A 288,358-nucleotide genomic window follows, 5' to 3' on the forward strand; every position below is an offset into this window, starting at 1 on the left:
CGACTCTAACTTTCAATAAGTTGGCGTTCGAAAGGTTGAGTAGACAGAAGATTAAATTTAGGTTGAAGTTCTACACGCTTCTTTGTTTGAGCATTCAGGATTCTTTGTTTGAGCATACAGTTGATCCAATTCTTTAATCTGATTACTGAGGTCTAATCGATCTGCACAAGACTTTCTATTAAGATTTGCTGTATAGGAGATTACTTGACCCCTCAAATATGCTTTCATAGCATCCCAGACAATCTCGGATGACATTTCAGATGAGGTATTGGTGTTAAAATAAAAGGTTATCTGATCCTTAATAAATTTTCGAAAATCATCATCCGATAATAAAGTCGAGTCAAAACGACAGTGTTTATTCCTCTGAGGGAGACCAAGAAAATTTAAAGAGAGAGTAATTGGGGCATGGTCAGAAATCAGTATACTCTGATAATCACAAGAATAGACACATGGAATAAGTTGATTCTCGAGTATAAAGTAATCAATTCTAGTAAAGGTATGGTGAACATGTGAAAAAAAGGAATAATCTCTCTCAGTTTGATGAAGGAAACGCCATATATCAGAGATACCATAATCAGAGAGAAAAGATTGAATAGTTAAAGCTGATTTAGTAGGTAGTCTGGTAACAGAGGACGATCGATCCAAATTAGGATCTAACTAACAATTGAAATCGCCACCCAGTATAAGAGAGTATGAGTTTAAGTCTGGTAGTGAGGAGAAAAAACGTTCAAAAAATTAACATCATCAGAATTGGGAGCCAACAGGTTTGCTAGTACAACTTTAGTATTATATAATTTACCAGAAACAATAATAAAACGGCCATTTGTATCAGATATCTTCTTATGGAGTTCAAAAGGAATATTTGGGTTAATAAGGATGGAGACCACCCCTAGCTTTGGCGGCAGAGGATGAATGAAAATGCTGACCCGCCCACTTTGACAAAAGCCGAGAATTATCCAAAGTACGAATATGAGTTTCTTGAAGGAAAGCAATGTCAGCTTTGAGTTGTTTAATATGTGAGAAGACCTTCTTTCTTATAACAGGGTGATTCAATCCCTTTACATTCCAGCTCACAAGTTTAAGAGCATTAACCATTATCAATTGTTAGTGCACAGAAGGCAGCAGGCATATAAAAAAAATCAAGCAGTACAATAACAGTCTGGGAGCAAAAATGTAAACATAGGTCCGTACAATCAAAACAGAGATATGTCCTGAATAACAAAGGAAAGCAAATGAAACAGTGAGTAGTGTTGGAACTGGAGAACCCACACCATCTTCGCAACCCAAAGCTAGACGGCTACCTAAAAAAGCAACTAGCTCGACCAAAAAATTAACCCAAGTATGACTTCCACTTCTGTGTCGTTAACAACAGTTCCGTATAAAAACTATAGCAAATAATAACTAATTTATGCACTAGTAAACAGAATTACAAATAGGAACAACTTCAACAGAAGTATAAAACTTAATACAAAGAAAATCAGAAGAAAACCAAAACTAACCTACCCGCGAAAAATTATAAAAGTTTAAAAGAAAAAAAAACAAAGGAGGGGGGAAAGGGGCCAATTATAGATTCGAAAAGAATACTTATCAACCATTTACAGAAAAAAAAGCAAAACTTAAACTATGAATCAACCAACAGTGAGGCCTTCAATAAAAACTCCAAACCTCCAAAACACGTTAAAGTCAATTGTAGATCTCTGTAGATAAAGTTATACAAAACTAAAATAGACTACACAAGTACAATTTAAAAGTCCGCAGGGAAACATTAAACTCAGATTATCTATTTAGAAAAAACGCAGCAAGTTCACGGAGAGATTGACTACAGCTCTTAGAGTTTCAGTAGATATTGTGTGAATTATTCAAGTAAAGTCTGAGTCTGGAAAAAATAGTTTTACTTCGAGAGGTACTTATCAACCATTTTAGAGGATCAGACAAATGCCTCAGCCTCCTTCACTGATTTAAACCACTTATAATCTCCAGTAGTAAGCGTAATTCGAAGATCGGCTTCATTTCGGAGAGAGGGCCTGAATCCGCGATCAAAAGGCCCTTTCATAACACCTTTAAGCTCAGCACGCATCTTCAGAACCTGGGGGGCAAACTCCTCCATAAAACGAATGACCTTATTTTGAAAAGCAAAAGTACCTCTGCGGCGTGCCTCCATAATCAAACGGTTTTTCACCTGGTATTGATGAAAGCACAAAATTACCGGCCGTGGGCGGGAATCCAGAGTTGCACGGGGAACATACATCCTGTGAGCCCTTTCAAGCTCAGGTGGAGTCGGAAGAAATTCTTTCCCAAAAATCTCACAGAGAAAATCGGAAAAAAAAATAACGGGAGAGCCCTGTTCGGTGGCCTCTGGCAAACCAAGAATTCGTAGGTTGCAACGTCTGCTCCGGTTTTCAAGATACACCATTTTGGAAAAAAAGTTTGTTTTTTTCTCCTTTAGTTTGGAGCAGAGAGTTTCAAGATATTGAACACGGCGTTTTAAATCTTCAGAAGTTGAGTCAATGAGAGATAAATGTTCAGCATGTTCATCCACTCTAGCATTGATCCGATCCAATTTGAAATCCAGCTGGTTGAAAGAAGTTCTAAATTCCTTTCTAAAATCCATTAAAATACCTTGTCGATGTTGTTCCAAAATAGCGAGAATGTCAGCCGGCAAAGCCGTAGAAGTTTCCCTTTTCCCGGTTTTGTTACTTTTGGTAGCCATTATAAGATAGATGTGTTCGCAGGCAGGTAAAAGAGACCTAATAAAATACCTAACTAAGGTTTAAGAAGGGAGACATATAGTGCAAAGATAGGAAGAATGACGGAGCAAACGTTCGTAGCTACTAAACTATCGCCATCTTACCCGAAGTCCCCCCAACATTCTGAATGTTAAAAGGCCTGGACAGATTAGATACGAGAACGTTATTTCCTATGGTAGAGGATTTCTAGGAAAAGAGGGCATGGCTTCAGGATTGAAGGACAGCCATTTACAACTCAAATGCGGAGAAATTACTTTAGTCAAAGGCTGGAAAATCTGTAGAATTTGTTGCCACGAGCGTCTATGGAGGCTACGTCATTGGGTGTACTGAAGGCAGAGATAGATACGTTCTTGATTATGCTGTGCATGAAAGGGTATGAGATGAAGTCAGGAGAGTGAACATGACCAATAGAATTGGATCAGCCCATGATTGAATGGCCTAACGGACTCGATAGGTCGAATGGCCTAGTTTTACTACTATGTATTATGCTCTCCGCCAGAATTGGCGGAGCAGACCCCATCGGCAAAATAGCCAAAATCTCCTCCTATATCTTACGGCTGATTGTCTTGATCGGCATCTTCGTTTTCTTGCCGCACCGTGACCCCTACAGCCTGCTTTCTGCTTGAAGATTTGTCTGAATGATGGGTGACTGGGTTAGATTTCCCATCGCGAATTCATTGGCTTGGTTCTCGCAAGTCACTTTGCATCTGAAATCCCCTTGAGCTTTCCATTCGTAAATAATGCTTTCACTTCTACATTCAAGCAAAATTACAAATGTAATATCTTATTATTAATTAACAATATCTTTCTATTCCTCTCTGTCTTTTTCGTTTTCCATCTATCCATGAAAAAAAAAACAACCGACTGCCTTTTTCTTGCATCGCAAAGTCACAAATGCGGACCAATTCAGCAAGCAAATGTGAAGTGGGGTTGATATTGTCTAAAATATGCTTCATAACTTATTCATTGACAGCTCATTTCATCGTAGTTTCAAACCTGTAGTATTATTTGCTAGCAGTGTAGAATATCCTGCATACAAAATGAACAGAGCTTTCTGCAGATGATCGAAAAGCACGTGAGTGCACGACATTGCCAAATCCTCTTCTTGCAATTGTTTTTTAATGCACTCTATGCAAAAACAAATTTCAGAAGCAGTGGCTTCAGTAAATGTGTGTATCAAACTGGAGAGCTCATTCATGAATAAATATTGCACATTTTAATAAATATCATATTATTAATAAATTTAAAAAATATTGAATATCATATTGTTATATGGTTATAGTGAAATTTATGCTTACTATTTTTTCGCTGTTAATCTTATCAATGTCTTAGGTGTTACTTAACAGACTCAAAAGGAGAAAAATGTTCAGGTCAGAGAACGATGTGAAATAGATATTATATTTGTGCGGGAAATAACTGAGTGATCCGATGGCATCATCAGAAGGAAGCAACATATAAGTGATGTTAGCATCTCGTAAGCATTCACTGAATTGTGGTCCCACCCACACAGAAACAGGTATATACGGGTATTGGATTCAATAACAGCGAATAATGTTGATGCCTCATAAGGCAAGTTTTAACTCTTCCAACCTGCTAGACTGCGAAGGTAGCATCTGGTTGTCTTGTAGCGTCCGACGTGGTATCTCAACGTAGATACAGGGACCTTACTATATTTACAAATCTGAAGGCAGGTGGGAGGGCAGTGAGTCTCCAGTGGCCATCTTTGTACTTTGCACTTTGTGGATGGATTATACGGATGGCGGATTGAGATAACATTGTTTATTTAGAGAGTACCCTTCCTGAATGATGATGAGATGCATCATTTTTTTTTGTCAGAACCGAAGTATTACATACCTCTATAGACGAATCTATATCGATGATTCAAAATGAAGATGTTTTCTCCAGAGAGGTATAATCCTCATCTGTAATGAACACATATGAAGCTTTTGTACAGCAAGATGCAACTTTAACATGATTCAAAGCAATACTTAAGTCTCGAATCAATGGTAATACCGAAATGTTGACATGTGGGAGGTTGCCTACCACAGCCAAAATGCAGAAAGTTATGGACACAGCTCAGTTCATCAGGAAACCAAACTCCCATCTCTGTATTCTGTATACACTTTGCATCACTGTTCCCTCTCATCTGCGCAGGCGCGCACCACGTGGTAACTGAAACACTCCCGCCCACGTAACATTTATTGCTGATATAATTTTGAAATCTATGTATATATAATTATGAAATACACTGTAATTAATTGATTTGGTGTATATAAACCGTATGTTTTTAAAAAAAAAATAACAATCGTACCACAACCATTACTGGGTAACATTTTAGAGCTTCAGTGCATTTACTTCGTCAGTTTTAAAGTTGCGACGCTCTTAGAAATTCTAACAATAATCTCAGAAAGGAAGTCGGTAGATCATTGTTAACAAACCGGCAGTCCGTACATAGTCCTTTTACAAGACATGGCAAAATTTCCTTCTTGGAGGATTTGTTGGTCCGTGCTGCAGTTAAAAGTTAAGCGGAGGGAACATTGCTTCCCTCCCTCTCAGAAATGAAACCAGGCTAATCAAGGGCATATCCTTTTCAAAGACAGAAAATGGGTCTCGACCCGAACCGTTGCTTGATAATATCATACCTATCCATATATCAGGGGTTTCCAACCTTTTCGTGCCATGGACCCCGACCATTAACCGAGGTTGGAAGACCCAGTCAGAGATGGCGCTTGAGCTGCTGAGTTCCTGCAGCATTTTGAGTTCGTTAATCTGGATTTGAGAAACCCCTATGTTTATGATATTCTCTATCGTGCTGGAAATATACTGGAGGGATCTTAGAAGCGTTGATGCACAAAGTGATTTTAGTGAGCACTTAACGACGACACATCTGGATCCAGATAAGAAGAGTTTTAGCCTACTTGCCCGCTTGGCAGCATTTTGGCAAGAGCTGAAACACCATGTTGTACCAGTAGGTAATGGCAAGGCCGGTCCTGGAGTGCCGTGTGCTCTTCAGGTCAACAGATAGCACATAGTAGAGTTAGAACGATTGTAACAGTGATCCTCTGGGGCATTGATTAGGATGCAAGGCTTTAGTGGCACGAAGAGTTTGGATAGACATGGACTGTTTACTCTGGAGTACAGGTGACTGAGGGATCACCTTATGAATCTGAACAAAAAATACAATTGTTACGGACCTTGATATACAAAATGCTCATAGCCCATTTCTCAAGACAGTGGATCCAAATCTAGAAGACACAGCCGTGAACTGACTGACAAAATATTTAAAGGGGAGCTGGGCACGGCATGGCATGGTTTTCAGACAGAGGAAGGTGGGTATACAGAACAAGTTGTGAGAGCAAGTGGTACCGTGCTGCAGGCAGGTATAAGAACGGCTACATAAATATTTTGTACTGAATGGATGAAACGGGTCGAAGAACCCTCTTCCGTGATGCACTCCAAGATTCAATGCTTTCTTTCAGCTAAAGATCTACAACAAACTCCTTGTGCAGGTTAACAGTAAATTACAAATAGCAGAGAATAGAAATGTATTACCGATCCTGCTGATCGTTAATATCATACCTATTAAAATGATGACCTTTTGGTCATCCGGGTTAAAAGGATGGGTTAAAAGGATGACCGCACACAATCCTCTTCCCCCCTCCCACCAAAGCCCCCTCAACCTGGCTTCTCCTATCACCTTCTAATTTGTCCTCCATCTCACCAGCTTTTTATTCTGGCATAGTTCTCCCATATTTCCAGTCCTGATGAAGGGACTCGGAGCGAAACGCTGACTGTTCATTTGCTGAGTTCATTTTGTGTGTGTTGCTCTAGATTCCAGTATAATTAAAGAGTATCAAAGGATGATATCCTTTGTGGTTAAAATGTACGTGTGTCTCAAAAATCGATTTACGGAATGTTATCTTTATTTTTAAAGCTCGACGTTTATGTTGCAGACTATGGATTTTTAAATACAAAGTAACTTCAAACCATCTTCTACGCAACTGAATGATTCTAACATTTTTTCTGCTATATCCGTTTTTCGATTCTACGGCGTGTTCAATCTGGAAATTGAAAAATGAGAAAATTCATCACAATGTTAAATAAAACAGAGTTTTAAGTGTAATCTTTAACCGCATGAATTGTTGCCAGACTTCCAAGCGTGAACGGTTAGATCATCAGCGACCATTTGCAAAATGATTGCGATTTTTTTTCATTCAATGCAGAAAATAATGAAATGTGTTCGGATGTCGACGTCAGATCGCGCACTGAAACAAAGAAGTGGCCGTTCTATGAATAAAATTATATTATTTATGTAATTTGTTTCACAACTGAGATAGATTCTAGACTGACACAGCTATGTAAATTAATTTGAAGATGGGTGAAGACATCAGCCTTTTTCAAATCAAAATATGTAAATCTATATAGAAGGAAAAATTGCCTGACAAGCGAAAACAACCTGAAAATTATAAATCCATCATCTCCATTCCAGGTCAATTCTCCAACTGCAAATCAGTTAGCGTCGTCTACTGTAGGAAGAGCTGCTGATGCGGCTTCCTCTACACTGGTGAGACTCGATTTAAACTGGCGACCGCATTTTCGAGCACCTCCAGCCCATCCCAAAATGCGAAATTTGCGAGTGGCCAATTATTGCTATTCCTAGCCATTCACTCTCCGACATTTCATGTCTTCTTCTTACGCTTTCATGAGGCTACTCACAGGGTGGGCGAGCAACACCTCGGAATCACTCTAGGTAGCCTCCAAACTGACGACATTGACTTCTCTTTCAAGTATTTTTCCTTCCCATGTCTCTCTTTTGTTCCCACCTCTGTCTTCTTATCCTTTCTACTCTGCTCCTGATTACCTCCACTTCTGTCCCACTTCCTTCCCATTCTCTCGAAGTCTACTCTTCTCTCCTATTAGATTCCTTATTCTCCAGCTCCTTGCCTTTTCAATCTCTTACCTCCTGCTTCTTATTTCATCCCACTGCATGCTCCGCTTCCCCCGTCCCCACAAAGCCCCTTCAACCTGACTTCAACTATCACCTTCTGATTTGTCCTCCATCTCAAAGGAAAGGACTCGGAGCGAAACGGTGACTGCTCATTCATATCCATATATGCTGCCGGTATGCTGAGTTTATTTTGCGTGTCTTGCTCTAGATTCCAGTATCTCCGGAAACTCTAGTGTTACTGATATGAATGTTCTTTTATCAGTGCTTTAAGAAAGAATTCGGCATTAGCTGAAGATGCAACACTGGAGCTACAGGTAACGAGCTCTGTATGACGGTGAATTGCTTCGATAGCCGCCGCTGAGAGATGGGAAGAAGGAGCACACAGCAAGCTGAAGTCTCTATGGTCTTGGACCCAATCTTCTCACTATGTTTTCAAAGACATGAATGAAGTAACACAAGACCATGGGGATGAATATCAGGTTAGATAGCACAGTAATTTCTGGACAACAACAGCAAAAATCGGTGCGCAAAAGTAGAGGAAACATGGAGCGTTAGCGGTGAAAGAAACACCTCGGATTCAGTCCAGGTATCCTCCAAACAGACCACAGGAATATCGACTTCTCCTTCAAGTATTTTTCCCTGCCACGTGTCCCTTCTGTTCCCACCTCTGTCCTCTTCTCTGCTCTGCTGCCTATAACCTCTTCTGTCCCAATTCCTTCCCTTTCTCTCGCAGTCTACTATTCTCTCCTATTAGATTCCTTATTCTACAACTCTTTGCATTTTCAACCTCTTACCTCCCAGCTTCTTACATCATCCCACCACCCAACCGCACACGCCCTCTTCCCCACTCCCCGCAAATCCCCTCAACCTGGCTTCTCCTATCACCTTCTTTTTTGTCCTCCATCTCACCGGCTTTTTATTCAGGCATATTCCTCCCACTTTTCCAGTCCTACTGAAGGGACTCGGAGCGAAACGTTGACTGTTCATTCATTTCCATAGGTGCTGCCAGGTCTGCTGAGTTCATTTTGTGTGTGTTGCTCTAGATTCCAGTAACTGCAGAATTCTTGTATTACTGATATGAATGCTCTTTTCTCAGTCCTTTGAGAAAATATTCGACGTTATCGGAAAAAGTCAGCAGTGAGAGCTAAAGATAACGTGCTGTGTCTGACGGAGAATTGCTTCGATAACTGCCACTGAGAGAAGGGACGGAAGCTGAAGTCTCTTTGGTCTTGGACCAATTCTTCTCACTATGTTTTCAAAGACATGAATGAAGTAAGACAAGACCATGGGGATGGATATCAGGTTAGATAGCATAGTGATTTCTGGACAACAGCAGCAACATTTTCGAAAAAAAGCCGTTGCCCGCAAAAGTAGAGTAAACATGGAGATTAACGACTGCTCATAGAGCGTCAGTGGAGAGCGAAACAGATATAAGATTTCTGATCGATCGCCTGCTGAATGGTTGCAAATTAAGGGAGTGATTTTGTTACCCACTCTTTGATTCTCCATACTCTACCAAGCACCTTTCACGTTACAGTATAAGTACAGTGGAATTTGCAATCATTGCAGGATGCTGTAAGTCCATTTATCTATGAGAATGCTCCTGATGGCTGGGGAAACGTTTTATGTGATAAAGTCATGAACATGGTAACAGGCAGAAATATCACAATTCATGGTGATTCTCGAATAGTCCAACACATCTCATGAGAAAATTAATCCAATAATCTTCGAGTCAACTGTGACTGTCGAAACGAAAATTTTTTAACCATCTGATTTTTTTTTTTGGCAAATTGCAAAACTCCTCAAATCTTCCAAAATGAAAACGGAGGTTAAAGATTTAAAAATCTTAAAACTCTAAAGAAATGTTTTTGTTAGGTATCAGTACCTTCAAACAAATTAAACACCGCTTTAGCAACGAATACATTTAAGTTAACAGGTGCTTGATTTTGTAAGGAGCATTTTAAACTCATAAAATATCTGCAATTTGTTTTAACCTCGACTGTGATTATCATCATTCCCTTCTATTAACCAGTAGGAGAATTTGTTCTCTGCACCAAAAGTGAGGTGAGTATTTCTCCTATAAATTAATTTCATATGAATGGGGCAATTGGTTCCAGTCCTTGGTTCTTCACTTGACCTTAACATGAGGCCACAATTGGAGAATACTTTGCTGGCTTACGGGAATAATTTATACATGCTTAGAACACATTCGCGCGACTACGACCATGCCTACAATCAAGTCAATTTTAGAAAACCAAGCACATTTATTTTTCAACATAGTCCCCTCCTAAACCTATACACAGTGCAGTTATCGTGGAGCATACAGGTCTTGGACCGTCCGGAAAGTCTCCACAGATGGGTGATTGATAAGATTGTGACCTAGCGTAGAAGGAGATGAATTATACAGCTCTCGTTACATACTCATGTAGGTCAACTGTTTGAGTGATCACGCAGAGAGGTTGAAGATAATAGCTCATCTCCTTCTACCTTTGACCGCGAACTTATTAGTCACCCCTGATGAGTTAATAACTTCAGGTGGTAAAGGGCTGAATGAGAAGGTATCTGACTGGAGAGGACATTGGGCCATTGTAGAAAGTAAAAACGAGGAGCAGCAGAAAAGCAAGGTGAGGAGAAGAGAAGGAATAAAATGGGACCCAGAATGGGAAATAGAAAACAATGAAAGGTGTACGGGAGAAATTACAGAAATTTAGAAAATTCTGTGTCATATCAGCAGGTTGGAGGCGATCTAGATGGAATATAAATCCACCTATCAAATGTCATCTCTTTAAGTCCCCCTCCCGCTCCACTTATCAACTGCCAGCTTATACGCCTTTCACTCCCCGATATCCTTATTGTGACTTTTTCCCTCTTCCTTTCCAGTCCTGAAAAAGTATCTAACCCCGAAACATCGACTGTTTGTGTTTCATCATTGATGCTGAGCTCCGCTCGCTCATTGTGTATTCCACCGGATTTCCTGTATCTACATCATTTCCACTACCCAAGGCATCGATGTCGCCTTGACCATATCACTTCATATATAATGAGCACTTGATTATTACATCCTGAGAATTTCTATCTTTCAGACTGACCACTCTCATTTGCAATGTCGGTGGATGTAACCGTTTCGTTCGTGCCTCTGCTCGCCGCGTTTTGGCCAGATACGCTTAAATTTTTGTGCCCAATCTATGAAACAGACATTTTATACGATCACACATTATGTACCCGCAGCCAGTTTAGCCATAGTAAACATCCAATTCGCATACCAGTGTTCTGCCTATTTTGTCTGTTGATTCGTTGTTCAATGAATGCAACTGTTTTCATCATTTTCACTTATGCTTTGTCAGGCTCAAAAGGAACTTCGGCCAAAGTGGAAAAATTCCCTCCAAACGTAAAAGTCTCAGTCGGTAGAACTGAATCCATGCTCTGCAAATTTCCAAACTACAAAATACTGCTGAAATTTCGTGTTGGAAGGAGGGACAGAAAGCACTTATAGAACCAGACAGCAGAAATCAGTTCAATGTAAAGAAAGGCAGTAGCACGTTTACCCTCCTGAATTTGAGATACGCAGACATCGGCGTGTATTACTGTCAAGTGAAAAGTCAACAACAGTTATTGGGAAATGGAAGTGGCTCTCAGCTTATTGTGTTAAGTAAGTGTCTTTATACCTGTAAGTGGAAATATTTCTCTCTTTGCATTTGAAGAAAAGCCAAAATTGCGACAATGTTATTGCTGGTTGAAAACTTGTGCCAGAAATTTGCTTTCCAGCTTTTTTTTTAAACAGGAAAATATCATTTCGGATTTTTGTCAGATTGTTCTGTTTAATATTTCGATCTGATTCTGCAGATTGGCTTTAGCTTCACTTATTATTTGGTCCGTTAATATTTCCAACCATATGTTTATTCTGCACATATCCCTACACAACTCATCACCCTCTTCCCGACTTGACGGATTCCTCAGCCAGCCCATAAGAACATAAGAACTTAGGAAATATAAGCACGAGAAGGTCATCCAGCCCATTGTGCCTGACACACCATTCAGTAACATCATGGTTGAATTGTCCAAAAACTCAACTCCATCTAACTGCCTTTTCCCAATAATCGTTAATTCCCTTACTATGTAAAAACAAAAACTCCGTAATTGTACCTGAATTATATTTAGTGAAGGAACCTCAATTGCATCCCTGGGCAGAGAATTCCACAGATTCACCACTCTCTGGGGAAAAAAAAATCTCTTTCTCCTCATCTCCGTCCTTCTACCTTGAACCTTGAGGCAATGGCCCCTAGTTCGAGTCTCCCCTAACAATGGAAACAACTTTCCTGCTTCTATCTTATCTATCCCTTTCAAACATTTTTATCTTTCTGTAAGATCCCCTCTATGTCTTCTGAATTTCATAGAGTATAGTCCTTGCCGACTCAATCTCTCCTCTTCATCTCTGGAATCAACCTGGTGAACCTCCTCTGCACTACATCCAAAGCCAGTATATCCTTCCTCAAGAATGGTGCCCAGAAATGCACACAGTACTCCAGGAACAGTTGCCACAACCCTGTACAGTTGCAGCATGACATCCCAGCTCTTGAATTCAATCCCTCCAGCAATGAAAGACAAGATTCTATTTACCTTCTTAATAACCTGTTGCACCTGCAAGCCAAATTTTTGCGATTCATGCACAAGCACTCCCAAGTCCCTCTGCACAACGGCATGCTGCAATATGTCACCATTTAAATAATAATCTGCTGTTCTGTTATTCCTTCCAAAGTGGATGATCTGGCATTTACCAACATTATATTTCAACTGCAGACCTTGTCCCACTCACTTTCTCTGTATTACTCTGCAGACTGTGCACATACTCCAGACAATTTGCGCTTCCATTCAGTTTAGTGTCAACAGCAAAACTTGCAACAATACACTCAGCCCCCTCTTCCAAATCATCAATGCAAATGGTAAACAACTGCAGACCCAGCATTGACACCTGCGGCACTTCACTCACTTCTGACTGCCAACCGGAGAAACGCCGATGTATTTATTTATTTCCCCCCTTTTTAAAAAGTGGCGTGACATTTGCTGTTCAACAACTTTAAACAATCAAGAGCTTTAAACAGCGAATGAATTGAACCACCTCATCCTTAGACGTAGAATTTGATTCGTATTAGATAATGAGAGTAGGGAGCTGTAGACAAATTCAGTTGAAGGGCAATTCACAAGCCATCTAATTCAAAGCGAAGCGTTGTCAAGGTTATATGATATCCGCCCGTTCTCCAGCCTGTTTGATACTACCACATCTCGACGTATTTCGCCGATTTCGATCATACAGTTGCTGAAGCGCTCAGCAACAAATATTTATAAATAATTAATAAACATCGGCATAGGCAAACAAAGCCACTTCATTGAGGTCAATTACGGGACGTTTGCGTAAAACCTCCACAGAGAAGAATCCAGCTTGATTCGTCTGCTGCTCCACAATGTCGATCCCATTGAAACGAGCATAGATATGCAGATCCACTGCCTCATTTTGCGTTATACAAAATTGATCTACAAGGGCAGAGGCAGGGATAAAAATAGTGAGTTTGAAGAAGAAATAAAGTCACTTCCAGCACGCGCTAAATCTGCTACGTTCATTCCAAACAGGCGTGCGTTCCCTATCTGTCACCAACACATCTGTTTTGTCATGTTTATGTCCAGTAAGTTACCTTTACAAGCGTCAGGAATGCCAGCCTAAAAGAGTCCGGCGTATTCTTAGAGCCTTTCTTGAACAACTAAAAAATATTAGTCATATCCAGTCCACCGGCACCTCACCCATGGGTCAGGACATTTTGAATGTCTGTATCAAGGCACCTTAAAATTGTGCACAAGCTTCCCAAAAAAGGTTGGATGGCACTCTCCGTCGTGCCATGAGGACTTATACAAACTAATTTGCCTTACAGGAACAAGCACTTAAACATCTGTAATCTGTATATGGTCCATGGCAGTGCTGTTCGGGTAACCATGAGCTCAGGATGGGCATTGTAGGCAGCGCGAAATGCTAAATGTTGTGACACATTGATAAGGCAATCTGACAATGGACTTTCCTAAGTTAGATACGGACCATGGTTGCAGCGGAGGCAGTTCACGTTTGCAAAATCGTGAATATTGTGCTCACCTTTGAATGAAATCTCTGCAGGGAGAAGCGGAGTTAGTTTATCTCATGGGTTGCCTCTCTGCAGGGCATCATCGTTCATAAAGCAGCGTCAGGTCACTATCGACTATTTTGCTGCAGTCCGGCAGGTTTATTAAAGAACAGAAACGTAGAATAAATGCGCTTAATATCAGCTTCGTATTTGCGATCCTAGATGTTTCATGGAGGGTATGATTTGCCACATTCAACACATTAAATAAGGAAAACGTTCTCCAGCAATAAGTTACATTCCGAGGAAAGGGCTATCAGTGAATGTTGATGACTGGAAAGCTCCAACGCAAAATCTGGAAAACTACCTGAACAAATGTGTTGTCAGAATATTAAAAACATGTTCAAGATCTTATTGCATTCGGACTGTGGAAATCTGTCATATCTTGGATTTTGTAGTTTAGTTTTGATTGGAAAAGAAAAAAAAATCTTAAAGGAACATTTTCCAAAGCCAAAGGGCGGCCGCAAAAACAGTCTTGTGATAAAGCTGAAAGACCACTCAAACAGAATATCTTCCTCACATTGCACCCCTTAGATTCGCCTTCTCGGTGTCTTCTTCGAATTCTTCCTTTCATCTGTCTCTGCGCAGTAACTCGATTTTACTTTGCTTATTTTTCACTGCTTGTGCTGGATGGAGACTGCACGTGCTGTGTGGGAATACATCGACTGCATTTTGCAGTTGGCCCCATAAAAAGGATGTTGCATTTAGCCATGTACATCTCTCTGGTTTAATAACAATGAACTTGAACTTTGAAATAATCAGGTTAAATAATGTGAGAGGTAAGGGTCACAGTTTCAGCTTGCAGCACAGGGACGAATTCTGATCAGGACAATCATTCCGATAATTTGACGCATGCGTAAAAGATAGAACATGGGCCTGTGCCCATGCACAAAATTTAGAGCGATGTAAGAGATACGATTGAGGTGATGAAAAAACATAGATGGCCAGAACTGAGAACCCCATTCTATTCCGAGGACTATTATCAGCGGTGATTTGAAAATCTAAACAAAGCGACTTCCAGCCTGAAACGGTCGAGATCCCACCTACGATATGATGTATGGACAGTATCATTGTGCGCAGACAAAATCATATTCCAACAGCTTTTTTATCCTCGGTGTTTAGATGTGACAAATCTAATTTAGATTATGTTCACTGAGCTCTGCATCAGTCAGCTGTATTAAATATGTCTTTCTAACGGGCTGAATAAGCACCGGTTGAGCACACCACTGCCTATGCTTCACCAAACCATAGGGAGAGCAAACCATTTGCAAAGTTCGACAACATGAGGACCGTGTTATCTATTTCCAGGTAAAGCAGAGTGATTAGCGTGAATGTGATATAGATTTCATTAGAGATATTCACTGTAACAGGACCTTCCGGTGCAAATAGCCCGCGCCGCTTAGTCAGACCCACGTGACCATTTAACTTCCTAACCTATAAGTCATTGGAGGAAACCGGAGTACCCTAGAGGTTTTATATTTATATATACAATCATCATCCAAAAGGAAGCTAATTTTACAAACTTGAGGATACCATTGACACTGTAAATAAATACAAAGTGCTTTATAGCTAATCCCCTTTAAGTGAAACATATTAACGTTTTGATACAAGCATAATATTTTCTTCCATCTGTGGGAACTCCAACCTAAAGGCATGAATGACGATTTCTCTAACTTTTGGGAATTTCTCCATCATTCCATTCTCTCTTTTTACCATTCTCCGTTTCACCTTTCTCTTCTCGTCATCTGCCCATCAGGCTGCCCTCCACCCAGGTGCTCCTCCTTCTTTCATTTTGCAGGGTCCACTGTCCTCCCGTCTCCGACTACATCATACACCGTTTACCTTTTCCACCTGACACCTCCCAGCTTCTTTCGTCATTACCACCCCAGTCATCCACAGACCTTCGCACTCACCTGGTTTCACCTGTCACCTGCTACTTTTCCCGTACTCCCTCCGCACCTTCGTTTTATGAATTCTATTCTCCCATTTCCGGTCCCGATAAAGCGTCTCTGCCAGAGACAATCGACAGCTCATTTACCTTTTGCATGTTGCCTTACCTAATGATTTCCTTCGGTATTTTGTTTGCAATCTTCCAGATTTCCAGCATCTGCAGAATCTCTAGAAACTAGTTTTTTTTCTTGCTTTTACGAATATGCATCGCTACGTTTCGTTTCTTGCATCCATCAGAGGTTGATGATCAATGCCACATAAAACCATTGCGAAGATAAATGATCATTTTGGTCTTCGACATTTTTCTGATTCATTAGACGCAATTGTCATGAAATAAAACCCAAGAAAGACCATAAAGAAAAGAACAGCAATAAGCCACTCTGGCCCGGCCATTCAAGGTGATAATATCGGATATCCTCAGTCGTAGTCTCCTCTTCCGGTCCACTGCATAGACCCGCTGATTCCAAGAAAAACAAACTTACCTTAAACTTTTCCCAAAAGTTTTGCCTGCACAGATCTTACACGATGAAAAATAAATCCAGAGATTCGTCTTCATCGGCAAGGATTATTTTTTTGACAGGGAAAACCCGCCAATTAAAAATCTATCCTTGCACACTTATATCAACGTTCAACCGAGGGAAATATAGATCGGACGATGTTCGAATATTCGCAACGAGTTCTCGTGACAACACTTCCTTGTCTGAATTTTGATGGAGAGAGAAACAGAACAGAGATTTCTGATTGGTAACCCGATGAAAGGTTATAAATCTAAGGCTGTAATTTTGTTTCTCACCCTTGATTTTCCCGAGAACCTTTTTACATTATAACCGCAAGTAGCGTGGAATTTGCAGTAATAGCAAGATGTTTGTAAAAAGAACTCTTTTAAATATGTCAACGATCCCGATGGTTGGGGAAAGATTTTATGTGAGAAGATCATGCACATGAATAATATTACATAATTAATGGAATTACATCAATAGTCTGATCCGAATCTTGAGAAATTTAGTTCAATGGTCTCTAGTGTTAACTCGGAATATCAAATCGAAATCGATTTAAACGGATGATTTATTTTGCGGCTAAATTTGAAACTTCTCAAAAGTTTCATCCCTGCAGCTAAATATATGTTTTCTTTGTTATCAGTACTTTCAAAGAGCTAAATAGATTTTATTTTCAGTACAAATTTCAATTAACAAGCAACTGTTGAATTGAAAACAATCTGTTTACTAGTTGTAAAGTGTATTTGAAACTGATAAACGATATCTGTACTTCCTTTTCTCCTCAAATATGATTTCCATCATTCCCTTCTAGTCGGCCAACATAATTTGCAATTCTTAATTCCAGGTAGGTTTTGTTTTGCACTGAAATTCATTACATACGTGTGGTCCCACACTTTGCTTATTTACTGTAATCTCTCTCTCTCTCTCTTTCTCTCTCTTTGTCTGTCTGTCTGTCTGTCTCTCTCTCTCTCTGTTTCGTTCTTTCACTCTCTCTATCTCTTTCTCTCACCCACACACACACACACACACACACATACACACACACACAAACAGACGCACACACAGATAAAGACATAGACTGACTGACAGACAGACACACACACACACACACGCGTGCGCGCGAGCGTACACTTTCTCTCATTGTTGGGGAGAGTTTACTGCCGATTAGCAAGTCGGAGAATTCGAAAAAGAGCGATACAGCAGACTTTAAAGCCGTTTCTCAACTAGATGTTTGCTTTCTTGCTCCGCTCTCTCGGTTTGTGTCCCTTTATTCCGGAGAGATGGAGGTGGGCCATGTTGAATTCGTTGGCAGGCCGATTAGCTTTTCCTGATGTGCAAATCATGGTCTCTTTGAGTCTTTTCTATTATTTGCTTGCTGGGGTAGGTGTAACTGTGGGGGGATGCTGTTGCATGTGCGTGGAAGGGGGAGGACATGGCTCCTCAAACGTCTCTCACGTTTTCTAACTTTTCTCACCCCAATCTTAACGTTTCTGCCTTCATTCATTGTTTGGAGTACTCTTTTGTTTTCCTGCATGTCTGCGAAGGCCTATAATTTCAAGTTGTATATTGCATGCATTCTCTGATATTAAATTGGAACTATTGAACTACTGGACTATTGAAAACCCCAGTTTGTCCCTTTTGGCTGCGTTTGGATCTCACCACAATAAACGTTTTCTATCCGTGTACCAACCCAATGGTATTTCACACATTGGAGTGCTACCCAGTTCTATAGGTCCATGTGGTACTCTGTTCCATTTGAAAAAAAAACTCACTTTTGCTGAAAAAAACTTTCCCTAGACTCTTTTAAATATTTTCCTTCTCGCCTGGAATCGATGTATTCTCACTTTCAGTTAACCAATTCTGGGTAAAAGACTGTTATAATAGCCGTGCCTACGCCCTTCCTGACATTAAATATATATGGTCAACGCGTAACCACCTGTGCTCCAGGGATGAATAGACCCAGTCTCTTCCTACATTTAAAATCACGCCGTCCTACTAACATACTTGTCAATCTTTTCTGCACTATCTCAAGCTTCATCGCATCTCTTCTGTTGTTGGTGATCAAAATGCACAGCTTATTTTTCACCAACGATTGCACAATACACTGTTTTAGCAACGATTTGTACTGTAGAACATGACGTCCCAGATCCTGGACTCATTGCCGGTACGTGCACTAACGTCAGTAAGACGAAGGAGAACCTCAGGAAGGGTAAAGACGAATGAAAACACAGTAATCTTCATAGAGTGATCAGAAGTGGAAACAGTGATCAGTTTCAAGTTCCTGGGTGTCGAGCTCACTGAGGATCTCACCGGGACCCAATATATCGATGCAGCTGTAAAGAAGGCAAGGCAGCGACTATACTTCATCACGTGTTTGAAGAGATGTGGTATGTCCACAAATACACACAATAACTTCTATAAATGTACTGTGGAGAGCATTCTGACAAACTGCATCAATATCTGGTATGGGGGGGGGGGGGAGGTGAGGTGGTGGGACACTGCGCGGAACCAAAAGTAGCTGCAGAGTGTCCATCTTGGGTATAAGCCTACAAAGTACTCAGCAGATCTTCAAGGAGCGGTATCTCCGAAAGGCAGCGTCCATTATTCAAGATCTGCAACACGCAGGACCTGCATTTTTCTCACTGTCACCATCAGGTGATACCTACAGAAGCCTGAAGGCACACATTCTGAAATTCAGGAACAACTTCTTCCCCTCTGCAGTCGGATTGCTAAATAGACATTGAACTCGTGAATTCTACCAGTTATTAAATACATGTTATTTTTGTTTTTGCACGTTTTAATCTACCTAACATACATATACTCTAATAGGTTCATTTATCTATTTATTATATCTATTTATTTTTCGTTGTCTGCATTGCGTGTTGCATTAAATTGCTGCTGCTAAGTTCACAAACAGCACGACACATGCCGGTGATAATAAACCCGGTTCGGATTCCGAACTGTTGATTTAATAGCGACAAACAACTGCTTTACCAGCCTGTTCACTTCTATCGACAATTTTACAGATGAACGTGCCTGTATCTCTTAGTCATCGTGTTCTACTTCAACGCCCAGGAAAATCTATTGCGCAATTCCTGCCCCATTTTAAATAACCAAAAGGCAACATTTTGTAAATGTCCGAGTTAAACTCTATCTGCAATTGTGAGGCCCACTTTCCCAGTTCCTCGTCTTAGTTAATTTTCACTGTCTGGTATATCACTAATTCCAATGCATCCTGAAATTATTAACAACTTAAAAATACTATTAACTAAATATTTTAGAGATGTCAAACAATTCTGGAACCAGACCTACCTCTTCATTACATCACTAGTTGCAAGCTTTTGCTCTTGGTATCAAATCTCCACTTTCACCGTCTGATTCCTCGGGGAAAACAAGTTTATGTCCTTGTGTTCAGTTGTCTGGCTCACTCTGGCTCCCGAGTCACACAGCATTCTATACTAGACTGTTGTACGGGATCGTGCAAAATTCATTTAAGATATAGTTTAGGGTCCTACCCTCAGCAAGTTTCGGCATAGAATCTACAAAACAACTGAATCAAGTTCGTGAAAGACGATTCCCCCTGATAAACCCATGTTTACGGTTACTTTTATATTCTCCTCCATTCCAAATTTTGATAGATTCTGTCCTTCATCCTAGTATCTTTTCCAGCACCGATAATTGGCTTGCACCTGTACTTGCAGGCCTTTTTAAATGAAAGCCCATTAGCCACTTCTCAGTGCTCCGGTAGCAAATTCCTGCTCAAAGACGGTACTGATAACTCAGATATTTAAAACGAGAGCTTTGCGGGCGTTGGTCCATTGTGCGAGGCCTATCAGCGGCGGCGACTGAGGTCGGCAAACTAAATAAAAGTACAGAATGGTTAAGCGGAGCGGCCATTGTCGGTAATAGGGCAGTGGCGAGAGTAGAAGCGAAAGGATTTGGCTCATCCAAGCTTTGGCGTGGTAAGTGGGTAGGTGGACTTCGTTTTTGATTTTTCTTTGCAGTTTTTTAAGGAATAGAGCATATGTTTGTAGGATTTGCGTTTTGTTCTGGGTGTCAGATGTGGGAATCCCTGGAATCTTCCATTCTCACAGGCCACATCTACGCCAGGTGCACCGAGATGCAACTCCTGTCAGACCGTCTTAGGGATCTAAAGCTGCGGCTCGATGATCTACAGCTTATTAGGGAGAGTGAACAGCAGATACAGAGGAACAACAAGGAGCTAGTCACCCCGAGGCTGCATGAGTTAGGTAAGTGTGTGACGGTCAGGGAAGCGAGTGGAAGAGCGCAGATAGTAGAGAGCACCCCTGTGGTCATCCCCCTCAGCAATCGTTATCTCGTTTTGGAAGTGGTTGAGGGGGATGACTTGACCACAGCCATTGGGTCTCTGGCGCTGTGCCTGGTTCCGTGGTACAGAAGGGAGTGAGGAAGTTGAGGAATGCAATAATCAAAGGGGATTCCATAGTGAGGTGAACAGACAAAAAGTTCTGTCAGCCTGATAGAGGTACCTGTATTGTACGTTGCCGCCCAGGTGCCAGGGTAAGGGGTGTCTCGGATCGGGTGCAGAGTATTCTGAAGGGAGAGGGTGAACAGCCCGATGTCCTGGTTAACGTTGGTACGAATGGCAAAGGTAGAAAAAGGGAGGAGATCCTGAACAGAGAATTCGGGGAGTTATGTCGGAAGTTGAAAAACAGGACTTCTAGGGTCCTCAGTGTTGCTGCCGGTGCCACCGCTAGAGAGTGCAATAGCAACATGATGAGCCGTATTAATGAACGGCTGAGAGACTGGTGTAGGGGACAGGGCTTCAGACTCCTGGATGTTTAGGGCTTCTTCTCGGGGAGGTATGAATTGTACAAAAGGGACGGATTACACCTGAACCCAGGGGGGGTCCAATATCCCAGCAGGCACATTTAATAGAGCTTTTCGGCAGCGTTTAAACTAATTTGACAGAGGTTTGGGAACTGGAGTGATATGGTCGAGGAAGGGGAGAAAAAATGAATCAAAGATAGACTGAAAAAGATATAGAGAGAACAGGCAGGAGATGAGGCTTAATCGCAGCCATTGGCATGGCAGTGTAATACAGGCGTATTGTAGTTAAACCAGAAAACACCAAATACTGGACTGGAAATGTTATATTTGAATGCACCCAAAATAAAGAATAAAATGTACGATCTTGAAATTCAGCCAAGGGTTGGCAAATATGACGTTGTGTCCATCGCTGAAACTTCGCTGAACGACGGCTGCCACTGGGATCCTCACGTCCTAGGTTACAGGGTGTATCGGAAAGGTAGGTTAGTAGGCAGAGGGATGGTGTGGCTCTGTGTATAAGAAATCATATTAAATCATTATAAAGAGCTGACGCAGGGATTGAAGTTGTGGAGGTTGTATGGTTTCAGTTAAGAAATGGTAAAGCTAAATGGACCCTAATGGTAGTTGTATACAGCCCTCCAAACAGCAGCCGAGATGTTTATTTTAAATTAAAGCAGGAGATAGAAAAGGCGTGTTAGCAAGGCAATGCCATGATAATCGTTGGGGATTTTGACAAGGAAGTGTATTAGAAAAGCTAGATCAGTACTAGACCTCGAGAGAGAATTTGTAGAATGTTCAAGCGAGGGCTTTTTAGAACAGCTTGCTGTTGAGCCCACTAGGGGGTCGCTGTGCCGGATTGGCTGTTGTGTAATGAACCGAGGTGATAAGAGAGCTTAATGTAAGGAACCTTAAGGGAACAGAGGTCACAATATGTTCGAGATCGTATTGAAATTTGAGAGGGAATTATAAAATCCAATGTGTCAGTACTTCAGTGGAAGAAAGGAAATTACAATTGCTTGAGAGGGGAATTGGTTGAAGTTGACTGGAAAAGGACATTTGCAGGAAGGACAGCAGAGCAGCACCAGCTGGAGTTTCTGCAAAAAATAGGAGTGAAGTGCCAGACAGACATATTCCCAATAAGAAGAAAGTTTCAAAGGGACAAAGGATACTTCTGTGGCTGTTAAGTGAAACCAGGGTCAAAGTAAATGTGAAAGAAAGGGCGTAAAAGGACACCACAGCTAGTGGGAAAATAGAGCATTGGAAAGCATTTGAAAAGATGAAGAAGGAAACAAACAAGTTCATTAGGAAGGAAGAGATATATTATTAAAGAAAGATAGTGATTAATATCAAAGAAGATACTAACAACCCTTTTAAGTATGTAAAGGGTAAACGATAGTCGAGGGTAGATATGGGACCGATACAAAATACCGCTGGAGATATTGCAACGAGAAAGACGGAGATGGCAGAGTAATTGCATGCATATTTTTCATTAGTCTTTGCAGTGGAAGCCGGCTGCAGAATACCGGACATTCAAGAGTGCATTGGAAGTGAACGCGAGGCAGTGCAAATTACGACTGAGGAGGTGCTGGGGAAGTTTAAAGGGTTGAGTGTGGATAAATCTTCTGGACCTCATAGCTGCAGAGATTGCGGAGGCATTAACAATGCTCTTTCAAGAATCGACAGATTCCGACATTGTACCGGATGACTGGGAAATTGTAAATGTTTCTCCGCTATTTGAAAAGTGTGGGAGACAACGGAAAGGAAACTATAGACCTGTTAGCCTGACATCGGTGATTGGGAAGTTGTAGGAATCGATTGTTAGGAATGAGATTACGGAGTATGTGGAGACACATGACAAGATAGGCCAAAGCCAGCGTGGTTTCATGAAAGGAAAATCCTGCCTGACAAGCCTGCTGCAATTCTTTAAAGAAATTACAAGTAGTGTAGAATCAGTAGACGTGATGCACTTTAATTTTTAAGAAGCCTTTGACAAGGTGCCGCACATGAAGCTGCTTAGCAAGTTAAGAGCCCATGGACTTATAGGGAAGTTATTAGCATGAATGGAGCATTGGCTTGCCGGCATAAAACTGAGAGTGCAAATTAGGGGATCCTATTCTGGCTGGCTTCCCGTTACCAGCGGAGCTCCACAGGGGTTCATGTTTGGACCCTTATTTTTATGCCGCATGTCAATGATTTGGACTAAGGCATTAATAGATTTGTGGCTAAATTTCCCGATGATACAAAGATAGCTGGAGGAGTGGGTAGTGCTGAGGAAACAGAGAGCCTTCAGAGAGACTTAGATAGTTTAGGGGAATGGGCAAAGAAGGGGCAAATGAAATACCATGTTGGAAAGTGCATGATCATGCACTTTGAGAGAGGAATTAAACAGGCAGACAAGTATTCAGATGATGAGATAAATCAAAATGCAGAGATGCAAAGGGACTTGGGAGTCCTTCCACAAGATACCCTAAAAGGTTAACCTCCAGGTTGAGTTGGTTGTGAAGAAGGCGCACCTAATGCTGTCATTCATTTCTGGAGGTACAGAATATGAAAGCAGGGATGTGATATCGGGGCTCTATAAGGCACTCGTGGGACTAGACGGCTTATTGTGTGGATTTTTGTGCTCCTTACTTTAGAAAGGATATACTGACATTGGAGATGGTGCAGAGAAGATTCACAAGAATGATCCCAGTAATGAAAGGGTTACCGCAAGAGGAAAGTCTGACGGGTCCCTGGAGTTCAGGAGAATAAGGGGGAATCCCTTAGAAACATTACGAATGTTAAAAGGCTTGACGAGAATAGATAAGGCTCTTTCTCATGGTAGGGGAATCTAGTACAAGAGGGCACAAATTCAGAATTGAAGGACGTCCATTTAAAACTCATCTGCGGAGAAATTACTTTAGTCAGCGTGTGGTATATCTGTGTAATTTGTTATCACGAACGGCTTTGGAGTCTTAGTGACCGGGTATACTTACAGCAGAGATAGAGATGTTCTTGATTACCGGGGCATCAAAGGGTATTGGGAGAAGGCAGCGGAGTGAGCGTGGATGGAAGAATTGCATCAGCCCACTATTGTAAGGCGGCGGAGAATCGAGGAGCCGAATAGTCTACTTCTGCTCCTGTATCTTATGGTCTTATGATCGTACGGTCTCAGCAAGAAATGGTGGAGCAGACCAATTGTCAAAAGTGCCAGAATATGCTCCTATATCTTATGGTTTTATAGTCTTATGGCTGATTGGCCTGATCTGCCTCCTCGTTTTCTCACCTACCTGTGACCCGCTCTGCCCACTTGCTGCTTGAAGATTTGCCTGAATGATGGGTGGCTGGGGTAGATTTCCCATCACGAATCATTTATTGGCTTTGTTTACCCAGGTCTCTTTGCATCTCAAATCCCTTCGACCTTTCCACTCATAAATACTGTCTGTATTTCTACATTCAAGTAAAAGTGCCGAAAGTCATATCTCATTATTAATACCCAAAATGCTGACAGTGGGAGGTTGCCTAAGACAGCAAAAATGAAGCAGGTTATGGAGACAGCTCAGTTCATCAGGAAGCCAACCTCCCATCGATGTAGTCTGTACACACTTGGTATCACTGTCTCCTCTAATCTTCACGGGTGCGCCCCCGCGTGGTAGCTGAAGCACTCCCGCACACCTTGCGAATATAATTTAGAATCTATGTAAATATATATATGAAATACCCTGTAATCTATTGTGCTGGTGTATACAATCTATTTGTTTTCCAAATAATAAACGTACCAAGACCATTACCGTGTAACGCTTCTGAGCTTCAACGTATTACGTTGTCAGTATTTCAGGTTGCAACGCTGTGAGAAATTATAACAGTCAGTTCAGAGTGGAAATCGGTAGGTCATTGTTAATAAACTGCCATTCCATACACAATCCTTTTACAAGTCATGGCAAAATTTCCTGCTTGCAACAATTGTTTGTCCGTGCTGCTGTTAAAAGATAAGTCGGGGGAACGTTGCTTCCCTCCCCCTAAGAAAAGAAACCTGCCCAATAAAAGGCATATTATCTTCGAAGACTGATGAAGGGTCTCTACCCGAAATGTTGATTGTTTTTATCTCTCCAGATATCTGGGGTTTTCAACCGTTTTATGCCACGGACCCCCACGATTAACAGAGGTTGGGAGCCGCTGTCAGAGATGGCGCATGTCCTGCTGAGTTTCTCCAAGATTTTCTGTTTGCTACACTGGATTTCAGAAACTCTTGTGATTTTCTCTGCCATGAACACTAACTGGATATAGTGGAGGGATAGCAGAAGCGTTGATGCACAAAGGGATTTTACGGTGCACGTTGCAACGACACCTCAGGATCCAGATAAGAATGAGTTTAACTTCCTTGCCCTCTTGGCAATATATTGACAAGAGCTAGGACATCATGTTGTACCTGCAGACAATGGCTAGGCCGGTTATGGAGTGTCATGTGCTCACAGTTAACACGTAGTAGAGTTAGAACGATTGCAAAAGAGATTCTCTGGAACATTGCCTGGAATGGAAGGCTTTAGTGGCACGGAGAAATTGAATAGACATGGATTGTTTACTCTGGAGTACAGGTGACTGAGGGATCACCTTATGAATTAGAAAAAAAAACAAAACAATTGTTACGGACATTAATATACAAGCTGTTCACAGCCGTTTTCTCAATACAGGGGATATAAATCTGGAAAACATAGTTGTGATATGTGAGAGAGAAAAATAAAGTGGAACTGGGCACGACATACTTTTCTAATGGACAGAGGACGGTAGGTATATAGAACAAGCTGTCAGATGAAGTGCTATCGTGATGGAGCTAGCTAAGAACGGCTATGTAAATACTTTCGTTCTGAATGGATGAAACGTGTGGAATAGCCCTCTGAGGTGATGCACTCCAGGATTCAATGTTTTCGTTCAGCTGAATATCTACAACAAACTCCTCGTGCAGGTTAACAGGAAATTACAAATAGCAGAGAATAGAAAATACAATATCGGGCCCGCTGATGATATCAAGGAAAGCCTTGATGGTTAAAATTTACATGTGTCTCAGAAATTGATTTCCGGACCATTGGCTTTTTTTTAAAAAGTTCGACGTTTAAGTTACAGACAATGGATTATTGTTTTTATTTATATAAAGTGACTTCAAAGACTCTTCCTCGCAACTGAATGTTTCAAATATTTTTCTGCGATATCCGTGTTTCAATTCTATGGCGCGTGCCTCCTGGAAAGAGAAAAATGAGAAGCTTCATCACAATGTTAAATAAAACAGAGTTTTAAGATTTAATATTTAAACGCATCGATTGCTGACAGCCTTCCAATCTTGGACGGTTACATCATGAGCGACTATTTGGAGAATGATTGCGGTTTATTTTCATTTAAGGCAGAAAATAATGAACTGTGTTCGGATCGCACAGTGAAACAAAGAAGTGGCCGTTCCATGAATAAAATTATATTATTTGTGTAATTGATTTTACAACTGAGCTGGGTTCTAGATTGACATCGCTATTTGAATGACTTTGAAGTGTTGTCAAACTTGTACTAAGGTGGGGAAAGACATCAGTTTGTTTCGAAACAAAAAAATGTAAATCTAAATAGAATGGAGACAACTTAAAAATTATTGCTTCATCACGTCCATTCAGGGCCACGAACAGTGAGGTAACATTTCACCTGCGAATGGGCCAGGGTGGTCTATTGTAGCCAGAGCTACCGATGCGGCCTCCTCTACAGTGGTGAGACTCGACATAAACTGGAGACCACTTTTCAAGCACTCCCAGTTCATCCGAAAATGCGGAATTTGCGAGTGGCCAACTATTTTTTAATCCTGTCCATTCACGTTCTGCCATATCGATTCATGCTCTCATCTTATGCTTTCAAGAGTCTACTCTCAGGGTGGGCGAGCAACCACTCGGATTCAGTCTCGATAGCCTCCAACCAGACGACATGAACATCGACTTCTCCTTCAAGTATTTTCCCTACTACGTCCCTCTTCTGTTCCCACCTCTGTCCTCTTATCCTCTCCGCTCTGCTGCCTATAACCTCCACTTCCGTGCCACTTCCTTCCATTTCTCCCGTAGTCTACCCTCCTTTCCTAATAGATTCCTTATTCTCCAGCTGTTTGCATTTTCAACCTCTTACCTCCCAGCTTCTTACTTCATCCCACCGCCCAACCGCACATCCACCTCTTCCCCCCTCCCCCCAAAGCCCCCTCGACCTGACTTCACCTATCACCTTCTAATTCGTCCTCCATCCCACCGCCTTTTGATTCTGGAATCTTCTATCCTCCTTTCCAGTGCAAATGAAGGGACTCGGACCGAAACGTTGACCGTTCATTCACTTCCATGGATGTGGCCTGATCCGCTGAGTTCAACTTGTCTGTGTTGCACTGGATTTCCAATATTTGCAGAATATTTGCGTTACTGATATTAATGCTCCTTTATCAGATCTTTCAGAAAATAATTGACATTTTGGGAAAAAGGGAACACTGGGAGCTAAAGGTAACGTGCTGTGCCTCACGGAGAATTGTTTGGATAGCTGCCGCTGAGAGAAGCGTGGCAGGAGCCGGTAGCATGTCATTTTTGTTTTGGCCTCCATCTTCTTGCTATTTTTTCCAAGATATGAATGAAGTAACACAAGGCCATGGGAATGAATATCACGTTGGATAGCACAATAATTTCTGGACAACAGCAGCAACACTTTTACAAAAAAAAAAACGATGTCCGCAAAAAAAGAAAGCTTAACAGTTGATCATAGAGCGTCAGGGAGAGCGAAACAGATCTAAGATTGCCAATCGATCGTCCGATGAATGTTTGCAAATAAAGGAGCTGATTTTGTTTCCCATTCTTGGATTCTCCCTACTCTACGGAACACCTTTCACGTTATACTCCAAGTATAGTGGAATCTGAACCCCTTGCAATATGCCTGTAAGTACTTTTTATCTCTGATAAAGTTCCTGATGGTTGGGGAAAAATTTATGTGTTAACGAAATACACATGGCAATAGACAGATATTGCACAATTTGTGGGGTTTCCTGAAGTGGCCGAAACGCCTCCCGAGAAAATTAATCGAATAGCCATTAGAGGTAAGTGGGACTGTCAAATCGAAACCGTTTTAAGCATCTGATTTCCTTTTGGTAAAACTCAAAACTTCTCAAATCTTCCAAAACGAAAACAAAAATTAAATAATTATATTTTTAAACTCCGAAGAAATATTTTTCTCAGTTATCAATACTTTCAAACAGATCAAACACCGTTTTTAGCAGTGAATCAATTTCAATTGAGAAGCATTTGAGGATTTAAATACAATCCGGCCAATATCTCTAAGGTGTATTCTAAACTGATAACACATCTGTACTTTGTTTTACCCTCAACTGTGATTCTCATCATTCCCTTCTATTAGCCAAATGAGAATATTGCTCACACCTCCAGAAGTCACGTGGGTTTTTTTCCACACTATTTAATTTCATCTGAGTTGGACAATAGGTTCCAGTCCTTGTTTCTTTATGTGACCTTAACATGAGGCCACAATCGGAGAATACTCGGCTGACCTACTCGAATAAACTATCCGTGAACAGAGCACATTCACGCGACCCCGTCCATGCCTACTATCAAACAGCAAGTATATAAACCACACATTGACACTAAATTATTCTGACAATGCCACACTATCCCCAGCATTCCAAGGAACCACCTCACCCCACCTAAATGGATCCATGGCGTCATACGGCACTGCACCGGGTCTTCGACCCAGTTAGACCCATTTACTTTCGTTTGGACCTTATCACAATCAACCTTTTACTGCCTGTGTACCAATTCAAATGTTCCGAACACGTTACAATTGTACCCATCTCTACAGATTCATCCGGTTCTCTATTCAAGCTATCAATCCCCGTGGTTTTGCAAAACTTGCCCCAGATCTATTTAATTTGTTTCTCTCTCATCTTGAATCGATGCATTCTCATTTTTGAAGCAGCTATTCTGGATAAAAGACTTAAACCATACCCTCTGTTTACGTCACCAGCGAACCTCCTGTGCTCTAGAGAGAAGTAACCCTAGACACTCCCTACAGCGAAAAACATGCTGGCCCGCAAATGTATTTAGGAATCTCTCCTGCAGTAGCTCAAGGTTCGTCCGGCCGCTTCCTCAGCTGGCTGATCAGAAGTGCTCAGAATACTCTGAGTCTGTTTCACCAACGACTTGTACAGTGAACATGACGGCCCAGATGTTGTACTCATTGCTGGAACTGTTAAATAAATGTGACTAGCACCTTCTTCACCAGTCCGTCCACTCCTCTTGTCGCTTTCAAATATCAATCTTCATGTACCCCTCAGTCACTTTGTTTTACTTCAACTCCCTGGGTAATCCACTGTGCAATTCCAGCCCTGGTTTAACTAACCAAAGGACAACACTTCGCAAATGGTCGAGTTATATTCTATTTGCACTTGTTTGCCCTACTTTCGCACTTTACCGTCGCAGTTATCTTTCAGTCGAATATACCACCAATGTCGTTGCGTTATGAAAGATATTACTGAAGTTAAAATAGTTTTCATCTGAATATTTCGGAGATGACAAACAGTAGGAGAACGGGAACCTACCTGTTCAGTACACCGTTAGCTGCAGGCGGTCATTCTTGATATCAAATTTCCACTGTCTGCGTCTGACTCCCTCTACCAAAACAATGCTGTGTTCTTGTGCTCAGGTAGCTGGCTCTCTCTGGCTCCCAAGTCATCTGCATTTCTATGCAAGCCTGTCATACGGGAGCTTACAAACGTCAATGAAGGACAAGTCTAGTTGCTGCACTAAGCAATTTTATACATCACCTCTTCAAAACAACTCAATTAAATTTGTGAGAAGAGATTCCAAATGACAAATCCATGCTGTGGTTACTATTTCAACCTTTTCCTTTGCAAATTGTGATAGATTCTCTCTCTCCGATCCACTCCAGTATCTTTCCACGCACCGATATTGGGATCATCAACTTCAACTCTCCGCTTGTCTTTGCAGATTTTCTTAAATACATGCACATTTGTCAATTCTGCGGTAACTCAATCCTGGTTAAAGACGATGATGGTATCTTTGCAATAGGCCTTACAATTTCTCCTCTAGCTTCTCACAATGTCTAAAGATACACTTGATTAGGTACCGTATATTCATCAAACGGAATGTGTTCTTACACCGTGAATACCCCGTTCCCCGCAGGCTTCCAATTTTCATGTGCGTCTGTTAGAAAATAATGTTTTTCCCGTTAATCCCTTGGCTTTCCTGCTTTTCACCACAGTGATGGGAAATAATAATTCACACCTCGGTCATCTCGATTTCTCAGTCGCTATTTCCTCATTTCCTCATGCTTTTTCTTCAGAAGTTGTATTATGCTACCTTAGTGCTCTCATGATTTCCCTCAGGTGTACTACAGTACATATTATGTTTCTGCCGGGAATTGCATGAACCCGTTCCCTATAAATGACTCGGGTCTCCTTTCTCCTATTACATACTCGTGACACATGACAGTGGAGCCCTTGTCATGTGACTGGGGTTGAAGCTGTAGTGGACTTGAGGTGATGGTCTTGTGATGGTGGAATGACGTAATTTTCCCGCCAGTGGAGATCATGTGACGGGATTTTTTTACAGGTTATAAAAGGTAGACCCCACCCTGTGAGGAGGGGCAGTTCGTGGCTGGATTTGCCAGGTTGACTTCATGCCACTGCGTGTTTGAAGTGATGACGCAGTTTAGTTGAAGGATGAAGTTTTTATTTAATGTCTAAAGTTTAAAAGGTCATTGCCAGCAGGTTCTTTATGATTCTGTTAGTTTGAGAATGAGAGGAGAGTGAAGATTCGAAGTTCGGAAGTTAAAGATCGAGGAGAATCGCTTTCTACGGTGAAACGGGGCCGACCTTTGTTTGTTCCTTATTTGGAAGGATTTCGTTGACTATCTTCGTGTTAATCCCTAGGTTTACCTAGAAAGGATTGAAGGTAGTGGAGAAGGAAAGGTCAGTGCCTTTAAGCCGTTCTGTTTCGTAAATTCTTCGTGGGAAGTTCGACGTCGGGGATCGAAGCAAGCGACGTGAAAGAGAACCTAAATCGTCCTATAAAGTCTCTCCTTTTAAATGGACTGCGAGCATATCGAACTTTTGGCAATACCACTTTAAAGAACTGTTTTGGAATATCACTTTACGAACTGTTTGAACAGCCGCTCAGCAGCTGTTTCCGGTTACGATAGTCTTTGTTTACTTTTGGGGGGTTTGTTTTCTGTGTTTAATAAACGTGTTGTTTGTTATAAGAAACCCTTGCCGATCTCATATATTTATTGTTGCCTGAATACGTAACATTAAATATGGGGGCTCGTCCGGGATCGAATCATTTGAGTTTAAATGCTTGCTGACTTTTAAATCGGTGTTTTCGAAACGGGGATTACTCGGTTCTTTTGTTTGGCTTGTTGTGGTATTCGGCAGCAATGAATATTGGTGAGTTTCTGGCTTCGCCAGCTGCGGAGGTGTTGGCGAAGGCGAGAAAAACTAAGGTGTTTGAGATAGCTAGTGGATTGCGACTTAAAGGTATTTTGCAGACTACTTCTAAGGCTGTGATACAGAGAAAAATCACGTCACACTTTGTGGATTCGGGTGTTTTTGATGAATCGATTTTAGAGTCGTTTCAAATAAGTAATCTGGAGATGCAGTTGCAAATCGAACAAATGAAATTGGAACAAAGTAAAGCTGATTTAGAGAGGTGTAAATTGGAAATGGAACAAAAGCAGAGAGAATTTGCATATGCAATGGAGGAATTAAAGTTTGGAAATCAGTCTTCTGGTTCTAAAAAAATGTTTGTTGCTAGTCAAGAAATTAAATTGGTCCCTCCATTTAGTGAAACAGAAGTGGAAAGGTATTTTCAACATTTTGAAACTATTGCTCGGATGTCAGAGTGGCCGAAAGATAAATGGTCAGTGTTGTTACAGAGTGTAATTAAAGGCAAAGCACAACAAGTTTACACAGCTTTAACAGCTGCGCAAGCACTTGATTATGATATTGTAAAGAGTCCTATTTTAAACGCATATGAGTTAGTCCCAGAAGCATATAGGGAAAGATTCAGAAGTTTGAAAAAGTCTGTGGAAAAAACTTACGTGGAATTTGCCTATGATAAAGCTATGTGTTTTGAGAGATGGGTTTCTTCTAAAAATGTAAATGGGGACTATGATACATTGAGAGAGCTGATTTTAATGGAGGAATTTAAAAGAAGCATTCCTGTTGAAGTAAGGACCTACTTAAATGAGAGGGATAGTGATAAATTGCAGGACTGTGCTAGATTAGCTGATGAGTATGTTTTGGTCCATAAGAACAAATTTCATCAGGGTAAAATTTTTAAGAGGAAAAATAACACGGAGACTCCAGATAAATTTGAAATTAAATCGGAGGTTAATGAGAAAGGAAAGCCTGTAAAGGAAAGACAGTTTGGTCTTACTTGTAACTATTGTAAGAAGCCTGGCCATGTAATAGCTAACTGTTTCAAATTGAAAAAGAAAGAGAAGGAAGCAGTTCCAGATGCTTGTGTGCAACATACTGAAGCACCTGTAAAGTTACAGGGTTTGATAAACACAAATGAGGCTTTGTTAGAGTCTGACCAAGTTAGAAAGGGATATGATCATTTTATAACTGAAGGGTTTGTATCCTTGAAGGAAGGATCTACTCTGGTGCCAATAAAAATCCTTAGGGATACTGGTGCTTCTCAGTCATTGATGTTAGACAGTGTGTTGAAGTTTGATGAAGAGTCTGATACTGGTGAGCTAAATTACATAAGAGGTGTTGGAAGTGATTTTATGCCTGTACATTTACATAAAGTAAATTTAAAATCAGGGTTAGTTACTGGATTTGTTAAAGTAGGATTACAGCATAGCTTACCTGTGAAGGGTATTTCTTTATTGTTAGGTAATGACTTGGCAGGTGGACAAGTTTTTCCTGAAGTGCATTTGACAATGGAATCAGAGGAACCAGAGTTGAATTCTAACACAGATTCTTCCTGTGTTGTGACTAGAGCTATGGCTAAAAAGATTGATGCGCAGAATGAGGTTGTTATTCAGGACTGTTCAACTCAGGATTCGAGTTTTGAGGATGTGTCAGAGACTTTCTTATCTTCATTGTTTGAACAAGATTCTGGGAGTAAGTCTGACTATAAATATTTATCTTTGTCTAGGAAGGAGATGATAGCAGAGCAGAATAGAGACTCTGAGATTATAAAATTAAGAGAGCAGGTTTTACTAGATAGTGAAATTGATAACGTGCCAGTAGGATATTACTTGGAAAAAGGAGTGTTGATGAGGAAGAGGAGATCGCCTACAATTCCTGCAAGTGAGGATTGGAATGTTGTTTACCAGGTAGTTGTTCCAAAAGCTTATCGAAATGAGATTTTGACTTTAGCTCATAGTGTGCCTTTAGGTGGACATCAAGGGGTAAGGAAAACTGTGGACAAGATTTTAAAACATTTTTACTGGCCTGGTCTAAGAAAAGATGTGGCGATGTTTTGTAAAACGTGCCATACTTGTCAAATTGTGGGTAAACCAAATCAGGTTACACCAGTAGCTCCATTACAACCTATCCCAGCATTTGGTGAACCATTTTCTAAAGTTATTGTAGATTGTGTTGGTCCATTACCAAAGACAAAAACTGGTTATCAGTATTTGTTGACTATCATGTGTACTTCTTCTAGGTTTCCAGAGGCAGTACCACTTAGGAATATAAAAGCTAAGACTGTGACAAAGGCCCTTATAAATTTTTTTACTTATTTTGGATTACCTAAGGAGATACAAACTGATCAAGGCAGTAATTTTATGTCTGGATTGTTTCAACAGATAGTTTATAAATTGGGAGCTAAGCAAATCACTTCGTCTGCATACCATCCAGAATCGCAGGGTGCCTTAGAGAGGTTTCATTCTACCCTCAAGAATATGATTAGGACATTTTGTGTGGAAAATGAAAGTGACTGGAATGAGGGTATAAACTTACTTTAATTTGCAGTAAGGGAATCGGTACAGGAATCTTTAGGTTTTAGTCCATTTGAACTTGTGCTTGGGCATAGAGTTAGAGGACCTTTAGCTTTGTTGAAAGAACAGTGGATTAATAAGGAATTACACACTAATTTGTTGGACTATGTGTTGAAATTTAAGGACAGGTTACATAAAGCTTGTAGCTTAGCTAAGGAAAATTTAAAGTTGGCTCAGGAGAAAATGAAGACTTGGTATGATAAAGACGCTAGGATGAGGATGTTTAAGCCTGGAGATAAGGTGTTGGTTCTTTTCCCAGTGCAGACAAATCCTTTACAAGCTAGATTTCATGGTCCTTATGAAATTGTGTGTAAAATCAATGATGTGGATTACGTGGTAAAAACTCCAGATCGTAGAAGGTCAACACAGCTTTGCCATATAAATATGTTGAAACCATATTTTGAGAAACAATCTGATACTGTGACTGTTGTGGTTAGTGAGAATGAGTTTGATTTAACTAGGAACATGATAGATGATTCATCTGACTTTCATTCTAAATCCAACATTGTTTCTGTTAGGTTACCAAATTCAACCATTCTGGAAAATATTGATGAAAAATTAGCACATTTACAGTTAGAGCAGAGACAACAGATGAAGGAGTTGATTTTTAAATATAGGGAGTTGTTTCCAGATGTTCCGAGAAGGACTTCTATTGCTTCACATGATGTAGATGTTGGGGATGCCAAACCTATTAAACAACATCCATATAGGATGAACATGGAAAAATGTGAACTTGCTGAGAAAGAAATTGAATATATGTTAGAGAATAATATCATTAGACATTCTAACTCGAATTGGAGTTCGCCATGTGTTATGGTGCCAAAGCCAGATGGTAGTATTAGGTTTTGTACGGATTATAGGAAGGTGAATGCTGTAACGAAAACAGATGCATATCCAATTCCTAGAGTAGATGATTGTGTAGATAAAGTTGGAAAGGCAAAGTTCCTTACAAAGATTGATTTATTGAAAGGGTATTGGTGTGTTCCATTAACGGACAGAGGTAGAGAGATTTCTGCATTTGTAACTCCATCTGGATTATATGAGTATAATGTTCTTCCATTTGGGATGAAGAATGCCCCAGGTACTTTTCAGAGGATGATTAACTTTGTGATTCAGGGATTGAAAGATACTGATGCTTATATTGATGATTTAATGACAGGAAATGATACTTGGGAAGCACACATTATTGCGATGGAGAAATTGTTTGAAAGGCTTTCAAAAGCTAACTTAACTATTAATTTAGCTAAGAGTGAATTTGGACATGCCACTGTGACTTACCTTGGTTATGTTGTGGGTCAAGGTAAGGTAGCTCCTATTCAGGCAAAAGTTCAGGCAATTTTAGAGATTCCCACTCCAACGGGGAAAAAAACTCTCAGAAGGATTTTGGGAATGGTAGGATATTATCCGAAATTTTGTAAGAATTTTGCTAATGTTGCCCTTCCATTAACTAACCTTCTGCGGAAGAATGAGAAGTTTGTATGGACGGTGCCTTGTCAAGAAGCCTTTGAAAAATTGAAAACAATGATATGTCAACAACCTGTGCTTAAGGCACCTGACTTTGGAAAACCTTTTTCATTGGCTGTGGATGCTACTGATGAGGCTGCAGGAGCAGTATTATTGCAAAGGAATGAGGGTGATGAGGTTGATCATCCAGTAGCTTACTTTTCTAAGAAATTTAATGAGCATCAAAGAAATTATTCAACAGTAGAGAAAGAATTGTTATCTCTTGTTTTAGCTTTGGAATATTTTGAGGTATATGTTAGTACAACTCAGAAACCACTTATTGTTTACACTGATTATAATCCGTTAGTTTTTCTGAGTAAGATGAAAAACAAAAACAGAAGGTTATTAAATAGGTTTGATGTTACAAGAGTACAATTTTGTGATAACTCAAATTAAAGGTAAAGATAATGTGGTTGCTGATTGTCTATCTCGATGTTGAATGTACACTGTAATTTTTTTTATGGAGTGGTTTTTTTTTCAATTGTAACACTCCTACTGTATTGTGAGATATAAGCTGTTATATGATGGTGTTGTGTATTGTGTATGTTATAAAATTTATACCTTTGTTTTTCTTGTAAGCAATTGTTAAAAATTTTTGTTCTTGTCAGACCAAAAATGTTTTTTTGAGGGAGGTGTTACGTACTCGTGACACATGACAGTGGAGCCCATGTCATGTGACTGGGGTTGAAGCTGTACTGGACTTGAGGTGATGGTCTTGTGATGGTGGAATGACGTCATTTTCCCGCCAGTGGAGATCATGTGACGGTTTTTTTTTACAGGTTATAAAAGGTAGACCCCACCCTGTGAGGAGGGGCAGTTCGTGGCTGGATTTGCCAGGTTGACTTCATGCCACTGCGTGTTTGAAGTGATGACGCAGTTTAGTTGAAGGATGAAGTTTTTATTTAATGTCTAAAGTTTAAAAGGTCATTGCCAGCAGGTTCTTTATGATTCTGTTAGTTTGAGAATGAGAGGAGAGTGAAGATTCGAAGTTCGGAAGTTAAAGATCGAGGAGAATCGCTTTCTACGGTGAAACGGGGCCGACCTTTGTTTGTTCCTTATTTGGAAGGATTTCGTTGACTATCTTCGTGTTAATCCCTAGGTTTACCTAGAAAGGATTGAAGGTAGTGGAGAAGGAAAGGTCAGTGCCTTTAAGCCGTTCTGTTTCGTAAATTCTTCGTGGGAAGTTCGACGTCGGGGATCGAAGCAAGCGACGTGAAAGAGAACCTAAATCGTCCTATAAAGTCTCTCCTTTTAAATGGACTGTGAGCATATCGAACTTTTGGCAATACCACTTTAAAGAATTGATTTGGAATATCACTTTACGAACTGTTTGAACAGCCGCTCAGCAGCTGTTTCCGGTTACGATAGTGTTTGTTTACTTTTGGGGGGTTTGTTTTCTGTGTTTAATAAACGTGTTGTTTGTTATAAGAAACCCTTGCCGATCTCATATATTTATTGTTGCCTGAATACGTAACACTCCGAAAGTGTCTCAATGTCATCGTGAACCAGGATTCTCTAATCCTGTTTGTCTTGCCATTCTCGTTACCAGTATCCCTCATGCATGTTAGCGGCCGTTAATAGAGGGAGTTGCCTTGAAATAAGGGAGGAAAAAATAAATGAGGTTTGCGATGCAGGTACATTACGCAGTGCTACAAGAGTGTGTTGATTTGATCACAACAGTTAAGGAGCATTCAAATATGCCCAGGAAGAGGCAACAAAAAGAGCGATGCAGAACACGTTCCATCAGATAAATTATGATCATTGGTCGAAAGGCATTATCTGGTGCAGTTCTGGAATTACTTAAGGGTTAAGAATCAATAGCGGGCTGCAGTTAATATCATTTAGACGCAGCGAAGCGGGAAGGAGGAGTACATAGAAAACGTCCTGTGCAAATTCGGATCGGCCATTGTGCAATATGTGGAAGTGGTAAATGACTGAATGAGAAGGATCCTGATCGGAGAAGACATTGGAGCATTGGAGAAAGCGAATTTGGAGCAGCAACAACGCCAGGTGCAGAGAATAGAAGGGAGAAAATTGGACCCAGAATGGGAAATAGAAAACTACGAAAGGTGTACGGGAGAAATTACTGAAAGTTAGAGAAATCAAAGTACATATAGGCAGGTTGGAGGCTATCGAGACAGATTATAAATCCACATATCAAGTGCCATCTCTTTACGTCCCGTCCACTCACATATCACCTGCGAGCTTATACGCCTTTCCCTCCCATATCTCCTTATTGTGACTTCTTTCCCCTTACTTTCCAGTCCTGAAGAAGGATCAAACCCCGAAACATCGACTGTTCGTTTTTTCACCATTGATGCCGCATTTCCCACTGAGCGACGCTAGCACGTTGTGGGCTTTCCTCGGGGTATCCGTGATCTGCCGAATTTTTTGTACCCAAGGTATCAACATAGCCTGGATCATTATAAATAATTCATCAATAATGATCACTTAATCATTAAATCCTATGAATTTCTGTCATTCAGACAGACCACTCCCATTGGCAATGTTGGTGGATGCAAATGTTTGGTGCGTGGCTCTTCTCGCCGCGTTTTGGCCAGTTACGCTTAAAATGTTGTGCCCTATCTACGAAACAAATATGTTATAACATTATACATTTGTTACCCGCAGCAAAATTTGCTATAGCAAATATCCATTTTTCTGTTGATTCTTGGTACAGTGAATGCAACTGTTTTCATCATTTTCACTTATGCTTTGTCAGCCTCAAAAGGAACTTCGGCCAAAATTTGGATTTGCAGACAGCAGAAATCCGTTCAATGTAAAGAAAGGCAGGGGTACATTTAACCTCCTGAATGTGTGAGACACAGACGTCGGCTTGTATTACTGTCAAGTGAAAAGTCAACAACATATATTCGGAAATGGAAGTGGCTCTCAGCTTATACTCTTAAGCAAGTATCTTCGTTCCCTGACGTGGAAAATTTTCATCTCTTTGCATTTTAGGAAAAGCCAAGCTTGCGTAAATGTTGTGAAATGGTATTGCTGGTTTAAAATTTGTGCCATTACTTTGCTTACATCTTTTTTTTAAAAGTAAAGGAAAATATAATGTTATATCTTTTCGGATTGTTCTGTTTATTATTTCGATGTGATTATGGAGATTGGCTTTTGTTCAACTTATTACTTGGACCGTTGGTATTTCCAACCATAGCTTTCTTAGGCTTATATCTCTAACAACGCCCCAACCTGTCCCCGCATTGATCTGTTCCTCAACCAGCTCCAACGACTTACAGCTTTTGATTAAGCTTTAAAAAGAGGATCAACTGAATCAACAAAATTTTAGACGACGCATTTCATTCTGGTTAGCTACTTCGAGGTCGGGAGCTGTAGACAAATTGTGTTGAAGGGCAAATTACAAGCCATCTAATTCAAAGCGAAGCATTGCCGAGTGTTAAAACATATCCACCCGTTCTTCTGAACTGAACCACCTAATTTTTGACGACGAATTTGATTCGGCTTAACTAGGGAGCTTTAGACAAATTGTGTTGACGTTCAAATCACAAGCAATCTAATCAAAAACGAAGATTTGCTGAAGTTAACCTACATCCATCCGTTATTCAGCCTGTTTTTATACTACCGCATCTGGACGTATTTCGCCGATTTCGACCCTGCAGTTGCTTAAACGCATAGCTACAAATAATTATAAATAATTAGAAAAAATCGTTCACTCTGCCAAACTCTCGATGAACTTTTGGGAGACGGGGAACATCGAAACACCGTAATGAACAATTCAGTAAATTCATAGTGGAATATATTCACCTTCCACCGAATGCACAAAGGCGAACGAACCCACTTCATTTTTAAATTTTTTATTAGCTTTTCAAAACATTTTACAAATTAAAAAAAACCCAAATCCCAATGAGGAACATTAAAACAGTGCAAAATTAAGCATACAATAACAATATACTACAAAGGAAGAGAGTTTAGCAAAAAAAAAAAACACCCGAATTAAACACAAGTAAGCTTAGGGTCCTCCCCAAGCCCCACAACACAGGAAAAAAACAACAGCAACTCCAGACCAACCACAACACAATATAGAGAGGATAAGTCAGGACAGCCAAACTCTCAGACTGTGAATACACTCAGCAACAGAGGATAATAATGCCTTCTACCAGAAAAAAAAAGGAGCTGAAAGCAAGGGACCGAAAAGAAAAAAAAAACCCTAGTCAAGAGGAAGGTTATGAAAGTACTCGCTAAAAGGTCCCCAGACCTTATGGAACTTTAGATCCGAAATGAGAACTGAATAATGATTTTTTTCGAGGTCCAAACAGGCCATGATGTCGTTAAGCCATTGAGCATGAGTGGGCGGGGCAACATCTCTCCATCTAAGGAGGATCAAGCGTCTAGCCAGGAGAGAGGCAAAGGATAATATTCGGCATTTAGTCGGACCCAGACATAAATCTGTCTCGCCCCAAAAACCGAACATAGCAATTAAGGGGTTTGGTTCTAGGTGCTGATTAAGAATACACGATAACGTAGTGAAGACATCTTTCCAGAATTTCTCCAAGCTAGGACAGAACCAGTACATATGGATGAGAGAGGGAACCCACTTCATTAATGTCAATTACGGGACGTATGCTTAAACCTATACAGTGAAAAAAACAGCTTGATCCGTGTGCTGCTCCACAATACCGATCCCATTGAAACCAGAATAGTTATGCAGATTCATTGACTCTCATTTTGCGCTCATACAAAATTGACCTACGAGGGCAGAGTTAGGAACAACAATAGCCAGTTTGAAGAAGAAATAAACTTAATCTTAGCATGCGGTAAGTCTTGTACGTTTATTTCAAACAGGCATGCGGTCCCCACTTGGCACCAACATACCTGTTTGTCATGTTTACCTGCACCATGAAACAATTAATAAATGAAAAATTCAGGCGATTTCTGACGACCGCAATGATAGCATTGAGAGTGGTAGTGTGAGACGTAGAATGTGTGCTATCAAATAATGGCTAAATATTCTACGTCGATTGTATTCTTTCTTTTGTAGCTCCGCCAACTCCTCTGAAAATCATTCGAGATCAAGAAACATCACCTGAAAGCAGGAAACTCATGTGCAAAACTGCAGTATTTTATCCGAAAGAATTAGGCATCTTTTGGCGAGGGAATAAAATAGATTTTCTAAACAACATAGATACGTCAATAAATAAGACTTCAGAAGGATTTTATGAGGCTTCCAGTACTTTGGAAGATGCACAGCCTGCTCAGGGCAAAAAGGTTTACACCTGCCTGGTATCTCGGGAAACGCTCAAAATTCCTGCAAGTTTCAGCTATATTATCGAACAAGATAAAACCATAAGCACTTAAAGCATACTTCAACCTGAATGAGAATCTGCCTGGAGAGCTGTATGTAAGGGGTTTCTTCTTTATGTTACTGTGTATGTTAATCAAAATGGCTTCTAGTTATGCTTAAAGTAAGAATGCATCTTTGTTGTGGTAACTAGTGAGAGAGTGCTTTCTCTCGCAGCTTGTTTGGGTTATAATTACTGATAACGGGAATTGTATTCATAGGTTAACCAATTGAGATAGATGCTATCTTTTCTTGTGGGTCTGTAAGCTAGTTTTGCGCGAGCTTTTGGGGAGGTCGAGAGGGAGATCGCGAGGAAGGAGGACGTGTGGGACGCGCTCTGGTCGATCACCGAGGTTGGTCCCAGGCGGCGGGTCGAGGAGGTCGCAGAAGATCGAATAGTGGACCGAAGACTTTGATAGTTGTGCTCGAACGGTTGTACACCAATTGACTGAAATCTGATACGATTTGGCGCATTTACTTTCTTTTATTTCGTAAATATTGTATCGCTATTGATTATCTAGTTCTAGTAAGATTTATAAAGTGTATTTTGTAACTGTTCATGGGGTGCGGTCTGATATTGTGTGTGCGAATTTGTACCAGTATGCATTTCACAGCATCCACTTATACGGGAGACACGGTTTGCCGGGTTGGTGGATTTTTCCTCTAGACATACATCAGCTGATAGTGTGAGCGTTACATGTTCAAACATGAGAAAGAACATGTGAAATCTGATTCGTTTTCAACGGGGAAAAGTTAGCGTGTGTACTGTTTGTACATTATTTACAGCCTGCAGGGAAATGTGGGGGTCAACCACAAAGGTAGGGCAAGGAAAGAGATCCTGCTGAGGGATTTAGAACAGCAAGGGACTAACATAAAAAGTAGAACCAAAAAAGTGGTCATCTCTGGATACTACATGAGTCATGCACAAATTGGCACAGGGTTAAAAAGATTAGACAGTCAAATGCGTAGCTCAAGAATTGGTGTGGGGGAAGTGGGGTTGAATTCATGGGAAACTAGAACCAGTATTGAGGAACGAGGGAGCTGTTCCATTCGGACGGGCTCCACCTGAATCGTGATGGGACCTGGCTCCTGGCGAATCGCTTAACTGGAGTTGCGGATAGGGTTTTTAAACTAAGTAGCATGGAGGATGGTTTTGATGAACCTGCAAAGGAACACGTTATCTTGGATCCAGCGCTGCACAATGAGACAAGTAAAATTACGACTCTTGTAGTTAGCGATCCTCTTGAAAGGAGTAATCACAAAAAAATACTTTCTTATACAAATGTAGGGCTTAATAATTCTATCTAAAACCAGTATATTATGCCTAATCAAGGGAAACGACAAAATAATGAGGGAAGAGGTGTATCGTGAAGACTGGCAACACAGGCTATATAGTGGGACTTTCGAAGAACAGTGGAATACCGTCAAGGAGATTTTCCACGATGCTCAATAACAGTATATTCCAATTAAGTGCAAGGGCAGTAAGGGAACACCAGTGCCAGCCGTGGATAACAAAGGAACTAAAAGAAGTCGTCAAACTAAAAGCTCGTGCATACAAAGTCGCCACGAGTAGTAGGAAACTGGAAGACTGGGTATACTTTACAAATCAGCAAAGAACCAATAAGCAAGCAATGAAGAAAGGGATGGTAGATTATGAAAATAACCCAGTATAAAATTTTAAAAGGGACAGTAAACATTTTTATAATTATATAAAGCGGTGACCAAAGTGAACGTCGGTCCCTTGGAGGACGGGAAGGGGAATTGATATTGGATAATGTGCAATTGACCGAGGCTTTGAATGACTATTTTCTGTCGCGTTTCACAGTGGAGGTCACGTCTAACTTGCCGAAGAGGGATAATATAGTTGCAGTAGGAGGTGAGGTTCTCAGTACAATAGCCATCACTTAAGGGGAAGTGCTGTGTAGTCTTGTGGGTCAAAAGATCGACAAATCTCAATTTACTAAACGAAACAGCAGAGGTTATAGTTGGGCTTTGGTGATAATTTACCAAAATTCTCTGGACTCTGTGCAGCTCCCGGCGGATTGGAAGAAAGCGAATCATATTCGCCACTGTTCAATAAAAGATGTAAACAAAAGGCAAGTAAATATAGGCCAGTTAATTAACATCTGTATTTGTGAAAATGCTTGAAGCAGTCATTAAATGAGAAATAGCAAATTATCTCAAAATAAGTAGATCCTTCAGACAGACGCAGCATGAGTGAAGGAAAGGCAGGTCCTGTTTGACAAACGTACTGGAGTTTTTGATGATAAAATAATCGCATGGAGCAAAGGGGAACAGATGGACTTATATACTTGGATTTACAGAAGACGTTCGATAAAGTGCCACATAAAAGACGTATCCATAAGATAACAATTCATAGAGTTGCGGGTGATGTACTTGCATGCATAGAGACTCCGCTGGCAAATAAATAACAGGGAGTTGGGATACATCACTGGTGAGCGGTGTATCGAAGATTGCTGATGACACTAAATTGATTGGACAAACAAACTGTGCAGAGGATATAGATAGTCTGCAGAGAGATATAGCTATGTTAAATGAGTGGGCAAGATTCTGGCAAATGGAATACAATGTGGGTAAATGCGAGGTCATCTACTTTGGAAGAAAAATGGAAGATCAGATTATTATTTAAATGGTAAAAGGTTGCAGCATACTTCTTAGCTGGGAGTGTTTGTGCATGCATCGCAAAAGTTTGGTGTGCAGTTGCAGCAGGCTATCAAGAAGTCAAATAGAATGCTGGCCTTCATTGCTAGAGGGATGCAATTTGAAGCAAGGAGGTTATGCTACAAAAGTATAGGGGACTGATGAGGATGCATCCAGAGTACTGCTTGCAGTTCTGGTCTTAGACAATAGACAATAGACAATAGACAATAGGTGCAGAAGTAGACCATTCGGCCCCTCGAGTCTGCACCGCCATTCGGAGATCATGGCTGATCATTCACTATCAATACCCAGTCCCTGCCTTGTCCCCATATCCCTTGATTCCCCTATCCATCAGATATCTATCCAGCTCCTTCTTGAAAGCATCCAGAAAATTGGCCTCCACCGTCTTCCGAGGCAGTGCATTCCACCCCTCCACAACCCTCTGGGAGAAGAAGCTCTTCCTCAACTCTGTTTTAAATAACTGACCTCTTATTCTCAATCCATGCCCTCTGGTATTGGACTCTCCCAACATCTGGAACATATTTCCTGCCTCAATCCTATCAATTCCTCTAATTATCTTAAACGTTTCAATCAGATCCCCTCTCAATCTCCTCAATTCCAGCGTGTACAAGCCCAGTCTCTCCAATCTCTCTGCGTAAGACAGCCCTGCCATCCCAGGAATCAACCGAGTGAATCTACGCTGCACTTCCTCAATTGCCAGAATGTCCTTCCTTAAACCTGGAGACCAAAACTGTACACAATATTCCAGGTGTGGTCTCACCAGTGCTCTGTACAAATGCAAAAGAACATCTTTGCTCTTGTATTGAATTCCCCTTGTAACAAAGGCCAACATTCCATTTGCCCTCTTCACTGCCTGTTGCACTTGCTCATTCACCTTCATTGACTGGTGAACTAGGACTCCTAGGTCTCTTTGTATTTCTCCCTTACCTAACTCGACACCGTTCAGACAATACTCTGCCCTCTTGTTCCAGCTTCCAAAGTGGATAACTTCACATTTATTCACATTGAATGACATCTGCCAAGTATCTGCCCACTCACTCAGCCTATCCAAGTCTCCCTGTATTCTCCTAACGTCCTCTTCGCATGTCACACTGCCACCCAGTTTAGTATCGTCAGTAAACTTGCTGATATAGTTTTCAATGTCCTCATCTAAATCATTGACATAAATCGTAAAGAGCTGTGGTCCCAATACAGAGCCCTGTGGTACCCCACTAGTCACCTCCAGCCAATCTGAGAAACACCCATTCACTGCTACCCTTTGCTTCCTATCTGCCAACCAGTTTTCTATCCATGTTGAAACCCTGCCCCCAAAGCCATGAGCTCTGATTTTACTCACCAATCTCCTATGTGGCACCTTATCGAATGCCTTCTGAAAATCTAGGTACACAACATCTACTGGCTTACCCTCGTCTAACATCCTTGTTACACCCTCAAAAAACTCCAACAGATTAGTCAAGCTTGATTTGCCCTTGGTAAATCAATGCTGGATCGGCCTAATCCTATTTCTGCCATCTAGATGTGCCACTATTTCGTCCTTAATAATGGACTCAAGCATCTTCCCCACGACTGACGTTAGGCTAACAGGGCGATAGTTCTCCGTTTTCTCCTTCCCTCCCTTCTTGAAAAGTGGGACAACATTAGCCACTCTCCAATCTTCAGGAACTGATCCTGAATCTAAGGAACATTGGAAAATGATTACCAATGCATCCGCAATTTCCTGAGCCACCTCTTTTAGAACCCTCGGATGCAGACCATCTGGACCCGGGGATTTATTAGCCTTCAGTCCTACCAGTCTACTCATCACAGTTTCTTTCCAAATATCAATCTGTCTCAATTCCTCTGATATCTTATGACCCTGGCCCATCCATACATCTGGGAGATTGCTTGTGAAGACAGATCTAAAGTATGCATTAAATTCTGTTGCCATTTCCCTGTTTCCCATAACAATTTCTCCCAATTCATTCTTCAAGGGGCCAACATTGTTCTTAACTATCTTCTTTCTCTTCACATAGCTAAAAAAGGCTTTTGCTATCCCCTTTTATATTCCTGGCTAGACTGAGCTAATACCTGATTTATTCTCTCCGTATTGCTTTTTTTTGTTAAGATCTGCTGTTCCTTAAAACTTTCCCAATCATCTTAGCCCAGTCATACTTCTTTTTCTTTAATGCTATACAATCTCTGACTTCCTTTGTCAACCACTGTGGCCCCTTCCCCCTCTTAGAATCCTTCCTTCTCATTGGAATGAACTGCATTTGCATCTTTTGTATTATGCCCAAGAATATCTGCCACTGCTGATCCACTATCTTTCCTGCCAGGGCATCCGCCCATTTAACTTTGGCCAGCTCTTCCCTCATGGCTCCGTAGTCTCCTTTATTTAATTGCAACACTGACACCTCTGATCTGCCCTTATCCCTCTCAAGTTGTAGATAAAAACTTATCATGTTATGATCAGTACTTCCTAATGGCTCCTTTACTTCAAGATCACTTATCAATTCCTGTGCATTACACATCACCACGTCCAAAATAGCCTCGTTCCTGGTTGGCTCAAGCACAAGCTGTTCCAAAAATACATCCCTTAGACACTCCACAAACTCCCTATCCTGGGGTCCAGCACCTACCTGATTCTCCCAGTCCACCTGCATGTTGAAATCTCCCATAACGACTGCATTACCTTTAGCACATGCCAATGTTAACACCCTAATCAACTTGTACCCAATATCCACGCTACTGTTTGGGGGCCTGTACACAACACCCATTAGGGTCTTTTTACCCTTACTGTTCCTCAGCTCTATCCACACAGACTCTACTTCTCCTGTTCCCATGTCACCTCTTGCTAAGGACTGAATCTCATTCCTCAACAACAGGGCCACCCCACCCCCTCTTCCCATATTTCTGTCTCTACGATAGCACGTATACCCTGGTACACTCAATTCCCAGGCCTGATCCCCTTGCAGCCATGTCTCCGTTATCCCAACAATATCGTAGTTCCCCATTTTCATCTGAGCTTCAAGCTCATCTGTCTTATTTCTGACACTACGCGCATTCAAGTATAGAATTCTTAGCCCATTCCTCCTCTCTTTGCTTAAAACACTGTCTACTGTACCTATCCCAGCTCCTTGAACTTCCATCGGGCAAATTGCACCCTGAATTTTGATGACCTTCTCAAGATCACCCAAACCTTGTACACATTTAACCCCATGCACCTTCTGACCAACCATCTGGATCTGGATCCCTGCCGCCTGCACATCTAGTTTAAACCCCCCCCCCCCCCAAGCAGCACTGGCAAATACTCCTGCAAGAATGTTAGTACCCCTCCGGTTCAGATGTAGACCATCCCTTCGAAACAGATCCCAATGTCCCTGGAACAAAGACCAATTATCCAAAAACCTGAACCCTTCCTTCCTGCACCATGCTCTCAGCCTCGTATTAATGTGCATAATCATTCTATTCTTCGTCTCACTCGCACGTGGCACAGGTAGCAATCCCGAGATTGTCACCCTGGAGGTCCTGCCTTTCAGCTTCACTCCTAACTCCCTGAACTCTCTAAGCAGGACCCCCTGACTCACCTTACCTACATCATTGGTCCCTACATGGACCACTACATCTGTGTTCATGCCCTCACTCTCAAGAATAGCCTGCACCCGATCTGAGATGTCCCGGACCCTGGCACCAGGGAGGCAACATACCATCCGAGACTCCCGATCTGCCCCACAAAATCTTCTATCTGCCCCCCTAACTATAGAGTCCCCTAAAACTATCGCTCTATTCTCTTCCCTCCTCCCCTTTCTAGTTGAGGGTTCAACCTCTGTGCCAGAGGCAGGACCACTACAACTCATCTTACAAGTCTTCTTACTTAAGGAAGGATATACGGGAGGCAGTGCAGAGGACGTTCATCAGGTTGATTCCAGAGATGAAAGGAGAGTTTCAGTCGCCTGGGACTGTATTCGATGGAATTCGCTGGATAAAACATGAAACCTTGAATAACATTTCAATGAGGGTCAGTGGGGATACATCGCCCTACCTCCTGCATGACACTATGCATTCAAATTTGTAAATACATCACTGTTCCGATATTGATGTAGAGTTAACGGAAGTCTTAGCCAACAGGATAGTCAAATGCCATCTTCTCAGCCTAACGCGACGGCAGAATTAAGTTTTGCCTCAAGAGGTGCTAACATTACTCACTGCTATTTTCCTTAAGTTACACAGTGCTTTACCATGAAATTTTACAACTGAATTACATTCTCCTATTTAACGGATTCCCTGTGGGTTGGAAGTCAGTTTGTCAGCTCCATTTTTCAGATTGTGAAAGTAATATCAAAATCGAGCGTCCAGTGACTAACTGAATCAAACTATTGTAAAATAAACTAGTGATGCATTCATCAGTTATCAATTTCAGATTGATATCGCTTTACACAAAAGTTATGTCCGCGTTCTTCAAGATTTCCCTTTTTGATTCATATAGAATTTGAACGGCAGGAGCCTGTCTTGTCCACAGATGAAGGAACGCTTCTTTCCTTACTTAAGATGAATTTTCACAATATCTAATTAGGAGAGTAGAGAATCCAGTGAAGTAGTAGTCATGTTACTAAATGTTTGGCTAACTCACAATACAAGAGCCAGTTTCTGTTATTTCTGTCTGATTTCCGCAGGCTGAGCTATCTACTAAGCGCCCAGATGGTTGTTACACTACAATCAAAATTTAACTTGAACTTGAGCTTCCCGCGAGAGGACATTACGAAATTGTGATGATATTTCGTCGGCGACACAGTTGTTCTGCAGCTGACGTATATGGATTAGAGCAGATTTGTGATTCACTTTAAATTGATATTGCTGACGTTCTTTTGAAAGTGAAAATATGTAGATTGATAGGGTAAGAAAGAAATTCTCCCGTCTGTCACAATGTCCACTATGTTTATTCTTATCTTTCCCTATTATTTCAGCCGTCGCTCTTTAGTCTCCCTACAGTTGATACGGTAAATAAGCCAGTGAGCATGCATCCGTTTTTCAGCTTCTTGCTTCTTATGTAAGGTTCACATCTGCGTACGCTGAATCCTTGTTGCCGCGCTTAAATGCCTATATTTTATTGTTTGCAAGCTGCAGAACGGCATATGTCAGCATCTCTGCCACGTCGAGTCTATGGAAGTAATTCAATATCGACTCTTTGTCAATTGTCCTGCAAAAAAAAAAAGCGAAGCGATACATTTTAGGATACAATTGTAATGTATTTAATAGTTTTCATTTTTAGGTTACTGCCATTTAAAACAGTTGGTACTGAAAGAAGCAAAAAAGAAACCGGTGTTTCTTTGTTCTTCACTGAAGTTTGGTTGCCATGTTTTACATTATTGTATACGGTGTTATTTTACACTGAAACGAAGCTGCTTTCGGTCTCAGGCTGCTTACGGAGGACGGAGAGGAGGGCTGATCCCTCGACATGTAGCACTCCGGCCCACCGCTGTGTGTACACGGCCTGATGCTAATGAACCAAATACCTAGCTATGGGTAAATGCTTCTAGTGCATTGCGGATAGCCTCGGAGAGATAAAATCCAGGGGAGTAAACCAGAAAGCAAATCCGGAGCGGAAGCTGAATGCGGCTGGAAGTTATTGAACATCCTTCCGATACCTCTTGCAGCCAAGCTGTTGCTAAACGTATTGCTTCATAAGCTTTCCTTCGGAGTACACTTGTGAGCCAGACCGGGGCATTTTAACCAATGGAAATCTTAGTATCTCCATACCTTACGCCCTGGCTTGTGATAATAATCATGAGCCATTGTACTTCGAGACAAACAGATGACCACCACGAACCCCATAAGGTCAAAGTTAGACCCATGTGTTTTTATAGTTTAAGGCTTTCATTTTAATGATAAAAAATAGTGATTTTGAATTTCCCCCGTCCCCAGTCACTTGGGCTAACATTTGCATAGATCACATGTCCGTCCTGGCGTCTGATCTGGTGAATTATTTTAATTTTTCTGACGTTTAGTGTAGCATATGCGAGGCTATGCACAACTGACGCTAGTCCAGCCTATTGCAAAGAGGTAGTTCAGACTTTTAGTGGCGAGTCTAATGCAATTACAATTCTATAAAGAGAAAATGAGTATGAAAACGTAAACATAAATGAGTAACATGCGGCATATCAACATTCTAACACCAGTAAGTGATATTGCGATATATGTTATTTTAGAAAAGACCCGGAGTGTATTCCCTAGCGCTGAAAGTTCCTATGAACTTTTAAGATTCAAATTGATTTTCAAGCACCATTAAAAACTATTCTACGAATAGGATGAGTTTCTCATCTCCCGTCATCTTTTTCCTTCCACAGTTATTTCCTTTTTCCTCCTTTCCCCAACAGTTTCCGCAGGGACAACTGACAGCGTTGTACTTCTCGGGCGCGACGGACCATTGAAGCAGCGTTGTGCGGTTCACTTTGTCATCGGTTCACATGCACTCACAGACATGGTTCGTAATTGTTCATAATAATCCTCTAACAATAGGTTTGTGAAGAGCAAGAGGATAAGACGTGAGGGAAAAGGAACAATCAAGTGTGCCGGTGCCAAAGTGTGTATTGAACCAGAGGAGAAAGCAGAGTTACTTAATGAGTACTTTGCTTTAGCATTCACTACTGGTATTATCTTGGCGATTGAAGGGATGACTTAGAGAAGAATGTAAAGGTTGAGCAAGTGGATATTAAGAAAGCCTTTGGAAAACGTCAAGTTAGATTAGTCACCCGGACCGGACAAGCTGTACACCAGGCTACTGTGGGAGGCGAGAGAGGCATAGTGCGATAAGAAATAGTCAGCATGGCTTTGTCAAAGGAAGGTTGTGCCTTACGAGCGTGATTGATTTTTCTGAGGATGTGCATAAACACATTGATGAAGGTAGAGTAGTAGATGTAGTGTTTATGGATTTTTAGCAAGGAACTTGACGAGGTACCGCATGCAAGAATGATTGAGAAAGTGAGGAGGCATGGGATCCAAGAGGACATTGCTATGTGGATCCAGAACTGGCTTGTCCAGAGAAGGCAAGGAGCCGTTGAGGACGGATCATATTCTGCATAGAGATCGGTGACCTGTGGTGTGCTTCAGGAAATTATTTTGGGACCCCTACTCTTACAAATTTTTATAAATTACATCAATGAGTATTTGGAGGGATAGGTTGGTAAATTTTCTGATGACACCAAGGTTGGTGGTGTTGTGGATAGTGTGGAGGGCTGTTAGAGGTTACAGCGCAATATTGATAGGATGAAAAACTGTGCTGAGGAGTTGCAGATAGAGTGCAACCCAGAGAAGTGTGAGGTGGCACATTTTGGTAGGTCAAATGTGATGACAGAGTACAGTATTAATGGTAAGACTCTTGGCAGTGTGGAGGAGCAGAGGGACCTTGGGGTGCGAATCCATAGGACTCTCAACGCTGCTGTGCACGTTGACTCTGTGGTTAAGAAAGCTTGCGGTGCTTTGGCCTTCATCAATCATGGAACTGAGTATAGGAGCCGAAAGTTAATGTTGAGGCTATATCGCATCCTGTTCAGACCGCACTTGGAGTACTGTGCTCAGTAATGGTCACCTCACTGTGCAAAGGATGTGGAAACGATAGAAAAGGTGCAGAGAAGATTTACAAGAATGCTGCCTGGATTGGGGAGCATGCCTTATGAGAATAGGTTGAGTTAAATCGGCATTTCTTATTTAGAGCGACGGAGGATGCGAGATGACCTGATAGAAGTGTATAAGATGATGAGAGACATTGATCGTGTGGATAGTTATAGGCTTTTTTTTTTCCCAGGGCAGAAATGACTAGCACGAGAGGGCATAGTTTTAAGGTGCTTGAAAGAAGGTACAGAGAGATGTCAGTGGTTTCATTGTTATGCAGAGAGTGGTGAGTGCGTGAAATGGCTGCCAGCGACGGTAGTGGAGGCAGAAACGATAGGTTCTCTAAAGAGACTCCTGGACAGATACATGGAACTAAGCAAAGTAGAGCGTTATGGGTAACCCTATGTAATTTCTTAGATAAGGATACGTCCGGCACAGCTTTCTGGACAGAATGGTCTGTAGTATGCTGTTGGTTTTCTATGATTCTATGTTTCTAATAGACCCCTCTCAGAAGCAAAATGAAAAGTTGTTTCACCTCCGGTTCTCCGCTCTGATTTGTTTCCTCAGAGATTGTTTTTATAACTAATGGATTAAAAAAATAGATTAGCTTTGAGGTAATGACGAGGCTGAGGACGGACACAAGTGCAGGACACAGGCGCGGAGGCAGAGTCTCGCAACATCAGCACCGTCGCGAAAGGGGAACCCGTATACAGGATGGTCTTTACACTGAGACAAGGTTTACGTCCAGTATCCAGCAAGTTATGCGGAACTTTAACTAACAGTCCGATGGAATCAGGAAACAAGGTTTTCTCACTCTAGAATCGACCAATGAACTGACAAAGATGGATTTAACGCCTGAGTTTTGTCCTATGTTCACTAATAGGAACCAGGTGTTGTTGTAATTAGTGGAACTGGGATGATTGGAAATCAGACGAAGGGATTAAGTCCCAGTTAAGGAGGTAATAACCAGACGGGGACCATGACAACCTTATATAATAGTGGGAATGTCAGAAAAATTGAAGCTGCGCTTTGGATTGTAATCATATTTCTTTCCGAGAATTGAATTTCCTGACAGCAATTCAAAATAGTAAGGCGCACGTTCTGGCCATGTAATGTTATGTGCATGACCTTTCATGAATGTAGTGCATCTAGATTTTCATTGAAAGATTAGAGTGGTGGTAGCATAATATCAGTCATATAATATCTGAAAGGAAGGAAAATATAACATTGAGTTATATTTTCTTGAGTAAAATCGCAGCAGGAAATCACAACCTTAAAACCAGGTATTTGAAAATCATAGGTTCAAGGGAGAATCGGTTAACTTGAACGGAAATGTAAAATTATCCTGTTATTTATCATCAGTATTGTCGAATTGAATCCAATAATGCCTTGGACATCCTGATTCTCTCAGTATCATTTCTCGTTTCAATCTGTAGAGGTAATAAGTGGAAATGCTTGTCAAACCATTCATGTTGTTACCACGTTTTGCCTTAACTCCGACTCTTATCAAAATTATAATCAGAATTACAATTGCCATTCCGCCCAATGCACTACCAAGAATCAGGTGTTCAGTGCTGTTCTCTAGATCTGGTAAACAAAAAGACGAAACTGGATGACATATATAAATATATAGAGACCGTGAGACAAGAAAGTAGAGCATTTTAAAGAGTAATTCAGTCCTGAATATATAAAGATTGCAAGGGATGCAGTATATCATGTGCTTTCAGGTGATGTTGGGACGTATGGAGCGAACATATTATCGTACAGATTGGTTATTTACAGTGCAACACAAACAAAATACTAGAGGAACTCAGCGGGCCAGGCAGCGTCTGTGGAAAAAAGTCTGCCGAGACCCTTCTGCAGGACCGGTGCTGCTGGCCTGCTGAGTACCTCCAGCATTTTGCGTGTGTTGCTTGAAGCTATAGCCGCTAGAGATATTCTCTTGTTTGTGATTTGGTTCTTTATAGTGAGTATGGTTTATTTGGAATAAGAGGGAATTTCTTTTTACGATGTCTTTGCAAATTGTTTGACCACAGCTTCGAAATAAAATGGTTTGTGTTTCTAAAATATCGCTCGAAAGCTCTTTCAACAGATTCCATTAGCAAACAAGATGAAATGACATTTTAACTTCATAAGAATCACGAGATGTTTTGATAGAACATTAAAAAAGCACAATCCGAAGCGTACAATGAGGAAAAGTGACCAGGTACTTGGTGAAACCCGGAGAGATCAACCAGCAAATATAGATTAAGTAATAAAACAAAGACACTTGCAGAGAGAATTCCAATTTTAAGTGCAAACGTAACTAAGGGAGTATAACTGTGCAAATAGTTTAAAAAGAATGGAATACCGAACAATGAATGTACTTTAATATCATTTATGAATATTTGAAACATAAATATTCTTTGACTATTTATAAAAGTGACCAACTTCAAAATTATGCTAGATCCTCTCTCACTTTCTCAACTGGTATGAGATATAATGATTTCAGTCTCGGATGTTTCCAATGAATACACAGGCCCAATATTAGGATGTTAAAATTAGAAAGATGTACCAACCTCTCAGTTAAGAAACTGTTGAGCACTGACTCTTATCATGACAAAGAATCTACCTCTGGGCGCAGGAAAGTGCCGCTTAATATTCTTAGCCAGAATCAGTTGGATCGTACTCTCAACTCGCAGTGCCTTTTGAACAACCTTACTAAATTTGTCTTGTTATCACGCTGATATAACCGTGAAAAGGTAATATTCACATCATTCCTGATCTGCTAATTACATATTCTATTTCTTGCCTGAGAATTGTGCAAATATACCATATGTCCTTTACACACAATTTACCAAAATAAAACATATTTTCAAATTTACCAAGGTAAAACATACTTGCATTAACGGCACTTTGTGCACTACTATGATATTCTGGTGTTGCTGCAAATTATTTTCTGCTGCTTATCTACTTAATACTGTTTTTTTTTAAAATTACTGTCTTGTTTTAATTTCCCACTTTATTTAATTGCCTGAGAGGAAGTTAAACAGAGTTTCATTGTACCTATGTATAATGGCAATAAAGATCATTCAATTCAATTCACGATTTTTCAAATCATTTATCCAAGGTTATTATATACGCAATTCTTCTCCATTTTCTGCTTGTATATCTTGACTTATATCTAACAAATGCCTGAAGATCAACAGTAAGGTGAACGAAGGAAAGTGATTGACTTTTGACAAACGTATGCAATAGTCAATTGGATAGAGAGCAATGGAACTGAATTGCATTAGATGTATTATCACATTCATGTCACTTGCCTTCTGTTGCACTAATATAACGTGATGCCTGTTATAAAGAGATATTTCGTCCACGCCATTTACTGGTGAAACTTCCGGCAGAGAGAAAGAAAAAAAATCGCAATCTGCTGGAAACTGGAGCTGAGGTGGACTAACAGGGAAATAAATTGAATTGCATTGTACTCCAGAATACATGTCCATTTCATTACCACAGGTCGTTATTTCAGTAACTGTGCTGGAGAATATGTTTTATATTACCTCACCTTCTTTTGAAACCATTGCCAGAAAGAGATCAATTCCGTCATCCAAATCATTGATAATAACATGAAAAGAACTAGTTCCAACACCAACCCCTGCGGAACATTATTAGACAACCTGAAAATCATAATCCTGATGATATGTAGAACTTCACATAAGACTCAACTTTTCCTTACTTTTACCTCTTGAAAAAGTAATGATAAAATCTACTTAATCGTCCTTGTACGTCGACATCTATTTAAATACCTATTTTGGCATTTTCTGTTTTATTTTAATTTAATACTTTGTGCATTATATTGGAATGTTTGCGATGTAAAAGGCTGTTCATTATTTCAGGAATTTCATAAGAACAATAAATAGGAGCAGCAGTAGGCCATCTGGCCCATCGAGACTATAAGATTATGGCCGATCTGACCCGGGACTCATCTCTATCGACATGTCATTCCCCATAACGCTGAATTCTCCTGCTATGCAAAAGTACATCCAACTTCGTCTCAAGTATATTTAGTGACGTACCCTCCACTACTTCATTAGGCAGAGACCTCACTACTCTTTGCGAAAAACAATTCCGCCTCATCTCCGTACTAAACATACTCTACCGAATCTTGACGCAATGTCCCCTATTTCTATTCTCATTTTATCTATCCCTTCTATAATTGTATATGTTTCTAGAAGCTCTCTTCTCATCTTTCTGAATCCCAGCGAGTCCAATCCCATGTGACTCAGTCTCATAGTCTAACCCGCCCATCTATGATATCAACCTGAAGAACCTCATCTGCACCACCTCCAAAGCCAGTAAATCGTTCGTCTAGTAAGGAAACAGAACTGCATGCAGTCTCCAGATGCAGCCTCACTATTGCTCTATCCATATTCAGCATAACTCCCTGAACTTAAATTCAGTCCCTCTAGCAATGAAGACCAGCATTCCATTTGCCTTCTTGATTGCTTGCTGCACCTCCGAACGAAACTTTTGCGATTCATGCAGAAACACTACCAAGGCCTTCTGCTCAGCAGCATGCTGCAATCTTTTACCATTTAAATAATAATCTGATGTTCCATGTTGCCTTCCAAAGTGGATAGCCTCGCATTTAACAATACTGTACTGCATCTGTCAGACCCTTTCTCCCTAATCTAACCTAGTCATTCCTTTGCAGACTCTCTGCATCCCATGCACAACTTGCATTTCCTCTCAATTTCGTGCCATCAGTAAATTGAGATACACTGCATTCAACCCACTCTTCCAGATCGTTAATGTTAATTCTGAGCAGTTGAGATGATTGCCCATGGAGGAATACCCGTGTATCCCAGCTGTCTGCTTTGGAATGGTTAACAAATTTTCTATTCGTGCTAAATCATCGCCGCAACACTTTGCATCCTTATCATATGGATAAATCTTTTATGTGGCACTTTATCGAGATTTTAGTTTGATTCCTTCCTTTATTTCCTTAGTCGTCCATGGCTGATTCTCCTCACCCATACTGTTCTTGCTTTTAGATGGAATATAGTTTTATTCAGCAACATGAAAAAAATCTCTTTGAAAGTTTTCTACTGTTCAACAGTCTCAACATAAGTCCATGTTCCCAGTCTACCCTATCCACTCCATTCCATTTGCGCCCTCCATTTGGAGAAAAAAATCAGTCATGCTGTGATCACTCTTGACAAGTGGATCCCTATATACAAGATGGTTAATTCCACTTGACTCAGCACAGAACCAGATCCAAGATAGCATATTCCCTATCATGGATGCATTCTATGAAGTCCTCCTGAAGACTGTCTCGACCATCCTGATTCACCTAATCTATGTGCAAGTTAATGCCCCCCACGAGGACTGCTGTGCTATTCTGACATGTCTTAGACATTGTTCTGCTTATTACCTCTGCCACTGTAGTGTTATTATTCGGTAGCCTATAAACAACTCCCGCGGGTGTGTTTTTATTCATTTTACTATTACTAATCTCTACACAGATGGAGTAAACAAGTTGCTCGTTAGATCTTATATCGTCTCCCAGTATTTCCATAATCTCATCCTTAATTGAGAACGCTACACTAGCTCCCTTACCTTCCTACCTATAGTTCCGTATTACGTGGTATCATTGGATATTTAATTCCCAATCATCTCCACCCTGCAACCAGGTCTCTGTAATGAGCACTATATCATACCCGTTTATACTGATTTGTGCCACAAGTTCATTTGCCATGTTACGAATGCTACTGGCATCCAGATACACTCACTGTTCCATTATAATCTAACAATCGTTGTCTCTTCTGTACGTTTGTACATGACCTTTCTGCACACCAGACTAGCTTTTCGCTTCTTTTAAATTTTGCTTTCCCGTTAGCTCTATCCATACTTTTCTCCTTTACCTTATCTATACTCCTTCAATCTGTTGAACCCACCCCTTGCTATTTCGTTGAGAGCTCTATCCATAACTCTTATAGGATTTGCCCGGATTCAGGTCCCATCACGGTTCAGGTAGAGCCCATCCCAATGGAACAGCTCCCTCCTTCCTCAATATTGGTGCCAGTTTCCCATGGAGCCAAACTGACTTTTCCCACACCTATCCTTGAGCCACGCATTTAGCCCTCTCATCTTCTTAACCCTGTGCCAATTTGTACGTGGCTCAGGTAGTCATCAAGAGATTACCATCTGCTTGGTTCTGCATTTAAATTTAGTCCCTTGCTGCTCAAATTCCCTCAGCAGACCCCCTTTCCTCTTTCTACGTATATCATTGATGTGCACATTTCCTTGTAGGTGTAAGACTGTAAATAATTCAAAAACAGCACACACGTTAACTTTTCGTGGTTGCCAAAAACATTATAATTCACATTTTCTTCCTTGTGTTTCTACAGACCTTCAGGCATATTCTCATTCCGATTGAAGCTTGCTTTAAATTCTTCCAGGCTTACCTTGTTCGATAATATAGCTAAAACTTTCAGGAATTTTGAGCCCTCGTGAGATACCAGAAAGGTGTCAACAACTTTGCCCTCAGCAGGCTGTGCATATTCCGAAGTACTGCAAACCTCATAAAATCCTTCATAAAATATGCCAGAATAAAAATGCGGTGAGAAGAAGGACAAATTAGGCGATAGTTGATGCCAAATGACTGTACTCTTGAGGTGGGGCGGGGGGTGGATGAAGTAAAAAACTGAGAGATAATGGCTGGGAAATGCAAAGAAATGGAGAATAAGGAATGTAGTCTGTAATGAGTGTAGACCCTGCGAGAAAAGAAGGAGGTGTGACCCCAATGGAAGGTAATAGACATGAGAGGAGAACCGAAAGGAAGGCGGGGGTAAGCAGAAGAGAACAGAAGGGGAACGGAATCAATACAGGAAGGGAAAGTCGATGATCAGGCCACCAGGTTGTAGGCTACCAAGACTGAATATGAGGTATTGCTCCTCCACCCAGAAAGATGTCTCATGGTGACATAAATGGAGGCCGTGGCCCTGAATGGAGGTGATGAAGTGATAACTTCCAGTTTGTCTGCGTCTGTCCGGCAGCCATTTAAATTTACATTTCTTAAATTCGAAACAAATTGGTCTTCACCTGTCTTAGCACAAGTTTGACAACACATCGAAGTCACTTAATTGGCTATGTGTCAGTCTAAAATCTAGTCCGGTTATTTTCACACAAAATGGACCCTTTTTCATAAAATTATAACTTCTTTGTTTCAGTGTACGATTTGGCATATATATCCAAGTATCTTTCATTATTTTCTATCTCAAATGAAAATAATCCTCAAACATTCTCCATGTATGCGCTCATGATGTAACCCTTCACGGTTGGAATACTGTCAGCAATCAATATGGTTAAACATTAAAAGTTTAAAACTCTATATTTTTTAATGTTTTGATGACACCTCACTCATTTCTCATCCCAGACTGCAGACGCCGTTGAAAGGAAACACGGACATTATAGAACAACATTTAGTTGAAAGTAAGAGCTTTGACGTCACTTGTTCAAATTTCCTCCACTGTCTGTAATCTAACGGTCGACGCTTAAAAAAAAACAGGTCTGCAAAGCGCTTTACTTTTGAGACGCAATTATTGCCCAAAATGGCTTTCAATGTTATCATCAGATGCGCGCTCGTTAGGGCTTTTCTATTCTCTGCAGTTTGTAACTTCCTATTAAACTGTACGAGAAGTTTAAACTGTACGAGAAGTATTATACCCGTGTATATTACGGGTATAATATATACCCGTATTATAACGGGTATAATAATACCTGTTATTATACCTGCCTCTACCACGATTACCACTTTCACTGGCAGCTTCACTCAGGGATATTTTCTCCCGAGGGCGACATTTCTAAGTCCCTCTGGCAAAGCCTTAAAATTCTTTGCCCTAATGCCACATCTTTCTTGTTCAAAGAGGCGGGGGTCCTGTCAAGGTCGTGATCTGCATCTGCACTCAAACTCCGGTTTTCACGGCGGCGGCTTTCCACTCATGGAGCTCACTGAGTGCAGTAGTGTGTCCGATCTCTCCAGGAGCAGCGTGCAAGTCGGTTACCGTCGGGATACGGCCCCCTGGCCCTGCGAACGAACCGATTCCACGCCAGTGTCACTGAAGTTTCGCGGGAAATCTGAACATCGAGACAACTGTGTACGCTGTCTTAAAATTAAGCGCAGCTGATGACTGTAATAACGAAATAACGAGCTGCTGGTCTTCCTCTCGTTATGTGAGCAGGAATCTCTCTCTCTCTCTCTCTCTCTCTCTCTCTCTCTCTCTCTCCCTCTCGTTATTGAGAGATATAACCTGTGGGATGTCGAACTGTTGGGGCGAGCAGTGCTTCATAATGGGATTTATATCGTGGTTTTGCCTGGGCGTTGCTGTTCCTTACATGATGGGCCTTGGGGGACGGAGTTGATAGTTTTTGCTGAGGCAGGTGAGCGGGGGGAGGGGATGATTGAAGTGTTTGCTGCTGCTTGAGCACGGATGTGTGAGGGTTGGGGTTCTAACGACTTTCTGTCATTTTTTGCTTTGGGCTTTCTTCAGTTTCATGAATGTTTACGTGGATTAAGTATTTCAGGTTGTGTACTGCATACATTTTCTGACATGAAAAGGAAACATTAAACCCAGCAAATCATAAACACAGGAAATTCTTGAGATGCTGAAGTCTGGTGTAACCAACACAAAATGCTGAAGGATATATGTATGGAAATGAACAAACAGCCGCATTTTGGGTCGGGACCCTTCATCAGTCTCAGAGAATGGAAAACAACGTTTCCTCTTTTTTTACAGCTGCCTGGAGCAACCATTGCTCTGAGCACGAAGCTTGTACCATCAGGCCTGAAATAGGATTATGTACGGGCTGGCGGTTTATTAGTTATGAGCCACCCATGTGGATTCTGAGGTTATTGTAACAATTTGTCGCGGTGTTGTAACTTGAAACTCCGAGCGCGTAAATACGTTGAAACTCCAAAATGCTTCACAGTAGATTTATTATTTATTACTTAGAGATTTTATGAATTGTATTGACAAACACATAATTAATTTATGGGAACCGTTTCACTCTCGTAAATCGATTCTCCTCGATCGTTAACTCCCGAACTCCGATCTTCACTCTCCACTGATTTCTCAAACTAGCAGTATTACAAAGAACCTTCTGGCAATGACCTTTTAAACTTTAGCCATTAGATAAAAACTTCATCCTTCAACTAAACTGCGTCATCACATTAAATCACGCAGTGGCATGAAGTCAACTTTGCAAATCCAGCCACGAACTGCCCCCCACCCCCACAGGGTGGAGCCTTCCTTTTATAACCAGTAAAAGAAACCTGTCACATGATCTCTACTGGCGGGAAAACGACGTCACTCCACCATCACAAGACCATTACCTCGTCCAGCATAGCTTCAACCCCAGTCACGTGTCAGGTGTGCCACTGTCATGTCACGAGTATGTAACAGTTAGAATGCACAACTGAAAAAAATGAAGGAATAAAAAAAAATAGTTTGCAAACAAAGCGAAGCTATACTCGATTAATGAGCAATTTCTTATTATTATCAATAATGATAGCAAAAATCAGCATTACTATTTAAAAATAACATGATCTAAATATGTTTTTTTTAAATACACATATAAATTGACTTTATCTTTGGCTTGATGTCAAAATGAGCCAGGATAAATATCAGTGGTTCTGTGCTAATGTTTTTAATAATTTCAGCATAATGACACAATAATGCAACATTTTTGTGCGAATTTATTACTTCCATAGAAACCTGGTCCACTCTTTCATCAGCTCCTTTTTAACTTCTTTCCAATCCAAAACTGCGGATGTCAAGCATTTCCTACATTGCTAACAGCAATTCCGGTCTTTCTGAGTTACCCCTCCTGTTCATGAAACTACCACTTCCGCACCTCAAACTCCTGTTGACAGCTTGCCTTGCAGAGCACTTAACCAGCCAGTCTGTAAGGAGAACTTCTGGCCCTGTGTTATTTCAGTGCTCTACCTCAGTACCTTTCTTATATTAGCCCAACAATTTTGCCGCTGGAACTCGGAAGCACAATCAAAGCTGTAAGACCAGCATCATCTAATAATGTCAAACAGTATTTTTGGACGGCTGAGTGTAGTTCTGCCGTAGCTATTTAATGCGCCTCTAGAACAATATTCCACAACGGTTTTTTTTTTTTGCTTTGAGCCTTTCTAACGTACCTTCATCCTTGGTACAACCCCTACAGCACCGTCATACTTGCCAACGGCCCGGTTCGGCACAATATTTTTCCCGGCGGCCCCACAGTGCAACATTTCTATCGTAAGCTAACAAGAGAAAAGTGATTCTGTTTTAAAATTTTATTTGACCTTAAATTTTGCTTCCACAGTACCTGCCAGCTGCACGGTAGCTTTAATATCAATGCAATCCTTGATTTTGATGTTTTTTCAGTAAAAGTTGAAATAACTGGTTGTGTCAGCAAACACCTTAAGTCATCACGCGAAACAATGCCCAAGCGGTTTCTGTTTTTTCTTTGCGAGTACGTGTTTCTGGTAGAAGAATAGAAATGCAATGAAGAAGAGTATGCCTCTACTCCAAAGACTAGGAATCTTCGTATGACAGTGCAGCCACATACCACAAAGGCCGATATTTTTGAAAAGATATTTTGCATCTTGACCATTTTGAATTTTTCTTCGTTCAGGTTCTCTTCATATTCCTCCACCTTGCAAAATAAATCGGTTAATTAACACCCGGAATTTCCAGATTGTTCAATTCCTTGAATCGATTCTGAAAATCCGTCTTCAGTGACTTCAGTTGTAAGCAGTATTATTACCAACCACCATCAGTAAACGAGTCTAGCACAGTTTCCATGCAGGAAAAATGTTTTGCTTATATATTTCCAATTTGCCGATATAAGTAGATACAAAGCTTTATGCCTAGATTAATTTGAAATGTTCACCCTGCACTTTCTTGTTTAGAATGTTAATTTTGCCTTAAAGATCGGCAAGGCGTGTCAGATCACCAGGTAGAAATTCAATCATCATTCCCAAGCTCTTGCCGACATTGAACAATAATTCAACTACAGGGTCAAAAAGATCAAATAAATGTTTTAAACAGCAGCGTTTTGACAGCCAACGTACCTCAGTGTGAAAAAGGAAGCATTCAAAATCCTCGTCGTAATTTTGGCATTATTGACAAAACCTTCTGCGATTTCATGGCTGGGTTTTAATTTTGTTGATAGCAGATATTACAAGAATCATGCTTGAAGAAAATTGCTGTCTGACGTTTTCCGCAACGAGATGTTGATGATGAATTGCACAGTGAATTGTAAGCAGACTTGTAATTTGTTTTTCATAAGTGCCACGAAACTACCATGCCGATCTGTCATATTTGGTGCTCCATTTTTTGTACAAGAAATCATGTCCCTAATCAGAATAATTTATCATCAATATACATTTTGACAGTTCATAGATTATTCTCTGTTGCAGTTTGTTTTTAACTTCTACATAAAAGGACATGTTCATAATCTTTTCCATTTTTCAGAAACCGTACATATGTCACTAGCAATGCCTCGTTGCCTCGGTAAATTAACGAACAAACTGCGAATGCCTATCGTATGATGGTGACAGCAGCGAATTGACGCGGATGGAGCGATGGTAGGAGCACGCAAAGTGAAAGTGCTGGGAAGATGAAGAAGATCACAAGAGTGAGAATTACGTTTGCAAGGATTCGGATTGAAATGTGAATGTTGGTCGGGATAGATCTGGTGTTCGGCGGGCGACTGTTATTCTATGACAGTTAGCGCGACTGTTCAATCACGTAGCGTCTCATAGTCTCCAAAGATGGTTCTTGACCGCACATACGAAGCTGAGATGGTTTGAAATACTTCAAGAGGAATCCTCGGGGTTGACAGGTTCACTGAATGGCTCTATCTCGATGTTTCGTTCCGGCCAGTGCTGTATCGCTGAGCGACATGTTTCCCGTAGGTCTCTAGAAAAGGTTGAGGGGTTTACTTGACTGACCAACTGATAAATTGCATGAATTCACCCAGTGCCGGGAGTAAGAAGCAACTGATCAGGACTCTGGTTGCTAATTTATGCAAATGGGAATGTTTGTTTGATTGGTATGGTCGGATGAGATTGCCGAGTTTCAGACGCGTTGTGACGACGAGAGCTCACCATCTCCAGAGCGATGGTTCTTCGTGTGTTACAGTGCCTCGTCCATTTATTGGGAAGTGTCTGCTCTATCAGCGGGTCAGCTCTCGTGTCGCAGGTCATTGTGCAGCTTATCGACTCTCCAGATTCTTGTATGCCCCCCACACCACCCGACGACTTCTAATTCCACTAACGCCCCCTTAGGACACATAACAGTCCCTTTGGGGGGCGGTAACACCCCGTTGGGTACCACAGCTTTAGAGTAAAGGAGGTCATATTTTCATGGAATTAACTTCCCTGTTCCTCGGGCTATTTACCCGAAATCATAAACGTGTCAAACAATTATTGAAACAAAAGGAAACAGCTTGACGAATTCAAAGTGTCAGACTGTGGGTGTGAAGCCAACAGGATATTTAATCTTTAAGTTCGAGTTTTGGGACTTAGAATGTAGAAGCTAGATGCGCAAATATAGACGGGAAAAGGAGGTGTGCGTCAAGTGATAGTTGGAGACAAACTCGTGGGATGAAGTGGTGGAGTACTTGCAAGCTTCGAGAGAAAAGGTTGATCCAATTTGCTTATTGCAGAATTCTGCAAAACATGTGAACAATGTCTATACAAACATGTTTTAATAAGACGGATTGAAGGATACATAATGAGCTGTTAATAGGTGATATCGTTATCATCAAAGAAACAGATAGCATGGGATCAATGCAGATCCGTCGGTAGTGCAAATCGACCTTAATTTAAGATGTTTAATGATACGCACCTTATGTGTAAACAGCCTGATTCGCTAAAACATCATATCTAAGATTTAGTCCTCAAATCCTGAAATGAGATGTTAATTTCTCTATGAACAAATACTAGAAGCCAAGGTTCAAAATCATATCTGGGGTTAGCGAACAGGGTATTTTTCTTCATAAAAATGGATATTTGGATGTGGAAATTGTTTGTTAGTAGCGGGGGTGTTTCTAAGTAGCTGGCAACAACTCCAAGCGATAGAATTTAGTAGCACCGGGGTAACACGTTTGCAATTAGATATGGAACACTCTCCAGGCAGTGGCGATGACAGAATGCACTTGATTGGGATGATTCAGAGCGATTTATAAGTTGATGTTAAGAATAGGAGATTGCGGTACCGTTGGTTTGGGACCATATTGATCGGTGCCTTAAAATTTGGGAGGAAACACGCACGGCCCGACTCAGAACAACAGATCGTAATAAGAAGACAGCCGACCGACACCGGAATACGGCGCCGGAGAACCAACCTGGGCATATGGCGTGGCTTTCCTCCGGGGACGAACATAGGAAACTCGCCCCTCGTTTCCTGGGATCATTCAAGGTTGAAAGGGTTATCAATCCCACAGCAGTACACCTAAAGCTGCCACGGTCCTTACGCATCCGCCCGACTTTTCAGGTGTCTCAGTTAAAGCCAGTCTCCGTCAGCCGAGTTTTTTTTAACCCGGCTGAGACTCCCAAACCTGCCGGTATCATCGACGACCATCCAGGATACATCCTCCTGCTCAGTCGGGGCAGGGTTCTCCAATACCTTGTAGACTGGGAAGGATACGGTCCAGAAGAGCGTTCCTGTGTTCCCCGCTCCTTCATCCTAGAGCCTTCCCTCATTCAGGATTTTCATCCAGAATAACCAGTCAGGCCTGAAGGATCGCCGGGAGGCTTATGTTAGGGGAGGGGTACTGTCACGATCCCTTCTGGCAATCGTCCACCTCGCTATTTTCCTCCGGAATTGTGCCTCAATCACCTCGTTTAGTTCCCAGTCATTCCCAGGTTCCACTAACTACAAGCACCTGCTTTCCCTCAGCAAATGCAGTATAAAATTCTTGTGACCACAAGGAGCGGCCAGTTCGTTGGTCGACTCGTGTATGAGTAACCTCGTTCCATTGTTCTTAGCACTATCAGTTCTATGTCTAGCATCTTTTCGGAATTCTCTACTAAAAACTATACTCCGGGTAATTCCACGCTCGCTCCGAACATAACCCATCCCGACTCGCCCTGCACTCCCGTGTTTAGCACTAAGGTTCGTTCCACCACCACGTCTTTACAACGTACTCACGAATGACGTGAAAGCTTGATGAGACTAAATTATTTCTTTTCGTTCATGGCTGAGCCAACCACATTGTTAGACCATGCTTTTATTTTCACTTGTTTATACCGGTATTAGTCAGCTATACTTCGTCACAATTCAGTTGCTTTCTAAAAATCTCCAGCAAACGATTGTTATGAGTTTGGTTATGTTATTGTCATTGTCCGGTCCGTGAAATCCGCATTCTGGTTCGCGGTCTGGTCCTAGATCCTTATACCATGTTTCCCTCAGCTTCTGTTGAGGCTGCTGATTCTTGTTTGGGCTGACTTCATAAATTGCCTTGGGATTCAGTCTTGGGCAGCTGGATTGTTCCTGTCCAAACCCCTTGTGTGTATTTCTTCTCTTCACCTTCCTGCCCGGAGCCTCGCCTCGCCTCGCCTTGCCTCTGCCTGGAGCCTTGCCACGCCTCGCCTTGCCTCTGCCTGGAGCCTTGCTTCGCCTCGCCTTGCCTCTGCCTGGAGCATTGCCTCGCCTCGCCTTCCCTTGCCTGTGCCTAGAGCTTTCCTTCGCCTCGCGTTGCCTGTGTCTGGACTTCTCCCACAAAATCTATGACGAATCCAATTTACTACATTATCTTCAATACCAAGCAACTGAATCTTCTTGACCAACCTCCCATGCGACCTTTTCAAATGTCGCATTATCTTTGATGTTGGCAATATTCAAGAAGATTCAGAGCAAGAAGGCTGCGAGTCAACGGCTGAACTATCAGAGCAAGGGAGTTCCTTACTACTCGGGGTAAACGAGAGGAGAGACTGCGCAGGCGCGTGACATTAGCCATTAGAGAGCGGAAGGTTTAAAAAGAAGACCGCCATACCCAGCGGGCAGCGTTCGGAGGGGGCATTGGAGTGAGAAGCGGTAGAGTCATAGGGCTTTGGCTCAACGGGCTCAGGCGGTAACGAGAGGGGACGAGGTAGGTTTAATTGTGTTCATTGAGGAAGGAGTAACTATATGTGTAAGTCCATCTTTCTGTGCTCGGTGTCAGATATGATAGGTCCTGGAGACTCCCAGCCTCACGGGCGGCCATATCTGCACAAGCTGTGTCGAGCTGCAGCGCCTGAGGTACCGAGTCAGGGAACTGGAAATGCAGCTCGATTACATTCGCCTGTTCAGGGAGAGAAAGGAGATGATAGAAAAGAGTTATAGGCAAGTGGTCACACCGGGGCCACAGGAGGCAAACAAGAGGGTCACATTCAGGAATGGGAAGGGAAAGAGCAATGTACTAGTGAGTACCCCTGTGGCCGTAGCCCTTGATAATATATACTCCTGTTTGAGTACTGACCAGTGGGGACAGACTATCTGGGGAAAGCGGCCGTGACCGTGCCTCTGGCACAGAGTCTGGCCCTGTGGCTTAGAAGTGTAGTGCAGGGAAGAGGAAGGCAGTAGTAGGGGACTCTATAGTTAAGGGGCCATACAGATGATTCTTTGGTCGCGGGAATGAAACTCGGATGGTAGTTTGCCTTCCAGGTGCCAGGGTCCGGGATGTTTCAGATCGCGTTCAAGACATCCTGCAGTGGGAGGGAGAATAGCCAGAGGTCGCGGTGCATACTGGTAACAATGGCATAGATGGGAAAAGAGAAGAGGTCCTAAAAGAGAATACAGGGTGTTAGGGAGGAAGTTGAGAAGGAGGACTGCAAAGGTAGTAATCTCCGGATTACTGCCTGATCCACGCGACAGTGGGAATAGGAATAGGATGTCCTGGAGGATAAATGCGTGGTTGTGGAATTGGAGCAGGTGGCATGGATTCAGAGTTTTAGATCATTGGGAACTCTTTTGGGGCAGGTGTGACCTGTGAAAAAATGACGGGTTACACTTGAATCCCAGGTGGACAATATCCTGACGGGCAGGTTTTCTAAAGCTACTGGAGAGAGTTTGAACTGGAATTGTTGAGATGTGGGAACCGAACTGTAGAGACTGGGGAAGAGGAAGTTAGCTCACAGATAGAGAAAGCTTGTAGGCAGTGCGAGAGGGAGGAAAGGCAGGAGAAAGAGAAGGGATGCGCACAGACCCACAGACCGAAGGTTTGAGTTGTGTCTATTTTAACGCAAGTAGTGTTGTGAACTCAGTGGATAAGCTTAGGGCGTGGATCAGTACTTGGACATATGATGTGGTGACCATTACAGAGACTTCAATGGCTCAGCGACAGAAATGGTTATTTCAAGGACCAGCGTGTGGAAGTTTCAGAAAGGACAGGGTGGTAGGAAAATGAGGTGGTGTTGTGGCACTGTTTATCAGAGATAGTGTTAAGGCTGCAGAAAAGGCGTATGCTATAGAGGGATTTTCAACGGAGTCTCCGTGGGTGGAGATTAGGAACAGGAAGGAATCAATAACTTTACTGGATGTATTTTTTTATATATGCCGCTCTATAGTAACAGGGATATCGAGGAGCAGATAGGGAAACAGATCCTGGAAAGGTGTAATAATAACAGAGTTGATGTGATAGGAGACTTTAATTTCCCAAAGATAAATTGGCATCTCCCTAGAGTAAGGGGTTTAGATGGGGTGGAGTTTGTTACGTGAATTCAGGAATTGTATTCATACCATATGTAGCCTACAAGAGGAGAGGCTGCACATGATTTGGTATGGGGAAATGAACCTGGTCAGGTGTCAGATCTCTCAGTGGGAGAGCATTTTAGAGATAGTGATCACAATTTTGTCTCCTTTGTAATACGACTGGAATCGATAAGAGCAGACAAGTTAGAAAATCAAAAGCGTTTAGTCGGAGTAAAGGGAATTCAAAGGATATCGGGCAGGAAATTGGAGCCTTAAATTGGAAACAGATGTTCTCATGCAAAAGTACCGAAGAAACGTGGCAAATATTCAGGGGATATTGGTGTGGAGTTCTGCATAGGTACTTTCCAATGAGACAGTTATGGTACGGTAGAGGATCCGTGGTGTACAAAGGCTGTAATATATCTTGTCAAGAAGAAAAGAAAAGCTTACAAAAGTTTCTGAGAGCTATGTAATGTTAAAATCTCGAAGCTTATAAGGCTAATAGGAAGGAGTTTAACAAGGAAATTAGGAGAGTTAGAAGGGGCAAATGAGAAGGACTTGGCGGGTAGGATTAAGGGAAACCCCAAGGCATTTTAAAAGAATGTGAAGAGCAAGAGGATACAAAGAAAGGAAAATAATAAAAAAAAGAATAAAAGGAATAAGAAAGAGTACGACCTATTAAGTGTGACAGTTAGAAAGTATGTATGGAATCAGAGAAAATAGCAGAGATAATTACTGAATATTTTACTTCAAAATTAACTAGGGAAATGGATTTGGTGATTCTAGTGATGACTTCCAGCAGACTGAAAAAGATTGAGCATGTAGATACATATTAAAAAGGAGGATGTGCTAGTTCTTTTGGAAAGCATGAAGTTGGATAAGTCGACGGGACCGGATGAAACGTACCCCAGGCAACTGAGGCGAGGGAGGAGATTGCTGAGACTCTGGCGATGCTATTTGCATCATTAATGGGGACGGGAGAGGCTCCGGAGGATTGGTGGGTTGCGGATGTTGTTCCTTTATTCAAGATAGGGAATAGAGATAGCCCAGGAAATTATAGACCATTGAGTCACCTCAGTCATTGGTAAATTGATGGAGAAGATCCTGAGAGGCAGGATTTATGAACATTTGGAGAGGTCCAATATGATTAGGAGTAGTCAGCATGGCTTTGTCAAGGGCAGGTCATACCTTACGAGATTGATTGATTTTTTGAGGATGTGACTAAACACATTAATGAAGGAAGAGCAGTAGATGTAGTGTATATGGATTTCAGCAAGGCATTTGATCAGGGACCTCATACAACGCTTACTGTGAAAGTAAGGACGCATAGGATCCAAGGCGAAATTGCTTTGTGGATCCAGGACTGGCTTGCCCACAGAAGCAAAGAGTGTTATTAGATGGGTCATATTCTGCATGGAGGTCGGTCACCAGTGGAGTACCTCTGGGAACTGTACTGGGAGCATTATTCTAAGTGTTATTTATAAGTGATCTTTATGAGGAGCTGGAAGGATGGGTTAGCATGTTTGCTGATGACACGAAGGTTTGAGTTGCTGTGGGTGGTGTGGAGGGATGTAAGAGGTTACACTAGAACACTGATAGGATGCAAAACCGGACTAGAAGTAGCAGATGGAGTTCAACCCAGAGAAATGTGGTGTTGTTCATTTTGGTAGGTTAAATATAATGGCAGAATATAGTATTCATGGTAAGATTCTTGGCAGTGTGGAGGATCAAGGGGATGTTGGGTTCCAAGTTTATAGGGCGCTCAAAGCATCTGCGCAGGTTGACTCTTTGGTTAAGCAGGCGTCCGGTGTATTGGCCTTCAACGATCATGGAATTGAATTTAGGAGCCGGAAATAAATGTTGCAGTTATATAGGACCCTAGTCAGATTCCACTTGGAATATTGTGCTCAGTTCTGGTTGCCTCACTGCAAGAAGCATTTGGAAGCCCTAGAATTTGTGCAGAGGAGGCTGACAATGATGTTCCCCGGATTGGGGAGCTTGCCCAATGAGAATAGATTGAATTAACTCGAACTTTTTTCCTTGGAGCGACGGAGGATGATAGGTGTCCTGAAAGAGTTTGTAAAAGTTGATAAGAGGCATTGATCTAGTGTGTAGATAGAAACATTTCGCAGGGCTGGAATGACTGCCTCAATATGACACTGGTTGAAGGTGCTGGAGAGTAGGTTCTTGTTGGAATCTTCCTCTCTTAGATCCCCCAAGGTTATAAACATTGTTTGAGTAGTAGTATCATCTGTCATGTAGCCTCTGTCGTCCTCTCCTTCTTTTACCTTCCGTTTTACCTAACATGATAGACACTCCAAGGAATGCTCCGTCTTCAGTATGTGGTCAAAATATTTGAACTTTTGCCACAAAATCAAGCCTCCTAATGAGCTAATGAGAAATAATGGCTGTATTTCTTCAAGACTTGACATGTTGGATCTTCTTGCTGTCTAACGAACCTTAACACATTCCTCCAGCATCCAAGTTCAAAGGTGTAGATTCGATTCTATTTAGTCTTACTAATAGTCCTGCTCTCACAGCCAGTCATCACAAATGGAAATAGCATGAACGTACGAATTTTCGTAGACCATGTTATCTCTGTTCTTCAGTATTTTATCAAAATTTTCCATGGCTGTCCTCCCCAGAAGTAAGCGCTGTTTAATTTCATGAGTGCAGTTACCAACTATAGAAACCTTTGAAATGAGGAAGACAAAATCTGTCACTGTTTCCACTTCTCTCCATTTATTACCACGGAGTTTATAAGGATTGTAGGTATAATATTTGTTTTCTTCATATTGAGCAACAATTCAGCTTTTACACTTTCTTCTTTCACTTTGATTAGAAGCATTCGCAGATCTTCCTCACTTTAATCCACTGGAGTAGCATCATCTACATAATCTTTTAGCCCTTGTAATTTCTTTCTTAAGTGTTCTCTTGCACATTGTAAACTCCATAAGCACCCGAGTTTTTCCTACAAGCACATGCCTGCTTTGCAGCTTTTTTTTCCCTAAACCAGGGCCTCAATACCTGTTGAAAACGAAGGATCCCTACACTTGTTGCGTTTATCTTTTATTCAGACAGGCATATCCACACATTGTACTCTCAGAATTTAAATTTTGAAGACCTCCTTTATCCTGAGTACAAATTTGCACGAATTTCCTTTCCGAATCCATACTTGCCAGATCCTTTCGAAATGGGCCTTTATGCAATTGAGAATATCAACACACGGACAAGATCAATCATCTTGCATATTGACATTTAAACAAATAAAAAAGGGATCAGTGGATATAAAGTCTCATCCAGCGCAAACGTCTGTGACATACCCCTTCTCTTCCATAATAGCAAATCAAGTATCGTTTGGACGTCTGATAATGATGCTGACGGCATTCGTCTGTCCTGAATGTCAATGGATTTGCGGCACGGGAGTGAAATCTCCGGGACACAAGTTTGGGCCGCAGGTGTGGAGCACTTTTGATTCCCAGTTGTCACTATCTTCCTCTTAGGCTTAGCGGGCTGTCCGCTGCAGTCCGTGGAAAATCGCAGGAACATGCTTAGCACCATCTTGGCTGCAGGAGCTACCGGAAGGATGCTCAATGACGCCGAGCCCTCTTAGCTGCTCCATTCTGGATTTTCTGTCAGTGTTTATTCCCGTAGGCTTTGTCTTTACCGACGGTGTGGGGCTATTTGACCATAGCTGAGCAGATGGTTCGAAAGAAGCAGCACATATCCTGCGTGTGTTGGCCAGACCTCCACCCAGTCCTTGCTATGTCAGACTGCGTCTGAATGGTGTACAGCTTTCGAGTGTCATCAGCGAGGAGGCACCACATGAGACTTGCTGTTAGAGAGGCTATGTTCTGGCAACGGGAGACTTACGCATTCAACGCTATCTGACTAGCATGGCCACAGATTCTCCTTTAATCCCTCCCACTGTGTGCAGTCGAAAACAACGGACCCCGGAATATTGAGTTGTTAGTTCTGCATCTCCTGCAACCAACTCTCACTAACGGCTACAACAGCATAATACCGGGCTTTGCTTCATGACTTGAGACCGCCACACTTTTCTGCGATACGTCTTATATAGAACTCTATGCTGATCAGTCATTAGTCACCCCATGCTCAACGTCGTGGTACTTGAATTTGTCTGAGTTCTTAACAACAGTTGTCTCCACAAACTCTCCACTAAATGTTCCAGCACTGTGGTTCCTATCCCCCTGCCGCTCTAGGTGCAACCTCACCTTTCCGTTGGGATACCAGGACTCTTCCAGCTCAGGCACCAGCCCTCTCTTCTGTACATGGCTCACCTTCCCTGAAAGATAGCCTAATGATCCAAACATCTATCACCTTCCACCCCACCAAACTAACTACTTAGCCACATATTAAAATGTACAATCTTTCTATTCTGGCCTCACTAGCACGTGGCACGGGCAGCAGACCTGAGATCACAACCCTGGAGTTCCTGCAATTTAACTTAGCACCTAACATTCTGAACTCACTTTACAGAACGTTACCCCTCTTCTTACTTATGTCATTGGTAGCTACATGGATTACTAATACTGGGAATTCACTCTCCCACTTAAGAATATCGAGGACACAATCTTAGATGTCCTGGACCCTGGCATCCGGGAGGCAACATCATTTGGGAAACTCGTTCTCATCCACAGAACGCTCTTTCTGTTCCACTAAGTAACACATCAACAGTCCGCATCTTCTTGCTTCCGCCCTTTCCTGCTGAGTCGCAGAGTGCCAGTGCCAAAGACCTGACGGCTATGACTTTCCCCTGATAGGTGATTCTCTCCAACAGTATCCAAAGTGGTATTCCTGCTATTGAGAAGGATTGCCAGAGTGGACTCTGCGCTGGCTATTTATATCCTTCCCCTTCTTGATTGTCTCCCAAATATGGACTGCAGACACATACACTGCCAGAACAATAATATTAGTTGATTCATGCTTTCATATAGAACAGCGCAATGAAAGTCAATCCTTCAGTACTACACTTTGTACATAACTTGCAGAGCAACTAGGCTGTGGTAGTGGCACAAGACACGAATGATAAGTGAATTAACCATAAAAAATAAGCTTGCATGCTCCTCGGAATATTTACAGGCAACATTAAACATGTGAATAATTGAAATAAAAGTTAACCACCCGACGCATTCGATGGGCCAGGCAGTGCGAGTGCATTCATGCTGGTGTTTAATATTTTGAGTTAGAAACTCGGGATTTAGTGTGTAGAAGGAAGATGTGCAATATATTAATGTATTACGGGGTGCGACCGGTGATAAGTAGAACCAAACTCGTGGGATGGAGTGGTGGAGTGTTTGGAAGAGTAGCAAGAAAGGTTTGATCCAATTTGCTCATTGCAGAATCCTGAAAAGACACATAATAACGGCCGAGTCAAACATGTTTTATTAAGGTGGATTAAAGGACATATTTTGGACAGTTAATGGTACACAGCGTTATCATCCAAGAACACTATACCATGTGTTTAATGCTGCTCAGTAGGGAGTGCAAAGCGACCTTTATTTAAGATGTTTAATGAGATGCCATTTGCAAGTAATGCATCCTCAAGGTTTCGCGGAAGCATTTTAATCGTGATTTCGTCCTCTAATCCAGAAATGAGAATTTGAGATCTCTGTGAAACAAAATAAGAAGCGAAGGTTCCAAATCATGTCACTGTTGAGCGAATGAGATATTGGTTATCGACAGAGACATTTGGATTCTTTGTTAGTAATGGAGTCTTTCTTAATAGATTGTAAAAACTCTGAGCGATAGAATTGTGGGGTGGGGAGGTATAGTCGAAACAGCGTTGGAATTAAAGATGGTGTCCTCTGCAGGCCGTAGCAGTGACAGAATGCACTTGATTGTGATGATTCAGAGGAATTTTCAGGATTATACAAAAATATTACTAATATTTAAAGCCAATGAAACCGCTATCGTTTATATTATTGTGTTATTTTCTTTCTTCAGTAGAGTATCCTGATTTTTTTTTCAAATAAATATAGTACACACGTGTTTTTCTATCAGTACTAAAGAGTGCTGTTTTTTTTTATTCTTCAGTGCAAGCAAGTAATGTACAACTTTGAAACGACGCTGAGGTGAGCTGAAAGTAAATACGTCCTTAAAAGCATTTCAGATGATATCACCAGCACTTCACAATTGCTTGAGGACATAGTCTACTCTTGTTAACTTGCTCATCAGCTAAATTACAAATGGCTATTTTTGTTTTAATGAAGAGATGAAGAAATGAATAAGAAATATAAGACCACAACGATCCTGTCAATTCCGAATAAGTTATATTTTCGATTCTTTACTTGATAGTAAATATCAAAACAATATTTAAAGGCGGAGAAATCGACGAGATTTGAGATGTGAAGTGACATAAGAGAAGGAACTGAATGAATGATTGTCAAGGGGAAATCTATCCCAGCCACCAATTCCAGCAGATCAGGTCTGAGCGGCACATTCTTGTTCCCAAAGCTGTACATTTGCATTATTTTCGCAAATTTCTCGGGATTGCCTAACCTCTTTCAGGAGTAGATGTTGTCTGCATTATCAGATAGAGGATTTATTTCAATGTCAATATTCCCTGAACTTGCTCCCCACCTTCCTTACCTCCGCTTCTTGTGCACCAACCACGCTGATCTGATGAGCAACAACAACGTACTATCCTACCAGGATGCTTACCCTCTTGTGTCCCACATTCATCTATCTGGTCCAGAATTAATGTGTCAATTTACGAATATTGGCCAAATAAATCCTGGGCATTATTTTAATTTATTTTGTTCCATTGGGCAATTTGGTAGTTAATAATCGCCGAGGAGCACTGTGCAAAGCAGAGCTTTCTTCGAGCGTACACATCTAGTCACGTGATTCCTATATAAATTTGCTTTCCAACGTCCAAGATTTTCACTCAAATGTTATGATTAAGCTAAACCTGACTTCGTTTAATGTGACCAGGTGCTCGTCCCCTCTGCTTCAATATGGGCTGGGACAGTAACAGGTCACAATGCATGGCTCCTGCCTATGGAGGGAATATCTTGGGGGAGGGCGGTCGACGGTACTGAAGTCAGAGTAGGTTTATATTATAACTGGGCACTGTTCAATGATATAGCAGAGGAGAATGTGGTTGAACATATCAGACCGGGCAGTAGGGAGAGGCAGAATGGCGTATTCACAATCTTGTTCCTAACTTAATTACTTTTATTTTTTCCAGTGATAATCGCTTCCAACAAATCGAAGACGAAATTGATCCCTTATCTCCTAACTTATACATTTTATATCAATTAACAATCTTTGTATGCACGAAATAAAAAGAAGCAATGCATAGGCCTGCACTCATTGATAGTCTATAGCTCTAACCTGCAGTTGGATTCTCAGCTTCACAGTTTTTTTGAACTATTTACATCTGCGTACAATGTATGCTGGTTTTGATTCTTGGATGCTGAGGTGTTCCTGGAATCAGGAAGCTGCAGAGCAGCGTAAGTCAATTCGTCAGCTCCAATTCTTTTTGTCTGTGAAAATATTTCAAAATCAATGATTAATCAAGAATCCATTCAGTTGAAGAGATCAAATCAAACATTGTAAAATAAATCAGTGATGCACTCATTTTGCCGGTTTACTCAAAATCTATGCAATTTTTTTTCAGTTTCTTTTTCTTTTTGATTCATATGCTGCTTAAACTCCATGGGCCTGTAGAATCACGAGCGTTTATTTCAATACTTGAAATGAAGTTCAACGAAATGGAGTTGGGGCAGTAGGTAACTCGTTAAGGCAGCAGGTGTAGTACAAAATATTTGCTAACTCAAAACGCAAGCGTAATTTTGTGTTTTAGGTGTCTAATTGCAAAAAATGGTTTAGACTATAGATCTTGCGTGTGTTCCCTCGGTCGCACCTGCCAACAGAACTCCAGATGCACACAGATGCTGTCATCAGGGGACACCGTACAACGTTGGCACTTTGTTCATTCAAGCCATATGGTTACTGCTTTGTCACAAATCGGCATTTCCATAAGTAACACCAATGTTCGTTTGTTTCAGTGTCTCGGATATTATCAGATATTCGTGTTCATTATGGAGCAGACAATGGGCGTTTCAAAGGATGGCTATTCCCAATTTCCTGCTCTTTATTGTTGCTTCGTTTGCAAATTCCATATCAATTTAATTCGTAAAAACAAGGGGGGAAATATAATCTCGAGTAATTCCCGAGATGCTGGAAATCTTGAAAAATACAAAAAATGCTGATGGAATTCAGTAGCGAAAGCTGGGTGTATGCTATAAATAAACTGTTGAAATTCCTGGCCGAAGAGATTTATCAGGACAGCCAAGAAAAGTGGTTAGATGCTGGAATAAGTTGGGGAAGGAATACTAGATGACAGAACCCTGCTTAGTAAGGAGTTGTGTGAATGATGAGGGATGGAATGACGTAGAAGGTGGGAGGTGATGAGTGGGAAAGTAAAAGGGTGCAGCAAGGAATCTGAGCACAGGAGAAAGTGGACCATGGAAGAAATCGAAGAAGGTAGGCACCAGTGGAGTTGATGGCAGATGAGTAAAAGAGAAGAGGTGAAAGGGAGCCAGAATTTGTAATAGAGAAAAAAAAAGAGAAGAGGGATGATGAAATAAGTATCCAAAGTTAGATATATTAATGTTCATGCTTTCAGATTGCAATCCACCGAGATGGAAGAAAAATGTGATGATATTTCGAGGGTGTTCAGTCGTAAGTGGTACCGTGACAAAGGTCTGTTCAGGTCTGTAAAATTATCCTTCTTTGGGATAATATAAATGACAAGATAGGCCAAAGCCAGCATGGTGTTCGGAAAGGAAAATCCTGTCTGACTAACCTACTGCAATTTTTTTACGGAAATGACAGGCAGAATGGGCAAAGCAGATGCAGTAGATGTGGTGTACTTGGATTTTCAGAAGGCATTTGACAAGATGCCGCACATACAGCTGCATTTCGAGATAATTGCCCATGAAACTGCAGGGGAGTTACCAGCATGGGTGGAGCATTGGCTGATCGGCAAAAAAACAGAGAGTGGAAAAAAGGTTTCCTATTCTGGCTGGCTTCCGGTTACCAGCGGAATTCCACAGGTGTTGATGTTAGGACCACTGTTTTTTTATGATTCATGTCAATGATTTGGTCTATAGAGAGGATGTATTTTTGCTAAATTTGCCAAGATAGGTGGCGGGTGTGCATTGTTGAGGAAACAGTGAGCCTGCAGATAGACTTAGATAGTTTAGGGGAAAGCACAAAGAATTGGCAAATTAAATGCAATGTTTGTATATGTATGGTCATGCACGCTGGTGCAGAATATTATCTAGATGGGAAAATAATTCAAAATGCAGAGGTGCAAAGGGACGTGGGAGTCCCTGTGCAGGATACCCGGAATGTTAAGGTCCAAGTTGAGTCGGTGCTGAAGAAAGCAAATACATTGTTGGCATTCATTTCCAGAGGTATTGTTTTCAGTTTTGGACTCCTTCTTTTAGAAAGGGTATACTGACATTGGAGAGGGTTCAGAAAAGATTCACGAGAGTGATTCAACGAATGAAAGGTTTACTGTGTCAGGACGTCTGGCAGCTCTTGGGCTGTATTCCCTGGAGTTCAGGAGATTGAGGGGAAATCTCATAGAAACATTACAAATCTTAAAATGCTTGAAGAGAATAAATATGACAATGTTATTTCTCATGCTAGGGAATCTAGTACAAGAGGACACGACTTCAGGATTAAAGGACGTCCGAGGAGGGTATATCTGTGTAATTTGTTGCCACGAGCGGCTGTGGAGTCTTAGTGATCTGGTGTACTTAAGGCAGAGATAGAGAAGTTCTTAACAAGCCATGGCATCCAAGAGTATCGGGAGAAGTCAAGGGGGTGGGGATGACTGGAAGAATTGAATCAGCCCATGATTAAATGGCGGGACACACACTATCGGCCGAATGGCCTACTTCTGCTTGTATATCTTATGGTCTTATATACAAACGTATATGTTTTGTCTGGCTCGGTATCGGGCGACTAGCATTTCACAATTAATGCAGCAGTGATTGAGGTTTACTTCCCATGCCCGACGAAATGGCGTGTTTCCAAGTTTACCCATGACCGTATGACTTTCTTTGGGAGCTCGGTATTTCTTCCATATTCCAAATATGTAGTTGTGAGTCGGCTACTTCGTCACATGGGTGTAATTGGGAGGGGCAAAATTTATGGCTATGTTAGTGTTACATCTCTGAAGCAAATTCATATGCTACTCATGCCAGTGTCTCTGATTTACCGGAGAATAGATAACGCGCTCTTCTTGTTGACGATCTTTGCGAAATCCTTTGCTGTCCCTCATATTCAGTGAAGCATAGGTAGTGGTGTGCTCAATCGAAGCTTGTTCAGCCTGTTGGAAAAAAAGAACATATTTGATGTTGATAACTGACACAAAGGGCAATGATCACGAATTAAGTTTGTGTCGATATAGCTAATAATAGAAAATGATTTAAAAATTGTTGGAATAACATTTTGTCCGCGTATAATGATATTCTCCGTATATAAGACCGGACGTGGGATACCAAACACATTTCAGGCAGGAAGTCCCTACATTTACGTTAGATTTCCAAACAGCCACTTATAACCAGCCAATCAAATGGAACGGTTTCTCTGGTCTGGCCATCTCCTTTTTCTTTTCTTCTGTCATATACCTTCCGCTCTTCCAAGTTTTGTGCACGGGCTTTATCCGATGCGTTTATATTATCCACCCCGTCAAATTATTGTAATCATTGGCATGACCAGATTTTGTACCCATGGTGCAATTAGAATTTGTGATCTTCAAACTCGCATTATCCCGGTTAAGGACATTTGTCCAAATCATAAGATCTGATGTACAGTCCCAGACTGGGGTAACTGAGTTAGCAAATACAGGAAGGGCATCTTGCCCGCTGCTGGGCTTATTGGTGTTGCTGGTCAATCAGTTAATGTACAGTCGAAATAATTAGTGTAATTGGACATGCCCGTTACATTAAATGGTTAAAAAAGCATTTGTTTTGGCAGAAAGAATAATAGAGCATTCTAGAGCAATATAGCAACGGTAAATAATTTCTCTTCAACGTTCCAGCTTCAACTTAGACATTACTCTCAGAAACGGTCCTTCATTTCCGGAACTGGTACCAAAGCTGATAGAAGTTTCAACGGAGTACTAATATCGTGAAACCAGAGATATATAACGGCCTTGCTCTGGAGACATGAAAAGTTGCTGCAGCAAAAACTTTACGTAAAAGTAAAAATATGCGCAGGAATTGGGAAGGTGATTAATGGAACACAAGTAGACGATTCCAGTTCTAGACAGATGGGTATGCAACCGATAAAGGTTTTCCTATATGCTGTCAGGAGAATCCAGATGGCACAAATTTTATAACGTTGAACTGCTCGAATTCTGAAGTAAAATAAACAAATAAAATACACAGTAGATCAAGAAACAAGAGAACAATTAACGTTTATGCTGCATTCTGGGGTGGAGTTTTCAATCTGAAAGGACAACGCATTCTCTTTCTTAGTTGTCGTTAGAGATCTTTAATTTCTGGATTAAATCCAAAATGGGATATGAGAGTACATTTATAAGTTTCAGGCATTTCTTTCAAAATTAATGACGATTATCATTCACCGTAGCCTCGTGAAGCAGCAGGCGCCCTGTGGAGTTTAATCAACATATTGGTATCATTATGCACCAGATACTACACTGTTTTTGAACACATATTAGATTCCATTGAAGATTAAGTAGTGAGAAATTGATCTTTGTTGGGAATCGGGATGAAAAACTGCATATGACTTTCCAAAACAAGTTTTCGTTGCACTTTCAAATTTGCTTACTTTGCGTTCAAATTAAAATAAACATATATTGCGAAGTGATTCATGCGTGTACTGTATTTCGACATTCACCACTACACAGTGATTCTCAAAGAATGATTAACAGCCTAACTTCCACTGATACATATTACCGTTCATTTTAATGCAACCGGTTAAGAACTGGTGCGGAATCCTCAAGGACTATCGGAAACAGATTAAACAGGAATATTCAAATACACCTTGGATATATACTTCAAAATAATGAGTTGTCGGGAGCTTTCATCCTTTCCTATTGCGATCCGAATGTTAAAACAAAATAAATTTATAATATCTCTGATATACGTATACGCCACTCTGAAAGAAGACGAGACATTTCACCTACCGGCACTTCATTCTGAAAACTGCCCAAAGAATTTGCGTTAATCCCTTAAGAAAAGTAAAATAAATTATTTGCATTGTGAACATTGGAAATTATTCGTTTGATACCAATAGAATTCATTGCATAAGAGGAACCGCAGAATTTACGGATCTTTTAGAAAGCATTTTCTGGTATCAGTTGTCTTAATCCAGTGCATCAACATTATGGCACTATGCTGAAGAGTCTTCGATTTTTATCGAAGCTGTAAAGTGATAATAGCATATGAATGGCCGTACTACATTTAAATACTGTCGGTAAATAAAATACAATCGATAGGACATGCACGACCTGACACAGTTCTTGACACAGCTACAGTAAGCAAAGACGGGAAGTTCCTTACGCTTCAAAATATGGATCCACCGTTGTATTGAAAACACCATTTAAAGTATTCCAAATGTATATGACGGCATTTATGAACAAGATACCGCATGTAAATACAGCGAATGGACAGCTGGGATTATTGCGTGTACAGATCTAGCTTCTATTGTGTCTGATGTATTGTTATTTATGTATTCCAGTTCAATCATCTCAAATTCTGTCTAATTATGCTGTAATGATATTTCTATTTGAAGTTAAATACCTTTAGCGCATCTATTTTGCACGAATAGAGATGATATTTCTTAGCGATCAGTGTTCTTACCGTGCGATCTCTTTAACTTGAATATCACCAAAACTATTATCAGAGCTAAAATTGCCGATCCCTCCAGTGCACATGCCAGAATGAATTTTGTATCGCAGCCTTTTGAATCAACAGCTGGAAAACAAACATCTGTGAAGCATCTAAAACCAAATCCAGGCATAAAAATCAACAGTGTCAAATATTTTATAAGCTGCTTTCAAATCTCACTGCACAATATCGGAAAATATATCATAAAACAGGAAATGCAAATTCCCACCTTTGTTATATCACAATGAGATACAGAGTTTAAGATTTGCTTTTTCCCAACATTTACAAATGTTCAAAAGTTTGCGAGCTTACAAATACTGCACGGATTTAATTTCTTAATTCGTCCTGCATGATTTAAACAGACGAAAACTAAAACGTTCGATTTTTTATCACCTTTCATGTTGAGTATTCACTGTTAATTACTAAGCTTCAAAATTAATCATTCTTCCGTGTTTAGTGGCTGTTCAATTACTCTTCTTAGGAACTTCACTTTGACCCAACCATTATGACTTATAAGCGCTCCATCTTATATTCAGCGCAAAATATTCTGAACATGCAGAAATCCAGAGTAACAAAGAAAATCCCGGAAGAACTCAGCCGATCAGGCAGATCCAAATTGTCGACGTTTACGGCTGAGATCCAAAAATCATGACTTCAACAAGATACTATCTTACCTTGCTCCTGTTTGTAGCTGAAAATGGCAGGCACCATCAAGGAGACATGCGACACTAGACAGGTGTAAATATCTTTTCCCCAAGTAGACTGCGTGACTTCCAATAAACTAAAAGCTTCGTACAAGCCATCGACGCTTCGGTTTGTCCTATTTTCTATTCCTGTGTGAATTTGCTTGTTATTTCTTTGCCAAACGATTTCAATTTTCTCCGGGTAGAAAGCAGCCGTTTTACAAAGGAGTTTTCGAGGAGACGAAAACCCTCCAATAGGAACAATTTCCAATGGAGTTGGAGAAGCTTGAGTAAAAACAAAGTTACATTGGGTATTTTCGATAAATTTCATTTCAGGTAGATTCCTTCATTTCCCCACCAACTAGCATGATAATTTTACTATCACATGAGTTACCCGCCAGTACTTAATAAATTCTTTCAAGTTCATATTCTTTTTATTGTTGCTAAACAATACACACACACTCCCCAAAGCGAAACATTGCTCTTCTCGTGCCAAGTTCCAAAACAGGTTATATATACTCAGACCACACCACCTGTCGTTATCATCCAGTACTGACAGTCACAAAATAAGCAAATTAAAATACAGTCAGTTGGGGAGAAGGATGAAAGGAAGAGTTCGGAGAATACACCTGGACGACGAAGCTAATAGGCTCGAAGTGCAGAAAGCATTCTCTTTTGAATGGTATTTGAGCTTTATTGCACAGCTGGGATTGCTGCGTGTGTTAGCTTTGGAAAACTGCCTATTTTCATTTCGGATCAACACTGAGCTGCAAAACCTAAAATATCACAGATTTCTATAGTACGACTGCACACAGAGTTGAATATTCTGGCAGTTGAACTGCTTAGGGAGTTCAGCTTTCTAGTCATTAACACTCAGTAATAGAGATTTTTCCGGAATGTGAACCATTGCTGGAACAGTTCCCCCGTATTGACTGATGTGAATCATCTTCTCGATAAACAGCCAGAACCGCAAATGCAAATTGATACTGAGCGCATTGATTCTATCGTCCTGTTCTTTTTAAAGTCTGAGGTTCTGTAGCAAAACTGTCGACAGTGATTTGGCACTGCTATAGGATCGCATGGGGTCAAACATGAACTGAACAACCTCAGTTTCACCATGCATAAAGTTTACTAAAACGTGAGCCCAATCTTAAGGTTCTATAAACGTCGACGGCTTCAGCTACAGCTATGGTCGGTGTCTAACAGGGGAGATTCAACAGTTAGATAGCTTTATACGTTCATCACTGCAGTTAAAATTTCGCTCTGCCTACAATAGCCATCCGGAGCTCACGGGTGCCTGACTCCACTCCCCACGCCTATACCGACGTCAATGTTCTTGGCCTTCTGAAATTCTAGGTGAAGGACAATTCTAAGGTGAAAAAGAAATCGAAGGAATTCTGCAGTTACATTAAGCATAAAGGGATAAAGACAAACACAATTGATCCATTTGAAGATCAGCGCGTTCAGCAATGCATGGAGTCGAAAGAGTTGTCGGGGGGGGGGATCTGATACATTTCCATTTGTATTTATTCGGGAGACGTACACAGCGACTATACAACTAAAGCAAACCAGAAGCAATGTCATGGCCCATATACGGATTACAGCCTTGAGGCAAAGTAGGGTGCAGAAGTGTTCAGAACATCGCAAGGTGACCCATCGAACCTCGTTGGAAGCTAAAGCAGAATGTGAAAGGGCCCTGCCCCGATAGAGGTCCTTACTCGTCGGTGAGGTGCCAGAGTACTGGTGTATAACTAATGTTTTAAGACCATATGACTATTGGATATAAGAGCCGAATTAGGTCATCTGGCCCATCAAGAATTCTCTGCCATTTCATTTTATCTATTATTTTCCTTTTAGCCCGAACCTCCTGACTTTTCCCGTTAGCTGTTCATGCCCTAAGCAATCAACAATGTATGACATCTGCTTTAAATATCTATAAAATCTTGGTCTCCATAGCTGTCTGTGGCAAAAAAAAAAATCCCCTTCATCTCATTTTCAAAATGATGCTCCTCTCTTCTGAGTCTGCGTCCTCTGGTCTTATATTCACCCACAGTAGGAGAAATCATCTCCACATCCACAATATCAAATACCTTCACTTTTCAATAGATTTCAATGCGGTCACCCCTTTTTTTTTTCCTGAATTCCAGTAAATATAGGCCAAGAGCCACAAAACGCTCTCATATAACTATTTAAATCTGAAATAATTGTTCTGAATCTCCTTTCAAACCTCTCCAGTTTCAGAACATATTTTCCAGTATAAGGGGTCTAAAACTGCTCACAATGTGTCGTGACGGCTCTCCAGTGCTTTATAACATCTCAACATTACATCCTGGCTATTATGTACTAGTTCTCTTGAAATAAATGTTGTTATTGCATTTGCCTTCCTGACTACAGACTCAAACTGCAAATTAACCTGCATGGAATACTGCACACGGACTCCTAAGTCCCTTTGCACATCCGTGATTTTGTAATTTATATCCGTTTACAAAATAGTCAAGACTTTCATATCCTCTACCAAAGGGCATGACCACACACTTCTCGACACTGTTTTCCTTCGCTCACTTCTTTGCCTATTCTCCTAATCTGACTAATTTCTTCTGTCGCCTCTATAATTCCTAAAAAACTACCTGCCCGACCACCTATTTGCATATCGTCTGCACACTTTGTAACAAAGTCATCTATTCCATCATCCATATCATTGACATATAACCTTAAAGGAACTGATCACACCACAGACCCCTGTGGAACAACATTAGTCACGGGCAGCCAAACAGAAAGTGTTCCCTTTATTCCCATTATTTGTCTCTTACCAACCAGCCACTGCTTTATCCACCTTAGAATCCTTCCTGCAATACTTCCTGTGCTAGTAGAGTGTTAAACAACCTTGTGCATGACACCTTGTCAAAGGCCTTCTAACATCCAAGTGTACAACATTCGATTCTACCTATCTTTATCTTTCCTGCTTTTCATCCCTTCTAATAATTCAATCAGATTTGTTTGGCGAGATTGTCGCTTCAGAAAATCAAGCTGAATATGGACTGTTTTATTATCTGCCTCCAAGTACCCTAAGACCTGATTCTGAATAACGGACTCCAACATCTGGTCAAACAGTGAGGGAGAGTGACTGGCCTATAGTTTCACTTTTCTCCCTGTCTGCCTTATTGAAGGGTGGAGTGACATTTGCAATTCTCCAGTCTATCAGAAGCATTCTAGAATCTAGTTATTCTCGAAGATCTTTGCAATCTCATCAATCCTCCACAATCTCATCAGCAACTTTTATCAGAATCCTGGGACGTACATCATCCGGTCTAGTTGAATTACCTACCTTCAGTCCTTTCAGATTCCCATGAACTTGCTCTGCAATTATGTTTCCAGTTTTCCCGTTGTTCAAGATATACTCTCGGAATAAGCCGGGATAATATAGTCTACACGAGTGAATATGCAGATGCTGGAAATAAATAAAAGCACAAAATACTGGCAGAACTCAGCAGGCCCGACATCATCTATGGGTGGTGGTATTGACGACTTTTCTCGCCGAAACTCCTGATGAAGTGTTTCGGCCCAAGACGTCGTCACTACCTCCTCCCATACATGCTGTCTGGCCTGCTGAGTTCTGCCAGCATTTTGTGTTTTTATAATATAGTCCAGCTGGTATTACGGAAAAGTGGGTAATTTATCGGAAGATGTTCTTAAGAAGGGGATATATAAATACTTAGATAGATGTGGCATTATTGGCAATTGACAACACTGTTTTGTGCAAGGTAGGATGTGTCTGACCAATCTTAATGAGCTTATCGAGCGGGTTACCATTGATCTTGATGAAGGATAACTGTGGATATGGTCAACATAGATTTTAGCAAGGTCTTTGTAAAAGTTCTGCATTGGCGTGGTGGGCTGTCAGGTACCTTCGCTTGGCATTCAGGATGAAGAAGTACTTTGTATCTAAAGTTTGCTTCGCCGGAGAAGCCAGAGTATGGTAGGAGATCGTTGTACTTTGGTCAACAGCCTTTGACTAGTGCTGTGTCACATGGGTATCAAAGCTCGAAACGGGTTATGGACCAGGTTGGCTGAAAATGGCAGATATAATTTACTGAAGGTAATTGCAAGCTCTATCAAAATTCACCTTGATCTTGTGAGGTCTTTATTTCTCCCCATTTTGTATGGTGAAAGAAATATATATATTGCTAATCTTGCATGATAAAAGTTTGAATTAAAATTTGCAGTGCATGGGACAAATTGTTAGTGATGTTGGAGTTAACTCGTTTGGAGCTGGGTATTATTCCTCTCTACTTTTGATGCGGATCTGCAGCATTGCGCTGCTGCATACAGACTTTCTGATAGAGATTATTTAATTTTTCATATTTTGCTTCTCTATGACGACGAATCGAGTTATCCAACTCCATCCGTTCACATCAGTATGAATATTATTTTGACATCTTGCTTGCAAAACAATCCTAACCTTGCTTGAAATAAGTAATTCTTTGCATTCAATGCACCTTAGAGATAATAATAAGGTAAAGTCCAAAGGTATCACAAACATTGGACATCATGTTTAACTGGGAGACAGCTGATGAACAGGGCTGGATGAGCAGCAGTGGGAAAAAGTTTGGGGAAGTACGATACGATAAATAGAATTAACACTATTATGCGCCTTAAAGGTGCTACGTAAAATTTGATTAATTCTTCTGTTCTTTATAATTCTGAACATAGAACATCTGGACTGGGTGTATTAAAACCGGGGAAACAAACGTACTCTTGCCGTTTGTTTTATCAAGTAGAAACACTTTATTCTCCTCACTAAGTCTTATGTGAAATGCACAGAGCTGAAAATCTCCAAACAGCACACTCACCGAACACAGATAGCCTGGTACCATTTCCACTCCCGTGAGATTTTTTTTGATAATTTGCTACACAGTAATACATTCCGGAGTCGGCGATTGCGACATTCCAGAGCACAAGTGCTCCCCTTCCCTTATCTAGAGTAAATTGTCTTCTGCTGTCCCTTTCTAAAAATGACTTCTCTCCTTTTCTCCACCAAGAAACGTCAACAGTATCTTCTGATAGTGGGAATTGGCAGAACATGGTAACATTCGCACCTAGTGGGGTGTCCAGCTCCGGAGGTAACTGAAATACTTTGCTCGCAGTTACTTTGACGGCTGCTGGAAACATAAGCAAGAGTATTAATAACTGCCAGAAAAGGAAATTTAAAAAAAAAAAAAACGAAAGACGTAAGTCACTGGACATCTAAGACGTGTAAGCAAATAAGCTGCTGACGCCCAGGGTTAAATAATCTGAAATACAATATTCAGTTCGGAAGCGGCAGGAATAAATCAGCATACTTAGCCAAGAAATAGCCAGAAGTGCCACGTACGAAACCATGAATTTCTCCGACATCTTGCAAAATCCTAATCTACCAACTCCTGCAATACAAGTGGTATTTTAAAGAACTTGGCAGAGGAAACGGTCTTCGTGAGTAAATATCTTAATCATGTAAACATGACGTAGGATGACGCCACCGCAAGGCAGAATAATGTTGTTCAGATTTAAAATCTGCCTGGGCTGGAATGTAAATAAGAACTCTTACAGTTCTAACTTTCTTCATGACCTACCTAGTACTTTCGTGATAATAATGGAAATCTTGTCCTCTTGCTGAATTCAGGAATTATCCAGATATTTATTGAGATACAGATTCAAATCTGTGCTCTATGCATTTTGATGGTAAAGTTGGAAATCGGCTTAGGAGTTGAAAGATGCCTAATAGGCGGACAAAATAAGAACAACATTTTTTCCTTTCAATTTACATTTGCAGTTTTGCCCCATTTCAGTCCTATAACTTCAGTGTAATAACACCTTGCTGGTTTCTCTAGTAAAGCAGTTTGCGCTATTACGGCCAAACAGTTTCAAGCCGCGACTGGTAGGGACGGAGTTTCATAAATGAAAAGTTCGTTTCTCTTGATAATTGTCTCTAAGGTATGGTTATAACAGTTCGATTAATGAACTACTGCTTAATGTCTGAATTACAAACCAAAAAGGAAATGACGAACGAGACTGATATGAACCGTAAGTACATTCCCTCTGAAGTCATCATTCACATGTCTTCAGTACAATGTATGATTTCGGATTCTGAGAATTGATGCCTATTTCTTCAGCAATTTTCATGTAATTTAAATGGTGAAGTTACATGAAACAAAAGGATATAATGTGAAAACTTCACGAATTAATTCCATAGACAGATTTCAGGCTATTTTTTTTTCAAAGTCGGCACCATTATACTCAGGCAACACACACAAAATGCTGGTGGAACACAGCAGGCCAGGCAGCATCTACAGGAAGATGTACAGTCGATGTTTCGGGCCAAGTTCGTCAGGACTAACTGAAAGAAGAGATATTAAAAGATTCGGAAGTTGGAGAGGGAGGAGGAGCTCCGAAAAGATAGGTGTAGACAGGAGTCGGCGGGTCTAAGCTAAGAGCTGGAAAGTTGATTGGCAAAAGGGATACACAGCTGGAGAGGGAGAGGATCACGCTCCTGACGACGTTTTGCTTGAATTTCCAGCATCTGCAGATTTCCTCGTGTTTCCACCCATAATACTCAGTTTCCGTACTCGCTGCTGTGACCAGCTCTCACAAAGAAATCAGCGAAAAGCTGCAGCATATGCTCTCTGTGATAGAAATAGATTCAGTCTATAGACGTTGATCACATGAGCAGCGAGCTTAGAGTTGAAACAGCAAGTTATTCCGTTTAATGATGACAGAGGTTCAAGAGGTACTGCGATAAAATTTATAAAGAGCGCATCGAGGAAGCCTCATATGATTGATTGCAGTTCGGAGGCTCCATTTTAAATCCAATAAGCACGAGCAGTTGCTTTGCGGGCTGCTCTTTCAAATATTACTTACATTTCCACAAAGTAAATGACAGACAATGGGATAACCAGTCGTGCAAAAAAATCTTTAATCTGATACAGAAAAAAAAGATTAGCACGCACCCATGTGTCTCACCTGGCAGGGCATAAATTGTTGTCCATTTATAAAACGACAACACTCAATATTCAAACCAATTTTGGTTGGCGATAAAACAATACTGAGCTTCCATGTGCTACCTACGAACGAAGTTAAGATTCTGCTTACCATGTCAAACGCCTGATTACTTTGAGCAGATATGTTTCCGAATTTCCACGGAGCGATTGATAAGTTATGCTGTTTTGATCGGAGCTTTGTCACCATTATTAAATTGTATCTCCTGTCCTCTCAGACCTGAAATTATGTAGCTGCTTGGGACCTAAAGCTGTTCATATGTAACACATGTTTTGTCTTTTGGATCCACCGGATGTAATTGAGGTCTATTTGTTGAGGAGTTTAGCCGGGAGAGGATATGGAAATTATTTTATTGTGGAACGGGAGCCTATTCTAATGAGAGACGTCTTAGTTTTACGTTACAGGCAATTTGTGATGCCGAATATAAATATCTGTCTGCAACAGAAAAAACTATTTCCAGAAGGTTAGTTTTCTGTCGAGATTTCTGCCTGGATCTTCAGATAGTCGTTTTTCTCAACACATAAGTCCTAAAGATGAGAGTGCTGTGATTAGTTCCCCATGAACCACACACTGTGCTCCATTAGTCCATACTTCATGGTGTGTAAAAATGGACCAGTAATCTGGACTGATTACTAAGCATTTAAAACAGGTTGGCTGATAAAAAATAATCTAGTTTGAGCACAGTTGGGATTGTCGTGGTAGCATTTAGGTAACAATTGAATAAGCCTACCGATACATTTTAAGTTTTAAATGCTGTAGAGATAAATTCTACATCTCCGTATTTTCAACAGCATACCTTTGTTCAGCGTTAACTGGGGCAGAAAAGCACCATAAAGTATAAGACACTTTAGAAACAAAGAAAACTTACAGCACAATGCACGCCCTTCTGCCCACAAAACTGTGCCGAACATGTCCTTACCTTAGAAATTACCTAGGGTTACCCAATTACCTAGGGAAACCTTACTTTCCCGCGGGATCAATAAAGTATTTCTATCTGTCTGTCTGACTGTCCATATCACTATATTTTTCTAAGCACCATGCACCTATCTACGAGTGTCTTAAAAAAACCATATTGTATCTGTCTCCACCACCGTCGGCGGCAGCCAATTCGAAGCTCTCACCACTCTCTGTGTAAAAATACTTAGCTCTGATATCTCCACTGTAGCTACTTCCAAATACCGTAAAACCGTGCCCTCTCGTGCGAGCCATGTCCGCCTTGGCAGAGAGCCTTCCTTTCTTTTTTAAGCATTTAATTTATTGTTTAATTATTTCAAATGCTTGAATACATGACAATGTCAGAAAAAGGTCAAAATGTTTTTAACTGTCAAGCAGAGCTCTGGTTAAGCCATACGATTCACTGTAATTCTAGATTTCTAATTTATGAGAGATAATCCTTTATAATATCGCGCCTTTAAATGCTTCTGCCTTCATTACAAATATATTCCGGAATGTTTTCAGCAAAGTTTTTTTAGGATAAACGTTTCAACTGAATGCTCGTTATTCTTTAATAGATAATAAGCAATGAATTGGAATTAGTTGACTGCAAAATTCAACCTACTGTTTGCAACTACTGAGTGGAAGACAGAGGAAAAACTGAGCAAGCCACATTGCGTCTGCCGAGAGAACTACTGTGAACACTTCAAGTTGATAAACTTACACTAGGTCATGAAGAGAAATTATTTGTTTTTCCTCCCTTCAAAGAAGGGTCCAGATGTTTTCTGCTTAATTTCGGATTGCAAAAATCTGCAATGCTGATTTTGAATTATTTACCCTGCTTTCTAATTAATGATCTAACGATATTAGCCGAATGCAAAGCGGCAGGACTTGAAAGCATTAGATAAAAAGGCAACGCTCGACATTTCAACTTCATGTAATGTTGTCTACCTGTTCCTTGTTCCCTTAACACTATTTTTAACATAACAATGGACAAGTACAGCACAGAAATGTGACTTTCGGCCAAGTTGTCTGTCGCGAACACGATGCCAAATTAAAGTGAATATCTACTAGTTGCGCCCGCTCATTTAATTAATCAGAAAAGAGAACATTTTCCCCTTGACATCGGTTTAGAATGTCTTTTAATCGGCAAAGTAACTGGTTTCCATTCAGTGCTCTCAAAGAACGACTCACACATAAATATCAGCTATTTAGCTGTTTTTAGAAATTATTTCGTATATTTATTTCCAGAATGAACATGGCACAGAAACAGGAAATACAGACTTTGCAGCATAACTTTAAAAGCATACAGTTGACAGAAGCAAGATATCCTATTGTTAAGCGTAATTGTGATAACGCGAGCTGTCTGCTACATACAGGTTTCGGAGAGATGAAGTCTTTGTCCACAGATTTTCCATGATGTCAACAGCAGTCTCGCGAGAGCAATTCTATTCTCAGGTACCGTACTCGTTCCGATAAATACATAGTACATATTCTTTCTTGGTAAACTGACAGGTGCATTAAAATTCTATTCCTAACATCTTTTTTTATAGAAAACTTGAAGAAGTTCAGATGCAAATATTTGTATTAGTGAATTATAGACGGGAAGTGAATATATGTATATATATATTTTTTTTTCTGTCTTGAGAGGATATGAAACTGCATCGGACGTGAGCAAGAGCAGCGGGCCTTTCAAATGGGCAGATAATGTAGGAAATGAAAACACAAGAATGTACTCACTTCTTTCGATGTTAATTTAATTGCTTGGATTCATAATTTATGAATGTGGGTTTAGAAGTCCAGAAATACAATTCTGAGAAAAGAAGGAAAATTGAAGTATTAATTCTCTTGATCTGCCTGTACACGCTTACATGATTTGCTAGATATTCGGGGCATTCCATATTTAATAGTACAGCAAGGTAGACAATTAGTCTTTTTTGTTATCTATTCTATTAGGATACTTAGTATTCCTTCAATATGGAATTTTATTGCGTATCTTATTCTACCATAATCCATAAGCGTCCTGATCCCCCACAGGTGTAAATGATCCGCTAGATGAGTATGCCATTTGGAACAACTTTCAACTACTGAGGCAGCTGACGTGAAAGGAGGGTTGTTGAGTTCAAGCTAGGTACAGATTCTGGAAGTTGATAAGCAGAACGGCAAAGGCTAGATTTTTGGTATCTAACAAATAAAGGAGAGAGAAAATGGGGACCATTAGAGGAGATGTGAAGGGCAGATGGAGTAGAGCAAGATACGGGAAGGGGAAGGCGTTGAGTGAAATGTACTTCTCGGGCACGGATGGAACCACTGGGTAGCAAAGTTTTTCGAATGTGTTGCTTCTTGAGGTGTGGATGAGATAAGCTGCTAGATCCTGAATAGAAGGGTCATTTCACATTACTTGTATAAGGTAAAAAATAGGAGAAACGGGGCAAAAACACTTTAATTGTTTTTGTTTTAAAATCATTTTAATTGTATAATGGTAATGACACCTGGCAATAATGCAACTAAGCTAAAATATTTTGTGAAGATTTCCTTTTGTATTCAATGCCTGAGGCTTCTTCCATAAGTGTCCAACAATAATCTACCAGCATTGATGGATTCCAGCTGCTTTGATACTGTTTTTTCATATCCGCAATCTCCTTGTGAATCCATTCATCATGCTCGTTACGAGCGGCACCAAAATCTGCATAGAAGAAGTCTAAATGGGAATGCAGAGAATGATGTTTTCCTGACGTTCTGTACTTTATGGTTTTGTATCCTTGAAGTATGTTGTCAAGCAGCTGCAGGTAGTTTGATGCTCTGTAACTGCTAATAAAATGTTCAATGACGTCCTTGAATGTCTTCCACGGGATTTTCTCCGGGCCCACTCAACGTACTTCGAATGGACTGACATTGATGACTTCTTTGATATGCAGACCAACAGAAAATGTCTTCCTTAACTTTGGAATAAGTTATTCTGGGAAACATCTCACTCGAATATCGAAAACACCCACGGAAATTCTTGTACCTGGAGACAGCAGATTTCATCCTTGTAGTTTTGAACCCAGTAATTCTGCTTTTGCCTTTGAGAAACCCAAGTGTCTGACCAAGTCATTTAACTCAGATTGAGTATCACAAGAGGCTCTTTCGACATACAGAGGTCAATATCTGTATCGGTATCAGTGTCGTTTTTCCATTCCTGCCTCTTACACATTATCATCTTCCTCTGCCTTCTCTAGACTCTGTGGCTCTGGTAGCCTCAGTACTGCAAGAGTATAATCATGTGGTACATGTCTCGATGCTGAAAGGAGATTGCAGTGTTCTATCGACTTCCTGTTTATAACCGAGAAACCAGACACACTGGTCAGATGGAATTAATTCTCACCATATCATCTGCACCACGAAAGCTGCTGTCTTCCGACTACATTTGAGCCAAACTCTCAGATCGATAACGCCTGCTGAGCAACAAATATTGAGTTTGTCGCCAATCTTACACTGAAATTAGAATTCATCGGCTTACTTAATAAGAAGACTCACACTCCGAGGTTGAGATTTAAGCTTATACTCGCCACAAGTATAACAGAAAGCATCCAAGTTAATGCAACATTGGCGATACCTCTTACGTTCACAAATAATGCTAAAAATAAAACAACTTGATTATAATGAATGCACACAATATCCTCTGCCCGACGAGCATGCGCATGAACATGATCACTGACCGATGTACACCTAAGCGCAACGCCTAGAAAGGTTTTGCATGATTCTTTAATAATCTTTCTAAAACCCGTCCTGCCTAATGTCCCGACAAGAAAAAAACTTTTCGGCCTGCATCGTGGGCAACCATTTAAATGACTTGAATTATGAATTGAAATTTCAAAAATAGGCGATTTTTTTAATAAAATGGTACGTGATAAGGAAACTTCACGGTGACTTTCATGATCAGTAGCGCATATTCCATAAGACAAACTGAGAAGTATTCAAGATGCTAAATCTTTGTTGTCCAGTGAATTCGGAGGGGAAGTGGCGAACAGATGAGACACAGTATACTAGGGTTTACCTACACCGGCGAACTTGGTATCGATGATCTTGTGTTGTGGATTATGAAAGCTGAATATGAAGCCACAGACATGCCACAGTACGTTAACCTTTGTTGCTCAGGACTTGGTACATGTCGATAAATCCGTGCTGCAGCAAGGCAAAATGACTCGGTTTTAGATACGATTGCGAACCATTTGATCTTTTTCAATGGTATGTTTTTCTTAGAGAAAGTACAGTGTAACTCTCTAAATTGGGTCAAGCAGCATTTATGTAGAGAAGTGAACAGTCGAAGGTTCGTGTCCAGACTCTTCATCAGAACTGGAAGGAAGCAAAGAAGGAGGAGAGATAACCAGCATTTAAAGCTCAAGAAAAAAATGGAGTAAGAGTGGAAAACTAATAGGTGGATCCAGGTGAGGAAGTGATTAGCATCACTCTCCTAAATTATTATGATCTTAACTATGCATACTCACGAACTAAATTCATCAGACTGGATTTTTCACTCACGATCGTGGCTGATCCAATTAAAAAAAACTCAGATTCTGCTTTTCTTTTCGTCTGCAACTAACATCGCTATAAATCAACTTTACTTTGTCGCTATTCGGGTGGTTTCTAAAATTCTCCAGTAAACTACTGATATGATTTACGCCATGTAATCAAAATGCTAGAACAGTAAAGAAAGTCATACTTGAAATCTCGTTCTGGCAGCGTGCGAGATGCGTTCAACTTAAGAATTAACGAACCGTATGAATAATGCTGCCCACAACTGAGGTACAGAACTGACGAACACTGGAATAGATCCAGCAGATCATCGCTGCCATCCATGATTTAAAATGAGAAAGCTATATTCCCGCTAATTCTCGTTTTGCCTAACCGAGAATTTCATCTGCTTGAGTGGTAACAGTTTTTTTTAATTATTGGCCTACTAAGTCGGCTAGTGCTTAAACAGGACTTTGACGAAATATAGGAAGCAAACAGAGCGATGGCTTCTGGATCCACGGGATCAGCCGAACTAGTGATTCGGAAAAGGTAAAAGGTGGAGGGATCTATTTCACGATAAACGGTGCTTCTCTGATGTGGCAGTTTACTCGTGATCTTGTTTGTCGAAACTTGAACAGCTAACGATCAAACGCCGGCCGTTTTATTTACCAGGAGAGGTCCCTTCATGATCTTGACCGCAGATTACATACAACCATCGTCCGACTGAGATACTGCATGATGCCATCTCCAAATAGGTAACAGTCGATCTCGACGCCTTTCAAATCATAGTCGGGGAATTCAATAAGGCTTGTTTGAAGAAATGTCCGCCCAATTACCTTCAGCATATGACCTGCAGCACCAGAACACGAGACACACTAGATCACTGCTACTGTATAAAAAGATAAGAAATGCCTACACTTCCAAGCCCAAAAGCCACATTTGACCACTTGGCTGTACTGCATACCTGCATAGCGGCAAAAGTAAAGGAGCAAGGTCCAGAGATGAGAACAACAAAAAGGTGGTCGCGGGAGGCAGAGGAAAGGCCATGGGATTGCTTCGTGTCGGTGGACTGGGCTGTTTTCTAGGTCTCGTCTACGAAACGGAAGTGCATCACGGTAAGTGCAATCCAACCAGAAAATCTGCAGCCATACACACAATATGCTGGAGTTGCTCAGCAGGCCTGGCACCGTTATGTAACAGAATATTCAGTTGATGTCTTGGGCCGGGATCCTTCATCAGAAATGGAAAGAAAGGGGAGGAAGTCAGAATAAGAGAGAGGGGAGAAACCATGTTTCAGACTCTTCGTAACTACGTCCGTGACTCTGCACACGCTCTGGATCTCCTCAATGAATTTAAGTACCCTGGCCCAGATCGCTTCATTTTCACTATGCATGTCCAGCCTCTGCACACTTCTATTAACCCCCAGGATGGTCTTAACGTCTCCTTGGACAGCAGACCCAACTAGTTGCACTGTCATCTGTCTGGCAGATCTGAACTCATCTTCAACAGTTTCTCTTTGGGATCCGCTGGCTTCCTTCAAAACCAAGGTGCAGTTATGGGCAATCGCATGAGTCCTAGCAATCCCTGATCTTTCGCAGGCCATGTGGAACAGACAATGTCCCAATATTACACCAGCATGGCTGTCGAACTCCTTCAACATTGCATTGACGACTGCATTGGTGCTGCTACCTGCACCCATACAAACCTCGTCAATTTTATCAACGTTGCCTCCAACGTCTATCCTGGCCTCAAATTGTTCAATTTCTGAAATATTTCTCCCTTTTCTCGATATCTGTCTCAATTGCTGAATACAGTCTAACTACGGATATATATTATAAACACATTGACTAACACAGCTAACTGGACTACACCTCTTCCCACACTGTCACTTTTGAAAATGCATCTGCACTCATGATGAGACTTTCCATTCCAGTACTATTGAGATGTACTCCTTCACGGAAAGGAAATTTCTTTCTTCTACCATCAACACTGCCCTCACCACAATCTCTTCCATTTCGCAGCATCGTTCCACTGTCACACAGGGATAGGATTCCTCTTGCTCTCAGGTACCACCTCACTGTCTCCGCATCCAGCATATCATTCTATGTAACTGCCACCATTTCCTACATGATCCTACCACCATGCATAACTTTCTCTACCCCCCCCCCACTATCCCCTCTCCACAGAGCGTCCCTATGCAAATCCTTTGTCCACTCGCCCCACCCAACAGACCACTCTCTGGGCACTTAGTCTTTCAAGCAGAACAAGTGCCATACTTGCCCATACACTTCCTCCCTTACGACCACTCAGGGCCCCAAACAGTGAGACGACACTGCAACAGCGATTCAATTGGGGTTACCTATTGTAGCCGCAGTTCCCGACGTGGTATCCTGTTTTTCGGTGAGACCCGACGTAGACTGGGAGTACGCTTCATCGAGCACCTTCTTTCTGTCTGCCAGCAAAAGTAGGATTTCTTTGTGGCCACTCATTTCAATTCTACTTCCCATTCCAATTCCGGCATATCAGACCATGGCCTCGTCTACGGCCACGATCAGGGCACTCTCGGGATGGAACCACAACACCTTATATTTTACACAACCTGATGTGATCAGCTTCTCGTGTTTCCTCCCCTTTCTTCACCCACATCACATCCCATTCTAGTTTCTGTCTCTCACTTTTCCTGTCCATCCCCTCCCTCTGGTGATGCTCCTCCTTCCCTTTCTTCCGTCCTCTCCTATTAGGTGCCTCCTTCTCCAACTCTTCAGTTATTTCAACAATCAACATCCCAGCTCTTCACTTCTCCCCCTCCCTGTCTCCGGCTTCCACCTATTACATTGAACGTCGACTATTTACTTTTTTTCATCGATGCTGCCTGCCCTGCTGAGTTCCTCCAGCATTTTGTGGGTGTTGCTTTGAAATCCAGCAACAAAGGTAACAATACTGCTTCACGATCAGAAGAGCTAAATGTCTTCTATGCTTGCCGTGATAGCAAAAACATGAAGGAACCATCACCAACTCCCACTAGACCCCGAGGATTCTGTGATTTCGATCTCTAAGTCGAATTGACAGCTCCCTTTAGGACAGTAAACATCACGGAAATTATCCGGCCCAGATGGGATACTTGCTGAGGACTAAAGAACTGTGCTGATCGATCTAAGGTTCTCTTTGGCTTCAAGAAGTCTGCGATTATACTGCTGCTTAAGAAGAACGTAGTAACCTGCTAACTTCCTGGAGCATTTCGATCCAGAGTGAGAAAGTGTTTTGTGAGGTTCGTCATGTAACATATACACTGCTGCCAAATACTCGACAGAGATCCGTCTACTTTGCCTAACGTTATGACAGATTTACAGCAGGTGCTAATTCATTGGCTCTTCAATTACAATGGAATATCTGGATCCATCAGGATGTTCTTTATCGACACATCTTGGAATGCAATACTATCATCTCCTCAAAACTAATCAATAAACATTAAGAGATTAGGTTCAATGACCGATTAAGCAATTTATTACGCCACGATTACCTCAGTTGAAGACCCCGGTCATTACAGACTGGCAGCAACATCTCCTCCACAAGTTCCATCAGCACAGCTGCTCCACAAGGCTGTATAATCATCATCCTGCTCTGATCGATATACACTTATAACTGTGTGGCTAAGCACAGCTCAAAAGCATATTTAAGATTACTGAGGACACAAGTGTCGTGGGCCGAATCAACGGTGGATACCAATTCGTATGTAGCAGGTAGATTGAAAATCTGACAGCATGGTGCCAGACAGAACAATGAAAAAAAAAAACAAAAACAACAAAAAAAACTCATATTCAATGTCAGCAAAAGGATCGAGCTGATTATTCACTTCAGAAGGATGAAAGCGGAGTCCATGAGCCAGTCCCCATCAGGGGATCAGAGCTAGTGAGGGTTAGCCACCTTAAAGTACTCGGAGTTATCAGTTCCGAGGACCTTTCCTGGTTTCCATGGCAGCGCATTTGCCTCCTTCGGAGTTTGGGAAGAACTGGCGTAACATCTACAGCTTTGCCTAACTGTTGTAGATGTCCAGTGGAGTTTAGATTAAAACCCCTAAGCCCTAGAACGGAAATACCTTCAAAATATGAGGATACCGCTCAGCCCAACACAGATAAAGTTCTCCTCACCATTGAACACATTCACGTGCAGAGATATGGCATGCAGCAGTATTTATCATCACCGACACCCACAAACAAGGCCATGCTTTTTTCTCAATACAGTTCTCAGAAAAAAGGATAGACCAGACTCTAGACTTATACCACCGAGATCCGGAAAAGATATCCCTCCTCAACAAACAGGCTCCTAATTCAGAGGGATTAACTGCGCCTATTTTCACATGTCCTAGCACTGAACTGTTCCAACAACCTTTTTACTCACTTTCAAGGACTTTTCGTTTCATGTTCTCCATTGTTACAGCTTAAATATTAATAATATTAATATCAAATTTTATTATATATTTTTTCTCAGCTAATGCTGAGGTATGGCCCTAGACAAACACACTGAGTTCTCAATTGTTAAGAATGTTCGGACTATTCCAGTGGTGTTTAGTATTGTGCTTTGTGAAGATCTACATAAATTTTGCTGTAAACATCGAATTGTTTGATGATCCTGTGCTGTGACGGTGGGATGATACGAGTTGTAGATATTAATATTTGGACAGTACATCCGGTTCATAGTCCACAGTCTTTCAATTTCCTTTATGAATCCAGCATATTTCTGGTGTTTTTTTTTCACTTATTGACTTCAATATATATTGTGTGTGTGCTGGCAATGGCTATATCTATCAAAGAAGATGTCCTTGTTTATTCATCCTGAAATCTATCCGCACAGTTATTATGTATTGTCCTATCTCTAATACATTTGTCTCTGCCACTCTGCGCACTATTTTATGATGTTACACAGTGTGAAGGTCTTGTCAGCACAGCCTCTGTTTCTCCTGAAGCCTCCTTGTTCTTTCCTCAAGCACGCATCTCCAGCATTTCAATCCGTTGGACAATTACTAAATGTACACAACAGTCAGATAAATCTTCGAAGGATATATGTTCTGTCATAATAGATAGGTCGTAATATTATTTGTGTGATTCTGACTCTAAAACAGGGCCAAGCTTCTATTTATAGGAAGGAATGATTTATTTTATCAGTCTATATTTTATAGTAAGATTATAGTGAACAGTGTTTTCCATTTCATTGTCCAGGTGCAAGTAATCGGATTGAGTTAAACTGTTGCAGGATCTCGTAATATGGTCGATTGTTTCTGTTACTTTTTCTGTTGAAATGTTCTACAATTACTATCTTGAATTTGTTGATTCTTACTAATTTGCTAGTTGCTGCTGTGTTAACCACCTGGTCCTGCATGTTATATGAATACGAATGGTGAAGACAGCACGGCTCTGACACATGGATGTTCGGATGACTGGATCGAAGAAGGCTACTGCAAACCTGCATCAATAAAGTTACAAAAGGTCTAGATTCGATCTCTGGAAAGCAGGAGTAAGCAAACTGTGCAAATACAAATATAGATAAGCAGCAATATATAACGAGTATGAATTAACAATGTAGCAGAGTCTTCAAATGAGTGTAGCTATCCACTTTGTTGAAGAGCCTGAATGTTGAGCAGTTGTAACTGTTCTTGAACCTGGTGCTATGAGTCCGGAGACACTTGTTCATTCATCCTAATAGCAGCAGCGAGAAAAGAGCATGCCGTGTGTGGTGAGAATCTTTGATGATTGCTGTAGCTTTACTACGGCAGCGTTTCATGTAGATGTGCTCAATGGTCGGTAGGGTTTTACCTTGATGTACTGGAACTAATCCACTACTTTTGTAGTATTTTCCACTCAAAGCCATTGGTGTTCCCTTACCAGGCTGGAATGAACATTGAGTGAAAGGCTGCTGTTATGACGTCACTCAACCAAGTTTTCAATATCTTTCCTGTATGCTGCTTCATTATCCCTTTTTATAGGGCCGACTGAAATTGGTGTATTCTGCTAACTTATATATGGTTTTGGAGTTGCACAGAGCTACACAGATGTAGATGTATAGCGAATGAGGAAGGGGGCTACATACGCATCGCTGCGTTTTTCCTGTGCTGATGGAGATTGTGGAGGAGATGTTTTTGCAATCTGATTGAACCATAATGCTGGCGTCTACAATAAGGAAATCCAGGATCTAATTCCACAAGGACGTTTTGATTGCCAGTTTGTAGAGTTCGCTATTTGGCTTTGCGGGGTTAAATGCAATGCTGTAATAGAAATACCCAGAAAATAAATATGGACAGAGATAAGTCTGCGGATGAATGGACACGAGCCATTAGGTCTGGTGGACCGAGTGCAGTATCAGCGTGCTAATTCACAGTATTGCTCTCTTATCGCTGCTGCCATTAGGAAGTAAGCACAGCAGCCTCAGGTCCCAGACCACCAGGTTTAGGAACAGTAATTACCTTCAACAGTCTGGTTTCTGAATCATTGTGGATAATTTCACTCTTCTTGATACTGAACTGAATCAATAAACGATGGAATTGCTTTCAGTTACCTTACAACTCATGTTCTTAGTATTTCCTTACCTAAATATTTACGATTATTGCAATTTCCAGTATTTGCACAGTTTGTCTTACTTTGGACATTGGTTGTTCGTCGGTCTTTGCGGCTTTTCATTGAATACATTGCATTTCTTTGTTGCACTACGAGTGCCCTCAAGAAAATGAGACTAGGGTAATAAATGGTGACAAATACGTAGTTTGATGTTAAGCTTATTCTGAATGCTGAACTTCAATTTGAGGAATAGTGCAAATACATTGGAAACAATTCTGCATGATGGTATAAAAGAATGATCCGTATATGGGCGTGTAGTCAGTTAAGGTATGTTGGCCTGCCTGCATTTGCATCCGCTGAAGTTTAGAAACGGATGTGGATATCGATTGATATGTATTTCATATTGAGGGCTCTAAAAGAAGTAGTTATGAAAGGCTTATATGCTCATGTGAAGAAAAGTGAATTACTCTCAGTGTTTGGTGTCTTTGAATGTCACTTCCTGAAACAAAACATTGAAACATATGTTCTTGTGTGATTTTAATGTTGACTTTAAAATATGCTCCAGAAGCAGGAAGTCGAAAGTTACTGTGATGGGCGGGGTCGGAATTTGATGTTACCGTCAGATCAGTCACAATTTTATTGAATGGCGAAATATGTCAAGTTTCCAATTGCCCTACTTCTGCTATGTTGTTTTCTCAGTAGTCTGCAGACTTTTAAAACTCCAGATATGTCTTTGAAACACCATCCTATTATAAGGTAAACTCCCTTCTCTTTTGAGACACCTCCAACAACCCACTGAAGCAAGGCACATAAAGCAGAGCCGAATTTTGCCTCAATGGCAACACTGCATGGTATTCTATTGCTGACATTTTTCGGAAAATTAGATATATACTCATTGGCCATTTTATTTGGTGCATCTGGGTACATGCTGGATAATGCAAATATCTAGTGAGACATATAGACATAAAAGCATACAGACATTGCCAAAAAGTATAGTTCTTGCTCGGACCAAACATCAGAAAGTGAAAGAAATGTGAGTCTTGAGCGTGGAATGATTGTTGGTGCCTGAATGGGTGATTTGATATCTCAGAAAATGTTGACTGGCTGGGAACTTCATGTATAACAGTCCTTCATTGGTCAACTGGCAACCATTTCAGCCCTGTGAAAAAGTTTCCCACTATCCACTACATCAATGCCTCACAGTATCTCGTACACCTCAGTCAGGTCACCTCTCATCCTCTTTCGCTCCAAGGTGAAAAACAGAGTTCACTGAACTAATTCTCATAAGCTATGCTGACCAAACCATGAAACATACTTGTAAATCTCCTCTTCACACTTTCTATTGCTTCCACATCTTTCCTGTAGTGAGGCGACCAGAGATGAGCACACTACACCATGTGGGGTCTGACCAGGGTCCTATATTGCTGCAAAATTACCTCTCGGCTCCTAAATTCTATTCCACGATTGATGAAGGCCATACGCCTTCTTAACTACAGAGTCAATCTTGCAGCTTCTTTGAGCGTTCTACAGACACGAACCCCAAGAACCCTCTGATTCTCCACACTGCCAAGAGTCTTACCATTAAAAGTATATTCTGCCATCATATTTGACCTACCAAAATGAACCATTTCACACTTATTTTGGTTGAACACCATCTTCCACTTCTCGGCCCAGCTTTGCATCCTATCAATGCCCCGCTGTAACATCTGACAGCTCTCCACACTACCCACAGCACCTCCAATAGCTGTTTCATCAGGAAACTTACTAAGCTATCCTTCCACTTCCACTTACTCATCCAGGTCATTTATAAATATCATGAAGATTAAGGGTCCCAGAACAGATCCCTGAGGCACACCACTGGTCACCGAACCCTAGGCAGAATAGGACCGGTCTACAACCACTCTTTGCCTTCTGTGAGACATCCAGTTCTGGATCCACAAAGCAAAGTTCCCTTGGATCCCATGCCTCCTTCCTTTCTCAATAAGCCTTACATGGGGTACCTTATCAAATGCCTTGCTGAAATACTTACACAATGCGTCTAATGCCCTTCCTTCATCAATGTGTTTAGTCACATCCTCGAAATGTTTGAAGTCTCGTAATGCACGACCTGCCCTTGGCAAGCCATTCTGACTACTGCTAATCATTTTATACCTCTCCAAATGTTCATAAATCCTGTCTCTCAGGATCCTCTCCATCAACTTACGCAATAAAGTTATTGACCGCTTCCTGTTCCTAACCTCCACCCACAGAGTCTCCGCAGACAATCTCTCCATGGCGTCCAATTTTTCTGGAGCTTGACACTGACTCTGATCAAAAGTGCGACACCGCAACTATTTTACCTTCGTCCCTGTCCTTTATGAAATATCTATAATCAGGCACTTGAAGTAACCTGTCCGGACTCTGGGACGCCCAAGTCTCTGTTATGGCCACCACATCATATCTCCAAGTACTGATCCACATTCTAAGCTTATCTGCTTTATTCACACACTCTTTTCATTAAAATAGACACATCTCAAGCCATCGGTCTGAGCCCGTCCCTTCTCTATCACCTGATTATCCTCCCTCTTGCACTCTCGACAAGCTTTCTCTATTTGTGAGCTAACAGCCTCTTCCCTAGTCTCTTCAGTTCGGTCCCCACTTTTGTTCACACTTTCCACACTAAAAGCAATTGATTATTCGTTGTCCGGAGACACTTGCACCTAACGGTCAGCTCAAGGAAGGAGTTAAGGACACTTCGAAATTCACCATTGTCTCTCCTGAACTGAACTACGTTTAAATGAAACTAACAATCTTTTGACCTATATTTAGTCTTTGCTGAAATTTGCTTGAATTTTCAGCTTTTCGTCTTCTCTAAAACATGTACATCTGCGTGCCTTGCAAGTTCCTGTTTCTGACTAAATGCAGATGCAATTTTGATACTGAGAAGATGCAGAGAGGCCGAGCCGAACGTGTTAATCTCGTAGCTTGTGATCTATGAAAGTAAATCATATTGTTCATTATCCTGCGGCTGCAGAGGCACCCGAGTCTGAAATAAAGTGGTAACATGTTTATCTGTATCTGTCTGATTATCAGCGGTAGGCTGTAACCGCAAAGTAAACTTTATTTTTCTGATTTTCCATTCAGGCTGAAATCTAGCGCTATGGTCCATCTCTCGTTCACAAATCAATACGATACTAATGTTGCAAATGAGCATTTTAATTATCACCGACGGTCGAAGTGACCTGCTGCTTCTGTGAGTTGTACATTCAGGCTTTTTGAATAATTGTAAAAAAAAAATGGGAAATAAAGTTCGATCAAAAAGCTGCTACCTCATACCGAGAAGATTGAAAGGTGGACCTTTTTACCTGGGTCTGAGTGTCTTCCTGCTTTGCATTACCTTCGGTAATTATGGCATTAACCTGAAGGTGAGGTCCTCGTGCAACTTTCAATGCATTATCTGGCTATAAAAAATTGTGAAGTTATTATGGAGTTCAGAACATTTAGATTTTCCCGGTTACTTTCCTTTTCAATTTAAAACTTAGTTTCAGTGAAATCATCAACCGTTGTCTAACACAGACCCTGAACGTAAATAAAAGGTAATGTTGGCTGTGCAAAAGGGCAAAATGGGTGATCGGGTGAAACCTGTTGATATTTCCAGACATGTAGATATGGAAGCTTTGTAATTAGTGATTTTTTAAAAAAAATATCATAGGATTTACATTGTCGTACCAGGTTAAAAAGTTTGTTTTCACATTCTACAGTATTTTAAATGACATATTCCTAGCAATATACGAATATCTGAAAAAAACTCCAACATTAAGATTCTCGCTCCAAATTGTTACACGGTCACTTCAGGCTGCGGAGCTATTTGTATTCCCGCCAAATGTGGGAAGCAGATTCCGTTGGAAAGTTAAAATGTTCATTGAAAATATTTTGCAAATACATATGTAATGCATCCATTATGGCTTCTTTCTGTTTAGCAAAGTCGTAAGATTCTATAGAATTAACATGTTATCAGCTTCGCTTCCTGCAGTATTCTGCTCCTAATTCAATAATTTTAGAAACTGAAGACATCGTTTCGTCTCACCAAAATGGATTGATTCTCACTTCCTATCAAAGAATTATACTTACACTTAAAGGAAAGAGGTGGTGGAGGGGTGGGGAGGGGGGCGTTATCCATGAGCCTCCGATGAATACTGTATCATGATGCAAACCGATTTTGTTACCCAAAGTAAGATCGCCTGAAGATACTTTCTGAACGTGTGTAGCAGTTCCCGTTATTCTAATATTGTGTTTTGTGTACTACATTCACCTTCATCTTTTGTGAATCTTATCCCCTTCACCTAAAGTGTGTTTTTTTCCAGTCTGAGTTACATTGTACTTTCAGCTACTTCAGAAGTACTGGTTGCAAAATCAACCTCAAGCTACTTACTTACTATTTGTTCTGCACTCGATTCTGAAGATAACCATACGACTCAGTACCATGGTTCTACCTCTAGCATAGTATCACTGAAGGGATTTCTTCATACATGAGTAGGTATTGTGTGAATGGTCATATCGGGTAACTTGATGACAGCTAGAATCAATTCGGAATTGATTTACTGTGTTTCTGTTCGTCATAATGAAGCAATAATACCTACCGAGCATTTAGTCGGAGGAAAGTATTTCCTTCTTATTGACGTGACTCCATAATAACGATGATTTAAAATGTTATTTTGTTAATTTCAATTCTGATTCACAATATTATGAAAACCATCAATTTATTCCTACAATGTGTACACAATATGTGGAACAAAACACGTTTACATCTTTGCTGTTTATATTTGATTAGGTGCCAGATAATCCGATGAAGGGTGAAGCTTTGAAATAGAAATATCGTATCATTTAAATCATAGTTAATTCTGTGATTTATTTTGGATGACTCAACACAAAGGTACGTATGGCTGCGAATCAAGAAATACATTAAAATATAACCAACTTATACTTGAACGTTTCTGTGCAATTCCATTATTCAACTTGTATGCTTCACAGTAATGTTTGAAGTAAAGCCCAAAACGACTCACTCATATTGTTTAATCGCTAAATGAACATCATGTTGATATTTCAAGACAACTTAAACAGTGCAATATTTTCTTCAACCTAAATTTTCTCTATTGTCTCCATCTACATTTTTGCATTATGCTAATCTAACTTTTCCTTTTCTTTCTCACTGTTTTTCAGCTATTTGTCAAATAATTTCTGTTCTACTTGCTTCTCTTCTGTTCACTTTGAACTCTGGTGAACCTCCGGAATATTGTGAGGATCCAAGGTGATATATCCTGTTGTCAATTTATTCTCCCTCATATCTCCAAAGAAGCAATGCATCTGAATAAAAAATATGGGTAATTGATACAGCATGGATTATCTTCAAACCTTCGTATCAAAGACCTGGAAATCATTTTTCTTCAGCAATAATTAAAAAATTATCCAGTTACCTCTTTTGATATTTGCGAAAAGTCGAAGAATTTGGAACGTCATTTCTATGAGAATGGTCAAAAATTGAAGGAAGATAGAAAATAAGTCACCACCCTCGTGTGTTTCTGTATTGCAACAGCGATTGATTTTATTTGGGAACCAAAGTATTTTGATTATTAACTCTGCTTTAAATGCTTGCATATAGGCCGATATGGCAATACGATATGAAGAATCTGCTGACCTTTGAAATGTTTGATAAAAATCCTTGGTTGTGAAATAATAAGCACAACATTTGAATTCCCGTGAACATCCCGATAATTTGACAACTACAGCTAATGGTGCTTGTCTGAACACAAAACATTAAGTAAGTGACAGGACAGTACATTCCAAGAACCACTCAATTAGCAATAAAATGAAGACAAGAGATTTCCGACGCTAGAACATGGAGCAACACTGTAAGAGTTGGCGGAACTCAACGCGTCAGGCAGAATCATGGGAAGGACACAAACAGTCGACGGCTGGGACCCAGGCTCTTCATCTGTACTTCATTGGCTAGCCAGGAAAGTAGCTAGTGAGGAATATTGAAATTAAACTTTCCAATTTTCATCACTGGTCTTCTCCTTTCCGTTCTTGAAACTATTGAAAGTTTGAATTAACATTTTAAAGATTTTATTTGTTATTATTTAAATCATTCATTTCTGCATACTATAATCTTTATAAATGTTTTAAACAGTTTACGAAGAAATGTTTTTTCAATTTTGTTAAGACCAAAAATTGCGGGTCAAATTACTTCTCCTTTTTATATGTGCGTGTCATTTGTGCACCCCAACCCCCTGGACACCATCTATAATGATAGACTCTTACAATGTACTTGGCCTCGTCCTGCAGAACTTCCCATGTATTTCCATGATCTAGAATACGGAGAGTTGCTGAGGATAATATTGTTCTGATATCTCCTCAAGGTTACTAATGGGTTCTGCTGGGTTATCACTCACTACATAATCAACACAAATCGAACAACAATCGAAGAAAAGTAAACGTAGAATGTTTTGGAAATACCTGATTACTTTGGAACCTTCTGTGAAGAGAAAAGTAGGTTGGGAGCTTTCATCACACAATAAATCCGAAAAAACTTGATTGTCTAGCCAGGAAAAATCTGGCATTTTCCACAATTGTTTCCTGAGTTGATGTGGACTCCACATTTGCAACTTCCAAGGCATTTGCTTCCATCCACACGCAACTCACGCACACCAGATACTACCCAGCTTATTTAATACATTGTTTTTTGCATTTGTCATTTATAAATATAATGAAACTTCATGATCCTGGAACATGTTCCAAATGCTCAGCAATAAGCCCATTAGTACAATATGAGTATTTATTTCCTGATTCGCATCTCTTGGGCCGTTACGCTCGAACCATTTCAAGATTCAACTGAAAAAATATATCTTCAATTCTCATTTTGTTAATCGACTCTGCTGTGGAACATTTCTCATACGCTTTGACAAAGAGGTATTAAATAATTGTACCATGATAAAATGCCACTGTCCATAATTCAAATATAGCCTTTGTGTTAACTGAGATTGCTGGGATTTCTTCCATATTTAAACTGAAATATTTCTGAACTTCTATCGACGTTCCAGATCTCTGCTCTTGTTACTACACAAATGACAACACTGTAAAAAAAAAAACACTAAATTCGCCTATCAGCATTCCGAGAATGCAAACGGCCAGAAAATGCTATGCATATATGAACAATACTTGTCTGGCATTTTTTTTTTAGGATTTGTGCTTACATTAATACAAGGCAATTTATCCTCAGTATCTAATCTTAACCTTAATTGGTATCACCTAAATTCCGAGAGGCAACTGATTTAGCTGAAAATAATCGAAAATGTTTCCAACTGTACATTTGCATGATACAATTGTTCGGCAGATAAAAAGAGAGTTTCTCTCGTGGCATGACTTTACTTTGCCTATTCGATTTCTGAAGAAAGGTCTCTGTCTGAAATGTCGACTGTTCATTCAATTCCATCGATGCTGCCGAAAGTGCTGAGCTGCTTCAGCATTTGGTGTACTGTAGCTCTGGATTTTCCGCATCAGCAGAAAATCTTGTGTTTATAAATTTTATCCTGCCTAGGATTACCAATTGCAATTATTTGATGTTCTTAAAAAAGGTATTCGAATATTTAAAAGAGGTATTTAAATTAAATAATAATGGTTGATATACGTTTGTTGTTTTTGAATGACATATCGTGAGTACAGGAACACATACTCTTCAGAAATAGCTTTGCACGTAATTTACTTAAATTAACATTTTAACTTTTCACTTAAGCGTTAAATGCAATAACGTGGGTATCTACAACTTACTCGGCCGAGGCGGTGAAGCTTCTGACCGCATGGAGTTTCCATGATGTCACCAGCTTACCGTGAGTGCAGTTACTTTGCTGTGTGTGCTGTCTCGTTTAGGTTACACATCTGTACTCGATGCATCTTGTCATTGCAAATGTAGAAAAGTTCGCAGTGCAGGATTTAAAATCGCGTTTCATATGCAGAAGATATCCGTCTTTCGACAAATGATTTACATTTCCCTCAAGTCGGAACAAAGGAAAACACAGCGACACACACACACACACACACACACAATATTGCACAATAGGTTCTATACATGGGGCATGAACTTTTATTTAGATACAGTTTTAAAATCGTTACCACATTTTGATGGAGCACAGCAAAAAGAATAATTTTAAATACGTTCTGATTCTGAGCACTTCAATAATATGACTCGTGCGTGAGCCATTAAACACAGAAAAAAGGTAGGTTACTAAAAGGATTACAAAAGAGAAGAAATAAACTAAATTCAAGAGTTAATGTTCAGCATTGTTCGCTGTGGAAAAAACACGATCATTGGGGGTTGGGGAATGGTGTACACCGAAAATAAGCCGAGATATACCTTCAGCTGTGAACGTGGGCCTGAAAAAGGGGACAGATTCTGAAGCAACGAAAGCACAGAGAGATTGAAAGGATGAATGATTATTATAAAATCCGTGTTTTGTCTCACTAAATGGCAAAGGTGGTCGGTGAGCGCGTGGGTTTCAAATAAACGGGTCGCATAAACAAATCATAACCAGTCACAGAGAGATGTAGACCAGTTCCTAGAATTAAACACTGGTAGGCATAGATTGTCCCCTAGTAATGTCCCCTCGTCCAGTAGTGAACAAAGCAGCACAAAGGCAGACATTTCTTCTGCTCCTACTCGGACTTCAATACTCTGAATCTGTTCAATCCGAATTGCTTTCAAAGAATAATAGCCTGGAAAATCGACCAATCATCGCACATGCTCAGACAGTGACCCGATTTTTTTCTGAATTATAAAGACATTTTACTTGCTAAGACACAGAAGGTCTCCACATCTAGATTTCTGTACCAGTACTATCTCCATACTAATTCATCCATTGTTGACTAAACACCTTTCACTCATCTTGCATTGACTTATGTTCCTCCAAAACTATGTTGTGTAGTACGGGGCAGGTCCTCGTGATCTATCGTCCAGGGCTCAGAACCTACGTTTATTCAGGTTCCCCTGTGCTTCCAAATTACAATCGCCAACCTCATGCAACGTATTATTATTATTATTATTATTGTTATTATTATTATTATTATTATTATTATTATTATTATTATTAGTAGTAGTAGTAGTAGTAGTAGTAGTAGTAGTAGTAGTAGTAGTAGTAGTAGTAGTAGTAGTAGTAACTGGTTAAGCCTGAAGTGCGAGCATAGCCAAGCAAGCTAATTTCTCAACTGCTTGCTAAATTTAGACTGTTGTTTAGCATTGTGGCTTTCTGGAGATTTTTCAATAAATACTGCTGTGTACATCTAAATGTTTAACGCTTTTGTGTAATGAGTTTGGGATGATATCAGTTGTAGATATCACGATTGGGACAAGGGTATACCCTGTTCATTTTCTATAGTCTTTCAATTTTCTCTTTTAATTGCATGTGATTTTCAATGATTGGTTTCTGTATATTGTGTCTGCTTGTACTGGCTATATCTATTAAGTAAGCAATTTTTGCTTGTTTATCCTGTAATATTTATATGCAAACGGTTCTTCTAAATTGTCCCATTTGTAATAATGGATAGGTGTAAGCTTGTGAGACTCTAACTCTCAAACAGAACCAGACATGCATTTATCATAAGGTATGGTTCCACTTCTGAGTTTGAAATTTAAAGCAAGATTTCGGTAAAGAAGCTTTGCTGCTCGATTGCCCCTGTGTAAGTAATCGAATTGATTTCAACTGCTGGAAGATCCAGTTATGTGTTGGATTGCTTCTGGTTTCTCTTGGCATTTTCTACATGCATCGTCTTACCTTTGTTGGTTTTCTTATTCCGTAATTTTGATATGTTTTTCTGTTAACCACCTGGTCCTCTATGCCACGAGGAACCACATTGTTCTGAGAAGAAGTCTCCCACTCTGAGCCAGGCGTTCGATGCTTCCCTGATGACATCTAATCTGCCCAGATCCTGGGGATATCTCCAAGGACGATCATATCCTCCATTGATTAAGTAGATTTTTTCCCTCCAGAGTGATGGTCTCATTATTTTTCTGGTTTGTGCTTTAATATCAGTTTAGTGGTGTGTTCTCGTATCAGAATTGCACGTGCTCGCCTGAAATGCTGAATCCAGTTTTCACTGATGAAAGTATATTCTTAGAATTTTTATCTGACAGTTGTATAAAGTTTATTTATGAATGTTATTCCTCTTCTCCCATCTGTCCTAGGTAGTATTAACCTAAGTGCATTTGAGTATACATTGTGTTTCCTAAAAATTATAATTTTAATTCTTACTTTGCCTTGTAAATCTTCCAGTTGGGCTACGACCCAAGATATTATGCCGGAAGAATAGGGTAATGCCTATTATTATTAATATTATTAGTGTGTTGCCTTTAAGGCATCTGTTTAGTTTATTATATTTTCGCGTTAGTAATTCGTTTGATATCGTTTTCTAGTTAAAGTTAAGATTATTTAAAGTAAATTCGTTGTCTGTGATATAGCGCGGCATGCGATGACGTCACACCCGGTTTCGCCGCGTCTTGTGGGAAGATACCGGTTTGGAGAAACGGGAAGTACGGGGCTTATGTGTGCAGGATCAGCGCGAGAAATGTTTTCTTTCTACGCACTAGAAACATTAGTGAATCAACGCCGGAAGTTCATGAGATAATCGATATGTTGAATTAAAAATGTTAACGTTGATTCTGTTAAAGTAATGACTGTTGATAATGTTTATGTTTTTTGTTATTTAAAGAGTTGCGGATAGTTTCTGTTGAGGTGTATTTAAAGCCAGTCGTAGATAGATTCTGAATGTATGATGCACTTTAATGTACTATAGTTGTTGTAGTTTTACTTCTGCAAGTATTTATGATGTAAATGTGATGTCAAGAAGGAAACAAATACTGTATATATTTTGTATTGTTTTATCAACAGTTATCACCATACGTTAATGTGGAAGAGTGAACAATAAACGTTTAATCTTACTGGGACCGCCTTATTGATTGGTTTATGCTTGGTGTTTAGTTCAGAGTTATTTTACACCTGTGCAACAACACTACAATTAGTATTATATAAGTATCATAGCTGCCAACGTACGCGAGTAGTCAGATATCCTGCGCCAAGTGGTCAGAGATGGTTCCTTTGAACAGTTGACGTTATTATTGCCGAGCCGTTCGACAGCCTGTTAAATTTTCTTCCCCATTAGAATCCTATCTTTATGGAAAACACATTGTAATCGTTGCTTGAACATCGTAGAAAAGCTGACATGAGCTTACTGTTGATGGTACTGTTTGTTCTAAGCTGGTGTCAGGTAATTTTGCACACCCATCTTCGTTAAGTTCACACCCTTTCAAATAGTCAATTTGCACGATGATAGTTTCTCTTGATATTTTCACGTTCTAGATGCATCTTTTCAGCAAACTCCTGTTCTTGAATTGTTTTTCCTGATTTGTTCTGAGGAACAACAATTTTGGTAGCCGCAATATTAAGCTAAAATTTCATAGCGGTGAGAAAAGTACTGAACAAAATTTGAATTAATATCTTACAAAGAATATTTAAAACTAGAGGTAGCTGTGCAATAGTTATTAACACTGACAGGGTAGTCCACGTTAAGAACAAAAAAAACAGCATATTTACATACTGGTAAATCATCTGAAGTTTAATTTAAGGTCCATATTTTCCCTTGTATTACTTCTTACGAAGTGTGGATTACACAGAAATTCTCTTTTAACTGTTTTATATGTGCCTTCTCTCCCTCTATGTCGGATTGATTTATAAATATTACCCAATTCATTGGCTTAAAATTTCTAACAGTCTATTTTCTCACTAAATATCTTTTGAACCACTATAAAGGCAGAAGAAGGATATACTGAGCAGGCAGCATCGTTTCACTTTGTTCTGTATTTAATTTATTTGCTGAAAGATTCAGCACAGAACTGAGCCTTCCTTTCCAATGAGCAGCCCAACTAGCAACCTACCTACTTAAATCCAGTCTAATCACACTAGAATTTACAATGACGCATTAACCTACTAACTGGTTGGTCTTCAGACTGTCGGAGGAAATCAGAGTACTGGAGGAAGCTGTCGCTATTCAATGGGAAAAATTACAAATTTCTTTAAAAAATGGCGCCAGATTCCAAATCTAAACTCTGGAACGCCCTGAAGTGTGACAATGTCACATTAACCGTTATGCTGCCGTGGCATAATTACGAAAGCACAACAATTTGTCTGAAAATTTTCTTTCAGCTTTCATGTAAGTCACATGATCTATGACTTACAGCATGGTGCGTAGTACTCACCAGATGTTCACTCTGCTGGAGTTTCTGGAATTTCAAGAGGATATTTTACAGGGATTGAACATGAATTCCATGCTGTATAAGCCAATCTGCCTCTCAAATTAAACTAAAATGTGATTTATCTTTCGTCAAGCTGCATATGGTGTGCACCATACTGTAGATTTCAGCTCGAAAAATATTGTTAATTCTTCGCGACAATAGTCTTAAAATATTTCTTCACATTGATGATAATATCTTCCCAATTCTTTCTATTTGCTATCCAAGTATCGCCCCCTTCATTCAGTTACCATGATGCTTCTCTAAAATTTTAAATTACCAAATTAGCCCGTTGCATGCAAGTTCACTGCTGACACCTCATGAGGTCTGTATCAGTGTCGTGAAAGGAGTTCATCAGATCATAGGACCATAAGAGAATGGAGCTGAATTAGCCCATTTGACCCAGTGAGCCTGCTCTGCCATTTCATCAATGATCATCCAATTTTCCTCTGAATTCCAATCTCTTGCCATCTCCCCATATCCCTCCATGATCTGACCAGTGTACCCCTCATTCTTTTGAATTCTAGTTAATGTAGGTCCAGAGCCATCACACGCTCTTCATATGAGGGACGCGGTTGTGGGGTGGGTGGAATGGCATGAGTGATCTCTATGAAACATGACAGATAATGAGAAGCCAAAGGAGAGAAGACTTGCAGAGGCGTTTGCTTTTTGTAGCAGACCCTAGGATCAAAGGTTACGGATGTAAACTGATGGGAAATTCCTTAGAATTAGCAAGAATTTCTTCCGGCAGAGGTTGCTGAAATTGTTGAATTCGCTGCCAGAGAAGGCTGCAGCAGGCAATTTATTGAACATATTTTATGGCAGAGATGAAATGTTGTTGTTTGGTACGTCATTTAAAGGTTACTAGTAAAAGACGGGAGAATGGGACTGAAAAGTATGAACTTGGATTCAATGGCGGAGCAGAATGGATGAGCTAAATTTCCTCATTCTACTCCTGTCCTCATAGTTTTATGGTCACTGAAGAAATCTTGAAGCATTGTGAAACTAAATAACAATTATGAAAAGCCTTTGAAGGGATTATAGTTAAGCGTAAAAAATTTGCTGGATCAATGATCAACGACCGGAGTTTTGGTTTCATTTGTAGACTTTTCAAAATGGAATCTGACCAAAAGGATACACTGTTTTTTTTTTTTTTGTCATCTGTATTCGAGCACCGCTGTCCCTAAAGGCATTTAAACTAACCAAACAAATTCATTTATAGCTTCAAACTGAATCAAATTGAGCTTGCTATTTATTTATTCATAATTTTTAAATAACTCTGTTGCAGGAGGGATGATATTACCAACTAAATATTGCTGGATTTCGTTGCTTGAGGTGTGATAGAATTGTAGGGGCAAGAGGGGGAGTTGTTGCATTGCTTGTCCGAGAAAATATTGCAACGTTTCTTTGGCAGGGTAGATTAGATGGCTCGTCTAGGGAGGCTATTAGGATCGAATTGAGGAATGGAAAAGGCGTAGTAACGCTTATAGGTGTGTATTATAGACCACATAATGGGGAGCGAGAACTGGATGAGCAAATTTTTAAGGGGATAGCAGATATTTGATGTAAGCTCAAAGTTGTCGTTGTGGGAGATTTTAATTTTCCAGTCATAGACTGAGAAGCCCATTCTGTAAAATGTCTGGATGGTTTGGAGTTTGTAAAATGTGTGCAGGATATTTTTTTGCAGCAATACATAGAGGTACCAACTAGAGAAGAGGCAGTGTTGGATCTCCTGTTAGGGAATGAGATAGGTCAGTTGACCAAGGTATATGTTGCGGAGCGCGTCGGGTCCAATGATCACAATACCATTAGTTTAAATATACTTATGGAGAAGGATAGGACTAGGCCAAGGGTTGAGATTTTTGATTGGAGAAAGGCTAACTTTGAGGAGATGCGAAAGCATTGAGAAGAAGTGGACTGGGACAATTTGTTTTATGGAAGGATGTAATAGAGACATGGTGGTAATATAAAGATTAAATTTGAGGGTACATATTATTTTTGTTCCTGTTAGGTTGAAAGGAAAGGTCAAAAGTTTGAGAGAGCCATGTTTTTCAAGGGACATTGGATATTTGGTTCAGAAAAAAAAATCTGCCATAAATGTAGGCAGCATGGAGTAAATGAGGTAATCGAGGAATATAAAAAATGTAAAAAGAATCTTAAGAAAGAAATTAGAAAATCTAAAAAAAAGGATTGATAGTTGTTTTGGCAAGTAAGGTGAAAATAAATCCAACGCGTTTCTACAATTATATTAATAGCAAAAGGATAGTGAGAGATAATATTATTCCCTTAGAGAATCAGAGTGGATAGTTATGTGAAGAGCTAAAAGAGGTGGGAGAGATATTGAACATTCTCTTTGGTATTCACTACGGAGAAGAAGATTGAATTGCATAAGGTAAGGGAAATAAATAGGGTAGTTACGGAAACCATAATGATTAAAGAAGAGGAAGATCTAGAACTATTAAAAAATATCAAAATGGACAAGTCTTCGGAACCTGACAGGATTTTCTTTGGACCTTGAGGGAAGTTAGTGTAGTCACAGCATGGGATCTGAGAGAATTATTTCAAATGTCATTAGAAACGGGGATGGTGCCAAAGGATTACCGTATTGCTTATGTGGTTCCATTGCTTAAAAAGGGTTCTAAATTAAACCCAGCAATTATCGCCCTTTAAGTGTGACGTTAGTGGTGGGTAAGTTAATGGTAAGTATTCTTAGAGATGGTATATATAATTATCTGGATATACACGGTCTGATTAGAAGCACTCAACATGGATTTGTGCGGGGAAGGTCATGTTTGAGGAATCTTATTGATTTTTTTTAAAGAGGTTACTAGGAATATTGACGAGGTAAAGCAGTGGATATTGTCTCTATGGACTTCAGTAAGGCTTTTGACAAGGTTCCACATGGAAGGTTAGATAGGAAGGTTCAATCGTTAGGTATTAATATTGACGTACTGAAATGGATTCAACAGTGGCTGGATGGGAGATGCTGGAGAGTAGTGGTGGATAATTTTTGTCAGGTTGGAGGCTGGTGCCTAGTAGCGGGCCTCATGGACCTGTACTGGGTCCAATGTTGTTTGTCATATACATTACGATCTGGATGATGGGGGGTGTTAAACTGGATTAGTACGTCTGCAGATGACACTGAGGTAGGTGGCGTTGTGGATAATGAAGTAGGTTTTCAAAGGAATCAGAGCGATTTAGGCCAGATAGAAGAGTGGGCTGAAAGATGGCAGATAGAATTTAATGCTGATAAGTGTGAGGTGTTACATTTTGGTTGGAATAATCAAAATAGGACGTACATGGTAAATGTTAGGTCCTTGAGGAATGCAGTAGAACAGAGTGATCTGGAATAATGGTGCATAGTTCCCTAAAGGTGGAATCTCATATGGATTGTGTGGTGAAGAAAGATTTTGGTATGCTAGCCTTTATAATTCAGAGCATTGAGTATAGGAGTTAAAATTGTGCAAGGCATTGTTGAGGCCAAATTTGGAACATTGTGTACAGCGCTGGTCACTTAATTATAGGGAAAATGTCAACAAAATAGAGAGAGGACAGAGGAGATTTACTAGAATGTTACCTGGGTTTCAGCAGCAAAGTTACAGAGAAAGGTTGAACAAATTAGGTCTTTATTCTTTGGAGCAAAGAAGGTTGAGTTCAGAGTTAAAGGGCAATGGTTTAGGGGTAATACGAGGGGGGGAACCTATTTACACAGAGAGTGGTATCTGTGTGCAATGAGCTTCCAGTAGAAGTGGTAGAGGTAGATTCGATTTTGTCATTTAAACAAAAAATTGGATAGGTATACGGACAGGAAAGGAATGGAGGGTTATGGGCTGAGTGCAAGTAACTGGCACTAGGTGAGGGCAAGCTTCGGCACGGACTAGAAGGGTCTAGATAGCCTGCTTCCATGCTGGAATTGTTCTATGTGGTTATATATGTTCCACATTGGTTATTAGTCAATACTTGTCTGTAGTTTATAATTGACTCTATTGTATTTCTCTAGTCTACTGTGAATGCCTACAAGGAAATGAATGTCAAGGTTGTATAAGGTGATATACACATTCTTGCAAAATAATCTTAATTTTAATTTCGCACTTCTGAGCTTTAATCTTTTCGACCATTCATATAGGGATATTATGGGGTGATTGATAATTTCGTGGTCAAAGGTATAAGGAGATGAGTTGTACAGCTCTCGTTACATGCATGTGCAGTTCAATACATTGAGTGAAAATACAAAAAGGTTGAAGCTAATAACTCACCTCCTTCTACCTTCTACCTTAGGGCAGGAACTTACTGTGATTGTGTGTGTGTGTGTGTGTGTGTGTGTGTGTGTGTGTGTGTGTGTGTGTGTGTGTGTGTGTGTGTGACTGTGTGCGGAGCCAGACAGCACTGGGCTACGAGGTTTTTCGAACACCTACGTAGTTAATAATTTTAATGAGATTTGTTAATTACACATATTTCCTGGTTACTTTTATTTTGAAATAGCAAGGGAATTTCGTGGACTTGTATTATGTAAGAGTATCGATTACTCTCACTATCGCTGATTTGGAGAAAGTTGCAGCCGTGGCGTTGCCCGGCTGAATCAATGATAATATGTTGTTATCCCTATGTGTAAATTCTGATCACCATATCTACAAGTGTGTCCACGTGGCAGATTACCCCTTCGAGACACTCCATAATTCCCTTCATCCACATCTGAAAATACTCGGAGTTTGCTGAGATGCCAAAAGGGAGTATCTTCATGGCATAGCGTCCAGACGATGTGATAAATGTTGTGAGCTCTTGTGACTGAGCAACTAATCGGATCTGCCAGAACCCTCAGTTTACATATATTTTCTTGAAGAATTTTGCTCCACCCAGCATCCTCAATGTTTGCTCAACAGGGGGAAGAACAAACTTCTACCACTTCACTGCAATATTTAATTTAGCTGGATCAACGCAGACCCTCACTCTGCCATCTTGTTTGGAACAGGAATAGTGCCCGCTAACCAGCCCGTAAATCCATTCACTCTCATTATGATGTCAAGCGCCTCCATTCACACAAATTCATATACATGTATACCAATGGAGGGTTTACTCCTTGCGGTGGTCAGAGAGTAGCGTATCTCTCCTGGCCTAAATTTCATAAGGTGATCTTCTATAAGTACCACCAGAGCAGAGAACAACGTCCTGTATATTTCCTGCCACCGCGTATTGTTAGCCAATCCAACCTTGCAATGCGGTTCATCATCAAGATGACATGTTGTTCCAATAGTTTTGACAAGGGATTCTGAACAATATAGACATCTTCTTTTAACGATTCCTCATTTTTTTTTATGGATGGAAGCAGTAAACACCTATTTCATCTACAGGAACGGGGTTATATACCGCAAATATGATCGCCTGCAAGCTGAATATTTTTATATGCGATTTGGAAACTGATTGCTTTTCAGGTAATCATACATTTCTCAATTCATCCCTCTTCCCTCAACTCCGCCGTTTATAAGAAAACCAAGGGCGTTCATGAGGGGTACAGAAAAGGGAATTAAATGCCCTGGAGTCCCTCTCCAAGAGTCATCCTCCAGCATTCCACTGGACGTCAGGTAGCCCGTGGAATTGACGCACCTGAGAGTTCTCTCAGGGTGATTATTTGCTCTTGCACACTTTCAGGTGCAGAGTTTCAACCATGGCTTGCAATCAGAAGCTGTAATCTCTGACCCAACCCTACTTCATTTGCAAAAAGAAAACCCTAATAAAAAATCACGTCATTATTCGAACCCCCGTTTAACTCTAGCTCTCAAATAAAGGCAGAATGTAATGCACTGGATGAACTTGAAATGATGATTTACGAAGGCCAGTATGTGACTGGCCAGGCTTACGTATGCGTAGTCATTCCTTTATAGTACATAGAATCAATTAAATATTTAACTTTGTGCGAGTTATCGAATTTGATACAGAGAAATGATTTCTTTTGGTAGCTATAGAGCATGTCAATGATGTACCTTTAATAAAATAGCACGAAGGACCAGACGATAGCTAAAGACATATTAAACTGTCCTGTAAAATTTGTATTTGGGATGGTATATTATCATCCTGATTCGAAAAAATTCGAGACGTCTGTGCGAGATTTGTTCAAACATCACAAAAAAAAACATGATCTGGCTGTTGTTCACCAGTCACCAAACAACCCTAACAGTGTGTTATCTTGGTTTAATGTCAATCATATCCGATACAGTAGGAAAATAGGTTCTGCTACGTACTTTCTCTTCGTACGAGGGTAACACTGCACAAAGTTTAGAAATTAATATATTCAGCAGAGCCCTAAGTTACCTCGCTTGGTACTGTTCTAGCATTTCCACTTTGAGATTGAATCCAAATTAGGATAATCTGATTACTTTTTCATTCCTCACTGCGAGCACTCAATGCCCAAACAGTTATTCCTGCCTCACTAGATCGTTCTTTATTTTTTATAATAGAATGAAAAATCCTGGATGGCTCAACAGGATCGTCCATCTGCCACCCTCTAACACCTTCCCTTAACTGTTATGACATGGAATTCATTTTTGAATATATTCTGTAATAATATTTTAAAGAATTTTGTATCTTAATTTGTAGTGCATATTTAAACAGATTCGTTCCATATAGCACCTTAATATTCTGTGAAAATCAAACACGAGGAAATCTGCAGATGCTGAAACCTCAAGCAACACACAAAAATGCTGGTGGATCACAGCAGTCCAGGTAGCATCTATAAGGAGAAGCACTGTCCACATTTCGGGCCGAGAACCTTCGTAAGGACTGAATGAAATGAAACAACTATAAGAGAGTTGAAAGTAGGAGGGGGAGGGAAAAATGCGAAATTATAGGAGAAGACCGGAGGGGGTGTTGTGAAACTGAGAGCCGGAAAGGTGTTTGGCAAAAGGGTTACAGGGCCGGAGAAGGGAATGAAAATTCTTTAAATATCAGTTTTTTTATTAGCAAAGTGAAATGGACCTGCTGTGCATCTACCACACTCTGAATGTAAATGAATCTTCCTCCCTATACATTTTCCTTTTTACATGTTTTCGCAGTATTTCCATTGATGCCTTCAGAACAATAAAACAATTCTAAAACAATAGGCATAAGAAATGATTATCTATCTCTCAAATAAAGTCAGAATGTGATCCTTACCCAGTGCAGTAAGGCCGAGTAAGTTCCTTTAATTAGTTTAATTAAGTTAGGAGTAGGTAATGGAGATAGCAGTTAGGGCAGTCGAGTGCTCGGTAAGCCGTATGTGGGAAATCAGAGATAGCACAAATGTCCTGATGACTACTCCTGTACAAGGTGCATCCTGCTGCAGCTCCTGACAAACCGAGTTAGGGAACTGGAGCTGGAGCTGGATGAACTTCGGATCATTCGTGAGGCAGAGGCAGAAATAGACAGGAGGTTCAGGGAGACAGTCACCCCTTAAATTCAGGAGGCAGGTAGTTCGTGACTGTCAGGAGAGGGAAGGGGAATAGAGAGAAAGAGCTGAGCACTCCTGTGGCGGTTCCGATCAACAAAAAATATACCGTTTTGGATACTGTTGGTGGGGACTACCTACCAGGGACAAGTTGTAGTAGTCGGGTCTCAGCCAAGGAGACTGGACCCTTAGCTCAGAAAAGGAGTGAGAAGTTTAGAGCAGTAGTGATAGGGGATTCGATAGTTAGAGAGACAGATAAGAATTTCTGTGGGAGAGATCGAGAATACCGAATGGTCTGTTGCCTCCCTGGTGACAGGTTCCGCGATATCTCAATCGAGTTCTCAGTATTCTCAGGAGGAAGGCTGAGCAGGCCGATGTCGTAGTCCATGTAGAGACCAATAATATGGATAGGAAGGGGGAGGAGGTCCTGTAAAGAGAGCTTATGGTGCTAGGTGAATAGGTGAAGGACAGGACAACCAGGCGTCCCACGTGCTCGTGAGGCTATAATTAGGAAAATAATGCAGCTAAGTACGTGGCTAAGGAGATGCTGCAGGAGGAAAGGGTTTATGTTTCTGGATAATTGGGCTTTGTTCCAGGGAATGTAGGAACTAAGCCGACCGGACGATTTGCACCTGAACTGGAGGGCAACTAACATTGTTGCGGGGAGATTTGCTACTGCTGCTGCAAGGAGTTTAAGCTAGATTTGCAGGGGGACGGGAACCAGAGTATTAGAGTAGATAGTGAGGCATAGGAGGATAAAGGTCTTGCGAGTACTGCATGTATAGACAGAAATCACAGGTTTGTACGTGTTAGAAATGTTCTCAGGTGCATCTATTTCAATGCAAGGAGTATTGCAGGTAAGGAAGAGTTTAGGGCGTGGATTGGCACTTGGGATTACGACAATATTCCTATTAGGGAGACGGTTGCAGGAGGGGCAGTAGTGGCAGCTTAATGTTCCGGGATTCCATTGTTCAGACATGATGGGGGTGGATGTAGGCGAGAGGAGTGGCATTACTAGTCAAGGAAAATATCACATCTGTGCGTAGACAGGACAGCCCGGAAGGCTTGTCTGCAGATGCCATAGGGGTGGAGCTGAGGAACGTGAAAGGTATGACCTCACTAACAGGGCAGTAATATAGACCGCCCAATAACCAGAGAGAATTGGTGGAGCAAATCTGCGAGAGATAGCAGACCGATGTAAGAAACTGAAATTTATAATAGGAGGGCATTTTATCTTTCCACATCTTGTCTGGGACTCCCACACTGTGAAACGGCTAGATGGTTTAGAGTTTGTCAAATCTGTTCAGTAAAGTTTTCTAAATCAATGTATAGAGGCACCTATGAGACAGGATAAAATACTTGATCTCCTATTAGGGAACCAGACAGGACAGCTGACAGAAGTATGTGTAAGCGAACATTTTGGGTCGAGTGAAGATAATGTCATTACTTTCACTTTAATTGTGGTAGGACAGGTATGGTCCTCCAGTAGAGGTTCTAAATTGGAGAAGGGCCAATTTTGTCGAATTGACAAAGGATCTAGGAAGAGTGGATTGCAATAAGTTATTTTCTGGCAAGAATGTGTGCACTACGTGAAAGGCCTTCAAAGGTGAATTTTTGAGAGTGCGGAGTTTACATGCTCCTGCCAGGATTAAAGGCAAAGTTAACAGGCATAGAAAATCTTGGTTTTCAAAGGATTTTGGCGATCTGGTTAAGAAAAAGAGAGAGGTATATAGCAGATATAGGCAACAAGGAACAAATGAGGTACTTGATGAGTATAGAAAAAGTAAGAAAATACTGAAGAAGGAAATCAGGAGGGCAAAAAGAAGACAGGAGGTTGCATTGACAGATATGAGAAGATAATCCCGAAGGGTTTTTACAAGTATATTAAGAGTAGAAGGATTGCAAGGGACAAAAGTTGTCCTCAAGAAGATTAGAGTGGCCGTCTATGTGTGGAGCCTCACGTGATTGGGGAAATCTTAAACAATAATTTTGCATTAGTATTTACTCAGGAGCCTGGCATGGCGTATGTGGAAGGAAGGGAAACAAGGAGTAGTGTCATGGAGCATAAATAGATTAAAGAGGAGGAGGCGCTTGCTGCCTTACAGCGAATAAAAGTAGATATATCCCCTGTGCCTGACATAATATTTCAGCGGAACTTGAGAGGGCTGGTGTAGAAATTGCAGGGGCCCTGGCAGAAATACTTATAATGTCCTTAGCCACGGTTGCGGTGCCAGAGGGTTTGATGGTAGCTCTTATTGTCTCATTGTTTAAAAAAGGATCCAAAGGTTAATTAATTGCAGGCCGGTGAATCTGATATCTGTGGTAAGGAAAATATTGGAAGGTGTTCTGAGAGATCAGATATACAAGTATGTGGACAGCAAAGGGCGTGGTAGATCGTATTTAACGAATCTTGGAGAGGATTTCGAAGAGGGTACATAGAAACATAGAAATTAGGTGCAGGTGTAGGCCATTCAGTATGTTCATGGCTGATCACCCAACTCAGAATCCTGTACCTGCTTTCTCTCCACACGCCCTGATCCCTTTAAATAGGGGCCATATCTAATTCCCTCTTAAATATAGGCGATGAACTGGCCTCAACTATTTCCTGTGGCAGAGAATTCCACAGATTCACCACTCTGTGTGAAGAAGTTTTTCCTCATCTCGATTCTAAAAGGCTTCCCCTTTATCCTTAAACTGTGACCCCTCGTTCTGGACTTCCTCAACATCGGGAACAATCTTCCTGCATCTAGCCTGTCTAATCCCTTTAGGATTTTATACGTTTCAATAAGATCCCCCCTCAATGTTCTAAATTCCATCGAGTATAAGCCTTGTCTACTCAGTTTTTCTTCATATGATAGTCCTGCCATCCCTGGAATCAATCTGATGAGCCTTCTTTGTACTCCCTCTATGGCAAGAACGTTTTTCCTCAGATTAGTGGACCAAAACGGCACACAATACTCCAGGAATGGTCTGACCAAGGCCTTGTACAACTGCAGTAGAACCTCCCTTCTCCTGTACTCGAATCCTCTTGTTATGAATGCCAACATACCATTCTCCTTTTTCACCGCCTGCTCTGCCTGCATGCCTACTTTCAATGACTGGTGTACAATGATACGCAGGTCTCATTGCACATCCCCTTTTCCTAATCTGCCACCCTTCAGATAATAATCTGTTTTCCTGTTCTTGCAACCAAAGTGGATAACCTCACATTTATCCACATTAAATTGCATCTGCCATGAATTTGCCCACTCACCTAACCTATCCAAGTCACCCTGCATCCTCATCGCATCCTCTTCACAGCTAACACTGCCACCCAGCTACGTGTCATCCGCAAACTTGGAGATTCTGCATTTAATTCCCTTGTCTAAATCATTAATATATATTGTAAACAACTGGGGTCCCATCACTGAGCCTCGCGGTATCCCACTAGTCACTGCCTGCCATTCTGAAAAGCTCCCGTTTAGTCCCACTCTTTGCTTCCAGTCTGCCAACTAGTTCTCTATCCACATCAATACCATTCCCCCAATACTGTGTGTGGTTTAAGTTTGCACACTGATATCCTGTGTGGGACCTTGTCAAAAGCCTTTTGAAAATCCAAATATACCACAGTCACTGATTCTCCCCTATCCACTCTACTAGTTACATCCTCAAAAAATACTCTCAGTTTCATCATACATGATTTTCCTTTCACAAATCCATGCTGACTTTGTCCGATGATTTGACTGCTTCCAAATGTGCTGTTATCACATCTTTGATAACTGACTCTCGCATTTTCCGCACCACCGATGACAGACTAATCGGTCTATAGTTCCCCGGTTTCTCTCTCCCTCCGTTTTTTTTTAAAAGTGGGGTTCCTTTTGCCACACTCTAATCCTCAGGAACTAATCTAGAATCTAAAGAGTTTTGAAAAATTATCACTAATGCATCCACTATTTCGTGGGCTACTTCTTTGAGCACTCTGGGATGCAGACCATCTGGCCCTGGGGATTTATCTGCCTTTAAGCCCTTCAATTTACCTAAAACCACTTCCCTACTGATATGTATTTCCCTCAGTTCCTACCTCACACTAGACCATCGGTCCCCTACTATATCCGGAGGATTATTTATGTACTCCTTAGTGAAGACAGAAACAAAGTAGTTATTCAATTGGTCTGCCATGTCCTTGTTCCCCATGATCAATTCCTGCAGTGGATTGACAAGAACTGAGCACAGTATTCCAAGTGCGGTCTGACCAGGGTTCTATACAACTGTAACATTACCTCTTCACTCCTGAACTCAATCCCACCGTCGATAAATGCCAATACACCACATGCCTTCTTCACCACACAGTCAAACTGCACAGCAGCTTTGAGTATCCTATGGGCACAGACCCGAAGATCCCTCTGATCCTCCACACTGCCTAGAGTCTTACCATTAATACTATATTTTGCCATCATAATTACCTACCAAAAGGAACCACCTCACACTTATCTGGGTTGCACGCCATCTGCCACTTCTCAGCCCAGTTTGCATCCTACCGATGTCCTGCTGAGACCACTAACAGCCCTCCACAGTATCCACAACACTCCCAACCTTTGTCTCATCAGTGAATTTACTAACCCATCCATCCACTTCCTTATCCAGGTCATTTATAAAAATCACAAAGAAAAGAGGTCCCTGAACAGATCCCTGAGGCACACCATTGGTCACAAACATACATGTATAATCACTGTTTGCATTCTGTCGGCAAGGGAATTTTGGATCCACAACGCAAGGTCCCTTTGGATCCCATGCCTCCTTAATTTCTCAATAAGGCGTACATGGGGTACCTTATCAAATGTCTTGTTGAAATCCATAAATGCTACATCTACTGCTCTACCGTCATCAATGTATTTCGTCACGTCCACAAAAAATTCAATCAGGCTCCTAAGGCACAACCTGTCTTTGACAAGTCCATGCTGACTGTGCCTAATCTTATTATGCCTCTCCAAATATTCATAAATCCTGCCTCTCAGGATCTTCTCCATCAACTTACCAACCGCTGAGGTTAGACTCAGTGGTCTATAATTTCCTGAGCTATCTCAACTCCCATTCTTGAAAAAAGGAAGAACATCTGCAATCCTCCAATTCTGAAACGTCTCCCGTCCCCATTAATGATGTAAACAAAGATCTTTGCCAGAGGGTCAGCAATCTCCTCCCTTGCCACCCACAAGGTAAGTTAACCCATATACGGCTTATTGAGAAACTAAAGAGGCAAGGGATTCAAGGGGACCTTGTTTTATGGATCCAGAATTCACTTGCCTCTCATCTTGTCGTGACAACTGCTCCAACTTGATGCTTTTCAAAAGCTCAAGCACATCCTCTTTCTTAATGTTTATATGCTCAAGTTTTTCAGTAGTCTGTAACTCATCCCTACAATTGCCAAGGTTCTATTCTGTAGTGAATACTGACGCAAATACTCTGCTCTCTTGTCCAGATCCATACACACTTCTCCATCGTCCCATTCTCTCACATCATCCTCTGACATCATTCTCATGGCCCCTTCTGGCCCTCCTAATTTCATTCTTAATCTCCTTCCTGCTAGTCTTATAATTTTCTATATCTTTATCATTACTTAGTTTTTTGAACCTTTCATACGCTTTTCTTTTCTTTTTGTCTAGATTTTCAGCAGCCTTTATACAGCATGGTTCCTGTACCCTACCATTCTTTCCCTGTCTCATTGGAACATACCTATGCAGAACACCATACAAATATCCTCTGAACATTTGCCGCATTTCCGATGTACATTTCCCTAAGAACATCTGTTCCCAAATTATGCTTCCAAGTTCCTGCCTGATAGCTTCATATTTCCCCTTACTCCAATTAGACGCTTCCCTAGCTTATCTGTTCCTACCCTTTATGGTAAAGTAGATAGAATTGTAATTACAAAATGCTCTCCCACTGAGAGACCTGGCACCTGACTAGGTTGATTTCCCAAGTACAGCCTCATTGTAGGCCTCTCTACATATTGCGTTAGGAAACCTTCCTGAGCACACTTAACAAACTCCACCCCATCTAAACCCCTTGCTCGAGAGAGATGCCTATCAATATGGGGGAAATTGAAATCTCCCACTACGACAAACCTGCTATTATTGCATCTTTCCAGGATCTGTCCCTCTATCTCTCTACCTGCTTCTCAATCTCCCTGTTTCTACTGGGTGGTCAATAAAAAAATATACCTAGTGGAGTTATTGACACCCTTTCTGTTCCTAACTTACACCTACATAGACTTCATAGACAATCTCTTCTTGACTTCCTCCTGTTTTGCAGCCGTGACACTATCTCCGATAAGCTGTGCCATGCCCCCACCTCTTTTGGCTCCCTCCCTGTCGATTCTGAAACATCTAAAGCCTGGCACTATAAATAGCCATTCCTGCCCCTGTGCCATCCAATTCTCTGTAATGGCCACAGCGTCATAGTTCCAACTACTGATCCACGCTCTAAGCTTTCTTTTTCATGATGCTTCTTGCATTTAAATAGACAATTTTAAACCATCTGTCTGATCGCATCTCTTCTCTATTACTTACGTTTCCTCCCTCTCATACTGTCTACAAGCTTTCTAGATTTGTGAGCCAACCACTCCTTCCTCTGTCTCTTCAGTTAAGTTCCCACCCTCTAGTGATTCTAGTTTAAACTCTCTCCAATAGCCTCAGCAAACCTCCCTGCCATTATATCGGTTCCCCTTGGTTTCAAGTGCAATCCGTACTTTTTGTGCAGGTCAATCCTGCCCAAAAGAGGCCCCAATGATTCAGAAATTGAGTCCTTAACCCCAGCTCCAAACCCTTAGCCACTCATTTATCCTTCTCCTCACTTTATTCCTATATTCACTGTCGCGTGGCACAGACAGCAGCCCCGGGATTACTACGTTTGTCCTGCTTCTCAAATTCTTTCCTAACTCCCTGCAGTCTGTTTTCAGGACCTCCACCCTTTTCCTATCTATGTCGTTGGTACCAATATATAACACGACCTCTGGCTGTTCACATTCCCAGTTCAAGATATCGTGGACGACAACAGAAACATCCCAGACACGGACACTTGGAAGGAAAACTACCATCCTCATTTCTTTCCTGCGTTCACAAAATCGCCTGTGTGACCCGCTACCTATATTGTCCCCTGTCACTGCTGCCATCCTCCTCCTTTATGACCCTTCTGAGCCACAGCGCAAGAGTCTGTGCCAGAGGCCAGTCATTGTTGCTTCCCCCAGTTAGGTCGTGTCCCACAAGAATGCTCAAACAGGAGTACTCATTGTTAACATTGAACATAGAATAGTACAACACAGTACAGGCCCTTCGGCCCAAAATGTTGTACTGACCCTTTAACCCTGCCTCTCATATATCCCGTCCACCTTAAATTCCTCCATATACCTGTCCAGTAGTCTCTGAAATTTCACTAGTGTGACTAGTGTGTCTGCCTCCATCACTGACTGAGGCAGTGTATTCCACGAACCAACTACTCTCTGAGTAAAAACCCTTGCTCTAATATACTCCTTGAACTTCCCACCTCTTACCTTAAAGCCATGTCCTCTTGTATTGAGCAGTGGTGCCCTGGGGAAGAGGCGCTGGCTGTCCACTCTACCTATTCCTCTTAATATCTTGTATACCTCTATCATATCTCCTTTCATCCTCCTTCTCTCCAGCGAGTAAAGTCCTAGCTTCCTTAATCACTGATCAAAATGCATACTCTCTATTGATTTGGATTTCGACTTGGAGCAAACATGTTAGAAAGACAACCATCTCCTTCCACTCTTTATTTGCCTCTGAAACAGCTGTATCTTTTCACAAAGTTTTCTCATTACAAACACTGAAGAAAACTTCAGCTTTTGTGATTTTGGAGGTGGTGTTTAATTTCCTGCCTGGCTTTGTACACAGTGCTTTGTAAGAGAAGCAGTAGAAGAAGCAATAGATTTTTAGGATACTTATTTTTGATGCAGTGATGTAGTAATTCAACTGTTTGAATTTTTCTAAAAAGAATTCATTAATTTGTAGATATTAAGTGTTGCAATATTCCACAATAATTCAGTTGTATGAAAGTGATATTAGAAATCACTATCGCATCATCAAGTAAGGAGTAACTACTCACAATCGGGTGTAAACCGTGGAATATTTAACACTGAAAGAATACAAGATAAATTTTATTTCGTATTAATTGGGATAACCATTTCTGTAAGCCTACTGTCAACATTGCCTTATTGTATGTAGCATTAGAAGTTTGTAGAAAATTTACTATAAAGTCATGTTAATAAGTAAATCTGTTTATTTATGTTAATTACCTTAATTTTTCCACAGCTTTTGACACATACACATATGGTGAATGTGTCAAAATGAAAATTTGATTACGTATGCATTGCACCTGCAGTTATAATAGTACTGAGGTAAACTTTGCAACAATTAATTTTAACATTTGAACAGTAATTTTCTAATAATTTGTATTTTTAATTTTAATGAGACTGCAGAAGCCTTTGTTTATGAGGTCTGTATATGTATGTATATATAACATTTTTCTCCCAGTTTATCTTGATGAACATTGTTTACTTTGTAGATTCAGCTGTAATATTAATGACAACTAAAGTACCTATACAGGTATGGAATCCTTGTGGATCCAGTTCAGATTATTGCATTTGCTTTGAGTGACCCCAACACGTGGCCAGGTTCATATCTGATTATTGGTAAGTGAGAACATTTGGACTAAAATTAATTTTTTTTTTAAATTGTACTTGAATGTATTAAATACATTTGCATTTTAAATAGATCTTGCATTTATTTGAAATTAATAATAATGGAATTTTAAATCTTGCAGCATTTTGGCAAAAATAAACAAAATTAAGGTGTTATTCAGCAAATTTTAATATATTATTTAAATATTCACAAAGAACCACTGAACCATAGAACATTATAGCACAGAAACAGGCCTTCTGGCCCTTCTTGGCTGTAGCAAACCATTTTTCTGCCTAGTCCCACTGACCTGAACCTGGACCATATCCCTCCGTAGACCTCTTATCCGTGCACCTGTCCAAGTTTTTCTTAAAAGTTAAAAGTGAGCCCGCATTTACCGCTTCAGCGAGCAGCTCATTCCGCATTCCCAACACTTTCTGTGTGAAAATGCACCACCCCCCATGTTCACTTTAAACTTCTCTCCATTCACCCTTAACCCATATCCTCTGGATTTTTTATCCACTAACCTCAGAGGAAAAACCCTGCTTGCGTTCACTCTATGTATACCCATCATAATTTTATATACCTCTATCAAATTTCCCCTCATTCTTCTACGCTCCAGGGAATTAAGTCCTAACTTATTCAACCTTTCTCTATAACTCAGTTTCTCAAGTCCCGGCAACATCCTTGTAAAGTTTTTCTGCACTTTTTCAAACTTATTAATATCCTTCCTATAATTCAGAGTCCAAAACTGCACACAATACTCCAAATTCGGCCTCACCAATGCCTTATGTAACCTCACCATAGCATTCCAACTCTTATACTCAATACTTTGATTTATAAAGGCCGATGTACCAAAATCTCTGTTTACTACTCTATCTACCTGTGATGCCAATTTTAGGGAATATTGTACCTGTATTCCCAGATCCCTCTGTTCAACTGCACTCCTCAGTGACCTACCATTTACCTTGTATGTTCTACCTTGTTTTTCCTTCCAAAGTGCAATATCTCACACTTGTCTGTTTTAAACTCCTTCTGCCATTTTTCAGCCCATTTTTCCAGCTGGTCCAAATTCCTGTGCAAGCTTTGAAAAACTTCGTCACTGTACACTACACGTCCATTCTTTGTATCATCAGCAAATTTTCTGATCCAATTTACCTCATTATCATCCAGATCATTGATATAGATGACAAATAACAATGGACCCAGCATTGATCCCTGTGACACATGACTAGTCACAGGCCTCCACTCAGAGAAGCAATCCTCCACTACCACTCTCTGACTTCTCCAATTGAGCCAATGTCTAATCCAAATTACTATCTCAGCATGTATACCTAGCGACTGAATCCTCCTAACTGACGACCCTTGCCGGACCTTGTCAAAGGCCTTACTGAATTCCATGTAGATAACATCCACTACCTTCCCTTCATCCACTTTCCTTGTAACCTCTTCGAAAAACTGTAGGGGATTTGTTAAACATGACCTACCACAAACGTGTGTTCTATTAACCAGGGAATCAAAAATTATTTCCTGAAAAGGATTGTCTGTATTATTGATTGCAACATGATTACACATTCTCGAGTCTCCATTTACGTATCGACACTGTGACGTTTCTAATTACATTATACCAATGAAGCCCCTGAAGAATAATAAAGTGACACTCATTTCAATAACGTTGATGTGTTTCTAAGTGCTACTTTGAATCGTTTTATGACCTGTGGATCCAATGGCTAAGAAGCTTAAATCAGTATCCGTACACAGGCTTTGATATTTTAAATTATCTTAGTCATGTGCAATCATTTTGATTACTTAACAGGTGGCACATCTTTCCATTTTGGGCCATGGTGTCCTGGTGCTAAGGAGATTTGGTTTCAGGTTCTTGTCTCCAGTATTGAAGAATTGGTATTGTAGTTCAGTGAGAAGATATTTTCTGTTGCAGCTAAGTTATTTTCCCTCTGTTTCTGCAGTCAAGACCAAGATTATTTCATAAAACTCAAATGGAATACCGTGTTTGGTTGTAGGAACATTATCTCAGGAAAGGAGTACTTACCATAGAAAGGAATCAATGCAGACACACCAGAATTGATCTAGACATAGTTGCATTATGAAAACCAAGGATTTATTGATTTAGAGATGCAATGCAGACTAGGCCCTTCGAGCCACACTACCCTGCAACGCCTGACAAGCCCATATTAACCCTAATCTAATCATAGGACAATTTACAACAACTAATGAAAATTTGTGAATGATTTATTCAAGATAAATGTATTAAGACTGTTACAAAGAGGCAATTCCTCACGGAAGTAGAGAAGACTGAAAATTCTAAGCAAGACACAGAGGTGAATGAAATTTCCGTGTTGGCAAGATGGAAATAGTAGTGACTCCTTGCATGTGTATTGGGGTATCATTCTTTTACCCAAGTTAATTGAGCTTAATCGTTCAAAGAACAATGTTAGCAGTTGACGGTAGAAATAAGGGGCATTTCTATTATCAAGAAAAATTCAAGGAAGTGCTGAATATCTTGAATTGCTTATAGGAAGGGGGAAATTGAATTGTGAGAGGGAGGAATGCAAGTGATTAAAATTCACTGCATTATTTTGGTTTTCTGTTAGATGTTATCTTTGCATTTATTTGAAGTAACGGAACAATCTGTTTTAAACAATGTAGTACAATTAATAGACTTTGAGAAGGTAATTACTGGAACACTGTGAAGTACGGAAGGCATAATGTACATATTTTTTTTGTGTACCATGCTCTGCCAGAACCTCAGCAACTACTTATGATTTTAAATGGTTCTCTTGGAGGAACGATTCTGTGAGTGGTCCCCCACGTCCTTCTCACTGTACAGTGTTTATTTGTTTGTTTGCTTGTTTTACGAAGCCGAGTTATGAGCACAGCACTCAACCCGGCATGGATGGAAAGTGTGGTCGAACTAGGGAACCTTCGCTCCAGAGTCTGGCACTGTTGTTATTGCGCTACCATCTGGACAAAGATTATACTGCAGACGAAATTGATATCAAGTTGTAACTTAATGAACAGCTATCATTTTGCTCTTCGAAACAAAGGGCTCCAGGAATACTTGAAGGATATGTTCAACATTTTGAAAGAGTAAATCAATGAGTTGACGATGTGTCTCTTGGGTTTATTGTATATTCAAGCATTTTGCATAACAAATGAACGAACAGAATAACAAGATAAAATAAATAGGAAAAGATTTTAAAAAAAAGATTTTTTAGTAAAGCATTTGTACAGTGGAATATTAACTATTCAGTTTCTAAATTTATTAACATTATTAAATGTTAGTGTGAATAGTAGTTTCATTAATATAAATCTGGAATTAAAATCGTCAATGTGAGCATTTTTCTCTCTTTACAGTGCAGAATATATTAATCCCCATTGCTCTTCATATTGAAAAATCCCTGTCAACTCTAAGTGCATCTCCACTACTAAATTTCAACTTTATTTTATAAATATACTTTTTGGGAATGGTAAGCTGTGTTGAAAATTTAAATATGTATAGAGGCTGGAAAGCTGAAACTGAAAAAAATATATCAGAAAATTATGGGTGTACCCATTGATAGGTATCTAATTGGTCAGGGTATCAAGGGATGTGGGAAAAAGCCGGAAATTGGAACAAGATAGGAGAGTAGTTTAGATCATGGTGGAGTGGCGGCGCAGACACGATGGGCCGAATGGCCCACTTCTGCTCATTTGTTTTGTGATCTTGTGACCTTGAATGTCACGCAGCACCCATTGAAAAGGAAATGGCGTTAACATTTCAGATGTCAGATCCTTCATTAGAACTTCAGAATAGAGGAAGTAAGTCATTTTTCAGATTTATTGTGCTGAGAGAAAGAAAAGGATGATAGAACGTGTGGCCAAAGAATTGGTGCAGGGGGCAAGGTTTCAGATATGTGGTATCTATTCTAGGAAATGTATGCCCTGTATGAAAAAGATGGGTTACAGTTGATTCCCAGGGGGACCAATATCCTTGCGGTCAGGTCTGATAGAGCATTTGGCGATGATTTAAACTAACTTGGCAGAGGGATGGGGACCAGAGTGATAGGTAGAGGGTGGGATGGTTGGTATAAAGGTAGATGCAGTATATTGTGAGTCTGTGAGGAAAGATAGGAAGTGGAAAGTGCATAATTGTAATCAGCTGGATGTGTTGATGTGTGTCTTTTTTAATGCCAGAAGTTTCAGTAACAAGTGTGGTGAAATTAAAATCTGGATCACTACATCGAGTTACGATATCTTGACCATTACAGAGACAATGATATCGTAAGGGCTGCTGGATATTTCAGGATTTAGATCGTTCAAAAGGTACATGTAGCGAGTGAAGTGTTTGGGGGAGTAGCATTGCTATTCAGAGATCATATCACAATTGCAGAAGGATGTCATGGAGGATTTGTCTACTGAGTCAGTATGGATGGAAGCCAGAAACAGGAAAGAAGCTATCACTATTGAGAGAATTCTATAGATCTTGCAATAGAAACAAGGAGACTGTGGAGCATATTGGGAAACTGAATTTGGAAATGTGCGTAAATAAGGTAGTTGTCATGGATGAATTCAAGTTCTCTAATATTGATTAGTACCTCCTCAGTGCAAACAGTTTAGGGTCAGAATTTGTAAGGTTCATCCACGGAGGATTTCTGGCAGAATACGTAGAAAGGCCAACTGGAGGAGAGGTCATACTGGATCTGATACTAAGCAATTAACCTGGTCGGTTGACATATCTCTTCATGGGTGAGCATTTTGGAGTCAGTGACCTCAACTCCCTGACATTCAGCCGAGCCTTTACAGGGATAGAAGCGGAGGTACACGAAAATATTGAATTGGGGGAGGGCAAAATATGATGTCATTAGGTAACCTTGGGAGCATAAAATGGAAACACATGCACTCAGGGAATTGTACATCAGAGATGCAGAGTTTGTTTAGGGAGTACTTGCTTGGGGTACTGGATAGGTTTGTCCCACTGAGGCAGTGAAAGGACAGTAAAGTGGAAAAAAATGTGGAAAATTTAGAGAAGAGGGAGAAAGAGCATACATAAGGCTTAGGAAACAAGGATCAGACATGGTTCTAGAAATTTACAAAGGTAGCCAGGAAGGAACTTAATAATGTGTTTGGAAGAGCAAGCATTAGAAAGTATTGGTGTGTAGGATTAAGGAAAACCCCAAAGTGTTCTACATGTATGTGAAGAACAGGAGGATGGCAGCAATAAGCATAGGACTGATCAGGGATGGGAGAGGAAACCTATACCTGGAGTTAGAGGGTGTGGTGGAGGGCATTAATGAATATTTTGCTTCAGTATTCATTAGTAGGAACCGTGACAACTGTGAGGACAGTGTAACGCAGCTGATATGCAGAGACATAATGATATTAAGAAAGTGGATGTGTTTGTGATGAGCAAATTATTGGAGTGGATTCTTAGAAATAGGGCTTACAAGCATTTGTACAGGCATAGTCTGATTGGGGATAATCATTATGGCTTTGTGAGGGGCAGGTTATTCCTCAGTACTTGACTGAAGGTATGATCTGTGGAGGGCTATTTCAAGGGTGAAGAGAAAATATCGAATTAAGTTGCCAGCGACATTGAATGTACGGCTTCTCCTGTAGTGTTTGCAAGACTTGACTTCCTGCAAAGCAAAACCCAATGGCATCGATGCTTCACTACCAGATAAATTCAACGCCTTCTATGCCCACTTTGAAAAGGGAAAATATAACTGCAGCTGTGAAGATCCCTGCAGCATATCTGTGAGATATCCCTGTGAAGAGCCTTACTAGGTATTCCATCGGTACTTTCCACCTTGCGAGGATTCACGCTCTTTAATGACAGCATATTAGCCTGACCCTGTGATCTCTGTCTCAGACACCGATGTTTGGCTGTCTTTAAAGGGAGTGAAACCTCACAAGGCAGAAGGTTCTGAAGGTTACCAGGAGTACCTGGTAAGGCTCTGAAAACTTGTGCTAACCAACTAGCAGGAGTATTCAAAGACATCTTCAACCTCTCACTACTACGGGCAGACAATCCCACTTGCTTCAGAAAGGCAACAATTACACCAGTGCCTAAGAAGAATACTGTGATTTGCCTTAATGACTATCACTCACTCACATCTGTAGTGATGAAATGCTTTGAGAGGTTTTTCATGACTAGATTGAATTCCTGCCTCAGAAAGACCCAGGACGCATTGCAATTTGCCTGTCGCCACGATAGGTCAACAGTCGATGCATTCTCACTGGCTCTTCACACAGCCTTAGACCACATAAACAATGCAACCATCTATGTCAGAATGCTGTTCATCGACTACAGCTCAGCATTTAGCACCATTATTCCTACAATCCTGATTGAGAAGTTGCAGAACCTGGGCCACGCTCTGCAATTGAATCCTTGATTTCCTAACTGAAAGACTACAATCTGTACGGATTGGTGGTAATACCTCCTCTTCACTGACGATCAATACCAGTGCACCTCAAGGGTGTGCTTAGCCCACTGCTCTACTCTCTCTATGCCCATGACTTTGTGGCTAAGTATAGCTTAAATATCATCTATAAATTTGCTAATGATACAAACATTGTTGGTAAAATCTCAGATGGCGCTGAGCGGTGTACAGGAGTGAGGTAAGCCAACTAGTGGAGTGGTGTCGCAGCAACAACGTTGCACTCAACGTCAGTAAGATGAAAGAGCTGATTGTGGACGTCAGGAAGGGTAAGAGAAAGGAACACATACCAATCCTCATAGAGGGGTCAGAAGTGGAGAGAATAAGCAGTTTCAAGTTCCTGGGTGTCATGATCTCTGAGGACCTAACCTGGTCTCAACATATTGATGTAGTTATTAAGAAGGCAAGTTAGCTATACTTCATTAGGAGTTTGAAGAGATTTGGTATGTCTCGAAATACACTCGAAAGGTTCTATAAATGTACCGTGGAGAGCTGCATCACTATCTGGTATGGGAGTTGAGGGTGGGGTGGGCGGTCGGTTGGGTGCGGGCTACTGCACTGGACCGAAAGAAGCTGCAGAAGGTCGTAAATTTAGTTGGCTCTATTTTAGGTACTCGTCTACAAAGTACCCAGGACATCTTCAAGGAGCAGTGTCTCAGAAAGGCAGCATCCACTATTAAGGACTTCCAGCACCCAGGGCATGCCCTTATCCCACTGTTATCAGGCAGGAGGAACAGAAGCCTAAAGTCACACACTCAGCGATTCAGGAACAGCTCCTTCCCCTCCTAAACAGACATTGAACCCGAAAACACTACCTCTTTTTAAATACATATTTCTGCGTTTTGCATGATTTTTAATATATTCAATATATGTATACTGTAATTTACTTACTTATTCATTATTATTTTTTCTTCTATGTCATGCATTGCATTGGACAGTTGCTGCTAAGTTAACAAATTTCACGGCATATGCCGGTGATAATCAGAATCAAACTTTAATCGCCGAGTACCTGTACACATACAAGGAATTTACTTCCGGCAGATGTTGTCTCTCTGCTCATAGCAGATGATAAATATAAATGAAAATATAGATTATACATACAAGTAGTGTAATAAACCTAATTCTGATTCTGATTCTGAATTCTTTCAGGAATAGAGAAAACGAAATGTTTTGCTGTATATGGTTAGGCTTTTGACAAGGATCCCCATGGCAGGCTCCTTCAGAAAGTCAGGAGGGGGACTCCTGTTCTTTGTGATTTATTTTAATAAGTGACTTGGATGGGTAAATGAAAAAGTGGTTAGTAAGGTGGTTAGTGGAATTGTGGATAGTATAGACGGTTGTTGTAGTTTACTACATGATATTAATAGGATGCAGAGTTGGGCAGCAATGTGGCAGATAGAATTCATTCAGGAAAGTTCAAGTTTATTGTCATCTGACTGCACATGCATACAACCAAATGAAACAGCATTCCTCCTGGAGCACAGTGCACCTACAATACATGTATCACACATAACATTTAAAAAAACTCTTCCCACAAATACAGTAATTTATTAAATTATAAATCAAAATGCATGTTGTGCCTGGGCAATTACTGGTAAACAGTAATTGTGAACAATAAACAGCTCATGACCTAGTGACGAGACATCAGTAGTGGCAGGGTATTTATTAATTTCACAGCTTGGAGAAAGAAACTGTTACCCACCTGGCAATCTGAGCCTGATGTTCCTGTACCTCATTCCTGACAATAATGAGACAGTGGTTGCAAGTGGATGGTAATCATACATAACGAAGTTTTGTGCTCTTCATATACAGTGCTCTCCCCAGTAAGAGTTCTAACTTGGGGACGTGGGTGTTGACGAGACCTTGGTGATCCCCTCTGTGGTTTTTGAACGTCAAACTTGAAGGCAGAGTGCAGGGTTAATGGCAGAATTCTTAGCAGTTTAGAGGAATGGAGGAATCTTGGAGTGCAAGTCTATAGATCCCTCAAAGTTGTTGCGTAAGTAGATACAGTGTTTAAGATGACATATGATGTGTTGGGGGATTGAGTTCAAGAGCCATGGTTGCAGCTCTGAAAAACGCTGGTCTGATCACACTTCGAATATTGCACACAAAAAGCTGGAGGAATTCAGCAGGACTGGCAGCATCTTTGGGAAAGAGTAAACTGTAGTTATTTTGGGCTCAGACCCATCATCAGGACGGGGGTAAGAAAAATAAATGAGATGTCACTGTCTCGTAGATGCTGCCTGGCCTGCTGAGTTCCTCTAGCATTTTGTGTATATTACTTTGATTTCCAGCATCTGCAGATTTTATTTTGCTTGGAATAATGTATACAGTTCTGGTCACCTCAATATAGAAAGGTTGTGGAAGCTTTAGAGAGAGGGTACAGGGGAGGGCTACTACTATGTTGCTTGGATTGGAGAATGTGCTTTATGATGAGAGGATGAGTGAGCTAGGGCTTTTCTCTTTGGAGCAAAGGAGGATGAAAAGTGACTTAACAGGTGTACAAGATGATAAGAGACATAGATTGAGAGGGCACAATTTTAAGGTGATTGGATTGGGGGATGGTGGAGGTATGTTTTTTTTTTAACCGAGTAGTGGGTGTGTGGAATGTGCTGCCAGTGGTGGCAGTGGAGCAGATGCATTAAGGGTATTTAAGAGGCTCTTAGTATGATACATAGAAGAAAGTAAAACGGAGACTATATGGAAGGGAAGGGTTAGATTGATCTTAGAGTAGTTTAGAAGGGTGGTACAACATCGTGGACTGAAGGGCAGGTACTGCGTTATATTGTTTTATATCCTACATTCTATATATCTTATTCATAGCAGAATTGTAGTCGAAACTGCACTAATAGTAAAGGAAAGCTGACCAGAGTTCTCAGCTGAATAACTGGCAGAATGGGCCAGTTCTGTTACAGATAGAATAAAAAGAACAAGTTGGCCGTTATGATATTGAGTCTGGAGGGCTAAATAGTACCTTTACAGAAGGTGAGATGTTGTGCTTAAGCTTGCAATGAAAAATGTTGAAGTTCACGTACAGCAGTGTGTTGCAAAACTAAATTGGTAGGCAACCAGAAACCCAGGCTCATTCCTATTGACTGAATAAAACACTCAGCAAAACAATCAACCAATCTGCATTTGTTTTCTCCAATGTAGTGGAAACTATATTGGGATACACCAACAATGATACATTAGATTGAGAGAAGCATTGGTAATATGTTGCTTCACCACAAATCTGTTTGGGTCCCTAGATCTTGGGTAGGGAAGAGGTGCAGGAAGAGATATGGTGCTATAATTCCTTTAGTTTCATGGGGAAATACCATTAAGTTGTGAGTAGTTGACAGAAGAGCAGACATTGGTGTTGATAAACATTGGTGTTTATCTCTTCAAAATACTGAAAGGAGGGGAGGGAAATGAGTGCATTCTGATGGACTATTTTTGCAGTTGGTAGAAATTGTAATAGATGATCATTGAATGCAGAAGCAGGTGGAATTGAAGGGTATGATTTTGGGAAGAGTGGATAAGAATAAACATACAGGAAATAAATAAGATGGGATCAACGCCTCTGTCGGCTGTGGTAGAGAGCAGCAAGAGAAAATCTACAGATGCTGTAAATCAAAGGTATACACATAAAAAATGCTGGAGAAACTCAGCAGGCCAGGCAACATTTATGGAAAAGAGTGCAGTCAACATTTTGGGCCGAGACCCTTCATCAGGACTTTGGAGAGGAAACAATGATTCATTATATGAAGAAAGTATAGGCTATGGAGAGGATACGGAGAGATTTACTTGGATGCTGCCTGGATTGGTGGGCATCTGCTAAGAGCAGAGATTGGACAAAGTAGGGTTATTTTCTCTGGAGTAGCAGAGGTTAAGGGGAAGTTGGATAGGTTTATAAGATTTATAACAGGCATAGCTAACCTCTCATATCTTTTTACAGGGTTAAATGATCAATAATAGTATGCATTTAATGGGTGAGAGTGACAATTCAAAGTAGATATATGAGGCAAGTTCCTTTTTAACTGAGTTGTAGGTGCCTAGAAATAAAACTGCCAGGAGTGGTGCGGGAGTTAGATGTGTTTAAGGGGTTCTTAGATAGGCACATGAATATTGCAGAGAATATGGGATTATGTGTCATTAATTTGTTTGGCGCAACATTTTTGTCCATAGGGCCTGATCCTGTCCTGTGCTGTTCAGAGGCAACAATGTGGAAAGTCAGGGTGAGAACAAGAATAGTCAAGATGGCTTTGTGAGTTTTGGTGTGTAATAAAAGTGTACTAGTAATTTATTTTAAAATGTGTGTTGATTAATACAAAAGGAAGTTAAATAATTCTTATAGTTTGTCGTCTGCTGCTGTTGCTTTTACTAGCTCTTAACCATTACTCAGGACTTCCGTTCACTTCTGTTCTGTGAATTCTGTGGTGTCTATAGGGCCAAAGAAGTGGAGAAAGCACCAAGTGCATGGAGGGGGCAAGATGGTCGTAGTTTGTGAAATTGTACGTTCCTTTCATTGCTTATGTCAGGCTTCTGTGTGTTTTTCCACTTTCAGTGACTCCCTGGATTCTCAGAAGCAGTTAACATTTTCTTTCAAAGAGGATTTGGGGATCTTTTCCTCTATGAGCACAGAGGAGATAACAGTCTATGGAATAGAATTTTGGAATTCTGGTGTCAAATATTTGAACACAATGACTTACCCAACAGAATACACTAAATGTATTTATGCTCTCAGCATTGAGTGACCGTAGCGAAGATAAACATTAGTTTGCTGATCTTGCCTGTGAATTTATTGAGGCATCATTAGTTGTCTTTCTTCAATGCCTTGACGTGCTTGAAGTAGGCAGATCAGGTCTCCGGCATAAAGGAGGGTGAGAATCACACTGCTCAGTAAATCATGGGTTTTATGGTCTGGATAATATGAGCCACAGCATATCCTGGCACAATCTCTCCACGAAGTTACATTTTGTTCATATTGAATAACGTTCAGCTTGTCAGCAAAACCTATGACCATCTAAGGAAAAGTGTTTTGAAGATTAAAACCCCAAATATTAACTTATAGGCACTGATTACCCCATTTAACAGAAATTTTAAAAATTACTTTATTTAAAAGTAAATGGTTGTTTCCATAATATCCTGTGTATTATTTGTTTACTTTTTATTGTTTGCATTACTTGTACTTTATTTGCACATTGGATATTTTGTCATTTGTGGTTGTGTGGGGTTTTGCATGGATTCTATTATGTTTCTTTGTTTTGTGGCTCCCTGCAAGAAGTTGAATCTCAATGTTGTATATGGTTTGCATACATTGACAATAAATTTACTTTATACTTTCAACTATATCATACACTTTGCTTTAATGTATGATAGAACCATAGAACATTTCAGTACAGAAACAGGCCTTTTGGTCCTTCTTGGTGTGCCGAATCATTTTTCTGCCTAGTGCCACTGACCTGCACCTAGACCGTATCCCTACATACCCCTGTCAACCATGTACCTGTCCAAGATTTTCTTAAATGTTAAAAGTGACCCTGTAATCACCGCTTCAACTGGCAACTCATTCCACATTCCCACTACACTCTGTGTGAAGAAGCTCCCCCTAATGTTTCCTTTAAACCTTTCCTTTTTCACCCTTAACCCATATCCTTTTGTTTTTTTTTTCTCTCCCCTAGCCCCAGATGAAAAAAGCCTGCTTGCATTCCCTCTATCTATACCCATCATTTTTTTCAATTTTTTTCATTTCACATATCTATAAAAGCTTTCACAGTCAGTTTTTATGTCCCCTGACAGCTTTCTCTCATATTTTTTCTCCCGTTCATAATTAAGCCCTTTGTCCTCCTCTAATGGACTCTGAATTCCTCCCAGTCCTCAGGTGTGCCGCTTTTTCTGGCTAATCTGTATGTTTCTTCATTGGGATTGATACTATCCCTATTTTCCCTTGTCAGCCGCTGGTGCACTACCTTCCCTGGTTTATTCCTTTCCCAATCTGGGATGAACAATTACTGTAGTTCATCCATGATATTTTTAAATGTTTCCCATTGCATATTCACAGTCAACCCTTTAAGTATCATTCGCCAGTCTATCTTAGCTAATTCAGGTCTCATACTTGCAAAGTTAACCTTCTTTAAGTTCAGAACCTTCGTTTCTGAATGAACTATGTCACTCTCCATCTTAATGAAGAATTCCACCATATTATGGTTACTCTTACTCAAGGAGTTAACAAGAAGATAAATGAAGGAAAGTCTGTGGATGTTTTCCGGTTAGACGTTAGTAAGGCCTTTGACAAGTTCCTACATGAGAGGATAGTTCAGAAGGCTCAGACACTAGGTATCCATTGAGAAGTTATAAACTGGATTCGAAATTGGCTGTGCGGGAGAAGACACACAGACAATGGCTGTGGATAATTGCTTCACTGTCTAGAGGTCTGTGACTAGTGGTGTGCCTCAGGGATCTGTGCTGGGACCATTATTGTTTGGTGTCTATGTCAATGACGAAGTTGATAATGTGGTAAAGTGAATCAGCGAGTTTGCTGATGACACTAAGAATGGGAGCGCTGTCGAATTCTTTCAAAGCTTTCAGAGGGATCTGGACCTACTGGAAGAAAGGACCAAAATTGCTAGATAGAGTTTAGTGCAGACAAGTATGAGGTGTTGCAATTTGGAAGTACAAATCAAGGTAGGATATACACAGTAAATGGTAGGGAAGTGATAATTGTGGAGGAACAAAGGGTTCTGGGAGTTCAAATACATAAACCCCTGAAAGTGGCGTCACAGGTAAACAGGGTTGGTAAGAAGGCTATCGACATGCAGGCATTCATATATCAAAGTATTGAGCATAGGGGTTTGGATGTTATGGTGAGATTATATAAGACATTGGTGAGGCCAGATTTGGTGTACTGTGTACAGTTCTAGTCACCTAACTGTAGGAAGGATATCAGTAATATTGAAGGAGTGTAGAGAAGAATTATTAGGATCTTGCCTGGTCTTCAGAAGTTGAGTTAAAGTGAAAGATCGAATAGGTTAGGACTTTATTCCATGGAGCGCAGAAGAATGAGGGGGGATTTGATACAGGGTTACAAAATTATGAGGGGTATAAACAGAGTAAATGCGAGTAGGCTCTTTCCACTTAGACTATGAGAGATAAATACGAGAGGACATGTTTTTTAACGTGAAATGGGAAAGTTTTACGGGGAACATTAGGGGGAACCTCTGCACTCAGAGTGGGAGGAGTGTGTGAAACGAGCTGCCATCTGACGTGGTAAATGGGGGCTCAATTTTAGGTTTTAAAAATAAATTAGTTAGATACATGGATGGGAGAGGTCTGGATTGTTATGGAGTGGGTGCGTCAATGGGACTCGAGGAATAAAATAGAAGGGTCGAATGGTCTGTTTTCATGTGCTGCAGTTTTCTATCGTTCTGTGCTTTTGATGTTAATTGAATTTCTTTTCAAACGTAATACAATCTGAAGTTATGGGTGTATCTGAAGGTATTCAGATATACCAGCTGCCGTGCACATTATGCTATCAAAATATCATATCTTTCTTAATGAGGTTTAATTTTCTGTCGCCGAGCACCATTAATCCACATTTCCTCTATTTTATACATTAGATTGTTTAAAAAATTTAAAACATGATTCAAATAGAGAGCATTTTAACATTTAGTCCCTTGTATTTTCGTTCTGCAAATGTTATCAACTGTCCTAAAATTGCCAATCCATCATGAGTACACGCGAGTATTAGCATAATCGTGCGATGATTTACAGGAACAAAGGATTACATATGCAAGTCACATGCGGGAATAATAATAATAATAATAATAATAATAATAATAATAATAATAAGAAGAAGAAGAAGAAGAAGAAGAAGAAGAAGAAGAAGAAGAAGAAGAAGAAGAAGAAGAAGAAGAAGAAGAAGAAGAAGAAGAAGAAGAAGAAGAAGAAGAAGAAGAAGAAGAAGAAGAAGAAGAAGTAAATTAGCAATAAATATCGAGAACGTGAGAGTGTAACGAGGGAGCAATGGATGGTGGTCAATCAAAGTGTAAAGAAAGGTCTTCAAAGCTTAGACTCATCAGAAGCAAGGCGACACATATGAAATCCAAAGGCGAAATTACAAGCGCTAGTACTAGAAATAGAATTTCTCCGATTGATACCTCGGTACTCAGCACGAGAATTTAACTACAAAATTTTCTTTAAAAATGTGGCAGGTAATAATTGGCGGAGTGTTTTAAAACGACAGCGACAGTCGGAAGTTCAGTCGGGACGGTGACAAAACTACCCTTCCTACAACTGGCTCCTCACGACGCAGTGCAATCAAGATGGTGGTGATGGAAGTCCTCTATCAAAGTAATATCCAGGATTTCGCGTGAAGGAATCCAGCTTTTTTCTTCTGCGTCACATCCCTCCCAGTTCTGAAGCAACTGCCTTTTGCCTCAAACAATATGGGATCGTAAAGGTCAACAGACTGTTTTGGCAAGTTCACCTTTAATAATTCTGAGAGGCGAAACAGTTTAGTGAACTGAAGCTAAGGGCTGGAACGAAAGGGTTTCAGGCGGTATACGTGGAATATTTAGTGAGTCGTCATGGCACTCGAGAGTTTGAGATGATAGGTAACAGGATTTTGAACAGGTCGATGTAACGAGGAGCCAATTTTCTGGATTCAACCCACATAAGGAGATCTCCAGTTCTGAACTAGTTGCGGATCAGACCGACTGACAGGAATGAATTCCCGTTCCTGTCTTCTCTGGCGATTGGCCCGGTCTTATTGTGGCCGCGATTTAGCCATCAACGCCTCTCTCGCCTTAAACCATATCTGGCGACAACTCTAGACCTGTTTTTTCGCTGATAGAATCCGACGATTTGCTTCTTTTTCCAGGAAGAGCGGAGACTGATACCCAAATTGACCTTGGAAAGCGGTCACCACGAAAGACGGATGCTGAACTGTATTAAGAACAAACTCCCCCCAGATCAGGTTGTCAATGCAATTGGTTAGGTTCCCCGAGGCAAGACATTTGAGTGTTCTTTCAAAAGCTTGGTTGATCCTTTGCATTTGGCCATTGGTCTACGGGTGGAACCTAGACTGACAGAGGCCACAGTGACCTCAGAAAATGTTATCCAGACGAAGAGAAGGCTCTGCTGATTTGACCTATACCTCTCCTGATAATAGATATCAGCACATTTATTCAACGTGTCATCATCAAACCCAATAGGATTCTAGTCTCTATTAAGTCTGCTAAATTACGCTTGTCAGGAACAGTATGCAGTATAATCAAAACCGAAAAGATAACTCGTAAACTCGCCAAAGCAGTCCGAGTGCAGTAAAAATTTGCTTCAACGTTACTTGTTGAACTTGCTCGCTAACTTTCTAAATACATAACATCGTACACACTATGGCTTGTGATTCTATATCTAGCAGTTTAAACGTGATTTTCCATCGATATGGTTTCCAAAGCTTTACGAGTGATCTGCCCGAAATCCAGTCACCGATCTGGAATGCTTTGCCCACTAATATTGGAAACTAATTAATCAGAGACTGGAATCATATCAAAATCTGTCTACAGATCGTCACAAATCTATTCGTTCCAGGTAGGATTTAACTGTTACGCCTCAGTCTTCGGGAAATCCCATCTTGATGCTGATTTTGCTGCGTTTCCAAATTTTTACAATAAAACCCTTAATTAAATACACCTTAGCTGTCCGGCAAACTGTTTCCACCTTTGCTATACCACTATGCGATTTCGAGCCTAAGTTTTGTTTTATCACATTTTTGGCAAATGTCTAGAAGTTGACTGCCTTACACACACTAAAGAAGTGGCCTACAGGGAATAAGTATCTCTCTGACACAGTCGAGTCAAAAACAAATTCTTTCCCTCAATGTCGCAAAAACAAAGAGCTGGTTGTGGATGACGGCAGGAATGGAGAAAGGCGAATTCCTATTGAAATCAACGGATAAGGGGTTGAGAGGATAAACAGCTTCAAGTTCCGTGGAATCTACATCACTAAGGACCTCAAGTGTTCTGTACAATCCAGCTGTGTGTGCAAAAAAAGCCCGTCTATCACCTCAGAGGTTTGGGGTAGTTTCATAAAGTCCCCGAATCCTGAGAAATTTCTCCAGTGGCACAGTTGAGAGCATCCCGACTGGCTGCATCACCTCTTAGTATGGGAAATCTGCTTCCCTTAATCGTAGGATTCTTCTGAGAGAGCAGACTGCCCAGCGCATATGTGGATGCGAACTTCCCATGATTCAGGACATTTTTCGACAGGTGTGAAAAGAGAGCCCGATGGGCCATTGGGGACCCAAGTCAACCCAACCACAATCTATTCCAGCTGCAAACATTCGGAAAACGGCAACGTCATGTAAAACCCAGGAACCAAACAGGCTCCGGGACAGCTTCTTCCACCCGGTCATCAGACTGATTAATTCACGCTGACACAATTGTATTTTAAGCTATATTGACTATTCTGTTGTGCATCTTACTGTACATACTGACGGCAGAGCGAAGTTATGATGGCGCTAAACTGCGATTCATTTGCTTGTATTTTCGTTAGCAATTTTATTTAAATCTTTGATATTTCCTTTTCCGTTGTTAGGATGTGGGGGGTTCCTTTGAAAGCCCTGACTTAGAGGTACACTCTGACCTTGATTTTCTGCGGGAATGGGAACCGCTCTTTGCGTCTCACGACCTGCCAGTTTACTTTTTTTTTTTTTTTGAAATCCCAAGGAAATGTCCTGGAAGACAAGAGTTCGCACAAGGTACCAGGATTTTTGTGGCACTGTGGACATGCTGATTCTAGGACAGTGCCCCTGGCTGAAGCGTCACAGGAGAACACGGAAGGTCAAAAGGAGTGGTTTGCTGTCTGGGCTTGTGGACCTAGAGAGCTGCGACTTTATGGTGCTGAATCTCCAGGCGCAGATCTTGGGGGGGGGGGGGGGGGGAAGCAACGTGAAGGACCTAACATCGTAAGTCAACGAGTTATTTGCTGTATCTCCCCTCTCGCTGTGAAACGGGGACGCCTCTCTTTCCCTGATTAGGGAGGGAGAGAATGTCTGTGTTAATTCGAATTATCGGATGGACAAGTAGGCTTTGCTAAACAACAAGTCCCTATCTTTATTGACGCTTTTTTGCTTGGCGGGGGTGGTCATTGCCTTGCTGATGCTGATGCAGCGGAGAGGTATTTCGGAGTTGGTGGGGACTGGGGTTCAAATATTTTAGCTGACATTCGCCCTTCGCGCAGTACTCAGTTTTAGTGGTTATCTGCAAAGGCAACGAAGTTCAAGAGGTATATTATGACCTCCTCTTGTGCCAAGATAAGTCCATTATCAGTATAGTGAGGTTATATTCAGACTGCGTGGCCTCCAATATGATTGTATAAACATTGTTTTTTCCTACGGGTAAGATAAATCCCTCCCCGTACCCTCTACTTCTAATCCCCACTCTGGCATTTTACCTCTCCTCATCCGCCTAGCACCCATTCCCCGCACCACACTCCGTGTCCTCTTCTTCTGTATCTCTTATGGTCCACCATCCTCTCCTATCCTCACATTCTTTTTTCTCCAGCCCCTTACCTTTCTAAAGCATCTGGCTCATTTTACATTTTGTTCTAGCCTCTATCCCCTCCCTCTCCTTCTTCTTGTGGCGTCTATCCACTTCCTGTTTAGTCCTGAAGAAGGGCCCCATCCGGAAGCATCCACTGTTTATTTACTTCCATATATGCAGACAGATTTGCTGAGTTTTTTCAGCATTTTCTGTGTGTAACTCTAGAGATTGTTGTGCATGAAAATGCCAGGAGATCAGCAGTTTCTATGGTACACAAGACACACTATCTGACACCAACAATCATTCCATGGTCAAAGTCAACAGAACTATATCTGTACGTTTCTATGAAAAGGTTCTGCCATGATTAGCTGATTAGATATTTGCATTGTTGGCCTCCGTTATTCTCGACAGACCATAGATTTGCTCCTTGGTAAGTTTCCACGGCGCATGCCTGGGCAAAGTTTTTTTTATTATATATATTTGCATTAACAAGCTGTTAACATGTACCTAATAAATTGGCCACTGACTGAGTGTATGGTCTGAACGTTGGGCTGCTGTTGTAAATCTTTTATTCTATCTGTACTTCGGCATATCTGTGCATGTACAAATATAACTGACTTGACTCAATTAACACCAACATTTTTACAAATTCAATTTCATTAAGAAATTGCCCTGTATTATAAATTTCCTGGTAATTTTGGTAACCAGGGACGTAGGAAATGGAGCCACGCACAGTTTAAGCAAAATGTAGGAAACAGGGCCAAAGTGAATTGAACGGAAGCACCGAAACTAGACACCTAACAACAAGGAAACCTAGCAAATGTTACCCGGTGAGCCAGATATCAAATTGTCAGGACTCTTCACTCATCAGATTATTGGATTTTTAGTGTAATTAATTTCGGGTCTGCTGGTTTCACACCAATCAACCCAAGCACGATCTAAACAGAAGTTACTGGAGAGCATGCACAATGCGTTACAAATTCAAATGTTTGATCAGGCAATATGATGCTAAATAACCCATGCTTACCCAATTTCCTCGTTTGTTAGCGGGCGTATTACACATTGTTTACAATTCTCCTCACTCGTTGTAACTAGATGTAACCGTAAATCTTGCACAATTGAATTGATCGAACGGTGCAAGCTGGGAATTCCTTTCAAACATTGCACATTGGTAATGCACAAGCATAATATTTCCAGTGATTGCAAACACTCGAAAGTGTACACAAGGAAAGACATGCAAAACAGTCATTCATGAAAGAACTGACACTTCTGAATTTAATATTTCAATTTTATATTTTCCACTAAGAAATAACATCAACATGTTAGAATCAACTGTGATAACAAATTCTGTTGCAAATCTGTTCCAATGAATACACTGGAAGCGGAGGCACAATCAGTTTTTAATAGTAAGAGCTTTTACGGTAAGCTTTGCCCAAGAAACAAAAATATACTCATCAGATGGCTGACAGGCCCACAAACATAAACAACGTAACCAACAGTCATCTGTTTCAGGAGTTTGAACACAGATGAGTATTTCTGATATTCCAATGTATTCAAAATATTATAAGGATTCATTAAGGGAATTAAAATAGCTTAAACATTTTTCAGAGTATGAAGTAAAACAGTGGAAACGCTTAAAATTGTTTCAGGGCAATAAATTAACTCAGCAAGATCCTCTTACTGCCTTTCCTTTCAATTTAAATGCATTGACTCACTGATTGCGATTTATTCTAAGGTATCTACCATCCACCAGTGTCAGCCTGGTGCAATCCGGGAAGAAAAAGGTCACTTCAAGTTCAGTATCTTTCATAAGAAAACACATATACTGAGAAATAGAGGCCGTACAACATTTAAATACTGTCGTTAAAATGGAAGCCCACCAAAAGTGTATTTTCAGGAGAAACAGTGTCCGATCACTGCCCTGGTGGCACGGGAACCGAGACGTGGGTCCCCACTGGAGAACCTGAAACCTGAAGGAATCGGACATAAAAAGGCGATTGGCGGTCCGTTGCCTGAGTCAGGGTCATCCCGTTCGGCATCTTTTACAATAGACTCGATTTCCCAAGAGAGGACTGCCACCACACAGGATGGTGGAAACGTGGTCTCCAGGTTAGAAATGACCTCCTTAGAATTGCATTGGCGGGAAAGGGCGTCAGGACCGCGGACGGTAGGTGACAGTAAACGGACTGGGCGGGAGTTCAAGCATTTAGCGGTCTGGATATATTCAAGGTTCTTATGATCATTCCAAACAATAAACGGATGTTCCGCTCCATCCAGCCAGTGCCTTCTTTCCTCCAACTCCAGCTTGACAGCCAGTAGCTCCCAGTTCCCCACGTCGTAATTTCGTTCAGCGGGGGATATACGACGAGAACAGGAGGCACAGTGATGAAGCTTTTGGTCTGGACTTGAGAACTGCACCTATATTTTTTAATGGGAACCAGCTGTGTTTTAATTCATTGAACTAGCAGCAACTGGAAATCAGATGTAGGGAATTCAGGCAGAATTTAGAAGGTAGGAGGGAGATGGAGGATAGCCAGACGGGACAAACACAGCCGCATGATGATAATCTTGCAGTACTGAATCCACAAAACACATGGAGTCTAGAGGAGGCAGAGGCAGATGACAACGTGTAAGAGACCTGAACAGAAAACGATACTGAAACCGATTTTTTCAATATTGGAGAGAGAAGATTCCCAGAATACCTGATTACAAAATTAAGGAAGACATTTTCTGTTGGTCCGATTATCAAACAGGTCAGCAGTGGAAGCCCGTTCGAACAACTTCTAGTGGATCCGGAGAAAATCCCATGGAAGGCATTGAAGGATGTCGTTGAAAATTTTATCGGCCACTACAGAGCATCAAGCTTTCAGAAGATGCTTGACAACTTACTTCAAAAATACAAAACCATGAAGTGCGGCATATCTGTAAAAATTAATTTTCTGCATTCCCATTTGGACATCTCCCTTGCTGATCTTGGTGCTGTTCGTAACGAGCATGGTGAAATGATTCAAAAGGACATTGTGGTCATTAAAATGGGATCAATACAGCTGGAATCCATCGATGCTGACGCTTTATTGTTGGACATTTATGCAGGAAGCCTCAGGCTTTGAATACAAATGGAAAACTTCACAAAATATTTAGCTTATTTGAATTATTTCCAGGAGTCATTACCATTATAAAATTAAACACCTTATGTTCTGAAACGTTTATGCACTGTTTCTTCATTTTTCTACCTGCTACAAGTAATCTGAAATTATCCTTGTATTCAACTTCAAGCAGTCTATCTCATCCACATTGAAGAAGCAACACTTTCGACAAACTTTGCTGCTCAGTGGTTCCATCCATTCATGGCACCCACATTTCACGCATAGCCTTCCACTTACCACATCTTGCCCTGGCTCCATCTACCCTTCACCTCTCCGCTAATGGTCCCAATTGTCTCTCTCCTTTATGTGTTAGATTCCAGACCTGGTAGCTTTTGCCTTTCTGCTTATCACCCTCCAGAATTTTTATCTCGCTTGACATCCCCGACCCTCCTCCCACGTCAGCTGTCTCAGAAGATGGAAGTAGCTCCAAATTGCATACTCATCTCACGGATCATTTACAGCTGTGGAGATCAGGACCTGTAGGGACCATGGTAGAATAAGAAATGGAATAAAATGCCATATTCAAGGAACAAAAAGTTGCCTAATAAGATAGGTAGCAAAAAAGTGTCATGGTCCAGCTTGACTGGACGATTGAATATGGAATTCAGGGAATATCCAGCAGATCAGGTTAGCATGCACAGGCAGATCAACAAAATTAACACGTCAATTTACTTCTTTTCTCAGAATTGTGTTTCTGGACTTCTGAACCCACAATCATGACTTATGAATTGAAGAACTTAAATTAACATCGAAATAAATAAGAACATTCCCGTGTTTCATTTCCTACTTTATCTGCCAATTTTAAAGGCCCACAGTTTTTGTTCAAATTCTGGAGACGTATCATGTCGTCTCAAAATAGATATATTTTCACTTCCTGTTTATAATTTACCAATAAGAACATATGCATGCGAGCCTCTGCAGGTTTCTATATAAAAAATGTTCAGAATAGAATTTTAGTTCATCTGTCAGTTTATCAAGAATGCCTTGTGCTTATGAGAACTAACACGCTGCCTGAGAACAGAATTGCACTCCTGACTCTGCTCGTGACATCACGGAAAGCTGTGGTCAAAGATTGCTCTTCTCTGAAACATGCATGTTGCAGACAGCTTGTGATAACATCTAAGAGTAGGTCAATACGTTTATTTTAAGTAACTTATTTGATATCGTGCTTCTGTCAGCTAGATGATTCTCAAGTTGTGCTGTAACGTCTATACACCTGTAAGTGTGCTATGTTCGTTCTAGAAATAAATATATGAAACAATTTTAATAAACAGCTATATACTTGATATTTCTGTGTGAGTCATTCTCTGAGAACATTGAATGGAGAACCAATTACTCTGCAGATTAAACCAGTTTCCGGGGAAAGCATTCTCTTTTCTGATTAATTAAATGAGGCACCGCAGCTAGTAGATATTTAGTACAATTTGACATCGTGGTCGCAAAAGACATCTTCGCCTGAAGTCCTATTCCTATGCTTTACTAGTCCGTTGTTATATTAAAAGCAGTGTAAATGAATGGAGCAAGGAACAGGTAGATAACATTACATGAAGTGGCAATGCCGAGAGTCTCCTCTTGAAATAAAGATGTCCACGATACTTTTAAAGACTTAAATGAATGGGGAAGTAAGGGCATGTCGCTATGTGTTCGGCTTATATCCAGTTACATCATTAATTGGAAAGCAGTGTCATTAATGGAACCAGTTTTGCCGATGTTTGCAATCAGAATTAAACAGAAAACATCCGGAACCTGCTATGAAAAGGGAAAATACACATCATTTCTCTTCATGACTTCAACCTGAAGTGTTCACTCTATTTCTTACGGCCGTCTCTGCGTGGCTTGCTGAGTGTTTCCTATGACTTCCATGCAGTAGTATCGAAAGGTAGGTTTAATTTTGCAGTCATCTAACTCCAATTCAGCTCCCTATTATCTATTAAAGGACAATCAGCATCCACTAGAAACAATTACCCTGAAAAAAAACTTTGTCGAAACCATTTCGGAATATCTTTGTACTGAAGGCAGAGATATTTCAAGGCGCGATTTTATAAAGGATTTCTCCTCTGGTAACAAAATTGTCCACAAATTAGAAATCTAGATTTACAATTAATCTTTTGGCCTAACCAGAGATGTGCTTGATATTTAAACACGTCTTGAGTTTTCTGAGATTGTCATGTATTCAAGCATTTGAGATCAGAAAAACAATAAATCAAATACACAAAAAAGAAAAAGAAAATATCTTATACTTTCCTGTGCTTTTCTGCCCCCGTTAACGTCGAACAAATATATGACCGTGAAAATGTACAGATGTAGGGTTTATCTCTAAAGCATTTAAAACAAAATTTGTATCGGCAGTGTCATTCAATGATTATCTAAGAGCTAACACAACAATCCCAGTCTTGCTCAAACAAGACAATTTTTATCAGCCAACTTGTCTTTAAGAGTTTAGTAATCGGTCTGAGTTACTGCTCCATTCTTACATATCATGAAGAATGGACTAATGGAGAACAGAGAGTGGCTCATTTGGAACTAATCACAGTCCTCTCATCTTTAGGGTATACACAAAAAGTAATATCTGAAGGTCAAGGAAGAAATCTCAATAAAAATCTTAACTTCTGGAAATACTGTTTTCCGCTGCAAACGCATTTTTGTCACAAATTACCTGTAACGTAAAACTAAGTTGTCTCTCATTAGTATTGTCTCTTATGATTCATCCAGATCCACGGCAGGATAAGCTTCCCAATGTCCATTCCCTCTCCAGGTTAAACTCCTCAATAAACAGACCTCAATTACATCCCTTGGGGTCCAATAAACAACATGTGTATTACCTATGACCAACTTTACGCCCCAAGCAGCTACATAATTTCAGATCTGGGAGGACAGGAGACACAATTTAATTAGGGTGTCAAAGCTTCGATGAAAGCAGCATAACATCCCCACCGTTTCGTGGAAATTCGGAAACATAATTGTTCAAAATAGCGGTGTGTTCGACATGATATTCAGAAACTTATCTCCGTTCGTAGCAAGCAAATGGAAGCTCAGTATTGTTTCATCTCCAAACAATATGTTTTTGAATATTTCTTGTTCTCAATTCATAAGGGGATAACAATTTATGCCCTGCCAGGTTAGGTACAAGGGTGCGTGCTAACCCTTTCATTCTGTATCGGCTTCAATTTTTTGCTCGATGGGCTATCATATTGTCTCCCGTTTATACTGTGGAAATGTAGGAGATACTTGAAATAGCAGCATTTCCCCTAGTGGAACTGCTCGTGTTGATTGGATTTCAAATGGAGCCTCGGAACTGCAGTCAATCATTTGCGGCTTCCTCCATACGTCCTTTCTAGATGTTATTGCGGTACCCAATGAATCTCTGTCATCATTATACTGAATAACTTGCTGTTTGAACTCTTTAAGCTCACTATTTATGTAATCAACATCCTATACTAGGAATCTATCTCTATCACAGACAGCATTTGTTGCAGCTTTTCGCTGAGTTCTTCGTGCGAGCTGGTCACAGCAGCGAGAAAGGAACCTGAGTACTATGAGGCCTACTTTGAAAAATAAACCGACTGAAATCTGTCACTGGAATACATTTATGAAGGTTCCACATGATATGCTTTTGTTTCATGAAACTTAAGCATTAAATTGCATGGAAATTGCTGAAGTAATTGGACGAATACGCAAACATATGTCGTTGCTCTTTGTCATCAATGCACATAATCTAAAATCACACTTTTTACCATAGACGTGTGCATGACGAGGTCCGAGGGAATGTACTTGCTCTTCAAGCCAGGCTTCTTCATCAATTTTCTTTTTGTTTTGCAATCCAGACATTAAGCAGTAGTTCATTAGCCAAATTTTTATAATCGAAACCTGAAGGAAATTATCAAGAGAAGCAAAGTTTTAATTTATTTAACTCCGTCCCTACCCGTCACGGCTTAAAGACTTTTGGCTGTGTGAGCGCAGCTGCCTTCCGCGTTGTAGTGCCAAACCAGCAGGGTCCCATTTGACCGCAGGTATATGATTGAAAACTGCAAAGGTAAATTGGAATGATGAAATGTTGTTCTTATTTTTGCCCGCCTATCTTTTAAGACATTCTTCAACTCCGATAAGCGGATTTCCATCTTTACCATCAAAATGCTCAGAGTACAGATATAAATTTTTATCTCAATAAAGATTTGGATAATTACTTAATTCAGCAAAAAGTGAGAAATTTTCAGCATAATGACGAAAGCACTAGGTAGACCATGTGAAAGTAGAATTGTAAGAGTTTTTATTTTCCTCCCAGCCCAGGCAGAGTTTAAATCTGAACCACATTGTTCTGCTATACGGTGGCGTCATCCTGCGTCATGCTTACACGATTAATACATTTCCTGACGAAGTCCTTTTCCTCCAACAATTTCTTTTAAATACCACATGCATTGAAGAAATTGGTCGATTCGGTTTCTTTAAGATGTCGGAGAAATTCGCCGTTTCGTACATGGCGCTTCTGGCTATTACTTGGCTAAGTATGCTGATTTATTCATGCCGTTTCCGATCTGAATATTCTATTTGAGAATATTTAATCCTGTGTGCCCGCACCAGACTTGGTTACAGTGTTTCAGCTATTGGATCACTTTTGGCTGTTTGAAGTCTTATAGATTATTTTTTTATTCACTGTTACTAATACACTGGTTTACTTTTCCGGCAGCCGTCAAAGTAATTTCGAAAAAAGTATCTCAGTTCCCTCCGGACCTGGGCGTCCAGTGTGGTGCGAATGTTACCATGTTTTGCAGATTTCCAATATCAACAGATACTGTCGACGTTCGTTGGTGGAGGGAAGGCGAGAAGGCATTTTTAGAAAGGGACGGCAGAAAACATTTTACTGTACAAGGAGGAAGTGGAATACTTGCACTCTGGAATGTCAAAGTCCCCGACTCGGGAATGTATTACTGTGAAGCAAAGCATCAGAAACAATCTTTCGGGAATGGAAGTGGTACCAAGCTCACTGTGTTTGGTGAGTGTGGCAGTTTGGAGATTTTCGGCTCTGTATATTTTACATCAAACTTAGAGATGAAGGTGAAACGAAATGATTCTACTTGATAAGACAACGGTGAGAATATATTTGTATGCCATGTTAAAATATACCCCAGTCCAGAGGTTTTAAATCCAGAATTGAAAAGAACTGAAGAAATAATCACATTTCATGCAGCCAACTTTAGTTGCTTAATAGAGTTAATTCTGCTTATCATCGTAATTTGCCTGGCTCTTTCCCACCGCTGTTCTTCCTGCCCTGTTCATCAGCTATCTCTCAGTTAAACCTAATGTCCAAGGTTACTGATACCTTAGGACTTTACACTTATTATCGTGTAGGTACTTTGAATACAACGAACTAGTTTTCAAGAAAGGTTAGGATTGCTTTGCAACTAAGATGTTAGCAAATAATATTAATACTAATGTGAATGGCTGGACTTGGTTAACTCGATTCGGCATCACAGAGCACGCAAAGCGTGAAAACTTATATAATCTCTATCGAAGGGTTTTTATTCAGCAGCACAATGCTCCATTTCCGCATCGAGTAGAGAGGAGTAATTCCCAGTACCAAACGTGTTAATTCCAACATCAACTAACAATTTGTGGCATGCACTGCAATTGTCATTCCAACCTTTGTCATGCAGGATTAGTAAAATCTATACATTTTTCACCATACAAAATGGGGAGAAATATAGTCCTCCAAAGATCGAGGTGAAAGGTAGATAGTCTAGCGCAAAGCCCCATTCAACACTTCTGTTGTCAGCTCATGCCACAATGGTATCACCATCTGATTGAAGATGTTTCCCCAGATGTTCCCTTTAATACATCTCATTTCACTCTTAAGCTATGACTTCCAATTACATTCTGACCCAACCTCAGTGAATGAAGCAGTCTTACATGCACCTTTTCTGTATTCCTCATAAGTTTGTATACGTCTATCAAATGTTTTCTCATTCTCTTACGAATCACGGAAAAAAATCCTAACCTGTTAAACCTTTCCTCAAAATTCATGTCCTCAAATTCATGCACATCCCTGTAAGTTTTTTTTTATGTACTCATTCAATCATATTGATAACTTTCCTGCAGATACCTAACCAGAACTGCGAACAATATTTCAAATTTGTTCACACTAACGTTTAATACAATTTCAGCATAACCTCCCAACTTCGACACTCAATACTCAGATATATGAAGGCAAATTTGACAAAAGCTATCTTTATGGTACTACTCGCCTTCGACTCCACTTTCAATGAATTATCGAACGATATTCAAAGAACATTTTTTTTACCGCACTCCTCAATGCTAGTTTCGTTCACTCAGTATATTCGAGACCGGTTTGTCTTCTCAAAGTGAAACAGCTTAAATTACCTTTATTAAATTCTATCTGCCATTTTCAGCCCACCTGGTCCATACCTCACTGTAAGCTTCGATACCCTTCCCCGCAAATCCAAATCCGCAAACTGCTGAACCAGTTTACCACATTGTAACCCACGATGAAAATAACCATCATCCACCCTGTGGCACACCACTAGTGAAAGGCCCTGTACAATACTCTGGCTTCTCCCGCCAAACCAATGCTAGATACAATTTCCTCCTTCATCCTGAATGTCAAGTGAACGTTGTTGATCAGACCCCCCCCCCCACCACCATGCAGAACTTATCCAAAGGTCTTGAAAAAAATCCATGTTGTCCATATCCACTGTTATCCGTCATCAAGATCTATGATAGCCCGTTCGAAAATTTCCTTCAGACTTGTTAGACACAGCCTACCCTGCACAAAACAATGTTGTCTATTCCCTATCAAGCCCAGTCTATCCAAATATTGTTTAGAATGTCTTCAAATAAATTACCTACTTATCTACACTATCTATAATATCTTGGCTTATACTGAGAGTCTATCTAAAACAAGGGGAAAGCTAGAGACATAATTGCAGAGCAAGCTCTTGGGAAACTGAAAGGTCTGAATGTAGGTAATTCACCTAAATCACCAGATCATGTACATTCCAGGATTCCGAAAAAAAGTTGCTCATGAGATTGAAAAGTAATTAGTAAATGTCATCCAGAATTGCAAGGTTATGGAATGGTTCTGGTGTACTGGAAAATTGGAAAGGTCACTCCACTCTTCAAGAGGGCACAGTGGCAGAAAGGGGAAAACATGGTCCAGGCAGTCTGACCTCACTGATTGACAAGGTGTACAAGGTGTCCATTATTAAAGTTTAGGTTTTAGTTTACTTGGAGGCACAAATTAACACACGCCATAGTCCGCAGGATTTCCTCAAGGGAAACTCTTGCCAGACAAATCTGATTTGATTATTTGAAGGATTGAAAAGCAGGATAGAAAAAGCTAGGTAGAATCGGTTGCGGTGTACTCCGATTTTCAGAAGGCCTTTGACAAGGTACCACAGACAAAGCTGTTTAACAATTTACAAGCCCAAAGTATTACACAAAAGATTGTATGGTGGATAAAGCAGTGGCTGGTTGGTACAGAAAAAAGAGCGGGAATAAAGCAAGCATGTTCTGGTTGGCTTACCTTGTCTAACTATGTTCCATCGGGGTCTGTGTTCTGACCGATCCGTTTAAGGTTATATATCCATAATGTAGATGAACGAATTGATAGCTTCCTTGCAAAGTTTACAGACGATATGAACATACGTGGCCAGGCAGGTTATTTGTTAGAAAATGAGAGGCTACTGAAGGAATTAGTCAGATGAAGAAAATAGACGAAGAAATGGCAGATGGAATACTGTGTCGAGAAGAGTGAGGTTATTCACTTTGGTCGAGGGTATGAAAGTTTTGAATATTTTCTAACTGGAGAGAAATTATAAACACCTTGAGGTGCAAAAGGACTTGGGAGTACTTCTGCAACATTCAGTACAGCAAAATTTGCAGGATGAGTCTGTGACCAGTAAGGCAAGTGGAATGATCGCACTCATTTCAAGTGGACTGGGACATAAAACCAAGTATGTAATGTTGAGACTTTATAAAGCACTGGTGAGGAGTCGCGGTGCTTTGTGTGCAGTTGTAGATTCTTTGTCTAGGAAAAAATCTGCTGAAACTGGAAAGGGTTCAAAGGAGTTTCACAACAGTGATTCCAGAATTCAATAGCGTTTCATATGAAGAGTGCGTTATGGCTCTAAGGCCTGTTTTCACTAGAATTCAGAACGAAATAGGGGTGACCCTGTCCAACCCTATTAAATGTTGAATGTACTTGATAATATGGATGTGGAGATGATGTTTCCAATGCTGGAAGAGTCTAAGACCGGAGGACGCAGTCTCAGAATACAGGGGCTTCCTTTTAAAAAGGAGATGCAGAGGAATGCCTATAACCAGAGACTGTAGAACCTGTGGATTTTTTTTTTGCCACAGGCAGCGATTGAGACCAAATGTTCATGGATACTTAAAGCAGAGGTTGATAGATCTTTGATTGGTTAGAGTATGAATAGATACTGGGAGAAGGCACAAGATAGGGGCTGAGCAGAAATTACTATCTATTATGAAATGGCAGAGCAAACTTGGTGGGCCGAATGGCTTTATTCATCTCCTATATCCTATCGTCATATGGTATTAAAATATTACTTATACTCCAGTCCTACGGCACTTCAGCCATGGATAAGGACGCTTTGACTACCCTATAATTTTCTGCATTAGCATCCAGCAATCTCCGATGGGACATCTTGCCATGTTCTGAGGTCTTCTTCAACCTAATTTGCCTCATGGCTGTAATCCTTACCCTGGCCATGCCATTACTTCTGTGTTACCTTAATTGTAAAGTCTCTGTGTACGTCTCCCGAATAAATACGAATGGAAATATAGAACATAACACCGCCACCGCCCCCACCCCCTCCCCCCCCCCCACCCCAGCATCTCTTTCGGCTCCATGCTGTGTTGAAACCGCTGATCTTCAAATGGATCTATTTAGTCTGTCGCTATCCCTTTATGGTTAGTGTATCTGCAGAAGCTCTTCGACCTCTTTTTCACCTTAGAATTGTCCTTCACCTAGAATTTGAGAAGGCCAAGAACGTTGACGTCGGTATAGGCGTGGGGAGTGGAGTCAGGCAAACGTGAGCTCCGGGTGGCTCTTGCAGTCAGAGCGAAATCTTAACTACTGTGATAAGCAGAAAAAGCCATTTCACTGTTGAAGCTCCCCTGTCAGACACCGACCATAGCTCTAGCGGAAGCGGTCCACGTTTTGAAAACCTTAAAATTGGGCTTACCATTTAGTAAACTTTGTTCATGGTGAAACTGAGCTTGTTCAGTTCGTGTTTGACCCTCTGCAAAGCATCATTTCTGCAAGCGACCCTCTAGCAGTGCCAAATCACTATCGACAGTTTTGCTGCAGGATTTACGAATTTAGAAGGAATAAAACTATAGATCATTGCGGTTAATAGCAATTTGCTTTTCCGTTCCTGGTTGTTTCACAGAGAAGATGGTTCGCAACAGTCAATACAGGGAAACTGTTCCAGGAATAAGACAATAAGACCGTAAGACAAAAGAGCAGAATTCGGCCATTCGGCCCATCGAGTCTGCACCGCCATTTCATCATGAGCTGATCCAATCTCCCCGTTATTTCCGTTCCCCCGCCTTCTCACCATAACCTTTGATGCCCTGACTACTCAGTTACTTATCAATCTCTGCCTTAAATACACCCAATGACTTGATCTCCACTGCTGCCCGTGGCAACAAATTCCATAGATTGACCACCCCTTGGCTAAAAAAGAACATTTTCGCATCTCTGTTCTGAATGGGCGCCCTGCAATCCTCAAGTCATGTTCTCTCGTACTAGACTTCCCCACCATGGCAAACACCTTTGCCACATCCACTCTGTCCATGCCTTTCAATCTTCGAAATGTTTCTATGAGTTCCCCCCTCATTTTTCTAAACTCCAAGGAGTACAGTCCAAGTGCGGCCAAACGATCCTCATATGTTACATCTCTCATTCTCGGAATTATTCTAGTGAATCTTCTCTGAACCCTCTCCAATGCCAGCACATCCTTTCCTAAATAAGGAGACTAAAATTACACACAGTATTCCAAGTGAGGTCTTTTAGAGCCTCAACATCACATCCCTGCTCCTATACTCTATTCCTCTAGATATGTATGCAACATTGAATTCGCCTTCTTCAACACCGACGCAACCTGGAGGTTAACCTTAAGGGTATCCGACAAGAGGACTCCCAAGTCCCGTTGCATCTCAGAACTTGGAATTCTCTCCCGCATTTAAATAATAGTATGCCCGTTTATTTCTTCCACCAAGGTGCATGACCGTACAACTTCTAACATTGTAATTCATTTCCCACTTCTTTGCCCGTTCCCCCAATCTATCCAAGTCTCTCTGCAGACTGTCTGTTTCCTCAGCACTACCGGCCCCTCCACCTACTTTTGTATCATCAGCAAACTTCGCCACAAAGCCATCTATTCCATAATTCAAAACATTGATATACAACGTAAGAAGAAGTGGCCGCAACTTGGACCCCTGTTGAACACCACTGGTAACCGACAGCCAACCAGAATGCGATCAGCTTATTCCCACTCTCTGTTTCCTGCCTAACAACCAATGCTCTATCCACATATGTAATGGTTCATACTCCTGAAAAATCTCTATTACTGAATATTTATGAATAGAAAGCTGAAATCCAAGACCTGAAACGCTCCCTAAGCAGTTGAGCAGCTGGAATATTCAACTCCATGTGCATTCGTACTATAGAGATCTGTGATATTTTGGGTTTTCTAGCTCAGTCTTGGTACGAAATAAAAAATCCAACAACAGCCGGGTTTCCAAAGCTAACTCTTGCTGCAATCCGAACTGTTCAATAAAGCTCAAATACCATTCAAAACAGAACGTCTTCCGCAATTCGGATCTCTTAGCTTCGCCATCGCGGTGTATTCTCCCAACTCTTCCTTCCATCCTTCTCCCCAAATGACTGCATTTTATTTTGCTTATTTTGTGACTGTCAGTGGTGGGTGGTAACTGCACTTGCTGTGTGTAACTATATATACTCTATGTTGCAACTTGTCCCCTGAAAAACAGTGTGTATGGTTTAGCAACATTCAACAGAACATGAAATTGAAAGAATTTATTAAATACTGGTTAACAATGGCGGGCAACTCATTGGATTGTTAAAGGGTCATGCTTGTTGGCGGGGAGTTAAAGGAATCTACCTGCACTGAAATGGATCGTAAATACCCAATCTAACTTTGTATTTTACTCAAGCTCCTCCAACTTCATTGGAAATTGTTGCTATTGGAGGGTTATTCTCTACTCGAAAACTCCTTTGTAAAACGGCTGCTTTCCACCCGGAGAAAATTGAAATCGTTTGGCAAAGAAATAACAAACAAATTCGCACTGGAATGCAGAGTGTGACAAATCGAAGCGTGGATGGCTTGTACGAAGCTTCTAGTTTATTGGAAGTCACGCAGTCTACTTGGGGAACAGATATTTACAACTGTCTAGTGTCGCATGTCTCCCTCACGGTGCCTGCCTGTTTCAGCTACATAGACGAGCGAGGTAAGGTGGTGTCTTTATGAAGTCATGATGTTGGATCTCGGCCTTAAACGTCGACACATTTTGATCTGCCTGACCGGCTGAGTTCTTCCAGGATTTTCTGTGTTACTCTGGATTTCAGCATGTTCAAAATCTTTTGCGCTCAATATAAGATGGAAGATCTTATAATTGATAGTGGTGGGATCAATGTGAACGTGTTAAAAACAGTAACTGGACAGCTACCCAAATATGGAAGAATAGTTAATTTTGAAGCTTAGTAATTGACAGTGAATATTCAACGAGTAAGGTGATAAAAAAAAACTATCGTGTTCTCCCGTTATTTTAAATCGTGTAGGACAGATTAAGAAATCAAATTCGTGCAGTATTAGTAAGGTAGCAAACTTCCGAACATTTTCAAAAGTTGTGACAAAGCAAAACTTAAACTCTATATCTCATCGTGATATAACACAGGTGGGAATTTGCATTTCTTGTGTTACGACATATTTTCCGATATTGTGCAGTGAGATTTGAAAGCAGCCTATAAAAATGTTGACATTGTTGATTCTCATCTGTGCATTTGGTTTTGGATGTATAAGTGCTTCACAGTTTCTTGTTTCCCCCCTGTTGATTCACAAGGCTCCAATACTAAATTAATTCTGGCATGTGCATTCGGCGGATCGGCAACTTTAGCTCTGATAATAGTTTTGGTAAAAGTCAAGTTCAAGAGATGGCACGGTAAGGACCCTGAACGCTGAGAAATATCACCTCTATTCGCGCAAAATAAATGTGCTAAAGGTATTTAACTTCGAAACGATATTTCATTACTGCATAATTAGACAGGGATTGAGATATTTGAACCGGATAACATAAATAATCATCAGGCACAATAGAATCTGGATATTAAAATGCAATAATTCCAACAGTCCACTTGCTGTATTTACATGCTGTACCTTATTCACAAATTACGTTATATCCCTTTGGAATACTTCAAACGGCGTTTTCAATACAACGGTTGATCCAAATTTTGAAGCGTAAGCAACTTCATGTCGGTCTATGCTTATTGTGACTGTGTCAAGAACATTGACGAAGTCGTGCATCTCTCATTGATTTTAATTTCCATTTACCGAAAGTATTTAAATGTAGTCCGGCCTCTCATATGCTATTATCACTTTACAGCTTCGTTAAAAGTCGAACACTCTTAAGCACAGAACATTCCTGATGTTCATGCACTCGATTAAGACAACAGATAACACAAATTGCTTTCTGAGAGTTCAGTAAATTCAGCAGTTCCTCCTACTTGATGAATTCGATTGATATCAAACGAATAATGTCCTATATTTACAATGCTAATAATTTATTTTACTTTTCTTAAGGGATTAACACAAGTTCTTTGGACAGATGGCAAAATGAAGGAACGGTAGGTGAAGTGTCTTGTCTTCTTTCAAAGTGCCTTATACATATAGCAGAGCTATTATAAATTGATTTTGTTCTAACATTTGGGACTCAGAAGGAAAGAATAAAATTCTCCGTCAGCTCATTATTTTGAAATGTATATCCAAAATGTATTTGAATATTCCTGTTTAGTCTGCTTCCTATAGTCTTTGAGGATTCCACACCAGTTCTTTACCGGTTGCATTAACATGAACGGTAATATATACCAGTGGAAGATAAGCTGTTAATTATTCTTTGTGTAACGAAAATTTAAGTATTAATCTAAGATTGAGATGTTTTTGATGTTAAATGTTGGTTTACGTGAATCTCGGTGCAGTGGTGAATGACGAAGTACAGTCCACGCGCTGGTCATTTCGCAAAATATGTTACATTTGAATAGAACGCAGAGCAAGCAAAATTGAAAATGCAACGTAATCTTGTTTTGGAGAGTCATGCAATTTTTAACCCAGATTCCCAACAAAGATCCAGACAGCACTCAAAACCTGCAATGGAATCGAATATGCGTCCAGTAAACCGTGCAGTACTTGGCGCATAATGATACTCATATTTTCTCCACAAGGCTACGATGAATGATTATCATCCTCAGCTTTGAAAGCAATGCCTGAAACTTATAAACGTATTGTCATCTCACATTTTGGATTTAATCTAAAAATTAAAAATCTCTGGCGACGTCTTGGGAAGGAGAAAATGTTATCCTTTCAGACTGAACACCCCTCCCAAGAAAGTAACGTAACCGTTAATTGTTGCTCTTTGCTCTCGTGTTTCCTGACCTACTGTGCGTTTTAATTGTTTATTTTAGTTCAGAGTTCCAGCAGTTCAATGTTAATAAATTTGTCCCAGCTGGATTCTCCTGAGAGTATATATTATACCTTTATCGGTTAAAACCCATCTGTCTAGAACTGGAAACGTCTTCTTGAGTTCCATTAATCATATTCCCAATTTCTGAGCTTATTTTTACTTTTCCGTAAGAATATTTCCTGCAGTAACTTTTTATATCACCAAAACAAGACTGTCAGATATCACTGGCTTCATTATAGTAGTACTCCGTTGAAACTCTATCAGCGTTCGTATCACTGCCCGAAATGAAGGACCACTTCTGAGATTAATTTCTAAGTTAAAGCTAGTACATTGAAGATAAATTATTTACCGTTGCTTTATTGCTCTAGAACGCGCTGTTATACTTTCAGCCAAAACAAAAGATATTTAACCCATTTACAGTAACGGACATGTCCAATTGCTCTACTTAATTCGATTGTAATTTACTTGATTTACCAGCAAAACCAATCTGCTAAACAGCGTGCAAGGTGCTCTTCCTGTATTTGCTTACTCAGTTAATCCAGGATGGAACAGTACATCAGGTGCTGCCATTTGTACAAACGTCCTTAACCTAGATAATGCGAGTTTGAAGATCACAGATCCTAATTACATCATGGGTACAAAATTTGGTCATGCCAATAATTACAATAATTTGACGGGGTGGATAATATAAACGCATCGGATAAAGCCCATGCACTAAACTTGGACGGGTGGAAGGGATATGACATAAGAGACGAAAAAAAAAGAGACGGCCAAACCTGACGAACCGTTACAATTGATAGGCTGGTTATAAGTGGTTCTTTGGAAATCTAACGTACACGTAGCGAATTCCAGTTTGAAATGGGTTTAGTATCCGACGTCCGGTATAATGTACGGACAGTATCATTATACGCGGGGAAAATGTATTCCAACCATTTTAATCGTTTTCTATTGTTAGATATTCCGAAGCAAGCTTACATCAAGATCATTGATCTTCGTATCGGTTATCAACGTAAAATATGTTTTCTTTCCCAGCAGGCTGAACAAGCTTCAACTGAGCACACCACTACCTATGCTTCACTAAATATGAGGGACAGCAAAGGATTTCGCAACGATCGACAAAAAGAAGAGCGCATTATATATTCTCCGGTAAAGCAGAGAGATTGCCATGAATAACATATGAATTTGCCTCAGAGATATAAAACTCTAAAAAAGCCGTCCGGCCCAAACAGTTCGTGCCGTCCAATTATACCCATGTGTCCAATTAGCCGACTCATACCTACATCTTTGGAATGTGGGACCCAAGAGCCCAACGAAAGTCATACGGTGAAGGGAAAACTTAGAACCACACCATTTAGCTGGGCACGGGAAGTAAACCTAGATCACTGCTGTTTTAATAGTGTTACGCTAGCCACTCGCTACCGAGCCAGACAAAAAAATATATATAGGACCATAAGATATACCAGCAGAAGTATATCCGTTCTGCCGATCGTGTCTGCTGTGCTAATTAATCATAGGCTGATTCAATTCTTCCACTCATCCTCACTCCTCTGCCTTCTCCCCGTACCTTTTGCCGCCCTTGTTAATGAAAAACTTATCTATCTCTGCCTCAAATGCACCCAACAACTTGTGCTCCACAGCCGCACATGCAACAAACTCCACATACTTACCACGCCTTGACTAAAGTAATTTCTCCGCATCTCTGTCTAAATAGACGTTCTTCAATCCTGAAGCTGTGTCTTCTTGTCCTGGACTCCCCTGCCATGGGAAACAACTTTTCCATATGTAAACTATTCAGTCCTTTTAAGATACTGAATGTTTCTATGAGATCCCCCTTATTCTCCCGAATTCCAGGGAATAGAACTCAAGAGCTGCCGGAGGTCCCTCATACAGTAAAGCTTTCATTCCTGGAATCATTCTCCTGAATCTTTTCTGAACCCTCTCCAATGTCCGTATATCCTTTCTAAAAGAAGGAGCCCAAAACTGCAATCAATTCTCCAAGTGTGGTCTCACGAGTGTTTTATAGAACCTCAACATCATATCCATGTCCTTATATTCTTTACCTTTATAAATGAATGGCTACAATGCGTTCGCATTCTACACCACCGACTCAACCTGGAGGTTAACCTTTCGGGTATTCTGCACAGGGACTGCATCTCTGTGCAAAATGCATCTCTGCATTTTGAATTATTTTCCATCTAGATAATATTCTGCACGTTTATTTCTTCCACCAGCGTGCATGACCATACACTTTCCCACATTGTATTTAATTTGACACTTGTTTGTCCTTTCCCCTGAACTATTTAGGTCTGTCCACAAGCTCTCTGTTTCTTCAACCCTACCCGCCCGTCCACATATCTGTGGAATTTAGACAAAATTCATTAACCCATAGACCAAATCATTGACATTCATCATAAAAGCAGTGGTCCCAGCATCAGCCCCTGTGACATTTCGATGGTAACCGGCAGCCAGCCAGAATACGATCCGTTTATTCCTCTCTCTGTTTTCTGGCGATCAGCCAATTCTCCACCCATGATAGTAACTCCTCTGTAATTCCAAGGGCTTTTATCATGCTAAGCAGCTTCATAAGCGACATCTTGTCAAAGGCCATCTGAAAATCCAGGTAAACCACATCTATTCCATTTGCTCTGACTACCCTGCTTCTAACTTCCTTAAAAAATTGCAGTAGACTTGTAGGTAGAATTTTCCTTTCCGAAAACCATGTTGGCTTTGGCCTATCATTTCACCCGCCTCCAGGTACACCGTAATCTAAGCCTGAACATTCGATTCCTAAATATATAAGCACAATCCCAAAGAAGGTTAATTGTACAGACATGAGCAGACATTTATCGCTGTATTATTTACAACTGAACACCCCCGTAATGTCGTCACATTTTTCTTCCATCTGGGTGGACTACAGCCTGAAGACATGAATATTGATCTCTCTTTTGATACTTATTTCATCATCTCCCTTCTCGTTTTTCTCTATTACCAATTAGGGCTCCCTTTCTTCTTTTTTGTTTTCCTCATCTGCCCATTATCTCCACTGGTGCCCTCATTCTTGGATTTCTTCCAGGGTCCACTTATTCCTTCAATCAGATCCCTTCTTACACCCATTTCCTTTTCCACTCATCATCTACCAGGTTCTACGTCAATCCATCCACCATCATTAACACACCTTCTTAAGAAGCTGGTTTCTCCTATCACCTGCCATCTTGTGTTCCTTCCCCACCTTATTCCATCTTCTGACCACTTTTTTCTGTCCTTCATAAAGCGCTTCGGCCATAAATATCGACAGTTTATTTTTAGCAGACATCCTGCCTTGCCTATTGAATTGTATCAGGATTTTTTTGTATTCTTCAAGATTTCCAACATCTGCAGAATCCCTCAGGATTATCCTTTCCCCCTTGTTATTACGAATTTATTTTACAAACACTAAAAAACTGGAAATAGCCAATCCTTTCCAAAGCCCATTATCAGCTCTATAATTAACACGAATATCTGATAATAACCTTGGAAAATGAACCAACTGAACATTGCGGTTATTCATAGGAATACCAAACTGTGACGAAACAGTAACCATATGGTATGAATGAAGAAGGTGCCAACGTTCATTATGTCAATTGTGCGGTATCCACTGAAGACAGTGTCTGTGCGCATTTAGAGTTCTGTTGGCATGTATGACTGAGGAAACACCCATAAGGTCTATAGGCTAAACAGTTTGCGGAAATCAGTCACATATAACACAAAAAAGCGCTTGTGTTTTAAGCTAGCGAAATATTTTGTAGTAAACCTGCGGCATTAAGGAGTTACATACTCTTACAATTCAATTTGGTTAAACTTCATTTCAAGTAAGGAAAAAACGCTCATGATTCTACAGGCTTGTGGAGTTGAAATGCCATTGGAATCAAAAAGAAAAATATAGAAAAAATGTCGACATAGGTTTTGTGCAAAACGACAGAAATCTAAATTGATAACTAATTAGTGTATCACTAATTTATTTTGCAATTTTGATTCGAATTGTTCATCTCAATAGATTCTTGATTAATCGCTGATTTTGAAATATTTTCACAGAATAAAAGAAATGGAGCTGACAAACTCACTTATGCTGCTCTGAAGCTTCACAATTCCAGCAACACCTCAGCATCCGAACATCAAAACCAACATACGTTGTACGCAGATGTAAATACATCAAATAAACTGTGAAGCTGAGAACCCAACTGCAGTTTAGAGCTATAGACTATCACACCCGAGGGATTGCTTCGTTTTATTTTTCGCATCCAGACAAAGATTGTTAATCGATATCTCATTTATAAGGTAGGATGTTAAGGGATCACTTTCATCATCGAATTATTGGAGGCGATTATCACTGTAAATAAAAGTAAGAAACTTAAGAATAAGATTGGGAATAAACAATTCCGCCTCCCTCTACTGCTCGGTCACTCAAGAGGATAACGTCGGATATGCTCAAACATATTCTCCTCTGCTATATCATTGAACAGTCCCCGGTCATGAGATAAACCTACTTTGTCTTCAGTACCGCCGACCCCCTCACCAAAATATTCCCTCCACAATACTCAGACGATGAATAAAAGCAGCACAGATTCTTCACCACCAGGTAGAGAATCTTTGCAGTGTTAAAAAAAAAACGCCAACTGAACAGTTGTCCTTGCTCACTTATGTAAACGTTCTACTGCGGGAAATACAGATTTGAAGAAGTGAAAAAAAATCGCAACATATACTCGCGATAACATCTCTGTGTCTGGATATTAATCAGTAAATGGCGTATGATTAAAAAAAAAGTACTCTTCTGTTTAATGTGCATTCACGGCTTGCTGCGCAAAATTAGCTGCAACATATAATTGTACTAACACATCGTAGGAAAAGAAATCCCAGGGCACCCAAAAGGCATTGCAAAGGCACTGTGTACCTGTCCCAGCCCACATTGAAACAGAGGAGGTGCGCAATTGGTCACCTTAAACGAAATCATGTTTAGCTAAATCATAGAAATTGATTGCAAATCCTGGACGTTGGAAAGTAGATTTATATAGGGTTCACTTGTCCAGATGTGTACCCTCGAATAGAATGGTGCTTTGGACAGTGCTCCTCGGTGATTAGTTACTGCCCAATTGCCCAACGAACAATATAAATTTGAATTATGCCCAGGATTTATTTGGCAGTAGTCGTAAATTGACGCATTAATACCGGACGAGGTAGATGTATGCGTGGCAGAGGAGGGTGAGCATCCTGTGAGGATCATACATTATTGTTTCTCATTAGGTCAGCGTGGTTGGTGGATAAAGTGCAGGAGTAAAGAAGGTGGGGAGTAGGTACAGGGAACATTGCCAGTGAAATAAATCGTCTGTCTGATAATGCAATCAACAATCTATTCCTGAAAAAATGTTTAGGCAATCCCGAGAAATTCGCGAAAATTATAAAAATGTACACCCTTGGAAACAAGAATGGGCCGCTCAGACCTGTTTTGCTGGATATACTGGCTGGGATAGATTTCCCTTTGAGAATCATTCATTCACTTCCTTATCCTAGGCCTCTTCACATCACAAATCTCGTCGATTTCTCCACCTTTAAATAATGTCTGATATTAACTATCAGGTAAAGACGCAAAATTATAGCTTTGTCGTATTAGACAGGATCTTTCTTATTCATTTCTTCATCCTCTCATTAAAACACAAATAGACATTTGTCATTTATGTGATGAGCAAGGTAGCAAGAGTAGACTACTTGCTCAATGCAAGTGTGAAGTGCTGGTGATATCTTCTAAAGTGCTTTTCAGGGCACATTTGTTTTCAGCTCACCTCAACGTCCTTTCAAACATGTATCGTTACCTGCTCGCAGTGGAGAATACCTTTTGAAAAAAAAAATCTTTAATTCTAATAGAAAAGCACGTGTGGTCTATATTTATCTGATAAAAATCAGTATACTGTCATGAAGAAAGAAAATACATAAGAAAATATAAATAAATAAATAAATAAATAAATAAATAAATAAATAAATAAATAAATAAACAAATAAATAAATAAATAAATAAATAAATGAATAAATAAATAGATGAACAAAACAAATAAATAATAAAAATAAAATTTAAGTGAAGTGTACCTACAAAGAAATAAAGAGATTGGTGGATTAGCCTTACCCAATTTTAGGTTTAACTATTGGGCTACCAATATAAGGAATATTACTTTTCGGTCCTATTATATTTATCGTAACAATTGCCCATCATGGGTCTCCTTATAAGTTAATTCTGTAAAAACTTACTCTATTGTCTCTTTTCTTGGATCATACTCTTCTTTTTCTGCAAATAAAACAGCAGATAACATAATTGTTAAGCAAAGTTGAAGGATCTGGTCTCAATTGAGAAATTGTTTTGGTTTAGCGAATTTTTCATTTTCATCTCCCATTCTCCTTATTTTTTAATCCCTTCCATGACTGACAATGTATTTAGGGATTGGAATGAACGAGGTATTAAGTGTTATTGGGACCTGTTTATCTCTGGATCTCTTGCTTCCTTTGACCAATTGTCAACTAAATTTGCTCTGCCAAAAACACATCTTTACAGTTACCTTCAAATTAGAGATTCTTTCCGTTCCCAATTAACTACTTTTTCGAAAGGTCCTGTTAAAAATTTGCTTGACGATCTTTCAAATTTGAAACATTTTGTTAATGGATTCTAGACAGGACTTTTTAGATAAAATAAATAAAAGATGGGGGGGGGGTGTTGACCTAAATTGTCAGATTTCTGATGAAAGATGGAATAAAAATCTTAAACAGGTTAATAAATCATCTTTCTGTGCCTGTCATTCTCTTCTACAATTTAAAGTGTTTCATCGAGCTTACATTTCAAAACAGAAGCTGTCCAGTTTTTATCCGGACGTTTCACCACTTTGTAATAAATGCAACTCTGCTGATGTCTCTTTAATTCATATGTTTTGGTTTTGCCTTAACATTGTAAAGTTTTGGAGGGAAGTATTCCACACCTTCTCAAAAGTTTTTAGTGTCCAATTTGACCCAAATCCCCTTACTGCCTTGTTTAGTATTATTGCAAACGAAGATATAACTTTAAATACTCCTACCCTATAGGTTTTAGTTTTTACCTCTCTTTTAGCAAGGAGAGGAATCTTGCTTGAATGGAAGGAGTCTACCCCTCCTACATATCTTCAACGGCTACGTGATATTATGTCTTATTTAATTTTAGAGAAGATCCGCTGCTCAGTCTTAAATTCGAAGCAATCTTTTTATGATACCTGGGAACTTTCTTCAAATAATTTCCCAATTTATAAAGTGTAACAGTGCACGGACTTTTATGTATATTTCTATCTTGTCTTCTTAAGCGATTAAGTTTTTTTTTAATTTATCCATTATCATCCATCAGCTTCTTTCTTTGGTATTTGGTAGGGGGTTGACCTCTTATTAAAAAAATCTTTTATGATGTATGACCTATCTTTAAATTTTTGATTACAGTGGTATACCATTATGTGATATGCCATAACATATTGATCAATTTCAATATATGAATGTACACAATTTATGTTGAGCGGTATTTTTCTGTTGCACTCTGTAAATCTTGTTTTTTTCTTCTGAATAAAAATATTGTAACAAGAAAAAGAGTACGAAATTCTGCCATCATATTTGACCTGTCAAAATGAACCACTTCACACCAATCTAGGTTAAACTCCATCAGCAACTTCTCAGCTCAGTTCTGCATCCTGTCGATGTCCTGCTGTAAACTCTGACAGCCCTCCACACTATCCACAGCACTTTTAATCATTGAGTCATCAGCAAACTTATTAAAAAAAATATTGAGTTCTCAAATGGTTACAGAAAGAAAAAGATACCCGTCCCCCCTCCCCTTAACCCCTCACCCTAACATATCCCTATAGAAAGAGAAAAAAAAAGTGTGAAAAGAAAAAAAGAAAGAAAGAAAGAATGCCTGGATATCGGAAGATCCCCACATGCTCCATGGAGTTCATAATAGCTTTAGTATATCTATTTATTTCTTTCCTCAGATAACCAGTAATGTTTTTCTTCGGAGCACCTGTATATTTAATCCTATCTTTTGTAAATAAGGCAGCCAAACTTTCAGAAATAATTCATATTTATCCCTTAAATTATAAGTAATTTTTTTCAAGTGGAATACAGCTGAAAATTCAATTCTTCCATCAATCTATACTTAAGTATGAGTCCGACTTCCAAGTAACAGCAATAGCCTTTTTGGCTACTGCCAATGCAATTTTTATGATATTTATTCAATTTGGGTTTCTGTTTTATCCCTTCAATATGGCCTAGTAAAACTAATATTGGATTATGTGGAAGTTGTGTTCCAATAATTTCCTTCAGAAAAACTCTTAAATTTCTCCAAAAAAGGTTGATTTTTAAAACAACACCAAGTAGAATGTAAAAAAAAGTACCATTTTCTTGATTACTTCGGAAATATTGATCAGATAAATTTGGCTTTAATTTATTTACTTTTTTGTGGTGTGATATATAATTCATGTAAAAAATTATATTGCACTAATCCTAACCGGACATTTATTGTATTTGCCATACTGTCAAGACATAGTCTTGACCAACTTGTTTCTTCTATTTTAATATTCAAATCAGTTTCCCATTTTTGTCTTGACTTATGAATTCCTTGTTTAATTGCCTGTTATTGAATCAAACTATACATACAAAAAATATATTTTTTTAATTTTTCCTTTTTGAATTAAATTTTCTATTTGATTAGTTTTCGGCAATAACATTGTTTGACACAATTTTTCTCCGAAAAAGGCCCTAAATTGGAAATAACAAAAATCAGGGTTGTTTGGTATTTTGTCTTTAGCCTTTAATTGATCAAATGACATTAATATACCTCCTTCTATACAGTCTCCTATATACCTAATCCCTTATTGCAACCAGTTGTATAGAAGTTGGTTATCCATTGTAAAACGAATAAGTTTATTTTGAATTAAAAGTCTCTTTGCTATGAAGATTTCTTTACCTCTTCGTCAATATATATCTTACTCCATAAATCAATCAAATGTTTTAATATAGGAGGTTTTTTTTTCTTTTCCCGTATCCATTTAGATTCCCACATATATAAAATCGTCAGGTATATTTTATCCTATTTTATCTGGTTCCATTCTAATCGATGCCGGCTAATCTTCATAAAAAATGATGCGATAAATCTAAGTTAGTTTGCTTTATAATAAATCCTAAAGTTCGGAAGTTGTAACCATCCTAAATCGAATTTTGTTGTCAATTTTTCCAACGATATTCTTGACATCTTACCCTTCCAAAGGAACTTCCTCACACATTTATTTAACTCTTGAAAAAACTTCTGCGGTAATTGTATTGGCAGTATCTGAAATACATATTGTAATCCATGGAATATATTCATTTGCATAGCATTTACTCTACCTACTAAGGTTATTGGTAACATCATCCATTTAACAAAATCTTCTTGAAATTTTTTCAATAATGTTAAATAATTTAATTTATATAACTTCTTTATATACTCTTTATCAACTCTTATATATTTTATACCATTTATCGGACATCTAAATTGAGTTATTGACTATAATCTATTTTATTGAGGGGTAGAGTTTCACTTTTATCCCGATTTCTTTTGTAGCCTAATATTTTCCTATATTCTTCCAATCTAGAAGATAATTTATGCAGCGAATACAATGGGTTTGTTAAATAAAGGAGAACATAATCAGCAAATAAGTTAATCTTGTATTACTCCTGGTTAACTCTGAAACCCATAATATCTGGATCCGTTCTAATTAATTCAGCTAATGGTTCTATCGCCAATACAAAAGAAGCATTTGATAATGGACAACCTTGTCGAGTTGATCTTGTTAACTGAAATTATGTTGAAATTTGACCATTTGTCACTACTTTAGCGTTGGGATTCTTATTTAAGGTTTTAATTCATTTTATAAACGATATTCCTAATACATATTTTTCCAATATCTTAAATAAAATTTCCCATTCCAATGTATTAAATGCTTTTTCTGCATCTAAAGCAACTGCCACACTCATTTCCTCCCTCTTTTGTGCCAAATGAATTATATTATATAACCGGGTTATATTATCTGCCGATTGTCTATTTTTGATAAATCCTGTTTGATCCATATGTATTAATTTTGGTAAGTTGTTTAGATAATCTATTAGATAATATTTTTGCTATTATGTTATAGTCGGTGTTCAACAAAGAAATAGGTCTATATGATGTTGGTTTTAAAAGATCACTCTCTTTTTTTGGAATATTATTAAAATGGCTGTCGAAAAAGATTCTGGAAGTTTATGCGTTCATTCCACTTGGTGTATTAAGTCTATGAATGGAGGAATTAGTAAATCTTCAAACTTTTTGTAAAATTCGAGGGGAAAACCATCTTCTCCTGGGGATTTATTACTCTGAAGTCATCCTAGAACTTCTTCGACCTCTTTTAATGTAGAAGGCATATCTAATACCTTCAGTTCTTCCGAATTCAATTTTGGAAGAGTTATTTGTGCTAAAAACCCTTCCATCTCGACATTACCACTTTTTAATTCTGCTTGATAATGTTCAGAATAAAATTCTTCGAAGTTTCATTAATTTCTAAAGGTTTATAAGCAATTTTATTTACACATGTTCTAATTGTATTTATCGTTTTGGAAGTCTGGTCTGTTTTTAACTGCCAAGCAAGAAACATGTGTGATCTTTCGTAATATCTCTGTTTAGCTCTCATAATTGTTTTTGCTGTTTGATACGTCTGAAGTGTATTATATTGTAACTTCTTGTTACAAGTTGTCTTCGTTTATCTTCTGTCATATACCTTTGAGATTCCTTTTCTAATTTTGTAATCTCTTTTTCCAATTGATCTATTTCTACCATATATTCCTGCTTAATTCTAGAAGTGTAGCCTATTATCTGGCCTCTCAAATATGCCTTCATTGCTTCCCCAAATGTAAATTTATCATCAACTGAATGTAAATTTGTATCTAAAAAAAACTGAATCTGTTTTTTTCATAAAATCACAAAAATCTTGACATTTTAATAATATTGAATTACATCTCCATCTATAAATTGATTCCTCTATCTACCAATGTCATTGTCATTATCAAAGGAGAATGATCTGACAATATTCTTGCTTTATATTCCATATTTTTTACTCTGTCTTGAATATTCGTTGTTAATAGGAAAAAAAATCTATCCTTGAATAAGTTTTGTGTCTATTTGAATAAAATGAATAATCTCTTTCTTTTGGGTTAATTCTTCTCCATATATCAATCAAATTTAAATCTTTCATCAATGATAAAGTTAATTTTGCTACCTTTGATTTTGTAACAACCTCTGTTGATCTATCTAAAACTGGGACTAGACAAATGTTAAAATCTACACCTATTAATATTTTGTCATGTGTGTCAGCCAACTTCAAAAAGGCCTCCTGTATAAATTTTACATAATTTTCATTTGGTGCATAAATACTCATAAGAGTCCATGGTTCTGAAAATAATTGTCAATATATAATTACATATCTGCACGCCGAATCAATTAATACATTTTGTATTTTAATTGGTGAAGATTTACTAACCAAAATTGCAACTCCCCTCGCCTTTGAATTAAATGAAGCTGCGATAACATTTCCCACCCAATCTCTCTTTAATTTCTGATGTTCTATCTTGTTGTTTCTTGTAAAAAAGCTATATCTATTTTAATTTTCTTAATGTATACTAAAATTCTTTTTCTTTTCACCGGTCCAATAATCCCATTAACGTTAAAACTTTAAAAACAAATCAGTAAATTAGACTTTATTTTTAACAAGGTCACTCCAATCTACAATAATAGCTAATATTTCAACTTTCGTAGTACCTTGGGGAATCTTTTTAAAATTCTCCATGTTGCTATGTTCCTCCCCTGCGTTTGTTGAGGCAAAGAAAGAAAGACAAAATACAATAGGTTACAAAGAAAAAAAGTAGCAGAATGCCCCCTACTAATATTGTGGATAAAAAAAAACATTACCCCTCTCCGTTGTACGGGTCATGGCAATCACCATAATCAATCTGAAGATCCCCGAGCTCCCCCGTTTATATAAAAAAAGTATATATAAGAGAAGAAAAAAATAATATCACTACTCTCGATTAATATTTCTCAAATATTTACCTTTCTCCCCCGTATCGTATAATTAAGAATATATTTAAATATTCTTCTGTCCTTAAATGTCCATCAGTTCCATTCACTGCCCCTGTCTTCATCTTTAATCCATTTCACTTCTAAATCTTTGGCTCTAGTTAGCGAATATTTGGGAGTTTTTGTGCAAACTCTTCCGCATCCCGATAATCAGTAAAAAATCTTCTTTTTCTGTCATCCAAAAAAAAATATCAGGGTTGCCGGGTGACGCAGTATAAATTTCCTTTTGCCTGGACATCAGAAGAAAACAGTTGTTGGAAAAAGTGGACGTGCTTGAATATTGTAACAGACGAAACAATATTAAGATTGCTGGACTTAAAGGTATAGAGGGAAAGGATCCAATTTTTTTTTTTTCAGAAATGAATCCCGAAAAAATTGGAAATGGAAAAAGGAACCCAGTTAATTGAATTTGAAAGGGCTCACCGTGCCTTAAGACCAAGACCTCAAGTTGATCAAAACCCTCGATCAATCTTGATAAAATGCTTAAGATATTAAGATAAAGAAAAGATCCTGAAGGCGGCTGCCCAACGTGCCAGACCGGCCCGCTGATGATAGAACGGAAAACAGTTCTTTTCTATCATGAAATGTTATGACCTTTTGAAGAGAAAGTAGGAATCTAACCTAGAGAAAAATGTTTTCTGGGAAAAGGGTTACTAATCAGCAAACTTACTTACCTATCCCTCCAGTTCCTCATAAAGATTATCTACAAATATCACGAAGAGTAAGGTCCCAGAAAAGATCACTGAGACACACCACTGGTCACCGACCTCCATGCTGAATACGATACATCTACAACCACTCTTTGCCATCTGTGGACAAGCCAGTTCTGAATCCACAAAGCAATGTCGCCTTGGATCCAATGCCTCCTTCTTTCTCAGGAAGCGTTGTATGGGGTACCTTCTCAAATGACTTGCTGAAATCCATATACACGACATCTACTTGTCTACCTTCAACAATGTGTTTAGCCATATCCTCAAACATTTCAATCAAACCCGAATGGCATCAGGTGCCCTTGACACAGCCATGCTGACTACTTCTAATCATATTATATTCTCCAATTTTTCAAAATCCTGCCTCTCAGGATCTTCTGCATCAATTTACCAATCAATGAAGAAAGACTCAATGGTCTATAATTTCCTGGTCTATCTCTACTCCAATTCTTGAATAAAGGAACTACTTCCGCAAACCTCCAATCTTCTGGAACCTATCCCGTCCCCATTGATTATGCAAAGATCATCGCCAGAGGCTCAGCAATCTCCACCCTCGTCTCCCACGGTAGCCCGTGGTACATCTCCTCCGGTCCCGGCGACTTATCCAACTTCATGCTTTCCAAAAGCACACGCACATCCTCTTTCTTAATACTGTATCTGCATGCTCAAGCTTTTCAGTCTGTTGTAAGTCATCACTACATTCACCAAGATCCTTCTACATAGTGAATTCTGAAGTAAGGTATTCATTAAGTACCTCTCCTATTTCCTCTGCTTTCATACAAACTTTCCGACTGTCACACTTGATAGGTTCTATTCTTTTAGAACCTATCTTCTTGCTCTTCACATTCTTTTTGAATGCCTTGGGGTTTCCCTTAATCATGCCTGCCAAGTCCTTCTTATGACCCCTCCTGGCTCTCCTAATTTCCTTCTTAAGCTCCTTCCTATCAGCCTTATAATCTTCCAGATTTCTAACATTACCCAGCTCTTTGACCCTTCTGTAAGCTTTTACTTTTCTTCTTGACTGGATTTATTACAGCCTTTGTACAGCCTTTGGATCCTCTACCCTACGATAACCTCCCTGTCGCATTGGATGGTACCTACACAGAACTCCACAAAAAATCCCTTGAATATTTGCCACGTTTTTCCGTACTTTTCCCTGAGAACATCTGGTTCCAATTTAAACCTCCAATCTTCTGCCTGATAGCCTCATAATTCCCTTTATTCCAATTAAACGCTTCTCTAACTTATCTGTGCATATCGCTCTCCAATCCTATTGTATCACCAAAATGCTCTCCCTCTGGGAGAACAGTCACCTGACTAGGTTCATTTCTCAATACCAAATCAAGTACAGCTTCTCCTCTTGTAGGCTTATCTACATATTGTGTTAAGAAATCTTCCTGAACACTCCTAACAAACTCCAGCCCATCTTAACGCCTTGCTCCAGGGAAACTCCAATCGATATTTGAGAAATTACAATCTCCCTTCACGGCACCTTTTATTGCACCTTTCCAGGATCCGTTTCCATTTCTGCTCCTCGATATCCCTGTTATCAATGGGCGGCCTGTATAAAACATCCAGTTAAGTGTGCCCTTCGTGTTCCTAATCTCCACCCACAGAGACTCCGTTGACAATCCCTCCATTGCGTCCACCTTTTCTGTAGTCTTGACACTACCTCTGATCAACAGTGCCAAACCACTTCCTCTTTTTCATACCTCCATGTCCTTTCTGAAACATCTAACACCCGGAACTTGAAGTAACCATTTATTTCCTTGAGCTATCTTAGTCTCTGTAATGGCGACCATATCATATCATCAAGTACTGATCCACGCTCTAAGCTCATCGATTTTATTCACAACACTCCTTGTGTTAACATTGACAAATCTCAAACCTTGGGTGTAAGCGCGTCCCTACTTTATAACCTGCCTTTCCTCTCTCTCACACTGTCTACAAGTTTTCTCTATTTGTGAGCTAAGCTCCTTTTCCCCAGTCTCTACGGTTCGGTTCCCACCCTCCTCCCCAACAATTCTAGTTTGAACTTACACAAGTAGCCTTAGCAAACCTGCCAGTCAGGATATTGGTCCATCTGTGTTTCAAGTGCAAGCCGCCCTTTTTCTACAAGTCACACCTACCCCAAAAGAGGTCCTAATGATCCAAAAATCTGAATTCCTGCCTCCTGCTCCAATCCCTCAGCCACACAGTTATGCCACACTTCATCTTTTTCCAATTCCTTCTGTCACGAGGCACAGGCAGTAATCCCGGGATTACTATCTTTGCAGTCCTTCATCTCAACTTCCTCCCTAACTTCCTATGGTCTTTTTTCTGGACCCCTTCCCTTTCCTACCAATGTCATTGGTACTATATGTACCACGACCTCTGGCTGTTTACCCTCCCACTGCAGGATAACTTGGACGGAATCCAAAACCTACTGAGATCCTTTTCTGCGTCAACAAAAATACCTGGATGACCACCTAACTATAGAGACACTACTGCCTTCATCTTCCTTTCCCTACCCTTCTGAGACACAGAGCCAGTCACAGTGCCAGAGGAACGGCCACTGCCGGCCCCCCAGGTATGCTGTTCCCCCCAACAGCCTTAAATAGGAGTACTTATTGTCAAGGGGTACAGCCACAAAGGTACTCCCTGGTAGCTGACTCTTCCCCTTCATTGTCCTGACTGTGACCCACTTGTCCATCTCCCGTAACCCCAGAGTCCCTGACCAGACGAGTGTCATCGAGCTGCATTTCCATTTTTTGTAATATATTTTTTATTGAAGTTCATCAAGCAAACATTTCCATAAGATGTTTTTCAGTCATTGTACTTATATATCATATAATCATATATATCACAAATCTGCACAGTGTTTTTATCTGAGGTATTCACTTATAAAAAAAGAGTGGAAAGAAGAAACAAGCAAAAGGAAAGAACTATGTGCAAGTATGGGGTGATATTTTTTTGACAACAGTTTCATTGATTTGTGAGAATAAAATCAGGCCTATGAGGTATTATTTAGTTAAACCATTTTTACAGTGCGAATCAAATTATTCCAGCTTATGATTAACAGATGCTGTTATCTTCTCCATTTTGTAAATGTCAATTGCAATTTCCATCCAAGTATTTAACGTTGAGCTATCATGTGATAACCATTTCCTAGAAACAGTCTATTTACGAGCCATCAACAGTATATTATTTTAATATTTATCTCTTTTCAATCATTCTTGAGGTACATATCCAAAATATATGGTCTTACTCTACAAGGGTATTTCACATTTAAAGATGTCTTGTAGGGCATTTTGTATCCCCCTCCAATAGTTTTTGATAACATGACAGTCCTAAAAAATATGATAATGATTTGAATTTTGATTTCCACAATTTCTCCATCAAAAAGGGAAGTTACTAGCATAATGGAATTTCTGAGCGGGTGTAATAACATACCTTATGAAATTTCTCCATCCAAACTCCCTCCATTTCTGTGAACTGGTACACTTCGATTGATATCTCCATATTGTTGGGCATTCTTCCTCAGATATAATTATCTCTCCTTCCTTCTCCCATTTGGTTTTAATGTATGAATTCGAAAGTGTTTTCAGATTTGTCAACCCCTTATCATGCTTGAAATGATTCTACTACCATTATCAGTATTATATGCTTTTCTAAACAGCTCTATCGAGCATGTATTCGCATTGGTTACATTTTTAAGCGTCTCATTAACATATTTGCGCATCTGTAAATACCGATAAAAATTTTGCTTTTCTGATAAGTGTTTCTCTTTAAGCATTTCAAAGCTGAACAGTGGTCCTTCTTTCACTATGTTGCAAAGAAATGTTATTCCTTTATCTGTCCAGACCTTAAATCTAGCATCCAATTTATTTGGTGTAAAATCCGTGTCATATGCTCCCCATTTAAGAATTGTAATGTCTCCCTCTAGATTATATTCTTTTATAGTAGTTTTCCCTTTTTTAAGAGTCAATTTCACCCATGGGTTATCAATGGTATTTATGTACCTTTGCAGGTTGTTATCAGCCAAAATTGCTTGTATGGGGATGGGAAGTACCTGTTCCTCAAAGTGTTTCCATTGAGCGTCATATGATGGGTTGCACCAACATATCACAGCTCTCACCTGTGCTACAAAATAATAATCTCTAACAGAAGGTAAGCTCATCCCCCCCGTTTCTTTTGCTAATTGTTTAGCTTTGAGACGATCACTAGGCATTGTACCCTGCCAATTATACCTTGATAGCATCTTGTTCCATTCATCGAATTGATTTTGATTTATCTCTATTGGTATGGTCTGAACAAGATATAACATTCTGGGCAGTATATTCATTTTAATAGACTCAATCCTTGAACTGAGACAGAAAAAATGGAACCAGGTTCCATCTTGCCACATCTTCCTTATTTTTTTATATAAAGGCTGATAATTACATTATGATAATTCTGTCAAATCTTTTGACATAATGATGCACAGATATTTGAAAGACTCATTCTGCCATGCCACGGGGTATCGACCTTCAATATCCCTTGGTTGGTTATAGTAATATGAAAGTAATTGGGTTGTGTCTCTGTTTATCTTGTATCCTGTTAATTGACCATATTGTTAAAAGGATTATGTCAATTTAGGTAAAGAGTATGTTGGTTGCCCGAGATAGATCAAAATGTCATCCGCATAACAAGCCAATTTATGCTCTGATATTTTTAATAGTAATTCCCCTGATATCTTCATTTTGTCTGATGTATTCAGCTAATGATTTGAGATATAACGCGATGCGTAGCAGTGACCATGCACAACCCAGTCTCGAGCTCGTTTCTAGGATAAGATTATTTGATAAATATCCATTGATTTTAATCCTAGCAGTAGGATTGTCATATAGTGTCTGTATAGTTTTAATAATTGTGTCTTGGAAAACAAATCTATGTAAAACTCTGTAAACAAAATTCCAATTAACCGAATTAAATGCTTTTTCAGCGTGCACGCGTATCACTATTGCTTTGATTTGATTTTTATGTATATGATCCATAATGTGCAGTATACTTCGTATATTGTCTTGTGTCTGGCGTTGTCGTATAAAACCTGTCTGATCGTTATGTATCTGTATGGGTAGAAACACTTCTAATCGTTTGGCCATGAACGAGGTAAATAACCTATAATCTACATTAAGAAAGAATATTGGTCTAAATAACCCGCATTCCCTTTCATCCTTGCCTATATCTAAGATTATCTCTTCCTTCCAACTGGGTGGCATTTGTGCCTTTTTAGAGCCCTGTGCAGAGTAGGGAGTAAAACAGGAATTAACTCATTTTTTTAATTGTTTGTACCACTCTGCCGTATACCCATCTGATCCTGTTGAGTTGCATAATTTAAGCCTACTAACTTCAGCATTTACTTCAACTTCAGTTATGTCAGCAGTCAGCGTTCTATTTTGCTCTTCGCTTAAAGTGGTTAACTCTACAGAATTCAAGAAGGTGTGAATTTGGGTTATGCCTCTCGCTGGAACTCTGGAATATAGACTTTTGTAAAACCCTTCAAAAGTTTCTTGAATTTCACTTAGCTTACTTTTTATCATTTTCGTTCTTGGGTCACTAATTCTATGAACTGTATTTTCTGCTATCTTTTTTTTCAGTTTCCACGCCTAGATTTCGATGCACTTTCATAATGTCTCTGTTTCAGAAACATTGTTATTACTGATATCTTGCGTAAACAAACTATTAATTTCATTCCTATTTTTTTTTATATCCCGTAATGTATCCTGTGCCAAATTCAATTTGTGTTTTCTTTCTCGAGTTCCTTCAGCTGTTTTGTAATTCCTCTAACGTTTTGTTACTTATTTTTTTTTTTCTTATATGAAGATATCGCTATCATTATCCCTTTTATAAGACCGCCTTCAGAGTATCCCATAAAATGGGAGGTGAAACCTCTCCATCATCATTAAATTCTAAGAAGGTACCAATTTCTTTTTTTTATGTTAGTCCTTAATGTACGGATCACTGAGTAGACGAATTTAGTTTCCAAATAGTATTCTGTGGTTGTAGGGCAAAATTAACAGATAAATATATAGGTGCATGTTCACTTACATCTACTGTCCCAATTCCACAGGTGTTTATTTTGTCTTTGTCTTTTCCAAATGTTATGAAATAGTCTATTCTTGTATATACAGAATGGGGAGCAGAAAAATCTGTGTAATCCCTTCTGTCAGGGAAAAGGTACCTCCATATATCAATTAAACGAACAACCTCAAAAATGTATTAACTTTCTTATGTAAATATTTTGTTTCATAGGTTTTTCTATTGGAAGAGTCGAAGTCTGGTTGTAATTGTAAATTTAATTCTCCGCCACATATCAGGAGGCGTTCTGTTTCCGTTACCATAATATCAGTAATTTTCTGAAAGAAACCAATATCACATCCGGGGTGTGCGTATATATTCAATAGAGTAACTGAAATGCCGTCTATATTTCCCCTTACCAGAATATATCTGCCCTCTTTATCTCCCATTTCGAATACTTTTTTTTTCAAAAGTTAGCTTACTTGAGATAAGAATAGCAACTCCTCTCCTATGTCCTGATTTATATGAGGAGAAAAACAAATTAGTGAAACCCATTCTCTTTAGTTTTTTATGCTCATTATCACTTAAATGAGTTTCCTGCAAACATACTACATGGGCTTGTTCTTTTTTTTTTCATTTTGGATAAAATTCTGTTACTTTTGATTGGATTTAATAGCCCATTGACATTAAAAGAAACAAATTTTACCTTGTTCTTAGCCATCTGTATTTATCTGTCAATGTATCATTGAAATTAGAATAAAAGTTAATCGATCTACTCCCTGAACAAGTAAGAACCAGAAACGCAAATAATAACAAAAATGGCAACGAACCTGTGATTCCAAGTCGGAGGTCTCTACTAGATGACCCTGCATTGAGCTAGAGGAAAATTCTAACTGTGGGCGATAACCCCTCTCGAGATAGGTATCTGTACTGAGAGTGACGTCACGCGTCACGCTCCGAATAATCAGCCGTTGATTCGCAGCAGGCGGGCAGTTGCTCATGCAACTCAGCCTCCTCTCTCCACGCCGATATAGCTTGGCTATGGTGCAATCGGAGAGCAATGTGTGGTTAAGTGTCTTGCTCAAGGACACAACACGGTACATCCGCAGAGGCGCGAACTAGCGACCTTCAGATCACTAGACCAACGCCTTAGACGACTTGGCCACGCGCCAACACTTAATATTAAGGGAAGATTGAACAGAATAGGATTTTATTTCGTTGAAAGTAAAAGATTGAGAGATTTGATAGAGGAGATTTGATACAACATTATTAGGTGTAAAGACAGGATAACTCAGGCGGGCTTTTTTCCCACTGAGATTTGCAGACAGTCCTGGGTTAAGGGTGAATGGTGAGAAGGTTAAGGAGTACATCAGGGGAAACCTCTTCATTCAGAGGTTCAAGAGAGGGTGGAATGCGTTGGCAGCACAGGTGGTGCATCCAATCTCGATGTCAATGTTCAAGAGAATTTCTGATTGGAACATCGTCGGTAGGGGTATGGAGGGCTATGGTGCTGATGCGAGTCGGTGGAAGTAGGCAGTTGATCTGGTTCGTCAAGACTCGATGCGCAGAAAAGTCTGTCCCTGTTCTGTACATTTATATGACTGTATGACACTGCTTCGATAGTATTTAGTTCTTTGGACGTGCTGGACTGAGAAGATAACATTTGGCTGTCCTGTTGGGTAGCCACTTCCGGCGTGATAACAAAACGTCATAAAATGTTTTATAGTTACAAATCTGAATGAATATTGACATGCCGCTGGTAGGGTAATGAATCCCAAGTCGACAGCTTCGTAATTTTATTAAAAGTTTCAGGATTTGTAACAGTGTCAAAGAAACTGTTTGTTGCTGTATGTCACGTAGTTGTTGGAACATAAAGAAGGTGGCTTGAAACAGCATTGTTTATTCGCAGGGCATTATATTTCTGGATGATGATCAGATATTTCGTTTTTCTGAATCCAAAGAAAATATGTCATTCGTCTCTCCAAGAATACTTAATGCAGGTGTATAATGAAGATATTGTTCCAATGATGTATACTTCTCATTTGCTTTGAACGCAATGTAAACTATTTGTACAGAATAAAATGAGCTGTAACATGATTCAAAGCTACATTTATGTTGCGACACAATGGTAATAACAAACATATTGACAGTGGCTGCGGGTTTCCTCACACATTGCCTTTGCTGCTACGCAGATGATCTTTTCTTTTCTACAGCTGTAACGAACTCAAGGAGCTCGTTAAAACGAGTGTGTAAAATGGATCTGAAGAATCATTAGGGAGTTGGGTCATCCCAACCACACACAGCTCCTGCTGCTACCATCTGAGAAACGGTACCGCAGCATAAAAGCCAGGACCAAAAGGTTCTGGGACAGCTTCTTCCACCAGTCCATCAGACTAATTAATTCATGCTGATGCAACTGCATTCCTATGTTATATTGACTATCCTGTTGCATATACTATTTTTATAAATCACTATACATTTCACATTGTACATTTAGACGGTGACATAACATCAATGTTTTACTCCTCTTGTATATGATAGGTGTAAGTAATAAAGAAAATTAGATTCGATCCAATTCCAACTTAATCAAAGTGTTTTGTTGCATCCTCAAAGAATTCAATCAGGTTCCTAAGGCTTGATCTGCCGTTGACAAAGCCATGTGGACTATCCCTAATTAGATTACGTCCCTCCAAATGCTCATAAAATCTACCTCTCAGGATCTCCTCCAACAACTTACCCACCACTGCAGTAAAACTCACTGCTCTATAATTTCCTGGGTTACCTTTACTCCCGTTCTTGAAGAACGGAAGAACATCTGCAAACTTTCAAACGTCTGGTATTTCTCCAGTCCTTACTGATGAGGCAAGAGGCTCAGAAATCTTCTCCCACACTTCTTACAGTAGCCCAAGGCATATCTCTTCCGGTCACGGCGGCGTATCTTACTTAATACCTTTCAAAAGCTCCAGCACATTCGGTATCCTCTTATCCGTACACATTTGCGCTCAGTCTGCTGTCAGTCATCCCCACAATTGCCAAGGACCAAATGGCGAATACGGAAGCAAAGTATTCATGAAGTAACTACGCTACGTCCTCAGGCTCATGCACATTTTTCCACTCTCACTCCTGATGGGTTCTATTTTCACACAGCTCAACCTCCTGCACTTCACATACTTGTCGAATGCCTTGGGATTGTCCTTAACACTGCTTGCCAAGGTCTACTCATAGCCCCTTCTAGGTCAGGAATTTTCATTCCTGACTCCTTCCTGACAGTCTTGTAGTTTTCTGGATGGTACAAATCGAATAAGAATTCCAGATTGCATGAAATATCATCCACTTCGGTTCACTGAGAAATACATTGTTATTTGATGTCTGAAACGTGTCCCAGACTTGTTCCACAAAAACTGATACCCAAATAAGTATAACCGTAACAAGTAGATGCGGCAACTACAATCGGCCCTCCTTATCCGCGAGGGCTTGGTTCCGGGACCAGATACCAAAATTCGCGGATGCTCAAGTCCCTTATTTAACATTGACCGTGCGGTGGACATTAGGACCTAGTGTCGTTGCACTGAATCCGCAGTGTTTCAGTTCACGAAAATAATCACGATCGCGATTCAAACTAATTTGGAAGTAATTAAGCGATCGGAAAAAGGTGAAACACCGTCGGTCATTAGAAAATCCTTAGGCTGCAATCGGTCAACGATCAGATCTATTTTAATGGAGAATGTGAAAGGCCCTGTCCGATGGAAGCTACCATTATTACTAAGCAATGCAGTGATTAAATTATTGAAATACCCCATCACCCTCCCCGACCAAACTTTAGCATTCTTGTTTGGGTGTAAGTTGCGTGTTGTGTCCCCTGTGTAGCATCAGCACCCGGAAATTACATATAGTCCAAAATGCGCGGTTAAACGATTCAGATTGTATACTTAATTGTGGGGTCAGTAGAGAAACAAAAGAAAAAGGAAAACAATAAAAGGCGCCAATAATTTCATAAACACTTCTGTGCACAAACGTTGGAGCTCACGGATTCCACTTCACTGATCCTCCTTTGCAGTCAGCCACTGGGTTCCCGCCCCCAGTCCGGGTCCAGAGGGTCCTGCAACCGGCTTCTCAAGCCACTTCTTCTCTATTCATCCAGCTCGGGCCTTCTACTCCAGGCCCTCTCAAACTAATAGCTTTCACACAGGCCGAAAGAGTAACATTGATCCAAATTGGTTTGTAAATGAATACACGTCCCGTTATCACTATTTACAATCCAACCATGCTGCTATAGAGAATCACTGCCTCAGCAGTTAACGGTACAGCAAAGCCACTTTATTCACCTTAGCAGTAGCATAAAAGAAGAAACACTTCCACTCTGTTACGCCCTTATGCACTGTTACCTAGGGGCTACATAGGCCAAACTTTCTGAGAGTTTCCTTATCCGAGACCTCCGTACACCCTCACATATGCCCTTCAGGATGGGACACTAATGGGAATACCTCGGGTCTGCTTGCCAAATCCTCTTTCAAATTCTCACTCATGCCCCCACTGCAACTCGGAGCCTCCTGTCCTCTGTCTAGGCACACCTGTCTCTCCTTCCGTGTCCTGCCGTAACCCAGGCTGCCCACAGTTAGCTCCAACATCACCCCTCACCCCACCATTACCTGACTTAGTGGGAGAAGTGCCAGGAGTCTCTTCATCCAACAAGGGTAAGTTAGCGAAAGGCAGAATGTACCACACCTCCATCTTATCATCCGACGAATCCGTATTGTTCCCCTTTTACTCGATTGGTAGCCGCTGGTCAGTTCTCTCCACGCTGGAGCACTTGGCCTGGACTGCTACTGCAGCCTCTTCAGCCTCCAATGATTGAGACGACAGATTCTTCTTGGACTCCTCCAACTTTCGCCATAGTCTCAGCAGTTCTGACTCAGGCGTCCTGGCCATCTCAATCTGGGACGCAATTATTCCTGCAGCTTCTTCCACTCTGACCTGAATTGCAGCAGTTAAGGACTGTTCAGCTTCCAGTTTAGTGTTCACTGAACTATCTCCAGCTTTTTCCTCCTAATGACGTCTTCCAGGTCAGCTTTCAATGTTTCCATTTCATTTAAGCTGTCGATGGTCATCTTCAAGTTTCCTTCAAGCTTCCGCTTCCCTCTTCCGAGATCTGTCCACAATTGCTTCACCTCCTCGGAAGTGTAAGCTAACTCCACCCTCTGGGCTCTCGGTTTTCTGTTGAACGTAGTCAGGCAATTTTCTTTGTTTTCCCCAACATGCAAGTCTACCAACTGGTTCTGGATCACTTTCTTCAGTCTCTGCTAGGAATTCTCTCTCTCCGGCTTCACTTCAAACTTGATCCCGCAGAGACTGTCTGCGACCTTCTCCAGACCTGACACGTGTCCAGAGAAAGCTTTAGCACTTTAGTTCTCAGCAGCTCCTGCAGCAATATCCCTTTATATTCTTCAAGACAGATCCAAATACTAGGAGATCATCCAAATACACCAAACAAAGAATTACCCTACCGTCTTCCTCATGCCCCGTTAGAAAGTTTCAAGGGCTCCGGATAAGCCCTGGGTCATCTTTTCGGACTGGAAGAAACCCAAGGCCGTCTTCTCCTTATCGGCCTCTCTGATCGGGATCTTTTAGCATTCACTTCTCACATTCAACAGATTAAACCACTTTGCACCACTCAGACAGACCAGCGCATCTTCAATACTCGGGACCACACACTGTTCAGGTACAGTTCGCCTGTTCAGGGTCCTATAACTTACACAAACGTTGCCTGTGTCCTCCACGTCTACAGGGGCCACACGTCGCAACCTCTCTCTCACCGAGGTGTCTTCAACTGTAAACTCCCCATCCCCCGTGGTAAAACGGAACATCCACTAGGAGGTGCTTCACCATCAGATACCTCCCCTGTGCCGTACCACCATAAGCTCTGTTTTAAATTTAGTACCAGACGAACGCTGCTATACACGTCCTCACAAGCAGCTCGAAACATTGGGTGCACAGGCAATGCCACCAAACAGCTCTCAGCCGCCGCCTCCTGGCCGGACCCCATGTGACTCCTCACTATCGGGGTGTCGGTCCCCTCCAGAATCGACACGCTGTCCGTCTCAAGTGTGCCCGGACACATCAGCATTAACGATTCACGGACCTCAGACACCCACACCTCGGCCTCCGAGAACTCCAGTTTCACTGACCAATAATCATCTTCTGGATAATGCGAAGCACTGATATTCCGCATTTCCAGTGCTCGGAATGGTGTCAAGTGAAAATGCTTCAAGCACCGGTTGGAAAACGAACTGTGCAACAACCAACAACTTGACCTGCGCTTCATTGTCGAGGATGGCCTGAGGATGGCTTGCTTCCATTCGGAACGACACACTAAGGTGTGGTCCCAATAAACCCTCAGAAATAGGGGCTTTTCCTTCCGAGAGTTCTTTGGTCTATTGCTGGGAACGTGTTCCCCCAGCGACACCAAGCCTGCGCTGGGCTTCCCCACTGGGCCTGCGCTAAATTTCCCGATACCTCTCTGATTAGCTGAACAACTTTGGGAGGGGCAAATCTCCTTAACTGATCCCACTAGCACCGCAAGCAATTTATCTGCTCCCTTCCGAGCAGAGAAGATAACCTGAAAACTTTCCCCCAAATCTCCTGACACGGTTAAGGAAAGCCCACCAAGTGCTGCATCATACTTACAGTCGAGCCAAACGCAATTTCCCCCGTTTTCAGGCAATTGTCAACTGTCACTACAGGGTAATTGCCCCTGACAGTTCTATCACCGTCACCAGCACGCCTGTTCAAACTTTCATCCAAACCGTACCGCTCTTCCTCAATCGAGCACTGTCACTCATCTAACAACAGTGAGATCAGTTCCGCCCACGTCTCGTACGCATCCGCCCCCTCCCTGCTGAGAATATGGACAGCCCATGGTGCCACCTCACACAGGGCACCAATAGACACTGGCAATCCCACCTCCGTGACGTCAGTGCTAGCCCGCACTGCAGCAAGGTCTGTGCGCGCCATATTATCAATTTTTCAAACTCGCTATCAGCATTAACCACTTAAAAATCGAATTAACAATCCATCTAAGGTGCGAATATCCACCCTACTCAGCCCATTACTAACCCCAATCCCACAGAGGCGCACATGTCTAACCGCAATCCCACAGTGACACCACGCACTGATTGAAACAGGGCAAACGCACAGCACCCTAAAAAATGCATGCCCCGGTCAGGTCGCTGATCTGTAAGTGGGTAAGCATCTGGGGGACAGTGATCACTGCTCCCTAGTCCTTAGCATTATTATGAAAAGGATAGAATCAGAGAGGACAGGAACATATTTAATTGGGGAAAGGCAAATTATGAGACAATAAGGCTAGAATTTGCGGGTGTGAATTGGGATGATGTTTTTTGAAGGAAAATGTACTATGGACAGTGGTCGATGTTTAAGGATCTCTTGCAGGATTTTCGGGATAAATTTGTCCCGGTGACGAAGATAAAGAATGGTAGAGTGAAGGAACCATGGGTGACAAGTGAGGTGGAAAATTTGGTCAGGAGGAAGAAGGCAGCATACATGAGGTTTAGGAAGCAAGGATAAGATGGGTCTGTTGAGGAATATAGGCTAGCAAGAAAGGAGCTTAAGAAGGGGCTAAGCAAAACAAGAAGGGGACATGAGAAGGCCTTGGCGAGTAGGGTAAAGGAAAACCCAAAGGCATTCTTCAGTTATCTGAAGAACAAATGGATGACAGGAGTGAAGGTAGGACCGATTACAGATAAAAGTGGGAAGATGTGCCTGGAGGCTGTTGAAGTGAACGAACTCCTCAGTGAATACTTCCCTTTGGTATTAACCAATGAGAGGGAACTTGATGACGGTGCGTACAATATGAGCGAGTTTGATGTTCTGGAGTAACTTGATATTAAGGGAGAGGAGGTGCTCGAGTTGTTAAAATGTATTAGGACGGATAAGTCTACGGGGCCTATCGGAATATTCTTCAGGCTGCTCCACGAAGCGAGGGAAGACATTGTTGAGCCTCTGGCTAGGATCTGTATGTATTCATTGTCCACGGGAATGGTACTGGAGGATTGAAGGGAGGCGAGTATCGCCCCCTTGTTCAAGAAAGGTAGTAGGGATAGTCCAGTTAATTATAGACCAGAGAGCCTTACGTCTGTGGTGGGAAAGCTGCTGGAAAAGATTCTTATTGATCGGATTTGTGGGCATTTAGATATCATGGTCTGTTCAGGGACAGTCAGCATGCATTTGTGAAGGGCAGATCGTGTCAAACAAGCCTGTTAGATTTCATTGAGGAGTTGACCAGGCATATAGCTGAGGGTAGTGCAGTGGATGTGATCTGCATGGATTTTAGTAAGGCATTTGACAAGGTTCCACATGGTAGGCTTATTCAGAAAGTCAGAAGACATAAGATCCAGAGAGGTTTGGCCAAGTGGATTCAGAATTGGCTTGCCTGCAGAAAGCAGAGGGTCGAGGTGAAGGGAGTACATTCAGATTGGAGGGCTGTGATTAGTGGTGTCCCACAAGGATCTGTTCTGGAACCTATAATTTTTGTGAATTTAATTAACGACATGGATGTGTGAGTAGAAGGGTGGGTTGGCAAGTTTGTAGACGATACTAAGGTTGGTGGTGTTGTAGATAGTGTAGACGATTGTCGTAGATTGCAGAGAGACATTGATACAATGCAGACGTGGGCTGAGAAGTCTCAGATGGAGTTCAACCCAGAGAAGCGTCAGGTGGTACATTTTGGAAGGACAAACTCCAAGGGAGAGTACAAAGTAAATGGAACTATACTTGGTAATGTGGAGGAACAGAGGCATCTGGGGGTACATTTCCACAATTCCCTGAAAGTTGCCTGACAGGTAAATAGGGTAGGTAAGAAAGCTTATGGGGTGTTAGCTTTCATGAGTCGAGGGATAGAGTTTAAGAGAAGCGATGTAATGTTGCAGTTCTACAAAACTCTGGTTAGTGCACACTTGATGTACTGTGTCCAGTTCTGGTCACCTCAGTATAGGAAGGATGTGGACGCTTTGGAAAGGGTACAGAAGGGCTTTACCAGTATCCTGCCTTGTTTATAGTGTCTGGATTATGATCAAAGATTAAGGGAGCTAGGGCTTTACTCTTTGGAGAGAAAGAGGATGAGAGGAGACATGATAGAGTTGTACAAAATATTAAGAGGAATAGATAGAGTGGAAAGCCAGCGCGTCTTCCCCAGGTTACCTCTGCTCAGTACAAAAGGACTTGGCTTCAAGGTAAAGGGAGGGAAGTTCAAGGGGGATGTTAAAGGAATGTTTTCCACTCATAGAGTGGTTGGTGCATGGAATGCAATGCCTGAGTCAGTGGTGGAGGCAGATATACTAGTGACGTTTAAGAGGCTACTAGACTAGTATATGGAGGAATTTTATGTGGGGGATTATTTAGGAGGCAGGGTTTGAGGGTCAGCACAACATTGTGGCCGAAGGGCCTGTAATATGCTGTACTATTCTATGATCTATATTCTATGTAACCCCACATTGTAAGACTCGTTGCATCTAGTGGCATGATCTCGGGGGTGGCTTCGCATTCTTGTTTGGGTGGATGCTGCGTGATGTGTCCTCTGTGTAACATCAGTACCCCGAAATTACATTTAGTCCACAATGTGCGGTTAGAAGTTAAAGATGTTATATTTAACTTCGGGGTTAGTAGAGAAACAAAAGAAATTGAAAGCAAATAAAAGGCTCCAATAATCACATAAGCATGTCCAGTCCACAAATATTGGAGCTCACGGATTCCCTTTCACTGATCCTACTTCGCTAGATCGCCCCTGAGCTCCCGCCCCGAGCCCAGTGGGTCCGGCTACCGTCCTCAAGCCACGTCTTCTCTTTTCATCCTCCTCGTGGCTTCTCGTCCACGCCCTCCCAAACTAACGGCTTTCACAGAGCCAGAAAGAATAACATCTATCCCAATTAGTTAGCAAACGCATACGTCCCGTTATCACTAATTATAACCCAAACATGCTGCTATAGAAAACCACTGCCTCAAGAGTTAACAGTACACCGAAGCTTAGTAGTAACATAAGAGATGAAACATTTACATTTACAACCAAATAATGTTAAAAAAACATTGTTTAGAGACAAGGTGATTAATTACAGTACTTTACACAAATCAGCATAAATTTAGCCAACACGCATTAGACCTTCAAAACAGGACAGATAACAAATTCTTAACTGTCAAACATTTCCTTGCTGTATCCATTTTTCAGAGCCACTGATTTCACCCATACACTTACCTTTACAAGACTAAGTTGAGTTAGAAAGTACATTTGAGAATTGTTTGAAAGCCCGGCGCCTTCATTTAAAGGATATAAATTTTCTCCATCCGCTCACGGAGAAACACGTGACAAATTGCTAAAAAGTCTTCAATTCGCATAAAATATAGCGGTTCCGGGATTTAGGCATACCTTACTCCCAGAAACTGAATAAAAATCCTTATACAGTACATTAAAGAAGGTGACATCAGAAGAAGATAACGTTGGAAAGAGGCTTTTGACTGGGCACACGAATGTGCACTGAATTTTGAGATATAAATCATACACAGCTCGCAAAGAGTTAGTTTAATTTGACAACATGTTCCCTCCAGACAGCTTTGCCGAAGGTCCTGATCCTGTACTGTACTCGTCCACCTTATAATAAAAGCAGTGTTAAAGGGGTAAGGAGCAGGTTCAACATGGCATAATGAGACAATGTCAAGAATTGCCTTTTAATCAAAATGTTTCCACGATGCTTTTAAAGACGAACGAAAGGGGAATGAATGTTATGCCTCCATGTGTATAAGGGAGTTATTAGAAACAGTCAGCATGGCTTTGTGCGTGGTAGATCACGTTTAACCAATCTATTAGAGTTTTTTTCGAGGAGGTAACCAGAAAAGTGGAAGAAGGGAAGGCAGGGGGTGTTGCATACATGGAATTCAATAAGGCCTTTGACAAGGTCCCGCATGGGAGGTTAGTTAGGAAGATTCATTCGCTAGGTTTACATGGAGAGTTAGTAAATTGGATTAGACATTGGTTCAGTGGAAGAAGCCAGAGAATGGTAGGGGAGGATTGCTACTCTGAGTGGAGGCCTGTGACTAATGGTGTGCCACAGTGATCAGTGATGGGCCCATTGTTATTTGTTATCTATATCAATGACCTGGATGATAATGTGCCAAATTGGATCAGCAAATTTGCTGATGATACAGAGATTGGAGGTGTAGCGGACAGTGAGGAAGGTTTTCAAAGCTTGCAGAGGGGTTTGGACCAGTTGCAGGAATGGGTAGAAATATGGCAGATGGAGTTTAATGCGGACAAATGTGAGGCATTGCACTTCAGAAGGTCAAACCAAGGTAAAACATACAAGCTAAATTGTAGGACACTGAGGAGAGCAGTAGAACAGACGGATCTGGGAGTACAAATACATAATTCCTTAAAAATGGCGTCACAAGTAGATAAGGTGACGAAGAGAGATGTTGGTACGCTAGCCTCTATAAATCAAAGTATTGAGTATAAGAGTTGGAATGTAGTGGTGAGGTTGTATAAGCCATTGGTGAGACAGAATTTGAAGTATTGTGTGCAGTTTTGGTAACCTAATTACAGGAAGGATATTAATAAGGTTGAAAGAGTGCAGAGAAGGTTTACAAGAATGTAGCCGGGACTTGAGAAACTGAGTTACAGAGAAAGGTTGAATAGGTTAGGACTTTATTCCTTGGAGGTTAGGAGAATGAGGGGAGATTTGGTAGAGATGTATAAAATTATGATAGGTATATATAGAATGAATGCAAGCAGGCGTTTTCCACTGGGGCCAGGGGATAAAACAAAAGGGAGGTCATGTGTTTTGGGTGAAGGGGGAAAGTTTAAAGGGAACATGGGGGGGGGGTGGCCTTCTTCACGCAGAGAGTGTTGGAAGTGTGTAATGAGCTGCCAGATGAAGTGGTGAATGCGGGCTCACTTTTGACATTTATGAAAAACTTGGACAGGTATATGGATGAGAGGTGTGTGGAGGAATTTGTGCCAGGTGCAGCTTAGTGGGCCAGGCAGAAAAATGGTTCCATACAGCCAAGAAGGGCCAAAAGGCCTTTTTCTGTGCTGTAATGTTCTATGGTTCAATGGTGTTCAGGTCAAATCTAGTTAGGTCGTTCATGGAATGAATGTTAATTAACCGAAACTAGCACTGCCGATGTTTGTAATCAGAAATTAAGCAGTAAACTTTGGAAATCCTGTTTGCCCGTCAGGAACCTTCTCTGAAGAGGGGAAATACGTATCGTTGCTGTTCATGGCCGAGTGAAGTGTTAACACGATTTATCTCTCCGCTGATGGAGCCCGGAGTCCTGAGAGGTTCATCACACTTCCGCCAATGGTATCAAAGAGTAGCATTAATTTTACAGTCCGATTGTCTAACACAGCTCCCTGTTATCTCATCAAAATAATAACGAACGTTCGCTTAAAACAGTTATGTTATGACAGAGGTTGCATAAACTTGTTTCTTTCCTTGGGGGCGTCGGAGGCTGAGGCTGCGGAGGTACAAGAATATCAGAGGCATAGACGACGTGTATAGAGAGTATCTGTTGTCCAATTTTGAAATGTCTAATAACGTGTGCAGACACTGAAGGTGCAAGGTTTGTGCGCGTGCGCGCTCCCTTAACTCCTGGTGGAGTCTTCGAGGCGCCATCATGACAAGTTTTTTGCACCGATCTTTTTTTTTGGTAGTTTTCGTGTGCTCATCGTAGGGCGTGTCTTCGGAAACCTGGCGGAACCAAATGTTTTTTTTTTCAAGAGCTGTGCGCAACGGAATCAGCCGGATTCGACTCAGGAGTCCTCGTCCCGAAGACCAGAGCTGATGCAATGACGCCACTAGAAAAAAAAAAAATCTTATACTTCCCTGTGCTATTCCATGCCAGTTAATAATGAACAGATCTATGCTGGTGAAACTATGAAGACATAGGGTCTATCTCCGATGCATCTACAATTAATGCTGCATGTACTTTCTTATTTAATTGTTACATATCAGAAACCACAGCTAGGCAATTAACGAATCAATCTCTTTTCAGCCAGCTTCTTTATTAAGTGTTCAATAATCGGTCCAAGTTATTGCTTCATTCATGCACACCAAGAAGAATCTACTAATGGAGAACAGACAGAGGGCAATAAATGGGCAATAAACAACAGCACTGTCATCTTTGGTACATATGTATCGAGGTCAGGAACATCTGACGCTCAGGATCCCCAGTCTCGGCAGAAAACGTATCCACTGCAACCGGTGTATGCTGCCGCCGTGATATTTCTATATTAGACACCTCAAATGACCTGAAAGCTAATGAAAAGTTGTCTCTCATTTGAACTTTCTCTTACAATTCTTCCAGATCCACAACAGATTAGGATAACCAATGTGAGTGTCCACTTCCGGCCGAACTCAGCCTCACAACCTAAATGACGTCCAGCTGGATTCAATGGACAATCTATGTGTTACTATGAACGATTTGAATTCAGAGAGGACCGAAGATGGAATTTCATGAATGCGACAAAATGTCAATGAAAGCAGCATAACATCCCCAAAGATTCGTGCAAATTCCGGATACATAACTGGGTAAAATAGCGTGGGAGCCGGCACAGTATTCGCAATGTTGACTCTGTTCGGAAGAAACACAGGGAAGCCCGGCATTGTTTCATTCTCTCCCTTCGAAACTCCTCAAAAGCCAGATCTTAATTGCATCCAGTGGGATCCAATAAAGACAAAATATGTGTTAATATAAACAAATGCACGTTCGAAGCACCTACACGACTTCATGTCCGAGAAGGCAGGGGATGCAATTCAATGATGGCGATAACGTGTCAATGAAAACAGCCTAATGCCGCCGCCGATTCGTGGAGACTTCGGATGCATAACTGTTCCAAGTGTGCAGGCGACCAGCATTGTGGTCATAGTCTTGACTTCTTTCGCAGGAAACACAGCATAGTTCCACCGCCAACCAAGATGCTTTGAGAACGGTTAACGATGCTGACAGATCAGACAAATGGTGTGTGATAGTCATTGGAATTACTTTTTTATTGTCAGCTTAAATATTATCTGCAAGGTATACTCCTTTTTTTCTCCCTTCTACGTTGTGGAAATTTAAGAGATGTTTGAAATAGCAGCAGTTACCCCCAGTTCCGCTCGTGCTGATTGGGTTAAAACGGAGCCTCGTGACTGCAGTCAATCAGCTGACACCTCGTTGATGCACCTTGTATTGATTTGTGTCGCAATACTTCCTGAATCTCTGTGTTACCATCATCATGCAACTGAATAGCGTACATTTTCAACGTTAAACTTTCTTTTCATTGTGATCAGAATCTGGTATATTTTTCTTCTGCAAGAGACAGCACTTTACACTTCTCGCCAAGTTCTGCGTGCGAACTAGCCAGACCAGGGAGTGAGGAGCCTGATTAGTATAAGACAGACTTTGTAAAAACTAACAGACTGAACTCTATCGCTTGAATAAATTTATCGTTTTCATATTATTATGCTTTTATTTCATAAAATATATACAACCTCCAAATATCAAGAATTTAAATTACAACAAAATTGCTGAATAACAGGCCTATTGCTCGAACAGATTTCACTTCGGTTGTGCAATTTCCTGAATGCTCAGAACGCAAAGTCACACAATGTACGGGAGACGTGTGAATCACGCCATCCGAGGGAATGTACTTACTGTTGATACCAGCTTCGTTCTTCAATTTCTTTTCGGTTTTGACTTACTGGTGCTAAATAGTAGTTCATTAGTCGAATTTTTATTAATATGCCATAAAGGAAATTACTAGGAGTAAAAAAAAAATTGCAACCTCCACCTGACCCGTCACGGCTTCAGGCCTTTGTTACCGTAAAGGCGCCCTGCTCAGCCAGCACACGCCGACCCACCACCCCCCCCCCCCCACCCCTGTTTTTCTGGAAATGTTACTGCAATAGTGACAATAATATCAATATTGATCATGGTATTCAAAATTCAGTTTGGAGTTCCAGAATGTGTTTGCAGAAGCAGCGAGAACTCGAACGAGAGAGAGAAATGAGCTAAAATATCGTCAAAGAAATGCAGAGTGAAGTGGGGGGTTGGGTTTGTGGTGAGAAACCAGTGGGATGATAATTGAGGAGAAGGTGCTTTGAATAGAAACAATGTTTTTCAAGTGAGGTTATGATTGCTTTGCAAGCAAGTTGTTGAAGTAATATTGACACTGTCTCAGTGGCTGGAGTGCATAGCTCGATTTCATATCACACTCGACGCAAAATTTGAGCAACTTTCTCAAATCTACGACAGGGTCTGTCAGGGTTACAAGCTGAATCCAAAAGGAATTAATAGCAATATCAATTATCTACTTGCCCAACGCACTGCAAATTATCATTGCAATTTGGTTGTGCAGAATTTCTCAAAAAGGCGGAGCAGACTCGATTGGCCCGATGGCCTAAGTCTCTCCTATGTCTTATGGTCCTTTAGCGAGTCTACGAGTAATCTATAGGGTTCAGATCGTAGTAAATAATGTTCTTGACAGACGTGACTGGAAAGGTTGAATCGAGATCAAAATTGTCTTAGGTTTGATGATTACACGTTCAATAGATGTGTCACTGCCTATTTTCAACAGAAGCATAGGAAGATGCAGCCGGGCTTATTGCTAGCGTCAGAGCGCAGCTCGTATGTGTCTGGAGAAACCAGAAACCATGTTTCTTTGTTCTATACTGTATATTTTCTAATTTTGAAAATAATGTGTACTGAGATTTGAAAGGAGCCTGTATAATATTTTGCATTGTTGATTTTCATGTGCGTATTTGTTTTTAGATGTATAAATGCTTCATGGTTTCTTTTTCAAGGAGCTGATACCAGGGTGATTCTCGCGTGTGCTGTGGGTAGATCGGCAAATTTAGTTCTGATAATAGTTTTGCTGAAACACAAGTTAACTCAAGAGATCGCACGGGAAAGACGCTGATCGCTGAGAAACTTGACCACCATTCGTTCAAAATAGAAGCGTTAATGATATTTGACTTCAAAACAGCAAATGACATTTCCCTAATGATTGGACATGGACCGCGATTTTAAAGTCTGATTTGAGTGATAATATTCTGGCATAATGCAAGCTGGATCTTAAAATTCAACTGTTTCACCAGTCCACTCGAAGTATTTCATATCACACTCACAAATGCTTTTATATCCCTTTGGAGTGCTTCAGATTTTTTTTTAATAAAATGGTAGATCCGTATTTTGATACGTAAATGATTTGGCGTAGATCTAGACTCCCTCCAAGTATATAATGAACGTTGATGAATTCACTGTATTTACGTTTCACTGGTTTTAATTTCCATTTTGGTTGTCAAATTGAAATGCAGTACTGCCACTCATATGTTTTTATCACTTTACAGCCGCGTTGAAAGTCAAAGCCTTTTTGCGCATCGTGCCAGGTTGACTACAGAACGCAGTACATTAGCACAACTCTGACGACCAAATAATTTCTGAAAGAGCCGTACCTTCGGCAGTTCCACTTAGACAATTGGTTTTCTTGGTATCAAACGAATAAAGTTCAATTTTTCAAATAATTTCCAAACAATGCATTTGATGTATTTTAAAATTTGTTTTCTGAAGGGGCGAACACAAATTCGGTAGACCGATGTCAGAACCAAGACTCAGTAGTGAAGCGATTCTTCTTTTTTAAATAGACAATAGGTGGAGTAGTATGCTATTCAGCCCCTCGAGCCATACCCGTCATTCACTATCATGGCTGATCATCCACAATCAGCACCCCTTTACTCCATTATCTTTAAGAGCTCTGTCTAACTCTTTCGTGAAAGCAGACAGAGAATTGGAACCAACTGCCTTCTGAGGCCGAGCATTCCACAGATCCACAACTCTCTGGGTGAAAAAAGTTTTTCGTCAACTCCGTTCTAAATGGCTTATCCCTTATTTTCAAACATTCTATGTTTCAATCAGAACCCCTCTCATCCTTCTAAATTTCGGTGGACCCAAGCGGAGTCGCTCCAATCTTACAGCAAATAACAGTCCCGCCATCCCAGGAATTAACTTCGTGAATATTCGTTGCACTTTCTCAAAAGCAAGAATGTCCATCCTCAAAGTTGGAGACCAAATCTGCACACATTACTCCAGGTGTGGTCTCTCCAGGGCCCTGTACCACTGCAGAGGGACCTTTTTGCTTCTATACCCAAATTCCTCTGTTATGAAGCCCAGCATGCCATTAGATTTCTTCACTGCCTGCTGTACCTCCCTGCTTACTTTCAGTGACTGATGAACAAGGACACCTATATATCGTTGTACTTCCTCTTTTCCTAACTTGACACCATTCAGAAGGTAATCTACCTTCCTGTTCTAACCACTAAATTGGATAACCTCACAGTTATCCACGTTAAACTGCATCTGCCGTGACTCTGCCCACTCACCCAAACTGTCCAAGTCACCCTGCACTCTCACAATATCCTCGTCACATTTCACAATGCCACCCAGCTTTGTGTCATCTGCAAATTTGCTGATGTAGCCCCCTTGGTCGCCTCAGGCTCGCTCATCTCGTTTCCGTCTAAGGGGAGCACACTTCGGCCCTGCCAAACTGGGTAATCAGCTGGTGTGGATCCTGTGTGATGTCCCCGCCTCGCCCAAAAACAGACAGTACACCATATGCGATTAAATGAGTACAATTTATAAAGGTTACTATAACTAAGTGATTATTAACGATACAGTATGTATGAAGAAAAAAAAAGAAAAGGCGCCAAACATCAAAGTCCAAACCACTTCGTGCACAACCGTTGGAACTCAATTACTGAAGTCTTCTGGCCACCATTCGATCCCCTCCGAACTCCTCGACTCGAAGCTTAGGACCATCCGAAGTGGTCAACCAAGCACATTTAGATTCATCTCCTCTCCTCGGAGTACCTCTCTCTCTCTCACCCCCTCGCGCGGATCTACCCAAAAACCCGCCAACAATAGCTTATACACTCAGAGGAAAGAACATCATTAATCCCAATTGGTTTACAAAGAAATACAATTCTCGTTATCAGTAAATTTGAACCCAAACAAGCTTCCGGCACTCTCTCGCAACAAAGAAGCATTCCTACTTTTAACAAAACAAAGAAGACATTTTGATTACATACACAGTAACAAAGAAAAAAAGAAGAAACACCCTTTACAATAATGTTACTTTTAATCCCTTCATCTAAATCGCTAATGTATATTGTAAATAGCAGCGTTCCCAGCACCAAGCCTTGCAGTACTCCACTAGTCACTGCCTGCCATTGTGAAAGAGTATCATTGGCTGACCCAATATAATCCCCACATCGACTATCTATCGGGAGGATAGCCAAATGGAGCCAGTCTTGCCACGCCAACTGTCTGCGGTCAGATCCATCTCCCAGGGAAGCGACTGCAACTCCGACTGCCCAGAACCCCACGATTTGTCCCGACTCCCCACAGAATACCATGACCTTGGATTCAGTACACAACGGGCCCCTTCTCTGACTCCGCAACGCGTATATGATTGTGCCATCGACATTCTCCCCAGGGCCTCGCTACCCACCAGTCGCCTTTTTAACCTATTCCGACCGGAGCAAGAGGCCATGGAGAAGTACATCAGCGAGTCCCTCGCGACGGGCATTTTCAGACCTTCATCTTCCCCGATAGGCACCGATTTCTTATTTGTAGAAATAAAGGACGGGTCGCTTCGCCCTTGTATTGATTACAGAGTCCTAAACAGTATAACAGTTAAGAATCAGTACACTTTACTCCTCATTCGTTCGGCTTTTGAAGCACTGCATGAAGCCACCATTTTTTCAGAGCTCGAGCTTTGGAACACATACCATCTAGTCAGGGTGAAGGAGGGGACGCGTGGAAGACTGCCTTTAATACAACTCTGGAACATTTCGATTATTTGGTCATGCCGCTTGGCCTCGCCAATGCTCCCGCCGTTTTTCAAGTCCTCATTATTGACGTACGGAGGGACATTATGAATCGTTCCGTATTCGTTTACCTCGATGATATCCTGATATTTTCTAGCAACCTCCCCCCCCCCCCACACCCTCCAAGAACACGTTCACCATGTCCGTCAAGTCCTCCAGAGACGGAATGAAAGCCAATTGCTTCTGAAGGCGGACAAATATGCATTCCAATTTCCTTCGGCCAGCTTCCTGGGTTAAATCATCAAGAGCGGGCAGGTGAGAGCAGACCCCGAGAAGATTTGAGCAGTGGAAGAATGGCCTAGGCCTGGACCCACAAACCACTTCAACGATTCCTGGGTTTGCAAACTTTTACCGCCGATTTATCAGAAACTACAGTCAAGTGGCGGACCGCCTTACCTGGCTTACCTCGCCTACTACCCCCTTCTGTTGGGACTCCGAAACTGATTCGGGTTCACCGGCCTGAAGAGGCGTTTCACCACCGCTCCCATTATGGTCCATCCGGAACCAGCCCATCAATTCATTGTCGAGGTGGACGCCTCTAACTCCGAGATAGGGGCAGTTATGTCCCAACGATTACGTTCAGACGAAAAGTTTCACCACTGTGTCTTCTATTCTCGCCGACTGTCCCCTGCCGAGCGGAATTACGACGTGGGGAATCCGGAACTCCTGACAGTCAAACTAGCATTGGAATAATACAGGCACTGTCTGGCGAGAGGAGAACAACCGTTTGTGGTACGGACTGATCATAAAAACCTCTGGCATATTCAGACTGCCAAGCGCTTCAACTCTCGCAAGGCCCGTTGTGCTTTATGTTTTCAACGGTTCAAGTTTTCCCTCACCAAAAACCGGGGTCCAAATTCGTGTATCCGGTCGAGCTCTCCCGCCACTATGACTCCAAGGAGGACACTTCCAGCCCAGGGGCTATCGTCCCAACATCCTGCGTGGTCGCTTCACTAATTTGGGGGATCGATTCCAAAGCAAAAGAAGCCCAACAGGATGACCCCGAATCCAGCAATGGACCCCGCGATCACCTGTATGTGCCCATTCCGTAAGGTCCCAGGTTCTCCACCTGGGGCACAAGTCTCGGTTCGCCTGCCACCCCGGGAGTGATCGGACCCCATCGCACCTGAAAAGACACTTTAGTTGGCGGGCCATAGAGAGCGATACCCGTTCCTATGTCTCAGCATGTTCCATCTGTCCCCGGAGGAAAACTGTTCATTGGTCACGTGCGGGTTTACCTCGTCCTCTAGCTGTCCCTGGTCGTCCCTGGTCGCACATCGCCCGGGACATCGTCACTGGTGTAACCCCCTTCACAGGGAACACCACCGTACTCACCGTTGTAGACCGGTTCTCCAAAGCGTTGCACTTCGTAGCACTCCCTAAACTCCCTTCCTCTCAAGAAACCACAGATCGTCTCGGCCGCCATTTCTTCCGCCTCCACGGAATCCCTGCAGACATCGACACTGATCGAGGTCCCCCGTTTGTCTCACATGTATGGAAGGCCTTCTGTCAAGCCTTAGGTGCATCGCTGAGCCTGTCATCCTGCTTCCACACCAAGACAATAGGGCGGACAGAACGGGTCAGCCAAGACGTGGAGGCGACGCGACGTTATGTAACGGCAAACAGCCCCTCGACGTGAAGCGACCACCTCCCGTAATTTGCGTACGTCTACAACTCTCGGGTGAGCTCTGCCTTTGGAAGGTCTCCATTCGAGTGTTCCCTGTATTATTTAGCGGTCCGCCTGAAACTGCCAAGGTCTATGCACATCCACCCGACTTTTCATGTTTCCCGGTTAAAGCCAGTTTCCGTCAGCCCCTTGTGACCCCCGGCTGAGACTTCCCACCTGCCCGTATAATCGACAACCATGCGGCATACACCGTTCGAAGACTGCTGGATGTGCGCCGTAGGGGCCGGGCTTTCCAATTACTGGTAGTTTGGGAAAAGAATGGTCCAAAAGAGCGTTCCTGGTTCCCCCGCTACTTCATCCTAGATCCTTCCCTCATCCGGGATTTTTATCTCGTCTATCCAGACTGGACAGAAGGATCGCCAGAATGTTCCCGTTGAGGAGGGGTACTATCATGGTCTTTTCTGGTAATCCTGCACCTGGCTATTTACCTCAGGAATTGGGCCTCAATCTCCACGTTTAGTTACCAATTATTCCCAGGTGCCACTAATCACACAAACCTGCTTTCCATCAGCAAATTCAGGATAAAAACCCTGTGATCACAACAAGGAGCTGTCAGTTCGTTGGTCGACTCCTGTGTGAGTAACCTTGTTTCCTATTTTTTAGAACTGCCAGTTCTAAATCTAGCATCGCTCCTGGATACCGATTCCACGCTCGCTACGTCAAGACCGCCTCCCGACTCTGCCTCAGCGCCCGTGTTCTGCACTTCGGTTTGTCTGCCGTCTCACTCGTGTAACAATAACTTTCCTCCAACTCGCATGTACATATGTTGTTTTCCTTGTAATCTGTACAGCTAAAGTTCCAGATGTGTCTTTGAAATCTCACTCTTATTGGAAGGTAAAGCCCCTTCGCATTTGAGCCACCTCCAGCATCTCACTGCAGCAGGCATACTGAGCAGCTCCAAATTTTGCCTCAAAGCCAAAACTGCATGTTAGTCTGTTGTCGGCATTGTTCTAATAATTAGATATATACACATTTGTTATTTTATAAGGTGAACTTCTATAACTGCTCGTTAATGCAAATATCCAGTCAGGCATATAGGTGGCAGCAAAGCAACGCGTAAAAGCATGCAGGCATGGCCAAAAAGTATAGTTGTTATACGGGCCAAACGGCAGAATGGGGAAGAAATGCGAAGTTAATGATTTTGGCAGTGGAATTAATGTGGTGCCAGAGGAGGTAATTTGATATCTCAGAAACTGTTGATCGGCTGAAATCTTCATGTAGAATAGTCTCTAAAGATTAAAGAGAATGGGGCGAAGAAAAAGCACGAAAAAGCATCAAGTGAGTGACACTCATTGTTACTGAGGTAGATCAGAGGAGTCTGTTTCGACTGATCAATCTGACATAAAGGCGACAGTAAACACGTGTTACAGCAATGGTGTGCAAAAGAGTATCTCTGAAAGATCACGAACATACAAAGATACACCCAGTGCCCAGTTTATTGGATACTTCATGTACTTAATAAATTTGACAATGCGATTTTCGTGACTCTGGATGTGCATTCATTTTCGATACTGATAAAAGTTCAACTCAATATAAGGCAGACTTCACCAGGGGACGCATTTACTACGCATGCTATTGAGTTAGTCATTGGTCAGCTGGTAGTAAAGGACATTTCTTTTAAACAATGACGGATATGAATAACTTGCCTTCACTTTCCATTCCTAGATCAGGAATCGTGGTCCTTGAATTTATTTTCAGAACACGTTGACAATATATTTTTAAACAGGGAACCAGGGATGCCACTTGAATTTCCCCGCCTGATTACAGCATGTGTCAAATATTCATGGATATTCGGGTTTCTCACATTTTGGTTGTTTCGATTTTGTTCTTTAGTTTGTGCTACCGTAGTGCAGTTCGTAGCAAAACTGCACTAACAGCGACTCCATTGCTGGCATCTTCGGAAACAGCGCTATTACTATCCTTTCTCCCCCTTTTCAGGAGACTCTCTCCTGGAGTTAAACGCGGACTTCGGTTCACTGCGGAACTGTGATTCGTTCCCAGGGCCTCATGAGCGGCCGCTTTTTGATATGCCAACGACGCGGTCCGGAAGAGTAGCGTGCCGTCAAGGTATTGGATTTTCATGACTTTCGAGAGAAGCTAATTCGAGCCCAGTGCGACTGCCTGATTGGAGTACACGGAAGATTGAAAGCAGCGAGCTGGCTGCTGGCTGTGAGCCCAGAAACCCGAGTTCATTGGGCACAGAGCTTGGAAAAGGCGAGGCAACACACTTTCAAAACATTGAATCAGCAAGTTGTTTTGTTATGTCTCCTATCTCGCTGTGAAACGTGGACATCACTTTTACCCTTACTCCGGAGAGAGATCTGTGGAATGTCGAAAACCGGCTGAACTAGTACCCTTTGGGAAACCAGACGTCTGTCTTTCTTGATGCTTTGCTGCACGATTGAATGCTCGGTTGGGGATTCAGATGATTTCTTTTCCGGTGTGTGGCGGGTTGTCGTTGCTTTGCTACTGCTTATGCGTGGGAGTGATAAGATGGGGTGGGGGGGGGGGCTTTGGGTTTCTAACATTCAACTGTCAGTCATTCTTTGGGGGCACTCCTCTGTTTTCGTGAATGTTTGTGAAGGAAAATAATTTCAGGATGTATATTGTACACATTTCTCTGATCATAAACATTCCAGTTAAAACCTATTGGAATGAAATGAAATTTCAGATACATTTGAAAATGTACAGCTCCTTAATTAAGTGAAAATAAATTATTTCAAAATTTGAGTTAATTGCCGTTTTTGTCATCATTATGAGATAAGTTAAGTGAAGAGAACGTCGTAATGTATTCGACAACATGACAACAGCCATAACGATCACATTTGAAACAATGTAAATGGGAGAAACAGAGTTATGCTTTAATTCATGAGGCAGCTGTTATATTTGTTCGCATTTATCAACACGAAAATAAGTCGATTATCGTTGGTTGGAGGCACTTCCGCCTAACAGTCGGCTCAAAGAAGGTGTAAATGTCACTGCAAAACTCACCATTGTCTCTCCTAAACACAACTACTTTTAAATCAAACTAACAGCATATTGGACCTAAACTTAGTCATAGCTCTCGTTGCGGGAGTTTGTTTCGATTGTCAGCTTCTCGTCTTCTTTAAAGCATGTACATCTGAGTACGTTGCACGTTGATGTTTTTGAATAAATGAAGATATATTTTTCATACCTAGAAGGTCGAGAGCGACCAAAGCCAGCTTGTTAATCTCGTGAATTATGATCATTGGAAATAAATCATATTGATCATTAGTTCATCACCCTGTGGCTGCAGAGGCGCCCGAGTCCGAAAGAAAGTGGTTACATGTTTATCTGTATCTCATTGTTTCTCAACGGCAGGCTGTAAACGTAATTTTGTCTTTTTAAATAAACTTCCTCTTTCTGATTTTCCACTCGGGCTGAAATCTCTTGCTACATTCCATCTCTCGCGCACAAAGTAATGCTCGTGCTCATTTTAACATCCAACCTTTAATATGAAGGTTAATGCAATCTGTTTAAAGAAGCAGCTGAATGCTAAGATCAATGCAGCCTTTCTGCTACCGACGTATTGAGATATTAATGTTGCAAATGATGATTTTATGGATCGCCAACTGTAATATTGACCTGCTGTTTCTGTGGGTTGTAGATTACAGCTGTGCGATTAATTTGAAAAAAAAAAAATGGGGAATAAATTTCGATTATAAAGCTGCCACACCATACGTAGAAGACTGAAAGGTGAACTTTTTTTTTTACCTGAGTCGCAGTGTCTTCCTGCGTTGTGGTAACTTCGGTCATTGTGGGAATAACTTGAAGGTGAGGTACTCTTACAACTTTGTAGGCATTATCTGGCTATAAAATTATTTGTAAAGCTATTTATGGATTGAAAAGTTTTAGACTTTCCCATTTTCTTTCATTTTGAATTTCAAACTTAGTTTCAGTGGAATCATTAATCATTGTCAAACACAGACGCTGAAAGTAAAGCAAAGTTAAGGTTCACAGTGCAGAAGGGTAAATGGGTGAACGGCCTAAACATGTAGATTCGCAAGCATTTTATTTAGGGAAATTTGGTAAAAAGCATAGGATTTACAGTTAAAATGTTTGTTTTCACAATGTGAAGATTTTGTTAAATCAAGTATACCTAGCAATATACGAATATCTACAAAAAGTCCTACAATAACATGCACGCTCCACATTTTTGCACAATCACTTCAAACTGAGGTGTAATTTGTATTTCAGCCAAATGTTGAAAGCAGATTCCAGAGAAAATTTAACATGTTCATTGCAAATATTTCACAAATAATACGTAATGCAGCCAGAATGGCTTCTTTCTGTTCAACTAAGTTCTAAGATTCTTCAGAATTAACATGTTATTTGCTTCGCTTATTGCAGTACTTCTGCTCCTAATTCAAGATTTTTAAAAACTAAAGAAGCCGTTTCATCTCAACAAATTGGTTTTGATTCTATGTCCTATCAAAGTATTATGCCTCCTCTTGAAGGAAAGAGGGTGGGGGGTGGGGGTGGGCAATGTATGAGCCTACCGATGAATATTGTGCCATGATGCAAATCGATTTTGCTACCCAAAGAAAGATACAACTGAAGTACTTTCTGAACGTTTGCAGCAGTACCTATTATTCTAATACAGTGTTTTATGTATCTCACCCACTTTCATCTTTTGTGAAATATACCCCTTCTCATCTAAAGTGTGTATTTTCCAGTCTGAGTTACATTGTGCTTTCAGCTACTTCAGAGGCACTGTTCCAAAATCTTCCTCAAGCTCTTTACTTTCTTTTTGCATACAGTCCATTGTGAAGATAACCATCCGACTGACTACCATGATTCGACTTCCAACACAGTATCACTGAAAGGATTTCTTAATATCTGAGTAGGTAACGTGTGAATAGCCATATAGTGTACTTGAATGACAGTGAGAATCATTTCGGAATTGATTTTCTTCATTTCTGTCCTTCATAATGAAGCAATAATACCTAGTGACCATTTAGTCGGACGAAATTATTTCCTTCTCATTGATCATTTGATAGCGATCATTAAAAATGTTCTTTTCCTAATTTCAATTCACATTCACAATATTATGAAAGCCATGAATTTTATTTATACAGTCCCTTCACATTATGTGGAATGCAACACATTTCTATGTTTGCTGTTAATCCTGAGTTAGGTGCCAGATAATCCGATCGAGGGAGAAGCTTTGAAATATAAATATTTATCATTTAAATTAAAGTTAATTCTGAGATTTATTTTGTAAGATCCTACAAAAAGGAACATGTGGCTTCGAATCAACAAATGCATTGCAAATATAACTAACTTATAGTTAAACGTTTCTGTAGAATTGCATTACTCAACTTGCATGCTTCACAGTATTGTCTGAAGTAAACCCAATACTATTCGGTCCTACGATTCACTCATATCATTTAATCGCTAAAGGAACATCAGGTTGCTATTTGAAGAAACCTAAACAGTGCAGTGTTTTCTTGAACCTAAATAATACAGAAGCCTGATGTTGCACATTCAGCGATTCAGGAACAGCTTCTTTCCTTCTGCCACCCGATTGCTAATCTCCACCGTACAGCAGTAGCAATTCAGTATCAACTCTGTTCCATTTCCCGTCAAGTTTAGACACATAAGATCCAATGAACACGATGAAATTGAATTGCGAGTTATATTATTATGCGATGTCGCTGGTTAGTTTTAATACAAATATTTACTGACTGTTTCCCATCACCATTCTGGATCCTTACAGATACAAATATTGATCTTAGCTCAAAATAGAAACCTGAACCTTATTTCTTAAATTGGAGATGATGCACTTGGATTCTGGTTTACCGAAAATAAAATTCAATCTAAACATTTCTAACAAATATTTTTACTGCTGGGGTTTCTGACCAAACACACAGTTCTAAATATAGAACACAACAAAATATCAGTAAATCCCAGGAAAGTTTTATAACATAATCCACCTAGTCCACTTAATCGATTTGCTACAAAGAGTGACTGGCTTCTCAGCTTAGTACATGTCATCGCTGGAAATAATGCATGGAGACCTGCAAACGGCTAAATTGTTCCTCTCTAATGGAATTGCTGGTTAGCTATCAACATGATACACTGACAGATTTAGATATTTTAGTGGAAGTAATATCCATTTATCATTTTCTGCATGTGCTGATCATTAATATGACGCTATTAAGCAGAAATGATTGAAGATCTACCCACATTTCCGTCTCAAAACTATTTTCCACCGGCTTCAGATGAGATATGCCCCAGTCTACCGTGGAAAGTAAGGGAGGAGATTGCTGAACCTCTGGTGATGATCCTTGCATCATTCATAGGTGCAAAAGAAGTCCTGTAGGTTTTGAGGTTTGCAAGTGTGTTTCCCTTGTTGAAGAAAGGGAGAAAAGATAACACAGTAAATGATAGACAAGTGAGTCTTACTTCAGTAGTAGACTAATTGTTGGAGAAGTTCTTCAAAGGCAAGATTAATGAGAATTTGGAAAGACATAATCTGATTAGGGACAGTCAGTATGGCTTTGTCAAGGGAAGTTCGTGCTTTAAGTGCCTGATTGAATCCTTTGAGGATGTAACAAAACAAATTGATGACGTGGAGCCGTAGATGTAAACTGCACTGATCTTACTAAGGCACTTGATAAAGTTCCCCTGTGAGGCCTATTCAGAGAGGTATTCTGACAGATGACGAACGCGGGACTATTTAGAATGGAGGAGGGAGATTGAGTGCGTGTTATAATTGGCAGTAGCCCTTTATATCTCGTTCAAAATGGGAATTTCTTCAACATCTCTTTCCATTCAAAAGTTTAATCTGTATTGACGCAAAATGAGTGGCAGTGATTCCACACAACTATGCCGGCTTCAATGGTACCGATACTGTGGAGCGCCATTCAGATCAAGACGTGTTACTGATTTGTATCGATTCTAGTCATAAGTCGCATAATTGGCATCAGTGAAAGGACTTTGTTTGTCTTTGGGACACAGATAGATTTAGAAGGAAGGACAACATTCTCTTCTGTGAAATTATTGAAATGTTGCTTACCCATTTCCCAGTTCCCCAAAAATTGTTTGAAGCTTGACAGTGCAAATAATATTTATTCATTGGTTATAAATATTTGTAGTTATATATTTAAACAACTCTAGATAATCGACACACGTGCTGGTCTATAAGAAGGCTGAAGAACACAGGGATATTGTGTTTAACCTCGATCATGCTTCGCGTTCATTTCGATGACGTGTGACTTGTGCTTCGATGCAATTTTCTGTTGCTTTCTATCTCTTAATAGCTAGCCTTAAGCAAAGTATTTGTCCAAAAGTTGTTTGGTATGACCCTTCCTCTGTTTAAAGCTTTTGACGGCATTGGGACGGGATGATGAAGAGATGTGAACAGGGGTGATCGAGGTGCCGGGGATGAGGTTGGGGTTGTAGGAATAAAGGCATAACAAATATTTGGTTGGAAGTTTCAAAGGTCGAAAAAATTACGCAGCCAGTCTTTAAAATGACATCAAACATGGAAAAAACAATGAAAAAAAATCTTTGTTTTTTACATGTAAAATACATTTTAAATGTATTATTTTACATCAGTGTTATCTAATGCCCTGGTTAACCACATGTATCATTGCATTCCCACTGTCATGCTGTTAGGTAAATTATTTCAGCAGCTTTTCTGCAAAGCACAGAGTAATCTCTGAATTCAGCTTTACAAAGCAATATTTTGGTTTCTGCTAAGACAAGTGGACAATTGTTTGGCGTAGGAATGTTGCGTCAGCCATTCGGGTTTCTCTTAGTAACATTCTGTCCGGTGGGATGCCACGGAACATTCGAGAGAGCTGTGCGGGATCACATTCATGAGGGGCAGTGGGTTGTTTTTCGGTTTTTCTGGTAGATGTTGGAAGTGGATCGAGGTGCGGAGACGAGTACAAGGGAAAACGCTGAAGCATCCCGTCAAAGGGGAGACCCTGTTATAGAAAAAGCAAATATTTGTGCAAACGAATGGGTCCAAGGAGGATATGCAAATACTCCTGAGTTTTCCAATTCGTTTGTAACAGTCTTCAAGGAAAGTCCGAACTGTGGCTGGGGACGTGGGCGCTGTGAGTGCCGACTATCCAGAAATGAATTCCAACACACATTTATACTGGTTTTAGTGTAATTGGCACCTTTAATGTTCTATTAACTGTTTTTTTAATGTTAAAATATCTGTAAGTATACTGCCACTTTAATTTTATGCCAGTGCAAGATCTGTTATTTCCTGACAAACAATATATTTGTATAGGGTAATATTGATAGTCTATTCTCCATACATTTAGTTCCCTCAAACGGATGATTCCAACTTTCCATCTGTGTCATTTATATTGGCGGTGAGGAAGAAGAATGGGAAAGTACGAATATGTGTTGATTATCGAATACCGAACAGCCGTCCTGTTCCACGGATCGAGTTTGCGCTCTTCTGCCTTAATGGAGCCAAATGGTTCAGTGTATTGGACCCAATAAGCGGGTATTATCACCGACCCATGAGTGCAGTGGATGAAGAAAAGATGGGATCAGGAGCACCGGCAAATTTTCCAACATGTCACGGGGACATGAATTCTGCTTGAGTCACGGGTGAACTTACATGATCTCATCGTGTTTTCAACTACACTGGAGGAGCCTGAGACGTGACGATTTACTGTGTCTGACCGCCTAAAAGCGGAAGGGGTAAAACTCTCACTGGACAAGTTCCTGTTCTTAAGTCGTCAGTTAACTATGTTATTCACGAAGTCTCCTCGGATAGAGTGGCTACGAGTCCATCGAAGGTACAGGCGGTAACCACATGACAATGGCTCAACAGGATGATTGCCGTACGTTCTTTCCTTGGGTAGTGTGAGGACCTGTGAATTATGTTTGTGAAGGACTAGTCCAGAGCAAGACAATGGTTGAATTAACTTCTGTATGGTTCCCCTCCCTTCAGTGAAGAGAGGGATGTGAAGAAAGGGATAAGAAGACAAGGTTTATTTTGCTCTTCGGAGTCTTTAGAGGAAAGATGGGATGCAAAGTGTGATGAAGCATTTCATCTGCTGAAGAGTTATTGACAAAACACCCTTGTTTTCCTTTGCAATCCAGCAGTTGCCGTATTTATTGCGCACACATGCTAGCCGTGCTGGAATAGGCAGTGTTCCATGTCAAGCGGAATGTAAAGGGGATATTGTTTTCGTTAGATGATGTCTGACACCAACCAAACGAATTTATCCTGCACACAAATTGAAGGTTCTAGCATTGAAATGGGAAATGGTGGTAAATCAATTGACTAACTGGTGCCAAGTTCGGTTCGAGATGAGGACCAACAACGATCCAGTGATTTATATTGTCACTTCAACGAAATCGGATGCCACAGGACATCGGCGGTTGGCGGCGTTGTCTGCTTATTATTCCTGCATTGCATATCGGCAACGAATTCAGCAGAGATGCGGGTGTGTTGTCACGAAGTTCTCATGAGGTGCCGCCAACAGGCTGAGTGTGGGAGGAGACATACAATTCCACATGCATATTGCAACTTAATCGTGCTGAATACCAAGCAGCTGCCCGACTTGAATGCTTCGGAATTGGCAAAAGTTCATCATGCCGATTCTTGTGAAGGTGCCATCAGGTCATCTGCTGACAAAGCGGATATGGACCCAGTTGAGAAGGCAAGATACCCTGCCATACCCGAACCCATGAGGAAATGGAAACAACTGCAGTAGAGGAACCAACCTTCACATCGTGTTCCCTCTTGCCCACATAGCCCTCGGCTTTCCCAGTTGTGTTTCCCTGAAAGAAGTATCCGAAGATTGTACTGAAGTCACTTCAACTCATTCGGGAATTGACAAGATCTACCAATTGGTGCAAGATCGGTTTTATTGGACACGAGTGAAGCCTGAAGTTGAAAAGTACTGCACGTCGTGCATCCAATGTATTCGGAGGAAGACGCTGCCTACGGGAGTTGTCTATCAGATACTGCCAATATCCCATTCACAAAGAACAGAAGCACTCGTCTTAGTGTGTATTGAATTCCTCTCCATAGATCCTGATTCCGGTACTACTGCGATTGTCTTGTTCGTCACGGACTAATACACATGATATGCTTAAGCCTTGTCCTCTCAGGATCAAAGAGTATCCACAGTTGCCAAAATGGTATGGAATAAATATATTATCCATTGTGACCACTGAAGTGACCAGGGAAGGGATTTTGACAGACGGGTCATACATGAGTTACTCTTTATGCTTGGAGTTCAGAGTCAAAGCGTACGTCATGTCACTGTCAAGGTGATCCTCAGCATTTAAGATTCAACAGGACATTGTTAGACATGCTTGGGGCCCTTGATGCCAACAAAATGGGAAAATGGTGTCAACTTATTGGACATCTGATGCACTGCTACGGCTGTAAACAGAATTAAAACACTGGGTACTGGCCATTCTATTTGATATTCGGGCACGAAGCGAGGTCACCTGTAGACGTTTGGCTTGGAACCGCCAGTGGGGACTTGTCGCAGAACACGTATCTCAAGTTTTTATCTGATGTGAGGAAAGAAATTTAAAAGCCTATGAGCTCATATCTGTTTTTACTACCGAACAAAAGCAGGGAAAGTAGAAGAGATATGGGCAAAGGATTATTTCCTCTCAGTTGATGCCTGGAGAGTCAGTTATAATAATAAATTTGGGATTACAAAGGGAAGCATACGTTTGCCAACCGCTGGGTTTCTACATCGTATGTAGCAGAGAGCCGGATGTCCAATTTGCCAGGTTGCGAATGGTCTTGTCAAAATTCTCCATTAGAAACATCTTTTACCCCAAGGGCAGGAAGAATATGTTAGCCCCGAGTTTGACCTGGAGCCTACATCCGTAGAAATCTCCGGGCAGCAAGAGAACAGAAAGGCAGCGAACAGACAATAGTGTGACTACAGTTGAAGTTCATTAGAAATCTAATAAATATTTAAAAACTTCCTAAGGCTTATAATGTCATTACGACATGACAATTTTTGGTCGGGGAGAATGTAATGACCTGGTTAAGAACATCTTCTACTGTATTCCTACTGCTATGCTGTTACGTATATTAATTTTCAGCACATGTTCTACAAGGTGCACTGCGTTCTGTTACTGAAGCGTTATAGACTAGTAGTTTGGATTCTGCTTGGATAAGGAGCAGTTTGCACGTCTAAGGAATGTTGTGTCAGCCAATCGGGGCTTTCTTAGTAACATTCTGTCAACTGGAATGTCAAAGAATATTCGAGAGAACTGGAAGGGATCGGATGTCTCTGAGGCAGTTTCGTATGCAGGTTTTGAAGTGGAAGGAGGTGGAGAGGCGAACACAACCAAAGACGAAAGCAGCATCCCGTTCGAAGAGGAGATCCTGTTGTAAGAGGTGTTTTGAGCAGACCAATAGTTCCAAGGAGGAAATGTAAATATTTCTGAGTTAGGCAGTTCGTTAATAACGATCTTCGAGGGAAGTCCGAACAGTAGCTGCGGACATGGGATCATCGCCCTGAGTACTTACAGTAAAGCATCCGATTGTCCAGAAATGTGCTTCAACGCAGATATGCAGACTTTGACTGGTTTAACTGAAATGGTCCTTTTTTCTTTTATTGTTCTATTAACAGTTTGTTACCCAGTCAACCATTTTCCTATTCTATACCATTACAGTATGGTCCAGGTCAATTTTGACCTGGCCCAAGAATACCCTCATAGGAAGTGTCTGTACCAAATTTTGAAACAAAGATATTTATAGAATGTATAAATAGCCAATCTGACATTAATTAATGGGTGATTAATCCTTAATTAATGTTTCGGAGAACTAAAATCTATTTCAATAGAAACTGGTCAACCTTCACCCGGAACAGCCTCAATGTACAAACAATTGCAGCACCAGTACAAAAATATAAATTTTTAACGTATTTTCATTTTTTCGCATTTTGGGTCACTTTGGAAAAGTCATTAAATTTAGGCCAAAAAATGGCATTTAGGTTGTTTTCACTACTGTCAAATGTCAAAACGAGTCACATTTGATACGAACAGTATGTAAGGGTAAGTTGAAATATCTGTCAATATACTTCCAATATAATTTTAAGCCACTGTAAGGTCTGTTATTTCCTGATAACGATGACAGTGCATGAGGCAGTAATGATACAACATTCGCCGCATTTTTCGTCCCCTCAATGGAACAATCCATCTTTCCATTTTAATTGAACTCAGATTATATCGACTCCAGACGTGTTTTGATTATTGAATGTGGCCTTCTGACTGTTACCCATGCAAAACTGTGTCACGTGGCTGTTAGCCAGGGGCAGCCAACCAGCCTAGGTTATTACGAGAAAATGTGTGAGCGTAACACCAGTAATGATATTTCACAAAATTTCCGCAATCGGGCGTTAGTCAAATTGCAATTAAAGGAAAACATTGTACTTCCAGGAACAAAGAAACCAAGTAACAAAATAACTAAGAGCCAATTATATTTCTGAAAAATTGTTGCTGAATTTTCACTTGACGGCAAAACTCTCCACTGTCTGCGACACTAACATTCAGGAGGGTAAATGTGCCCTTCCTACTCTTAATACTGAACTACTGTTTTCTGCTGACTGATTCTAAAAAATGTCCCCCGTCCAAACGAAACTTCAGCATATCCTGCAGAATTCGAAATTTGCAAAACATGGATTCAGTGCCACCGATTAAGAAGTTTAAAATCAGAGTATTGTTCCACTTTGGCTGAAATTGCTTTTACGGTTAACAATGCATAAATGAGAATGATGAAAACAGTTAAATACACAGTGCAGAGATGGTTTACAAGGATGTTGCTGGGACATGAGAAACTGAGTTACAGAGAAAGGTTGAATAGGTGAGGACTTTATTCTCTGGAGCGTAGAAGAATGAGGGGCGATTTGATAGAGTTATATAAAATTATGTTGTGTATAGATAGAGTGAATGGAAGCATGCTTTTTTCCGCTGAGGTTAATGGAGAAAAAATACCCGAAGACATGGGTTAAGAGTGAAGGGTGAAAAACTGAAAGGGATCATTGTCGTGGGAGTGGCAGTGTGGAATGAACTGCCAGGTTAAGTAGTAAATGCGGGCTCATTTTAACATTTATCAAAATTGTACAGGTACATGAACGAGAGGTGTATTAAGGGATATGGTCCAGGTGCAGATCATTGGGACTAGGCAGAAAAATGCTTCGGCACGGCCAAAGAACTGTCAAAAGGCCTGCTTCTGTGCTGTAGTTTTCTATTGATCTATGTTTCCATGTGGGAAGAAGAATGAAGAAATGACAATATGAGAATTGGATATGTGCTACGTCCTAACTTGCACAGTGTAGCTAATGTAAAATATTATAACATCGGCTTAGCTCCAAAAACTTGGCACAATAATTTGTGTACATGGTCATAAATGTCACTCACCGAACTGTTGCATCTGTAAGTTTTCGAAAATAAAACGAAGTGAGGCGTTTTATGTTTAATGGAAGGTGTATCATGTTTCACTAAATTCCAAACCTACACAAGAACGCGCACTGACACTTTTCCGTGATAACGTCGTCACCTCAGCGCAGCTCCTTAATGTGAAACCACAACCCAATTAGGTTACTCTACACAGCGCTTCCTACACCCCCAAAACTGCAATGAGTCTACAGTCGGAATGAGGTCACACTCAGTTCGGAGGAGAAACAGCTTATATTCCATCAGGTTAGCCTGCAACCTGATTGCATGAACATCGATTTCTCGAGCTCCTCTTCAACATTCCTGATCACCAGTTCTCTCTGTCAATTTGTCTCCTTACCAGCTTATCACTTCCCACCTGTGCTCCTCTGTCTTTTATTTTTCCCATGGACCTCCATTCTCTCCTATCGGTTTCCTGCTTCTCTAGCCCTGTATTTCTTTAAATAATCAACTCTCCAGCCCTTTAGCTCAGTCCAGCTCCCGCGTTCTCCTATCACCTTGTGGACTTTCCTCCCCTACTCTCACTTTCTTATTTGACTTTTCATCTTTTTATCCCCAGTTCTGATGAAGGACCTCGGCATGAAACGCTGATTGTTTTATTTTCTATTGGTGCTGACTGATTCGCTGATTTCCTCCAGCATTTTCTGAGTTTTGTGATTCCTCTGTTTTAGACGTTCTCGGTTCACTGCTTTTGAATAACATGTGTTGAAGCACGTTATTAGTCTTTAATCGTTTAGGGGTCTGAAGTACAGTAAAATAGCTATGATGTCCGTATCAATCGTAATTGAATTGATTTATTTTTGCTTGGATATGGTCTGCATATGGTCTACATATGTTTGAGATGTGAGGAAGAGATTTGCTGAGGGCAGGGCAGTATACGACACCTTCATTGAGATTCACAACGTCCAGTATGGCAGACTAATATAGAAAGCCAGATTGCATAGGAACCAGGGTTAGCCAGCCGATGAACACGAGGGAGCCGAAATGATTTTGTATAAAATAAGAAGGTGATTTGCTATTCAAGAATGACGGCCTCCAACTACTGATGTACTGAAGAGGGCGGTTCAGGTTTCACTACTCTTTGTCATGTACTTCTGAAATGCTTAAGAGGATAATATTGTTAACATCATTAATAACTTCGGGGAGGCAACGAAATTGCTGATACAATAGAAAGTGAAAGCTAACCAACACTATGAAGTGGGAAACTGGTCCCTCAAGTGCAGATCTAATATAACCTGGACAATGGCGAAATGTTGCTTTTTGGTTGGATGTAATAAAGCTGGATTTACACAGTAAATTGCCCTGGTGGTTGAAGTAGAACACAGCGACTGAGGGCAAGTGGCAACCGACGGGAAAAGAAAGGTAAAGAAGGTGTTTGTCTCACTTGACACAACAGTTGGGGCAGTGAGTGTAGGGTCTGGGATACCTTGTTATACTGTACACATCGTTAGGGAAACGCTAAGAGTATCCTCTGCATTATTAACACGTACAAACACGCTGGAGGAACGTTGACCGCTTGTTTCCACGGATGGTGCCCGACCTGCTGAGTTCCTCTTGCGTGTCTGTAGCTGTTGATTTGACCACAGATTCTGCAGTGTACTTTGTGTATTCTGTGCATTATTGATCTCCCAGCTATAGAAAATGGATGGAAGTCCTTAACATGCTGCTGAAAGGAGTCACGAGTATGTTTTCTGGAGAGCAAGCTTTTAACTGTAGGGAGAGGCTGCGTTATTCTTCCTTGAGTACAAGAGGTTGAACGATGACCTTATATAGGAATTTTAAGCGACGAGGGGTGTAGGCAGACCTAGGTTACAGTCTTTTACCCAGGATAGGTTAATCGAAAATGGGAACACATCAATTCAAGGCGTCAGAGATAAGAACTAAAATGGATATAGGGATTTTTTTCAACAAATAGGAGCTTTGTAAATGTAAAATGTACGACAAGGTAGAGGTGGGTTCCGTAGCAATGTGTGAAATACGGTTGGATTGGTATGTTAAGATGTGTTGAGAGAAAAAAAGAATGCATGGGACAAAAACGGTCCTCTGGGAGATCAGAAGGATCACCTATGCGTGGACCCAACAGAGAATGGGGAGATCTTAAATAGATTCTTTGCATTCGTATTTACTTGGGAAAAGGACACAGCTTCTGTAGAATTGACGCAAAGCAGCAGTGAGGCCACGGTCTTGTATTTCTTCATTCAGATCTTTGAAAATTGGTTCGAAGACCAAAGGGAACCCAGCATGATCTATGACTGTATGCTCCTTCTTCCCTTCTCTTATCTCCAGCGATTTCAGCAATTCTCTGTCAGATACAATATGTTACATTAAGTGCCTAATATTCTAATTTCCGCATGTGTCTAACATTTTGTACAAATGTTCTTAAGATACTAATCACATCAGTAACAGAAGTGATTTTGCTGAATTGCTTGTAATCCACAACAACACACATAACATTGTAAAGGAGCTCAGCCGGGGAAGAAGCAAATATGAAAGTGAACAAACTGTCGATGTTTCGATTCAAGACCCTTCATCAGCATTGGAAAGGAAAAGGGAAGATGTCAGAGTACTAAACGGGAAAGTGAAAGGAGGACTAACAAGAAGGTCATGGGTAAAGGCAGGTGAGTGAGGGAGAGGTGATGAAGTAAAAATTGGGAGGTGATAGACTGAAAAGGAAAAGTACTGTAGAAGAAGGGATCTGATATGATAGAGAAAACCGTGCAAGAAGGGGAAGATGGAATGGCACAAAGGAGGGGGATATAGGTAGGTGGGGAGAAGAGGTAGGATGCTAGCGTGTGGAAATGAGGAAATAGGAAGGATGAGAGAAAAATTAATGAAAGGATAAATCTATGTTCATGCCATCAGATTGGATGCTATCTAGACTAAAAAGGAAACGTTGATCCTCCAACCTTAGAGTAGCCTCATGGTGGCAGAAGAAGAAACTGAGGACCAAAATGTCGCGACGAGAATGGGGATAGGAAGAACAATGACTGGCCACCGGAATTACCGCTTTTTGTGGATGCAGTGGAGGTGCTTGAAAAAGCGATCCTCTAATTTATATTGAGTCCCACCAACGTAGAGCAGGCGGCATTGGAAGTACAGGACAGAGTAAACAACCATAATAGATTCCGAGGTGAAGGTGTTGCCTCACCAGGACGAGCTGTTTGGGGCCCTGAGTAGCGGTGACAAATTATATAGCTTAAGTATAATCTTCATGTTGTCTTGGTCAGACATGGACAGTTTCCTTCCATTTAGATTTACATTCCAGATTCGAAACCAAATGCTCTCTTCACCAAGGGATCTACTCAACTCAGTACAAGTTTGACAACATTTCATAGTCATTTACAGAGGAAAGTTATTCTGGAATCTACCTCGGTGTTGTAATTCATCACACAAATAAAAAAATACTTCCTTCATAGGAAGGCCACTTCTGTGTTTTTTTTTACATTATGTTAAGCCATATAGAAAAACATTGACAAAATTCCCACTCGGTTCTATTATTTTCTGAATCAAATGAAAGTATTCTCAATACTTTGCAGTGTATTCTCTCATGACAGGCTAGTCAAGGATCTCGGCCGAAAAGTCAACTGTTCATTCCTCTGCAATGACGCCACTTCACACTTGGATGCCTGGATAAACAAAATGTTTCTCTTGACATTGATATTGTTATGAGTTTTCTGTACTACTGTGATGTATAACTGGTTCCGCAATTGTATTGGATTTTATTGAATATTGTGATAACGCTTCACATTATTCACTTTGTTGAATGTTTAAGCCGTATAATCGAAAAAGGGACTTTGCAGAACAAAATGAGAAACTTTTAGTAGGGAGGAAGAGGGTTCAAAATCACTTATTTTAACATTGAGCCATTGTTTTTAACCTGAGCGTTGAAATTAAAAATAAACAAGTCTGCAAATCGATTTTTGAGCTAGAAGCAAACTGTACCCACAAAGTCATTCGATAATATTACTAGGCACATTAGAGCATTTCTATTTTCTGCTGTTGACCTGGGTGTAAGCTTTGTTGCAGATATTAAGCTAAAAAATAAATTGAATTGTGGTGAGGCCCGTCTCGAACATTCGGAACGATATATTTATATAACTGTTATTTTCCGTTCCTCTGTGACTTCCTCTGGCAACATGTTTTATAGATCTAGCCTACTAGGTGTTAAAACCCTGCCATGCAGAGTTCTCCTTTAAATATTTCTTCTCTCAATTCAGTACGATGACCTCCAGCTTTAGTTCCCCAATCTTGGGAAATTGCCTCTGAGAATCCACAATATTAATGACTGTTTCAATATTTATCCAAGTTCATGTTATCCTTCATTCTGCTATACTCCAGAGTCAAAAACACCCTTTTCTATACAATCCCTCCATGCCAATGCCTGTCTCCACTTCAAGGCTATATCCCGGTGTATTTCTACTGCAATCTTTCTAACTCTACCACATGTATTCTATCTTGTGGTGACCAGAAGAACACGCAACGCTCCAAGTGTGGCCTAGCCAATTGCTATAGCTGAAACATGATGTCCCAACACTCGTTCATACACTGGCAAGACAGCAAGTTGGCAAAGATCCCTCTTATCTAATAACCGGATATATCGTCTTTTCAGGAGGTGATCCCCGTGTCCCCTAAGGATCCTTTGTACCTCAACGCTTCCTGTCTGTGCCAGTGGCTAGGTAAATTATAAATACAGGAGTTTCTGAACATGCTGAAATCCAGACTAATAAACAAAAAATCCTGCAGGGACTTAGCAGGACTCACAGTATTAATGAAAAGGAATGAACTGTTGCCTTTTCGAGCCGAAAACCTTGATTAACGTGTTCCCTTTCTTCGAGATACGAAGCAATGTTCCCCTCTAATTTTGCAGCAGCGAGGACTGACCATCGCTCTGAGCAGGAAATGTTTACACGGCCTCTCAGAAGATTATGCACGAGCTGGTAGCTTATTAACAACGAGCTATCGATTTCCAGTCTGAGCTTGTTGTGAAATTCGTAACAGTGTTGTAACTAGCAACACGGACATTGTAAGAACGTTGAAACTCTGAAGTGTTTTACATTAAAGTTGTCATGTATTCATTATGCAAAAACATCGTGGTTTATATTCATTAGCACACAATTATATGGTATTTCTCAAATGCATTAACAGAGATTTCATAATACTATTAGTATAATTTCAAAATTAGATTAACATTATCTAAAATGAACTTTGATCTGCGTGTCAGAAAGGCTATGAGAGCAGTAGCAGTTCCGCTACTGCGCGGCTGGATACCCGCACAGTTTAATGGGAACAGTGGGGGAACGTGTATACAGACCATGTCCAGTGGAGGCTGGTTTACTAATGAACTGAACTACGTCCTCAAACATCTGTAATTTTATTCTTTATGTCATGCCCCGTCTCCCGCTGTCAAATTTTTGAGTATTACCATTGACCTGAATCTTACAAGGAGATTTCAATCAAGGGTAAATATTGTTGCACAAACACTTCCCATTGTGATCATTACAGACGCGAATTCACCTTCTCCGAAAAAAAGCACCATTTTCATATCGACATGTAGATAACGTTTTCGTCCAGTGGAAGATGTAACATTTTCGGTTGATTAAAAAATGGGGTCATTCAGAAAAAAGTAGCCAATGAATGAACAAAGCAACCCTCTTTGAATTCCTGTCACAAAGTTTGGCGATGTCCATAAATCGTGAATTTTTTAACAACATTTCAACGAAGGCCATTAGGGACCAATTGCCCTACCTCCTACATGATACTATACATTGATATTTGTAAATATATCACTGTTCCTGAGTTACCGGAAGTCTTAGCCAACAGGATAGGCAAATGCTTTCTTCTCAGCCAAGCGCGATGGAAGAATTAAATTTTGCCTCACGAGGTACTAACCTTACTTGCTGTTATTTTACATAAGTTACACATTGCAATACCTTGGAACCTTACCACTGAATTCAATCCTGCCGTATATCGGTTTCCCTGTGTGTTGGAGCACAATTCAGTGAATGTTTACCAGATGCCAAAATCATTATTTGTTGTTTTATTTTATAGGTTATTCCAGCCATCGAATTATTTGGTCTGAAATACAACGATGCTGCTGGACGAATTAATTGGGCTATACAATGCGGGTGAAGGCAAGAGAATGGTTAAAGTTTTGCGATCGAGACTCGGGGTAGAGTGTAGAGGGAAGATACTCAATAAATAAATTTGAGAAGGAATTGTGTGACCGAAACAGTCAGGTGATAGCTAGAACCAAACTGTGGGCTGGAGTGGCGGATTGGTTGCTGAGCTAAATTCGCTTCTTTATAACTGGCGGCTTCTACCCGCATAATAAAAAAAAAAAGATTGTCTCGTCAATGCCGGCGAATCTCTGGATTTTTTTACATGGTCTGATGAATATTGAGGTAAATCATTGGGGCATATTTAACGGAAACTAGTTTTTTTTTTACTTTAAATCACTGAGAAATGTGCAATGGACCAGAAGAGCAGGTTATGACTTAGCAGATCAGACATTATCACGTTAAATGGCCTGGCAGTAGAGAGAGGCGGAATGGCGGATCCCGATTCATAAGTTTCTTACTTTTTCAATTACAATGAATGATTAGGAGAAATGTCGAAGACGAAAATGACCTCTTCTCTGCCCAACTCATATATATGATATCGATTCTCGTGTTTTTTGTCTGGATGTAGGGAATAAAACGAAGCAATGCCTCGGGTGGGTCTGCACTCATTGGTGGTCTACAGCTCGGAACTACAACTGGATTCTCAGCTAGACTGCTTCCTGGGAGTGTTTACTATACATCTGCGCTCAATGTATGTTTGCGTTGCAATTTGGATGCTGATGTGTTCATGGAATTTTAAGGTTGCAGAGCTGCACAAGTCAGTTTGTCAGCTCCATTTTTAGATTGTGGAAGTAGTATCAAACTCGAGCATCCAGTGACTAATTGAATCAAACGATCGCAAAATGTATTAGTGATGTACTTATCAAATTGAACTTTAGATTTCTACCGCGTTACTCAAAGTTTATGTCAGCGTTCTTCAACATTTCCCTGTTTGAATCATATAGAGTTTGAAAGGGAAGAGCCTATCTTATCCCACAGAAGAATAACCGTTTCGTTCCTTATTTAAAATGAAGTCACTCAATATCTAATTAGGAGAGTAGAGAATTCATTGAAGTAATAGTCATATTACTAAATATTTGGCTAATACACAATACAAACACATTTTTCAGTTATTTCTACTGATTTTCGCAACCTGATACAACTACTGAGCACACGAGAGGTTGTTTCACTGTAATTGAAGTTTAACTTGAACTTGAGCTTCCCGCGAGAGGACCTTAAGATATCGTGATGATATATCGTCGGCGATATTGTTGTTCTGCAAGCTGACGTATATGAACTAGAGCAGATTTTTGAATCCCTTTAAACTGATATCTCTGACGTACTTTTGAAATTGAAAAAGATGTCTATTGATTAGGGCAAAATGATATTTTGCTCGTCAGTCGCAATGTCCGCTATTCTTATTCTTAACTTTCAGTATTATTTCAGCCGTCGCTCTTTAGTTTCCCTGCAGTAGATAAGGAGAAAAAACCCGGGGAAAGTGCATTCGTTCACAGTACACAGAACCGAAGCCTTTTTAGGTTTTCAGCTTCTCGCTCCTTATAGACGCATCACATCTGCGTAAAATGAATCCTCGTTGCCGTCCTTAAATGCTGGTATTTTATTGTTTGGAAACTGTAGAGCGGCATATGTCAGCTTTTCATCTCCACCACGTCGAGTCTGTGGAAGTAATTCAATATCGAGTCTTTGTCAATTTTCCAGCAAAAAAAGCGAAGCGATAGATTTTAAGATACAATTGCAATGTATGTAATAATTCTCATTTTCAGACAACAGCCATTTAAAACCGTTTGTACTGAAATAGGCAAAAGAGAAACCGCTGTTTCTTTTTTCCTCACTGAAGTTTCGTTGCCACGTTTTACATTATTTTATAAGGTTTTATTTTACTCGGAAACTAAACTGCTTTCGGACTCGGGCTGCTTACGGAAGTCCGGGAGGTGGTCTGATCCCTGCACATGCAGCACCCAGGCCCACCGGTGTATGCAGAGGCCCTGGTGCTCATCAGCCAGATCTTCAGCTATGGGTAAATATCCCCATTGCCGTGGGGCAGCCTCGGGAGAGAAGAAAGCCATGGGTTTACTCCAGGCAGCAAATCCGGGGTCGAGCACCCAATGCGGCTGGAAGTTATTGAACATCATTCCGGCAGCTCCTGCAGCCAAGCCGTTGACCAACGTATTGCTTTATCAGTTATCCTTTGGAGTACACTGGTGAGGCCGAGAGGGGGATTTTCACAAATGGAAGTCTTAGGATTTCCATATCTTTCTCATTGGCTTGTGATAATGATGATCATCAGCGATTGTCTTTCGAGAGAGAAAAAACACCAGCAACCACCAAAATTTGACCCTTATGTTTTTTTATAGTTTAAGACATATATTGTAATTATTTCTTCCACACACAATGCAGATTATGCATCTCACCCGCGCCCAATCCCTTGATTTTACCTTTGCATAGACAACGTGTTCGTCCTGGTGTCTGACCTTGTGAATTATTTTGTTTTCTTTCACGTTTAGTGTAGCATAGGCAAGGGCATGTTCAACTGGCGCGAGTCCAGTCAGTTACAAAGAAGTAGTTAACACTATGACCAGTCTAATGCAATTCGAATGCCATAAAGAGAAAGTGAGTATGAAAACGTATCCGTAAATGAGTAAACATGCGGCAAAATAACATTCTAATACCAGTGAATGTTATTGCAATGTATATTATTTCAGAAACGGTACGAAATGTGTTTTCCCCAGTGCTGAAAGTCCCTATGATCTTTTAAGATTGAAATTGATCCTCGAGCACTAGTTAAAAGCTATTCTATGAGCAGGGTGAGTTTCTCATCTCTCGTCATATTTTTCCTTCCGCGGTTATCTCCTTTTATCCTTCTTTCCCCAACAGTTTACGAAGGGACAACTGACTCCTTTGTCGTCCTCCGACCCCACAGACTATTGAAGGAACGTTTTACCGACCAGTTTGTCACCGGCTCTCATGCACAAGCAGACATATCGATGCTTAGGTCGTAATTGATTATAATATTCCTCTACCAATAAGTTTGTGCAGAGCAAGATGATAAGATATTAGGGAATATGAGAAAACAAGTGTAACAGGGGGAAATGTGTATGGAACCACAGGAGTTAGCAGAGGTACTTAATGAGTACTTTGCTTCAGTATTCACTACGGAAAAGGATTTTGGAGATTGTCGAAATGACTTATAGGGGACTGAAAAGCTTCAGCATGCAGATATTAATAAAGAGGATGTGCTGGAGCTTTGAGAAAGCATCAAGATGGATATGTCACCGAGGCCGGACGAGATGCACCTTAGGGTACAGAGGGAGGTAAGAGGATACTGCTACACCTCTGGTGATAATCTTTGCATCAGCAATGGGGGTGGAAGAGGTTCTGTAGGATTGCATGTTTGCTGATCTTGTTCCCGTATTCAAGAAATGCAGGAGAGATAGCCCAGGAAATTATAGCCCAGTGAGTCTTACGTCAGTGGTTGATAATTTGATGGAGATGTTCCTGGGAGGCAGAATTAATGAACATTTGGAGAGGAGTAATATTATTAGCAATAGTCAGCATGGCTTTGTCAAAGACAAGTCATGCCTTACGTGCCTGATTGAATTCTTTTGAGGATGTGATTAAACACATCGATGAAGGTAGAACAGTAGATGTAATGTATATGGATCTCAGGAAAGCAATTGACAACGTACCCCATGCAAAGCATACTGAGCAATTAAGGATGCATGTGATCCAAGCAGATATTGTTTTGTGGATCCAGAACTGGCTGGCCCACAGAAGGCAAAGAGTAGTTGAGGACGGGTCACATTCTGCATATTCGTTGGTGACCAGCGGCTCGACTCAGGGATCTGTTCTGGACCCCTACTCTTCCTGATTTTTATAAATGACAGTGATGAAGAAGCGGAGGGATGGGTTAGTAAATTTGCTGATGACACAAATGTTGGAAGTGTTTTGGATAGTGTGGAAGGCAGTCACTTGTTATAGCGGGACAATGATAGGATGCAACAATGTGCTGAGAAGTGGCAGATGGAGTTCAACTCAGGTAAGTGTAAGATGCATCACTTTAGTAGGTATGTGAGGACAGAATAGAATATTAATAGTAAGACTCTTGTCAGTATGGAGAAACAGAGTGATATTGGGGTCCTTGTCCATAGGACACTCAAAGCTGCTGCGAAGGTTAACGCTGTGCTTAAGAAAGCATAGGATGTTAGCCTTACACACACTAACGAAAGTGGCCAATAGGGAAGAAGTCATCTCTCTGACACAGTGGTGTCAAAAAAAAAAATCCCTCAATGTCACAAATTAAAGGAATTGTTGTGGATTACAGAATGAATGGAAATCGGTGATCTCCTGTCATCAATGGATATGGGATTCAGAGAGTTAACAGCTTCATGTTTCGCCGCATTCACATCACCGCGTCCGCACGTGGTCTGTATACACCAGCTGTGTGTTCAAAATAGCACATGTTATCATGTTCTACCTTTTATGGTCTTGCACAGTTTTTCAGAATTTGTTCCCTCAGGCTGCATCAGGTTAGATCCCCATAATCCAGGCCATGTCATCTTCCCACAGCTATGAATAGGCGGGAGATACAGAGGCCTGACCTCCCACACCACCATGTTCAAAGACACCTACTTCACTTCACCATTTGATTCTTGAATTGACCTGCACAACCTTAATTACTGCCACTGTATACCAACCCTATCAACACTTTGATCACTTTGCACTAAAATAAACACTCTTGTGAGGACAGAATAGAATATTAATAGTAAGACTCTTGTCAGTATGGAGAAACAGAGTGATATTGGGGTCCTTGTCCATAGGACACTCAAAGCTGCTGCGAAGGTTAACGCTGTGCTTAAGAAAGCATAGGATGTTAGCCTTACACACACTTTCACTTCAGGCGGTTGAGGAAGTTTAGTATGGACCCCTACGAACTTTCTACAGAGGAGCAGTTGAGAGCATCCTGACTACCTGCATCACTTCCTGGATGGGAAATGTATTTACTTGCCTCAATCGCAGGATTCTGCAGAAAGTGGTGCGCACAGCCCAGCTCATCTGTACCTATGAACTTGACATGATTAAGAACATTTAGAAGCCGGGTGTGAAAAAGGGCCAGAAGGTTCATTGCGGTCTCTTGTCTCCCCAAATACAATATATTCCAGCTACTAAAATCCGGAAAACAGCGCCGCAGCATAAAAGTCAGGACCAACAGGCCATCAGACGGATTAATTCACCCGGGCACAATTTTATATTAAGCTATATTGACTGTTCTGTTGGATATCTTATTGTACATACTGAAGGCAGGGCGAAGTTAATATGGCGCTAAACGGCGAGTCATTTGCTTGGATATTCGTAAACAGTTTTATTTTAATCTTTGAAATCTCCTTTCCCCTCTTCAGTGTGGGGATGGTTCTTTTAAAAAACTTGACCTGTAGTTACACTTTGACTTTGAATCTTTGCGGGAATGGGACCCTCTTTCTAGGCCTCACGACCGGCCGCATTTTGATATCCCAAAGAAATAGCCGAGAAGTCTAGCGTTCCAACAGGGTTGCAGGATTTTTGTGGCTGCCTGAACATGCTGATTTTAGTTCAGTGTCCTGACAGAAGGTCACAGGAGGACATGGAAGGTCGAAAGGAGTGGTTTGCTGTCGGGGGTTGTGTGCCCGGAGGGCTGCGCGTTTATGGTGCTGAATCTCCGGGAGCAGAGCTCGGAAAAAAGCGACGCGAAGGAATTTTAACATCGTCAATCAGCAAGTTGTATATTATGCCTCCCCTCTCGCTCTGAAACAGGGAGGACTCTCTTTCACCTATTAGGGAGAGAGATGCAGTCTGTGGTGTGTAGAATTATCGAGTGAATGAGTAGTTTATCTGTACTGCACATTCGTATCTTTACTGATGCATCTTTTCTGGTGGGGGTTGAGTGGGGATGGTCATTGCCTTGCAGCTGCTTGCGTACGGGAAGTGTATTTGGGAGGAGGGTTGGGGATTTAATGTTTTTACTGATATTCGTCCAGGGGCGCTCCTCAGTTTTCGTGAATGACTTCAATGAAAAGGAATTTCAGAAGGTATATTGTACCCTTCTCTTGTGCCAAGATAAGTCCATCCTCAGTGTAGTGGACTAACAAGTTATATTGTGTCAGCGTAGCCTCAAACATGATTGCATAAACATTGATTTTTCCTTCGGGTAAAGAGAATCCCTCCCCACTACCCTCTACATCTCTTCGCCAGTCTGCCATTTTATCTCTTCTCACCCGCCTATCACTCACCCCCGCACCACACTCCGTGTCCCCTTCTCCCATATCTCCAATTGCTCATCCTCCTCTCCTCTCCTCACAATCTTTCATCTTCAGCCCTTTACCTTTCTGAAGCATCTCACTTCAATTTGCACCTTGTGCGAGCCTCTATGCCCTCGTCCACCTTCCTACTGTGGCGTCTATCACCTTCCTGTTCAGTCCTGAAGAAGGGTCCTATCCGGAAACATCCACTGTTCATTCTTTTCCATATTTGCTGCCAGATTTGCTAAGTTCCTTCAGCATTTTCTGTCTGTAAATTCAGAGACTGTTGTGCATGAAAATCCCCAGAACATCAGCACAAGCCGCGCTATGTGACACCAACAATCATTCCATGGTCAAAGACAGCAGAACCTCTTGACCACATGTATATGTTTCAATGCAGAGATGATGTCATGATTAGCTGATTCGATGTTTGCATTAACAAGCAGTTACATCTGTCACGTATCCCGTGACCGGGTTAAAGAGCCAGCAGAAATAGAAAACACTTTGGAGTCTGTTATCACTATGAACTAATAATGTTTATTTGTAAACTACGCAATACAGTAACATAAATGCAAATATATTGAACAGGTTAGCAATGATATAGATATGTGTGTGTGTGTGTGTGTATGTGTGTGTGTGTGTGTGTGTGTGTGTGTGTGTGTGTGTGTGTGTGTGTGTGTGTGTGTGTGTGTGTGTGTGTGTGTGTGTGTGTGTGTGTGTGTGTGTGTGTAAATAGGATCAAAACTAGGCTCTTTCAAACCTCATGGTAAATCGATACAGTCTTGCGATATGATGAAGAAAGTTCAGTTCAGTTCCAGGTAGTTGGTTGATTAACGTTGGAGAGAAAGAGAGAGAGAGGTGTTGAGAGGTGATACCGTCGACCTTCCCGTTGTCTTCCGAAGTCCTGTTGTCGTCACCGACGATGGCCACGATACGTACGACCGTTCTTCAGTGCTGGAATTATTACCCCGGCAAGGGTGGACACACAAATCATCTATATAAGGCCCTGTGGTTTTCAAACTTCTAATTACCGAGCCAATCATCCTTTGGAATGTCCCTGGCGCATTTTTCATTCTGATAGGGAGAACATAATATTCATATAACCCTTACGGTGTGAAAAATGCTGTAATTTCCCTAGCCCTGTCAGTTAAAGGAACACACCAGTATCCTTTGAGCAAGGCAATTTTCGTGATGTACCTAGCCTTTCCCACCCTATCAATGCAATCACCTACTCTCAGCATAGGATATGAATCGGTCTTTGTGATGGTATTTACTTTCCTGTGATCGGTACAGAATCTTACACTACCGTCCGGTTTCACGCACGGTGACACCCAGTCTGAGGTAGATCGGCTAATGATACCGGCAGCTAGTATGTGTTCAATTTATTATTTCACCAATTTGCTTTTCTCTAAATTCTTTCTATAGGGATGTAGCTTAATGGGCTACACTAAATTTACAACAATACAATGGACTGCGATCGTGCACTGCCTCCGGACATCTGGACATAAATCCTTATGCCGGTTAATTAACTTTGTCAGCTGCTTTCTCCGTGTAGGCTCCAAGTGATAGACCTTATTAGCAAAGTCAGTCAAAATAACGGAATTCTCCTGTCTTGTGAACACTAGATTGAACTTATTAAAATGCTCTTGCCCCTCATTATCAGATTCCACAACTTCATTTGTTTTCAGGACAACACTAATTGGTGCTATCTCAGAGTCATAATAGGGTTTGAGCATATTTATGTGAACTAATTGACTAGCTTTTCGTCTCTCAGGAGTTTTGATAACATAGTTCAAAGAGTCAATCTTCTTAATCACCACTTTCAGCTTCTCACCCTGCTCTGCTGTGTAAGAAGCTGACAGTGATGCAGTTGGATGCTTCCCTGGTGTCATGGATTATTGATTACCTAACTGACGGAACACAGTATGTGCACTTGCAACACTGTGTGTCAGACAGAGTGGTCAAGAGCACTGTGACTCTACAGGGTCTGTCCTGTCTCCCTTTCACTGCACCATTTACACCTCGGAATTCATCTACTGCACAGAGTCTTGCCATCTTCAGAAGTTTTCTGATGACTCTGCCATAGTTGGATGCATCAGCAAGGGAGATGAGGATGAGTACATTGCTGCAGTGGGAAATTTTGTCACATGGTGTGAGCAGAATCATCTGCAGCTTAATGTGAAGAAGTCCAAGGAGCTGGTGGTGGACCTGAGGAGGGCCAAGGCACCGATAACCCTGTTTCCATGCAAAAGGTCAGTGTTGAAATGGTGGAGTATTACAAGTACCTGGGGGGACTTCCGGTAGGATGACGATTGTTTAGTCGCTCCAAACTTTTGCTCCGTCTTACTTTCTATCTGAGCACTATATGTCGCCCTTTTTAAACCTTAGTTAGTTGTTTTATTAGTTCTCTTTTACCTGCCTGCGAACACATCTATTTCATAATGGCTACCAAAGGTACTAAAATTGAGTAAAAAGAAATTTCCATGGCTCAGTCGGCTGAGATTCTCACTATTTTGGAACAACATCGACAAGATACTTTAATGGATATTAAAACTGAATTTAGAACTTCTTTCAACCAGCTGGATTCCATTTGGATCAGATTAATGCCAGAGTGGATGACCATGCTGAACATTTATCTCGCATCGACCTAACTTCTGAAGATTTAAAACGCCGTGTTCAACATCTCGAAACTTTCTGTTCCGACCTAGAGGAGAAGAACAATAAACTTACTTCCAAAATGGTGGATCTTGAAAATCGGAGCAGACGTTGCAATCTACGAATTCTTGGTTGGCTGGAGGCCACCGAAAACGGCTCTTCCGTTGATTTTTTCTCTTCTTTTCTCGGTGAGATTTTCGGGAAAGAATTTCTTCCAACCCCACCTGAGCTTGAAAGTGCTCACAGGATTTATGTTCCTCGCGCAATTTTGCGTCCCCGTCCACGGCCAGTTATTTTATGCTTTCGTTGTTACCAGGTGAAAAAGCGTTTGATTATGGAGGTACGCCGCAAAGGTACTTTTGCTTTTCAAAATACGGTCATTCGTTTTGTGGAAGATTATACCTCCCAGGTTCTGAAGATGCATGCTGAGTTTAAAGCTGTAATGAAAGTGCTTTTTGATCGTGGATTCAGACCTTATCTTCGAAATCCAGCCGAACTTCGAATTACGCTTACTACCGGAGATATAAATGATTGAAATCTGTGAAGGAGGCTGATTTGTTTGTTGGAAGTCCTCCAGCCATCTTGTCTTCTTCGGAACCGGTCTGACCTTCTAAAATGGTTGATAAGTACTTTTCGAAGTAAAGTTCTTTTTTACGAACTCAAACTTTACTTGAATAACTCAGACGTTAACTATTGAGATTCTAAGGGCTCTAGTTAATTTTTTACTGGACTCGGTGCGTTTTTCCTTAATAGATGATTTAAGTTTAATGTTTCCCTGCGGACTTTTAGATTTTACTCGTGTAATTTATTTTACTTCTGTAAAACTTTATCTATAGAGAACTACAGTTGATCTTAATTAGTTTTGGAGGCTTGGAGTTTTTTGTTTATTGAAGGTCTCCCTGTTGGTTTATTTATAGTACAAGATTTGTTTTTTTGTCTGTAAACGGCTGATAAGTATTCTCTTTTAATTTATGATTTCGCCCTCCCCCCCCTTTTTATTTTTATGTTTCTTTCAATGTTTCATAATTTCTAGCGCGTAGGTTAGTTTTAGTTTTCTTTTCTGATTTTTTTTTTGTATGAAGTTTTATACCTTTTCTGTTGAAGTTGTTCCTATTTGTAATTCTGCTCGCTAGTGCATAACTTAGCTATTATTTGCTATATTTTATATACGGAAATTTTGTTAACGATACGGAACTGGAAGTCATTTTTGGGTTAAATTTTTTTGTAGAGCTTGCTGCTTTTCTGGGTAGCTGTCTAGATTTGGGTTGCGAGGGTGGGGTAAGTTCTCCAGTTCCAACATTACTCACTGTTTTTTTTTGTCTTCCCTTGTTATTCAGGACATGTCTCTGTTCTGACTCTACTGATCTATGTTTACATTTTTGCTCCCAGACTGTTATTCTACAGTTTGATTTTTTTATATGCCTGCTACCTTCTGTGCACTAACAATTGATAATGGTTAATACACATAAATTTGTGAGCTGGAATGTAAAGGGATTGAATCATCCTGTTAAAAGGATGATTCTCTCATGTTAACCAACCCAAAGCTGACATTGTTTTCCTTCAAGAAACTCATATTCGTAGTTTTGATAATTCTCGGCTTTTGTCAAAGTGGGTAGGTCAGCATCTTCATTCATCCTTTGCCGCCAAAGCTAGGGGGGTTTCCATCCTTATTAATTCAAATATTCTTCTGAACTCCATAATAAGATATGTGATACAAATGGCCGTTTTATTATTGTTTCTGGTAAATTATATAATACTTAAGTTGTACTAGCAAACCTGTATGCTCCCAATTTTGATGATGTAAATTTGTTGAAAGTTTATTCTCCTCACTACCAGAGTTAAACTCATATTCTCTTATACTGGGTGGCGATTTTAATTGTTGGTTACATCCTAATTTGGATCGATCGTCCTCTGTTTCCTGATTACCTACTAAATCTGCTTTAGCTATTCACTCTTTTCTTTCGAATTATAGTAACTCAGATATATGGCATTTCCTTAATCCTACCGAGAGAGATTACTCCTTTTTTTCACATGTTCACCAACCCTTTACTAGAATTGACTATTTTTATTCGATAATCAACTTATTCCATTTGTCCATTCTTGTGACTATCAGAGTATACTGATTTCTTATCATGCCCCAATTACTTTGTCTTTAAATTTTCCTGGTCTCCCGCAGAGGAATAAACACTCGCGTTTTAACTCGACTTTATTATCGGATGATGATTTTCTAAAATTTATTTCGGATCAGATAACTTTTTATTTTAACACCAATACATCATCTGAAATGTCATCCCAGATTGTCTGGGATGCCAAGAAAGCATATTTGAAGGGTCAAAAAATCTCAGATACAACAAATCTTAATAGAAAGTCCCAAATAGATCGATTAGACCTAATCAATCAGATTAAAGAATTAGATTAATTATATGCACAAACTAAGAATCCTGAAATATACAAGAAGCGTGTAGAACTTCAACCTGAATTTAATCTTCTGTCTACTCAACCTGTTGAACGCCAAATTCTTGAAAGTAAGAGTCGCTTTTATATTCATGGTGAAAAATCTGGAAAATTTCTAGTTCATCAGCTGAGGCGTTCTAAAGCTAACCAACATATTACAAAGATCCGGGAGGAAAATGGGGATTTTACATCGGATCACTTAGAAATCAATGACGTATTTATTTTTTTTTTACTCTCGGCTTTATTCCTCTGAACCTCTGAATGAGAATGTTTCTTTTGATCTTTTCTTAAATAATCTGAATATTCCTTCACTTTCATCTGATTTAAAGCCAAAATAATGAGCCTATTTCATCAGAAGAAATATCTTTTGCAATTTCTGCATTGTCTTCAGGAAAATCTCCTGGACCTGATGGGTTCCCCGTAGAATTTTATAAATTATTTTCTTCACTACTTTCTCCTCAGTTACTCTCAGTACTATATGACTCATTTAATTATGGTAAATTGCCACCCACTTTTCATGAGGAATCTATTATTCTTTTATTAAAAATGGTAAAGACCCAACAGAATGTTCCTCGTACAGGCCAATTTCTTTGCTTAATGTTGATGTTAAGATTTTGGTCGATGATTTGGCTCATAGATTAGAAACTGTTATTCCCTCTATTCTTTCTGATGATCAAAGTGGTTTTATTAAAAACCGTCTTCCTTTTTTAATATTCAGCGTTTATTTAACATTTTATATTCACCTTCAACTGGGATTCCAGAATGTGTTATTTCCCTCGATGCAGAGAAAACTTTTGATCGTATAGAATGGAACTACCTCTTTGCAGTTTTAGAAAAAATTGCCTTTAGTCAAAGTTTTATCTCTTGGATCAAATTGCTGTACCTGTGTCCCACTGCCTCTGTTTTGACTAATTTTCAATAATCCCAGTTATTTAACCTCAAACGTGGCACCCGTCAAGGATGCCCTTTAAGTTCCTTTCTCTTTGATTTGGCTATAGAACCTCTGGCGATAGCATTCCGAAGCTGTCCTGAACTGACCGAGATCCGGAGGGGGTGGGGGGTGGTTAAGCATAAAGTTTTTCTTTATGTTGACGACTTATTACTTTTTCTTTCAAATCCATCCACATCCTTACCTCCAATGCTTTCACTTCTTGATCAGTTTAGCCAGTTTTCTGGCTATAAACTTAATTTACATAAGAGTGAACTTTTCCCAATAAAGAAGCACAAGAATTAGCATTTCGTGACCTCCCGTTTAAAGTAGTCCATAAACAAATTAATTACCTTGAGATTACAGTTACAAGGAAGTTTAAAGATCTTCATCGTGAAAATTTTGCCAATCTTTTATATACTGCAAAGCAGACTCTGTCACAATGATCACCTCTATCTGTGTCATTGGTAGGTCGTATTAATGTTGTTAAAATGTATGTTCTCCCTATTTTTTTATATTTATTTCAATCAATCAATCCCAATTTTTATTCCTAAAACCATTTTTGATTCTATGGACTCTATTATTTTGTCATATCTGTGGAAGAATAAGTGATCTAGAATTGATAAAGTTTATCTTTAAAAATCTAAAAAAGAGGGTGGCATGGCCTTACCTAACTTTCGTTTATATTATTGGGCAGCTAACATACGTTGAACTGCCTTTTGGTCTTTTTTTCATAGCCAACCTGACTGCCCTAATTGGGTGTCAATGGAGTTGAGTTCCACTAAAGATTTATCTATTTCTGCATTTCTTGGCTCTGTACTCCCTAGTAGTTTGTATAGACTAATTGTTAATCCTCTTGTTAGACACACTTTGCGAATATGGGCTCAGTTTAGGACATCTTATGGTTTTTATGATTTTTCCCTTTCAAGTCCTATCTTACATAATCACCTTTTTTACCTACTATGTATGATTCAACGTTCTATTATTGGTATAGGAAGGGCATTAGACATTTTGAAGATCTTTTTATCGATAATCGCTTCGCATCTTTTCAACAGCTGTTTGCTAAGGTCAATCTGCCTAATCCCCATTTTTTTGATATCTCCAAATTAGATACTTTATTAATCCTTTAATACCTAACTTCCCTGAACAGCCCGTGAAAAATGTTATGGATTTATTTTTTTCTATTAATCCATTGGGTAAAGGTTTAATATCATTTATTCGTGACAAATTAGCATTCTTACGGCGTGCCCCTGTAGATAAAATTAGAATGGTTTGAGAGCATGATTTAAATATCTCTTTATCTGATGAGATTTGGGACTCGATTCTCAAATCGATTAATTCAACCTCTCTTTGTGCTCGCCATTGTCTTTTACAGTTTAAGATTGTTCATAGAGCCCATATGTCTAAATCTAAATTATCTCGATTTTAACCTATTATTAGTCCTCTTTGTGATAAATAAAAAAGGAGCGAGGCTTCTCTTATTCATATATATTGGCCCTGTCCTGGTTTAGAGAAATTTTGGAAAGAAGTTTTTATAACTGTATCCAGTATTCTGAATCACCACTTCGAACCTAACCCTTTAACTGCTCTGTTTTTTTTTTGAGTGAGACAGATACACATTTGAGTTCGACTAAGTGTCGAATATTAACTTTTGCTTCTCTCCTGGCTGGACGTTCAATCCTCCTCAGATGGAGAGATGTTGCCCCACCCACGCATGCTCAATGGCTTAATGATATTATGTCCTGCTTAGACCTTGAAAACAAACATTATTCAATTATTAATTCGGATATACATTTTCATAAGGTCTGGGGAACATTTATTGAGTACTTTCATATCATTCTTCTTAATTAAGGTTTTTTTTTCAGTCCCTTACTTTCAGCTCTATTTTTTTTGGTAACAGCCATTATTATCTTCTGTTTTCAAATGTATTTACAGTTTTGGGGATTTGATTGTCCTCATTTATATTCGCTTTATTGTATTGTGGCTGATCTGGAGGTTTTTTTTTGCTGTGGGGCTTGGGGAGGATGCAAACTTTACATGACTTCAATTTGGGTGCTTTCTCAATTATCTTTTTGTATTATATTATTATTGTATGTTTATTTTTGCACTGTATTTTTTATTTCGGTTTGGGTTTTTTTTCTTATCAGTAGTGTTGTAGAAAATACAAAAAAACAATAAAAAAAGTACTTGGGGATACGAATTGACAAGAAACTGGACTGGTCAAAGAACATCGAGGCTGTCTACAAGAATGTTCAAAGCCGTCCCTATTTCCTGAGGAGACTGAGGTCCTTTCACATCTGACGGACGATGCTGCGGATGTTCTACGAGTCTGTATTTGCCAGTGCTATCATGTTTGCTGTTGTGTGCTGGGGAAGCAGGCTGGGGGTATCACCCACCACCAGAATTAACAAACTCATTTGCAAGGCCAGTGATGTTGTGGGGTGGAACTGGACTCTCTGACGGTGGTGTCTGAAAAGAGGATGTTGTCTAAGTTGCATGCCATCTTGGACAATGTCTCCCATCTGCTCCATAATGTACTGGTTAGGCACAGGAGTGCATTTAGCCAGTGACACATTCCACCGAGATGCAACACTGAGCGTCCTAGGAAGTCATTCCTGTCGGTGGCCATCAAACTTTACAACTCCTCCCTCGGAGTGTCAGACACTCTGAGCCAATAGGCTGGTCCTGGACTTATGTCCACTTGGCATAACTTACTTATTATTATTTAATTATTTCTGGTTATATTTTGCTATGTTTCTACTCTGTTCTTGAATGGTGCAACTATAACGAAACCCAATTTCGCTCGGGATCTATGAAGTATGTCTGTCTGTCTATCTGTCTGTCAGTCTGTATGGACCCTGGATTCTCGCTTGGAGGGCGTTGGTCACTAAGGGAAACAAAACCAGGTCCTGATCAGCAACTTCGGCATCTGTTCTGATGCTCTTATATCATTCCAATAGTTCATTTTGACTTGGGAGTCTTGTAAATTTTTCCTTGACACGTCGTATACCTTACTAAGCCTCTCGCGGAATTTCAGAACATAGTCTATCACACTGACACGCATCGTCAGTTTAGACCACTGCTCTCTGAGTAAGCTCAGAGTTCCCTCGGGCCTATCTCCGCAAATGAGCCCAAATGGGTTAAACCCCAGTGATTCCTGAATACTGTCCCTCACAGACCAAAAGGCAGTTCAACGTATGTTAGCTGCCCAATAATATAAACGAAAGTTAGGTAAGGCCATGCCACCCTCTTTTTTAGATTTTTAAAGATAAACTTTATCAATTCTAGAACGCTTATTCTTCCACAGATATGACAAAATAATAGAGTCCATAGAATCAAAAATGGTTTTAGGAATAAAAATTGGGATTGATTGATTGATTGAAATAAATATAAAAAAAATAGGGAGAACATACATTTTAACAATAGAGGGAATCCCTCATCACAGTCCCTGTCATACTTCTGACAGCAGGTTTTAATCATGTCTTTCCAATTCGATTGAAACCGCTCCAAAGCCCCATGAGACTCCGGGTGGTATGCGGAGGACAGAATTTGTTAAGTTTATTCAAATCCCTGACAAAGGACCCAATTGTACGTGTAATTCACCGTACCTGCGCATGTGAAAATAAACTTGAAATGACTCAGTTATTAGCGACATTCTTACAAATTCAGGTTAGTTAACAAATTGCACTGTATTATAAATTTTCTGGTGAACCTGCTAACCAGCGACCGTAGGGAATCGAACCATGCACAGTTTGAGCAGAATGTAGGATACAGGACAAAAGTGAATTGAACAGAAACACAGAAACTAGACACTTATCCACAAAGGGCAAACGTTACCCAGTAAGCCCGATGTCAAATCACCAGGAATCTTCACTCGTCAGGTTATTGGATTTTTAACGTAATTAAGCTCGGATCACAGTCCCTGTCATACTTCTGACAGCAGGTTTCAATCATGTCTTTCCAATTCAGATAATTTGATGTTTAGTAGCTCATGCTAATCCAAATTCATTATGTGTGGTAACGGGTGCATTACACACTGTTTATAATTCTCCTCACTCTTTGTAACTTGATTCAGTGGTATATCTAGCTCAGTTAAATCAGATAGCGCAATCTAGAAATTGCTTTCAAACATGGCACATTTTTATAGTACAAGAATGATCTTCCAGTATATCAAACAGTCCAAAGTCTGCAGAAGGAAAGACATGCAAATGTCAGAAATATACCTGTGTGTGCAAAATCCTGAAACAGACTAAAGTTGGTTACATTTGTGGGCCTGATAGTCATCTGCAATGTATATTTTTGTTTCTTGGGCGGAACTCATTCTAAGAGTTCTTGTAATTAAAAACTGATTCTGTCTCCTGAAACAGATTTCAATTTTGAATGTAATAGTGCACGTTCTTTTTTTCTCACTAAGAAATAATGTCAAAACTTTAGAATCAACTGTGATTACAATTTTTATTACAAATCTGTCCACACGAATAGACAGGAGACACAATCAAGTTTTAATTACAAGAACTGTTACAGTGAGTTATGCCCAAGAAAAAAATATCTACACAACAGATGGCTATCAGGCCCAAAAACCTAACCAATTTTCGTCTGTTTCACGATTTTGAACACAGATGAATATGTCTGATATTCCGAAGTATTCAAAACACTATAACGATTTATTGAGGGAATGAAAATTATTCAAAAACGTTTCAAAGTATAAAAGAAAATGAATTAAAACATTATGAACGCTTGAAATACTTGTAGTGCATTTAAGTGAACTCAGCAGTGTCCTCTTACAGCCTTTCATTCCATTTACATGAACCGACTCATTGATAGCGATTTATTCCATGGTATCTACTTGATCATTGCATCCACCAATGTCTGTTTCGCAAATTCGGGGAAAAATGTACCTTCAAGTCTGTAACGTTCATGACAAAAACACATATACTGAGAAATAGTGAATAAGAATCCCGTTTAATTTCAGCTACGTATGTTGGGAAAATTTTTATCTTAGCAACAACAGTATAAAGCAACACAAGACAAATATACAAAAATAAATACATAATTCATACCTGTATGTGTGTGTGTGTGTGTGTGTGTGTGTGTGTGTGTGTGTTTTAATTAAAAATAGTGCAAAAACAGAAATAATAAAACGTGAGGTACTGTTCATGTGTTCGATCGCCATTTAGCAATCGGGTGGCAGAGGGAAAGAAGCTGTTCCTGAATCAATGAATGGGTAACATTAGGCTTCTGTACCATCTTCCCAGTGGCAATAATGAGACGAATGCATGTCTTAGATGATGGCGACCCTTAATATTTCATGGTGCATATCTAGGACATCGTTCCTTGAAGATGCCTTGGATACTATGAAGGCTAGTACCCATCATGGAGGTGACTAATCTCACAATTTTCTGTTGATTTATTTGATCCTGTGCAGCAGACCAACTCCTCTACCAGACAGTGAAGCAGCCTGTTAGAATGCTCTCCACGGTACAATAATAGCAATTGAGTATCAACTCTTTTCCGTTCCCCCTCAGGATTTGAACCATAAGATCCAATGAACACGCGGAAGTTGACTTGTGAGTTCTATTATTATGCGATGTCGCTGGTTAGTTTTAATACAGATATTTACTGACTGTTTCCTATCGCCATTCTGGATCCTTACAACTACATATTTTAATCTTAGCTCAGAATAGAAACGTGAACCTTGTTTCTTAAATTGGAGATAATGCTATTGGATTTGGTTTACCGAAGATAAAATTCAATCAAAATATTTCTAACAAGAATTTTTATTGCAGGTGTTTCTGACCAAACACACAGTTCTAAAAATAGTACACAACAAAATATCAATAAATCAAAGGAAGCTTTATAACCTGTTCACTTAATCCATATACTACAAAGAGTAAATGGCTTCTCAGCTTAGTATATATCATCGCTGGACATAATGCATGGAATCCTGCAACCGGCTAAATTGTAGCTCTCTAATGCAATTTCTGGTTAGCTATCAACATGATACGCCGGGAAATTTAGAGATTTTAGTGGAAGTAATTTCCTTTTATAATTTTCTGCATGTTTTTGGGCATTAGTATGTCGCTATTAAGCAGAAATGATTGAGGATCTATGTCAGACTAGACTTGCCCACATTTCCGTCTGAAATCTATTTCCCACCGGCTTCAGATGAGATATGACCCAGGCTACTGTGGAAAGTAAGGGAGGAGATAGTTGAGCCTCTGGTGATGATCCTTGCATCAGCAATAGGGGCAAAAGAAGTCCTGTAGGTTTGGAGGGTTGGAATTGTGTTTCCCTTGTTGAAGAAAGGGAGAAACGATAACCCAAGAAACAATAGACAAGTGAGACTTACTTCAGTAGTGGACAAATTGTTGGAGAAGTTCCTGAAAGGCAAGATCTAAGAGAATCCGAAGAGACATAATCGGATTAGGGATAGTCAGTATGGCCTTGTCAAAGGAAATTCGTGCTTTACGAGCCTGATTGAATCCTTTGAGGATGTAACAGAACAAATTGATGAAGTAGAGCAGTGGATGTAATCTGCACTGATTTTACTAAGGCATTTGATAAGGTTCTCCATGTGATGCCTATTCAGCGAAGTATTCTGACAGTGTGTGTTATAATTGACAGTACCCCTTTATATCTCGTTCAAAATGGGCATTTCTTCAACACCTCTTTCCTTTCAGAAGTGTATACTGTATTGACGCAAAATGAGTGGTAGTGATTCCACACAACAATGCTGTCTTCAATGGTATCGATACTGCGGAGCACCATACAGAACAAGCCGTGTTTCCGATTTGTATCGATTCTACTTATAATTTGGGATAATTGACATCAGTGAAGGGGCTTTGTTTGTCTTTGGACAGATAGTTTTAGATCGAAGGACAACATTCTCTTCTGTGAAATTATTGAAATGTTGCGTAGCCATTTCCCCATTCCCCAAAAGTTGTTCGAAGCTTGACAGGGCAAGTAATATTTATTCATCGGTCATAAATATTTGTAGTTATATATTTAAACAACTCTAGATAATCGACATCGGTGAAATACGCGCTGGTCTATAAGAAGGCTGAAGAACATAAGAATATTGTGTTTAACCTCGATCATGCTTCGCGTTCAATTCGATGACGTGTGATTTGTGATTCGATACAATTTTCTGTTGCTCCCGATCTCTTAATAGCTTGCCGTAAGCAAATTATTCGTCTAAAAGTTGAGTGGTTTGACCCTCCCGCTGTTTAAAGCTTTTGACGGCATCGGGACGGGATGATGAATAGATGTGAACAGGTGTGGTCGGGATGCTGGGGGTAAGGTTGGGGCTTTAGCAATAAAGTCATAACAAATATTTGGTTGGAAGTTTCAAAGGATGAAAACATTACTCAGCCAGTCTTTAAAATATCATCGAACATGGAAGAAACAATAAATAAGAAGTGTCCATTTTTTTATTAAAGAAACCTAAATTTGAAATTTATGATTTTAAATCAATGTAGTCAAATGTCCTGGTTAAGCACATGTTTCATTTCATTCCCACTGTCATGCTGTTGGGTAATTTATTTCTGGAGGTTTTCTGCAATACACAGAGTAATCTCAGAATTCAGCTTCACAAAGCAATATTTTGGTTTCTGCTATGACAAGTGGCCGTTTGTTTGCCATTGGAATGTTGCGTCAGCCATTCGGGTTCTCTTAGTAACAGTCTATCCAGTGGGATGCCACGGAACATTCGAGAGAACTGTGCGGGATCACATTCATAAGGGACAATGGTTTGCTTTTCAGTTTTGCTGGTAGATGTTGGAAGTGGATCGAGGTGTGTAGAGAAGTACATATGAAAACGCTTAAGCAGCCCGTCAAAGGGAAGACCCTGTTATAGAAAAAGCAAATATTTGTGCAAACAAATGAGTCCAAGAAGGATATGCAAATACTCCAGAGTTATCCAGTTCATTTGTAACATTCTTCAAGGGAAGTCCGAACTGTGGCTGGGGACCGGGGCGCTGTGAGTACTGACTATCCAGAAATGAGTTCCAACACACATTTAGACTGGTTTCAGTGTAATTGACACCTTTATTGTTCTAGTAAGTGTTATTTTTTTAATGTTAACATATCTGTAAGTATACTGCCACTTTATTTTTATGTCAGTGCAAGGTCAGTTATTTCCCGGCGAACAATATATTTGTATAGGGTAATATTGATAGTGTATTCTCCATACACTTAGTTCCCTCAAAAGGAAGATTCCAACTTTCCATATGTCGCATTTATATTGGCGGTGAGGAAGAAGTATGGGAAAGTACGAATATGTGTTGAACCGTATACCGAACAGACGTCCTGTTCCACGGATCGAGTTTGCGCTCTTCTGCCTTAATGGAGCCAAATGGTTCAGTGTATTGGATCCAATTAGCGGGCATTATCACCGACCCATGAGTGCAGTAGATGAAGTAAAGATGGTACCAGGAGCACCGGCTTACTTTCCAACATGTCACGGGGACATGAATGCTGCTTGATTCACAGGTGTACTTACATGATCTCATGGTGTTTTCAACAACACTGGAGGAGCCTGAGACGTGACGATTTACTGTGTCTGACCGCCTAAAAGCGGAAGGGTTAAAACTCTCACTGGACAAGTTTCTGTTCTTAAGACGTCAGTTAAATATGTCATTCACGTAGTCTCCTCGGATGGAGTGGCTACGAGTCCATCGTTGTTACAGGCGGTAACCACATGACAAAGGCCCAACACGATGATTGCCGTACGTTCTTTCCTTGGATAGTGTGGGCACTTGTGAATTAAGTTTGTGAAGGACTAATCCAGAACAAGCCATTAGTTGAATTAACTTCTGTACGGTTCCCCTCCCTTCACTGAAGAGAGGGATGAGAAGAAAGGGATAAGAAGACAATGTTTATTTTGCTTTTTGGAGTCTTTAGAGGAAAGATGAAGAAACACCCTTGAAGAAAGATGCAAAGTGTGATGAAGCATTTCAGCTGCTGAAGAGTTATTGACAAAACATCGTTGTTTTCTTTTGCAAACCAGCAGTTGCCGTATTTATTGCGCACACATGCCAGCCGTGAAGGATTAGGCAGTGCTCAATGTCAAGCTGAAAGTAAAGGGGATTTTGTTTTCGTTAGATGGTGTCTGACACCAACGAAACGAAATTATCCTACACACTAATTGGAGGTTCTAGCATTGAAATGGGAAGTGGTGGTAAATAAATTGACTAACTGGTGACAAGTTCGAGGTGCGGACCAACAACGATCGAATGATTTATATTCTGAATTCGACGAAATTGGATGCCACAGGTCAATGCCGGTTGGCGGCGTCGTCTGCTTATTATTCCTGCCTTGCATATCGGCCTGGAATTCAGCAATGATGCGTGGGCGTAGTCACGCAGTTCTTATGAGGTGCCGCCTACAGGCTGAGTGTGGGAGGAGCCATACAATTCCACAAGCATATTGCAACTTAATCGCGCTGAATACGAAGCAGCTGCCCGACTTGAGTGCTTCGAAATTGGCAAAAGATCAACAAGCCGATACTTGTGAAGGTGTCATCAGGTCATCTGCTGTCAAGGCAGATATGGACCCAGTTGAGCAGGCAAGATAGCCTGCCATACCCCTACTCATGAGGTATTGGACGAACTGCAGTTGAAGAAAAAAGTTTCACATAGTTTTCCCTCATGCCCACATCGCCCTCGGTGCTCCCAGATGTGTTTCCCTGAAAGAAGTATCCTAAAATTCTACCGAAGTCACTTCAAATCATTTGGGATTTGACAAGATCTACCGATTGGTCTAAGATCAGTTTTATTGGACACGAGTGAAGCCTGAAGTTGAAAAGTACAGCACATCGTGCATCGAATGTATTCGGAGGAAAACGCTGCCTACGGGAGTTTATCAGACACTGCCACTCTCCCATTCACAAAGAACAGAACCACCTGACTTAGTGTGTATTGAATTCCTCTCCATAGATCCTGATTCCAGTCTTGTTCGTCACGGGCTAATACACATGATATGCTCAAGCCTTGTCCACTCAGGATCAGAAAGTAGCGACGGTTGCCAAAATGGTATGGGATAAATATATTATCCATTGTGACCACTGAAGCGACTATGGAAGGAATTTTGACAGCCGGGTCATACATGAGTTACTCTTTATGATTGGAGTTCAGAGTCAAAGCGTACGTCATGTCACTGTCAAGGTGATCCTCAGCATGGAAGATTCAACAGGACTTTGCTAGACATGCCTGGGGCCCTTGATGCCAACACAATGGGAAAATGGTGTCAACATAGTGGACATCTGATGCACTGCTACAGCTGCAACAGAATTAAAACAGTGGGTACTGGCCATTCTATTTGATATTCGGGCACGAATCGAGGTCATCTGTAGACGTTTGGTTTGCAACCGCCAGTGGGGACTTGTCGCAGAACACTTATCTCAAGTTTGTGTCTGACGTGAGAAAAGAAATGTAAAAGCCTATGAGCTGGTAGCAGTTTCTGCTACCGAGCAAAAGCAGGGAAAGTAGAAGAGACATGGGCAAAGGATCATGTCCTCTCAGTTGATGCCTGGAGAGTCAATTCTAATAATAAATTTGGGACTACAAGGGAAGCAAATGTTTGCCAACCGCTGGGTATCTACATCTTATGTAGTAGAGAGTCAGATGTTCAATTTGCCTGGTTGCGAATGGTCTTGTCAATATTCTGCATGAGAAATATATTTTACCCCAAGGGCAGGAAGAATATGTTAGCCCAGTGTTTGACCTGGTGCCTACATCCGTAGAAATCTCTGCGCAGCAAGAGAACAGAAAGGCAACAAACTAACAATAGTGTGATTACAGCTGAAATTCATTAGAAAGTTGTGAATCTAATAATGAATTGACAACTTCCTAAGAATTATAATGTCATCACGACATGACTACTTTTGGTTGTGGTGAATGTAATGCCATGGTTAAGAACATGTTCTACTGTATTCCTACTGCTATGCTGTTACGTATATTAATTTTCAGCACATTTTCTGCAAGACGCAGTGCGTTCTGTTCATGAAGCGTTATAGACTGGATCTTTGTTTTCTGCTTGGATAAGCAGCCGTTTGCACATCTTAGGAATGTTGTGCCGGCCAATCGGGGCTGTCTTAGTAACTTTCTGTCCACTGGGATGCCAAAGAACATTCGAGAGATTTGGATGGGATCGGATGTCTCTGAGGCAGTTTCGTTTGCAGGTTTTTGAAGAGGAAGGAGGTGTAGAGGCGAACACAACCGAAGACGCTAGCAGCATCCCGTCCGAAGAGGAGATCCTGTTGTAAGAGGTGCTTTGAGCCGACCAATAGGTCCAAGGAGGAAATGTAAATATTTCTGAGTTAGGCAGTTCATAAATAACGATCTTCTAGGGAAGTCCGAACAGTAGCTGAGGACATCGGATCATCGCCCTGAGTACTTCGAGGAAAGCTTCCAACTATCCAGAAATAAGTTTCAACGAAAATATGCTGACTTTGACTGGATTAACACTAATGGTCATTTTTATTCTTTTATTGTTCTATTAACAGTTTGTTAACTCAGTCAACCTATTCATTTTCTATACCATCACGGTATGGTCCAGGTCAATTTTGACCCGGACCAAGAATCCCCTCACAGGAAGTGTCTGTACCAAATTTTGAACAAAAGATATATCTAGAATGTATAAATCGCCTATCTGACATTAATAAATGGGTGATTAATCCTTATTTAATGTTTCGGAGATCTAAAATCTATTTCAATAGAAACTGGTCAACCTTCACCCGGAACAGCCTCAATAAGCAAAAATTTGCAGCACCTGTACAAAAATATAAATTTTTAACATATTTTCATTTTTTTTGCATTTTGGGCCACTTTGGGAAAGTCATTGAGTTTAGGCCAAAAAAAGGCATTTAGGTTGTTTTCACTACTGTCAAATGTCATAACGGGTCACATTTGATCCCAACAGTATGTAAGGGTTAAAGTTGAAATATCTGTCAATATCCCTACTATATAATTTTAAGCCGCTGTAAGGTCTGTTTTGTCCTGATAACGATGACTGTGAATGAGGCAGTAATGATACAACATTCGCAGCATTTTTCTTCCCCTCAATGGAACAATCCAACTTTCCATTTTAGTTGAACTCAGATTATATCGACTCCAGACGTGTTTTAATTATTGAATGTGGTCTTCTCACTGTTACCCATGCAAAATTGTGTCACGTGGCTGTTAGCCAGGGGTAGCCAAACAGCCTAGGTTATTACGAGAAAATGTGAGAGGCTAACACCAGTAATAATATTTCACAAAATTTCCGCAATCGGGCGTTAGTCAAATTGCAATTAAAGGAAAACGTTGTACTTCCAGGAACAAAGACACCAAGTAACACAATAACTAAGAGCCACTACTATTTCTGAAAAATTGTCGCTGAATTTTCACTTGACGGCAAAACACTCCACTGTCTGCGACACTAACATTCAGGAGGGTAAATGTGCCCTTGTTACTCTTTACACTAAACTACTGTTTTCTGCTGACTGATTCTAAAAATGTCCCCCATTCGAACGAAACTTCAGCATATCCTGCAGAATTAGAAATTTGCAGAACATGGATTCAGTGCCACCGATTAAGAAGTTTAAGATCAGAGTATTGTTCCACTTTGGCTGAAATTGCTTTTACGGTTGACAAAGCATAAATGTGAATGATGAAAACAGTTGAATACACAGGACAAAAAAAATCGTCAGACTAAGTTGAAATTGCAGGGGCCCTGGCAGATATACTTACATTGTCCGTATCTGCGTGTGAGGTGCCGGAGAATTGTAGAACAGCTCATGTTGCTCTGTTTGTTTTTAAAAAAAAGAAGACTATAAACGTAATCGGGGAAATTATAGGCCGGTAAGTTTGACGTCCGGAGTAAGTAAATTATTGGAAGGAGTACTAAGAGATAGGATCTACACGTATTTAGATAGACAGGGACTTATTAGGGAGAGTTAACATGGCTTTGTGCGTGGTAGGTATGTTTAACAAATCTATTAGAGATTTTAGAGGAGATTACAAGGAAAGTTGGTGAAGGGTAGGCGGCGGATGTTGCCTACATGGACTTCAGTAAGCCTTTGACAAAATCTCGCATGGTAGGTTAGTTAGTTTGATTCAGTGGCTAGGTATACATGGTGAGGTAGTAAATTGTATTAGACATTGGCTCAGTCGGAGAAGTCAGAGAGTGGTAGTGGAGGATTGTTTCTCTGAATGGAGTGCTGTGACCAGAGATGTGCCAAAGAGATCAGTACTGGGTGCATTGTAAGTTTACAACTATATCAAAGATCTGAATGATAATGTGGTAAATTGGAACAGTAAATTTGCTGATGATACAAAGATTGGAGATGTAGTTGACAGCGAGGAAGCTTTTAAAGTTTGCAGAGGGATCTGGACCAGCTGGAAAAATGGGATGAAAACGGCAAATGTTGTTTAATACAGATAAATGTGAGGTATTGCACGTTGGAAGGAAAAAAAACAAGGTAAATTATAGGGCACTGATGATTTCTGTAGAACAGAGGGATCTGGGAATACAGCTAAACAAATTCGCTAAATGTGGCGTCATAGGTAGATAGGGTAGTAAAGAGAGCGTTTGGCACATTGGCATTTATAAATCAAAGTACTGAGTATAAGTGTTTGAATGTTATAGCGAGGTTGTATAAGGCATTGGAAAGCCGAATTTGGAGTATTATGTGCAGTTTTGGTCTCCGTATTACAGGAAGGATAATGATAAGTTTGAAAGAGTGCAGAGAAGGTTTAGAAGGATGTTACCGGGACTTGAGAAACTGAGTTACAGAGAAAGGTTGAATAGGTGAGGACTTTATTCCATGGAGCGTAGAAGAATGAGGGGCGATTTGATAGAGGTATATAAAATTATGTTGTGTATAGATACAGTGAATGGAAGCATGCTTTTTCCGTTGAGGTTAATGGAGAAAAATACCCGAGGACATGGGTTAAGTGTGAAGGGTGAAAAACTGAAAGGGATCATTGTCCGGGGGTGGGAGTGTGGAATGAGCTGCCAGGTTAAGTAGTAAATGCGGGCTTACTTTTAACATGTAAGAAAACTTTGGCAGGTACATGGACGAGACCTGTATTAAAGGATAGGTCCAGCAGCAGATCATTGGGACTAGGCAGAAAAAATGGTTCGGCACGGCCAAGAAGTGCCAAAAGGCCTGTTTCTGTGCTGTAATTTTCTATTGTTCTATGTTTCCAAGTGGGAAGAAGAATGAAGAAATGACAATATGAGAATTGGATATGTGCTACGTCCAAAGTTGCACAGTGCAGCTAATGTGTAATATTATAACATCGGCTTAGCTCCAAAAACTTGGCACATTAATTCTGTGTACATGGTCAAATGATAGCGATAAATGTCACTCACCGAACTGTTGCATCTGTAAGTTTTCGAAAATAAAACTAAGTGAGGCGTTATATTTTTAAAGGAAGATGTAACATTTTTCACTAAATTCCAAACCTACACAAGGAAGCGCACTGACACTTTTCCGTGATAACGTCGTCACTTCAGCGCAGCTCCTTAATGTGAAACGACAACTCAATTGCGTTACCCTACACAGCGCCTCCCACACCGCCAAAGCTGCAATGAGTCTGCAGTCGGAATGAGGTCACACTCAGTTTGGAGGAGAAACATCTTTTATTCCGTCAGGGTAGCCTGCAACCTGATGGCATGAAGATCGATTTACCGAGCTTCCCGTAATGTCCTCCTCCTTCAACATTCCCGATCACCAGTACCCTCTGTCAACTTGACTCCTAATTTGCCTATCACCTCCCACCTGTGCTCCTCCGTCTTTTATTTTTCCCATGGCCCTCCATCCTCTCCTACCAGATTCCCGCTTCTCTAGCCCTGTATTTCTTTCAATAGTCAACTCTCCGGCCCTTTAGCTCAACCCAGCTCCCGCGTTCTCCTATCACCTTGTGGCTTTTCATCCCCTCCTGTCACTTTGTTATTTGACTCATCATCTTTTTTTCCCCAGTTCTGATGAAGGATCTCGGCATGAAACGCTGATTGTTCTATTTTCTATTGGTGCTGACTTATTCGCTGATTTCTTCCAGCATTTTCCGTATGTTGTGATTCCTCTGTTTTAGCCGTTCTCGGTTCACTGCTTTTGAATAACGTGTTGAAGCACGTTATTAGTATTTAATTGCTTAGGGGCTGAAGTACAGTAAGATACCCATGATGTCCGTATCAATCGTAATTGAATTGATTTATTCATGCTTGGATATGGTCTACATCGTTCCATTTTGTGCCTGTTCATGTTCGAATAATCGAATGCCTTTAACGGGTGTGATAATATCAGTATTCTCTGGTAGCGAGTTCAAGCCGCCGAACATTCTGTGTTTAAAATACTTGCCCAGTAAAGGTAATTTAATTTTCCCTCTTTTATCTCAAGGCTACGCCCTCCAATTACTGGCACTAATAGACACGAGCAATACTGACATGGAGAATGGCAAACCTAACATTATTATGAAATCCCTGTTGACGTGCGTATTAAGACACTGGTCAGGAGACAGAATCTTGTATCATCTGCAGGGAACAAGTTCGAGTGAGCCTCTTCAGAACTATAGAAATATTGTGGTACACTCGCGAGAAATCATGACCGCACAAATATGGCATAAAATATCTTGCAATGTTATATTAAGCGGAAAACGAGAAATAGCGACTCTGAAGAAACAACGTGATCATCTATACGTGGAGACACTGCCGATGTCTGAGCTGAAGGTTTTTATTTCTCCTCTGTATAACTGTGGTGAAAATCATGGCAACGATGAAATTAAGGGACTTAGTTAAGGGAATTCCATAGATTTCAAACATCCACATGTGAACAGGGGAGGAGTTGTGATGGGACGGAAGATGGGCGGGATGGGAGGTTGGTTCCAGCGTTTTAACAACACAGGGTGTTTGATGAGACCTGATCAAGGTCGACATCATAGGAAGTTCGGAGAGGAAATATAACGGCAATTGCAGTGATATGAATACCGCCTTTTACTACGATTGTGGCAACGGAACACAGCAGTGTGAGTAATGTGCATTTAATTAAAAGGACTGCAAGGATATACCGAGAGTTACAGGTGGCAAACCTGACATCGGTGCTGGGAAGACAATGGAGTGGATTCTGAGGTAGACCTTCTCTCAGAGCTTAAAGGCGATGACAGAATATGTAACAGTCAGTGTGGATTTGTCATGGGGAATATGTTCTCACATATTTCATTGATTTGTTTAAGATGTGAGGAATAGATTTGCTGAGGGCAGGGCTGTAAGCTACACATTCATTGAGATTCACAACGTCCAGTATGGCAGACTAATATAGAAAGCCAGATTGCTTAGGAACCAGGGTTAGCCAGCCGATGAACTCGAGGGACCCGAAATGGTTTTGTATAACATAAAACGGTGATTTGCTATTCAAGAATGAAGGCCTCCAACTACTGGTGTACTGAAGAGGGCGGTTCAGGATTTACTACTCTTTATCATGTACTTCTGAAACGCTTAAGAGGATAATATTTTTAACATCATTAATAACTTCGGGGAGGCAACGAAATTGCTGTACATTAGAAAGTGAAAGCTCACCAACACTATGAAGTGGGAAAGTGGTCCCTCAAGGGCAGATATAATATAAGCTGGACAATGGCGAAATGTTGCTTTTTGGTTGGATATAATAGAACTGGATTTACACAGTAAATTTTCCTGGTGTTTGAAGTAGAACACAGCGACTGACGGCAAGTGGCAATCGACGTGGACAGAATGGTAAAGAAGGTGTTTGTCTCACTTGACACAACAGTTGGGGCAGTGAGGGTAGAGTCTGGGATGCCCTGCTATACTGTACAAGTCGTTAGTGATACGCTCAGAGTATTCTGTGCATTACTAGCACGTACAAACACGCTGGAGGAAGGTTGACTGCTTGTTTCCACGAATGGTGCCCGACCTGCTGAGTTCCTCCCTCGTGTTTGTACGTGTTGATTTGACCACAGCATCTGCAGTGTACTTTGTGTTTTCTGAGCATTATTGATCTCCCAGCTATAGAAAATGGATGGAAGTCCTTAACGTACTGCAGAAAGTAGTCACGGGTATGTTCTCTGGAGAGCAAGCTTTTAACTGTAGGGCGAGGCTGCGTTATTCTTCCTTGATTTCACGAGGTTGAGCGATGACCTTATTTCGGGATTTTAAGCGACGAGGGGTTTAGGCAGACCGAGGTTACAGTATTTTACCCAGGATATTTTAATCGAAAATGAGTACACATCAATTCAAGGCGTCAGAGATAAGATCTAAAATGGGTATAGGGATTTTTTTCAAAAAATAGGAGCTTGGTAAATGTAAAATGTACGACAAGGTAGAGGTGGGTTCCGTAGCAAAGTGTGAAATACAGTTGGATTGGTATGTTAAGATGAGTTGAGAGAAATAAAGGATTGCAAGGGAGAAAAACGGTCCTCTGGGAGATCAGAATGGAACCTATGCATGGATCCAACAGAGAAAGGGGAGATCTTAAATAGATTATTTGCATCCATATTTACTCGGTAGAAGGACACAGGTTCTGTAGAATTGACGCAAAGCAGCAGTGAAGCCATGGTCTTGTATCTCTTCATTCAAATCTTTGAAAATTGGTTCGAAGTCCAAAGGGAACCCAGCATGATCTATGACTGTATGCTCCTTCTTCCCTTCTCTTATCTCCAGCGATCTCAGCATTTCTCCGTCAGATACAATACGTTACATTTAGTGCCTAATATTCTAACTTTCTGCATGTGTCTAACATTTTGTACAAATGTTCTTAAAATACTAATCACATCAGTAACAGAAGAGATTTTGCAGAATCGCTTGTAATCCATAATAACACACTTAACATTGTAAAGGAGCTCAGCCGGGAAAGAAGCATATATGAAAGTGAACAAACTGTCGAAGTTTGTGGTCAAGACCCTCCATCAGCATTGGAAAGGAAAAGGGAAGATGTCAGAATACTAAAGCGGGAGAGTGAAAGGAGGACTTACAAGAAGGTCATGGGTAAAGGCAGGTGAGAGGGGGAGAGGTGATGGACTAAAAACTGGGAAGTTATAGATGGAAAAGGAAAAGTACTGTAGAAGGAGGAATCTGATAAGATAGATTAGACCGTGCGAGAAAGGGAAGAAGGAATGGCACAAAAGAGGGGATATAGGTAGATGAGGAGAAGAGGTAGGAGGCTAGCGTGTGGAAATGAGGAAAAAGGAAGTGTGAGAAAAAATTAATGAAAAGAGAAATCTATGTTCATGCCATCAGATTGGGCTGTTTGGGGCCCTGAGTAGCAGTGACAAATTATATCACTTAAGAATAATTTTCATGTTGTCTTGTTCAGACAGGGACATTTTCCTTCCATTTATATTTACATTACAGATTCGAAACCAGATGCACTCTTCACCCAGGGATCTACTCAACTCAGTACAAGTTTGACAACATTTCAGAGTCATTTATAGAGGAAAGTTATTCTGGAATCTACCTCGGTATTGTAATTCATCAGACAAATAAAAAAAGACATTCTTCATAGGAAGGCCACTTCTGTGTTTTTTTTTAACTGCATGTTAAGCCATATTGAAAAACATTGACAAAATTCCCCCTCGATTCCATTATCTTCTGAATCAAATGAAAGTCATTCTCAATACTTCGCCATGTACTCCCTCATGACAGGGTAGTCAAGGTTTGCGGCTCGAAAAGTCAACTCTTCATTCCTCTACATTGACTCCACTTCACTCTTGGTCCTCTGGATAAACAAAATGTTTCTCTTGACATTGATATGCTTGTGAATTTGCTGTACTACTGTAATGTATAACTGGTTCTGCAGTTGTGTTGGATTTTACTTGATGTTGTGATAACTCTTCACATTATTCACTTTGCAGAATGTTTAAACCGTAGAATCGAAACATGAACATTGCAGAACAAAATGAGAAACTTTTAGTTGGGAGGAAGCGGTTTCTAAATTATTCATTTTAACTTTGAGCCATTGTTTTTAACCTGAGCGTTGAAATTAAAAATAAACAAGCCTTCAAATCGATTTTTGAGCTAGAAGCAAACTGTACCCACAAAAACTTTCGATAATATTATTAGGCTCATTAGTGCATTTCTATTTTCTTCTATTTGTAACTTACTGTTGACCTGTGTGAATACTTTGTTGCAGATCTTAAGCTAAAAAAAATATATTGAATTGTGGTGTACAGCACGTAAGAGACCCGTCTCGAACATACGGAATGACATATTTATACAACTGTTATTTTCCTTTCCTCTACCACTTCCTCTGGCAACATGTTTTATACATCTAACCTACTATGTATTAAAACCCTGCCATGCAGAGTTCTCCTTTCAATATTTCTTCTCTCAATTCAGAACGATGTCCTCTAGCTTTAGTTCCCCTGGCTTGGGAAATTGACTCTGAGAATCCACAATATTATAACTGTAGCAAAGTTTATCCAGGTTACATGTTATCCTCCAGTCCGCTATACTCCAGAGTCAAATAAAAACCCTTTCTATACAATCCCACCATGCCAATACAGTCACCCCTTCAAGGCCATATCCCGGTGTATTTCTGCTGCAATCTTTCTAACTCTACCACATGCATTCTATCTTGCGGTGACCAGAAGAACACACAACGCTCCAAGGGTGGCCTAGCCAATGGCTATAGCTGAAGCATGATGTCCCAACACATGGTCATACACTGGTAAGACAGCAAGTTGGCCAAAAGCCCTCTTATCTTATAACCGGATATATCGTCATTTCAAGAGACTCTCCGCGTGTCCCCGAAGTTTCCTCTGTACCTCAACGCTTAAATACTGTATATTTCCTGTCTGTGCCAGTGGCTAGGTAAATTATAAATACAGGAGTTTCTGAAGATGCTGAAATCCAGAGTAATAAACACAAAATCCTGCAGGAACTTAGCAGGACTCACAGTATTAATGAGAAGGAATGAACTGTTGCCTTTTCGAGCCGAAAACCTTGATTAACTTTCTTCGAGATACGAAGCAATGTCCCCTCTAATTTTGCAGCAGCGTGGACTGACAATCGCTCTGAGCAGGAAATTCTTACACGGCCTCTCCGAAGATTATGCACGGGCTGGTAACTTATTAACAACGTGCGATCGATTTCCAGATTGAGCTTGTTGTGAAATTTGTACCACTGTTGTAACTAGCAACACTGACAATGTAAGAACGTTGAAGCTCTAAAGTGCTTTACATTAAAGTTGTCGTTTATTCATTATGCAAAAACATAGTGGTTTATATTCATTAGCCCACAATTATATGGTATTTCTCAAATGCATTAACAGAGATTGCATAATCATATTAGTATAATTTCAAAATTAGATTAACATTATCTAAAATGAACTTTGATCTGCGGGTCAGCAAAGGCTATGAACGCAGGAGCAGTTCAACTACTACGCGGCTGCATACCCGCACAGATTAATTGGAACAGTGGGGGCACGTTTATACAGACCATGTACAGAGGAGGCTGGTTTACTAATGAACTGAACTGCGTCTTCAAGCATCTGTAATTTTGTTCTTGATGCCATGCCCCGTCTCCCGCTGTCAAATTTTTGAGTACTACCATTGACTTCAATCTTACAAAGAGCTTTGATTCACGTCAAGGGTAAATATTGATGTACAAGCACTTCCCATTGTGATCATTACAGACGCGAATTCAGCTCCTACGGAATAAAGCACCATTTTCATATCGACATGTAGATAAAGTACTCGTCCAGTGAAAGATGTAACATTTTCGGTGGATTAAAAAAAGGTTCATTCTGAAAAAAGTAGCCAATGAATAAACAAAGCAACCCTCTTTGAATTCCGGTCAAAAAGTTTAACGATGTCCATAAAACCTGAATTTTTTAACAACATTTCAATGAAGGCCAGTAGGGAACCATTGTCCGACCTCCTGCATGACACTATGCATTGATATTTGTAAATATATCACTGTTCCTGAGTTACCGGAAGTCTTAGCCAAAAGGATAGGCAAATGCTTTCTTCTCAGCCGAACGCGACGGAAGAATTAAATTTTGCCTCACGAGGGAGTAAACTTACTTGCTGTTATTTTACATAGTTTACACATTGCATTACCTCGAAACCTTACCACTGAATTCAATACTGCCATATATCGGTTTTCCTGTGGGTTGGAGCACAATTTAGTGGATGTTTACGAGATGCCAAAATCACTTTTTGTTGTTTACTTCTTATAAGGTATTCCAGCTACCGAAATATTTGGTCTGAAATACAACGAAGCTGCTCGACGAATTCATTGGGCTATACAATGTGGGTGAAGGCAAGAGAATGGTTAAAGTTTTGCGATCGAGACTCGGGAGCAGAGTGTGGAAGGAAGATACTCAATAAATAAATATGAGAAGGAGGTGTGTGACGGAAGCTGTCAGGTGATAAGTGGAAGCAAACTGTGGGCTGGAGTGGCGGAGTGGTTGCAAGCTGAGCGAATTTCGCTTCTTTCTAACTGACGGCTTCTTCAATTTGCATTAAAAAACAAAGTTTGTCTCGCCAATCGCGGCGAATCTCTCGATTTTCTTTTTTACATCGTCAGATGAATATCGAGTTAAATCATTGGGGCATATTTAATAGAAAGTAGTTTTTTTAACTTTAAATCATTGAGAATTGTGCAATGGACCAGTTGAGGAGGTTATGACTGAGCATATCAGACATTATCACATTGAACGGCCTGGCAGTAGAGAGAGACGGAATGGCGGATCCCGATTCATAACTTTCTTACTTTTTTTTATGTTCAATGAATGAATCGGAGAAATGTCGAAGACGAAAATGACCTCTTCTCTTCCCAACTCATATGTATGATATCGATTGTCATTTTTTTGTCTGGATGTAGGGAATGAAACGAAGCAATGCCTCGGGTCTGTACTCATTGGTGGTCTACAGCTCGGAACTATAACTGGATTCTCAGCTACACAACTTCCTTGGTGTGTTTACTATATATCTGCGCTCAATGTATGTTTGCGTTGAAATTTGGATGCTGATGTGTTCATGGAATTGTAAGGCTGCAGAGCTGCGCAAGTCAGTTTGTCAGCTCCATTTTTAGATTGTGGAAGTAATATCAAACTGGAGAATCCAGTGACTAATCGAATCAAACGATCGCAAAATATATTAGTGATGTACTTATCAAATTGAACTTTAGATTTCTACCGGGTTAAAAGTTGATGTCAGCATTCTTCAAAATTTCCCTTTTTGAATCATATAGAGTTTGAACGGCAAGAGCCTATCTAATCCCACAGAAGAATAACTGTTTCGTTCCTTATTTAAAATGAATGTACTCAAAATCTAATTAGGAGAGTAGAGAATTCATTGAAGTAAAAGTCATATTACTTATTATTTGTCTAACTCACAATACCAGCACATTTTTCGTTATTTCTGCTGATTTTCGCAACCTGATACAACTACTAAGCACACAAGAGGTTGTTTCACTGCAATTGAAGTTTAACTTGAAATTGAGCTTCTCGCGAGAGGACCTGACGATATCGTGATGATACATCATCAGTGATATTGATGTTATGCAAGCTGACGTATATGAACTAGAGCAGATTTTTGAATCCCTTTAAACTGATATCTCTGACGTTCTTTTGAAATTGAAAACAATGTGTATTGATAAGGGCAGAATGAAATTTCGCTCGTCTGTCGCAATGTCCGCTATGCTTATTCTTATCTTTCAGTATTATTTCAGCCTTCGCTCTTTAGTTTCCATGCACTAGATAAGGAAAACCAACCCGGGGGACGCGCATTCGTTCACAGTCCACAGAACCGAAGCCTTTTTCGATTTTCAGCTTCTCGCTTCTTGCTGATGCTTCACATCAGCGTACACTGAATCCTTGTTGCCGTGCTTAAATACCGGTATTTTATTGTTTGGAAGCTGTAGAGCGGCATATGTCAGCTTTTCATCTCCAACACGTCGAGTCTGTGGAAATAATTCAATATCGAGTCTTTGTCAATTGTCCAGCAAAAAAGCGAAACGATAAATTTTAAGATACAGTTGTAAAGTATGTAATAATTTTCATTTTCAGATTACAGCCATTTAAAACCGTTTGTACTCAAAGAGGCAAAAGAGAAACCGCTGTTTCTTTTTGCCTCACTGAAGTTTCGTTGCCACGTTTGACATTATTTTATAATGTATTATTTTATTCGGAAACTAATCTGCTCCCGGACTCGGGCTTCTTACGAAGTTCCGGGAAGTGGTCTGACCACTGCACATGTAGCACCCAGGCCTTTCGGTGTATGCAGAGGCGCTGGTGCTCATCAGCCAGATCCCCAGCTATGGTAAATATCCCCATTTCCGTGGGGCAGCCTCGGGAGAGATAAAACCCACGGGTTCACTCCAGGCAGCAAATCCGGGGTGGAGCAACCAATGCGGCTGGAAGTTATTGAACATCATTCCGGCAGCTCCTGCAGCCAAGCCGGAGACACACGCATTGCTTTATCACGTGTCCTTTGGAGTACGCTGCTGAGGCCGTGGGGGGGGGGGGGGAATTTCACGAATGGACGTCTTAGGATTTCCATATCCTCCGCATTGGCTTGTGATACTTGTGATAATGATGATCATCAGCGACTGCCCTTGGAGAGAGAAAAAACAGGGCCAACCACAAAAATTGGACCCATACTTTTTTTTTTCATAGTTGAAGACATAAATGGTAATTAATTCTTCGACACACCATGCAGATTATGCATCTCCCTCGCCCCTAATCTCTTGACTTTACCTTTGCATAGACAACATTTTCGTCCTGGTGTCTGACCTTGTGAATTATTTTGTTTTCTTTCACGTTTAGTGTAGCGTAGGGAAGCGCATTCTCAACTGGCGCGAGTCCAGCCTGTTACAAACAGGTAGTTAACATTATAAACAAGTCTAATGAAATTCCAATTCCATAAAGAGAAAATAATTATGAAAACGTATCCGTAAATGAGTAAACATGCGGCATAATAACATTCTAATACCAGTGAATGATATTGCAATGTATATTATTTCAGAAACGGTGCGAAATGTGTTTTCCCCAGTGCTGAAAGTCCCTTTGTTCTTTTAAGATTGAAATTGATCTTCAAGAAATACTTAAAAGCTATTCTACGAGAAGGATGAGTTTCTCATCTCCCGTCATATTTTTCCTTCCGCGGTCATTTCCGTTTTTCCTCCTTTCTCCAACAGTTTACGAAGGGACAACTGTCTCCTTTGTAGTCCTCCGACCCCACAGACTATTGAAGGAACGTTTTACCGACCAGTTTGTCACCGGCTTTCATGCACAAGCAGACATATCCATACTTAGGTCGTAATTCATAATAATATTCCTCTACCAATAAGTTTGTGCAGAGCAAGAGGATAAGATATTAGGGAAAAGGACCAAACAAGTGTGACAAGGGGAAGGATGTATGGAACCGCAAGAGTTCGCAGAGGCACTTCATGAGCACTTTTCTTCAGTATTCACTACGGAAAAGGATCTTGGAGATTGTCGGACTGACTTATAGGGGACTAAAAAGCTTGAACATGTAGATATTAATAAACAGGATGTGCTGGAGCTTTGAGAAAGCATCAAGTTGGATAAGTCACCGAGGGCGGACGAGATGCTTCTTAGGGTACAGTGGGAGGCAAGAGGATATTGCTAAGCCTCTGGCGATAATCTTTGCATCAGCAATGGGGGTGGAATAGGTTCTGTAGGTTTGCAGGGTTGCGGATCTTGTTCCCTTATACAAGAAAGGCAGTAGAGATAGCCCAGGAAACTATAGCCCAGTGAGTCTTACGTCAGTGGTTGTTACTGTGATGGAGAAGTTCCTGGGAGGCAGAATTTATGAACATTTGGAGAGGCATAATATGATTAGGAATAGTCAGCATGGCTTTGTCAAAGACAGGTGATGCCTTACGAGCCTGATAGAATTCTTTTGAGGATGCGATTAAACACATTGATGAAGGTAGAGCAGTAGAGGTAATGAATATGGATACCAGGAAAGCATTTGTCAACCTACCCCATGCAAAGCTTATAGAGCAATTAAGGGTGCATGGGATCCAAGCAGATACTGCTTTGTGGATCCTAAACTGGCTAGCCCACAGAAGACAAACAGTAGTTGAGGACGGGTCATATTGTGCATAGACGTCGGTGACCAGTGGTTTGCCTCAGGGATCTGTTCTGGGACCCGTACTCTTCCTGATTTTTATAAATGACCTGGATGAAGATGTGGAGGCATGGGTTAGTAAATTTGCTGATGACACAAACGTTGGAGGTGTTGTGGATAGTGTGGACGGCTGTCACATGTTATTGCGGGATAATGATAGGATGCAGCACTGTGCATATTTGCAACAAGTGGCAATAAGTGAGACGCAACAAGTGGCAGATGGAGTTCCACTCAGATAAGTGTAAGGTGCATCATTTTAGTTGGTCAAATGTGAGGACAGAATAGAATATTAAAAGTAAGACTCTTGCCAGTATGGAGAATCACAGAGATTCATGTCCATAGGATACTCAAAGCTGCTGCGAATGCTGACGCTGTGCTTAAGAAAGCATACGAGGCTTTGGCCTTCATCAATCGTATGATGGCGTTTAGCAGCCAGGGGGTAATGTTGCAGCTCTATAGGACCTTTGATAGTCCCCACTTGGAGTACTCTGCTCAGTTCTCGTCACCTCAGTATGGGAAAGATGTGGAAAACACAGAAAGGGTGCAGTGCAGATTTACAAGTATTTTGTTTGGATGGCAGAGCATACCTTATGAGAATAGGCTGAGTGAGCACGGCCTTTTTTCTTTGGAGGATCGGGGGATGAGAGGTGACCTGATAGAGGTGTATAAGATGAAGAGAGGCATTGATCATGTGGATAGTCAGAGGATTTTTCCCAGGGCTGAAATGGCTAGCACGAGAAGTCACAGTTTTATTCTGCTTGGAAGTAGTTACGGGGAGATGTCGTGCGTTGTTTTTTTTATGTAGAGTGTTGAGTGCGTGGAATGGGCTTCCAGCGACGGTGGTGGAGGCGGATACTAATGGGTGTTTTAAGAGACTCCTGGATATATACATGGATCTCAGAAAAGTAGAGTGTTGTGGATAAACATAGGTAATTTCTAAGGTAAGAATATGTTCGGCACAGCTGTGTGGGCCAAAGGACCTGTATTGTGCTATAGTTTTTCTACATTTATAATATACCCCTCTCAGAAGCAAAAAAGAAGTTGATTCACTCACCGGTTCTCCACTCTGACATGCTTCCTCAGCGTTTGTTTTATTACCTAAGGGAATTAAAATATACGACACCTTAAATAATAGTGCTAATGTTAGAAAATGTGAAGTTGCGCATTGGATTGTAATCAAATTTGTTGCCGAAAGTTGAAACTAATATTCAAAGCAGTAGTGGTGTACATTGTGGCCATGAAATGTGTTGTGCATGACATTTCATGAATGTGATGGATCTAGATTTTGATTGAAAGAGCAGAGTGGCGGTAGCATAACATCAGTCATTTTATATCTCAAAGGAACTAAACTCTAACAGTAAGATCATCATTACTTGTGTAAATTCGCCGCAGGAAGTCACAGTCTGAAAACCCTTGGTGACTGAAAATCGTTGGTACAAGGGATGATTGTATAAATTGAACGGGAATGTAAAATTATCGTGTTATTTATAATATGTATTTTGGAATGTGAATTGGATAATGCATTGGAAATCTTGATTCTCTCATTATCATTTCTGTTTTCAATCTGCAGAGGTAATAAATCTAAATTCTTGTCAAATAATTTATGTTCTTACCACGTTTTGGCTTAACTCCGATTCTTATCAATATTATAATTAGAATTGCAATTGCCAGTCCGCCCAAAGCACATCCAAGAATCAGGGATTTATTGCTGACTTCTAGATCATGTAAAAAAAAAGAAACATATATACATATATAGAGACCATGAGAAAAAGTAGTACATTTTAATACCAGAGGAAATCATCAGGGCAGGCAGCATCTGTGGGGAAAAGCAGTTGACGTTTCAGGTGAGACTCTTGGCAGGACTGGTGTTGCCTGGCCTGCTGAGATCGTCCAGCATGTTGTATCTGCTGCTCGGAGTTCCAGCATCTACAGATAATCTCTTGCTTGTGATTTGGTACTTTACAGTGAGTATTTCTTTTTTCATTTGGATTATAGGCATTTTTCTTTTTTTGATGCCTTTCCTGATAGTTGGATCGCAATTGCGAAAGGACATCGTTTGTTTCTGAAATGTCACTGGAAAACTTTCTCAGTAGATCCCATTGGCAATAAACAGAAACTGACTTTTTTACTTTCTCAAGACATCACAAGATGCATTGGTAGATATTAAAAAGCGTAGTCCGAACCATATATGAGAAGTGACAAGATATTTGGTGAAAACCGGGGAAACGAATGAACAGGTTTAGATGAAGTAATGGCAAAAAGGCAGTTGCAGCCAAAATTCCAGCTTTAAGTGCAGAGGCAGCCAAAGGCATAGAATTGCGCAAAAAGTTAAAAAAAAAAGATCAGTATATGGAACGATGGATGTACTGAAATACTATATATGAACATTTGTAACATTAAGATGATTTCACTCCTTCTGAACGTGACTAACTTCCAAAATACACAATTTTGGAATTTGATCTTCTCCTGAATGTTTCGGATGTTTTGATTCTCAACTGGGATGAAGTATAACGATTGCATTCTCGGGCATTTCCAAATAATACACGTGCACAATATTAGGAGGCAGAAATTACAATGATTGATCAACTTATCAGTGAAGAAACCTTTTAGTACCGATTCTTATCACTACAAGGAATCTATCTCTGGCTGAAGGAAACTGCCACTTGATATTCTCAGCCAGAATCCTATCTACGCATTGTAGTTAGATTGTACTCTCAACTGAGCGAGCTTTTTGAACAAATTTATATAAAATTATCTTTTCGTCACGCTGATATAAACATGCAAAAGGTAATATTCACATCATTACTGATCTTCTAAATACATAATCTATTTCTTGCTTGAGAGTTCGGTTGGTGCAAATATACTATATGTCCTTTATACTGAATTTACCAAAGTAAAATATGTCTTAAAATTACTTTTACCCACAGTTATTAAATACGCATTCCTTCACGTTCTTCCGTTTGTAAATCTTGTTATTTCTTCTTTTTAACGAATGGCTAAAGATTAATGGCAAAGTGCACAAAGGATAATGATTGACTTTCCACAAACGATTGTCGTGCTCAACTGGATAGAGAAAGTCATGGAACAGAATTGCATTTAATATCATATCACATCCATGTCATGTGCATTCTTTAGTACTAATATAAAGTAAAATTAAAACTGATGGCCATAATAAAGAGACATTCTGGTCACACCATTTATTGGTGAAATTCCCGGCATTATCAAAAACAAATTTTCAATATGCAGGACAATAGAGCTGCGTTGGACTAATAGGGAAAGAAATAGGATTGCATTGTACTCCAGAATACGTATCCATGCCATTACCAAAGGTCATATTTCATAATGCTGCTGGAGTATATATTTTATATTACCCGGACTTCGTTTGAAACCATTACTACAAAGCGATGAATTCCGTCATCAAAATCCTTGATATATAAAGGGAAAAGAAGTAGTTCCAATCCCAACTCCTGTGGAACACCACTGTACCACCAGAAAATCATATTCCCGGTGATAAGTAGAACACGCAAGACCCAAACATTCTTCACATTTCCTCCTAGAAAATAAGTAAAGATACACGCTACTTCATCGACCATGTACCTGACAGCTGTCGAAATACCTCTTCTGGCATCTCAGTTTTTTTTTAATATATCGGAATGTTTGCTATGTAATAGGCTATGCATAAATTTAAGAACTTCGTAAGAACATAAGAAATAGGAACAGCAGTAAGCCATCTGGCCCATCGAGCCTATAAGATCATGACTGATCTGATGAGGGACACATCTCCATCTACCTTCCTTTCCCCATACTGCTGAATTCCTCAGCTATGCAAACAACATATCCAACTTTGTTTTAAGTATTTTTACAGAGGTAGACTCTACTGCTTCATTGGACAGAGATTTTACTACTCTTTGCGAAAAGCAGTTCCTCTTTATATCCATCGTAAGGTTACCCCTCCGAATCTTGAGGCAATTTCCCTACTACAAGTCTCACCTATCAGTGGAAACAACTTTCCTGACTCTTTCTTATCTAATCCTTTTGTAATTTTATATGTTTCTATAAGGTTTCCGCTCATCTTTCTGAATTCCAGCGAGTACAGTCACGAGCGACCGAATCTCTCCTCATACTTTAACCCTCTCATCTCTGGAATCAACCTGTTGAACGTCGTCTGTACTGTGACCAGTATATCCTTCCTCAAGTAAGAACACCAGAACTGCACGCAGTACTTTAGATTCGGCCTCACTACTACCCTATACTTCTGTAGCGTAAGTTCCTTGCTCTTAAGTTCAATCCCTCTAGCAATGAAGACCAACAATCCTCCTGCCTTCTTGATAGCCTGCTGCAACACCGAACCAACATTTTACGATTCATGCACAAGTATTCCCAGAACAGAAGTCTGCTGCAACCATATAAATAATGGTCTGATTTTGATTTTCCCTTCCAAAACAGATGACCTCGCATTTACCAACATTGTACTCTATCTGTCAGACTCTTACCCATTCACTAAACATATCATTTCTCGCTGCTGTCTATCTATATCCTCTGCATAATTTGTTTGTCCGCTCAGTTTAGTGTCGTCAGCAAACGTAGATAAACTACTGATTGCCAAACAGAGGAAGACTGATGTATCCCAACTCTCAGCTTTTTATTTGCTAGCCATTTATCTATTCATGCTAATACATCACCCCCAACTCTATGCATTCATATCTTATGGACAGGTCTTTTATGTGGCGCCTTATTGAACGAATTCTGTAAATCCAATTATATAACGTCCATCTGACGCCGTCTATACACTGCTCTTGTTATATTATCAAAGTAATTTGTCAGACAGGACCGGCGTTTGCTTCACACTTGTCTGTGCGGCTGACGGATCAATTTCTTTTCAGCAGTAATTCGTTACTTGTTGCTTAATGATAACTTCAAGTATTTTCCCAACTACAGGAGTTAACTAACTGGCATTTTACTTGCCTTTTGTCTACCTCTTTTATTGAACAGTGGCGAATGGCATTATCCCTCTTCCAATCCGCCGGGACCTGCCGTGAGTCCGGAGAATTTTGGCAAGTTATCACCAAAGCCCAACTATAACCTCTGCCAATTCTTTCAGTTCCCTGAGATCTGTCTTTCTTTTGACCAGCAAGATTACTCAGCACTACCTGTTAAATTATAGCTATTGTATCGAGGTTCTCACCTCCAATTGCATTCATGTTATCTTAATTCGCCACGTTAGACGTGCCCTCCACCGTGAAACTCGACACAAAATAGCTATTCAAAGCCTATTCAAAGCTCATTATCCAATACCAATTCCCTTTCTCGTCGCCCAAGGCACATACGTTCACCTTGGCCACCGCTTTATATAATTATAAAAACTTTTACTATACGTTTCAATATGTTATAATGGTTTATTTTCATAATCCATCTTCCCATTCTTTATTGTTTGGTTAGTGGTTTTTCGTTGCTTTTTAACGTTTTCCCAGTCTTCCAGTTTCCTGCTTCTCGGGGTGACTTGATACGCACGAGCTTTGAGCTTGTTTTCTTCTTTTATATCCTTAGTTATCCAAGGCTGGCGCACCCCGCCCTTACTATCCTTGCTTTCAACTGGAATATACCGTTATTGAACATCGTGAAAACATAACCATATAACAATCACAGCACGGAAACAGGCCATCTCGGCCCTCCTAGTCCTTGCCGAACTCTGAGTCTCACCTAGTCCCACCTACCCGCACTCAGCCCATAACCCTCCACTCCTTTCCTGTCCATATACCTATCCAATTTTACCTTAAATGACACAACTGAACTGGCCTCTACTACTTCTACAGGAAGCTCATTCCACACAGCTATCACTCTCTGAGTAAAGAAATACCCCCTCGTGTTTCCCTTAAACTTCTGCCCGCTAACTCTCAAATCATGTCCTCTCGTTTGAATCTCCCCTACTCTCAATGGAAACAGCCTATTCACGTCAACTCTATCTATCCCTCTCAAAATTTTAAATACCTCGATCAAATCCGCCCTCAACCTTCTACGCTCCAATGAATAGAGACCTAACTTGTTCAACCTTTCTCTGTAACTTAAGTGCTGAAACCCAGGTAACATCCTAGTAAATCGTCTCTGCACTCTCTCTAAATTATTGATATCTTTCCTATAATTCGGTGACCAGAACTGCACACAATATTCTAAATTTGGCCTTACCAATGCCTCGTACAATTTTAACATTACATCCCAACTTCTGTACTCAATGCTTTGATTTATAAAGGCCAGCATTCCAAAAGCCTTCTTCACCACCCCATCTACATGAGACGCTACCTTCAGGGAACTATGCACTGTTATTCCTAGATCTCTCTGTTCCTCTGCATTCCTTGAAAGTATCTTTGAAAGTATTCCAGTATTATAGCCTCAACGTCCCACGATGTAGCCTATGTTCCCAGTCTACCCTACTGAGCTCTTCCCTCATCATTTTGAACTCTCCCTTGATTAGTTATAATATACTGGTTTTAGATTTTAAAAAAAGCCCCTCCATTTATATAAGAAAGTCGGTCATGCTGCGATCACTCTTTCCAAGAGGATCCTTAACAACATCATTGGTAATTTTATTTGTCTCATTGCGCAGCGCTAGATCCAAGATAACGTGTTCCCTTATAGGTTCATCAACATGCTGTTGAAGAAAGCCAGCATGTATGGATTCTAGGAAGCCCTCTTTAATACTGCCTCGACCAACTTGACTCAAATAATCCATGTGTATGTTAAAGTCCACTATACCTGCTGTTCCATTCTTACATGACTCAGATATTTCTCGGTTTATAGCCTCTGTCACTGTACTGTTATTATTCGGTAGCCTACAGAAAATTTCCACCAATGATTTTTCCCTTTACTATTCCTAATCCGATGGATTCAACATTCTGCTCCTGAGATCTTATATCGTCTCTCACTATGCACTGATTGCATCTTTAATTTAGATCGCTTTCCCACCTGCCTTATCTTCCTGCCTATTCTCCCGTATCACCTGATATCCTTGTTAATTTAATTCTTTATTCTCTTCATTCTGCAAACACGTTTTTGTATAGGCCACTAAATCATAGGCCCTTATACTGATTTGTGCAACAACTTCATTGACCTTGATACGGACACTACAGACATTTAGATAAAGTGCCCTTACAACGCATTGTGCCTTTAAAATCTAGTGATCTTTGTCTCGTAGGTGGTGGACTCTATGGATTCCACCCTTACCTTTCTCTTTTTCTAATTTTTGCTTTTAATTTATCTTTATCCACACACTTTACTCTTTTCCTTTATTAATACTTCTCCAATCTACTGAACCAAGCTCCATGCTACTTGTTTGAAATAACCAACCCATTCCACAACCCAAGTTAAGCGATTCGTCAGGATCCAGATCCCATCACGTTTCAGGTGGAGCGCGTCCGAATGGAACAGCCCCCTCCTAAATCCTGGTGCCAGTTTCCCATGAATTCACCCCCACTTCTCCCACACCAATTCTTCAGCTACGTGTTTAACTGTCTAATATTTTGCACGTGGTTCAAGTTGTAATACAAAGTTAACTACTTTTGTTTTTGGTTCTGCTTCTAAGTTAGTCCCTTGCTGCTCAAAATCCCTCAGCAGGATCACTTTCCTCGGTCTACTTTTGTCGTTGATCCCTACATTTCCTTGCAGGCAGGAAATAAAGTAAAATAAAAAGTACACACGTTATTTTTTCCTCGTTGGATAAAGAAATGAGATTTCATAGTACAGCTCTCCAGGCATTTTTGTTTCATTCATCTGAGCTTGCTTTAAATGCTTCTGTTCTTACCTTGTTCAATAATATAGCTGAAACTGGCAGGAATTTTTAGCGTTTCGTGAGATACCAGGCAGGTGTAAACCACTTTTCCCTGAGTTGGCTGTGCATCTTCCAAAGTACTCGAAGCCTCATAAAATCCTACTGACGTCTCTTTTATTGATATTTCTGGTTTGTTTAGAATTTCCATATTATTTCTTCGCCAAAAGATGTCTAATTTCTTAGGATAAAATGCTGCAGTTTTACACATCAGTTTCCGGGATTTAGATGTTGTTTCTTCAACACGAATGATTTTCAGCGGAGTTGGCGGAGCTACAAAAGAATAAAACGGACGTAGAATATTTAGCTATTATTTGTTTGCACGTACTCTCCGCCGCACGCTACCACTCTCAATTGTTATCAATACGGCCGTTTAAATTCGCCAGAGTTTCTCAATTTTTTGATCGTTTCAGGGGGCCTGTAAACATGAGAAAACAGATGTGCTGGTGACAGCTGGAGAACGCATGCCTGTATGGAATAAACGCAGCAGACTTAGAGCTTTCTAGGATTGACTAGGATTCCTCAAACTGGCCATTTTGTCCCTAACTCTGCCGTTGTAGGTAAATTTTGTATGTGTGCAAAATGTGAGGTTTTAATGGGATCGGCATTGTGAAGGTGCACACGTAACAAGTTGTGTTTCTCACTGTATAGGTATTAATCCTACGTCCCGTAATTGACATTAATGAAGTGGGTTTGTTTGCCTTTGGGATTTAGATTGAAGGTGAATATATTCCTCTGTGAATTTACTGAATTGTTGATTACGGTATTTCGATGTTCCCCGTCTCCCAAAACTTCATCGTCAGTTTGGCAGAGTGAAAGATGTTTCTTAATTACTTACAAATATTTGTAGCTATGCGTTTAACAACTGCAGAATAGAAATCAATGAAATACGTCGTGATGTGGTAGTATAAAAAACCGGCTGAAGAACGGGCGGATGTAGTTTAAACTCGGCAAATCCTCGCTTTGAATTAGATTGCTTGTGATTTGCCCTTCAACAGAATTTGTCTACAGCTCCCTAGTTCAGCCGAATCAAAATCGTCGTCCAAAAATTAGGTGGTTCAGTTCATCCGCAATTTAAATCATTAGATTGATACATTTTTGGGGCTGTTGGTGGACTAGGTCATGGCGGGGACAGGGTGGGACGTTGTGCAGGAATATAGGAATATTGTTGGAAATATCAATGGTCCAAAAATTAATTGGACCAAAACCTAATCTCCAGAATCACATCGAAATAATAAACAGAAAAATCCGAAAAGTTCTAAAATGATATTTTCATTTCTTTTAAAGATTTAAAGCAAATTAGTGGCACAAATTCTAAACCAGCTATACTATTTCACAACCACAGTTCCGCAATCGCGGATTTTCCTAAAATGCAAAGGGATTCGAATTCTCCATTTCCAGGAATAAAGACACTTACTTAACACAATAAGCTGAGAGCCACTACCATTTCCCAATATTTGTTGTTGACTTTTCACTTGACAGTAGTACACGCCGTTGTCTGTGTATCTCACATTCCGGAGGGTAAATGTGCCACGACCTTTCTTTACATTGAACTGATATCTGCTGTCTGGTTCGATAAATGTATTCTGACCATCCTTCCACCACGAAACTTCAGCAGTATCTTGTAATATTGGAAATTTGCAAAACATGGATTCAGTTCCGCCGATTGAGACTTTTATTGTTGGAGGGAATTGTTCCACTTTGGCCGAAGTTCCTTTTGAGGCTGACAAAGCATAAGTCAGAATGATGCATTCACTGTACAGAGAATCAACAGACAAAATAGGCAGAACAGTGGACATTTGCAATAGGAAAATTTGCTGCCGGTTACAATTGTATAATGTTATAACATACTTCTTTCGTAGATACGGCACAAAAAAATTAAGCGTACCTGGCCAAAATGCGGCGAGAAGAGCCAAGAACCAAACTTTTGCATCCACCGACATTGCCAATGAAAGTGGTCTTTCTGAAAGATAGAAATTCATTCGATGCAATAATGAAGACCTCATTATTTATGAAGTCACATGGTCAAGGCTACGTCGATGCCTTGAGTACAGGAAATGCTGCAGATACAGGAAATCCCGAATAATACAGAGAAATGCTAGCAGAGCTCACCATCAATGATGAAAAACAAAAAGTTGATGACTCGGGGTAAGATCCTTCTTCAGTACTGCAAACCAATTGGGAGAAGCCACAATAAGGAGATAAGGGAGAGAAACGCGTATATCCAAGCAGCTGATATGTGGCTGGAGGCGGACATAAGGAGATGACACTTGATAGATGGATTTATATCGGTAGCCTCCAATCTGCTGATATGAACACTGATTTCTCTAACTTTCATTAAATTCGCTCATACATTTCCCATTCTGGGTCTCTTTTTATCCTTTCTCTTCTTCTCAGCTCGCTTTGCAGCTCTTCCTCCTTCGCTTTCTCTAATCGTCCAATCTCCTCTCCTATCACATTGCGTCGCATTTGGCAAGACCAACAGGACTAGTAAATCCCGGTTCAGGAGGATAATGAGATATTGTTTCGGAGAAAGGAGACCTGCGTCATTTGTAGGAAACGGGTTCAAGCAATTTCCGACAGAAATATGAGCTGTATTATAATACACCTGCCGGAAATCATGAGAGTAGAAAGATAGCACTGTACAACTACTGAATATAAAGTAAGAAGAAATGAGGAAATAGCGACTGAGAAATCGCGATGACCAAGCTGTAAATTATTATTTCACTGTGGTTAAAATCCTGGGAGCTAAGGGATTTAGGGGAAAAACACATTATTCTTTCAACAGATGCACATGAGAAAAATTGAGGCGTGGGGTTAACGGGGTGCTCACGGTGTAAGTACACAGTCCGCTTGATGAACAGACGGCACCTAACCAAGTGTATCATTTGACATTGTGAGAAGCTAGAGGAGAAATTGTAAGGCCTGTTGCAAAAATATCGGCATCGGCTTTAATCAGGATTGTGTTACCGCAGCATTGGAGAGTATCAAATGTGCATTTATTTAAGATGATCTTCAAGTGCAAAAGGAGAGTTGAATGTGGCGAGCACGACATTGGTGCGTGGAGAAGTACTGGAGTGAATCGGATAGAGAGAATCTATCACAATTTGGAAAGGCAAAAGTTGAAATAGTGACTGTAGCATGGATTTGTCATTTGAAATATCATCTAAAAATTTGAACGCGTTGTTTTGAAGAGGTGATGAAGAAAATTGCAGCAAATGGACTTGTCCTTCATTGAATTTTGCAAGGTTCCGTATGACAGGCTTGCATAAAAAGGTAGATGCCATGGGAGTCAGTGTGAGCCAGCCACCTGAGCACAAGAACGCAAAATAGGTTTAGGAAAGGGAGTCAGACAGTGACAGTAGAAATTTGATATCAAGAATGACCGTCTGCAGCTAGTGGTGTACTGAACAGGTAAGTTCCAGTTCTAGTATTGTTTACCATCTCCGAAATAGTCAGAGGAACATATTTTTAATTTCAATAATATCGTTCGGAATGCATCGACATTGGTGAAAGATAGCTGCGACGATAAACTGCAAAGGTAGGGCATGCCAATGCAGATAAGATATTAGTCGGACATTTGGGAAGTGTTGTACTTTGGTTCGTTAAGCCAGAAGCAGGAATTACACAGTCGATTTCCCAGGGAGTTGAAGTAATACAAACTGACTGAGGGGTACATGAAGATTGATCTTTGAAAGCGACACAGAGGTGGACAGACTGGTGAAGAATGTGCTTGTCACATTTATTTAACAGTTGTATCAATGAGTATAGCATTTGGATCGTCATGTTCACTGTATAAGTCATTGGTGAACAGACTCAGAGGGTTCTGAGCACTTCTGACCAGCCAGCTGAAGTAACGGCCCGACGAAGCTTGAGATACTGCAGGAGAAATTCGTAAATACATTTGCGGGACAGCATGTTTTTCGCTGTAAGGAGAGACTGGGGTTACTCGTCCCTAGAGCACAGGAGGTTCAGTGGTGACATTATATATTGAGGAACGTAAGCAGGGTTATAGTTATAGTCTTTGTTCCCAGAATAGCTGAATCAAAAATGAAAATGCATGCATTGAAGATGAGAGAGAAAACATTTAAATGGATCTGGAGCAAGCTTTACAAAGCAATGGACTGGGAACTGAAATAAAGTATAGGAGGAATCGGTAGAGGTGGGTACCATTGCAATGCTGTCGAAACATTCGGATTGGTACATAGATAGAAAAGGTTTATTGTTATTGTTAAAACTTTATCACAATTAAAGTTCCTGGTGTAGTGCCGTCTGACGCCACGGATCCATTTAGGTTGTGGGGAGGCCGTTCTTTGGACTTTTGGGAATTGTAGGGCTTTGTCAGTATAATGTAGCGTTAATGCGTGATTTATATAATTGATGCAAGATAGGAGGCATTGAAGAGTTGGCACAAATGTGTTCTGTACACGTATAACTTAATCCAGTATAACATCAGATTATTCCCCAATTGTGGGCTCATGTTAAGTTCAACTAAAGAAACAAGCGCAGGAAACAATTGTCCCACTCATATGAAAATAATTTTTTCCGAAAAAAATACCCACCTGACATTTGGAGGGGAGAGCAATATTCACCTATTAGTTAATAGAATAGAATGATGAGAATCACACTGGAGGATAAAACAAAGCACAAATGTGTTATCAGCTTAAAATACACCTTAGCGATATTGGCCAGATTATATTTAAATCCGCAAATATTTGTTAATTGAAAGTTATTCACTGCTGAAAACTTTGTTTGATCTGTTTTAAAGTGTTGATAACTAAGAAAAACTTTTCTTTGGCGTTTGCAAATTTTTAACTTTATTTTTTGTTTTCATTTTGGAAGATATAGGAATTTTTGAACGTTGCGAAAAAAAAACAGCTGTTTAAACGTTTTGGATTTGACAGTTCCAGTTAACACTGAAGGCTATTGGATTAATTTCCTCAAGAGGCGTATCAGAATATTCGGCAAACCACACCATTTGTGGAAAACTTGACTAATACGATGTGCACGAGTTTGTAACATGAAATCTTTCCCCAACAATCCGGAACGTTGTCATATTTAAAAAACTACTCACAGGCAGGGAGAACCAAACAGTTGGAAACAAAATCAATCCCTTAATTTTCAGCCATTCTTTGGGCGATCAATCAGAAATTTTACAGCTGTGTCTTTTTCCCTGACGCTGTATGATCAACTAACTGTTAATCTCCATGTTGCCTCTATTTTTTTTCCGACATAGTTTTTTTGTGAAAATTTTGCTGCTACTATCCAGAAATTACTGTGCATATAAACTTATATCCATCCCCATGTTCTTGGGTTACTTCATTCAAGTCTTTGAAAACATAGTGAGCTGTTGAATCCAAGAGCAAAAAGATTTCAGCATGCTCTGTGCCACTTCTTCGCTCCTCTCAGCGGCAGTTATTGTAGCAATTCTCCGTCAGAGACAGCACATTATCATTACTTCCCAGTGTTACCATTTTCAGCTAATATCGAATATTTTCTCAGAGAACTGATAAAAGAGCATTGATATCAGTAGCACAACAGATTATGCAAATTCTGGAAATCCAGAGCAACACCCATAAGGTGAACTCAGCAGACCACGCACGAGCCATGGAAATTAAAGAAAGGTCAACATTTCGGTCCGAGTCTCTGCATTAAGATTGGAAAGGAGGAGGGAAGATTGCAGAATATAAACGCGGTGAAAAGAAAGACTGATTAGAAGGTGAACGGTGAAGCCAGGTTGAGTGGACTTTGGGAGGTTGGGGCAGAGGAGCGTGTGCGGTTGGATGACTTAAGAAGCTGGGAGATAAGAGGTTGAAAATGCAAAGAGCTGTTAGGAAAGGAGTGTAGACTACGGGGGGAAAGGAAGGAAGTGGGTCAGAAGGGAAACTTATCGGCAGCAGAGCAAAGAACAGGACAGAGTTGGGAACAGAAAAGAGACGTGGGAGGGAAAACATACCTGAAGGTGAAGTCGATGCTCATGTCCTCGTGTTGGAGGATAGGTAGACTGAATCCGAGGTGTTGCTCGCTCACTCTGAGAGTAGCCTCATGAAGGCGTCAGAAGAGGATATGAATCGTCCTGTCGGAAACTGAATGGACAGAATCAAAATAATTGGCCACATTTTGGGATGAACTGCATGTGCTTGAAAAAGTGGTGTTCGATGTTTACGATGAGTCTCACCAATGAAGAGGAGGCAGCATCAGTAGCTCTGGCTTCAATAGTCTGCCCTAGCCGATTCGCAGTTGAAATGTTGCCTCACCGTTCGTGGCACTGAATGGAGGTGATGAAGCTATAAACTTTAAGTTGTCTTCATTCCATTTAGATTTATATTTCTGATTCGAAACAAACTGATGTCTCTAACGATTTTAGTACAAGTTTGACAACACTTCCAAGTTATTTACATAGCTATATCCGTCCAGAATCTAGCTTGTTTGCGAAATTAATTACACAAATAACACCATTTTATTCATAGAACTGCCACTTCTTTGCTTCACTGCGATCTGACGTCAATATCCGACCACATTTTATTGTTTTCTGTCTTAAATTGAATGAACCGCAATCTTTCTCCAAATAGGAGCTCATGATGTAACCGTCCACGCTTAGAGGGCTATCAGCAATCCGTACGCTTAAAGAATAAAACATAAAACTCTGTTTTATTTAGCACTGTGATGGAGCTTCACATTTTTCTCTTAGCAGAATGCACACGCCGTAGAATCGGAACACCGATATCGCAGAAAAAAAAACATTAGAAACATTCAGTTGCCAGGAAGAGGCCTTGAAGTCACTTTATTAAAAAAAATAACCCACTCTCTGTAACCTAAACGTCGAGCTTTAAAATAGAGCACACATTCCGCAAATCGAATTTTGAAACACGTATTAAGTTTTACCACAAAGACTTTCCATGATATCAACAGCGGGCTCGATGGTGCATATCTATTCTCTGCTCACTATAACTTCCTGTTAACCTAAACGTTGAGTTTGTTGTCGATCTTCAGCAGAAAGAAAACATTGAATGCTGGAGTGCATCATGGAAGAGAGCTCTTCCAACCGCTTGATCCATTCAGAAAGAAATATTTATGTTGCCGTTCTTATACCTGCCTCAAGAGCGGTACCACTTTTTTTAACATATACCTACCGATCTCTGTCTGAAAACCATGCCGTGCCCAGTTCCCCTTTATATATTTTTTCTCTCAGTTCACAACTATATCTTGTAGATTTGGATCCCCTGCCTTGAGAAATTGGCTATGAGCGTCTGGCATATTAATGTCTGTAACATTTTTTTTTCAAATTCATAAGGTGATCCCTCATTCACCTGTACTCCAGAGTAAACAGTCCATGTCTGTGCAAACTCTCCGTGCCACTAAAGCCTTCCATCCCAGGTAATGTCCCAGAGCAGCTCTTTTGCAATCGTCCTAACTCTACAACGTGCTATTCGTGGTGACCAGAATAGCGCACGTCACTCCATGACCAGCCTAGCCATTGTCCATTGGTACAACTTGCCCCAGCTCCTGTCAATATTCTGCCAAGAGGGCAATGAGGCTAAACGCCTCTTATCTGGATCCTTGTTTCATGCATCCTAAAATCTCTTTGTGAATGCGCACTTCTAATATCCCTACAGTGTATCCAGTCAGTACAAATGGCAGAACAAATGATAAGCACAAGAGATTCTGTAATCCTGAGAAACAAACCCAAAATGCTGAAGGAACTGAACAGGTCAAGCGCCATCTCTGACAGGCGCCCGCAATCTCTGTTAATGGTGTGAGTCCGTGTCATAAAAATGTTGCAAACCCCGGTTGTGTCGAGAAGTATAACAACGTTTACTTCAACGTTTCGAGCCGTGACCCTTCATCAGTTTTCGAAGAATGTATGCCCTTGATTAGGGTGGTTGCTTTTCTTAGCGGGATGGAAGTGACGTTCCCTGCTTAATTTTTAACAGCTGCGCGGACCAACAATTGCTCCAAGATATTTTGCCATTTCTCGTAAAAGTATTATGTACGGATTGGCGGGTTATTAACAATGATCTAACGAGTTCTATTCTGAATTTACCGTTATAAATTCTAACAGCATTGTAACTTGAAACACTGGCAATGTAAATATGTTGAAGCTCTAAAATATTCCGCAGTAATGATTGTGGTACGTTTAGTATTTGGAAAACATATGGATTATCTGTATCAACACAATTAATTTCAGGGTATTTCATAATTATATTTACATAGATTTTAAAAATATATTAACAACGTGTGCGGGAATGCTTCATTTACCACGCGGGGGCGCACCCGCTCAGATCAGAGGGGACAGTGATGGCAAGTGTAGACAGACTGCACAGATGGGAGACTGGTTTCCTGATGATCTGAACTGTGACTATAACCTTCTTCATTATTGACGTCATATGCCCCCTCCAAATGTCAAAATTTTGGGTATTACAGTTGATTCGAAACTTACACGTTACTTTTAATTATGGTAATGTAAAGGGTGTATCTTCTTTTTCATTGTTACTGTGTATGTTACTCAGAATGGCTTATTTGTTTTATTAAAAGTAGGAATGATTTTTCTGTTGCGGGAGAGTGCTGGAAGCTTGTTTGGGTTAAAATTTACTGATGAGGAGAATTGTATTCCTTTGTAAACCAATTGGGATTAATGTTGTTCTTTCTTCTGAGTCTGTAAACTATTGTTGACGGGCTTTTGGGAGATCGGCGCGAGGTGGGGGGGAGAGAGAGAGAGGACGTGAGACTGTAAACAGGGCGAGAAACGGACATCAAGCAGGTGTCCGAGGCTAGGAGGTACCCTGAGGAGAGAAGACGAAGATAGATGTGTTTACCACTCCGGATGGTCCTGAGCTGCGAGTGGAGGAGTTCGGAAGGGGTCGAATGGTGGCCAGAAGACTTCAATAATTGAGCTCCAACGGTTGTGCACGAAGTGGTTTGGACTTTGATAAGTTTGGGATCTTTTGCTTTTTCTTTTCTTTCATATATATTGTATTGTCTAGTACACTTTTAGTTTTAGTAAACTCTTTAAAGTGTATTCCGTAACGGTATCAGGTGTGAGTTTGATAATGTGTGTGTACGCGCGGCATAACCTTGTTTCCCACAGCTCCTGCGTGTACGGGAGGTGGGGTTGGTGAGTGGCTGGATCTTCATTTACCCTAGACATATAGCAGCCTGTTGGGTAAGTGTTACATTTGTGGGGTGCTCGTCCCTGATTGGATTGTCAGGGGCTGTGGAATCCCGCAGGCAGCAGAGCGGAGATGGACGGGGATAAGTTTGTTCACTGGTGCGAGATGAAGACGTACCGGTGCAGTATGCCTGTGTAGTGAGCGGAGTGGATTTTCGAGTTTCGGGAGACGCGTTAGTGCGGGGTTTAAGTTTGGTAAAAGGTATTGTGCAGGTAGAATTCGTAGCTAAACGGTGTGGTAAAGAGGTGGAGCCTAGCTGGGTGTTGGTTCGTACGAGTGCTGACGTCATGACGTTGGAAATGCCAGCGACGGTGAGTGTTCCAGGGGAGTCTGGGCCGTCGGGGCTCCACACTCTCTCCGTGTATGAGGATGAGGTGACACCGGAGGAGGAGCTAGAGCTAGAGGTGGACCCCAGAGAGGTGCCCGGCACTAGTAAAGGGTAGTCGGAGGAGGGAGGTGTGACTAGTCCCCGCCCGAGGGAAGCCTCGGAGCTGGCAGCCTCACTTAACTCCCTGGTGGGAGTGGCTGAGAGGCTACGGCTGAAGCTGTGGGTGTTCTCCGGAGCCAAGCTTACTCCGGACGTGGAGGTGGACTATGAGACCTGGATCAAGCATACGTCTTTGATGTTAGAGGAGTGGCCAGGCTCGGAACAGGAGAAGAGGCAGCGATTGGTGGGAAGTTTGAGGGGTTTGGCAGCTACGTCTTGGAGTTGAAAGCTGAAAAGCCTGGGGCTTCAGTGGAGGAATGCATAGAAGTTTTGGAGGGAGCGTTTGGGTTGTCAGGGGGACCCTGGTTGCTTTTAGCAGAGTTTCACCGCCTGGAACAACGGCGAGGGGAAAAGCAGACCGAGTACATATTTCGGATGGAGGAGATGATTACGGGGTTGCGGCGCCGAGGGGTAGTGAAGACGCGTGACGTGGCTAGCGTGAGGATGAGTCAGATGTTCAGTGGTTCTGTGGAGGAGGACAAGGTGGCGTGGAATATCCGGCAGGCTTATAGGAAGTGCCCCCCTCCATCCTTCGGGCAGAATGTTGGGGGAGGAAGAGAGAGCGTAGGGGCGGATAAGGGGCTAGGGCCTACGGGAGCGATCCTCAGCGATACAGGGAGTGGTCGCTGGGTGGAGGACTGAAAACCCCCAGGAGAGTAGGCACCCCCCTTTGGAGGGGAAGGACAGGGGAGATACCCACTCCTGTGGGCGACCAGTGCTGAGGGTTGGGAGCGGGAGCCATCCTGGGTGAGGAGGGGCGGCAGGCAGCGTGTGCTTTAACTGTGGAATAGAGGGGCATTTCAGGCGTGACTGTGGGCGGCCAAGGGTGTGCTATAGCTGTGGTGAGGAAGGACACTTTAGGTGGGATTGTGAGAGAAAAAGAGTTCCGTGGAGGGCAAGCCCCCCTGCGTCTAAGAAGGGAGAGATGTCGGGAAACTTAGGAGAGGCTCAGTGAGGGAACGGACTGGATCCTCTGGAGGAACACGTTCCCTGAAATCAGCCGGGGGACCACCGGGTGCCCACGCCTCTATTTCGGATGGGCTGGTATGACCCCGTGCCAGTGTGTGTCTACGGATAGAGGGGGTTTACGCGAAAGCCGTTCTTGTTACGGGATCGCAGGTGATCTTATTGTACCGGTCGTTCTATAACCAATATCTAAAGCATTTGCTCGTAACCCCATTTGACGCCCTGCGGATTTGGGGTGTGAGCGAGGGTGATTACCCGTACGTTGGGTACCTATCGGCGAGATTGGAGTTGCAGAGTGCGTAGGAGTTGGCCGGGGCGTCGGCTACCAAACAAAATCAGAGGAATAAGATGCGGTATGACCAAAAGTTGAAGTTTGTCCAATTATTGCCGGGGGTCCGGGTCCTTTTACGGAATTTAGGACTCACTGGGAAGTACAAGTTGGCAGATCGATGGGCGGCCAGCCCCTTGTAATAGAGAGCCAGAATGGGAATGGGCCTATCAATGTAATCCATCGGAATCACTTGCTGCCCCTGGCCCAAGCGGTGCGGGTGGACAAGGAGCCAGAGTGGGAGGTTGCGCCTAGTACAAGGATACTGCGAGGGCGCTGAGCGAGAGAAGGGGACGCTGCTGAAGAGCGGTGACGTGTCCGTAACCCATGAATGGATACCGATTCGGAAGATGACGACTCAAATGAGTGGCCCCTTTTCCCATCGCTGGCACTCCAGTACCAGAAGAGGAGGCTCCTGGCCCGACCCATACTGAGTTGGGTGAGAGGAGGGAAGGTGTTGATGGTCAGATGGAGAGGCAGCCAGCGTTAGGGCAAGAGAGGGTGGAACCCGAGCATGAGCCGGGGGGTTTTCAGGTGAGGGAGGAACCCCGTGAGGGAGGGGGTGAGGGTCTGTCAGGTAGTCCTGGGGTGTCCGAGGCAGTGGGTTCGCAGATGAAGAGGGAGCCCAGTGAGGCGGAATGGTCGGCAGAAGGGGTAAGGAGATTTCAGAGAAGTAGGCGCCCCGGCCAACTCGTACGCCCTCTGCAACTCCAATCTCACCGATAGGTACCCAACGTACGGGTAATCACCCTCGCTCACACCCCAAATCCGCAGGGCGTCAAATGGGGTTATGGGCAAATGCTTTAGATATTGGTTGTAGAACGACCGGTACAATAAGATCACCTGCGATCCCGTAACAAGAACGGCTTTCGCGTAAATACCCCCCCCCCCCCCCCGGAGCGGTTGACATTTCTGGTACCAGGAGAACAGAGTATGATTTCTACTGCTCTGGGTAGCTATGTCGCTGCTTTCTGCACTTGGGTTGGGTTTTGTGTGTTGCAAGGAGCTTTGGGGAATTCTGGTAATGCCATGAGGACATGAATTTTGTTTGCTGGGGGGTGTGTGTAAAGAGCGTATCTTCTTTTTCATTGTTACTGTGTATGTTACTCAGAATTGTTTTTTTGTTTTGTTAAAAGTAGGATTTTTTTTGTTGCGAGAGAGTGCTGGAAACTTGCTCGGGTTACAATTTACTGATAAGGAGAATTGTATTCCTTTGTTAACCAATTGGGAATAATGTTGTTCTTTCTTCTGAGTCTGTAAACTATTGTTGGCGGGCGTTTTGGAGAACGGCGCGAGGGGGAGAGAGAGAGAGGACGTGAGACTGTAAACTCGGCGAGGAACGGACCTCAAGTGGGAGTCCGAGGCTAGGAGGTACGCCGAAGAGAGGAGACGAAGATAAATGTGCTTGGTTGACCACTTCGAATGGTCCTGAGCTGCGAGTCGAGGAGTTCGGAGGGGGTCGAATGGTGGCCAGAAGACTTCAATAATTGAGCTCCAACGGTTGTGCACGAAGTGATTTGGATTTTTATAAGTTTGGCGCATTTTGCTTTTTCTTTTCTTTCATATGTATTGCATTGTCTAGTACTCTTTTAGTTTCAGTAAACTATTCAAAGTGTATTCCGTAACGGTATCTGGTGTGAGTTTGAGATTGTGTGTGTACGCGCGGCATAACCTTGATTCCCACAGCTCCTGCGTGTACGGGAGGTGGAGTTGGTGAGTGGCTGGATCTCCTTTTCCGAATCGGTATCCATTCATGGGTTACGGACACGTCACCGATCTTCAGCAGCGTCCCCTTCTCTCGCTCAGCGCCCTCGCAGTGTCCTTGTACTAGGCGCAACCTCCCACTCTGGCTCCTTCTCCTTTTAGTGTATTTTAAAGTACAGTAAAATACCTGTACTTTATACAGGTATAAAGATACCTGTATATCTTTATGGTATACAGACATATACCAGCCTGTTGGGTAGGAGTTACATTAAAGCCGAACCTTGCTGTACAAAAACTTCATGTTGCGTTCATTACAGGCGTGTATAGCACAACTCTGGAGAAAACTTCTTCATATAGAATCGTCGATAGAGATTCGTGCACAGGCAGAGGTAATACTTCGGTTGGGAAAAAAATGACGCCTCTCATCATCATGCAGAAAGGGTACGCTGTGAATAAAAAATGTTATTTCAATCTTTCATCTGTACGTTCCATCCACAAAGTGCAAAGTACAAATATGGCCACTGGGAACTCACAGCCCTTCCACCTGCATTCCAATTTGTAAATATAGTACGGATGCTGCTAAGATCACTTATTTCTTGTTTTCTTCTTGTAACATTGCTATCGAGTCACTTAGGTATTTGGCAGCAAAATTATAATATTTATTAAACATCATTCTTTGACCTGATCCTTTTTTCTCCTTTTGTTTCAATTAACTTAATTAACTCTTAAGACATTGATAGGGTTACCGGTGAGAGAACAGTAAGCAAACATTTCAAAATAATTTTGACGAGAATGTGTAATATTATTGCGAGAATGGGCGCTCCAATAGGCATACATATTGAAATGTACATTTCTTGTAGCCACTGCTTCCGAAATTTGTTTTTTAACAGAGTGCATTAAGAAACTACAGCCAGAAGAGGGTTTGACAATGTCGTGCACTCACACGCCTGTCTATCATTTTTAGAAAGCTCTATTCATTTTGCAAGCACGGTATTTTACAGTGCTGGCAAACATTCCTACTGGGTTAAAACGACGGTGAAGTGTGCTGGCAATGAACACTTTATGAAACGCATTTTGTAAAATATTAATAGCACTTCACATTTGCTTGCTGAATTGGTCTGCTTTTGTGACTTGTCGATTCAAGGAAATGACAACCGGCTTCTTGAGTGTTTTCTTCTCAGCGGATGAGAAATGAATAAGAAAGATAGGAGTACAAAAATCCTGTCAATTCATAATAAGATATGATATTCGGCACTTCTACTTGAATGTTGAAATAGAAACAGTACTTATGAGTGAAATGGTCGAAGGGATTTGTGATGCAAAGTGAATTGTGTGAACGAAGCCAATGGATGATCGCGATAGGAAATCTACCCTTCCAGTAATCATTCAGGCAAATATTCAAGCAGCAAGTGGACAGAAGGGGTCAAGGTAGGCGGGAAAGAGGATGTAGCTCAAGCCAATCAGCCATAAGTCTATAACACCATAAGATATAGGAGCAGATTCTCGCCATTTTGACAATGGGATCTGCTCCACTATTTATAGCTGAGACCGCAAGACCATAAGATACGGGAGCAGAAGTAGGCTACTCAGCTCATCGAGACTCCACCGCCTTACAATCATGGGTTCATGCAATTCTTCCAGTCATCCGGTTCCCCCTGCCTTCTCCCCATAGCTTTGATGCTCTGGCTAATCAAGAACCTGCCTATCTCTGCTTTAAGTACACCCGATCACTAGGACTCCACAGCCTCAACTGGTAACAAATTCGACAGATATATAACGCGCTGACTGAACTAATTTCTCCTCATCTCAGTTCTAACTGGACGTCGTTCAATCCTGAAGTCGTGACCTCTTATTCTAGAATCCCCAAGCATGAGAAATGACATTGCCATATCGAAACTGTTCATGCCTTATAACATTCGGATTGTTTCTTTGAGATACCCCTCTTTCTCCTGAGCTCCAGGGAATACAGCCCAAGAGCTGCCAAAAGTTGCTCATGCGGTACCCCTTTCATTTCTGGAATCATTCTTGTGAATCTTCTCTGCACCGTCTCCAATGTCAGTATATCCTTTCTAAAATAAGGAGCCCAAAACTGTATACGGTACTCCGTCTTGTCCCACGAGTGCCTTTCAGAGCCTCAAAATCAAATCCCTGTTCTTATATTCTATACCTCCGGATATGAATGTCAGCATTGTGTTCGCCTTCTTAACAATCAATTCAACCTGGAGGTTAACCTTTAGGGCATCTTGTACAAGGACTCCCAAGTCCCGTTACATTTCTGCATTTTGAGATATCTCAATCTAAATTCTAGTCTGTCAGTTCAATTCTTCCCCCAAAGTGCATGACCATGAACTTTCCAACATGGTATTTCATTTGCCCCTTCATTGTCCATTCTCCTAAACTATCTAAGTCTGTCTGCAGGCTCAATTTCTTGAATACTATCCACTCCTCCACCTATCTTTGTATCATCGGCATATTTAGCCTCAAATCTATTAATACCGTAGTCCAAATCATTGACAAACATCGGAAAAAGCAGCAGTCCGTACACTAATCCATGTGGTAGACCATGTCTATTGGATCAACGCTACTTGGCATAAATTTCCTTTCAGGAAACCATACTGGTTTTGGCCTATCTTGTCTTGTACCTCCACATCACATTTCCAACAATCGATTCCAACAATATCGCAACCGCTGATATCAGGCTAACAGGTCTATATTTCCCTTTCTGCTGTCCCCCAATCTTTTTAAATAGAGGAGTAACCTTTATAATTTTCTAGCCCTCCGGTCAATTCTAGAATCTGTCGATTCTTGAAAGATCATTGTTAATGCCTTAGCAATCTCTGTAGCTACTTCCTTCTGAACCTGAGGGTGCATTCTATTAGGTCCAGCAGAATTATCCACCATCAGTCCATTAAGCTTCCTGAGCAACCTCTCAGTCGTAATTTCCACAGCATGAACTTCACTTCCATGACACGCTTGAATGTCTGGTATTCTACCGACGTCTTCCGCTGTAAAGACTGATGCAAAATACGTATTCAATTCCTCTGCCATCTCTGCGTCTCACATCACAACATCTCCAGCGTTATTTTGTATTGGCCCTATACCTACCTTCAACTGTCCTTTACATTTTAAATACTTGAAAAATGCTTTTAGTATCTTCTTTGTTACTATTCACTTGTTTCCTATAATAATTTATCGCTTCCTTCCTAATGCCCTTCGTAGTTTCATTCTGCTGGTTTTTAAAAGCTTTCCAATCTTCAATATTCACACTGGCTCTGATGTTCTTGTATGCCCTCCCTTTCGCCTTTTCTTTGGCTTTGACTTCGCTTGTCAATCACTGTAGTGTTCTCGTGTAGGTGTAGAAACTCTGAACTAAACACGGATTTAAACCATAGTCAATGAAGGCAAGATCGCAGGAAAATTAACCATTTACTGTTCAGTCTTCCACATTAACATATGGTGAAAACAGTTGATAAAACAATACAAAATATATACAATATCCGTTTCCATCTTGGCATCACAACTACATCACAAATACTTGCAAAAGTAAAACGACAACAAACTATATTACATTAAGTCTCATTAAAGTACAACATAAAGTCAGAATCTACCTACGCCATCAACTTTCAATACACTTCAACACAAACTTTCCAGCAACGCTTTCAGTAGCACAAGACAAAAAACTTTATCAAGCTTCATTACTTTTAACAGAATCAGCGTTTAACATTTTTACTTCAATATATCGATTGCCTTATGAAATTTCGGCGTTGCTTCTATGATGTTTCTTAGTGCGTAGAAATTGAACTTTTCTCGCGCTGATCCTGCATAGTCAAGCCGCCGCCTTCCCTTTTCTGCAAACCGGTAATTAACCAGAAGACGCGGTGAAACCTGTTGTTACGTCATCGCATTCCGCTATATATCACAGGCATTGAATTTACCTTCAACAACTGCAACGCAGTATTAAACCTCAACTTTAACTAGAATATGTTTATAAACGAATTACTAAAGCAAAATTGTAATAAAGGTAAACAAATGCCTTAAGGGCAACGCAGCCACCGTGCTGTCCTTCGTCCCTTCAAAAATTTCTTCTTATTGAGAAAACATCTGTCTTGCACTTCCCTCTTTTTGTGCGCTGAAACCCCAGCCATTGCTGCTCTGCTCCCTTTCCTGCAGATGACTCTTTGGAGTCAACTTCGACCAATTCCCCTCGTGCCATTGTAATTACATTTATACCACTGAAATAATGACTAATTGGATTTTATTTTTTCCCTCTCAAATTTCAGTGTGAACTCGGTCACGTTGTGATCTCTGTTCCCTAAGAGTTCCTTAACATTAAGCTCTCTCTTCACCTACAGATAATTGAACAACACCCAATCCAACACAGTCGAATTCCTGTTGGGCTCAACAGCAAGCTGTTCTAAAAAGCCTTCCCATGAACATTCTACAAATCCTCTCTCGAGATCCAGTACTGACCTGACTTTTCCAATAGACTTCCATGTTAAAATCCCCAACAATTATCGTGGCATTGCCTTTCTGACACGCCTTTTCTATCTCATGTTGTAAAGTTAAATTAACATCCCATATGTTGTTTGGAGGTCTGCATACAACTGTCATTAGGGTCTTTTTATCTTTGTCATTTCTCAACTGAATTCATAGAGACTCAACACCTACTAATCCTGTCATATCTTTATAATGATTTGATATGATTTCTTATACTCAGAGCCACATCACCTCCTCTGCCTAATAACCTATCTTTCTGATACACTGTGTAACCCAAGACTTCAGGCTCCCAATGTCAGCCATCGTTTAGCTAATTTTCAGCGATGGAAACAATGTGATATTTGCCAATTTGTAGCTGAATTTCAAAATCGTACTTTTTATTCTTTATGCTGGGTGTATTCAAATGTAACACTTTCAGTCCAGAATGTGTTGTTTACTGCTTTAACTACACTACCCCTGTATCGCCCTGTAACTCATGCCAGTGGCTGTAATTAAGTCTCATCTCCTGCCTGTTCATTTTATATTCTGTTGCACTATCTTTGATTTATTTCTGTTCACGTCTTCCTCGACGCTATCAGTCCGTTTCCCAACCCCCGGTCAAATTATTTTAAACGCTTTCTAACAGCTCTATTAAATGTGCCTGCTACTACATTGGACGCCTTTGTACGGGTCATACTTCCCCAGAAGACGCCCCAATGATTCAGGAATCTGAAGCCCCGCTGCAAACATCAGTCTTTCAGCCACACATTAATTCGCCTGAAATTGCTATTCTTGCACTCGCTAGCATGTGGCACAAGTAGCAATACTGAGATCAGTGCCCTAGAGGTCCTGCCTTTCAGCTTCCTTCCTAAGTCTCTGAATTCGCTCTTCAGGACCTCCTCCCTTTTTCTACCTATGTCATTCGTACCAATGTGTACCAGAACGTCTGGATGTTCACCCTCTGCCTTCACAATACTTCGCACCCGATCCTAGCCATCCCATACCCTGGCTCATGGGAGGCAACACACCATGCAGGTACCTCTATCAGGCTGACAGAACCTCCTGCCTCTTCCCTTACTATGGAAACCCCTATTATTACTGCATTTCTCATCTTCATCTTTCCCTTCAGCACCATGGAACCAGGCATTGTGCCACAGACACGATCGCCGTGGTCATCCTCTGTCAAGTCATACCCCTCAACTGCTTCCAAACTGAGGTAACGATTTCCGAGGGGGATAGTCACAGGGGTGCTCTCTGCTTTCTGAGCTGTTCCCTCCGCTTCTCCGACCATGCAGCCTCTGTGCGACTAACTGCATGCAGCTCCTCTCTATCTCCTGTTCACTCTCCCTAATAAGACGCAGCTTCAGATCGCTAATACGGTCTTTCAGGAGCTGTATCGCGGTGCACCTGGCGTAAATGCTGCGTTCTGGGAGACTGAAAGATTCCCGGGATTCCGACATCTAACACAGTGCAAAAGACTGAATGTTCCTCTAAACAGTCTATTCCTCCAAAGTTGCGCAGAAAATCCAAAGAAAAGTCCACCTACTCGCCGAAACCCCTTTCGCAGAAGCTTGAAAGAGCCATAGCCTGTCAGTCGTACTCTCGCCACTGATCTCCTCCCAACAATGTCCTCTGCGCTTAACCATTCTGCATTTTTACTTAGTTCGTCGAGCTCAGTTGCCACAGCTGATAGGCCCCACACAATGGAAGAAAGCCCGCGATGCTCTCGTTTTAAAGGCAGTACTGATATCTCATTTATTTAAGCAAGAATTTGCTGCCGGAGCACTGCAAAGTGTCCAATGCGCATTCATTTAAGAAGCCCCCCAAGTACAGGTAGCAAGACAAATATCGGTGCTGGGTAAGATATAGGGATGAAGGACAGAATCTATCAGAATCTGGAATGGTGGCGAGTATAAAAGAGTCCGTAAGCATAGATTGCAGTGGGGAATCCTCTTCACAAACTTGAATCAGTTGTTTTGAAGAGCTATGCAGAAAATTGCTGAGAGCAGGACAGTGGACTACATCTTAATTGAATTTTGCACGGTCTCGTAAAATAGAAATTATTACACTTTCCAAGGAGAACTGTGACGCAAGGATAGAACAGGGAAATCAAAGAGAGCAAAGAGGAAACGAGGATAGGCGTAATGGACGAGGGCTTAGGCCTGGGAAAAGGCTGGGACTCAGGGTCAGGGGGGGCAGGACTTGGAGATCGGGAATCACAGCTAGAACTCGGAACACAGATGTTGAACTTGGAGACTTGGAGGAACACAGAACGCCACGGCGAGGACTTGGAGACGAGGATCGGCCCGGTTACGACTCGTAGGCCAGGAACGCCCCGGACAGATCTTGGACACTTGGGACTTTGTACACCGGGGACAGGATCTAATACTCAAACACAGGACAAGATACGCTGAGCCGGGACTCCGACTTCGGACACCAACCATGGAGCCGGGACTCTTCGTCTTCAAGGGACAGGACATGAATACGGAGACGATACGACAGTCCTTTCGAATAGCGGCAAACGGCCTGCCGACTGCGCTGGATACACGACGACGAAACAACGGACGGTACTATCACTGGACCCAAGTTTGTTCCAACCTGTGGGAGCTCTTAACTCAACTTGACGCGTTAACCTTGCCCGGTCCCACTCTGGCAAGGGAAGAAGGATTGCTGGCACTTTCTGTGGAAGGACTCTTGGCTTGCTCCTGCAAGAAACTTAGTTGGTGCCGGCTAGATGACTTCGACTCGCGGTAGCTACGGTGACTTCGCTGATGCTCCATAACACTCGCGCGCCGAACGACTGAAGCCAGAGGCTTATAAACTGTCGGTTCTGTCGCGAGTAAATTACCTTAATCACCAAGCTCGAGGGACACGTGTAACAGGGAATTAAAGGGAAACAATGAGTCAACGGTCCGGATCGGAACACAACCTAGATAAATTTAAAGGGAAACCGATCCGGACCATGGCAATACGTATATTAAATAGATTAAAACGTGTAAAAACAGGAATAACATATATTTTAAAACTGGTAGTTTTCACGGGTTCAATGACCATTTAGTAATCCGATCGCGGAGGGAAAGAAACAGTTCCTGAACTGCTGAGTGAATGCCTTCCGGCTTCTGCACCTCCTACTTGCTGGTAACAGTGAGAAAAGGCATGCCCTG

This window comes from Hypanus sabinus, chromosome 17 (genome assembly GCF_030144855.1).
Source record: "Hypanus sabinus isolate sHypSab1 chromosome 17, sHypSab1.hap1, whole genome shotgun sequence".
Classification (NCBI taxonomy): Eukaryota; Metazoa; Chordata; class Chondrichthyes; order Myliobatiformes; family Dasyatidae; genus Hypanus; species Hypanus sabinus.